The 241379-nt window shown below is 34.9% G+C and overlaps 1 protein-coding gene across 3 annotated transcripts; it reads left to right on the top strand.

The window, feature by feature from the left end:
• Positions 1-34451: 34451 nt before the first annotated feature.
• LOC118188860 (protein phosphatase 1 regulatory subunit 3B-like) lies at positions 34452-171893 on the top strand. Of its 3 annotated transcripts, none has more exons than XM_085810457.1 (3): positions 34452-34574; positions 158111-159461; positions 165616-171893. In XM_085810457.1, exon 2 carries the CDS (start codon positions 158189-158191, stop codon positions 159059-159061), a length of 873 nt encoding a protein of 290 aa, XP_085666583.1. In that variant the 5' UTR covers positions 34452-34574; positions 158111-158188; the 3' UTR covers positions 159062-159461; positions 165616-171893. The 3 variants fall into 3 exon arrangements, with proteins under 3 accessions (XP_085666583.1, XP_035215268.1, XP_085666582.1); XM_035359377.2 differs by lacking the exon at positions 34452-34574 and adding an exon at positions 116280-116570; XM_085810456.1 differs by lacking the exon at positions 34452-34574 and adding an exon at positions 116582-116730.
• Positions 171894-241379: the final 69486 nt, after the last annotated feature.

Genomic DNA, 241379 nt, shown 5'->3' with positions numbered 1-241379 from the left:
CCTGGGGAATTTTTGACTTTTTTCGAAGCTTTTATTTAGTTCACCCATTGTGTTTTGCTGATATTGGAATTGTAGCATTAATTTTTGACTTACTTTTGGATAAGCTATCAAGTTCAAATTTCATACATACACTGTTGGTCAATGACAATTCAATGTGATGAAAAGGTTTCTTCAAAATTAGACTTTATTTGATGTCTAAATGAATTTTCATGCATATCTTCATTTAATTAACAAATTAAGCATATCAGAATTATTGTTTGCACCATCGAATACAATAAAAAAAGATCTTATCAGTGAAACTTGTATGAAAATTGTGACTTAATTTCTGAGCGATCTTTCCGGATTGTAGATCATCAGTTTAAATCTGGTAAGATGGCATGCAGAAATTATAAAATTAAAAATATGAAACCATAATTTATGAAATAAAGAACAATTATGATCTAAAGGGTATCAAAATTTACAAAAAAAAAAAAAAAAGCTTAATATTTATTTGTTTACTTTATTAAACATTTCTTTCAATGTAAGTTGTTTAAGTTGCTTCGTTTTTTACGTGATAATACATTCTCTTTAATTCTATAAACAGACATAATTTCTTGTTCAGTTACAAAGTTCTGCTGTTCAAGTCCTATAATTGCTGTGTCTACCGACTAATTTGTCAATCGTAATTTTTTCGTTTTCAATAACCTCTGGCACTTTCTTCGCTATCGGAAGCGAATTATAATGACGAGGAATTTGATTTAAATCATATCAAAGACGGACAACATCGAGATGAAATACTACATTTAGTAAGGAATTATAAGCCAAACAAAATAAAAACATCTGCCCTGAAAATAAGGATAGTGCTGACAGATCAACTTTCAATTCATTGCGCGCCCGCCGCGGTGGTAAAGATAAACAAACGTTAAAGTTTAGATAAACAAAGGATATGCCTTTATCCATTTTTTTCAGCAATTCCACTTTTTGTTTAATGAACTTCGAAATGTACTTTCGCTTTGTAGATCTTTTACATATTAGTAAATATATATCAGAAATTCTATTTGACATAATCAAAAGTTCAAGCTTACTTTTATAAAATTGCGCTAACAGTCTGCAAAAAATAATAAGCCGGATCCAATTCGAAGATTAAGGAACAACGCAATCTGCAACATTAACTGAAATAGATACTTAGATAATTTTAGCTTAGCTTATACCTTCCGTTATACATTAAACGTGCACTTGTAAACGTATTTTATGCACGCGCACAAGCATATTCGCAGCCGTAAAGGTCGTACGCACATGTCGACGCATGCGCAGAAAGTTTGTAGCTTTGAGGTCCGGATTATAGATCATTCCGGATTATGGGTGTCCGAATTAACGACTTTTGACTATTTGACATTCATGATTTTAAACTTTCAACATCTAAGTATCCGATATGTAGATTTCAAATTTTCATAGAAACAAGCATTTCACTCTCTTTAAAAACAAGAATGTTGATATTCATTTTTTATTTTAGCTTCAAGTAAAATGCTTGTTGTGACATTGTTTATACATCCAATTTCCAAAAGGGAAAATTTATGTCGATTTCTTCAATCTCTGAATAACTTCATTCAGTTATTTTTATTTCATAATTTTCTTATAATTTGTTGCTTGTACTTTAATAATGACTAAAAATTTCATCATTGCTAATGCATAATTGAGATTAAAAAAACAGAAAATAAAATACAATTGAAGATACAAAGGTTTTTATGCAATAAATTTTATTTAAAATGGATATGATAATTAATGGGCTAAAAAGAGAAAAATAATTTATCACACAATTTAATGGGAATAATAGGTTAAATAATTCTATTTATAGAATTCATCTATAGTTTTATATTTTGAATAATAAAAGTGAAGGGTGGGTAACTAAATCTATCAATTTAATTTCATTTTCCAAATGTATAAGACTTTAGTGGGTGCCCCATTTTCTTATTATTCACAGCATGAATTATCATATCCATTTTAAATAAAAGCTTATTGCATAAAAACTGTTTTTAATTGTATTTTTTATTATTTATAAGCTCTTATTTAGTTCACTCATGTTGTTTGTCACCAATTTTTAAACTGCTTTTTGATAAATTTGGTGAAGCGATTTAAAAAAAAAAAAAAATGTAATGTTTAAATGATTTTTTTTTTTCCTTCATGTAATGAACAGACTATCAGGGTTTTACTATTTTCACCATCAGATAAAATTGAACAAAGATTTTAAATGAAATTTACCGGAGATTTTTAACAAAAACTCTAATTCTGGTGCAGAACCACTGGATTTTTTAGACTGACTGTTTAGGATAACAGCATTGCATGAAATAAAAAGTTATTCATTGTCAAAAATGATTTTTGATTTGATAATTTCATTGATAACATACATTAAGACTAAAAAGATGAAAATTTTTTTAAATAAAAAAAAAAATTGTGAAATAATCTTTTATTTAAAATTCATAAACTAACTGATAAACTAAAAGGAGAAAAATAATTAAAAATAATTTGTTGTATATTTTAAGCAATTGATTAAAGAATTCTGTTTACAAAAGTTAAGTGAGAGGAGAAACATGCCAAAGTAAAACATAAAGTTATCAAAGCAAAAGCCTTGTGTTTGGCATAGATTTTAGTCAAGGCTATCGATTTTGAGAGCAAAAGGATACAGGTCATCACATCTTCATCAGGAGCAGCGAAGGTACTTTGTTGCTTTTTCGCCATACTGGCCTTCAGCACGAAATACTTTTCCAGCTCTCCCCAGTTCATTAGAGAAGCCCAAGAAGGGCCTGCATGTGAAGAAGTCTAAATAATATTGGTACTGTTGTGCTATTAGATTTAGAAATGTGTGCATGTAGGCATATGTCTGTGATGGATGTGTACATCATGTATGCATGTGCATATACATGTTTGTGTAAGTGAAGGAAAGAGAAATGTGGCACTTTACCACTGTAGGTAAGATCATGGCTGGAAAAAGTGCCGCTAGCTTCAGAAAATGTTGCGCAAGTATTCCGTTAGGATATAGCAAGTTAGATACCATAACACTTAATTGACTAAGTGGTGCCATCTGTTGATGGTGGAGAAAGCCCAGAATGTACAAAATCATCGTAGAATGCATGGAGTAAAGGTCAGTTGACCTTTCACAGCCAGTCATTTTAACATGAGAACTTTAGAATTGCTTTTATAATTTGTAGAAGTCCAAAGCATATTGAAGTTTGCAGTAGTTAACTTGCTTTAAAAACAGTTTCACTGTATTTAAAATTTTAGAGTAGAAAGTGCTAAATCTTGGATGTTATTAAGACCAAAAATTTGGTCAAGATTTTTATTCAGTTGTTCAGGAGAGAAGTTGAAATCGGCTGAATTTTTGGGAGCAGGAAAGTTTGAAATTTGAAGCTATTTCTTGAAAACTAGTGCTGCAGGAAAATTTAGAATTTTTACATTTGTTGCTGGGATAGTATAAAACTGGATGAAGTAATCAAGTCCTGAGATTTACATTTTAATGCCCCAGGAACTTGCAGGTGTAGGATAAATGAACCTGTGAGCAGTAAAGCCATGTAGGTTGATTGTTACATCCAGTTTGCATATCTGGAGCAACAAAATAATCGAAACAGGTTATACCATGAATATCGTGCAAAGCGCAACTTGTCTGCCTCTGTAAGAAATAAAGTCATATATACTCACATCACATACAACTATCATGGCCATTGAACTCAGGCTGGTGCATGTGAGAAGTAAAGCAACACTGTGTTATTAGCCATGCATGGGCAAAATACAGTTCAATGACAACATAAAATAAATACAAACATTAAAACAAAGTAGAACAAACAAAAAATAAAAATTGAAGTTTAAATAATACAAATACTATATACAAGTGCTCAGTAAACACAAATGACACAAAACATAGGAAGAACACGAACAGGATGAGAATAATGTTTATTATGTTTAGTGCAACGGAAACCAAGAAATAAGAACTAAACTGATGATCGTCATCAAAGAAGGTGTTCGAAATTACAACCTGGGCTGTGAAGTAGCAAGTAGCATTCATGCGTGATTCGTCTGCCATGCATGATGCAGATCTTCCATGCACCGGCCTGCATTATGGCCTGGGACTGTAATTTCAAATACCTTTTTTAATGCTGATTATGGTCTGCTCTTGTATTTATTTGTTGCTTTTTGCTGTACTAAACATAATAAAACATCTTTTGTCATTCTGTTCATGTCTTTCCTTTTTTGCATTTTGTGTTGTCACTACCGTGCCAAGAATGTGTTATTTTCCATTGTCTAGGTGTATTCTTATCTCATCTAACAGTTGTAACTGATTTGCTGAAACACCCTATATATATTGGATATAGAGTTTAAGTGGGAAAATTTTTGTTAGATCTGAGATGTGCAGCAAATGGTCTAACGTCATAGTCCCAGGGTTAAACAGAAGGGCTAGTTCATTCCTTTGTGTGGCTCCTCGCCGATGTGATTCTTATTAGGGGGGATTAACAGGAAGTAGTCTTGTGCTCTATGTTGCATCTGCTCCAACTTCGCCTGTTTAAAACTAGCAATGTGGACATCCCAAATTAATTTTCACATATATTGTTTTCTAGTAAAGCAGTGTCAAAGTCAGCAGCGCTCGAAGTAATTTTATGCTGCCTATGAATATATTTTCCATAAATTAATTAACATTATTGTGGCAAGAATTTGAAGAAAAAGTTTAAGATTTTAATGGTTTGGATTCTAGTTTTACGTCACATTCATAGCAAAAAATGAATGTATTCTTCGGAAAATCTAGAAATAGAGTTAATTAATTTACACTCTAATAAAAATCATGTTCAAAGATTTTAAGATACAAATTTGGTTAACTTTTATTAGTACTTGTCAAAATTATAAAATTTTGCAATAAGAAAACTCGCTTTGTCATTTATATGAAAACAGTTTTTCTTTTCGTACTTGAAAGTTAAGAACTCTGTGAAAAGAACCAGACTGGCGATAATTATGTGCAATTTGTGACGATACTTTTTGGTAATTTCCCTTCAAGATTACAAACTTTATGAAAATCGAAGCGTCATGAGGTCTTGCAGCTGAAATGTGTCAAACTTAGGACAAGGCTGATGTAGTTATTTAAATGTAATGTATGTGTATGAATATGAGTAAAAGTTAAACAATTATTTTTAAAATATTTGTTGTATCAAATCGGAAGAGAAACACACAAAAATAAAATTTATAATTAGGTCAAAAAAGCATTCTTAGTTTAGACTAAATTTGAACAAAACTATCGATTTCAAGGGCAGCCAAACATAAGTTGCTCTTTTTCAGCTGTAGAGAAAAAAACGACATATATATAGTTAAAACTATGCCAAACTAAGGTTTTTTTTTTTTATTTTTTTTATTTTTGACTTATTTTTAAAAAGTCCTCATTATAGTTATCTTAAAAAGAGGAATAGAATTTTCTCAGTATGCAAATAAAGAAAAGATAGTGAATGTCATAGTTTTTTCCTTCATGATTTAATAATAAATGCAGAGGGAAAAGAAACCTGCAACTTTTAAGAAAACGTAACATATTTTATCTGTTATTTTTAAATTATTATTAACTTTTTAAACATTATAAATGCATACAGCAATAACATCTTCTCTTCTAAAGTAAAGATTTTTTTTAACGCTCTTTTTTCAAATTTAAAACGTTTATTTCTTTGCTGTGATTTGCAGCCAGTGGCAACAAATTATCACTTCTCACTTCCCATTTCATGGGGAAAAGTTTTATGAACTAGCCGCTCTGTTTTTTTAAGTCCTGCATAGTCCTCTTCTAGAATTTCATAGTTAAAAAGATTGGGTAAATTTAAATGTTCACAACCAATATTTTGTCTTAAAATCTTTGTTTTATTCAGGTTAGGGACATTTTAAAGCATGGGCCAGCTAGGCCCAGGTCTTCAGCTTCAGAGGGGGCTTTGTTTCATTCTTGAGTGGATTTCAATAAGATCATAATGTGAATAATTTTGATCAGCAGATGTTATTCTCGGACATTTTCCTCCAAAGACTAGAAATTTCGAGCTATATGCTAATTGAAAAGACTGCATTATTATGTCGCCACGTTTGTCGTCCGCATCTAGGCCTAGCCCTACCACCATACAGCTTCATTACTCATATAGTCGAAAAGCGGCAGTCAGTCAAGTCGGTTTATGAGATTGTGAGTCATGTGCATTTATTACGGGTTAGTATTTATACAAGTATTTGACAGAATATAATATTGTCTACTTAAATCTACTGTCGTACTGGTAGATAACAAAGTTGTAAGTACCTATATTAAACCATCAGAATTACTCTCAACATTTATTTTAATTATTCCTGATTCAGGACAAGTCAGAATGAAGCATTTTGAAAGTGGAGCTGCGAAACAAGAAAAATCTATGGAAAAGAAGAAATATATTGATAAATTACCGAAGCTGACCCAGTTTTTTATTAATTCAAATATTCTGTATCTACATCTACCTCTACCACTTCTACCAGTATATCTGAAGTTGAAGGACAGGGTAAGTGAGAAACCAGCTATTTAACTGTTTAAAAAGAAAAATAAGATCTACCGAAATAAGCACAATAACTGGTGAGATTATGGACATTTCAAATATTTTTCCTGAAAGTACAGATCCAGGGTTGTGGCCTTCATATATCAACAAGAATTTACTGTTGTACTGGGTTGAAAAAGGTCTGTCAGTTTTTTCCAACAAAGATAATGATTTTGAAATACCAGCACGTATATACAATTAATGAAATGAAACAAAATACCTTTCTGTGATGTTGTTCAAAAAAGAGTTACGTAATGGTGAGGTTGTAGATCACAAATGGCTAATATATTCTCCGTCACTAGGAAAAGTATCACTGTTTTATATGTAAATTGTTTTCATCTTCCAAATCTACATTCAACCTAGCGTATTCAGTGACTGGAAGCATGCAAATACAGCTACTTTTCAACATGAAAATTCATTGAATGCATAAGTGTATGATGAGTTACCACAGTCATTTACATTTATCTAGTCGAGTAGACAGCAAACTTATCACACAATTCAATGATGAACATCATTAGTGGAAAGAAGTGCTGAAGATAATAGTGGCTATTATAAAGTTCTGATCCAATTTTAGATGACCATATCAAAAAGTATAGTAATTCTAAGAAAGGTAACTTCATTTATCAATCTGTTACAATTTGTAAGGAATTCGCAGAAGTCATAGTGTCGAAAGTCCTGTCAACTATCGCCACTGAAATACGTAAAGCTACGTATTACTCTGTCTCTGTTGATTCTACTCCAAATGTCACTCATGTCGACCAACTAAAATTTAACCAACTAACAATATATCCAAAATGGTGCACCAGTTGAGAGATTTTTGCAGTTTGTTCATATCTATGGGCATACTTCAGAGTATCTGATGGATGTTGTGGTTTGATTTTTGGAAAATAGCAACATTTTACTCATAGTTATATGAAGTCAGTCATATGATAATGCCTTGAATATGTCCGAAAATATTCAGGACTGCAAGTTCGACTTCAAGAAAAAAAATTAATACACTGTATACATACCATGTGTACATTCTTTGAATTTAATTAATTGGTATTCAAGCAGTAGAATGGGACGATTTACTTCAATTTTGTCCAAAATCTCTTCAATTTTTCTCATCGTCAACCCAATGTTGGGATATACTGAATTTAAATTTGAATTCTGATAAAAGAAAATAAAAATCTAATGTGTACACCACATGACTTCCTTGCACAGAATATTAAATTATACACAGTTTTTCTTCCATTTCATTTAAACATAAACTTTGGATTGAATTAAGTCTTCTTTGTCAATAGCGTATAAACCACAATAGAATAAATGCACTCTTTAAAATTCACTATACAGTCAAAAGTCGTTAATCCGGACTCGTCGGGACTTCGGCGATTCCGGATTATCGATTTTTCCGGATTATAGATCATCAGTTTAAATCTCGTAAGATGGCATGCAGAAATTCTAAAATTAAAAATATGAAACCGTAATTTATGAAATAAAGAACAATTATGATCTAAAGGGTATCAAAATTTGCAAAAAGAAAAAGCTTAATATTTATTTGTTTACTTTATTAAACATTTCTTTCAATGTAAGTTGTTTAAGTTTTGCTTCGTTTCATGTGATAATACTTTCTCTTTAATTCTATTAAACAGACATAAAAGAAAAAGCTTAATATTTATTTGTTTACTTTATTAAACATTTCTTTCAATGCAAGTTGTTTAAGTTTTGCTTCGTTTCATGTGATAATACTTTCTCTTTAATTCTATTAAACAGACATAATTTCTTGTTCAGTTACAAAGTTCCGCCGTTCAAGTCCTATAATTGCTGTGTCAAGAACACCGACTAATTTGTCAATCGAAATTTTTTTGTTTTCAATAACCTCTGTCACTTTTCTTCGCTATCGGAAGCGAATTATAATGACGAGGAACTTGTTTTAAATCATATCAAAGACGGAGCATATCGAGATGAAATACTACATTTGGTAAGGAATTATAAGCCAAATAAAATAAAAACATCTGCGCTGAAGATAAGGATAGTGCTGACAAATCAACTTCCAATTCATTAGGCGCCCGCCGCCGAGCAGCGTGAAATTGATAAACAGATTTCGGATTTCAAAACATACTTTCGCTTTAGATCCTTTACATATTAACAAATATATATCGGAAATTCTATTTGATATAATCGAAAGTTTAAGCTTACTTTTATAAAATTGCTCTTACAGTCTGCAAAAAATAATAAGCCGGATGCAATTCGAAAATTAAGGAACAACGCAATCATCAACATTAACTGAAATAGATAATTAGATAATTTTAGCTTATACGTCCATTATACATAAAATGCGCACGCGTGAACGCCTCTGCGCATGTGTCAACGTGGCGCTTGCGCAGAAAGTTTTTAGTTTTGATGTCCGGATTATAGATCATTCCGAATTAACGACTTTTGACTGTATTTGTTTACCATACCGACACTCTGGTGCTAGGTTCACTTAACAGCCTTACATTTCATCCATAGTATAACTCAGAATGCATATAAATTTATATTATTTGAAGAATTATCTAATTGTTGCCACATGTTCTATTCAAATATTGTAATAAATCTAAAATGATGTATAAAAAAAATCAAGCAAACCAAAAAAGCAGTTTTTCACAGACGATTCATTATTTCTTATTCAATTAATTCAGTTCTCACTTCCCGACAAGGCAAAAATACATAAAAACTCAAAATATATATTAAAAATTACGAAGTAAATCTGAAACACTTATTTCCTTGAATAAATTCCAGAATGGATTAAACACGATTTAATTCGCAATAATAAAAGAAGGTGTTATATTTGTTGGGAAGCTTAGTTTCTCTAGATTGGCAACAAATCTGCTTTTTTGCCAAGTTTAAAATGTAAACAAACATGTCCGCCATCATAAAGCTTAGCTGCACTTAAACAACTGAACTCCACAAATATTGCATGCAGATTTACTAAAGGCATAAAAACCTTAACCAGAAGATAAGAACAACATAATTCAAACATTTTTAAAGCAAAAAATGGACAACTTACAAACATATAAGAAACTCACAGTGGATATATATATATATATATATTCATATTTACATGCATTTGGTGTGGCCGATTGCAACCAAAATACAAGGTGCACATCTACATGTTATAGCAGTCCTATATACAAAATTTCAACGTTTTGAGACTGTTCGTTTTTGAGTTATGCGAGATACATACGTACAGACGGCATGAAAAATTCTCTTTAGAACTCTTTTGGGTGGAAAAGAGGCTTTTATTCTGTCACGCAAAAACATCATTAAACTGCATTCGATAGTGGTCAAAATGGATATTTTCGTTTTAATATGATGCCTGAAAATTTTCATGATTACAATATTTCCTTTTTACTTCGTACAAGGAAGTAAAAATGTATTAAAAGACTTATTAATAACAAGTTGGTCTGCATGCGGAGATGCAATCAAAGCTTTACGTGCAGGATATACAGAAATTGAGCCTTTATTGTTTAATGACGAATCACAGGCAGTAGATACTCGACTTAAAACAAGGCAAATACCTGCAAAAAACTTGAAAAACAAGGTGAATGAATTGGAATTGACTTTTTTAATTATCTTTTGGAATAACATTTTGACTTGTTTTCACAAAGTGAGTTTATTGGTCCAAAGTAAAAGTATGGGTTTGCTGAAAGCAATGAAACTGTTAAAATCTTTATTGATGTATCTAAAAAACCGAAAGAGATTCTTTTGATTTTTATGAGTCAAAAGCCAAGGGACCGTTTTAAAATATTATCAAAGTGTTCACTAGCATGTAAAACAACGCAGTGCTAGGATAACTTCTTTTGAAGGAGAGAAAGATACAGACATAAATTTTGTAGGCAACTTCAGTCAGAAATTTAATGTAGAAAGCTTTTTACCAGTATCAACCGTCTAATTTACAACATACAAAAATGCAGTAAAAGATATGAGGAAGTATTTGAAATGTTTGTGTTTTTTGAAAATATTTGTCATTTGAATTAGAGCAAAATCCATAGCATGCGAGAAAATATTGAAATTTTATGATAAGGGTGCTCATGATGAGGAACTGAATTTAGATTGTCAAAGTCATATCTAATCACAAATGACAAGACACTGAAGAAAAATTCGAAGAGAAGACATGGAAAAAAGGAACATTCAACAAGAAATATAATTTTACAAATGCGGATGATGAAGAACAGTTGTATGAGGAGATTGGGATTGTTATTAGCACACTCTTTTGTACATACATGTATAATGAAAGATTATTCACAGCGTTCCCAAATATTGAAATAATAATGAGAATTTTCTTGTCGATGGCGATTACTAACGCGAATGGTAAGAGTTCTTTTTCTAAACTCAAACTGGTCAAAAATGAATTGAGAAGTCGTATGACTTGATCTCATTTGAATAATTTAAGTTTGATGAGTATATAAAATATTAACGGTTGATTTTGAAGAGGTAATTAATGGTTTTGCAGATTTAAAATGTAGAGAACAAATTTTCTAATGAAACTTCACTTTATTATGGGTTTCTTTTATTAAAGCTTACATTTAAAGAAATAAAAAGGACACAGGTGGGGTCTACTTTTGCATAGGGGCCCAGGGCCTGAAGATGTCTTAAGGCGTCCCCGATTCAGAATATGTTTGAAATAGTATCTACTTTAATGTTCTTCACTGTATTCGTACCCAAAGAGAAGGTAGCGCCATCTGTCGGCAGAAATAATAACGAAAATTGAAAATTAAATCAATAGAAATTTAAATGCGTTAGGAAGGACTGGAAAGACTAGTCAAACAAAATAAATCTTTGTGAATGTGAAAAGCTTCAAAAAAATCCAATTCACCATTTAAAGAAGCTTTTTGGATAACTTAATTAAAGAAGAATAATAGAATAGGTAGAATTAAAGTCAAAATTGTGATTAAATTCCCGAATATGATTAACTACCGGAGACGTTCATTTCGCCTTTTCGGACGTAAGATTCTTGTGGCTTTGTTGCGAAAGTTTAACGCTATTTAATTTGACCATACCGAGAATTTCCCAAGAATTAAAATCAGAAATCGAATCATTGATTTTTATTGATGGGCAAGAAAATGATTTGAAAATTTAACTTCTGGAGAAACCCTGCAATTTTGAAATGGACAGAAAGATTAAATGGAAGCATGACAGATTGATTAATGTTATTTCTAATAGCGGAATGTCTTCGTTGATGGTGAAATAAAAGATTTTCAAAGCCTTTATCAATGACCACGGGTCTACAATTTTATATTATATGAAAGCGTGGAACGCTCTGGATAAATTAATATAAACAATTTCTTATACTTTTGACAATATTCGATTTCATGATTTAGTCACTCACGCTTTTATTATTCGTAATATAAAATTTTAGATAAACTTTGTGAAGAATTCTTTACTCGAACATTGCATGCAAGCCGAATCAGTGGCGTAATTGGGAATTTTGCAGCGAATCTTGATATACAAACAAGTAACAACGAAAAGCGTCAGAATTACATGTTAGGAAATAAAATTCTATGTTTATTTTTGAAAGAAAAATTTCCTTTTTTAAATATATTTAATTTTCTTGTTTTCTTGATCGGAAAACTGTCGATGACATTAGAGGTCTGTTTTGTTGCTGCTGTTATGTGAATAGTTCTGAAATATATCTTAAATGGTTTTTACCCAGATAACGCTTTTGCAAGTAGTAAGAACTACAGAAACAGAGAAGAAAGTTCGCACTAATAAGGCACAAGAATTCAAAACGACTTTCCTTCCAAATTCCTGTTTTGTTTTCCCTAGCAATAACGGAAACAAAACTCTGAAATTATTATTTCCTAACGAGGAATGACTATATGATTTAGCTGCTATTCGTAATTTGCATTCAAAAGTTTCGACGAAATAAAAAAAAATTAATAGAGCATAAGTATTCATCTGTTGAAATCACGTGGTGTTTTCTTTTAATACTGTATCCCGAGTAAAAACTGTTTGTTATATATGTAACTGTAACTGTATCTATTATTATCTTTAATCATAACTGTAATATAGTATAGTAGATGGGTAATGTAGATGTTTGTGTACATCTTGTAATCATCACTGAGCACGTACCCAACACATATAAAATACAACACATGGCGCAGCCCGTCGATGATTAAAAAAGAAAATCTTTTTTGAAGAACCATGCAGCGTGGGTAAAGATATTCTAAACAAAAACATGATGGGAGGTTGTTTACTGTGAAATCGAAACCTATATCGCTGGTAAGTGAGTTGTTTATTTTTATTGGAAGTGGCTAAAAATACGTATATATAAACTATTTAAAGTCCTAAATTAAATATGGATGGATTAAAGCCACCAAGTAATCTAAGTTTCGAAGGAAATTTAAGCGAAAATTGGAAGAAATGGAAACAAAAATTCCAAATTTATATGTTAGCTTCTGGTGGTATTACTAAATCACCTGAAATTAAAGTAGCTATTTTATTGCATATTATTGGTGAAAAAGCACTTGAAAAGTTTAATACTTTTAATTTAACCCCTTCGTGTCGCCTGTCACGTATACGTGTCAGCAACGAACGCACTTACCTACCGGCCGACACGCAGGCGTGCCAGAGGATTGTTCCATTCTCTACCGACTGTCACGTATTTGTGCCAGTACTTTGGAACGTTTTTCAAACTATAATTTCTACCACAAGATGGCACTGTATGTTCATATGGTTTCAGATACATGTAAATTAGACCTTCTACTCGAAATGAGAGAAGCATGACTCACATACACGTGTTTTTGATTATATAAACAAACGGGGAAATAAATGTTTCTGAATGGCGTGATTTATGACGTCTCTTTAAATCGCACTTTATTCGCACGTGGTAGTTGTTTACTGTAAGTAGAGAAGTTTTATTTGCTTTAAAGCGTTGGGTATTTCGGTTTGCAGTTCAGTTTTTAGAAAATAATTAGATCTTGTTAGACATGAATTCTTTGTTTTTACCGTTGCAATGTCGAAGCGTCGAAAATGTTTAACAGAGCATGAAATAGCAGAAATGATGCAAAATATTTCAGATATTGATTCTGAAATTCTGATATTGATTCTGACTAATTCTGAAAGATTAACTGAAAGACATTTTCCAAAACTTTGTTCAGAAGAGACTGATAAGAAAATGAGACGACGATGCTTCGTTTGTTCACATTCCCGGAAAAATCCTCCAAAACGGCAAATGAGTTATTAGTGCAAGGAATGTAACGTAGGACTGTGTGTAGATCCCTGTTTTCAAATTTTTCATACGAAAAGAGAATTTTAAGTAATATATTTAGTTTTCAGATGTATAATGTTAAAATTCATAAAATGGTAATTAATTAAAATAAAATGTGTAAAATATGCATTTAAACAAGAAATAAGGTAAAAGTATATATATATAAATATTTATAAAGCATAAGCCGTTTAAATACCCTATAGAGCATTATTAAACAATGCGTTGATACTTCGGAAATTTCATGGATTTAGGCTTAGTAGCAAAAAAGCCCCCGGCCCTGGAGAGACGCTCGCGTAAGACACTGCCGGCCTCAGCGATAAGCGCGCGTTTTCACTACCCGGCTCGAAGGGGTTAAGTGAAGAAGATAAGAAGGATGTTGACAAAGTATTTTTGGTGTTTTTAATTATGGCAAAGCACACTAGGGCTATCTGCCTAAGGGGAGGGATGCCTTTCGTGGAGGACTTTCTAAGGGAAACTGGCTCGTATACACGTTACACATGGGGAAAACCACGAAAACGCCCATGCAGCCAGCCCGTTCGCGGGAGTGTTGACAAAGTAATTGAAGCTTTCGAAAATTTTTGCATACCGAAAGCAAACGAAAGTGTTGATAGACATATATATTTCTGTAGGTGTAGACACAACATGTAGGTGAATCGTTTGATGATTTTTTAACCGATTTAAAGAAATTAAGTAGCAACTGTGGATTTGGAGAATTAAAAGATAGTTTAATAAGAGATAGAATAGTAAGTGGAATTCTAAATAAAAATCTCAAAGATAGATTATTAAGGGAAGATCAGTTAACATTGGAGAAATGTATTAAAATGTGTAAAGTTTCTGAATTAGCAGAACTTCAGCTGAAAACTTTAACTGAAGAAAATAAAATAGAAGCTATCACACGTAATAAATTTCGACCTTCAGAGGAAAAACGTCAGCCTTGTAAGAAAGACTATCATGTAAAACAAAAGCAACAAAGTACTAAATCTTCTTCAAACTATCAAGGAAATAAGTACAATAATCCAAAACCATGTAGAAAATGTGGAACTTTTCATAAGTTATACAACTGTCCTGCTTATAATAAGATTTGCTTGTACTGTAAAAAGAAAAATCACTTTTCCAAAATGTGCACTTATAAAAATGTTAATGTTGTACAGAATAATTTAGAGCATGAGTTACATAATAATGGCAATGAATATATTTTAGGGTCAGTAGAAGATACAAATCCATTTTCTAAAAATAAAACAGAATGATTTGAAAAACTAAAAGTAAACATATCTAAATATTTATTTGTTAAGTTGGATACTGGAGCTCAGTGTAATGTGTTACCATTACCTAAATTTAAACAATTAAATTTAAGAGAGAAATGTTTGACTAAATCAACCATTTAGTCATTTTAAACAATTACAATGGTACTACAATTGATGTAGTTGGAAAATGTAAATTATTATGTGAAACATCGAAAGGGGACAAGGATGAAATAGAATTTCAAGTCGTAGCATGTGATAAAACTGTTCCAGCTATTTTAGGTTTACCTGCATTGCAAAAATTAAACCTAATACAAAGGATTTGTACAATAAATCCTGATTCCAATGAAAAGTTACCAGAATCTTTAAAAGGATATCAAGATTTGTTTAAAGGAACTGGGAATTTAACTGGATATACATATCATATTAAATTAAAACCAGGAGCTGTTGGTAAAATAGAGCCCTGTAGGAAAATTCCACTTAGCTTATTAAATCCATTGAAAAAGGAATTAGCAAGAATGGAAAAAGATGATATTATAAAGAAAGTTAACCAACCAACAGAATTCGTGAATTCATTAGTGGTAGTAAGGAAAAAGGATGGAAATTTAAGAGTGTGTTTAGATCCTCAGCACCTTAAAATATAGAGAGAGCATTATCACATACCAACCTGTAGGGTTTATATTTATTTTAACTAACATTTATTTTAAGTTTAAACTATCTTTCCTGTCAAGCCTTACTTTCCCCTGAAACTGCCAATGCCAGAATATGTAAATTTGAGTAGAACGCGCAAGGATTCAAATTATCAGCGGAAGTATTCTGATTTAAATAGAAGGAAACAAGTTCGGTGTGAGAGATTCTCTTACTTAGCGAGCGCGGAGGTAGTTAGCGAGAATTGAAGAACCCCGCGTTGCGGCCTATGTGCTTGGCGGGAAGTAGTGGTCATCGTTCCAGTGAGCTTCAAGTCTGCTGAATTAGCAGCGGTATTGTAAAACGCGGTGAGTTAGTTATTTTAGAGAGCCTCGTAGTTAGAATCTTGTCTTTATTTTCTTTTCAGGTTATTATTTTTATTTGACTGCCAAGTTGGCACCGTCTGTAAGCGTCAAGAGAACGCAATTGTAATTTATTACGTTGAATAAAAAGGGACTTAAACCCTTCACAAGCTTCTATCTTTTATACAAGTTTTCACAGTCACCTCTTGGTTGCGTGCAAGTTGGAGGCGCGCAACGTTATAAACCTTTGAAGAAATTTCATCTCAAATGACAAATGCAAAGGTCTTTAGTATTTTAGATGCAAACAAAGCATTTTGGCAAATTAAACTGTCAGATTCAAGTTGTGAATTTACTACATTTAACACTCCGTTTGGTAGATATTGTTTTTTGAGGTTGCCATATGGACTGAGTTCATCACCAGAAGTTTTCCACAGTTTTTCTGAAATTTTTAGTTATTTAGAAGGAGTTCAAATATATATAGATGACTTATTAGTTTGGGGTAAAGATAAAAAAAGAACATGATTCAAGATTAAAGAAGTTGTTGGACAGAGCCAGAGAAAAGAATGTTAAATTTAATTTAAATAAATGTAAATTTGGGCTGAATGAAGTGAAATATATTTTCTAAAGATGGTTTAAAAGCAGATGAAGACAAAATTAAGGCTATTTTAGATATAAAACCACCAAAAAATGTAAAAGAATTAGAAACTTTCCTAGGAATGATTACATATGTTTCTAGATTTATACCTAATGTATCAGAATTGACATCATGTTTAAGAGATTTGTTGAAAAAACAAGTTATCTGGAACTGGAATGCAACACATGAAAAAGCATTTAGAAGACTAAAAGATGTCTTAGTAAATAAACCAGTTTTACAGTATTATGATATAAACATGCCAGTAGTTTTATCTGTAGATGCATCTCAAGAAGGACTAGGAGCAGTCTTACTGCAGAATAATTTACCAGTAGCATATGCATCTAAGGCATTAACTGATACACAGAAGAATTATGCTCAAATTGAAAAGGAAATTTTAGCTATTGTATTTGCGTGTGAGAAATTTCACCAGTATATATTTGGAAAAAATATTACTGTGGAAAGTGATCATAAACCACTGGAATCAATTTTCAAAAAGCCATTAAATAAATGCCCTGTAAGACTACAAAGAATGCGTATAAAATTACAGCCATATCAGTTTGAGATAAAATATAAACCAGGAAAAGAACTTTTTATAGCGGATGCATTATCAAGATCATTCACTAATGAAGGATCTGATTTCTTTGAAGGAGATATAGAAGCTCATGTGGGACTGGTTGTAGAATGTATACCAATGTCTAATGGTAAAATGGAAGTTTTTCAACTGGAAACAGGAAAAGATGAAGAACTACAAGTTTTAAAAAAATTAATTAAAAATGGATGGCCAGATGAAAAATGTATGGTTCCAGAATTAGCAAAACCATATTTTAACTTTAGAGAAGAACTATCAGAAGCAAATGGATTAATATTTAAAAATTCCTGTGTTGTTGTACCAAGAAGTTTACGAAAAGATATGTTAAACAGAATTCATTATGGTTATTTAGGAGTAGTAAAATGCAAGATCAAAGCAAGAGAAATAATATATTGGCCAGGAATGTCGAAAGAAATTGAAGATTTGGTACTGAATTGTCAAACATGTTTAAGTTTACAAAAAGCTAATACTAAAGAACCAATGATATCTAAAGAAATACCTAATGGTCCATGGGAAGTATTGGGAACAGATCTCTTTTACTTTCAAGGAAGGGATTATCTAATAGTTATAGATTATTTTAGCAAATATGTTGAAATTGGACATTTGGAAGATTTGTCAAGTGTAGCAGTGATAAAGCATTTGAAATCAATTTTTGCAAGACATGGTATTCCGAAAATAGTATATTCGGGTAATGTTCCACAATATAATTGCAGAAAATTTAAAGATTTTGCAAGAGGATGGAATTTTGAAACCAGAACTTCAAGTCCAAATTACCCACAATCTAATAGAATGGTTGAAAGACATATTCAAACTGTCAAGCGAATGTTAGAAAAAGCTGTAGTTGACAACAAGGATCCATATTTAGTTTTACTGGAATATCGTAACTCTCCTATTTCAGATGAAATTAAGTCACCTTCAGAATTGATGTTTGGAAGAAAAGTAAATGGATTGATGCCTATAAAAGAGAATTTTGTCCAAGCTAAACGATATGAAGACCATAAACAACATTTACTGAAGAGACAAACCTTACAAAAAAGTTATTATGATAGAAATGCAAGACCATTAAAACCACTGAAAACAGGAGATCATGTTTACATAAAAGAGAAAGGGAAAAAACTAAATGAAAGAGGGAAAATTATAGAAGAAGCAGAAAGACCACGTTCATATAGGATTATAAGAACAGATGGAAGAATTGTAGAAAGGAACAGAAGAGACCTTAAAGGAACTAATCAGGAAGAGTTTGCAATACAAAACAACTATGAGAATGAAGTTATAGATGAACCCGAGATACATGAAAATAGTAGGAGCACTACAAATTTAGATGTGCCTGTAAGTCCTTCAAAATCTAACAGAAGTGTTGTGTCACCAAATAGTGAAAGAGGTATAGTATCATCAAATTTTTTAAATGGACATAACTACGTCACTCGATCTGGTAGGACTGTTAAGAAACGTTATTATTTAAAAGAATATGTTTAATTTTACTACTATTATTATTTTTTTATAAAAAAGGGAGATGTTATATATGTAACTGTATCTATTATTATCTTTAATCATAACTGTAATATAGTATAGTAGATGAGTAATGTAGAATAAACGATGTTTGTGTACATCTTGTAATCATCACTGAGCACGTACCCAACACATATAAAATACAACACACTGTTTTCTTTTCAGTTTAATTTTGTATGGCAATTTGGAATCGAATCATTCTTCACCTGCCTTGACAATATAACTAACTAATTTGCTATAAAAGAATATTTGCGTCTAAATGTGTTCCGTCAAGGACGGAGCACCGCCACCTCTCCTAACTCCTGTTATTCCTACACCACTGCTCTCAAATTCAAATTGCTCGCAGGCCGAATGCACGATCTAAAAGGAACGATGCAATTTCTTTTAACAAAATTAAGTTTCTTTTTTAACTAAATTTCAAATTCTGTTTACTAAATATTTATCAAAACATATGAACAGTAATAATTATGCAAAATCCAAATTTATACTTATTTTCTCTCTGAAAGCTAAAGCTTGATATTTGCAAGAAATTTCTGATGGTTACAGTTTGCAATTCAAACGCACTGATAGCTGAATATTAAAAACTTTTTGCAGTTCTTTTCAGTCTGGCATTTATTCAAATAATTTTAATATACTGTATTAACCACTAAATAAATTTTACTAAAACTAAAACAATTTACAAAAGCTTCCCAAGTGCGGCAAAGCTAGAAAATAAATAAAGGCAACATATTTTTCTTTTACTTATTAATTTTTTTTCCGGGACGCATTAAAAATACATATATTATTTACACATAAATAACTGTGAATTTCTTTTTTTCTCTTACTGCAGTTTTCATCTACAACACATAATGGCGTTTCAGTTTTAATAAAGTTTGTAACATTGGAGGAAAATGACTAGAAATCTTCATCACGAACTGCATATGCTTATTGATCAGTCTGGTTCTTTTCTTAGAATTATTAATTTTCAATTAAAAGAAAAAAAAACTGTTCACATATAAATGTATTCCCAATAAAGCGATTATTCTTATCGTAAAAATTCGTAATTGTGCATATTAATTATTTTGATAATTTCGAATAGGCAAATTTGTGTGTTCAAATCTTGAAATAAGATTTTGAAATAACATATCAGAGTGTAAATGAATTATTTCAATTTGTGGATATTCTGGGGCGTTACTCACGGTCATTCTAATGAAAATAAGAAATAATGTAAAACTGAACTCAAAATCATTAAAATCTTAAACCTTTCTTCAAATTCTTGCCTTAAGAAATAATAGTATAATAATATTTACGAGAAATGTATTCGCAGGCCATCTAAAATGGCTTCGAGTGCCGCATGTGGCACACGGGCCGCAAGTTTGTGACCGCTGCATTAAACTGTACAATAAGTTATTTTTCTCCTTTGAGTTCATGAATTATTTTATCAATTTTAAATAAAAGCTTCTTTCAAAAGAAATTTTTTTTCATGTTTTTATTGACAAATAACAAGAAAAGCTTGCACACTCATTCTCTACTCTTCTTTTGTAACAACCGGTATTATTTCAAAGCATTCTTACCTGTTCACTTAATTAAAAATTTTAATGCTCTTCATGGGCATCTCATTGATAACTGTTACACCTAAATCTCGCTATCTACAGCGACGATCTCGGAACTTCAAAACACAGTATATTCTTATATATTTAGGAAATACTGAAGAATACTTGATGGAAATTAGGAAAATAAATTCTTATTCATTGATTTTTGTCTCTCACATCCGAAAAAGACGGATAATTTTTGCAGTTGAGCCAACTCTAAATTCCTCCCAGATAATTCCACAGAAGTATTGCAGCGTGGATCTTAATATCATTCAAGTTCCGAAGACCCTAACTAATATTGTGGTTGATGCCATATCGTTGAACCTGGAAAAAATATGGATTTTTTTTATTTTCCATATTTTTTCCAGGCTTGAATCCTGGAAAAAATATGGAAGTTTGTGCTGTAGTATTTCTACGACATGGCGGCACTTAAAATACAGTCGAACTGAAAATCTCGTCTAGAAGTTGAAGTAGGGAAAGGGAGTTTGAAGTTCCTGGATCCAGCCCTAAAAAGGTTCTCCATCACAATTCGGATGAAATGCTTAAAGTTGTACTGTCATCTGTAAGTTACCTGAGGCCTTGGTTAACGTTATAGGCAATTTTTCCTTCTTGGTCATCATGAGTTGATAGACTACATCGGAATCCCTTCAGATCAGGAGAATAAGTAACAACACCTACTTTTGCAAAAGATTTGTCCATAGGTTTGCTTCTGATCGTCGTTAGTATGTGCTATGATCATATATTCTTTCACTTGAAGTTTCCAAATGTTTTGTTCCGATAGTTTTCACTATGTCCAGATGCATTTTATTCTGAAGTCAGTACAATATTATTGACTGTTAGGCAAATACGTTGCCTTTAAACATGTTAATCATGATGACAGATTTCAAATTCATTGAATTCCCTCGAATTTGACTGTTTTTATTTCCTTGTTCAAAGTGAAGGAAGTATTATAATTGAATTGTGTTTCGGTTATAGATTCAAGAAAAATATTAATTTTCCCCATTGATTTGATTTTCTCGCAGTTTTTCTTTGACCGTTCCCTAATCTATTTGACCACTTTTTTTTTTTTTTTTTCTCATGACGTCTGTACATGTGGACAAAATAAAGGACTCTTTATTCCAAAACGGATTGTAAAATAGATTTTTCTTCGTGATGTTTCAACTTACGGACGTACATATGTATTTCACATAACTGAAAAACGATTTGCCGTAGAACGCTGAAATTTTGTATATGGGTCTTCTATAACATCTAGTTGTGCACCTCTCCTTTATTATTGTAATCAGCTGTACCCAACGTGTATGCGAGTACCCGTTTTAACCGGTTTAAAATCCTTCCTCGACTCGAAATCTTCGCAGTTACTGGCCGTAGTCATATACTTCCAATTTCAGAAGTGTTTTATGTGACAAAAATATTCATGTTATGGCAATATTAAATTAAAAAAAATAATTTTGGCCAATCTAACTTTTAATAGGGTCTCCAGGCTCCTTTACATAGGAAAGTTTTATATCGTTAAGAAAAAAATAAAAGTACAAGAAGTTTGACACTCGTACGACGAAGATTGATAGGTATATTTAATTTCAAGATTTGCAATTTGTGACGTCATTTTCAGCTTTCCTCGGGAATCGGTTAATTAAGTTAGAACAATTCGAAGAAATGAATTTAAATGAAGCGCAGCAAAAGATGTGTGTAATTTAATCGGCTGTACAAGGAAATCGTGGTTATTCACATCAGATTTTTATCATTTAGAATAAATGTAGGAAGTTTCAGTCATTCGAAACATTTCCAAATCTGAAATTTGGAGAAGTTTTAGATTTTTGGCATTGAAATGTATACTTGAACGCAATTAGAAGAAAATTTCAAATTTAAGTTCTTTTTTTAAACGGTGTGTTTGTCTTTTCAGTGTGACGTGAATCTGAAACTACTGCAGCTATAACCCTTTTTTTGTTTATGTTTGTATATGCGTGTGGTCAGTCTGAGTAGCCATAGATTAAACTCTTTCAACCGAACGTGAAATTCTAATGTTGAAAGGTCAAGAGAATGGGGCATAGATAATAATAAATAGTCATTCCACACCTCTGGGTCATCAAGATCACCCGATATGGATAACACTTCAACATGGTGGAAAATAAACGGATGTTTATTTGGAGCTCATTTTAATACTTAATTGGTAGTCACATGTTTGACCGATATCGGTGCATAATAGCTGAATAATTTTACATCCAAAAATCGCTGAAGTGATATCTGGATAACTTTTTCTTTAAAAAGCAGGAGTTTCTGATATGTCTCAGCTCATGGCTCTTTTGTGGAGTAACTGTATCGAATTGGAACTGGTCTTTGATATAACACTACTTTATATGACATTTGCTTATTTTTAATTTAGACAGTTGTTCTCAAAATTTCACTTCGTTAAACTACCCATTCTGAGTCAATTTATTTAAGGTACCTTAAAATAATATGACAGCAGTTAACTTCCGATTATCCGGGATGGGGTGAATTATCCGTACCTTGCCTAAAAAAGCGTTAAATACAAAGGATATTTACACATTTTTAGAGTGATTTCATTGAAATTTTTTTTAAAAAAAGCAGATGTTTCGGAATAAATATTTCTGGCAATAGCTTGGTATTTGAAAGGAGAAATATCGTCTGCTACTTTTAAATTTATTCTTCTTTCAAAATGTCACATGTGAGCACCCTGGGGATTGAAGGACACGCTTTATTTGCGCTTCGCAAAGAAAAATATTCCTATTCCATAATTCGAGAACATTGAAAAACCCATAGTGTTAAAATTCCTAAGCGCGAAATAAGCAGCATTATTAATCGAAAAGGAAAAAACCGTCAATCATTACTTCTGCATGTAAAGAAGACTCCAAATATACACGAAAAAGCGTACATTACTGTTTCTAATGTTTTTAAAGGTTAATCTTTTGTAATAATCAAAAAATCCACTGACACAGAAATCAATTGCAAAGTCTTTATATATATATATGTAGCATCAATAAATAAAGGAATAAATCAAGTTTTAGAACTTAAAAAAAAAAAAAAGGAAGGGAATCGTGTTCAATGTTCATCAGCTTTGCCAGGCAACTGCAGCGCAATTTGTAGAAACTGTATGAAAACCCTTTATGAAACATGACTTTACTTAAATGAATGAAAAAAAAAAGGAGTCTATTTATTACCGAAAATTAAGAGGAAAAAAATCTAATGCGGACACCGCATGACTTCTTTGTACGGAATATTAAATTATACCCATTTTTTTTACTGCATTTCATTTAAAGTTAATACATCGACTTTCATTAGAGATAGATTTTTCATTCAGTTCTCACTTCGCAACAAGGCAAAAATACGTAAAACCTCAATATCTTTATTAAAAATTTAAAACTATAAAAAAGTATAAAACAATTTTTACGACAAATTGAACCAGCAGGCAAAAAGACAGATTTTTCGGTGCACAAAACTCAAAGTTTCCTTTTCGTCCCACTCTGCAAAAAAACGCTGAAGGTGCAGATACTGACTTATTCTGCTAAGTTTCAAATGCAAACAAATATGGATGCTATGATTAAAAACATAGACTTTACTGCACTTAAACAACTTTTAAATTGTTGGTAATTCTACAACTAATGCATGCAGATTAACTAAATGCATAAAAACCTTAACCAGAAGATAAGAACAACATAATTCAATCATTTTTAAAGCAAAAAGATGCATAATTTAACAACATATATGATTAAAAGTATTTAGCAGCCCCAGTCTTTTACTCGACTGGTATATATATGTAAGATAAAAATGTATGAATCAGAATTATAATATAACTATAAACATTAATTCTTCCTCTCTATTCTAAAATCGTAATAACTTATCTCCATTGCGTCATTCAAATTAATCATGCGATCTTACATAACCGTTAATACCAGATGCCTCTTGACGACCAATCACCGAATTGTAAACCAAAACTTTTCTCTTCGCGTGCTTCCATCTTTCATAACGACGCACTTCAGCTTTTGCTCTCTACTGTGCTAAGATGTAATTTCGCTGGCTTGCTTTCTATCCCAACAATATCAAAAATGTAAATCTTCTGTGGAAAGGCACGACTAGAGTGCCAAGTGATTGTGGCCACAAATATCAATTGCAAATAAAAATGGAATTAAAACTCGCTTCTACTGCCAAGTTTTATTTACGAAGTCAACACATTAGCTTACGACGCAATCAGATTACTTCCTCTTCAATATAGGATAACTACGCATCTACAGTGTTCTGTCTTTTCCTTTTCCTTTGCTTTTATTATGACAATTAAGTCAGCAGGATAATTTCCTGCAGCCTGAAACCTCAATGGAAGATTTAGTTCAGCTCTTCAAATCATGTTTTGTGATACATCCAAGATAATGTGAAAGAAGTGAATCATCAAGTTTGTTTTTTCAGTGTTTAAAAAATAACAGATCATTCTTCTGCTGTGGTATTTTGCAAGTGCTTCAAAAAATATTCACGCATAGTGTTTACAGATTGAAAGTAATCTCTCGATAAATTGAGAAGTTCGAAAACCTAGTGAAAAGGTAATCATCAGTGAATTACCGTTTAGGAATGAAGCATTACAGCAGGTTCAAGGTCGATCTGAGTTAGTGTTTGCAATTATGTGTGACAGATAATTATTTGCACTTCCGCTTTTTCAACAGCTCAAAAATTATTCCATTCGTGTGAATCTAGCTCAGGAACTAAATTATTTAATGTGCTGCGGATTCTATAGTTTTCATTTCAACTTTGGTGAGAAAATCTGAAATTCTTGTTCATTAATTTTTCTAATTTTTCATAATTATGTGTAAGCAAATTAAGTAACGAATTTTAAGCTATTTAAATTATTCATAGGGAAGGATATTAAGATAAGTTTTTATGTTTTTGAAATTTTGTTGAGAATTTTCAATACGAATTTTATAATTATTCTAAAAATGAAGTTGATGTAAAAAATAAGTGAAATTATTACAGATACTTAATATGAAATTATGGTAAATGCATGTTAAATTTATGGGTGATTGTATGTTAAGTATAGTGTATATCGAGGGAGTATTGGTTCCTTCAACAGAGGCCTGTGATTACCTCTGTACAGTTGTTCCTTTTACCCTCTTCAAGTAAGATAATGTTGGAGGCTCTCATTTTATGAGTGTTTGTAATTTTTTTATATTATTATTATTATTATATTTTTTTATTATGGAATGTATTAGTGCAGTTCTCGAAGGCCAGTTACCTTAATGCAAGGAACGGAGGCCTTTTCAAGTAACTGCCTAGGCACCCTGGGTCACTAGTGCAGAGAACACACTGGTTAGCTCAAGAGGACAGCGCTATTGATGGATATGTTTGTTTAGAAGTATTGCGAGGCTTCCAGTTTGGTAAAATCAGGAATTGTAAATGAAAGATGATAACGGTGAAACCATAAATTCTGAAAATCTTCCTCCGGCTTAATCCTAGTATCCAGTGCATACGGGATTTGGCTACTTTTGGATTAGCAGTAAAAACGAAACATATACGATAAGTAGTAAACGGGTCATTCAAAGAATGTACATAGTTATATAGTATGTACTATGTAGTGATAGTGTATAGTATATACATAGACGTTCTTTGGGTAATTTTTGGTGTTGGCGATAATTTTCAAAATCGCGCCAAGGCTGCACCGTATACTAGGATTTTACCCTTAATCCTATTATTTATGATGTTAAATTATAATTTATCAGTATGGAAATAAGTATCATAAATATTTATGTGCATTACATTTTATTATAAGCAATGATTGTGTAAAAGTTTATTTTGTGATATTCTGTAATAACAAGAACCTTCCCTGAAGAATTATGATTATGTGAACTCTCAAACAAAAAGACTTTTGGACTGAAATGCTGAAAAATGCAATAGGACTCTAAAAATTAAAAATTTATTTTAAAAAATTGATATTTTTAAATTATACTTTACAGGACAAAAATTTTATGGTTTATTTATTTTTTATTTTATTTTATTTATTTATTTATTTATTTATTTTAAATTTGCTAGTGTTTTAACTCTTTCTCTTTAAAAAGGCTTCTCTGTCGCTACGCCTTTTTCTTTTTGAAGGGGAGAAATATGTAAGATAAAAATGTATGAATCAGAATTATAATATAACTATAAACATTAATTCTTCCTCTCTATTCTAAAATCGTAATAACTTATCTGCATTGCGTCATTCAAATTAATCATGCGATCTTACGTAACCGTTAATACCAGATGCCTCTTGACGACCAATCACCGAATTGTAAACCAAAACTTTTCTCTTCGCGTGCTTCCATCTTTCATAACGACGCACTTCAGCTTTTGCTCTCTACTGTGCTAAGATGTAATTTCGCTGGCTTGCTTTCTATCCCAACAATATCAAAAATGTAAATCTTCTGTGGAAAGGCACGACTAGAGTGCCAAGTGATTGTGGCCACAAATATCAATTGGAAATAAAAATGGAATTAAAACTGCCTCGACTGCCAAGTTCTTTAAATACTACGCAATCAAAATTCTTCTTCAATATGGATCTAATCATGCATCTACACTGCTCCGTCTTTTTCCCTTTGCTCTTATTATGACATATACATATATATATTATATATACATAAAGCTCTTTCCAAGTGCAAACCAAGCACGATTTATGGGCTGTGAAAGTAGTGGAAATGTTTAAACACCGTTTGTTAGTTTCCAAGGCCTTTGTTACAATTTACTGATGCGAAACATTCTTCTCCATAAATGTTTTTCTAAAAAATAAGTACAGAAACCGATTAGATGTCGAACTAGATTTAAAAACAAAGTTGTCATCTTTTTCTGTAGACCTGAAAGTTCTCTATTCAACAAGAAACAATATCACAGTTTCCATTAAAACTTTCTTACTGCTTTATATTTTTGTATGCATTTTTGTTACTTTTACAATAAAGACAAAATTAGCAGTCCAAAGGGGCTTTGTCCCTGATGGACTATTGTTTTCGTTTTGCGATTTTGCGTCGAATCACTCTGAATGTCTTCTTTACTTTTCAAACTGATGCCACCAAATATTATCGCCCTGTATTATATTTGAAGAAATTAAATAATGAAGAATCTGGATACATGTGTGTATGTTTCTCGCATTGTGATGAAATGACGGTACCTAGAGACATCCAATTTTGAATGACGTAATCCTACTGCGAATATGGGCATCTGGGAAGCCCCAAATTTAAAATTTGGAATTTGTTTTATTATCGATTTCATATTTTGTAAAACTTTAACGAATTTTTGATTAACAAACTCAAGGATTTCAAAGCGAGCAATGGCAACGTTGTACGGAAAAAACATTTTTATCTCCGTCTCGTGAGACTGTGTATCGGAAATTCTAAAAATATGCTCAATTTAAAATTATTTTGCGATATTGCTGTTGAACTGAATTGTATGGTTTAAGTGCGAAGAACATGATATTTAATAAATAAAGGTAACACACAAAATGCCCCTTTAAATGTAAGTTAAAATCTGAAAAGTTTCAATTTTTTTGGGGGGGGGGCTTAAAATTTGTTAATTTTACTAATAAGCTATAAACATTTTTTGAGCCACAATTTAAAAAACAACCAGGGTACGATAAAACCAGTTTGAGAAACCCTGGATTAGATAGAGTGGACTGTGCCAAAGTGCTTAGAGGTTTGTCTTTTTAAGGTCAGTATTTTCTAGGAAAAACTGGCTCGTATTTATGTTGCGAGCATTTTAGGGAGGAAAACCTACGAAAACGCCATGCTGGGTGAATATATTGAAAACTAAATATATTTTAATTTATGAAAATTAGATAATTATATTGGAAAAACGATAAAAGTTTTAAACTATTAAAAAGTGCATGTATTGCTTTGGAATATTTCAGCTTGTTAAGCACTTATTAAAAAGATATTTAAAGATAAATTAAAAATTTCAGATCTAATGGCAGCACTCTTGAAAATAGTCCGATGCCTTATATCTCAGGCGTTGCAATCATTATCAGATAGAGTGAAATCATAAGTGGCTCAGAGTTAGCCTCAAAATATCCGTTAGAACATCCACTTAAAAATCAAAATATAAATTATTAAGATATAAGATTATTACTTTTAAAATCGATCAATCATTTAAGCAATGTGCTCTTTGAATATGAAAGATAAATTAAAGATCTTATACCACTTTGAATGCCAAAACGTCTGAGAACTGGCAAAGGTTAGGTCTAAGGTATCATAAGAATACTTGTCTTGTTGCGTTGTAAATGCCCTGGAGCACGGGAAAGAGTAAGCTACAATCGTTTCTAACTTCAAAATACCTCAAATCAATTCTTTTTTACCTATGTGCACACTAGCGGACGAGTACTAAAATCGCTGAAGACTAGCACAGGTACAGGTACAAAGGGGGGGACACCAGAATTTCATCACAGGTCGTACAGGTATAGTCCCACCGCGATAATTATGCAGCTCCGCCTTGATTTTGAAGAATTCCTCTGGGGCGGTCCGAGAGTCTATCCCCCTTTCCCTACCACAAACCTCTCGATGGGATTTTCGTTTTGCCGAGTATTTTGAGTACCCTTTTGCTGCACAGATACTTTAGATCTACATACATCCATGCCTTCTCCAGGATCTCAACCCGGTTACATAGATACAGCTTCACTAACTATAAGATTACTATAAGTCTACACTAACTGTAAATCTGGGGGATCGGCTGGAGACTAATAGTACGACGCTGGTTCAGATCCCGAAAAATAGGATAGCTGCATGGATGTCTTCGTGACTTTTTGGCGTGTTATGCGAATACGAGCCATTTTTCCTTAAAAAACTCGCCACGAAGACATTTCTTTAGGCAGATAGCCCTCACGTGTTTCTTCGTTACTCAAATAATCCATTCGAATCCGAACGCATCTTTCTTTGTAATAAAAGTGTAATATAAACGCAGAAATGTAGGTCAGCAGATTTCTGACTCAATGCAATACGATGCGGTAATGTTAAACGATGTAGCCCATGATGCGAAATACTTTAAGCTCAAAATTACACAAGAGATAACGGCCAGTGTTGAATCTGAAGTACGATATTATTGTACATCTCTTTTAATATCAGTCCATTTTTGCGGTATCGTTGGGGCAAAGACCGACATTTTTCTCTTTGGATGCTACATCTACGAGCACATAAAAATACTATACATATAAGGAGCTTCAGTCCGTAGACGCAGATAAAAGCGATAATCTTTAAAACATCAAAGGTCAGATATTGTCTTTTAACTGCGCAGGAAGATGATGTATAAATGGATCCAGCCACCGAAAAACCGAATTGGGAGGGGGGGAAAAAAAAGAGGAAAAAAATAAATTATCCGCCTTTAACTTCTATCGATAAGAACCGAATGACAAAAGAAGATAATTCTGTTTATGTACTTTAAGTTTGTTGACCTACGATGTCAGTAGATGTGTAAAAAGAGGGAAGGTGATAATGAGATTTTGAAAAGAATTAAAAAGAAAAGTTTTTGCTGTCGGGAATTCTGAATATGATAAGGGACATTTATTATTAAATTTATTCAGAACTGTAAATATATAATAACTGAAACGAGTTATAATTGCAAAGATACGCAAAAACTGAACCTTAATTCGCCGGGAATCGAACCATGGACCTCTGGAATACCGGCACAGCGTTCAGAACCACTACATCACGAAGGCACGCTAGGAAAGCGGGAGAACCCCCTTTTTAAAGGCGACTAGGGTTTTAGGGGACCTAGTCGCCAAATCCTGGGTGTGGAGAATCCTTATCCGACACCTTTTTAGTTCGGGCACCAGTTGTAGAGTTCCTCACTTTGGTAAATGCAAAGTTACAGTTGAACGTGAAGAATCTTAAGAACTGATAAGCGAATAATCGCCTGAGTTCGTGCAACAAGAAACAACAAGATGGAAGGGTAAATAACCCTTTATTATTCAGATAAGATTTAACAGAACTCCGTCTTGGAGTTTACAATAAAAGCCGACACTTGGGCTTAAACTTAAGAGGCTAAGAAGTAAACTAAAGCTAATTCAAACTAAAGAGATAGAGCCGAAGCTATCAAGATTCTAACCGAGTTGGCCCCTTATAGCTAATTGACTGCGAAGCTATCAAGGGCCTAAGTACGGCCGAGTGTAATAATAGCTTACGAAAGAGAAGCCTAAAAAGGCGGACGCGTGCAGACAGGATACCTGTTAACTCTCTCGCTAAGACCGAAAAACTTCGCGGTTTAAATACCGCTTCTCCTCATTATGTATTCAGACGGGATTCTAAAACTACGTTCTGGCCGATAGTAGTAAGTTGAAATTAAGAATCGACAGAAAAGGAACTTTAACTTAAAATTTAACTGTTAATAAAATTAACATAATCCTCACACATCAACTGTCTTTCCGCTGTCCATGCCAAGTCAGGCTTCTAAAGTACAATCTAAACGAAAAAGATAACTTATTTTCTACAGAATAAAGCACACAAATAGTGAAACCACTCTCCAAGCAAATTAAAATACGCTTTTATTCTGATCTCTTTCAAATTTTTGAAAACGTATTCTTCTAAATTATGATTCGAAGATTTTGTACATTCATCGCTGGCGAAATAAAATGTATAACAATATTAAGCAGTAATGACATTACAACGGACAACATATATATTTATAAACTTTTATATTTGTATTTCTTTTGCTATATATATTTAACTGATTTACAGCACAGCAATTAAGATAGTAGCTGCTATCCAGCTATATTTACATTTGAGGAAACTACTTTTAAACATTAAACCTGTACACCAATGCGCATTTTATGCAAAGAATACTATATGTTTTCGATCTTAGGCTTCTTTTTCTCTTTTTCCAGTCTAATATTATACATTGCTTTACCGAACTAACAAAGGCAATAAAAAGATTAATTTCATTTCTTCAACGAAGCTCCAATGCAGAATCCAACACACATGCCAGTGATAAATAGAAAAAGAAGACATGGATGTCCGTCTTTTGGTTTACGAGTGACACTATTTTTCCGAATAAGAGAGTTAATAGGATAAGCAGAATAATCATTTTCGTTATATTCTGTTATTGGCAGTTCAGTATCAGGGTGTTGTGCAAATTTCTCAGCAGAAATATCCGTGTTATTTTGCTCTTCATCCTCTTTTAATTTCCTTTCAGTGTATTCATTCACTAACGCGTTGATAAGGAGTACATCAAGAGGATCGTCTTTGGGGTCAAGAACAGGTGACTTGAGTTCTTCCAAATTCGTTTCAATAAGAGTGACGGTTTCGTCTTTCCTTTTGCATAATCATTTTTCTTTGTAGATATTTAAAACCATATAGAAAAGCTCTTCTTGTTTTGCATCCCTCAGTTCGTAGTGAGTTTCGGCGATGCCAGTTTCATCACTTGATTATTCGCATGTTCGTCATCGTTAATGACATTTTCTAAGGAATCCGACATTGAAATTCTATAAGCGATGCTTTCTTTCAATGTTACTGTATGGCTTTCAGTCAAGTTATTTCCACTGTCTGGTACAAACTGACTGGTGTCAGAGGAATCCATTTCAAAACGTTCTGTCAATGGGTAGGCTAAGTTACATTCATCCTGTTTGTGCAAATTTACTCTAGTTCTGTTGATGCTCTTCTCACTTTCGTTAAATGAGTTCTTATATTCGATATCAAATTCAGCTTTAGAGGAGGTTTCATTTCTTGTGCATTGCTTATCAGATGCTTCACTGTTTTCTCAGATAATTATTCTGAATCAGTCTAGCCAGATCCAGCGCATCCTCCAATTCTTCAACATTGGTAGCATTTTAGTCAAAATCCAGTACTTGATTAGAAAACTCATGTCTGATACCTTCTTTAAACCTTGTTACTCCCGAAGTCCCCTTTCTAGCTTTTGGAAGAATTTTACTGTTTGCAGAGGAGTCAGTTTCATCACATTCTTTCCACAGATCTATTAAATTAATGTCATCTTGGTAGTTCATGTTTCTACTGACGACGCTGTTCATGGTTGTCTCGTAATACGCAAATGGAATCAAACATTGTATACCAGATTTTTTTTCATTCAAAGTTTGGTGTTCACTATATCGCCCTTCAAGTGTCTCTGTACTTTTTATTAAAAGATTTCTTCTTCCACCATTTGCATCAACATGAATTAGTTCTCCACTTTCAGCAATTTTAGTTTCGTTCATACCGACTATTTTCTGAGAAATGTTTACATTTTTGGCACAGCTTCAGTATAGCCCACCCGGAATTTGAAACAAAAAAATATCGCCAAGAGCGGCGATAAATGATATGATCTGGTAGCCAGTGCTATTCACCAAATGCAATGTAAACAAAAGGATGGAATTACGGTTACAGCTAATATAGTAGTCAGTTACATTTGTTCAATTTCAATACAAATTACCAAGATATCCGTTTACTCAAAGTGCCCTGTATTCTTATTTTTCCGGTATAGATTTCTCTTAAAATTTGTCTGACGCTGCGTTGCAGGGGGGGGATACAACACTTTAAATTAGAATTCTACTAAAATTAATATCTAAATACACAATTCGTAACACTGTTATTGGCAATTGTTTAACGCTCAGATACCGTGAATACTGTTTTGTATATATTTTTTTGGCTACTTTGGTGGTGATATTTTTGCGTTTAGTTATTGCTTGCTCTAAAACTACTGTTAGTGATGTTGTAATTAAGTATCAGGAGATTATAAAGGAAAATTTAAGGTGGGAGTTTTCAAACAAGCGTAAAATTTTGGAAACAGATATTTTATGTATGAATTAACAAGAGAGTATGAACTTTTTAGAGGATTTTTGATGGATTGTCGATTATTGAAAGATTGTGAAAAATGTAAGATACCATGCTGGTTAGTTAGTCAGAAAAAGTCATCGAATGGTAGTTTTTGGAGATGCAAGAAGTGCAGGGCTGAGAAATAAATTAGGCTAGGATCTTGGTTCGCCTCTAGTAAGCTCAATTTTTCTAGAAACAATTTTTTTTACAACGCGAATCAATAAAGTTGCTTATGCGCGAGTTTTTGCAATTCTCCGATTTCTTTTAAGTGAAAGCAGATTTCTTAGTATATGAGCAATGCAGAATAGAGCAAATTCTTCGGTAATATCTATTAGTTAATAGGAAAAGAAAAAAAAAATCTTTGGTTTAGGAGGTTGAAGATGAACCCTCCCCCTGCACTCCCCTTCCCGACTGCGCCCATATATTGAAATGTTTAACCGGTTTTACTTAGTGAGATCTAGAGGGCCGAGCAAAAAACTTCATTCGCGTGTTTTACTTTGTAAATATTAATTATTTTAACTGGTTCAAGAATTTATTGAGAATTTACGATAAGCTGCGGAAGCTGTGTTCTGTTATATCTATATATTAAAGTTTCTATAACTGTCAGGCTGTTTAGTCAATGAAAATGTTTAATTTAAAATTACATCTCAGTTTGTGTTACTCACTCCGAATTTATTAGGAGTTGATTTGTCTGTCTTCAAACTTCAATCCTTCAATCAATTTATCAATTCTGGAGAAGGTGTGACAAGTGCATAGTATCTGTGTGGCATAGAGTCATTTCAAACACCTGACCGTTCGTCTTATTGAGTGTCTTCTTGAGTCTTCTTGAGTGGTTTGGTTTCATCGAGCAAATGGTGAAATTCTGATGTCCCTCCCACTTTACTTGTCCATCTTTATGGCTTTAAGAATAGTATTTAATGCAGTGACGATCCATGCAAAGTGTATAAGGTTATTAATTAATGCAAATTAATCGTACAGACTGTGTATTGTTATTAGTTAGTAACTGTGTATAGTTACTAGTAGTAAATTAACCGTAGAAGCTATTTAAAGTTTTTAGTTTGAGTATGTGTAAAGTTACTACATAGTTACTAGTATGTGCACTGCACAAACCGTATTAATATTTTTGTTTAATTGCTGATTTTGATACCATTTTTTCTGAATAGAGAGACTGACCTTCAAAATTTGAGGGAGGAATTGAAACACCCTTTTTTTAAGCGACGTTACTGTATATCTTGTTTAGTTCAATGCATAAGGAGAAGCGTGATTCAATAACTCATAAAAATTCGCTTGAAGCAACGTGATCGGAGAAAAATTAATCGATTGTTTTTGACAGCTATTACGGCAACTTAGTTTATCGACTGTTTTGTAGATGGCGCTACGTGTAAGAAAATCCGTAGAAGTCGTCTAGCCGTCGTCAAACCGGCGAGTATCTCCTTAGTTAAGAATAAACACCATCCGATATTGATGCCGCCGAATTTATTTTTAACCGCCCTTCGTCTTCCTCCCCTTGCATTCGAAGGTAAGGAAATGACACCTGAAATAATTTCTTTAAGGTTCATCCTTGGATGAACTGAATCTTCATGCAAATGATGAGGGGCGAGTTGTTATTTTTAGAGTGTTGTTCTATTATAAAATTGCACGTATCTTTTTGTATTTATGGCGACAGATGGTTTTAATATTCACGTTTATAAAATTTATTTCTCATCATCCAAACATATCGTTTAATCTTACGTCCATAATTTATTGACTAACGTTCGCTGAAATTTCTACAATTTACTAACAGAATATTCATTCAACATATCAGAACTATATCTTGTTTCTTATAACTATTGATCAAGTTTTTTTTCAATTATTATTATTATTTGGAAACCATTTAGTTAGCTCAGTAATATTTTTCTGCGAATTTTATATTTGTACATTATAATGTACGTATATTAAGATAAATTATAACACATAATGTGGCTATTATATACAACAAAAGAGGAAAGAAACTATTATAAATACTTAAAATTGTAATGTTGATACTTGTATCGCTAGAGGATTAATGTTTAAGAAAATATGTCAAAATATGCTAACAGAATGGATAAAAAGTATTTACTGGTGAAAATGTAATTAATGTGAGTTAAACAAACAGAAAAAGTTTAATGGTGTACTGATCGATTTCAACTTAATTTTTATCATTTTTTCTTTCATTTTATACAATGTGTCATGATTTAAGCTTAGAAATTTAGTTTAAATCTTTTGCTTAGTTATTTTTACGTACATTCATTATAAGCAGCGTGAATATTGATTATTACAACTGGAAGTTTGTTTTTCATTTATTCTAAGAAATATTTTCTCTACCTAAAATTGTTTTATGTCAGAGTTCAAAAATTTTTATATTATTAGTATTGCTATAAAAATGCATATTTCACAATAGTTGTAGCTATAAGGAAATATTAGACATCCGCCAAATTTTAATGTCAAAAATTTTTATTTAAATGAATGGTAATATTAGAATTATGAAATAAATTTTATGAATCATTACCGAATTTTTAATTAATACTATTGTTTATGAATGTATTATTTAAAATAGTGATAATATTAGTTAATTTGTTTGTCAATACGTTTACACCTATGGACTCAATAAAAATATTTTAAGATTATAGTTTTTGATTAATGGATTAATGGATATTTCCAAGCAATAAGTTTTTATTTGTTATTTGCATTCTTTCAAAATTTGTGAAATCTGCGTATTATTAACAGTAGCAGAAAGAAAAAAATCGTTAAAAATATGTTGTGATGTTGAAATTAAAAGAAAATGCAGTAACTGAAAAGTGAAGGTTTTGTGTATGTTAATTTTCATTATTTTAATGATTTTTTATGTAACTAAATAGTTAATTCTTCATAATAGAACTTTTTAATGAAAACACTGACTGAAAATGAAAACTTAACACTAAGAAGAAAACAGTTTAGGCATGAAATGTAGGCAAATCATTTGTCTAGATAACATTTTTATTTGATTAATATTTCAAGGTCACATGTTAAAGTATGCCTGAGAACAATAATTTCAAGTCTGAAGTAGTGCTATATTAATAACCTCTATAGTCGCCACGATGTTGAAAGCAAGCATATGCAGACGCCCAAGCATTGTGTCGCACAAGTGCCCTATGTCATTTTGCGGAATGGAGTTCCATGCCTATTGCTCTTTGTCAATCAAATCAACGAAGATTCTTGCTGGTTGTGGATGATGCTGAATTTTCCATCCGATCATGGCCTGTTCGTGCTCGATGGGGAAAGATCGGTTGATCTCGCTGGTTAACGCAACATTTTGACACTCTGTAAAGCACATTGGGTGATAGCAACAATATGGGTACAAGCTTTATCTTGTTGGAAAATGTGCCGTGAAATATTACTCAAGAATGGCAGCACTACCGGTGCAATCACCAGTTTGCTGTTAAGGTATGTGGGATAACAGCGAGAATGCTTCTCCTGTCGTAGAAAACTCAACTTCAGACCATTGTGCGTAAGAGTACCATTGGCGTAAATCCCAATGTGTCTACGCCGTAGACAGCTTGGTTCTAAGCGCTCACCTGGCTTCATTCTAACCAATATATGGCCATAACTGGCACTAAGACAGAAACGGATCTGAGAGCACAAAAAGATCTTCTTTCTGGCCTCCTATGAGCTCTAGGTTGACACCAGAGAAGTCTCAGTTGGTGGTGATCCAGGGTTAGTGGTTTGGCCACTATAGTGCATCTGGCTTGGAGTTGTCTCTCAAATAATCAGTTTTTGAAGTTGGCTTGTCACTGTGGTGCCAAGAAAAGCTGGAATGTATTCTACATTTGCAATGCGATGTGCACACTGATGCAGCGGTTTTTCCTTTGAGTGTTGTGACATGTGCAACCGGACTCCAGCCTTCTTGAGAAAGTATCTTTCCATGACCACTGCTGTCAGCACGTCTGCGAATCCCAGGTTCGTGTCCTGGCGAGGGCACTGCTCATTTTTCACATATCCCGCGTACAAAAATCCTAATTTCTCTACAGTGACGCCCGAATTAAAAAAAGGTGGTGTGTGATGATCCTCCATCACAAGGATTTGGCGATTAGGCCCCCTAATCCCCAGTCGCCCATTAAAAGGGGAAGTATATAAGATATTTTCTCCCTCCTTTCGGCATGCCTTCGTGGTGTATCGGTCAGCACACTCGGCGCGTATTCGAGAGATCCAGAGTTCGTGTCTCGGCGAGGGCATTGCTCATTTTTTTCACATCTTCTGTTTCCAAAAACGCCGTAATGACTCTACAATATAAGGTTTCAATAATATATTGTGTAAAATTTGTTTACAGTTTGTAATTAATTATAGTGATTATAAGGGTATTTTTTTAAATGTTTGTTTATATCTATATGTTTATGATTTTAAATGGGCTAATTACACGTTACGGTTTGCTGGGTATTGTTCCATTTCAGGGGAATGGTTCCTAATGTCCAGGCCAATTTGTCATTTTGACCCTGTTATTTGTTAAAAATTTACAAATGTCAGGTATCATTGTTTTCAACAATAAATATTACAAGATCAATATACAGATCTTCACTTACAGTTGAATATCTTTGAGTTCCAACCAGAGCGCTGTTATACGCATTACGTGTGTTCTCTCGGCTTTCTAACTCGATTCGAGTGCAATGGCTGCTAGTATTTTTCTATTTAAGTAATAATTTTATAAAGAAATTCATTCATTTCCCAACTAACTGGCAGTGGATTAAACGGATTGCAGATTAACTGTGTTGTGCCTGAAAAAGTTAGTTTATTGTGCAAAAAGTTAAAAAACTGCTATCACAGATTAGCATAAAACAAAACTTTCTACAGAAAAATAATAACACAGTCATCATTTACAACCCTTTCCTTAATATCACTGCCCTAGACATAATCGAACGTAGACACTCCAGGACACCCCAGAAACAGCCGAAAAGTACAGCATCCTCAAGGCTTTCACAAGACAGGTCAGAAACATCGAATACGTGGCTCTTCGATGTTATTCCTAGGAGCAGAGGATTATCCACTTTTCTGTCGAGAATTCTTACGGGATTTTAAGCCTGTCTAGTTAGACATTTTCACAAGATTTCCAGCTGCTTCAATTAGTTGTCTTGGTCATACGAGCAGTAATGAAAGAACTTCGAGGATTAAGAAAGAAAGCTTCGCCGAAGCAGAAGTAGCTCCGTTGTACTGAAGGAGGAGGGAAAAATATACACGAAGGTTACTTTACAGGGGCTGTTCATCCAGTCTTAATACCATTTTGCCCGAATAAATAAATGTCCAGCCAGGGTAGAACCATCGGGGTCAGAGGTCAAAAATCAGGTTTTAACTTCTGTGACACCATTTTTTACCACCATATCGATGTAAATCAAATCAGTGATCCCCGGAAGTAATTGATATATTATTTACTCTGAGTTAAAAAAAAATCTACGAAAATCGGAGTGTAAATTATCGCGAAAAGTTTTGTCAAAGAATTAATTCTGTTATCACTTCTGAGTTTCATAGTTCACTTCATGTTTCATAGTTAATCGTTTATTGATATAGAACTTATACTATGTAGTGAAGAAGAGATCACGTAAAATAGTTTCGATGAAAAAATACTCTAAAGTTATTTATTATGTTTTAAAAATTAGTAAATTTTTTTAAATACATAAAGTTTGTGCTATAAGCGCAATATAAAAAAGTAAAATATATGAAAACACGCAACAAAAATAATAATAATAATAATAATACGTAAAACTAGAACGAAAAACAAGAAAGAGGGAATTTAAGAATTAAATTAAGCAATTTTATGCCAAATATTAAAAAGATTTGCATCAGTGTATCAATGTAGACATCACATTAATTAAAATTGAACTTTTGGGCAATTAGAATCTTGGCTTTGTTTCTAAAAACTGTTTAAATTTGTAAAATAAAAAAAAAATAATAACACACACACACAAAAAAAAAAAAAAAAAAAAAAAAAAAAAAAACAAGAATCTAAAAACCGTTTTTTGAAAACTTTTCTTCATATGCTTAATCTAATTGTTATCTTCAAGTCATTTATATACTGTTACAAAATGGCCAGCTGCGGTAAGATAGCTTCCCCGCAGATCGGGGCTCGAGTTGCCAGCAAGTGACAGGAAAAGACGGAGTTGCCATATTTGGCGCGAAATTGCCCATTTGGCGTCAAAATCGATGATATGCCCTAGACGGAGTGAGAACATTCTAGAACGTATTCTTAGCGCTTTTCTCGAGAATAATCTCTAGGGCAGCCATATATACGCTACCTGCACGCGGAGTAGGAGAGCATCTCGAGTTTAGCAGTAGTGTTTTGAGTTCAGAGGCTAGCTTGAGAGCGACCGAATCGAGTCGGGAGCTGTACTTTAGTGCTTTGATGTAAAGCTTTCTTTACCGATGTAGCCTGAAGGCTGTGTTGCTGATTGTTTCAGTGTGTTTATCGTAGTTTTTCGGCGGCAATAAACGTGTCTCTGGAACTGTTTTGAATAACACTGGCGAATAAATTTGTGTTTTGATTTTTCATCAAGTGTTGTCATCGATCACTCCAAACCAACGAACCCGTAGAACGCAATAATACAGTTATTTGTATTATGACGATGTTGCATGCTGTATATTTTAGAGAAAAATATAAGGGGTCGATGATTATGGTAATTTCTTTATTTAAATTTCAAATCATTTTTAAAATAACATTTTGCATCTCTTTTATGTCTGAATGATTGCTTGTTTTACGTCTTGATTATTTCTAAACAATTTTGTGTCTCGATTATTGTTTTGTTTAATGTTTGATTGATTTTTTAAAATTCAAATCGTTAAATTATTTTAAAAAATTGTATTTTTTTCACTTGAATCTTTATTTGGAGTTCATTGATAATTCTGTTGGCTGCTTCTTCAAAAAGATCATAAAAGTTATCAACTTGCTTTTATTTCAATTACAAATTATATGTTTCTAGTTATTTTTCATTCGCTTTCAGAATTTATATAATTTTAATGTATTTATGTATGATTTATGTAATTTTATGTGGATTATAATCTTTGCTTTCCGATACAATGATTTAAAATTTTTAGAATTTTCTTTTTGTACCAGAGAGTACATTTGTATTAACTATTGTCTGCAGAAGAAAATAGCCTTTCAGCTGCTAAAATTCTTTAGAAACAAAAACGTTATAAAAATTACAACAAAAATATCCTGGCATTCATACAATAAATCCACTTATACCCAGTATTTGTACTGACGACTGGGCGACCTATCAGGTGGGGTTTTAGCCTGTCGACTATTGAAACCAATCGTTATTTGCTTCGTTCAAGTTTTGATGGAGAACCCTCGGTTGACAGATTCGGGAATTCCTTCCTCTCTGTATCCCAACCTACAACGTTTCGAGATAACTTTCGCCTTAGTATAGTAAATGCCCCTATTTCGTAAAGACACTATATGTAAACGTATTGCATATCTCTAAATTGTTTCATCATTATGTTGCATTACAAGAAGGTATCGTGCCATTCATCATGCACGTGATTTGATAAGGGTTGCCACTACATGAAACAACTGTATCCTTATTTCAAACGGCCTGACAAATATTTGTGCATTCGCTTTGTGGCGACCTAGATGAGTAGCAAGCGCTCGCCGCAGGAAACGGATCCAAATACTGGCCGCGAATGCCTAAGCGCAGTCTTGCCATTAGGGTATCATGTATGTTTCTAGGCAGCAGACATCCGTTTGACTCCGTAAGGTCAGTTACAATCTTGAAATGCTCAACTTCAAAACATTCGTAAATGTATTTTCCGAATGTTATCAAGTTGGCAAGAAATTGCCAAATATCGCCAAGACCTGTCGCGAGGTTTTTGGCCCATGGCTGGGGTACTAATTGAGCTAGCTTCAAAATTCAAACATCGATCGATATAGAATTAAAAGATTCTACAACATAAATCACGAAGTAAACACTTAAAAACACAACAAATAAACCACAAATTTTATTAAATAAAACTGCTCAATAAAATCTTTAAATAAAATTTTCTAAGTAAATAAATAATAATAAAACATAGCACTACGAAAAAGCTTAAAAATCAAACTGGAATACATTATAGGATTCGTAATATAAATACATTATATTAGTGATATATAGATAAAATGGCAGATAGTATACAGACAAAATGATAGATAGTATATAGACAAAATGCAGAGAGTGAGCACTGATAGCTGCACTCTGTTCTTTATTGTCGATCATACAGTAATTTCTCGAAAGTGGTAACAGTTCGATACAAATCAAACAGTTGTTCGGAAACCTATGCTCGATCGATCAAAGATTACGACTCCATTTTAAGATCCATATATTGCTATAGCATCCAGGAGGAATCAACGAGCGACTTCCACAGCTCTTATATTCAGAGTTGCATCATCGCTTGGTAGGCCAATAATATTTGCCATTTATGTGCTCCGAAGGCTTCGCATGAAAGGACCGTTCTCCCGCATACCACAAGTTTGTGTTCCACTAACCGCCCAATCCAGCAGGTCTAGATTAATGTGGTATCGTAAAAGTCTCAATTGAACTGTCTCAGATTGGAGCAACATATTTTTATGGACAAGTTCAAATTTGCTCTGGGATTCGATGATAAGCGTGTAAGAGTTTCAAGAGAACGAGCTACATGGATGAGATCGAGAACGTCATCGAATGTGAGACATTCAGAGGTTGAAGCGTCATGGTGTAGGTTGGAACTTTTATGGGATATCGCAGCTAGTTGCACAATTTTAAAGAATATTTTGTGACGGCTCTTATATTGATTGTAAGACCCTACGCGCTGCAGAAATTTGTCCTCATTTCCTCCTTAGAGATAATAATGCTCGTTCTCATCGAGCCAACATCGTTAATGAGTATCTCTGGAGAGTGGCAGCATGTACCGGCCGCTGTTATTCCTCCAAAGTTTAATCCCATTTAAAAATTTCAGAATACCTCGGGCATGCTGCCTGTGCACGTTTACCTCCTCCAAGCAATCTTAAGCAGCTAGAAATGTCCTAATGGAAGAACGGCCATTACTAGCTTTTGCGAGGGTTGGACATCTCATTAAAAGCAAAAGCAATCACTGCACAATTTGTGTGAAGGTCCCATGTGGTGATATATCTTTTTAATGTAAAATTTGGTTGTTTCTTTTTACCTTTAAAAATCCTTAACTCTTTGAGGGGCAGGAAATGGCAATTAACGTTTTCAGCAAAATCTTGTTTTATTTACTACATCAGGCGTTACAATGAAATTATTTGCGACAATTATACTTATTTTGTCCAAGACGCGTGAAAAAAATGATCACTTCTGGTGGTTAGTGTCAGTGACCATCGCCCACAGAACACATCCCTAAAAATCAGTCTCTATGGTACTCGTGGAAACAATTTTTCTTTTTCAAGCAGAGTGCAACTTTGCATGTGCTGCATTCCCACACTGTTCTTACAGACTTTTTCTTGGTGCTGCAGAGTGCACATCGTCGTGATGTTCTCTTCGATGGCTGATGCTTATTTTCTTGAAGACGAATTCCTGCAGCAACTACTGGCTTATGTTTCTTGATTGCCATCGAGTGAGCTGCAAGAGAACTTCAGAAACGGTCAGTCTTGAAAACCACTTGCACGAGTGAGTAAGGCGTTCAATAGAAAAGGGGGTTACTGTAGGTAAACGCCGCCTTTCAAAGAATTAAACGACCCAAATGGGATGCCATCGTATAATTTATGAAAATTAAATATTGTTTCCACCTTCGTTCCTCATACTTTTGTGCTTTCATGTACAAACACATTTTCTACCTTTATGTGAAATCTTGTTATGTCAAAGCTTCAGTTTTTCCATTTTTATTGATCTTACCGTCGCGTGCTTCACTTTTGGAACCCCGTGTGAAAACATTCAATAAATTTTTCGATACAGAGTTATTTACGCAGCATAATATATTCGAGAATAAACTATTCTGCATAAGACTTATTACAGATATACCATTATAAATTTATGCAAATATATCCATTTACTTCATTATACTCGTCTCTCTCTTTTTTTTTTTTTTTTGTTTGTTTGTTTGTAATTTTACACATTATTTGGTACATAGTGAGCACACTAATGTACACTATCTGCCATTCGTTTTCTTTCAGCCATAGAAACAAACCCTAAATCCATAAAGTCATAAAATAAATTTTAAACAAATCCAAATCAAAAATTCTCCTACGAAAGTTGCAAAAACTTGACATCAGTATTTAAATGAACCTCCTCAAGCCCTTCAGAATGCTGGCGTCTTCAACGAGTGCCTGATTAGGGCACGCAATTGCATCCGCAGGGATTTTCGGCCACTCAAATTCAAATACGCTTTCGAAAATTGCTAATTTGCATTACGTGCTTTATTTTTTAGAGCCAGTGTATTTAAACCGAATGGCAGTAAAGATGGAAGTTTACGAATTATTAAACTTACAGTGTCTCTTTTGGACAAGCTTTCCATAATAATTCATTTATTTCTTCATATTTTTTATTTTTCCCCTTGTTTCCTATAGACTGTTCTTATCTTTCTTAAAACTATCGAAAACGTTTTCCACATTTACGTTTTGCAGGCCTCAGAAATATTTAGCATCTTTCTTTTTTTTCGAATCAGCCCTTTAAAAAAAATATTGATCTTTTTGCATAGTTCCATTAAGACAATTTACTTCTTCTGCTACCGAAAATTTCTGATTTCCCTTGTTTACCCTCCTCAGTTTCGATTGGCGCTTCGCTAATGCAGGCATTAATTTTTCAGAATGATATTGTATTTATGGTACACTCAAGATGTTCGCCTTGCCAGTATGCGAACTCCTGTACGAGCCGGAAATTTTGTGTTTGTTTTTTGCTTTAAAAATGTTTTTCACAAAGTCTTTTTAAATTTTTTGAGCGTAACGTTACGTTGCGTCATCGTGCGTTGATTATCCACTCGCTTTGGATGGTCCACCAGCGGCCGAGCGGTAAAGTCGCTGAACACTAGTAGTTCGGTCTGAGGTTCAAATCCCGCGAACGGGATAGCTGCATGGGCGTTTTCATGGTTTCATCATGTGTAGCGTGCATACCAGCCACGTTTCCTTAAAAAGTCCTCCCCAAAAGCATTCCTCCCTTAGACAGGCCGTAATCACATAAACCAAACCACTCGCTTTGGTAACTGTTCCTGTTGATCGAATTTGCTCCAAATCAGAGACCATCAGTCCGTAGGTCAATGGTAACTTTGATGGTCGTTGGGAACCAATAGCTTTGCTGTTCAGCTGCCCTTTCGGTTTAATTTCATTTTAACGACCTGTAGAGGCCAAGCATTTGTCTGTAGATCATTGACAACCGACAGTCTTGAAGTCGACTTGACCAACTGTCACACAGGTGTTCTCTTATTTGATTATGTTTTGAAAATCTATATTTACTGCATCGACCCATACTAATGACCCGTAGGTTAATTGTTCGTGATTGTTATCTTGTAAAACAAGGTTAACTGTACATATTATTTTCTTCGCATTTCTAGCCTATCCCATCATTTAATAAAAATTTCAACTTTATTCCGTTTTGCGAAAGCTGAAAATATTTCTTATTAACAATCACACAGAACATCTCATTAATCTAGTTAAATAAATTATGAGTGCATGGGGCCAATATTGGCAAATTTTTCCCACTTTGCACAGCCTTCAACCTTCAGTTTCAGCAAAACCTTCAACTTTTAAGCAAATTATTTTTCACAGATACTGAACTCCATTGAGATGGCGCCCGACCTAAGGATTATTGGTCGAAGCGGGATACGTACCATCCAAGGCAGTTTATGGAAGACCGAGACACCATCATTCTAACGAGAGGTTAGGTGGTATTGCCTCGTGTCACCGCATAAAGATTATTAGGAGATACATTAAATAACGTTGTAAAATATTATAGCCAGCAGGCAATGTTATTAAAGAATTTTCAAAAGATTATATGTATAGAGTTCAAGTTTTACATTTAATTATTACATGTTGCCCTGTTATGCTACAAATGATTAATATTGACTACAGTATTTTACAATTCCATTACTTGGGATTTGGATTATTTGGGATGCATAACTAAATAATAGTAATGCACCCCTATTTGGGGTGGATCAGACGTTCAGACGAGATTTGTGTATGAAAACTGAAACAATTCACGCACACTTATTCACGCATATAGGGCCATTTTCATATTTTCTCATTTCCCGTATCCTCAGAGGCCCACCAGCGGCCGAGCGGTAAAGTCGCTGAACACTGGTAGTTCGGTCCGAGGTTCGAATCCCGCGAACGGGCTGGCTGCATGGGTGTTTTCGTGGTTTTCCCCATGTGTAACGTGTATACGAGCCAGCTTCCCTTAGAAAGTCCTCCACGAAGGCATCCCTTCCCTTAGGCAGATAGCCCTAGTGTGCTTTGCGATAATTAAATACCCCACACCCGTATCGTCAGTAAATGAAGAGAAGCTTAAGAATTATGAAGATGGCTTTAAAAACACTGCATTTTGAGTTCGAACGCCAGATTTCAAGATTTCAGTGCCATTCAAACAGAATTGGAGATTTTTACCAGGCCTTTCAACGTAAATTGTGAAGCAGCGAGGTCGGATCTGCAACTTGAATTAATTGAGTTGCAATCTAACAATCATCTCAAGCAGTTGTTTCTAAATATGCCAAAGTTAGAGTTTTACTAATCATTATCGAAAGTAAGTTTCCCAAATTTAATGTCTCACGTCCAGAAAATTAGTGCTGTATTTGCTTCATCTTATATATGTGAACAAGTGTTTTCAACTATGGACCTTAGAAAGAATTATTTCAGATGTAGACTGACAGATGAGCATTTAGCTTCGTTCCATAGAATCAGTACATCTCATTTCGAACCTCAAGTAACTTTTAAAAATGAAATCGCAGTTTCATTTATCTCATTAACATAGTTATATTATAATACTTGAATACTGTTTTTAAAATTTTAGAAACATTTATCTTGGCCCGCAGAACGTTTTTTTTTTTTTTTCTTTCGATTTTTGGCCCGCGACCGAAAAAGTTTGCCCATCCCTGGCGTAGAGCAAAGCCACCGTATTTTTTATATTTTACATATATACGTATGCATTTTTGGCTTTAAAGGCGATTGAATTATATTGTTTTTATCTTCCGGTTAAGGTTTTTCTGCCTTTAGTTAATGTGCATGCAATAGTTGAAGAATTATCAAAAATTTAAAAGTTGTTTAAATTTCACTAAGCCTAACGACGCCGTCATTTGTTTACATTTGAAATTTAGTAGCATAGTGAATTAAGTCAGTTTCTGCACCAGCTTCAGTGTCTTTTTGCAAAGTGGAGCCAAAAGTTTTGTGCACAGAAAAATCTGTCTTTTAGTTTTAATTAATTTTAATTCTAAAAATTGTGTTTTAACTCTATGTGGTATTTTATGTTTTTCTGTATTTTACAATTTTTAATGAAGGTATTTTGAGTTTTTATGTATTTTTTCCTTCCCACAAAGTGAGAACTGAATTAACTGAATGAGAAATATATCTGTAATGAAATTCGGAGAAATAAATTTGAATGAAATGCAGCAAGTAATGTTCATATTTTAATAGGCCATACAAGGAAGTCATGTGGTGGCCACATCAAATTTTTTCTTTAAAACTTTCGCTTGTTTTAATTTTTTACATCAGAGGAGCTTTCTTGAATTCATTCATTATCAATTCAGAATTCAACAGCTTTACATCAGACTCCTTCCCGTCTACAACTCCCTCCTCCGCGTACATACACCTGCCTGATTTTCGATCTTTCGTGTCCTTATGTCCCATTTCCCCGAGAAGAATAAATTGAGATGTATAACTCAAGCTGTCTCACCTGCCTTTGATTGGCTGGTAAGTGATTATGACATATCACGCAATGGTGGTCTGAGTTTTTGATCCATCTCTGTCCTTCATGGGAAACTTTCACACCAAGACCTTGTCTTAAGCTTCCTCTCAATGGGCAGTGATCGTGCATTAAAGAGAATCAATTTATGAATTTTATTATGCCTTAAAATAGAGTAACTAGCTATCCGAGATTTTGTGACACAGTCTTGTATTTTAGTATAAAATAGGATTTCAGATAACCTCTACTGTTACAAGAAGTGCAATGCAAATTTAAGTGTACATTAATATATTTTTCAAAGCAAGAACTACTTATCAGCGATGCCCTGACTGGGATTTGAACTCAGGATCTCCCTACTACTAGCCAGACGTACTTTCAATTACACCACGAATCCACGCGGTGAGAAGGTAAAAATTATTTACAGTTTTCCCGGCTTAAAGGATGAGTGGGGAGGAGTAGATACAGTCGTCAAATCCTGGGGGTGCCGAATTATCGGCTACGACATGTTAATTCGGCTGCTACCTGTACAAGTAGGCCGAACTCCAGAATTACATCATTGGTTGCACAGGTTTTGCCCCATCACGCTAACTGACTAGTTCTGACAGAAATTTGATGGAGGAAGCTTGAGGGACGCTGCCTTGCCCGCATTATAAGTGCTCCTATGTCGCACAGATACTATATACTTACGAAAATTAATGTCTTCCTCGAGTTTCGAACCCAAGATTGTCGGTAGAGACATTAGGTTTGTTAAGGGGCTGAGAATTCGAAAAATCAACAGTGTCCTCGCAAGGATTCAGCAATCCCGATTGTTAATCAGACGTGCTTCCAGTTACACCTCCAAGGCGAGGAGAAAATTCCTTATACTCTCCTCCACTTAAATGAAGGAATAAACCCAAATGATAAGTTAAAACGGGTGGTACGTTAAATAGATTCAAGATTAGATTAATTTGGTTAGTATTCTAATATATTCCTTTTTAAACCAGATTGAATTTTGATTTAGATAGAAATACCGCTGAACCACGTACGTAGAAATTTAGATGGGGCGTTTATGCTCATTGCAGAACTTTGTTAGGTAATCCCAGCCATAATTGTCTATTGAACAAAAAGTACTGATTTATTTATTTAGTTTATCTCTAAAATAACCTCTACTTGCCAATGAAAATCTTATCTCTTATCTTCTCTTATCATCTTATGTATAATCTCTTATCATTTTATCTATGATTATCTCTTATCATCTCCTTATTGATAAACAGTTTAAGCAGTTTTTCAGTGGTCAACTTTTTTGCCCGCAATCATTCGATGATCTGTGATTGATTGTCACCGATGTGAGGCGGAGTAGTGTTACATGCAGTGTCTACACTACAGAAGGTGCAACATGCATGATAGCGTAACATAACGTAACGCTCCAAAAAATTTAAAAAGAATTCACTAACGATATTTTTAATGTCAAAATTTAGCGAGTAAAACAAAATTTCTTTACTATTTACTAAAAATGCTAAGGCAAGGCGATATGCGAAGCTTGAAAAACATGCGAGTGAGAACAGTAATTTTCCAGTGCAGAAATTAAATTTGAGGCACTGTATCCACAAGCGTAAAAACCCTCGGTTAGTTTTAACTTAAATAGCGTTCAAGTGCCTTTTTTTTCTATTATCAACCCTAAAGCCAAGTTTTCATATTCTTCATGTTATCAGAACCGGAAATATCCAGCTGTATTTGCTTATTCCCTTGACCTTGAGAATCGCAACTGCTAATGAATGCAATACCTGAAATATATATGTAAGAGATAGTTAAATAAAAGAAGAAAATTTAAAGAATCCGAAATATGTTTGTAAAGGAGAGTTGTTGCTAGGAAACCTTTTTTCTTTCAAATACTTTCTCGGGAATGGGGCGAGAATAGCTAGTAATCAATGGTACAGAGATTGTGTTAAACTCGGTGCTGTGGCCAATTCGAACGGATTTATGTAAAATAACACTATTATTATTAAATTTTTATTTCAATGATAAATTTCATAAGATTTTGTTGAAATTAAAAAGCAAAAGTTTTATTTTTTGATTTCAACTTAATAATTGTTTTGACTAGACCTTGTATGTTTGTATACTTATATATATATTGTGACTGCATTCATAAAAAAAAAAAAACTTTTCTTATCAATCTATATCATTTTTGAGTACCGATAAGGATGTAGATAAGAGCTTTCATTTAGGAAAATGCCGCATTCGAATCCTGGTTAAGACGCAGGTATTCAAAGTTGTTTACGTTTCTTTAGATATCTATCTATTACGGTAAGCTATCATAAAAGCGAAAAAAAAAATCTTGAAGTAGCAAATAATCTCCAGCTAAGTCTCTAAAGCACAGAAGAATTCATTTCCGATTCTGCTTATTCCTTAGAGTGTCTGAAAGCGTTTTGGTGACTGTCCAATAAAAATATTTGTTTGGGTTGTCATCCTGATCAGCATACTCGCATATTAACTTAAAGCAAGAAAAATGTAATCTAAATTATTACACTGTTGGCCGTTAAAATTTCTACGCCAGAAAGGAAAGCTAATAGCATATTATAATGCGATGAAGACATGATGGTATACGGTATGATGATGAAGTTTGCATGATGGTATAGAGTACTCTTCGTGCAGAATTCAATACACAGAGCTTCCACCTCTGGCAGCTACAACAGCTGTAATTCGGCTGTACTATCGAGTCGAACTGAGCTTGGATGATAGCTAGAGGTACTTTATTACCTGCAACTTGCTATGCCAGAGTTCATCAATCGTAGTGGCTGGTGAGAGGTGACATGCCAGTCTCTTGACAACCCATGACCAGATGTTCTTAATGGGGTTTTTGTTTGGAAAAGTGCTGGCTAGGACAACGGTCGATCACCCTCTGTATCGGAGGCAACATACGGTCACGCATTATTTTGTTGAATGTAAGCATCAATGATAGGAGGCTGCCATGGCCTTAACACGTCAAAAATATAACGTGACTATCCACATTACCGGCTATCCGGAATGTGTACCTAATGACAGTCCATACCAACACGCATGCTCTTGGACCCGTTTAGACGTTGACGAATACAAGCTTAGCAACATCCGTTCTCTTCAGTGCCCCCATACACAGATACTTCCATAATGAAGTTGTATGTAGAACCGGGATTTGTTTGAAAAGACTATGTGGTGCCACTCTGTGTCCAGTACTTTCGTTCGTCGTACTACTACTATAGACACACTTGGGCATATCAATGGAAGCCGTAACAAATGGCGGCATGCTGAGAATCCATGGTGCTGCAAAATGCCATCGCATTGCCCGTGCGGACGTTGGTCATCCTGCACAAGAGCCAAGTTTCTGACTCAGGGTACGTGTCGTGGCTGTACGATCCTGCAAGACCGAGAGGACAGCATTTCTATCATCTCTCTTGTTATTGCATGGCGTTTAGTATGATTCTTCTGGACTCACCGATTCCATATTCTTCGACAGCCATGGCATCTCGACCAACATGAGCAGCAATATTGTGGAATGATAACCGCTGTCCCGATAGGCCAGGTTCTGCTGCGGTCGAATTTCGACATCTATTGGTAGGAGTTTCTTCTTCTTACACATTGCATAACACGACTTTTACGGGAATGCCCAACGTTCAAATGCCATTTCCAGGTGAGAGACTCACTTGTAAATTTCCCACTTATACTCAGTGTAAATGGCGTTACTCATGACTTCTTTGTGTGCGTGAGCTCGAATTCTAATGATTTACATATTCCAACATGTAGTGCTTTTCATGCAAACTGGACGTTTGTTGCATGTCGTCTTCATGGGGTAGCAATTTTAATGACCAGCAGTGTGGATACAAAATACTAAATTTGGGAGAAAGAATTTGAGAAAATTCTGCAAATTCCAAAAGAAAACAGTACTAAATTTTTATTTGATTTCGCTTTGCTTTATTTAGGATGTTGTATGGTGCTATTATCTTAAAATCACAAATAAACTCTAATAAAACAGTTAAATTAATACATGCAGAATAAATGTGGAAAAATAAAGTACCAATTCACCACATTCCCCTTCTGTTTAAATGTCTGCAGCATGTTTGTAAAAAGCTGCAGAAAATCACCCATCTAATATATTTTTATCATTCTTGTTTTAAAAGAAGGGAAAAAAATTTGTTTTATAACGTAAAAATTTCAAAATTTTATAGCACACACATTTTTAAACGATTTTCGAAAGTTCTTCAACAAATCAGGAATAACGTTAAGAATTTAATACAAATTTCTTTTAAAAGATTTTCCCCCCTCTATCAGATACTGTATATAGACAAATTACGCGATTTTTAGTTGTTCGTTTCATGAAGAAAAGTACTAAAATCATTTCAACGTTAAGTTTAAAAAAATCCAAACCGAATTTTGAAAAACATTACTTCACCACGTTGTACTGTTATCTACAAACAACATGTCTGCAAAATTTTAACTCGGTATCATATTAGAAAGTAGTTTAAAAATCGATGACAGTCTTCTGAGCATAGCGACAAACACTTTGTATAAGTTAAAAAAAAAAAAAAAAAAAAAACTTATTTTAAAAAGTATTAAAACTCGCTTGATTTTAGTGATTTGTGAAATCATGTGGTTAGTTGTCAGTAATGGTGCTGGAAATTCAAATAATTAGCATGTGCATAAATTACCGTGTAATTTTAGGCATTTATCGCTACTATTATTGCCCCGATAAATACTACTGTAATCGAATTAGCGATAACTAGTGTGCAATCGAATTAGCGATAAATAATGTGTGTAAAATGAGTGATCACTGCCAAGGATGTTTTAAATCTATTAATGTAATTTTTACGTAGGAAGTTAAAAAATTATTTTTAATTTGTTATGTAAAAACTATTATTCTATTGTTGAATGAATTATTGCTCATTTAGAAGGTCAAGATTATTCTTTCATTTTTATTTATAAATAAAGAACGTACACATACTATTTTTCTTCCTTGAATAAAAATTGATGTAGAGTTGGCTAATGGAATTTTTTCTTTCGTTTTTTTATTATAAACTCGTCAGCAACGGAAGAAATTTCCAATTTCCTGACGAACGTTTAATGACTGCCTTCCAAGAATTATTCTTAAAAAATTTCTGCAGTTTTTAAACATTTCCTCCGTTACTTTGAGGGAAAATTCCTACAGTAATACGTCATAGTATGGATTTTATTCCTCGTTATCGTCATTGATTTGGACATCGTAAACACGTTCTCTCTGTCGAGATTAATTAGGTTTTTTTCTATCATCTAACTCCTTACCATATAACTGAAACACACAGGTTCTGAATATCTCCTTTACCTGTTTCCTTGAATCCTGGATTGTAGCCAAGCTTATCAAATGACGTAACTTCATTTTCAAATCTTTTAAAATCCTCTGCTCAATGAGAAATTATCTTTTACTGCATAATTCCATTCTCCTCGAGCAGAGTTTCTAGCAAAGAAAAGTGTCACATTTCTCAGCCACCCCTTCATTCACGCACTGCATTTGGCTCCTGCAGACAACAGGCTTCACCAGTAGCAGAGTGATTAAAAGAGCTGAATACTGCTAGTTGGGCTTGGGGAACGAGCTGGCTGCATTGTTGGTTTCCGTGCTTCTCGTCATTTGTACTGTGAATGCAAGCCGATTTCCTTTAGAAAGTCCTCTACCAAGGCATCCCTGCCCTTTTTGAGATAGCTCTTGTGTGCTTTGAAGTATTTAAATAACTTAATCTAACTTGCAAACTACATTCTTTTACCTAAAGTCTCAGCTCAAAGGTCATTCATTATATTATAATAGCAACACTGAAGTGATACGAAAAACCATAAAACAAATATTTAAACACTATCCGAAAAAGTTCTTCGAAAGAATCAAGCAGTTGCATGAAAGAACTGCGCACGGCATATACTTAGGGAGATAAATTCAAATGATTCCAATATGATATTTTTCCAAACGAAATGCAAGCAATTTTAATATTTTATTTTAATATCATCTCTTTGTACTTTGATACACTTTTCGCATCGTTTAATGAACAACTCCGCGCCACTGAAAAAGTAGTCCGAATATTTTCTCAAAATGTTCCATAACTGCTCTTTTCACGCCCTCGTATTATCAGGTTCAATGTTCCTTCTAACCTTCTTCGGGAACATACAAGGACCTGACTCGGAACAGAGAGCTTACTAAAGCTATGTTCACTAATTGTGGTAAGTAGACAGGATACAGACGAAGGGTATACAAAACCCTTTATTTTTCTCTATATACAATAACTTCCGTACTTCGGAATACAATGACCCGCCACTCGGGGTCTAACGTAAAAGTATAAAAATAAAACTAAACTCTAATTTAACTTTAGAATAATACACGTGGAAGATTGGCCTTGTAATAACAGGAAGCGTATGTAGCAGAGACTGTGAACACTACAATACGTTTAATTTATCAAGAGGATTAAAACCTCTGGCCTGGAAGGCAAACAGCAACTGCGTAACTTCTAAGGTAAGCGGCCTGCTTCGAACTCACTGCTTCCTCTCTCTCGCTTGGCAAAAAAGCCACACTTAAATACTTGGCGTTCGCCAGACAAACTTTGCATAAAAACCTTCACGCTTATAATTCTGGCCGGAAGTAGAAAATAAGAAGTGATAGTAAAGATTTAAAATAAAATAAACGTTAGTAAAACTTAAGATCCTTACATACTTCCCGCCAAAGTTAATTAGTTTGAAACTGAGGTCTAAACGACCTTGTTGAAAACTTTTAGCTCTAGAATCTAACGCGAGGCCAACCTTTTACAAACATAACTTAGCTAGAAACTAGAAATTTAAAAGAAAGAAATTTGTTACAATAGCAGCTCCCAGGATATACAACAATCTTTTTTTCATCTGTACTGCATCTAACCAGGAGCTTTTATTCAATTCTGGTTCCTTCCAGAGATCTGGAAGGAAAACTAGTTTAATGAAATGTTACACAATGACATGGCAAGTAACATATAGAATTATACTGCTCTTAACATTCTTATTTCATTCATGATTATTTTAATTATCTCTCCCCGTGCTCTCTGACATGTGTTGTAAAAGAACACCAAACACGAATGTGTTTCTGTCTACGTGTTCCACACTTCCTCCTACAATCAAAACACTAACGTGTTAAAATTCAACATAACAAGACCTCTTAACACACCCTAATTTCAATTCTAAACCCTGAGGTACTATTCTGAAAGTGTCTAACTCTGAAGTGTAGCGTCAGAGAGCCTAACTACATCATTCAACCTTTAACACATATTCGCCATGCTTTAGTCTTTTTACAGTCACACGAATAAAAAAATTTTAACATTCACTTTTAACATATCACGGTATTTCTTAACATTTAAAATAACAGTTCACATTGTATATAAGAACATATCAACATGCCGTTAATTTTACACATTTGAAAACATACATTAGTAGTACATTGTTAACTTCTATTCTTTTCAAAGCAAGTGCCAATTCTTTCTACATTGAAATAATACTACATTTCAAAAAGTCTTTCAGACTAAAACTTCTTTCTTGCTAGAATGTTTTAAATAAAATTTATACAATAACTTTTTACAATATTTAAGTCTTTACACAACGCTATTATACATCAACTTTAGTTTTACGCACGAGTAATTTAAAAACATAATACGAAAATCGGTCACAACTCATTTCTCGCCCTTTTGGCGATAAAGGTAGACCTCGCATGAGGTAAAACTTCTTGAAATCTGCCACTTGCAGTAAGAATGAAAGATTAACTTAAGTTTGCAAAGTAACATAAAATTTTACTTATCTTTGTAATATTCGGACATCCTTTTCTGGGCCCAGTCTTTAAAGGTACTGCAGATAGTAGTTTGGTTTATCCTCCTTCTTGTACGGGCTCGCCCTTCAGTGCTTTCCTCTGGAAGCTTCCTTTTTTCACCAGTACGGCCACCCTTGAATACTTTCCTTTTCTCCTCTGCTTGTGGTCTTTGCCGTTTGATGGCAGCTGGTCTTGGCGGAACCGGGAAACGTCTGTCGTGATCCTGCTTGGACCTCGTTGTTGGCCGTTCAAATTTTTCTTGTACTTTTTCCTCCGCCGCTGATGGCCCTTCCGCAGTTCGGCGACTTTTGCTGCGGAGAGTTCTGTCGGATGAGTAGATCTTCCGTTTTAAAGCCGGGTTATAGTTGCCGTCATTTCTCCTGGTCCTCTTCACATACGTCGTCCTTCTCCCTTCTTCATTCTGGGGGTGTTCGTGAACTCTGTTTTCTGGACGGTGGAACGGCTTCTTTTTCTTGTTACATTCAATTTTTCCGCGGGGCAATTTTCTTTTCACTTGTTTCTGTCTCTCATTGGCTTGCCCTTGTACTTGTCGTTTTTCCACCTCTGGAACTTGTACCTGCGGTGTCTGCCGTGCCGGATCCTGCAAAAGATCTGAAAAGATTTGCATTTTATTACGATCGAAGTAGGGCTTGATTTGATCAATGTTTGCGGAACAGGTTTCACCATTTCTGGCTTTTAACACTACAACAGCGTGAGTTATTTTTTCTATAACATATGGTCCTTCAAATCGTGGAAAAAATTTGGCAGTTTTATCTTCTGGTGCTGAAGAAAGTGAATGCTTAATTTTTAAAACTTTATCCCCTACTTTATAAGTTACTCCCCGTCGTTTCAAATCATAATATAACTTCTGTTTTCTTTGTGCTACTTCCGTATTCTTTTTTACTTCTTTTATTAGTTTTTCTATATCACCCATTTTAAATTCTGGGGCTCTTTGTTGCACATAAAATAATTTATCTAACGGTGTTATAATCTTTCTGCCTAGAAATAACTCAGCAGGAGTTTTGCCCGTTGTATTATGTTTTGCGGTCCTAAGGGCGAAAGCAAATTCATTGACATAGTTATCCCAGCTTTTATGAAAATTTTTAACATAACTACGGATAATTTTCACTATATTTCTGTTGACCCGTTCCGCTATATTTGATTGCGGCCGATACGGGACCATTTTTAAATGACGTATGCCCAGTTTTTGGCACATGTCTTCAAATATATTACTTACAAATTGAGGACCATTATCCGATATAACTTTTAGGGGCGCCCCGTATTTTAAAATATATTTATTTAAAATAGAATCAGTAACTAATTTCGCGGAGGCTCGTTTTAAGGGAACAATTTCGGTCCATTTACTAAAATGATCAACCATAACAAGGAGATAGCGACTTTTATTTAACTGACTTTTTGGGAAAGGGCCCAATAAATCGATGCCAATTATTTCATTTGGAAATTCGGATTTAATACTATTTAGAAACCCGGCCGGGCGGAAATTAATATAATTAACTGCTTGACATGTTGGGCAGGACTGGACATACGCCCTTGTTAACTTTTGCAGTTCAGGAAAGTAGACTGCCTCACGTACGCGTTGGATAGTTTTTCGAATACCAGCATGAGAAGCTAAAGGGCTGTCATGGAGCTCCTGCAGGATATTTAATCTAAGACTAGCTGGGATAACAGGTCGAAATTCGTTGTTGGAATTCGTAGTTTTTGTGTAGAATAATAGACCATCTATTAGTTCGTAATGGGCCGCCCTATTTCTTATCGCCACAATATCTTGGTGGCTAAAATTTTCAGGATCCTTCAAATACTCATAAATACTTCCAAACTCAGGATCCTTACCCAGTTCTGTTATTACAGTTTCTCGGGAATTTATTGTACACGCTGTAAGCATTGCAACTTTTACGGTATTACCCTGTTCGTCTAATTTAATTCGTGATAGGACATCTGCTACGATATTTTCCTTTCCGGGGGTATGCTTGATTACTAGATTATATTCTTGCAGCTTGAGAGCCCATCTTATTAACCTTGGGGATAAATTTTTCCCTGAGTACAATCTAGTTACCGCCGCATGATCAGAGTATACTGTTATCGGCGCCTTTCCAAAATAGACTCGGAACTTTTGCACTGCTAACAGAACTGCAAGTGCCTCTCTCTCGGTCGCGGAATAGTTTCTTTGTGTTTGATTTAAAGTACGGCTAAAAAATGCCACGGGCTGCTGATTTTGCGAAAGTACCGCTCCTACCGCATAATCCGAAGCATCCGCTGAAATTTCTAAATTTTCATCCTTTTCAGGAAATTTTAACACAGGGGCTTGCGTTAATGCTTGTTTTAATTTTTCGAAAGCACTATTGGCTTCGGCTGTCCACGAGAATCTTGCCTTTTTCCTTTTTAATTTTAACAATGGCTCAGCGATAGCCGCAAAATCTTTTATAAAGGACCTATAATATGAACAAAGTCCTAGAAAAGAAGAGAGCTTTTTTGCCGTGTTTGTAGTCGGATACTTTTGTACAGCGATTATTTTTGATTCATCTGTCTCGATCCCTTTTTGCGATATTTTGTAACCTAAATATTTTAATTCAGGGGCTGCAAATTTGCACTTTTCGACATTAACTTTTAGACCGGCCTCATTTAATAAAGAAAACACCTGTCTTAAATCCTGTATATGTTGGTCGAGATTATCACTAGTAATAATGATATCGTCTAAATAGATAAATGTGGACTTTCCAAGAACAGGTCTTAACACAATGTCCATGCATCGCTGAAATGTTGCCGGGGCCCCTGAAAGGCCAAACGGCATACGCAAAAATGCATAAGTGCCAGACTTGGTTATAAAAGCAGTCTTAGGCACGTCCTCAGGCCTCACCCCTATTTGAAAATAACCAGTCGTTAAGTCTAAAGTCGTCATAAATTTGGTTGATTTTATGTTCCTTAAAATTTCTTCTATGATCGGTAACGGATATACCGGATATTTCGTTATGGAATTTAATTTACGGTAATCAATAGCGAATCTCCACCTTTTTGGATGCTCCAAAGGATAATCATTATTTTTCTTACATAAAACCACCGGGCTAGCATAACTACTTGAGATGGGCGTTATGATCTTTTTACGTAGCATATCGGTAATATGCCATTCTATAATTTTTTCCTTATTCTTATCATACCGGTATGGTTTTTGACGAACTGGCAATGCATCTCCGGTGTCAATACTATGGTTAGTAACCTGAGTAAATCCTGGAATATCACTAAATAACGAAGCAAATTCACTTACCACTTGTCGGATTCTATCTTGCTCGTCATTAGGCAGGTGGTCAAGATTTAACCTTGGCGGTTCAACCTTTTCTACACGCACTGGTTTCATTGTCAGCTTAAGGGACGCTTCATTAAAATCCAGTGTAGCTTGTGCGTCTGAAAGAAAGTCTATTCCTAAGATTAAATGTGCTTGCAGATTCTTTACTATAAAAAACATCACCTTTACTTGTTCGTCCTTGATACGGATATACAAAGGTACTTTACCTACGCACTTACATTTTTCTCCTTGCGCCGCTAATACTGTCGTATTATCCGCATTATATATGCGGTATTTGCGAAAATACTTTCTAAAAAACTCCTCTGCCACACAGGAACACTGCGCGCCGGTATCCAGGAGTGCGGTGGCCGGGATATTATTCACCAAGACTTCAATCTTCGGAAGAGTCAAATTTTTCACCATTACTGTATTTAACTTGTAGGAAGAGGGGTTTTCGTGGCCTTCGGATTTCCGCACCCTCTCGTGAGCAGAAATCCGTTTTAGTTTAAATTATTTTCCTTTCCGTGCTTTCCTTCTTTTTCCCCTGGCCTTGAGACTTTTTTCCTGGGTTGCTGTTGAACTGTCGACGTTCGCCGGCTGTTTTTGAATGCTCGGGTTTCCTTGCCCACTGATTCGCTTTTTCTCCGTAGCCGTATGCTTGAGTTTGCTGTAGTCTTGGCGTACCAAATTGGTTTCGCTGTTGATATTGGCGTCTTCTTTCGACGTCCGCCGTTCTTCTACTTTCAAACTGGATTGCTAGCTCAAATAACTTTTCCAGTGTAGTCGGATTTCTTAATTCAATAAAGTCTTGCACTTGGGGCAGTAACCTCGGCAAAATCACTTGAATTATTTCAGGATCCGGACGGTTTCCATACAAGAGCTTGAAAACGTGAATTTTTCTTAAAATAAAGCTCGAGAGATTTTCGATTCTTTGTTGATATATACTAAAAAGTTCCGTTTCTAATTTCGCACGATCCCTTACAACAGGGAAGGCTTTTAGTAGGGCAGTCTTGAAATTTTCGTAAGTATAGGTGGGACTTCCTGCTTGACCCAAGAGACTTCTGCCGATACATTTGAACCAGTTAAGCGCTTGGCCCCTCAAAGCGCTGGTAGCTAAGGTAACTTTTTGAAACTCGTGCACGGGGTAGAGCATGAAGTGGTCATCCAATTTTTCCAAAAAACTGGTTACCGGTGAGTTTCCGTTAAACGTTGCTTCTGGTTTCATCGAAGCGCGCATGGTCTGGACGATGTAACCGAATCCTTCCAGGGCGGCAGCTGGCATTTCTGGATTCTGAGCCGTTTCTGCAGGCAGCACAGGTTCTTCTTGAAACTCGGCCATGGTTATTCTTCTTCGTTGGGCGCCACTATCAGGTTCAATGTTCCTTCTAACCTTCTTCGGGAACATACAAGGACCTGACTCGGAACAGAGAGCTTACTAAAGCTATGTTCACTAATTGTGGTAAGTAGACAGGATACAGACGAAGGGTATACAAAACCCTTTATTTTTCTCTATATACAATAACTTCCGTACTTCGGAATACAATGACCCGCCACTCGGGGTCTAACGTAAAAGTATAAAAATAAAACTAAACTCTAATTTAACTTTAGAATAATACACGTGGAAGATTGGCCTTGTAATAACAGGAAGCGTATGTAGCACAGAGACTGTGAACACTACAATACGTTTAATTTATCAAGAGGATTAAAACCTCTGGCCTGGAAGGCAAACAGCAACTGCGTAACTTCTAAGGTAAGCGGCCTGCTTCGAACTCACTGCTTCCTCTCTCTCGCTTGGCAAAAAGGCCACACTTAAATACTTGGCGTTCGCCAGACAAACTTTGCATAAAAACCTTCACGCTTATAATTCTGGCCGGAAGTAGAAAATAAGAAGTGATAGTAAAGATTTAAAATAAAATAAACGTTAGTAAAACTTAAGATCCTTAAAGTATCATCAATAATTTTTTTTCAACGAAGACCAGATTTCACTTTGGAGAAACGATAATAATCGGTTGGAGCTAAATCTGAGCTGTAAGTGATGTAGCCAAGCTCCTTAAACCCACACTGCTGCTTTTAAATTGCTGCGGGCTACCCATGTTTCAGAGACATTCTTCATGTGAAGCTCCTCATGTAGAGTGCACACAACTGCTTTAGATAGACTTGATCTTGCTCCTATTTTTTTTTTTTTTTTTTTTTTTAACTTTTAATCTCTTAACGCTCAATGTTTTGTCCTGAACACGAGTAATATTTACTGATGTCAGTGTCTCCAGTGGTTGATCTTTACAAGAATCATCTTCTACGGACTTTCTGCCCATGAGAAATGCTTTTGTAAAATCATTAAGTTTGTCGAAGCAAGAAACGAAAAGAAACCAGCCACATTCCCTTACAAAGACCTCAAGGCATCTCTCCCATCAGCCAAATAGCCTTTGCTGTATTTCAACAATTATCTAATCATTCAATTGAAGGCCTACTGAGAAGGAGGGGATCCATTCTCCAAATCGCAAGGGTAACGAATTATCATCCACCGCATTTTCTGTTCGGATGCCATTAATTTAAAAGCCAGACACATAAAAAAAAAAAAGAAAAAAAGAAAAAAAAAGAAAAGAAAAGAAAGAGCCATGCCCTTGTCGGAATTCAAACTCCGCACCTCACGACAGCTAGCCGCATTTGCTTCCAATTACACGGCGAAGGCGCGCGGTAAGGAGAAAAGAAATACAGTTTTACCTATTATTTTCAGTATGGGAAAAGAAGAGGACGAATCACTACATACACATGATTCAAACTTTGTCTTATTTCTTTATGTATGCGGCGGGAAAAAGATAAATTCATATGCGCGGTTCCGCCACAAGTCGCACTCTTTGAGCTCTTAAGAGGTGCTAATGATATGCTGTAACATTGCAGAAGCAATAACGGGATCATTAATGCCTATACTTGACATCACATGTGCCATAACTTCATTTTCAAATTCAGGGGATTTTAGCGATCTGCATCGTTTCTGTCACCAAGACCTCTCCAATTCGGAGAGCTGACATTCTCCAATGATCCTACACCTCCTCTAATATCGCTCTCCAATTATAACGAATCAGGACATAAAATACAACCGAAAAGTTAAAAGGGCGTGACTAATTCAATCTGCAAAATGTTTTATATAACGCTCTAAGTCTCTTGATTAGAGAGACTCCTGCCACTAAGAAGATCCTCACATAAATGCGGACAATAACTTACCTTCTAAATAATTCAGTTCTATGTGTTCAGTATTAATTGTCAATTGTCGTTATTATATTTTTAATAAAGGTTCTGGTAGATGTATAATAAATGCATTTTAGTTTAATATGCAGTTTACTCGCAACCTAACCTAAACACAAACCAGTCAACTACCAGTAACTACAGTGAAGTTAGTTCCATTAGCGCAGCAATCCCTCGGGTTTAAATACTATATTTAAACAAAAATTTAATCACAGAATGATGTTTAGTTTTAAACATTTCGGAGCAAACTTAACTCATCATTTAGTAAGCAGTCAGAAAGAAACTCATACGATTTCTCTAACTAAACTTTCAAATTTTGTCAATGTCTGCAAGAGCAATTTGCCTTTAAATACCTTTAGTTCCTTATACGAAGTCAAGGAAGTATTGTAATCACGAAAAAATTCGTGTATCATATTTTAACGAAACTGTCCATTTTGACCGCTTTCGAATCCATTTGAAGGATGTGATTTTTTTTTTTTTTTTTTTTTTTTTTTTTTTTTTTTTTTGCGTGACGTCTGTACGCGTACGAAAAAAAAAATCTCGTACGTGCTTATGTATGTATCTAGTAGTATAATGCAAAAACGAGTAGTTTTAGAGCGTAGAAATTTTGTATATCAGACTTCTATAACATGTAGTTGTGCACTTCTTTTTCTGTTTGCAATAGGCTGTATCAAACTTATTTAAAGATATAAACGTATATAATATAAACGTATAAGATGTATATACGTTTATATATATATATAATATATATATATAAACGTATATAGATGTATGTAAAACGATATGAACGTATATAGATGTATGTATATATTAACTGAGTGGGTATATATAACAGGCTCCGTGAAATCAATTTTTTTTTTATTCTCATATGTTGGTAAACTGTGCATAGTGTGCTTTAAAAATTGATTGAATTATGTTGTTTTTATGTTCTGGTTAAGGTTTTTATGCCTTTAGTTAATCTGCCTGCAATATCAACAGTTTAAAAGTTTAAATGGTGCTAAGCCTAACGAATCTGCCATTTGCTTACATTTGAAATTCTTAGTAGAATAGTGAATTAAGTCAGTTTCTGCACGAACTTCAGTGTCTTTTTACCGAGTGGGACCAAAAGTAAACTTTCAATTTTGTGAACAGAAAAAAAAAATCTGTCTTCCTTTGCGCTGCACGAATTGCTCGTTTCTGCATAGAAACGCTAGTTGTAAAAATTGTTTTTTAGTTGTTTTTAACTGTATTTGGTATTTTATGTTTTTCTGTATTTTACAGTTCTTAATGAAGATGCTCGTAGTATGTTTATGTACGGAGTTTTTATGTATTTTTGCCTTTCGGCGTTGTGAGAACTGACTTAGTTGAATGAAAAAGATATCTCTAATGAAATTCAAGAAAATAATTTTAAATGAAATGCAGCAAAAACTGTGTATAATTTAATAGGCCATGCAAGGAAGTCATATGATGTCCAGATCAGATATTTTTATATGTGAGCTTGGGAACTTTTGAATCTTCCTACGTAGAAGGATTGTGTATTGAAGGTTAGTTGTTTTCCTCGACTTTTGATTTTTCTTGAACTCAACCCTAAAACTCTGTTAACGTACTGCGAATGTATAAATTCTTAATTATATATATATATATATATATATGTAATGTTTTCAGTTATTCCAACACATCGTGGGCGAATGGTGAGGCTATTCCATTACACGTTCTGGCAGATGGTTGACGAAGCTATAATGATTGAAGCACGAAGAAAAATGACGCCTCAGGACTTTTCACTTTTAACAGCAAGCATATATTTATTTTAATTTAGAGCAGATGACTTTTTCCAGATGGAGTTAATCAAATAGCTTATTCAGTAATTGAACTATTACATACGACTGACTTTAAACTTTAATATATCATAACGTTCTAACAAAGTAAGAGGAGCATTGCGGAAGCGTTAGCAGAACGAAGGCGAGAAGACATCTGTGTAGGAGAACTTATGACGCAGCATTTATATGAAAGGTTATGTAACAGAGTAGCTTCTAGAAAAATGTAGAAAAACTTATGACGCAGCATTTATATGAGGAGGTTATGTAATAGGTGCGAATGTTCTAGAAGGTACTGGTTTAGGGGAAGATCCTGAATTGCAGAAAATTAATTAAAGGTTGCTGGTTCGCAAAGAGCAAAGCCATCGTATTTTTTTATATCTTACATATATATAATTATATATATATATGTGAAATATTTTACTTTTCGCGGGAGATAAAAAGAATTCGCGTTCTAGTCATGGTCGAAACTACTACTGCGTAGATGATTGGAAATTGCGTCATAGTGGAATGATCTGATCGAATTTTAGAAGCACGACCAGCTTGATAGTTAAACATCATTTATTTTTGGATGCCGAATTTCTTAGCACATATCTTTATAACTGGTAGAAGATTAGGGGTGCCAAACGCGCCCCATAAATTTAGATATGCAATATTTTAAATAATGGCGAATAACTAGCAGAGGTTGAGCGACACGCTGTCATCAGGCAGAGGCGAAAGAAATGGAGACTACGCAGTTAGTAGCTATTTATACTAGATAGGTGCATAAAGTATAGCTAAACTGCTATTGGCTAATTTTAGATAGTTATGTAACATGGAAAGATCTCGAATTTGGGAAAACAAATGAATTTAGGGGGAAGAACATCAAATTTAGAATAGTTCATTTGAAGTCGCCAATCGTTTCTTAGCGCAGCCATCGTATTTTGTTATATCTTACATATATGTAAAATACATCTTACACATATATATAAAATATCTATCTTTCAAAATCTTTCAAATAATAAATTAATAATAGACCTTTAACTCCTGTCGTCATTCTAAAAATAGCGGAGCAATATTTTTTCTAACTAAATGAAAAAATTCCGTCAACTGTACTACGCACTTATCGATGAAATCTGAACCTGGCATCTCGACATTCTGGACATTAATCTGTCATGTGATCTGAAATGGTATATAAAAGATTAATTGCGTCGCAACTCCTCCTTCTTCTCTCTTCGCTTCTGCTTTTAGAAGCTTGAATTTAGCCACTCAGAGTTTACTTTTCCAATTTCCTTCCATTGTTTAAGAAATGCAAGCTATACAAAATTGGGGGTTGCATTACGCACCCACAGTTGATGATGTGCATTATCAAGAAATAAAATTATATGCGGAATTTATCGTTGTATGTGTTCTTCGAGTGTCATCTTGCTAACTACGCATTTACAATGCCGAGAACCACCGCCAATTCCTTGCAACTTATCTTCTATTAAGTCATCTTATTGCAGTAATGCCGCAATCTTATTACAATCACGAAGTAGTTATATTAAATATATATATATGTATATATTGTTGTTATATATGAAAGTAGTAAGACAACATGAATTAGAGAGACTTTAGTGGTCAAGAATTTTGCGTATTGAGCTGCAAAATTTTTAAAAATTTTTTTAGTAAGTGGAATGTTTAAAAGCTAATGCTAAAAAATGCATTTGACACTATAGTTCCTTAGCAAAAATGTAAAATCATGTAACAACAACAAACAATATTAAAGTAGTAAAAGCTATCTTGTAAAATAAATGTAAAAATTACAAATCGAGATGATTTCAAAATCAAAAAGGGTGAAAAAAATTAAGAAATTTTAACGCACAAAATATTTTAAAAGGACGCTTGTAAAATTTAAATTCATTTCAAATACACAGTAAATATGTACAAAAATTGCAACAAATTGTAAATTAGCCCAACTCGAGGTTTGAGCCGGATTTATCTAGGGAAAATTTGTCGTTATTATATATTTATATAATAACATAATATAATTAATTTATATAATAACATAATAATTATATACTTATATAATAACAACGAATTATAATTACAACAATAAATTATAACAATATTATAATTTATTGTTATATATTATATTGTTTTATTATATATGTTATAAATATAATAATAATATAACTTGTAATAAAATTTTTTGAACCCACGTACACATTTGCACCTATGTGTTCATCACATCTTCCGTTAAATACTTTTGAAAAATCTTAATAAGTTAATTAGTAATGCAATGAATAATTAAATCAAAATTTATAATAATTTAATTGTTGAATTTTATACTATAGCTGGAAATTAGTGCAACCTAAAATGGAAATTTCGAGAGGACAGATGAGATGAAAAACGGCTTCTCAGCTTTCTGTTGCCAACCTTGAAGTTTAAAAATATACAGAAACGTATGTTATGAACTGATACGATAAAAATGCAAAATAGAATATTTAAGTGATATGATAAAAAATGCAAAGGAAAAAAATATGTACTAATAATCGAACAAAAAAGAACGAACAGTCCTTGATCTTACGCCTTTGGAACGCTGAAGCTATAAATACAAAAAATCTGCTGAATATTGTAAACAAAAGTTAATCTTCTGCAGATCTTTTTTTTTTTTTTTTTTTTTTTTTTTTTTTTTTTTTCCAGTTATGTATTAAATTCTAAAGGTAAAAGAAAAAAAATTAATTATCTTTATTTGCATTTTTTAAGAAATTCTTTAAAGGAAAAAACAAATATGCTGTGCACTGAGTACAGAAATTTATCAAATCGATTCAAGTAGTTCTGATAACGAATTAGGTTTTTCTATTGTTTTTTTAATCTAATATTAAACAAATAAAATAAATAAGAGCATAAGCAAATAAATAAAACAATCATAAAAATCGTGAGTCAATAATTGTCGAGGCATTCGATGATTGTTCCTGTAAATTGCTTTATTTTGAAGGAAACGGAGATCTTGTTCTTTAACACCTTTTCATTTTGCAACATCATTTGCTACACACAATGTTTCAGAAATCTTTCAAAACTGAATATTTCTTTTAGAATTGGTCATAGACTCGTTGTTCCAATTAAATTAAACTTGCAGAATAGAAAAGTTTTAGCCATGAATATCTGTAAAAATGTACGAAATTAAAAACTTTATATGGGATCTGAAAAATGGAGCATTTTTTATACATTCTGTGGTTTAAAAATTCATTGAAAATAGTCTTTAAACACGCTGCAATACAGATCATATGCAAAATCATAGACCGCATTCAAAATAATAGAAGACTAAATTTGTTATAGACCAAAACACTTCATAAAAAATTTTCAGAATTGATTTTAAAGAAGAATCTTAATTTATTAATAATTTTTAATATTTTTTATTTAATTTTCTTTTACATCTACATTTTTTGCGAAGTCTACATTCAGCTGGCGATCTTTTATTCTGAACTGTAGTTACAGAATCACTACACCAGTTTCTAGAAGTATTATACAAGAAAATCATTTTCAGTGGTAATGAATTTATAGTTACAGTATTTGTTGATTTTAATCCTTCATCATATATTACATTGTTTTTATTTCTTGAAACACAAATTATAATTTTGTGCATTCCTTTTCCTTTTAAGTATCCTTCTAAGCATTAGTAAAATTCCTGCTTTCTACACACTGCGAGGTTTTCTAGAATAAATTTCTGTGTCTCATCAGTTTCATGCCCAAATGATTCGAATCGTCTCATTCTTCAGAAAATAGAAACTTCCAATGAGAGAAGGGAAAACTGGGATGAAACGTTTCTGGTTCTCTGTTTTGTTCTCTTTTTTCGTATGGTATATTTCCGTTTTTTTTTTTTTTTTCCTTTAACTTTATTTTTTACTTTCAATACATTATTTTCTTCATAATATACTTGTGAAGTTGAAGCTATAGGCAACATCTGTCGCTTCTTCTTTACTTTTCTGAGCTTCCACTTCTGCCCGAATAGTCATGTCTTGTTATCGTATTTGTCCATGAATTCCACGGAAGAAAGCCTGCCAGAGCTTCAAGGAGGTTGGCTTTCCACCCCAGTTTTGAGACCGGGGAAGGGGTGATCCAACGGTCTCCCACCTCTTTCCCCTACCACTAACCACATGAGAGGACCGCAGTAAGTTTCTCTAATCACTGTACTGCTTAAGCGGCATAGATATGTCTTGAAAGGAAGTAAAGCATTTTGGAATGATCCAGCAGTCCAGCTGTTTGGGCGCATCGCATACCAAACAGAATTACATGTCTCATAATTTCGAAATCTGTTAAGTCTCGAATGGGAAATTTGAAATATCCATTCCATTGTTGTTTTCCAGGCTACAGATCACGGAACCTTCTTTACGTAAAGTACATCGCCTCGTCATCACGATTCACTTACCAGCCATTTAAAACTGCTGGCATATATATCTGTTTCTAAATGTCAACAATAAGTGGCGATACGAATTATTTATAATATGAGAATGAAAGCAAAGGAGAACATGATTACGCACAAAGAACGTATATACAAATACAAACCGGAGGTGTAGTAAAAATTACAGCGTAGGAGAAATTAATCTAAGCTATTAGAAATTCTCATTTCTAGATATGTGCGCCCCATTATATGCTTAAGCACATGTTGATTTCTGCAGGTAATATTTGTCACACATTAGAGACAGCTGAGGAGGCTTGAGAAGATGGAAATCTGCTTTCTCTTGACAGTCCAAGAAATAAGGATCGGGATCACCATCCACACAGCATTTTGTCGCAAATCATTGCAGAGGAAATAACTCATATTCATCAAGTACCCATATTCTGATAAAAGCCATATCCATCAGGTACTGTGTAATAAATTATGCGGCGTAGCTACTTTGGGAAAGATTTTGTGTGCCGTTTTCAGATTTCCAATAAAGCTGGCATGTTTTCAGAAGTTCATTTTTCAACTCAGCTTTTATGTGTGATTCGGTGGACTGTATATACTCGGTAGCTATATATAGGCTGGTATCTACAAACTCGGTGGTTGTGCTTTCAACAGTGGCATCAGATATCTCATTATACATGTTATTCCAGCATGGTTATCCACTGGAGTTTGAGCCTGAGATTTGTTGGCATAACAATTAGAAATGTATGTATGCCTCTGCCTTCCTCTGGGGGACCTTCTATTTGCACGATCCTTCCTCTTTATCGCTCTTAGGCTTTGGAGTGGTTAGTGTCTGGTAAGACAAGCCGCCTTCACAGAACTAGAACCATCGTTCCTACGCTGGTCGATTGAGCTATGGCGGGGACCATAATGATACTGTCAAGTCCGAACTAGGCCGTATGTTGTTACCTAATCTTTTTAGGTACTTCAGGTTTACAGGCATTAAAATTCTGTATATGCGGCTTTTATGGTCACTTGGTCAGAAGCCTATCACTTGCATTTCTGGATATAGGATCGTTACACCTTATATGGCAAGCAGACTGGAAGCATAGTTTGTATGCATGCTTTTAAAAGGACCATTCACTGAGTCGTAGCAAAGCACTGTCTTCAAAAAAACCATTCCTTGTTGAGGTTCTCACAAACGTTACGGGCTTTCAATGCTTGCCAGGGCTGGTGCTAGACTTTTCGCCTTCCGGATGACTCCCTAAATTTAGCCATTCTTCGTGACCGCATCAGTTTCAGTGGCTTTGATGCCGGCTCTATGTCTTTCCCTTTAGATCACACAAAAAACAAATTGAACAAACAAATTTTCCCTGCCGAAGTCATATGTAGCAGTTACGAATAGGCGAGTCTTCAGGCTACTGTGGACTAGTCAGAGTTTCAGGGAAGCTAACGATTCAACTACTAATTCATTAGGAATTTAAAAGATTCCTAATCAACCATCAACACACCTACAAAAACATTAAACTAATCATAGACAAGCTACAACAACAAGGTAGAGAACTGTGCCACTCATAAATAACAAAACGGACGTAATGATGAATACCTAGCTATCGAAGTGCCACCACACAGCTGTCCAAAGAATCGTGACTGTTTTTGCTCACCTACACTGAAGAACGACACCTAATCTGCAGTTTCACCATTTAACTTTCCATGGAAACAATCTAAGGTACTCATATGATTCAAATATGATATTCAACAGGGAGTGCTCCTATCATAAGTCATCATTATTTATGTGAGTGATGATTATCAACTACCAGTGCCTTCAAACTTCCAAAGTGCAGTACTTTGAACTTTACACTATTATCTGATGCTCATTATACAAAGTGCTCTCCATGCTGCTGCGCACAATTCTGTGCACATTGAACTCTATGCACAATGAACTCTGTGCAGAGTAAACTCTGGAAAATCTGTGCACAATCACACAACGATACCACCAACACAAAAATAACATAGCATTATAACTTATAATTATTCAATCCATCTTCCCAAATGCTAAGGCATTCCTCCAAGCACACCAACAAATGTCAAACTGCAACACCTAATTAATTGTAATATGTTATCTCCATATTGATTCCTGCATACCAATATATCTGTACCTCAATTACCTGTATCCCAGTTTATCTGTATAATTGTTCTTCCTATGTAAATAACTTGTTACTTTAATGTAATTTATTATATCAACTGCGTAATGTAATGACTTGAAATGTAATCTTTTGTCTAAATAAATGCCAGAAAAGGTTAGTGCAGTGGGGCAATACCATTTTTGTCTATGACGATGTCGTGGTGCCCCCCTGCACTTTTTCCTGTCCTGCCCTACTAATTCATTACTTTCCTACTAGATAGTTAGGTTAACTGATAAAGGTAACGTACATGAAAGCTATCTAAGCAAAGGGATGTCTTTATGGTGGACGATTTGAGAGAAATTAATTCGTGTTTCTATTGCGCGTGGGAAAGCCACGAAAGCCCCTAATTCAGGTAACTCATCACCGGGATTTGAGCTCGTATCGAAGTGTCATGTACAGTGATCTCATCTGCTTACCTCTTGGTGGACACTCTGACTTAGGAATCGGAAATTCGAGGTAGCAAGAGTTTTACAGCTAATGCTTTGGAATCGCTAAAGGAAAATGTCTTGTTTAAATCCTGAATATTCAGTGAATAATGTTTTCCTAACCTGCCTAGAGATTCGAGATACCCGGAGTCGACCGTTGTACGAAAATAATTAGCTTTTTAGCCATTTACTTTGTTTTACAAGGATGTTCTCTGTAAACATCTACTGCTACCATCCTTTTGCTGGTGCTTTGAACCATGTTTTGTTTCCCTGTCTTGGTTTTACTTTTTAGCTATTTTTATCATCAATTTGCATTAAAATTTATTTTGTAATTTTATGTTTTACAAGTTCCTCATTTGAAAACTTTGGACAATTTTGTTTCTTCTATTTTTTTTTCTTCATTTTTCTGATAGCTTGTGCATTCTGCCGTTTTAGTTTTCCAAAGTACTAGTTTTTAAAATTTTAAATTAATAAATTTTCTTTTTATAAATAAAAAGATTTTGACCGCAACTCAATTTTTATTGAGTTTCGTCTGGAGTAGGACATATCGTGACGATTGACTTCAGATAATAAAAAGTTTTATCATTATATTAATTAAAAAAAATTGTTAGCTTCTTAAAACTTTTTTAATTAATTTTAATTTTATATTAATGTATTCTCATTTATTTACTTCATTCATATTTTAGGAATTACTTTATCACTTTCGGAATTCATCCAGGCATAATTATAAAACGTGGCTCTGTTGATAATTTTTTGGGCTGTTCCTTGACGAATATCACATAATTATCAACTATTATATGACTATTAGAATCACAAAATTATCAAGTATTATACTAATATTATGGTGTAACCAAACCCTTAATATAAAGTCTGCTGCTAATATAAACTGTTGGACTAACTGTAGCAACGAGAGTGCCCTCTGGTGAGTAGCCAGAGATGTACTTCAGTAAAAGCCAAGTGATTAACCTGATAGGTTGTATCAGACTCTTGCTCTGTCATTTTCTTAAAGTTAAATGTAATGTCCGTGTTTAACTTAAACATGTTAATAAAATATTGTTACACTATAAAGGATATCTTTTATGACCCCATCCAAAATTATTACCCCATAATTTGAAATTACAGAGCAAGAATCTAATACAACCTATCAGGTTGACTTTTACTGAAATACTTTCTCTGGCTACTCATCAGAGGGCACTCTTGTTGCGACAGTTAGTCTATCAGTTTATATTAGCAGCAGAGGTTATATTAAAGGATTGGTTACAATGGGAATTAAAATATTTATTAATTTTTGTATTACTTTATATTCAATTTTGTTTTTGAAGTTTTTGATGTTATTGTTTTAATATCTGCCTTCCTGTTAGAAAATTCACCACTTTAGATTGATACTACATATTTAAAAAGTATGTAAGATAAAAATATGTAAATCAAAATTATATCTTTTCTTTTTCTATTCTAATTCTTCAAATTTAGTTTAGGTATTTCTCCTTTCTATTCTAAAAATAGGAATTACTTATAATAAATTTCTCTGGACTCCGTCATTTCTATATTAATGCATATAGAATAACTTTTATATAACTCTTATGACGTAAATGGAACTGAAACATACAAATTGCCAATTTAGAGCTTTATTAATTATCCAATCAAATGGTATTGAAACCGAAATTAACTCACCCTGAATAAAGATTTGGTCCTGAACACAAATTCACTTCTCTTCTGCGCCTCCCCACAATCTCAAAAATGTAAATGTTCTGTTCTATTTGTGTCCCAAGTTATTTGTGGCCGCAAATCTTTAATTCAGATAAGTATGAATATTTGTAATCTGCCATGACTGCAAGTTTCTACTGTTTTGTGCTTCAACATGTATTATACGCGATACTTTCTTATGGATCTCCTATGTGTGCTTCAGTGGTTATTATACTCTCAGTCGACATTCCCAAATCATCACGCACACACACTAACATTTTGTTGCGTTTTTCTTTTCTGACACCAGTTGTTACGTTATTTTCTTCCTTCACGTTCGTACGAAGTTCGTAAGGATTTGGAGTGAATAACGACGACACTTGATGAAGTATCAAAACACACTTTACTTAGCTAGTACTAATCAGGGCCGCTCCAAAATCACGTTACAGTTGTCGAAGAACTACTATAAACACGCTGACACGATCAGCAACACAGCTTTCAGGTTATCAGGCTATAACAGTGGAGACTGCTTCACTGCAAAGCACAGAGTACAGCTCCCGACTCTGCTCGGTCGTTCTCGGAACTCCACTTACTCTCGAGACTCTCCACGCTACAACTCGTGATGCACTCGACGACACACAGAGCACGGCTCTCGGCTCTTCAGTTCGGTTGTTCCCGGAGCTCAACACGCTCTCTCAACGATGCTCTAACCGCGATACACTACGACACTCTTTCGGTGCACTCGATGACCCACTCGGCACTCGCTGCCCGGCTGTCAACTCGATCGACACCGCAGGGATTGACTTGCTAGACGAGACACCAACTCGATACTAATTAACTCTTCGCGTACCAGCAGAGTTTATATAACTTTTGACTGGTGTTCGAGAACATTCTGGGCTAAACCGGTAAGAATTTGTTTCAGATGGTTCTCCATCCGTCCATGGTATATCGCCATATTTGTTGCCAAATGGCCGATTTCTCGCTAAATGTGGCAACCCGGCCTTCCCTTGCAGTTTTAGGGTTGCCATAAAATGGCAAGGGAAGGCCGGGTTGCCACATTTAGCGAGAAATCGGCCATTTGGCAACCCTAAAACTGCTTTGCTGGAAAGGCCATCTCACCGCACCTGTACATTTCGTATTTATTTATATATACCGTATATTTCAGCGTATAGAGCGTACTTTTAACATAAAAAGTAAGATACAAATTTATAGATGCGCGTTATATGCCGGATATAAAAATGAGAGATTTAAAATAAGGAAAAGCTCAGCATACAAAAGTTAGATTTTTACATGTACCTAAATGCTGTTAATTTAAAAAAAATGACATGCCTTACGAACTTAAAAATTTCATTATATTATAACACGAAAAGTCAATAATAACTCCTCATGTTCGTTTTCCACTATAACTTCAGGCACATCATCGAATGCCTCTTCATCTTCATTATCATTGTTACTCTGAACCATAAATAAATAATTATCAACCGTTTCATCTTTCATCAACGCCAAACATGCTTGCTGCAGCACGATTTTCGTTTTCTTTCGCAAATTAGAAAGACTTTGCATCTGAAACTAGCACTGCGTTTTTTTGTTCGTCAAGAGCCATATTTATTAGTAAAAGAAACACTAGATCAACTGTATTTCAACTAAAGCAAATGCAATTTACTAAGCCTTCGATGTTCACTTCAAAATCATGGCTTCGTATAACTACAGAAAGAGAAACTATCTGATTCTTAATTCCGCGAATTTATTTGGGCAGGAAGGGCATTCTTTTCCAATATTCTGTCCCCCTTTTCTTAAAATCTGGACTAACATTCTTGTGCACACCTACATTAAATACAACCCACCGTTTTGCAGAGTTATTTACTCCCCGCACATATTATTCCCCTTATCGCTTGTCAATTCAGTATATCATTTTTCGAACACGTGGGAAAAAACTTCGAATGAATGATTTCAAAAGATAAGAGCATCGCAAATGTATCTTTCCGGTTTCTTCATAAAGAAAATGTTGTGCGTTATACAGCGAATAAAACATAGAAATTAATAAATGTAGTTTTAATTTATAGGTGCGAGTTACACACCGGAATATACGGTATATTGTTACAAAATCTCCAGCTGCGGTAGGATAGCTTTTCCGCAGAGTAGGTTTAGGGTTGCCAGAAAATGGCAAAAAAATGCAGGGTTGTCAGATTTGGTGGGAAATCGCCCATTTGGCTAAAAATTGGTGATATGCCATAGACGTTCTGGAACGAATTCTTTCCGGTTTAGCCCGGAATGTTCTCGAAGGCAGGCCAAAAGCTATATAAACCCTGCCTGTACGCGGAGTAGCAGCGTATCGCGAGTTAGTGCATCGAAGAAGTGTATCGTCGAGTTTTATCTCGTGTTGAGCTCCGAGAGCGATCGACCGAGTCGGGAGCTGAAGTTTAGTGTTTTGTTATGAAGCTGTCTTCACCGTTATAATCTGATAGCCTGAAAGCTGTGTTGCTGATTGTTTCAGCGTGTTTTTTTCGACGACTGTAAACGTGTTTTTGGAGCTGTCCGGAGTAATACTGGCTAGTAAATTATGTTTTCATTCTTTATTAAGTGTTGTGATCAATCACTCCAAATCCAAGAACCCATAGAACGCAACAATATATATGCTTTTATTCTTACTTTAATTTTAATTCGAACAGTTCCGATAACATGTCGGGAAGCTCTTCAGCATTGTGAGAAATAATTTTTCAAAAAGCAAATTAATTTGAAACGGTTTGATGTCATACAATGTTGAGAGAAACAAAATATGTTAATCATTTTTCATTAATCAACCCAGTTTAATGTTTTAAACACTTACCCCATGACAAGTTCTGTTTGAAACGTTAAATATCGGTGATTAATTTTTTAATCTGTTATTTACTTTTTCATGTATTAATATTTTATGGCTTCTTTAATTTTGAGGTTTCCGCCAAAGTGTTTTTTCCGTATTTGTATCCCGTACAACAGACAAGTTAGATTTCTTAAATATTCCACTATACTTTTTTTTTCTTAGATAGGATAATCTTATTTTTTGTTCTTCTTAAACTTAAATGTATGTATGTCCGTATACATATATACAGGGGTTGGACAAAAATATGGAAACACCTTTAAAAAAAACATGTTTCTTTGCTTAATATGGTGTAGGAAACCCGTTGTCATCCAAAACAGCTTGCAGTCTTCTCGGAATGGATAAATACAGTTCCTGAATGTTTGCCAAAGGAATATTATACCATTCTTCCTGCAAAACGGTGGCAAGTTCAGATAACGATGTTGGCGGTGGATAACGAGAACGCACTTTCCGTTCCAATGTAGACCACAAAGGTTCGATAATATTCAGGTCTGGTGACTGTGGTGGCCAGGGGAGATGGGACAACTCATCCTCGTGCTCAGAAAACCAGTCCTGGACAATGTGAGCTGTGTGAACAGGGGCTTTGTCGTCTTGGAAGACACCATCACCATCGGGGAACAAAGTTTGTACCATGGGATGAACTTGATCTGCCAAAATGTTCACATGAGTCTTGGCAGTCATGTGCCCTGACACAGTTATCATGGGGCTAGCAGAGAACCACGATATGGCTGCCGAAACCATAACAGAACCCTCGCCATGTTTCACTCTTGGCAACAAGCAGTCTGTATTATAGGCTTGAGATGGCGTTCTCCAGACGTAAACTCGGCCAGAAGTGGGAAACAATGTGAAAGAAGACTCGTCAGACCATATTACTCGCTTCCACTGCTCTATAGTCCAGGCCTTTATGACTTAAACACCACCTTTTCCTGTTACGGGCATTAGCATCACTGATGAGTGGCTTCTCAATTGCAGCACGGTCAGCAATTCCCTGTTTATGAAGCTCCCTTCTAATTGTTTTGGTACTCACAGGGTTCGGTAACACAACATTCATTTCAGCAGTAACTTTTGCAGCTGTGGTCTTCTTATTTTTCGTCACAATTGCCCTTAATGATCGTCTGTCAAGATCACTCAGGACACACTTTCGTCCGCGCTGTGATTTAGCAGATGATGTTTTTCCGCTTTTCAAATATGCGGAATAAATCTTCGATACAGTACCTCTTGAAACACTAAACACCTCAGCTACCTTGCTTACGGAAGCACCTACATACGTGCTCCAACAATGTGCCCACGTTCGAAGTCTGTTAACTCTGACATAATGCAATGACAACCTCACATAACAGTACTCCGACAACAACTGAACTGTTTAGCACATTTATGAAGTTGTGTAGGTGGCGTCAGTAGTCAAAAACGCCAGCGCCACCTACATATTTCATTAAAATCAATCTTTCTTTTCAAACATGCATTTCACAAGGTGTTTCCATATTTTTGTCCATCCACTGTATGTGTGTGTGTGTTTATGTGTATATATACTACGCAGTTTAATTAAGCGCACAAAAATTTAAGAAAAAAAATACGTTTTGCCTATTATAAAATCTTGGCCATACGTGAGTAAAAATAAAGGGAATAGATCACTCATAACCAAATGAAGAGAAAAAGAAAGAAAATAAAAAAGGCGAAAAACAGAATGTTAAATAGAAGTGTGATAGCACAGAAATGATATAACAATAATTCAGTTCCGACTGAATTTTCTGCTTGATAATTTCGATTTAAAATTCTTTATTGTTATCTCCCCTACGGTTTTCTGAACCACATATTATAAACAATGTTGTAATAGCTGAAAGAAATTTTTTTTTATATTAATGAAAGCCTATAACTTAAAAAGTTTATTTTTTCAATATGTTTATTTCTTTATTTATTTACTTTCCTTAGATCTGTATTCTTCTATTTTTATACCTGACCTTAGTGTACGTTCTAAAAGAATAAATGCATGCATAACTTTAAACAAATAGTTGCTTGTTTAGAAATTATAGACCAATGTATAAAACAAGCCACCAACATAATTTTAGTTATCAGTATCCTTGAACTGCTAATTTAGTCTCAGAGAGATAATTCAAACAATGAGCTTTCAGAGGAACATCGCATTCATATCGGCATAGGTGGAAAAGCTTCAAGTCCAACGAATAAAATAAAGAAGGCGAGGAATAATCGCGTCAGATCTTCTGATATGATTTTTTAAAGTCAGACCATTGAGAAGTCAATGACTGATCATAATTGCTAAAATAAACAACCAGACGCCGAACCTTATTTGCAGAGAAATGAAAAATGTTAGTTTTTCTTCTTCCCAGCCCCAGTAATAGCTTTGTGTGAACTGTAGCTTGATCGTAACCGTAACGAAACAAGGCATTGTGTTTTAAAAGCTGTTATCATTTTTTTTTTTAATACTCATTTTCTGCCTATCCGCCTAGATGTTAAACTTTTCGAAGAGGGTTAACCAGTATGTTTTGTTTTGTTTAATTTCTGTCTGCATTATTCCTGTGTGAAAAAAATATAAGTTGTAAGTTTCTGATAGGCAAAGCATGAACCGTTCATAAATTCAAAACCAATTAATGATTTCTTTGATGTGTTCAAGCAGTGTTTACCAACAGGGCGGCTGACCTGTCTTGAAGTTTATGACCAAAATAATGAGGTAGTACAATAAAAAAATAGTTGACCATTTTAGTACTTTACAGAATTATTCTGCGTGATATAAATCAATAAGTTTTACGTAGCCTTATTATTCCTTACTCCTCACTACTGTTACAGACAGAAAGATAAAAATTCAAATGTTTTGTAGAAATATCATATATTTTAAACTAAGAAACGTACAGACATACAGAAAGGAAAAATCTACTGTTTCCTTACATAGATTCGAACTGCGGGTCTTCCAAATGTCAGCTGAGCTTTTTTAAGCAGTTATGCCACAACAGCACGCACGGGATACTAAATGGACGTGCTAACTACATATACTAAGAGAGAACACACAAAGGAATACGATATTTCCTCATAATAGCATGACTGAAAACAGATTACAAACCCTGAAGAAACCATTTTGCACATGGACCTTTATGTTCTCATGGAAGAAAAACAACCGCCAATATGATCGGTATGTTATCGTTTTAGCGAAACAAAACAGCACATCATTATTACAGACCTTGCAAGGCTATTGAATGCGTGGCTAAGGAATGACCTTGCAAGATCATGCATGCCTCAGACCTTGAAAGTGCTACATAGATTAAGTTAAAAATCTGTTAGCCTTTTCGCCGCAGGTTATACGAAAAATTTAACAAAGACCTCATCGCTTGGAAATCCGGACTTTCAGGTCACTAGCCGGATGTGCTATTACACCTCGAAGCCAAGTGATTATGATGGAAATTCCTTAGAAAGTACCATCCGAACCATTTCCGTCGGTTGAATTTTGTCGAATTATGTGGAACTGTATTCTATCGATGGTAGCCATTCGATGCTTTCCGCAATCATTACCCTATTATCAAGGCAAGTTACTACTGCATACTACAGTGACGACGTATATGACGGGAATATCGTTAAGCATCTCGGGCCATCGAGAGTGATCAGTTGAGTGACATTTTCTGAATGGACAGAGATATCTCCAGTTTCAAATTAACAGTAATATGAACATCAGATGGTATGGCGGGAAGGGAGTGCATGGTACCACAAACAAAACGTCCTCAAAGTTGATCCTTATATCGGTGTAACTGCATTAATTAACTTAGGATATAGCGTCAGGATGCGTCTTGAGAGAAAGATGCTGTATAGATATATTTCTGGATCATATTCACCTTTTCTGTAAAGCAGTGAATCCAGACATGCTTACTTGTAATGCACGGGCATTGGACATACAGAGAGGAGTATTGACAAACAGGGGCCTGCTCATACAGGATGGATGGCATACAGGTGCCTGCTCATACAGAATGGATGGCATAAACTAAGTTAAGGGTTGGAAATATCCCTAGTAAGGATTAAAAATATTCTTATGCAACATGACCTTCATATTCTCTTGACCTCAGATTCAAATTTTATTACGTGTTTCGTTTAATGATTGGCAATACACGGACAAGGCTTCATTTGAACCAGGCACGAGGTGGTCAATTCAGTCAAAGCCACCTTGGAGATGATGCAAATGCCATTGCGGAGATCCTGGATTTCCATTCCAGGTCAAAGGATTCTCCAACCTCAAACACAAAATGCTGATCAGTCTGGAACATTACTCCCGCTGACCAGAGACCAACGATGGGATGGGGGTATATGCCTGAAGATCATATTGGTCGTCAAAATTTTCTACCTACCTGTACTACGTCGACTTCTTTCTCGAAGGAATGGACCTTAAGCCGACCACACCCAGTTGCGTGTCCAGTCCAGTTGGACCAATCGCATTCACGAAGGTTCAGTGGGGTTGCGAAATTGCTAAGCTCGTGTTTTTATCCCCTGGTGCCGAGATCGCCCGAGTATACATCCTAACCAGTTAAATGAACGACTGCCGGGGAAGGACCTCAGATTCATTCAACATGTCTCGAACACATTCGGTAGGCGTGCAACACAGAGGAAATCGCATTCCAAAATGTGCAGCAACTGTGTAAACTGCTTTGCAAGAAAAATGGAAAAATACCACAGCAGCGCTTTTAAGGGCTTTGTGGGGAGCATGCCAAACCGATACAGAACATATATTAAATTCAAAATGCCTATTAAATGATACTCTCGAGTTTTCCATTTATGTGGAACACTGAATTTTGTATGATTCCTCCGAGTTATTGTATGAGACTAACCTCTTCTTTGCCTTCTTCCAAACTGAACAGCTTAGTGCTACTCTTTGTTCATAGTAGTTTTGGTTTGTTTTAGTTTATCTAATTATAGCAAAATATGCTAAGATTATTTGCCTAAGGGTAGAAATGCCTTTAATCTTCGGGAAACTTGCTCATATTCATGTAAATATTCTATATCTAATAAATTAGTAAATTCCAGAATCTCCAGTATTGGAGGTGCTTTTAATATTAAGTTTTTTAATTGTATTTAATAATTTCGGTTTGGTTTGGTTTAATTGGGGCAAAGCACTCGAGGGCCGTCTGTGTAAGGGGAGGGATGCCTTCCCGAAGGACTTTCTTAGAGAAACTGGCTCGTATACACGTTACACATGGGGAAAACTACGAAAACGCCCACGTAACCAGCCCGTTCGCGGGATTCGGACCGAACTACCATTGTTCAGTGATTGCCGCTGGTGGGCCTTAACAATGTGGGATCAGGCTCAGAAGGGATTAAAACTAACGGATTCCGTCAAAATCTTTGGGAAACAACTTCCCGCTAACAGTTGCTCAAATGCATAGAATACACCAGCAGCAGATAAGGCTACAATGAGCTGTAACGTAAATAACAGAAATAAAGTGAAATTACATGTTTAGGAAATTTATTGAGTGAGATAACATCTGTTCCTTCCAGGTTAGACTAACGAAGAATTTTCACAAAATACATTTCAAAAAATAAATGCAAGGGGGAATGAAATGGATAAAAAATGATAATACAAATATGCAGATACAAATTGAATACGCTAAATAAAAATAAAAGTAATCAAGGGAATACAATTTACCAATAAACTAGCCCTCAGCGGAAAAAAATGTGTACAGCAGAGGAAGGAGAAAGTTTTCAAAACTTAGCACTAAAATGCTAGAAGGGAAAATACCGTATTTCGAATTATGCACTAATTAAAACTCTCAAATATGATACTGCCATTGTTGTTATCTCTCTCTCATTTTTATTTCTCTTCCTTTTTGGAATTTCCACGACTGTGTTTGCTTTATTCTGATGGTCTGTGATAGTAATTTTGTCTTCGTTCTACTATAAGGAAAGTCCCCCCCCCCCCCACTGGAGACATTAAATCCAAAATCCAGTTAATCTTCCTTTGGTAAACCGAAAGTTAGCTTTCCTATATTCACCTTATCTAAAAGAAATACGTAGACGAAAACTTTTTAAACTTAATTGTCTCCAGAAGGATGTTGTTGTTTGCACTTATTGAAAAAAATGTGTTTCGCTGGCAGCTTTCGAAAAAAACACTCTTGGATCTGTTTACTTTATCTCGCTATAGCAAGTGTCCATGTGCGCATTCTGTATTATATCACGTGCAGTGTGCATGAAGAGGTCATGTGATTAGCAGGCATTCACGTTTGCTATCTTTACCGAACTTGCAGCATTGAAAAAAGTAAATAAGTAATAATTAAGTGTACTGCCTTTTAGAATTTACATACGATTTCAGCAACAGTATGTCATTGAAAATACATAGGTAAAACATTCAAAGAATGAAAGAAGCGACTATTGTAAAGAAACCACATTGATCTATACCAGGGATTCCTAACGGGGTCGGTATTGACCCCTCTGGAGGTCGATGAAATGTTAAAGGGGATCAATGCTGATTAAGGGACCGATAGCCAAATATGCACCTGCAACTGATCGGCATAGTCAAAATTCCATTGATGACAAAAAAGTTATAAAGAAAATTGCTAATTAATTGTCCATTCATATAGAGCTAAATCATACGAAGTCAAGTTTTATTCAAAACACATGGGTTATGGAATTCAAAACTCATCCGAGAAATACAAAAGTTGCTACCAAATCAACATTATTGACTTTTCCCTTCGCCCAGACGGTATAGTGGTTAGAGGAGCCTACTGCAGTACCGAAGGGCCCGGGTTCGTATCCCAGAGAAAACATGGATGTTTGTAAATGTATAGTGTCAGTGCGGCATGGCGACACTCTTAAATATGCGGCGAACCGAAAGTCCTCTCGTGTGGATTGGTGGGAGATCCCCCCTCGGGGTTCTTTCCCTAAAAATTTGGGGTGGAAAATAGAAGTCCAACCTCTCTTCGGAGTAGGCTTTGGCAACCATCGTTTCATGTGATGTGGACAAGATAACAACAGTAATTAAAAATGACAAAACATAAATCGTCATAAACCACTTTTTCAAAACGTTTGCTCGTATACTTAGTCTAATTGTTATCTTTACGTTATTTATGTACATTTATCTGTATTACGATATGTGATATCCTAGAGATAATTGTAAAGGGATCGATCAAGAAAACTGTTCATTTAAAGGGGGTCGATGCAAGAAAATGTTTGAAAAATCCCTGATCGAAACTTTTTTTGTAATTGGAAATTTATGTCTACAACAGTGTTCGAGAAAATAAAGGCAGCATAAGAAAATTATCGCCCCCTCCAAATTAGTAACTACTTATGGATATTACAGTTACTGTCAAATCAGTAACTATCCCCCACCCCGCAAAATCGGGAGTTGATAGTAAATGGTTTTCTGAATTCTGACTTACCAGAAGTCTAGTGTTTCGCAAGCAGTAATATTGTGTACCATAATTATTGACTATTAATCAAATATAAATGGGCCTCCAAGTAATTTTTGTGTTAAATTTCATATCTGTAATTTTATAATGCACTTTAATTTACTAAATTTTTTTTGCTGATTTACTAATTTCGCTATTATTGTTTCTGTGGGTTTATTTTACAGCTTTTCAGCATTGCCAATAGGTAATTAATTTACTGCAGTAATTTCGCTATATTTACCTATGTAGTATATGATAGTAATTTATGTCTATATATATTTTTTTACTTTGAGGGACTATTCTTTCCTTTTAGCGATTTTGCATCGAATCACCCTGAATGTGCGTTTCACTTTTCAAATTGTTGCCACAAAATATTATCGCCCTGTATTATATTTGAAGAAATTAAATAATGAAGAATCTGCATAAATGTATGTATGTTTCTAGCATTGTGATAAAATAACGGTACTTAGAGCCATCCAATTTTGTATGACGTACTAATCCTACTGCGAATATGGGCATCTGGAAGCCCAAATTTGAAATTTGGAATTTGTTTTATTATCGTTTTCATATTTTGTAAAAATTTTTGATTAACAAACTAAAGGATTTCAAAGCGAGCTGTGGCAACGTTGTGCAGAAAAAACCTTTTTATCTCCAGCGCGTGAGAATGTGTATCGGAAATTCTAAAGATATGCTTAGTTTAAAATTATTTTGCGATATTGCTTTTGAACTGAATTTTATGTTTTAAATGCGAAGAACGTGATATTTAATAAATAAAGGTAACGCACAAAATGTTGAAAAAATGGCCCTTTGGGCGTAATTTAAGATTTTCCTTTTTGATGTTTGATTTTTTTTTTTTTGGTGGGGGGGACGTTCGAAACATCGTTAGAATATGATCATTTATTACATTATTATATTATGGCAATATTTACTTAAGGGGAGGAATTCTTTTGTGGAAAGCGTTAGGTTATTTGAAAATGGTAAAGCCACGAGAGTTATCTGCCAAAAAAGAGGGATGACTTCGTGGAGGACTTTCTGAGGTAAACTGGATCGTATTCACGTTGCATATTAGGAAAAACTACAAAAAGCCAACCATGCAGCCAGCCTTTTTGTCTGGGTTCGAATTCAAAGAAGGACGAACTACCAGTATTCAGCAGCCTTAATCACTGGGCGACTGATGGGGGACTCATTCCCAAAGGACTATGGGAAATTGTCTCCTATTCAATATTACACAAAGGGAAAACCGCATAAACACTCGTACAGCCAGCCCATTTGTCATGATTTGAGCCAGTCTGGAATTACTAATTTTCAGCGGTCTTATTTTCACGGATGCTGTTAAACCTCGATAGCATACTTTATCTAAAAAATTCAAACTCATTAGTGGGAAAGCGGGAGGGGGGAATGCTAAACACTAGTTTAGTTCGAAGCCCAACAAAAAAGTGGAAGTTTGTAAATATATGTAGTATTTTGCGGTATGTAAGCTCCTAACAAACCTTCAAGCCAAAAGTTTTCTCGAGAGGTCGGGAGCAGGCGAGAAGATAAGAGGCCATTGCACCCTCTTCCTTCGGCGTTCTCCATCAAAACTGTGATGGAGCTGGCTAAACTCGCCCAAATGAATAAATGTGTTCTACTAGGTGGTGATTTGTGTGTATTGCTGCTCGCAGTATCCCGCGATTTTGCGACGTGCAGTTACAAAAAACAAACATTTATAAGATATTTTCCCCTCCTTTCTGCAGACCTTCGTGGTTAAAGGTAGCACACTCGGCGCGTATTCGAGAGGTCCAGGTTCGAGTCCCGGCGAAAGCATTGCTAATTTTTCACGTCTCCAGCATGAAAAAAATCCTAATGACTCTACGCACTACAGAAAAAGTTTTGTTTTCGTTGAGAAAAACTAAAGCCGAGACCGTTGTTATGCTTTAAAGAAAATGCTGCTTTGAGTGAATCTCAAGTGTACAGGTGATTTTTCATATTAAAAGAAAGCGGCATGTGAAATGAAAACTGCTACAACTTAAACATCCATTGTCGAGCAAAAATGAGGAAAATACAGAAAAACTTCGACAGTTATTAATGAAGACCATCGAAAGACCAATGACCACATATTTAAAGGAACGTTCTTTTTGTCCGAGAATTCTTGGCGATGAACAACATGATGCTTGTGTTTCATTCACGCTACTTACCGAGTCTTTCTCAGTGAGATATTTGTTTTCCTATTTCCACGGATTTAGAAAGCTCTTAAAAAGCAATTCAGTGAAATAAATGAGGTGGAAGATAATATATTGCGTGTCTTTAATAATATTCCGTATCAAGTGTTCAAAATTGTTTACGTGTTGTTCCATGCTTGCAAAAGCGGGCAGACATTGGGTAAACTATATCGATGTTGGAGTAGAACACTTTGAAGAACACTAAAATATCTAAGCGTAAAGGTTAAATAATTGTGGCTATTTTGGTGGGTTTAGAGGCATTTCCGCATAAAATGAAAAGCAGTACATTATAGCAAAAAAACATATTCATTACTGGATGGGTAACAGCGGTTTGTGTAATTTAATTTCGCTTCCAAACAAAAACAAATCTCCGTGATTATCTTTCGATAACTTGGAATGGGGACTTTAGTTATTAATTTGCTTTACAAAATTTCCAGCCACTGGCCTCCACAAATATAGTGTTTAACAAAATGTTTATATTATGCATGTGTTAACATTTAAAGAAGACATCAGAAGTCAGGTTAAGGAATCAGGTTATTGGAAGAGCTTAAGCAACAAAAATCAGAGTAATAACAATAAATTTGTAGGCCTAGTTTCGAAGGTTTAAATGTAAAACTCTCTTCTTCAGCTGCAGGAGTGCAAATTGGCGCTGTGCCTTGTTGCTTTAACTTTTCAAATAAACATTATTCGGCATGTTGTTTTAACTCACATTCAAATCAGGCTACTTTAAAATATCAAAAATATGCGAAAAATATAGTACATTTCAAAGCTCAGGAGGGAAAAAAAATCGTAACAATAACCGCAGGCTGATTGATTGTTTTTGACAGACTGTGCGGTAGGGTCTCTTGTTTTCCATGAATGGTTACGATTGTTAAGACAGTTTAATTTTCTCACCAGAGGTTGTTGTCGCTAATGCTCACTTGTCTGACCTACAGTCAGCCCAAGTCCACGAAATTCCTCGTGACAAAGAGCGCAAGTTTACACCTGTCGTTGGCAACAGCCTTGAGCACCCTAGACGTGACAGTGCGATTTAGCTCATTTCCGCTCCCAATTTCGATAGAGAGCATCCCGGGGAAAAAGGGGTCCCCTACCATTAGCCTCTCGAGAGGACTTTCGGCTCTCCACATATTTTGAGTGCCCCCATGCTGCACGGACACTATACATTTACAAACATCCATGCCTTCTCCAGGATTCGAAACCGGGCCTTCGGCACGGCAGTCGACAACGCTAACCACTATACCGGTTGGGTGGCTACCCCCCGCAGAGGTTATGTACGGAAATACCATTTGTGCGGAAGTGCCATTGCGTATGTGTCACCTCATCTTTGATATACCCTCACCTTTGAATGACATGCGTGGGTCCTGAAAATCTTTTAGAGCCCTTTTTCTATTTTCCGTTATTAGGCTGGTACAGAGGTTAAGAACTTTATAAAGATTTTCAGTTTCTTTCCGGATTCTATCCCACGTATTGATGGCATTCGTTCCTAACCCCGTCTCAACGGCGTCAGTGAAACTACAGTAGTAGTATCTATGTCACTTGTAACGGGTTAACAAATTGTTTTTCCCAACTGCAATTAACTCCTTGAAACGAAATAAATCTTCCAAAATAATGAATTTTTGAAATGTTATTCCAGAAACCTTAAAGCATAATTAATCAGTTTTCAATTTTTGAAAGGTCTTCCTGTAGATCTCAAGTAAGAGAGAGTCAAAGTGGAGTACGATGAACTCTTTTTTTTTTTTTCCATTAGCGAGCCATCGATATGTTTTGACGTCCATGACCGCTTTGCATTTTATTACAGCTTCTCGCCAAAATGTCGCCAAGGCCCTGATGGCCTTATTAACCTTGTCCCACTAATTATAAGTTCTCGGCTTTCTCTTTACGCTTGTTTTTAACCCGCATTGTGAAAGAAGAAGTACTACAGCTGAACAGTGCGTGCTGTTAAAATTGACAACTCGTAAAACTACGGTTATGAGTGTCACATACTGGAAGAATATCGGTTTTCCTTTAAACCAGTAAGTCCCCGATTCTCTAATGAATCGAATAAGCGAAGGAGTGAAATTCGCTACGGCAATGAAATATACGGAAACGAGAGTGGGAGAATTGAAATATAGAGAATAAATTCAACTTTAAACGAAGTTAAATCATAAATAAATAATATTAAATAAAAATTTAACGAAGGTAGAAGGTGGATAAATTAAAGTATAACTCGAACAAACTTCGCGCGAAAATGAGCAGTAAAGTTAATAAAACAAATCAAATCATGAAATTAATCAAAAACTTCACTGTACACAATGTTTTGGTTAAAAACATTGTTAAATCTTGTTGAACATTAACTTACGTATAATACAGATATACAGTACTTTAAACTAAATGTAAACTTCGGAGCAGAAAACTCGCCTTTCCTTTAACTAAAACGTAATAATAAATTGCGACACAATCAATGCTGAGCAACTGACACTTACATTTTCACGCATATAGGAAATGCTTTCATGTTGCCGGAGGAATGAAGAGAAAAGGAGAACGAAATCCCTTTGACCTTTCATAAGCTGACTGCGTCCACGGCACGAACATTCGCCCTTTCTAATATAAGATCATTGTAAATCAATTTTTCAACTTCAACATGTTTGAAAATAAATCCTCTAATCCCCGTCCCCCGAAAAAATAGTTATCGAACAAAGGCCTTACTGTAGGCCGGGAGTTTATGGGAATGGACTTCATAAAGAATGCCATGGCCAGTAATGAGAATAATACGGTTAGGACTTAAATTCCCATATTCCTAGCTCAGTACCATCAGCGACCCAGTATTCAAGTCCCTGAACACTGGTAGTTCGGTCCGGGCTTCGAATCAATGAGATAATTGTGATATTTTGCATCTGTGCTTGCATTACATTAATTATTTGCATTAATGTAAATATTTATTTAGCCTACACGGTTAAAAGGAATTAATTATGGCGTTTCTTTCGATCATCCGGATAGGCTGTGCTTAATCCGGATAATTGGATTTTTCCTAAATTAAAAAAAAAATATTTATAGCTCAACTGCAGCAATGAACAGTTCCATAAAACGTACCAGTTGGTTTAATAAATTATCAGCTTTATTATTTTTCTTAATATTTTAAATTTTTTAATTAATAAAAACTCATATTATTATTTCTAGGGAGTAGGTCTTCTAAAAAATAAAATAATCTCATTTTAACTTTAGCGCTAATACGTGTAAACTGCAGTAGTAGGTCTAAATCGTCGATCATCCGGATGTCCGGTCTAAATCGTCGATCATCCGTCGATCATTATGCTTGCATTTCACGCGCGAGTGTAAAAAATAGACTCCGTCAGGATGGCGACAGCTTACATGGTTGCCGTGAGATTTTTTCGCCAACCTAAATCTTGCCAAATTAACCCGCGACATACAACTGGGAATAGGATAGCCAATTGAAGATGCCGGTCACGTTTTTATGCCAGGAAAAGTTCGTATATTTAATTCATAAGATATCATACAAACAACACATTTTAATTTTAATTTTTTTCCAATATTTCCGTTTAGAAACGTTTATGCTACTTTTTTTACATCGTTACACATCATATGTTTTAACATACAAACCTACTGTAACACACCTTTGTTTTTTTTTTTTTTATAGTTGTGTAGGTATTTAAGCCCAGTTAATGTGAAATTACACAATAAAAACTCATATAACTTGAATGATTTTGCAGTTAAGTAAATGGAACTTGCACGAGGTTTTTATTTTGTCATGTTTGACATATCTTCATATTGCAGAACTACTTATTTCTAAAAAAAAAATAAAAATAAAACTAAATAACAGCAAAGAAAAATGTGATATAAAATGGGATGTAAAAAGAAAAATGGTGTTACAACTTTTTAGTGATACGCAAAAAAGAAAAAAAAAAAAAAAAATATTATGGTTACCATAAACCACGATCTAAAGTAAAGATGATTGCTATGAAGATATATATATCTCCTCCATGGCGGTCACCCCTGTCCAAAACTCTAGTGTAGACAGGGGTGACCGCCATGAATGTAAACCGAGTAAAGATGGTTGCTGTGAAAGTGTATATCTCCTCTATGGCGGTCACCACTGACCATAATCTAATTTGGGACTGCTGTCCAAGAGTTCCTGCCGTAGCAAAGCGCATTCTTGACTACCTTGAAACTTCATGAGAGTGCTAAGTGAGGCCTACAGTGATGCAGGACAGGACAGGAGTAAGCACATAAGGCACCAGGACTTTATGGTAATACAAATACAAATACTAATGGGCTACTGATCCAGTGAAGCATCCTATAAAAGCTCCGCGCAAACTTTACAAAGCATTTTCATGCAATTATTATTTAGAAGAATTTGTATACTAATACAAAGTTTTTTTCGTAGCAGTTACTGCATTTTTGAACCATTAATTTTATTAAATTTCTGCTTAATTGTATGTAATTTATCATTATGCGGTTAATTTGTGGTTGTGATTCAACATTCCTTAAATGATTCTTCACACCATTCTATATTGTTTATACTAAATTTTTCATTTCCTGACTACACCAGGCTTATGGCATAATATATCAATGCTAAGAAATCTCTCAAAACAGTCCATTTGTATTCTTGATATTATTGTAGCCGATCGTGCTATTTCTAAGTTGTGTCGTGTGAAACAATAAGTCTGTGATCGTGCTTATTTCTGAGTTGACAATTTAGTGTATTTATGCGGGTTGAAGACCGACTGAGATAAAGAAATTCTTGAAATGTTTGCATTTATAGGTAAAAAAGTGGTGTTTTTTTAGGGGGGAAAAAGAATGTGAAACTATCCCGAATGTTTTTTAAATAAAACAAAGAAGAGTTTGTCCTTGAAAATTTGGGCGTCTAAAAGTTAAAATGTTTGTTCAAATTCCCATTTTAAGGAGGAAGGTGTAAAATCTTTAAAAGTTGCGCTGATCAAAATTGCATTATAAAGTTTGTGAACTACCAGAAACAGTCCTTTGGCAAAAATACAGGGAACAATTGCACTTTCCGAAAGTCAATTCAAATTAAAAACGTGGACTAGTATTGAAACTAGTAGTCAAGGACTACATACCAAAATTTTAATCTAATCTGGCTCCGAAACTCTAACCGGCGTATCATATTCAAATTTCGGCAGCGATAATACAAAGCCGAATAATTACAATCTCGTCAGACTGGTAAGAGCTAATGTCAAGTGTGCGCGAAATTCGGAAACACACCCTTTCTTGTAACCCCAAAATCTCAGCTTAAATACTCTCTAACTAATTTGCATTCTCTTGAGGAAACAGAAAGGAGAATTTGTAGTAAAGGCCTAAATTATAAATAACTGGTTAATTGAAATAATAACCTTATAACTTTTAATTAATTACATTTTAAAAATATCAGTCTACTGGTAGCAACATACCCTAAAAACTGCATTTGAATGGGACAAGAATAATATGATCTGCAGAATATTTTAATTTATAAAGTGCCTCCTCCCTCCTTGAAAGATGCTTACTTAACTTGATTTCTAAAATTTTAGCTTGATTTATTCGGTTTATTTAATTAAGGCAAAACACTCATGGGCTATCTGCCTAAAGGAAAGGATGTCTTCGTAGAGGACGTATTAAGAGAAACTGGTTTGTATACACTTTACACATGAAGAAAGCCGCGAATACTTCCATTTCAACAAGCCCGTTCGCCTTAAAAAAAAAAAAAAAAAAAAAGTCGAACTATCAGTGTTTAATGACTATTTATGACTAGTATTTACCGCTTGGCCGCTGGGGGGCTTTGAATTTTTAAGTTAAAGCATTAGTGTGTGTTTGTTAAGCTTACAGCGGCCAAGCGTTAAAGTCATTGAACACTGTTAGCTTTATCTAGCCTCCATTTCAGGCGAATGAACTGGCTGCTTGGACATTTTCATGATTTTCCCCTTGCGCAACGCGGACACTACCCAGTTATCCCTTTAAAAGTTTTTCCCCGAAGGTAGCCTCCCTCAGGCAGATAGCTCTCGCAAGCTTTGCTATAATCGGAAAAAAAAAAAAAAAAAAAAAAAATGACACCCGAACCGAGCCTGTAATATGATAGTTTATGCTGTGTGAAGAATATTGATTAGCTTTGTGAAGTTTAGTTTGTTTCGGAACCGGAAGCATTTAGTGAAAAGGAAAAATCAAGTGTTTTCATGGGATAATCACTATATGTTTTAGAAGTTTTAACGAAAAATTTATAATCTAGGGCTTTACTCTGCCCCCTTGCCTACATGATCTGTTTTTCTGTATATTAAAAAATTTTCAATTTTATTATTTTAAAATGCTAACTACAAAATAATTTTTTTGTGAAAGGTTTGTTTTTCTAATAATTAAAGCGTAATTTTATTAATAAACTCACACATCTCACTTCTACTTAAATGTTGTTACTACTTAACGCCAAGAGCTTGAAGCAATATAAAGCTATTTTTATTCAAATCGATAATCTCGATCATGGATTAAGACCCCCCTCTACAGACGCTCGAAACCATATGGAACCTTGGAAACTTTTCCTAAAGAGAGTTACATGTAAGTAACAATGCAAGATGGGAAATTACGCCCTTAGATTGAGATAATCATGTAATGCAGAAACAAACACTGACACTCAATCAAACAACGCAAAGTTTTAATCGTATACTTACGATTAAAATTTTTATTCGTAAGCAAAGTTTTAATCGTATACTTACGATTAAAATTTTAATTCGTACGTAAAGCTTTAATCGCATACTTATTTTAAAATGTTGTGCACTGTGACAAGAAGTCATACAATTCTGATAGAGAATCGAATAATAAAAGTCCACTTAATGCTAATGCAGAGTAATACTTTTTTTTTTTTTTTTTTTTTTTTAAGCAGGAGACGTGAAATAATGCATTGCACTTGCCGGGTCTCGAATCCTGGACCTCTCGAAATTCTCTAGCGTCGAGTATGCTTCCAATTACACCACGATGGCCCGCGAAAAGCAAGGAGAACATACCTTATACTGAAATTTAATACATTTAATATGCTTAATTTACATTTATTAATAATGCTTAATTTACATTTATTTATAAGGTATTTCTCCCGCTTTTCTAGTGTGCCTTCGTGGTGTAGTGGTTCTGCACACTGGGTCGGTATTCCAGAGGTCCGTGGTTCGAATTCCGGCGAAGGCGGTTGCTAATTTTCCATCTTGCCTGCTTCCAAAAAATACCTAATGTCTCTACTGTGGCGCGAACTAAAAGAGTGTTGGATGAGGATTCTCCATACCCAGGATTTAGAGACTAGGTCCCCTAAAACCCTAATCGCTCTTTAAAAAGGGGAGTATATAAGGTTATTCTCCCGCTTTCCTAGCGTGCCTTCGTGGTGTAGTGGTTCTGCACACTGGGCCGGTGTCCAGAGGTCCGTGGTTCGATTCTCGGCAAAGGCATTTGCTAATTTTTCATCTCTCCGGCTTCCAAAAAAAAAAAAAAAAAAAAAAAAAAAATCCTAATGTCTCTACAGTGGAGCCCGAACTAAAAGAGTTGTTTATGATGACTCTCCACATCCACGATTTGGCGATTGGGTCCCCCCCCCAGTATCCCAGTCGCCCTTTAAAAGGGGTTGGATATAAGGTATTTCTCCTGCTTTTCTACCGTGCCTTCGTGATGTACTGTTCTCCACGCTGGGTCGGTTTTCCAGACGTCCATGGTTCGATTCCCAGCGAAGGCGTTGCTGATTTTTCATCTTGCCTGTTTCCAATTAACCTAATGTTTCTACATAGTAAATAACACTTTTTCTTGCAATAACAGGGCCATTACATAAAGTAGCCTTTCCTAAATTGGTCTTCGAACTCTGCCGTTGAGATCCGTCTAGATTTCCAAAAATGTCTTGTTGATGACGTACACTGCGAAAAAAAAAATGGGACAGTTCTATATCTCTCGTTCTACTAGGCCGATTGACGAAATATATGTTGCGTTTTTCATCTCTCGAAAGCGCGACTTAGGATATGTATTAGATTTATATATAGCATTGTTCTAATATAGGTATTTTGACAGCATTGTTCTAATATAGGTATTTTGACACAAAATCAGACTTTTTCTGAAATGCCGTGCCAATTTTGTTTTCCATATTTCAAATGTAAGACTCAAATTATGCCAAACTGCCGAGTTTTGTAAAAATCGCACGAGGAGTTTTTAAAAAATTAGCTCTCAACATTTTAGCTCCTCAGTGTTAACCGAATTTGATATATATTTATTAGTATATCTTTTTTTTTATTAAACTTGATTCATTCTTTCATATTTCGACATTTAGGTTCATTCCAAATAAAATTCGCCCATTTTTTATGATTTATTTTTAAAATTTGCATTTAAAAAATATTAAAAATTTTTCAAAAGAATTTTGAATTATAAAATTTTTACCATCATCTTAAAGTAGATATATTTCTAAGCATACGTGCAAAAAATTACAGTTTATTGTTCAAACTTTCCGAAGATATACGTGAAGTTACATATTGGCGTCCTGAAATAGGCATATTTGTTTATAAGCGATAATAATGCCAAATGTGGTTTACGCACTTTGTTAATATTATTTGAAAGAATGAACGATGACTTTTTTCCGTTCGTTTACAATGAAAAAAGGAAAGGAAAATAAATTGCTATAAATTAAGAAGTTCGTTAAGAGAATTATTTTTGGCGCAAAGTGAAAAAAATCCAACAAGATAAATTTTAAATTTCTCCATAAATTTCGCACCAAATTTTACAAAATTTTTAATATGTAATTTAGGCATAATTTGAGTTGTAGAATCGAAATATGGAAAAAAAAAATTGGTATGTCATTTCGGAAAAGTCTGATTTTGTGTCAGACTTTTCCGAAATGACATACCAATTCTTTTTATTATTTTACTTAAATTTATATGACTTATATTAGAACAATGCTATATATAAATCTAATACATATCCTAAATTGAGCTTTCGAGACATGAAAAACGCAATTTGAATTTCGTCAATCGACCCCGTAGAACGGGAAATATAGAACTTTTTTTTTTTCGCAGTGTACAACTAAGGGCACTGGCATGTATTTTGGATGTGTTCTCAGAAGTAAGTGAACTAGATACCTGTTAATAAGATAATTCTTTGACTGTTCTCAATGCACCTGAGAAATTTAAGGGGTCTGAGAGGAAGCTTGATTTGGGAGTTAGTTGTGTAAAACAGTGAAATATTTCGTCATTTGCAATCTTAGAATCTTTTTCAGTAGAAAGGTTTATCTTTATTGGAGGAGAATTATTCTGTGACACATTTTGCATAATATGCTATGCAATGCACACGATGCATTCCGCAACTCTAAGATCACAGTTTGAAACTTATTTTTTAAAAAGGTAAATAAATCTGTAGAATTGGTACTTACTGTCTAGGAATATGGTGTCTGTAAACTTACTTCTTTTGTGGCTGTCTAGGGGCTAATAAACTAGTCCAATTTACAAATAACTTGAATATTTAATGGAAACATGAATAGTTGCTACCAAACTACAAAATGATTACGTATGTAATGAATGCGTAGAAGGAAATGGATCATATTTACAGATGAACAGAATCGACCGACTTTTACATGCAAACATCTTTCAGTCGCATCATCGTCTTAATGGCGGAATCGTCTGGCTTTTATCATCGGAAAAGTAAAAGATTTATTCTCACAGCTTGTCGCGTCATCCGTTTATAATGAACGATGCCATCCCACAACTGCTCGTCCATCCTGATGGAATGCGGCCTCGCATTATCGTAGAACCACCATCCACATCTAGAGATTTGAAAAATAAAATTAAAAAAAAAAAAAAGATATTATTGAGGGAAAAGTAGTCTTAAATGGTTTATTTCAGCCATCTTCCCACATCATCTTAACATCTTAAAAAATAACGGCTTTAGCTCTTCTTCAACGTTCGTTCAGTGTTAGTTCATCTTGAACAGTCTATCGGAACACATGTATCTCACAAACACGTCCTCTTTGATGTTGTCTGGTAAAATCCGTCTGGATTCGTCTTCGCACATACGTCTTCTTAAACATCGTCTGAATACGTCTTCTGAATGCGTCTTAGATACCTTCAAGATCCGTCATTCGAATGCGTCGTCTTAAAATCGTCTTCTTTAAGTCTTCCTTCACACATTTCATCCTTAGACATTATCTTCTGTCTTCTTAAATTAGTTCACGTCTTTAAAACAATAGCCCATTAGTCAAATCGGGAGAAATTTGTCTAGTCGGAAAAATCAGGAATCATCAAAATCGTTATTTCATTATCAAAGATTTTCGATTTTCTTCCTGGGTCTTCTGAATCTGCATTTCCGCTTCTTTTTTCTCACCTTCTTTAATTTCTTTTGTTCCGTCTTTGTTTTCTGTATCAGCGTCGTTGTGATCAGATTTTCTGATTAACTCTTGCTTTCCAGTCTTTCCTTCTTCTCCGGTGGTCTCTGTAGTTTCCTTGTTTCCAGCTTCTTTTGCTTCTCTATTGCAAGGTATTTTACTGAAATCGTTTAGTGGAATTCGCATTTGATTCATCATCTTTAGCAACTAACTTCTTCGGAAAAATGCCTTTCTTCAAAAATCTCCTTTTGCAGTGGCGTTTCTCGTTGGCTTCAAAGCTATTTGTATTGATTGTGCTTGAGTTTCCTTTTTGCACTACTAATTCATCTTTAATATCATCATTTTCATTTACAGCAGAATCTGCATCACTCGCGACATCATCAGAATTCACAATCAGGGAATCAATGCCACTTGCTTTGATTGTAGATGAAGTGTCCAGTTTGATCACATTCTGTACTGTAACAGGAACTATACTAACAGGATCAGTTTCTGGTTTTGGAAGTAAAAAACCATAATTTACAACTTTTTCAAATCCTTCTTCAGAACCATTTCCATTGCAATAAGCATTTTTTTGCTCTTCAGAATCATTCTGAGATTTCTTGTTTCTGCGATAATACAAATATTTGATCTAGACTTACAGATGAAAGTCATTTTAGTGCCACAAGTGATTCTCAACAGCAGTTGATTTGGAGAGAGGTCGGGACACGGTTTAATCTCAGTAACATCACGGAAAGAGACCATTACAGTGTCCTGGAGTTCGCTATTACCAGGAGGTGATCCTTTCCCATGTGCGTCTGTTCCGAGGTGCCATTTCAGCAGGCTTCGTTTTTGTGGATGACAATGTACGGCCACACTGGTCTCCTGCTGTTCAGAAGCTACTGAAAAGTGAAGATATCACTCGAATGGATTGGGCACCGTACACACGATTTAAATCACATAGAACATGTGTGGGATGCTTTGGGAAGATGCCTTGTGGTACGATTACATCGTCCGGGAAACACAATAACTGAAACAGATGCTGTTTGAGGAATGGGCACTCTTACCTCAAGATCTGTTGGACAATCTGGTGCTGAGTATGGACAGACGGTGCGAAGAAACTATTGCAGTAAGGGGAGGGCATATCCCATACTAAGGAACGTCTGCTTGTTGTTCTTCCTCTTGTACAGACAATCATACGTGACAATACTATGAGTTCAATAAAGCCTGTTTTTGCTTGATTCCATACTGTATGCATTGAATTCATTTTTGCTGAATTATGCTTTCGTCAGCGTTTAAATACAAAATGCTGTCTCTCATTTCTGAATTTCATGTCTCTCAGATGATTTCTTATGGAGTTATGCCAAAAAGAACACCTGTTGCTTAAGTTTTGCACACCAGTGTAAATGAAGAACCATCAATTTCGAATTCACCTTCAAATCTTCCTATAGGCTTAATTTTCCCATTACCAAACCCCGTTAACTGTAGATCTGCCGACTTAAGTTCAGAAAAACGTATCTTCTTATGTATATATTCTCGGATTAGCGTTACTTGAGTGCCATTATCTATTAAAGCATCAATTTGCAAATTACCTAAATTAACAGTTTTATGCATTTCTTTCTGACAAGTCTGAGTAATTGGAGTTGAGAGTTTTGGCATCTTGGATATTTTTAGGAGACGTTTTGGAACAATCTGTGGCTTTGTGTCCAAATAAATCGCATTTAAAACACTTAAATACATTACTCTTATTGTTACACGAATTAGATTTATGACCTAAACTTCCACAATTATAACACCTTGGCTCTTTTATCTTACTAGGTATAGCGTGTGTTTTATTTTGTGTGTTAGTACTTGAATAACCCTTATTTTTCGTATCTGAAACGCGAATTTTCTCATAGATTTTTAATTTCTCTTTGAATTGAGAAATAGTTTTACACCCATACAAAATAATTTTGTTGCTACTCTGATCTGGTATCCCATTGATTACGTAATCAAGAATTGATGAATCATCAACAGAACCGCGACTGGCTATTTCACGCATGGCAATTAAATATTCGGAAAGTGATTCACCAGGTTTTAAGTGTAGTTTCTGTAATAAATTATGAAGTTGTGCGCTATTTATTTTAGAACCAAATTCAGATAAAAGATTTTCTTTTAATCTTTCCCATGATATTATACCTTTCAAAGACCTAATAAATACTTTAGCAGAACCAGTAAGCAATTTTTTAGCAAACACAATTTTCTGTAATTCCGATAACTTAAATAATTTAAAAGAGTCTTCTAAATCACCAATGAAGGATTCAACTGGATATGTATCAGTGCCATTAAATTCAGAAACAGTTTCTAAGATATCACGAAAATGTAGGGAAATATTGCTAGGCATTGTAATGTTTTCATCCACTGAGTTATTTATGGGAGGTGATTCTGCTCGAACTGAATTAACATCATCATTTTTATCAAAATCATAAACAGTTTCGTTTTCAGATAACTCATCATCGTCATCACTTTCGGATTTTAGAAGCTTAAAATCACAAAGACCATTTAATATTAAATTACAGTTTTTATCAGGATTTGAATCATAATTAAGATGCAACAAATTACACACAGAAATAAAATCATTTGCAGTAAGAGTTTTAAGTAAATTTTGTTTTGTTTCTTCAATATTAAAATCAGATGGAAAACCATAAAAGTTACGCAATCTCGCTATATTTTTTCGATTACCTGAAGTTCCAAACACAATTTGATGTAAGAGTTTAATTGACTTAGTAGGCCCAGTCTTTGAAGAATTTGAAATTCTAGAAATAGAATTTAAGGTAGTCATCTTAATTCACAGTATCGTAGAACACTATTCTTAGAAGTAACAATACGGAAATAATCGAAAAAAACTTACTTCATTTCATTTGTAATATTCGTCATAATTCTTCCTAGGCTCAAAGCGGCCTTAAGCGCCCAAATCTGTAGAATCGGTACTTACTGTCTAGGAATATGATGTCTGTAAACTTACTTCTTTTGTGGCTGTCTAGGGGCTAATAAACTAGTCCAATTTACAAATAACTTGAATATTTAATGGAAACATGAATAGTTGCTACCAAACTACAAAATGATTACACGTGTAGAAGGAAATAGATTATACTTACAGATGAACAGAATCGACCGTCTTTTACATGCAAACATCTTTTAGTCGCATCATCGTCTTAATGGCGGAATCGTCTGGCTTTTATCATCGAAAAAGTAAAAGATTTATTCTCACAGCTTGTCGCGTCATCCGATTATAATGGATGCCATCCCACATAACGAATTTTCATAGGTTATTAATTCTTTTTACTGTGGTTTTGAAAATAACAAACTGTCACGGAATAAAAGAAAACAGTTAAGTGACCAGGCGCATATTTCGAAGTGCACATCTGTATTGCCACCGAGGGAGTGGCTTCTAGAACGGACCAATTAGGCTTCCAGCAATATTTCTATCATTTCAGTGCTTTAAGCGAGATGATTGAAAATGTTTTGCTGTGCTATTCCCTCTACAAATTAATTAAAGCATTGTGCATTTCTTGTAAATATTCTCAGTGCGAATTCAGATCAAATACAAGCAAATTATGTGCGTAAATAGTAGAAGTCACTTTTTATGGCACGCTGTATGAAAGAGATGTTCTATAATAATAGCCAATGCACAGTTTTATTTAAAGTGTACACATTTAGTGTGTTAAATTTCACATTAATAACTGTTCACTCTTAAATGTATTGTGTGCACAAAAAATTCTCTTCAAACAGAATGAATTTATCTTATTCACAACGAATATTGAATTTATATTTAATTTATTTGTGCATAATTTTTTATGTTAGCAGTAGGTATAAGCAGATCATTTACAATATATACTTTGAAACTTACATTTTCAAAATCAAGGGAATGCAAGCATTGAGATAATAATTTCTAAATTCTTTGTAATACTCTCAGTTATTCTCAGTTCAATATATATATATATATATATATATATATATATATATATATAATTTATTTACTAAAGAAATATTGATTATATTATCTCCTAAGACTAATTTTAGTAGAATTATCTAAAAAGAGTGAATCCATAGTAAGTAAGTTTAAATTCTACTATAATTAATCTTAGGAGATAATATAATCAATATTATTTAATATATGTATATATAAAGAGGGAACCCATAAGATCATTCAACATGTATATATATTTTGATATGCAATAAAAACAAAGTTAGAAATAAATGACCAGCAGGAATTTTGATAGCGTAGAAGTGTTGTTGATCCATAAAGAATAGGAAATGGAAGCGAAGGCAGGTTAAATCTTCACTTTTTATTTCAGCAAACATTTTGCGGCCACAAAAAGAGCTGGCACATTAAATGCGCCTATTCCAAAAAGTTGACATTTGAGATAAATTTGCAGTAAGATACGAGTAGAAGGAGCAAACAGACTGCAGTCCAGCTAAGCCAAAGCGTAGAAAGCAAATGCGTTATGTGTCAGGATGAAATCTTAATTCAGACTGAGTTAGTTTTGGTTCTCAATGCATTTTGATTGGATATTGCTGTAAAATTGCTATTGGCTGCTTGGGTTTTAAATCCATTTACATCACCAAAATTATGCAAGAGTCACATGACATGGATTAATCTAGAAACGATGCAGTGCAGAGACAGATAAATGTTACTATTTTTAGAATCGAGAAGGGAAATTTACGTTGCTAATTTAATCTTTTTTCACGCGAGTGAAATGTTGACGATTAAATAAACTTGTAAAATTGAAAGTATTACGAGATTTTCTAATAAATTTATAGCAGCAATTATAACACCATACATTCATAACTGCGAAACAAATACAAAATAAAACGTAAACAACAACATCCGCTTATACGCACGATTTCAAAGATTCAGCGTCACAAGATTAACAAAAGTTCATCCATTTTTGAAAACCCTCCATCAGTGGCGATACTGCCCTTGTGAATTATGCACACAGGAAGTGGAAAAAAATACTACTTCTTTTTCTATTTATTTATTAATACTAACATAAAATTAAATTATTTTTAATTAATGGTACTTTAAAATATAAGTATACTGATGGTAACATATGCTAAAAAAATTGTTTTCTAGGGGATGTTTGCAATATCATTGTTACTATTAAATTATAGTATTTCTAACGGTATATGTTATTTACTTCGATAAAAACTCTCTTTCACCCTCCTGGTATAGCTTTAAGTTCTGCCAAAGTTGTAGAGGAAAGGGCAACGTGCACTATATTGCCTTATTCCTGCATCCCCCTAAAAGCGGGATAAGAGCAAGGGGGTGGTCCCTCCATGTCGTCGTATGACAGATCGTTCTCGAATGTTCCGTTGCAGCTCAGACATTCAAACGCTCGAAAAATATTCCGGCTTCATAGGTGTTCCGCGCATGGGTATGGTTTTGCCCTAGTGACTGGGGTTTAGGGGTCAAAGTTCATCATTTTTCCGGGAAGGGCGAAGGCAAATTGTGTTGACATTACTGGGTTGCAGCACCTCGCTATTTGGCGAGGAGATTGGTAAATGTGTCGCCAAGGAATTACATACCGACAAAGCTGAAGCAGATAAAATGTCATGAGATTTAAAATTAAAAATTCACAGTCGAAGAACTTCAGATTTTGTCTAACGCCTTGAAGAAGAATCTACTTTTAATAATGTTTCTTAAACTTAAATGTATAAAACAATTTTTTAAAACACAAATATCACATGTATAAATATTTTCATTTCTCTTCTTGAATAAAAATAATATCACCTATTATCAACTCATTAAACTAACATAAAATTATCAAAGCAACTACCTTGTGTTTGGCGTAGATTTAGTCAGTAACTGAATTGATTTCGAGGGCAAACAGGTACAAGTCCCTCTTCATCAGGAGCAGAGAAATCTACTTTTCCAGTCTTGCAGATTTTTTTCATCCTGATGAAGAGGGACCTGTACCTGTTTACCCTCGAAATGATTGATTAAATCTACTCTAAAAACAAGATTGTTTCTTTGCTTATTTGATGTTTTACTTTGTCGTTTTTCTCTTCACTTTTCATTGTTATTTTTTAATAACATTAAAATTTGACACAAAAAGGAATTCAGGTTTGTAAACTCCGCCTTTTCTTTCTGCATTTCTTTTTGGAACGTAAAATTATTAGGTTTGTTTTACCCTATTCGCTATTGTTTTGGTTAATTCTTTTCTGTACTTTTTATTTCTTCCATCGACCTTCACCAGAAAATAAATTATTAAATTTAAATAGCGAGAGAATTCATACCCTAAAGAGAGTTGTGTCAATTGCCTAGAATAGCTTCTTGGTCTAGCCAACCCATTGATTTGAGGAATGAATTTCTATATAACAGATCGAAAGATTAGAATCCTCATTAGCTGAAATCGAATTATTTATTAATAGAAACGTAATCTGTGTAGGGTATTTATTTAAACATTTCAATTCCTGAAACCAGTAGAGGTGGGCATTAATTATTATTTTCTATATGTTTTAATAAACATTTTAGTTAAATTTTATCTCTTGTCTGTACTACTGATTTTTAATTAGACTTTTAATTAGTTTATGCAATAATGCAGGCAGTTGACTGTGTTACTGCAGATTAGTTAGACTTCTGTTTAGGCACACATCAAGCAGAGATAGAACTTAACAATCTTCTGAGTGAAATTTATTTAAAAGATTATATTTTTCTTTAGTTTGTGGTAATTGATTAGAAAAAGCTTGAGCAATTTCAAAATCGATTTCAGATTACGTTTGATTTTAGAAAACGATATAAAAAAAAAGGAATTAATTTAAGAAGTATATTGCCACTTGAGTAAAATTATGAAATGCACCATGTACATGGAAAGTTCCTTATTTATCATACTTTTAACCCTCAGTTTCCATTACCACTCAATCAGTGAGACAGACAGTTCCAAAGATATAAGAAATCCACACACACACACACCAAAAAAAGTATAAAAAGTATAAATAAAATAAAATCGCATAGTGTAAAATACTGTGGAATTTCCATTATCCATTAGTCGTGAGACAATCTTCGTAATGTACAAAAACATATAACCAAAAAATAAATAAATAAATAAATAGCAGAACGTAAAATACCGTGGAATTTCGTTAATTCGTGAGTTAGCAAGCCATCTGCGTGATAGATAAATCCGTATAAAAAAAAAATAATAATAATAAATTTAAAAAAAAAATAAAACAAAACTGAAAGCTTTCAGATTTTTCACCTAAAGGAGAGTTTTTTTAACGTTTTGTGTGCTACCTACCTTTATTTATTAAATGTCATATTCTTCGCATTTAAACCATCAAATTTAATTTAAAAGCAATATCGCATGGTGCATAACTTTAAAATTTCCGATACACTGTCTCCTGCGCTGGAGATAAAAATGTTTTTTTCCCCTCCGTACAGTATTCCCTTTGCTCACTTTGAAATGTTTGAGTTTGTTAATCAAAAATTCTTTAAAGTATTACAAAATATGAAATCGATAATAAAACAAATTTCAAATTCCAAATTCGAGCTTCTAGATGCCCATATTCAGTGGAAGATTACATTATTCAAAATTGGATGGCTCTAGTTACCGTTGTTTTACCACAATGCGAGAAACATACATACATTTATGCAGATTCTTCATTATTTAATTTCTTTAAATGTAACAAAGGGCGATAATATTTGGTGGCAACAATTTGAAAAGTGAACCAACATGTATAATGAACCAACGCAAAATGCCAAAACGAAATTAATAGGCCTTCTCGGCTAACGCGCTCTGTGCCAATAATGTACTCACTATTGAATTTAGATTATCCGGCACTCATGGAATTCATCTTCGTGATGAATGAATCTATGTAAAAACAAAGAATAAAAATAATTATAAAGCATAATGCACTGTGAAATTTTGATACTCTGTCATTCATGGAACCATCTTCGTGACGGATGACTCCATATAAAAACAAAGAAAAAAAAAAAAAAATCTGAAATATTTCAGATTTTAAATTACGTCCAAAGGGGCGTTTTTTAACATTTTGTGTGTTACCTTTCTTTATTAAATATCATGTTCCTCGCACTTAAACGATAAGATCCAGTGCAACAGCAATATCGCAAAATAGTTTTAAAACGAGCATATCTTTAGAATTTCCGATACAGAGACTCACGCGCCGGAGATAAAAATGTTTTTTCTGCACAACGTTGCCATTGCTCGCTTTGAAATCCTTGAGTTTGTTAATCAAAAATTCGTCAAAGTTTTAAAAAATAGGAAATCGATCATAAAACAAATTTCAAATTTCAAATTTGGTCTTCCACATGCTCATATTCGTTGGAGGATTACGTTATTCAAAATTCGATGACTCTATGTACCGTTGTTTTATCACAATACGAGAAATATACATACATTTACGCAGATTTTTCATTATTTAATTTCTTCAAATATAATGCAGGACTCTAACATTTTGTGGCAACAGTTTGAAAAGTGAACCGACATTTATGAGTCCGACGCAAAATGCCAAAACGAAACTAATAGTCCTTCGGGATTCATATCCCTTTGGACTAATAAAAATAACTGTATAACATAATGTAATCACTTTGGAATTTCAATTATCTGTCACTTATAGAACTTAATAAAAAATAAACTTTAGTATATAAAATAAATAATTAACTTAAAGTACTGTGAAATTTCCATTATCCATCATCCTGGCTAAGAGAATATATAACTAATAGAATCCCAACACCGCTACCAAATATGGACCACTGATGAAAATGAATTGGATTACGGTACAGTATACTTGGGGTATCTTTTCTAAGGAGAGGAATGCTTTCGTGGAGAATGATTTAAGCAGATTTAGCTCGTGTTTTAGCCATTACGCAATCAGCCAGTTCGCTGGAGATGGACTAGCAAAGTTCAGTGATTTTATCGCGCGGGCGGTTGATATAGCAAAGTCGATAAAGATTCATTTTTAGTATTGATGCATTCTCTAGTCAAGATGAAAGCCGAGATTGGGATTGAAAATTCGTGACACACAATTAATACTTCGCTTACTTTTTACAATATACTGTAAAAATATAATATTTAAAACAAGACTAAAGAGTATCCAGCTACAGACGACAAATAGTTTGCAGTTTTTAACCCAAAAGTGCGTTAGCCCAGTTAGGGCTATTAGTCTCTAAACGGCATTCTGTGTTGAATCACTTAAATGCAATGTATCGCTTTTCAAATTGCTGCCACCAAATATTATCCTCATGTATTATGTTTAAATAAACTAAATAATGAAAAATCTGCGTGAACGTATGTATATGTTTCTCGCAATGTAAAAAAACAACGGCACCTAGAGTCATCAAATTTTGAATAACGTAGTGTTCCACCTGAACATGAGTACCTGGATGCCCGAATTTGGAATTTGTTTTATTAATGGGTATTTCATATTTTGTAAACCTTTAAGGAATTTTTTATTAGAGAGCTCAGCAGTTTCAAAGCGAGCATTGGCAACACTGTAGGAATAAAAATATTTTATCTCCAGCGTGCGAGACTATCTACCGGAAATTCTAAAGATATGCTGTTTTTAAATATTTTTATCCCAAAGTGGCGCTAGCCCAAATGCTCTCGAAACGTGCATGTGCCTGTAAATGAAAAGAATGCCCGTTCGTGCGTAATATAAAATCTAAAAGCTTTGAGATTTTATTTTGTTTTATTTCATTACGGTGTTTTAGGTTTTAACTTAAAATAAAATGTAGGTCCTGCGTTTTTTATGTGTTAATGTAACCAAAATGTGACAAATAATTGAAAAATTTAATATTGAATTCTACCAGGTACAGTTCTAGGTGGTGAACTGATTCACAAAGAAAATGTTTCTCCGCTGTAATTGATTTTGCTGAGTGATTTTCTAGAGACATTAGGTAGTTTGAAAAATAAGCAACGCCTTTCCGGGATCGGTCCATGGACCTCTGGAATTCGCACCTAACGTACTGACCACTACACTACGAAGGCATGCTAAGAAGGCAGGAGAATACCTTATAATTTTAAATAAAATTTTTGTCTGCTTCATTCGCCACACTGTATTCTTTCAAAGAGCATTTTACCTCTTTATTATAAATTCTAGTAGGAAAAAAAAGGTCAACGATAATTTATTGTGCAATGCGGCTAATAAAAAATTAATTAAATTTTTAGTATTTAGTCTAAAAACCTGAAGCATAATGGAAAGTGGCGGTTAACACAGCGGCGAACAATATCGACTTTGAGGAGACGGTGAGGCCTGTCGCCAAGGGCGCCGAAAAATCAAGATTTTTTTTTTAGAACACCAAAAAGCACTTTTTCGAAGCACATGATCTCTCTATTTTTGCTTTCTAAAGCAGAGTGCCGAAAAAAAACTTTTGCCCAGGGCTCTGAATACAGTAAGGGCGACCCTGGCAACGGATATTCGAGTTTTCACTGTTCACCGTACCGCACAGTAAAATATTTGATCATCATATCTAGAATACAAAGACACTTATTTAGTCAGGCAAGTTACAAACGTAATGAACAAACTATCAGATATAGGCAGAAACATATGTCTAGTACACTAATATCTCAGAACCTTCTTAGAAGCCAGTGTTTATGTCAAGAATATGTATTAAGTATTGTAATTAAAAAAACTAAACTCAGTTGTGTAACAGTCCTAATGGGCCAAGGCCTGCAATGCCCGAAATCTGCTTTCTTGACCGTGGGCCCCGGGGTGCGTAGGCATATGTCCTGAACAAATGGTCAGCTTGTCGCAGAACCCCAGTGTTTAGAACCCCAAGCGAACTTGGAACTCATTTTATCGACCCAAGTGATGGAAATCAAGAGATGAAAGGCTGAGTCGACCTTGCCCAGCCCGGGAATCGAACCCCGGACGTGTGGTGCTGCTGCGCGATGCGCTAGCAACTGCGCCACCGGGCCTCTTAAGTCTTGTATTATGTCAAGTATTATATCATGTCAAGCATGTATTATTAAGTATTGTATTATGTCAAGTATGCATAAAGTACTGTATTATGTCAAGTATTAGCAAGTATTATGTACAGATTTAAAGAATGGTGGACGTGGCGCTAAGCCAATTAACAAGAATTGTAGAGGAATGCTGCCCACGTCCCCTGTCACTCACTCACTCAACTCATATTTAGAATAAAAGGCTAAAATACTGTTCAAACATCGATTATCGCATAAATACATACGTGGTGAAACTGGTTATAACTTTCCTTTAGTGAAGTGAAAGTTCCCTGGTTGTAATCCAGGCAGGAACTTTGTTAATTTTTCATATCACCTGCTCCAGAAATGCTTAATGATTTCAACATGTTTGCCAGTATTTCAATGTAATAAAATTTAGCATGAAATGCGTAATTAATTTGTAATGAATATTTTAAAAGTTTCACGGAACTTTGAATAGTCCTGTACCAAAGTATAAAATTTTATTTTTAAAAAAGATTCGCAAACAACTGATTACCTGAAATGCGAACTGCTATGTCTGAAAGAATCCTTGTGTTTATGCGATTATGAGATGAAAAAACATTACCAAATTTTACTGAGTAACCAATGAAGCCTTAGATAAACAGCCACAGAATCTTTTTCATTTTCTATAAATAGCTCTAGATATCGATATCTTTCTTTTCTCTCTTTCGAAGTATCGATTTTTTTTTCTTCTATATATTATCCAGCTACGTACGTTAGGTAATCGAAAGTTTGCTAGAAAAAGCATATGCACATTATGGATCTTAACGATGGCTTTGCTGTAATGGAGGAGTGCAACTTTCATAATGCATTGTAAAATGTCATACAGTTCACCGTAAAGCGTTTAAGAATAGTGACAAATCCTTATTTTTGATGTTAAAAACAAGTTATAAGGTTATATTTGGTACTTGAACTTTACTCCTAGAACCTCACTAGATAGGTAGCGAGCTATAACTAAATCTGAAAATAGAATGAGATACACTTGCAAAGGTTTAAACAATTCTTTTTATTAAACTGAAATTTAACATAAAGTTCACTGCGTGTGCTGTACAGAACCATTCATTGTGGCGATGTAAATTAAATAATAAAAATGAAACAAATTTAAACGTTGGTCTGTAGTCTAGGACTACGCAGCTACAAGCTGGTTTAAATAATTTATTGGCGCGTAAGCTTAAAGTATTGGCTTCGACAATATGCAAAGCTGAGATAATTACGTTTAGCAGAATTCTAACAACGCGACGCAAGTGCCCTATGCAAGAAAGCAAGTGAACGTTGACAATCAAAGGTAGGTTACGAAGTTGTGATCTTAAGCACGCAAGTAGCAAATGGTCTGATCAAATTACCTTCTGGAATGATTTGGTAACCAAGAGCTTCTGAAAAGTTTGCAGTATCACAGCTAAGTCCAGTTTTGAAGAAACGATTATTAAGTTTGTAGAAACATTGAAAGCAGGAGAGAGGAAAATTAAACAATGCCCTCGCCAGGAATCGAACCTCGGACCTCTCGAATACGCGCCGAGCATACCATTAAACCACCAAGGCATCTAAGAAAGCGGGAGAAATACCTTATATACTCCCCCTTTTAAAGGGCGGCTGGGAATCAGGGTACCCAGTCGCCACATCCTGGTGGTGGAGAATTATCATCCACCACCTTTCTTAGTTCAGCCAACACTGTAGAGACATTAGGTATTTTTGAAAGTAGGAGAGATGAAAAATGAGCAATGGCCTCGCCGGCACTCTAACCTATCAACCTCTCGAATACGCTCCGAATGTGGTGATCATTACACCACGAAGGCATGCTAAGAAGGCGGGAGAAATATCTTATACATTTAGTTTTGTGGTCCACTACAAGGTCGATTTTTCAAGTCGCCATGGGTCAGTCATGCTGATGACGCAGCTAATTCGGTATATGAACTCAAAATTTCTAGAACTGAAAACTTTCAGTTCTTATTGGACTTAATGGATAATTGCGTACTTTTAAGGAGCAGGAGTACTCTCCTGCTCTCTCTTACACCCAAGGTTCTAATTCGCTCCCTTTGTCGTTCTGCTAACTACGCTGTTATGTAGAATCTGATACCCATTATATAAAATGATGGGGTGCGTATTATGCCCATGATATTGTGTGATGAATGCTATATTTCTAATATTTGTTCGTATCCAGCAGTAAAAATTAACTTCTATTCGGCCACGTCTTTCAGCAAGTCTGTCCTTCGAATGTCATTTTTCTAACTCCAAATTATAATGCAGAGAACTGTAGAGAAATCGAATGTCATTTTTCTAACTCCAAATTATAATGCAGAGAACATCACCAATCCATTGCAGCTTTCTCCTTTCTCTTTACATATATATAGAGTGAATCTGAACAAGAGGGCAAAACTTTAGAGGGTGATAGAGGGCAGCTATACGACCACTGTTCGTCATAGAATGTACAGTCGGAACGCAGGTGGTGATAAGTTAAAAGCTAGTTTTCCACCGTCACATTTAAAGAATGAACACAAAAATGAGAGGAGATACTTCAGAAAACATTTTATCAACAGAACATGCTCATAGATATTGTTCAAAAGACCTTCCGCAAGTTGTAATGCAGTCTTCACATCTGCGGGATAGGGACTGACGCACATTTGGGAAGACACCAGGCATTTCACCAGGATATCAGCGGCAACAACAGCGATCCTGGTGATTAGATCCATATTGGTTTCAACGGGACACTCGCAGATGAGCTTTTGATATGGCCCCATAGGAAAACGTCCAAACATGAGAGATTCTGTGATCTTGGAAGCCGATCACCTTTTCAAATCCTTTGCTATTGTCAGCGAGATGGAAGTTTGAGTTGAAACTGCTTTTTACATAAATGAGTGCTCCTCCTCCTATGTGCCTTATTCTATCGTATCTGTAGTTGCGATAATTTGGTATATGAAGTGAGTGTGCCAGTGTAGCGTGTGTTTCTTTCACGAGGGCAATGTCGATGTTATTTGTGTGCATAAAGTCTTGTAATTCACCCATTTTGTTAGTGACGTTTTGAGCATTCCATATTAAAACTGTCACCGGATTAATTTTCTGTTGCGGCCTGAGGTTCATAAGCTTCATTGTTTAGGGGCCTCACTAATTTTGGGTCTGCGACCATGTGTTGAGAATTATGTAGGCGTGAAATGAGGTCCTGTAGGTTTCTCATAACCCTCTGAGACTCGGTAACGACTTTGAAAATTTTATAGGTAAAAATGTCCGATTTCACCTCTTGGGCGTATGATTTGTTGAAGACAAATCGGTTCTGTGTTTTAGGGATAGGGTCTGCTGCAGGGTTTTGCTTAGGAACAACCCCTTTTATTGCTTTCCTAAGCAGTTACAACATTCTAGCTCCGTTTCCTTAGGTTTGGGGCAATCACGGCTTTCTCGGTTGCCGTTGAGTGTGACGACCGACCTTTTTTGTATCATTTATTTACAATGCACCTAGCGACGCGCGGTTGCGTTCCGACCATACATTCTAAAACGAATATTGCTCGTATAGCTGCCCTCTATCATCTTCTAATGTTTTGCTTTCTTATTCAGATTCACCCTGTATATGTATACATATCAGATATTTTACTTTAGGGAGAGAAATTTTTACACGAACATGTTTATTTGTATACTTTAGGACTGTTTTATCTAATACCTTCGTGTCACTTGAGATACTCAGTCGTGATACGTTCGCAAGAAACCAGTTTCTCAGTGGAGGTAGGTCCTTGCACGAGGAACTCTGATGACTGCACCGCTCTCAAAGACTTATCACTGCCTCACATAAAAAAAATGTAAAATTATTAACTTTACTTTCTGTGCCCTTTTCAGTTAACTTGAAGTAATACAAACATAAAATCTAAGATTTCGTTTAGACGAAGGCGTTACGTTCATAAAGCTTTGTGGCTTAAAGTCATAAAGTCCGTTCACATCTGTGTAACAGTGTTTAAGTCATAGCCAATCAGGGTAGGTAAAGTTGCGCTTACATAAATGTGTAGGTGATTCAGCGAAACCATCGATCCGAACGTTGATACCAGGTTGGCATAACGTCGAAAGTAAGAATACTTGGCAAAATCCTCAAGCCAGATCTTGTGATGTAGCAACTTGTGGCTGCCGGGCAACGCAAGTCGACTTCTGCTTCTTTTGACCGAAAAGCCCTCGTCTGAATGGAGCCCTAGTGTCCTTGACTTACAGCAACTGGGTAGAAAGTACAACATTTGTGTACATAGTATGCACCGGTGCTCCTACTCGAACCTACAAATAACACTGATCCGGACAACCTACTTTACTCAACTTTTTGCTCTTACCAAAACCGAGCCGATTGCTCGGCAGTAACTTTTAATCTTTCAGCGGCACCCGCTAGCTAGGCAAGACAGTGGCAGCAGCAATAGCCAGTCTCTACTACAAGTCATGCTGGCTATGAATCTTCCTTTCAGTATAAACTACGCCATTTGATGTTAAATCTGAATAAACCTCTGGACTGAGCGAGTGCGCTACGAAACGAGGCATAAAGTAAAGACTCAAAAATGAGTTTGAACTATTTGTTAAACTTAAGCACACAAACAGATTTGCATAAAAGCGCTCGCACTTTTATGGAGATCCGTGTCTAATCAGTAAAAAACCAACTTCGTAAAAGTACGAACAACTTTTATATAAGAGCATGGCTATCAAAGTGGAATTTTTATTTGCTAATTTGATGAATAAAGCAAATGCCTAATCTGCCTGTAATAGTTATGATAATTTAAGATTCGTCCCAACTTAGATAGAAACAATGAGCAATTTGTAGAGAATCATTTTCTTCGGCTTCTCCCCGCGCGATAAGTCTCACAAGAAAAAGGCAAAACTCGCGAGATCAACCATCGAATTTCGCAAAATCTGTTTTGCACAAGATCGATACTGAGTGGCTTTGGCTTAGCGTATCGACGCTACCGTATGACCGATTTTAGACACCTGACTATGACTGACCTATACACGGTAGCTACTACTGACGATCTGCACGTATTATACAATTCTTTCTATGACGACAGTATATAGCACTATCATTACTGTGAGCTTCTTCTCGCTGACAAAGCTACAAACACAACAAGGGGCGAATAGAATTCTTCTGCCAGGTGCGGCAGACTTTCAAAAAGAAGGTTGATTATTGTTTGCCAAACCACAAACATGACCTTGCATACGGGCGCAAAGATGTTTGCATCCTCAATGAAATTCAGTTTATATCATGAAGAAAACAACCTTCATTAAGCTACCCGGACGCATAACTCTTAAATACGCATCGTCATCGCAACCGAGGGAGGGGCTTCAAGTACATACCAGTAGGCTTATGCTGCTCTTGTGACGATGAATCTTTGAAAGCTGTTGTTTACATTTTATTTCGCAATATTCAGCATGCATTTGCATTTCTTTCAACCAGTTATTGAAATCTACACAATAATTCGTTATACGCTCCTTGATGGTATAGCGGTTAGGAGGGTAAACCGCTGAGTTGGCTTCCGACCTAGGTGTAGATATATCCATGTAGAATTGGTTACCAACTCAGCGGGAGTCAACCACTAGCTACCAGGCCGCAGCCCTGAGCAGCCTCGGCTGAGCAGACGACATTTATAAAATGCAAAAAAGAGATATACATGTGCATACAAGGCACTTGAAGAAGAGTACAACAATGTACAAAGAAATATATACATGTGCATACAAGGCACTTGAAGAAGAGTACAACAATGTACAAAGAAATATATACATTTGCATACAAGGCACTTGAAGAAGAGTACAATCAAAGTATATGTATATACATATAAATACCAACTCATATACAGATATACACACACTTGCATACATATATATTCCGAAACAAATAAAAGTATACATACTCTCACTCATATTGATATATACATCTATACGTATACGTTATCATGATAGTTAACGTTTACAAGAAGCATGCCATTGCGGTACGCGTGATCCTTAGTATAAATTAGGTACCATAAATAAAAGATATAAACATAAACAGATACAATAAAGCATTCAGATAGAGTACGAACTTTATGTATGAGAACCTGGCATAGCATAAATACAAAATTATATATTGAACATACATATCACATACTCTGTTGCTGAAATACTGAACTAGCTTATATAGACTTATATGACTACTATCTTCCAGCGTCAGAAGATAATTGCTAGTACAGTAGTCAATTATTGTTTTCAGTTTCCGCTGGGCAACTCTGCAACTTTGTAGATTCTGGAACCAAAGGGGTCCTACTGTGGTATCCAAAAGCCCGAGTTCGAATCCCAAAGAAGGCAGGGATCTTTGTAAATATATAGTGTCTTTGCGGTATGGAGGAGTCTAAATACTCGTATATGGCGAGCCGAAAGTCCACTCTAGAGGTTGGTGATAGGGAAAGAGGGCTGGGAGACCCTCAGACCTGTCCCCCCTTCCAGGATGTTCTTCATCAAAATTGGGGGCGAAACTGAGCGAAGTCGTACTGTCACCTGTATGGTGCTCAAGGCTCTTGCCAACGACAGGAGCAATCTTGCTGTCCTTGCCACGATTAATTCCGTGGGCTTGTTCTGATGTTACTGTCAGAAGAGGGGCATAAGTCACAATAACATAATTCATATTTGATTTAATTTCTCAATGAAAAATTTCACAAGGAATTCACGATTTTTTAATTACTTTATAGGGAAAATTAGGTAGCAAAACATTTTCAACTGTCTTACTTTACGTGCGGTAAAGTTCAAAAGCGCGGCGAAGGTCACGTGATACAACAGAAAGTACAACTAGGAGCCCACTGGTTCGTTCTAGAAGTTCCTCCCGCAGTTGTTGTTGTAGCCATATTACATGGGAGAATGGCTGTCAGAGCCTACTCCGAAGAAAGGTTGAACTTCTATTTTCCACCCCAATTTTGCCGCAGAGCACCCTGGGGGGGGGATCTTCCTCAGCTGCGATACCAATGTGGACTTTGCACATTATGCTATCGGGACGCTCAGGAGAAAATCGTTGGCTTAGCGAATAATGAAAGGTGCCGTCATCTTTACGGCATTTTACAAAATCACCTTGATGGCGCGACATGAAAATTCCCGTTTTTTATGCGATGGAAATAACGAATGAAATACAACGATTATGAATTTGTGATGAGCAAACGTCAATAAAGTTAAGGCTTTAGTTTAAGGCCCATATCACGCGGCGTTTGTTTCACACGAATAACTGTTTCGGACAATTTTTATGCCTGTTTTACTATTGAAAGAAAGACTTGCGACGTTTTCCTTCCTTTCAAAAAAAAAAAAAAATTGCAAGTTGTTCGTTTTCAACCAATCAGCTATCAGCTTCGAATGCTATCATCTTGTTTCTAATGAGGAACCATTTTCCCCTGTGTTAACCCCAAAGCGATCTATGGTGACTGGCTGTTGTGACAAAGCAGAAAAATTGTTCCAAACAGTTGTTCTTCCGAAACAAAGCGACGTGTGATAGCAGCTTAATAGAGCTATCATTAGAATATCTTTCGGTTTTTAACTGCTATTAAATCCTTTTCTTCTTATGAGTTTATAATTTTTTCCTGCATGGATTCTGCAGTTATGATTGATGTTTTATTTTTTTAAACCACAGACATCAGATGATAAGGTGGCGCCCCTGGCCCCTATGCCTAAGGAAATTTATTGCCCGAGCTGCTTTGGGTAAGTCATGAAAGACCGCAGATAGTTGAAGGCGAATATCTTTTTACTTAAATTTTCGAGTAGAATTATTTAACAATATATTTATCGTCTAAATTCGAATAAAGGCAGATTTAAAATTATTTTAATATGAAAATTCATTTAATATTTACAAAATAATTTTTTTTAAATGATAGGAAAGTATTTAAATTTATATATTTATTTGCTACTCCCGGAAAAAAAAATTAATACTCGCGAATCCTCTGAAATTCGGAAACGTCATTGCGAGAATTTGCTCGGTGATAAAACTATACCCCTAATTATAAGAAAATCTAGTAATAAATAACCTGAATGCGAAAAAATGCATTTCCTGTAGAAAAATTCCGATTTTTTTTTTTCATTTTTCACGAAATATTAAAATATTAAATCCGGATGCGTATGTATGATGACATTATGGTAGATTTTGGCCACTTTTTTTTCATTTATATGTAAAAGCTTTCACCCGATGTAATCTTATGAAGTAAAAATCAGTAATGAGAACCTTTCGAAACTCCCGAGTGCGATTCCGAGCGAACCACTGTGATTTTCCGGAGATTTCTCTTTCTTTGCTCAACTGCTTATCTTGTAGATTTTTTTCGTATATTTTGAAAGTGTTATTTCAAATTAAAAGAGGAAAGAACGAAATACTGACGATTCATAATTGTGCCACCACTTCGTAGCAGTGTTTATCAGTGCCAGTTAAAAATTTTATGTTTAGGACAATGGCAATGCTTTGTAAAATCCCAATCACATTATGTTTCTGCTACGAGGGACTGGACGTCGAAAGGGACAATTCTCAGAACCCGCACATTTCTAGAACACCCACGTAGCTAGGTTACCATTTTCACTTACTGCAAAGACTTAAACGCCAAACAGTAATCGATCATCGCTCAGATTGTGATCACGTGATCCTTCAGAAGCACAATTTTCGTCTGATTGGTTGATCTCTACGCGGGACAGAGCTCTAACCGAAACATTTTCGGCGAGGTGTCAAAAAATCCCACGTAGCCGGTACATCGTTTCTGTAGCTAGGCGGGGCTTCGCTTCCAATGGGACTTTTTTTCTAGGAATTCTCCCGTTTAAACCAGTGCTACCAAAATCTCGTTTCTCATAAAAGTCCCGTCTAGCAGGGCCGTCGCTAGATGTGATAACCTCTTAAGTCACGTGTGGGATAAGCGCGTGGTAGTGTAATATAACGTAACGTAAGTGTTTAGTAGAACTGTCGGAGAAACGTTTCCTGAGTATAATGCATTAAACGACGCTTTGCCGAACGCGTACATTGCGAACCTAGATTGGCCCAATGTAAGTAACATTTTTTTTTCCCAATGGCGGACCCAAACAGCCCACAGACGTTGGCGAATACTAAGGCCAGAAGCGGTGGTCACTTTATTATGGAAGCACCTATTAGGTGGGCCACCTTTGCCTCCATTGAGGGGACGAACAAATTCGAACAGGGGCCTTCTCTGGGATTCGAGCCCGGGCCCTTTTGCATCGCAGTCGGTTTCCCTAACCACTATACCGTCTGGGCGGCATTTAGGTAACATAGACATGCTGATTTTTGAGAATACGAGCTAAACTGCTCTCATAAGCAACAAACAATTATTTAAAAAAAAAAAAAAAAAAAAAAAAAAAAAACCACGTATTTCACTCTGACATTTCATTATAAACATGATTAATATATTTCTGGCTGCAAAACATACTGAACATCTAGGTGTGACGACGTGGAAGGTGATTTAATGAGCTTATGTTTCAATGGCAACACTTGCCAAGTCGCGTGGAGGATAAATGCGTGGATGTTTAACGTATCGCTAGTAATTTCATCACTGAGAACGTTACCAGTTATTTGACACAGGAGGAGATGGTAATTTTACTTCCACAAGAACAGGGATGTTCCATCTCGATTTTGATGGGAAACACCCCATGAGGATGGATCAGAATGCTTAACACCCCTCCTTTCCTACCACCAAACCTCTCAAGAGGATTTTCGGCTCGCTTGTATTTTAAATGATCTCATGCCGCACACACAATGTACAGTTACAAATATTCAGGCCTTCGCATGGATTCGAATCCAAACTCAACGATACGGCAGCCAGCAGAGTTAACCACTGTTCCGATCAGATCGGTACCGTAACAGATAAAAAATTACGGTTAGTCTTCAATTTCTAAAATCAATAGAATTTAAAAAAGTCAACAGATTATTAAGAAGTGCTTTTAAGTCATCCAGCATTACATATAAGCAATAATGTACTGCTATAATTTGAAAACAAGAATTAAAGATCTTATGTCATGTCGAACGGCAATAATCCGAGTTCCAAACGGGTTTTTTTTCCCTTAGATGTTAAATTAACGATATTAACGTGTTAGAATGATAACACTTACGAAGTCACTTGGATTATAAATGCCTTGCTATCGTTGAAAAAAAAAAAAAAAAAAATTGCCGGGTGGGGGTTCTAATGGCGGGCACTTACCTATAACGGCATTGGCCACTCCTAAGGCCAAAAATGGCGACCATTTATTGTGGAGGCACGTAATAAGGCGGCCACAGTTACCTCCTATGAAGGGACAGACAATTTTTGCATCCATGCTTTCCTCGGGGTTCGAACCCGGGTCTTTCGGTAGTCGAGCTTCCCTAACCACTGTACCGACTGGACGGCTAGTTACAAAACGTAGAAATATTTTTAAAAAAGTCCAGTACAACGTTTTTTGACTTCTAAAATTATTTACTTCGATTTCTGTCACTGTGAAGGCTTATTGGAAACATAATAAAAATTGGTAGAAACAATCTTTGAAAAAACGTCACCCTCATCCATTTTTCATCACTTACGAAAACTGATATATAATAAGAGCAAATTTCACAAGGAAGAAGTAACACGTATGACTTAGCTAATCTGCTCTACCTTTTGAAACAGCGTTATGAAAGAACAGAGAGATCGCTATATTTAGAAAAACCTCAAGCGCTTCAAACTGTAATGTGTATACTGATGTTTTTGTGAGAGAAAAAACTGCTTAGCATAATTTTTCTTTTCCCCCTTACAGTTTACTAAATAAATACTCGTGAAGTTGAAACGGCACCGACAACGATCGAATTAAAAAAACACTCTGATTTTCTTTTTTTTAAAATAAAATAAAGTTAACGTTTTTGAGGGGTTACCAATCAAAACAACTATAGAATCTCAGTCAAATCCACAACCACCATTTTGCGCGATAACCTGCCAAAAGTGGCAACCTTACCTCGATCAGCCATTCTTGCGCTATCACCACGGCCGCACTCCGCGCCGCAGCTCGCCCATTGGTCGTGCCGGCAAAAGCACGTGAACACGATGTGATGTGACCACGATGTTCGGAGCATCTTGAACGTCTGTCACTATCAGGATGGAAACGTAAGGCGAGCAATTCAGACGGAGATAAACTTGGTTCTGCTCTTCGCGCGTGCAGCACATGCGCTTTCGTATTCTCTGTGCTCCTTAAATTTTATTCGAACAGCTTGACGTAGACAGAAAAGAACTTTTCAATTACAGAAACGGAGTACAGAATAAATAATGGGAAAATTTAAAGCTCTTCGCTGCTAAGCAGGTAAAAGATTATTACTCTAGCTAAGTTTTTGTTGAGTTGCATGGAGTACTGCTATATTGCGTTAAAAAATTCTGCAGTGTTGAAGTGACTTATTTGTGTGAAATCATCAATATGCATGGATATATTTGTCGCCGTTTAATGACTGTTAATGACAGTTGTAGTGAGTGTGAAATTATTATTCTTAATAGTTTAGTAATGGTTTTGTTTTTTGGGTGAAATTCAAATGTTTATAATTGCATTTGTGACATTAAATGAATCGCAGTGATATGATTGACAAATACGACATTTTTCAAATGATTTAGTGATTTATTTATGAAAAGGAGTAAATTAGCGAGCGACTATTAGTGACTAAGGTATTACTAAATTAGATTTTCTGAAGCACGAATTTTTAGATTTTACATACGTAGCCCTTCTTTATGCACTTCAGTTACCTTGGGTTAGCGTTTTTTATTATGCTAGAGCTCTCGAGCTGCATCTACTTTGGATAGAATGCATTCACAGAGGACTTTCTAAGAGAAACCTGCCCGTATTCGCGCTATTCGTGGATGAATGAGGTGGGAGGGATCGGAATTAAAGAGAGTTAATATGAAAAATTCATTTAGAAATTCCTCTACGAAAGCACCCATTCTCTTACGCAAATAGTACTCGCTTGCTTACAGACGATTGTAAAATAATGCACTGTAAACAGTATTGTTTTTAGTGTTGGTATATGTTTATCTGTTATTCTGGTTTAGCTTTTGACAAGAGATGATTTCGACTTCAGTTTGTGCAGTGTTATGTTTATATTAAATGAATTTTAATTGCTATCAAGAATACTTTATTTTTGGATATTGAGCTATAGGATTATTTTTAATTTGTTACAGTCATTCAGCTATGTACCGCCGACGAATTTAATTTTAGTCATGTTATAGTTATGTCAAGTAAATACAGAAATTATTGTTGAATTTTTACTGACGGATCATTAGAAGTCCTCCATAAAGGCACCCTTTTTCTTAGGCAGATACCCTTCACGTGCTTAGCTGTATTCAAGAAAACTATCAGAATTTTGGGCAAATAGAACAGTGGTTCAAACTTTTGTCAGATATATCTTTGCTGTATAATAACTTTAAAAGTAGCAAGTAGTAAACTAGAAAAGATTTTTCGAGACCTAGTTGGTAAAAAATTGCGCGTTGAGCTGCAAATTTTAAAAAAGAATGGTAATGAAAGGAGAGGGAAAAAAATAGACGAATAATAGTGGTATTTTTGATTGTTTCTATGTTTCTAGCACATAAAAGCATAAACTAAATGACCTCCCTTCCCGTTTTAAGTTAATGGTTATTTGAGTATGGCAAAGCACACGAGGGCTATCTGCTTAAGGAAATTGATACCTTCGAGGAGGACATCCTAAGGAATTATATTTGCACTGCACTTGGCGGGAAAAACCACCTTGCACCTTATGCTGATTCACCTGGCTTCGAAAGCAGTTGAAACTTTCTACGGTTATAATATAACTTTTGATATCTGAAGCCGCAAATGTGCGTAAATTTTAATTTGTGAAACATCGCAGTTTCATTTGTTAAAAAGATGTGCTTCATAATTTGAAAGTTTCTTAAATTTTAATTCATTGTGATGTATTTGAAATATTTCCTATTTAATGCCATTTACTCACTTTAATACACCTTTGCTGGCATAAAGTTTACGTAAGTACAGTTTTAAAAGATGATTATGATGTGTAATTTAATCAAATGTTTTAAAGAATCTAATGTTATTTTCGTTTAGGAGAAGAAAGTAGATAATTTATAAATTTCCTTTTAGTAGATTTTTTAGTCGCAATAATATATCTTTGTCGCAATAACCGACAGTAGCGATACCTCTTTCCAGCTGGCTCTAAATTGTTTATTTTTGTGTTTTGTATTAGTAGATTCTTTTTTTTATTTCTTAAAGCGGTTTAGCTTTCAAACGCAAACAATCTTGATTTCAGTTTGTGCTATGTAATGTTTATGTTAAAGTAATATAAAATTGTGCTATCATGTAAATTATTTTCGTATTTTGTGCTGTAGCATATTTTATTTATTTATTTATCACCGACTTAGTTTTGAGCTTAATTTTTTCCAGCTGATCTAATTTTTGTCATGTTATGTTTACATTAAACGTATATAGAAGTTTATTTTCATTTATTTCAGTCATCTAGTTTTCGACATTTGACTGTTTTGATTTTAATTTGACGTAAAATTTGGATAGAAAATTTATAAAATACATTTTGTTGCTACATTAAAAATTTTCTCAATAAAGTCCTGTTGTCAGTGGCACCGTAAAATGCACATTTATCAATGCTTAAATTCAGTCTTAAGCTTTAATTTTAGTTCTAAAAATAATAATTGAATGCATTTCAGCGGACGTTATGAACATTATTCAGGAACTGTTAAAGAATGAAATTTTAAATCATACTGTAATTTATTATCTTGGTATAAGAAGAAGCTCATATTTACTGTAAGCATTCCATAGGGTACTTGTAGCTTTTTTTTTTTTCCCGTGTAGGATGATCATCATTTTTTGCTCTTGTTTCGTGCAAAGTGAATAGTCGTTTTCATAAAGTCGAATTTTTATCGTTTTCTTATGTATTTTAAAACATTTCAACGAATGCGGATCTGTTGTTATTTTATAATGAATATTCACTAACATTTATACTGTGTTTTTTAGTGCTTTAACTCTGTACGTTTTCGAATCGTTAAGGGATAAATATCATTAATTCAGTGTTAGAACTGTATATAATAAATGACGCGTTAAAATATTTTTAACATATCTTCGCATTAATCATTGACAGTAAATGTAAATATTTCCGGTAATTTTCTGGTTGACAAATCCACGTATTAACCAAGATTTTTATTAAGCGACCTATGTTTTTGCTAAGGCTCTTCCACTGCCCGTTCGTTTATTTTGAGCAATTTCAGTAAATAAATGGTAGATCAGTAGTGGAGCGTATGCGACTGTTGAATACTTGCGATTCGACCCAACCTCGAATCATGGCTGTAATTGCATGAGATTTTTTATGATTTTCCTCATATGTTGAAAATGGAAGCCAGGTTTCCTAGATAAATCTTCGATTTGTGTCCTCGGACACTTTCCAAGCTGGGATTGGATTGGATTTTTAGTAACACAAGGCGGATATCTGCCTAAGCGAAGAGATCCTTCGCGTAGTATTTTCTAAGGAAAACTGGCTCGTTTCATGCCGGACATTGAGAAGATCGAGAAAGTGCTCATGCAAACAGCTTAAATTGTTCAAATTGAAACTTGGAACGAGTTACCAGTGTTTAGCAGTCTTAACGCTCGACCCTTTCAGGATTGGGATTTTAAAATGATGCAATATTCACCAGCTGTTCGGGAAAAAAATAATTTCTCCCTTTCCCTGAATCGCCAGTGATGTGCTTTCAAGCATCTGTCGGAAATGGTCGAATCAATCGATTATTTAATCGTCTTATTGCAGAGAGCGTTCCGTGAGGTGCACCGGAAGGAGCGACCGGTATTGCATTCACGAGAAGGAGAGAACGACATGCAGACAAACAGCCAAACCTCACCGTTAGATTCGAACACGTGTCCTTAAATACCTGGATTAGTAATCAGCCGTCGCTACTCCCATGTGTAACGTGTATACGAGCCAATTTCCCTTAGAAAGTTATCCACGAAGGCATACCTGCCCTTAGACAGGCTTTGCCATATCAAATAAACCGCCCCCCCCAGTTTATAGACAGCTGACATTTGTCGTGATAATGACTTTGAATAGTAGCCGCCATAGGAAGTTATCCAGCCAGTGGCCAAGCGTTTAAGACTGTTGAAGCCTGGTAGTTCGATCTGGGTTTGGATTCACGCGAATGGCCTGTCTCCGCCTATAATGTGAATATTAGCCAGTTTACAATACATTTCTGAATTCGGTCCCGATAACAGAAGATTACCTTAAAATCATTTTAACCCTATGTATAACATGAATACGTACGTACCAGTTTCCCTTTGAAGTTCTCCACGAAGGTGCCCATTTTCGTAGACAAATAGTTCTTGTGTACATGGCCATACTGAGACAAGCACCTAATTCTAGCATGTTAAATGTCATTAAATATAAAATTCTTTATATATACAGTTACATTATCGGACCAAAAGTACTAAGCGAGGAAAACATCTAAGGTCATTGCAAAATCGTGTTAAAAACTCAGAAATGATGTATAGCATGTCTTATAAAACAGAAAAGTACTGATAACGGTATTTTTATATTTTCAAGGAGCTTGAATTTGAAGAGCAAGTTCATTCGTTTATGTTAAATAAGTGTTGGAAACGATTCTATAAATAGCGCTCCCTAAGAACACACTATAAATGACTGAAGAATTAACATCATTAGAAATGAAAAAAAAAAATATGTTATAAATGGTATTGAAGAAAAATAATTTTTAAAACAACGTGCACAACGATTTTGACTTCAATTTGGCATGAATAAATGTGGATTACGGCTTTTTGTTTGGCGCCGAGTTTATTTGACAGATATCATCGGCTGTCACTGCATTTTCCCCGTAAATTTTTCTTTCCCTTTTTTGTATTTTCGGTAGTCAATTTTGTTTTACGCTAAATTTTGTGATGGAACAACGTTTTTAAACCCGGTTAATTGGGAGTGGACTGTAGTTCGGTACTCCTTAGTATTTTTCCAGGTACTCTTCTGTTATCAGGACCGGATTCAGAAGTGTAAGCACATATGTATGTCGGTGCTGATAACGGAACAGTACCTTTTTCCAATATGCACTGTAGAACCGTTGAGGATATTTACATAAACAAGTAAACAAATGGTTAGAAATAATTAATAGCAATATTTATTTTAAAATGGAAATTAATAGTTCAAAAGTGTTTTCTTCCTGAGAAAATCGCTCTGAATCATTCACAAGCTTGCTTTCCGGCGCGTGTGTAAGGAGTCTGCTGTCCACGTGATTATCTTTCGCCTGCGGGACGTAAATTGTGCGCTATCATCTAGTTTGTTCTATTGATTTCGTGAATAATCAAATTTGAATGGTTTACTCATTGGCTTTTTCCACTACGAGGTCTTATCGGTGTCCGTAATGTAGTCAGGCGAATTTCTTCCATTTAACGCATGATTTCCGGAAAAGCAAAAATGAAGCGTATGGCAGCCCTTACAGAAAAAAAAGATATATTGTGAAATGCGGAGATGAATATAATCTCACGAAATGAATCATTTCAGTTAAATTTACTCAGTGCCTTTGTTTAACATTGTGATTTTGTTAAGTGGATTCCTCCAGGTTTAAATTTAGACAAAACTAACAATAGATTGATAAGGGCCTTACTTCCCTGCAATCGCAATCCTTCGTAAAGGAGTTCGTTTTCTTTAGGTTTCTTGGAGCTTTTCCCTAAAAAGACAGCGCAAGCCAAATACTTCCCTCCCCCCCCCAATGGTCAGGGTGATGGCCACTGTCAGTCGTGGAAGTTCAGCCGAAAAGGAAAATACTGGATTTTTAGCCGAAAATTCTCCTCCCTCCCACGCTAGGATTTTAAAGAAGCCCCACTTAAGGTCTCCGAATTCTCGATTTCCGTAGTTTGGTTCACATCTGGCGATAACTTGCTAAACTTTGGCGTATTCATGAACAGCACTTCTTTCTACGACAGAGCAATCGAACAACAAGAGCATCGATCTTTCATTATCGAATGGCGGGTACTTATCCTTTTTTCAGCGTTGGCCAACTTTTAAGGCCAGAAACAGTGCCCATTTTATTGTGGAGGCAGCTACCGTTACCTCCTAGACAGTGAAATACAATTCATATGAATTTGATCATGTTTAAAATTAATTAAAATTTAAAATAAAAGATGCACGTTAATTTTGTTACACTCTTAGAAACGTGGAATTATCCAACAATTGTAAAATAAAAATTCGCATGGATTGAGATTGACTTACAATGAACTGGAATTTCAACTTAAATCGAAAACAAAAATCTTTCACACAGGTTCAGCATGGCTAACCTGCTTTGCCATTATCCCACACTGTTTGAAATCAAAAAGTCGTTGTAGGCGTTGCCAGTTACTAAGGCTGGAAACAGTGGTCACTTTTATTGAGGCACCTAATAGGTGGGCCACTGTTGGCTTCTAGAAGGGACAGACAGGTCACATCCATGCCTTAGCGGAATTCGAACCCGGCCTTCGGTACGACAGTCATTGTCACTAATTTACGGCATACGCCAAATAGTTCCGGTGCAGAAGGATATATGCGAGGCGGGCGGCTCTTTCGGTTTTTTCTACACATTTCCCGGGCTTCTGGTACACCACTGAATTTCCCAGTTTTCAGTTATTAACCTTTATTAAGGGCAATTTTCCGAACAATAATTTATTTAATAGCCGGGCACTTTATTTAATAGCCAGTAGCTTTGCGCCGCTACGGCCCACCAGCGGCCGAGCGGAAAAGAACACTGGTAGTTTGGTCCAAGGTTCGAATCCCGCGAATGGGCTGGCTGCATGGCCGTTTTCGTGTTTTTCCTCATGTGTAACGTATATGCGAGCCAGTTTCCCTTAGAAAAGGTCCTCCACGAAGACATCCGTTCCCTTAGGCAGATGCCCGCGAGGCTTTGCCTTAATCCCATAAACCAACCTTGCACTACTAACAAGGGCGGGAAGTGGTAATCATTTCGTTTTGCCCATCTATGAAGGAGACAGATAATTACGACTGTGTCTTTTTCGGAATTCGAACCCGGGCCTATCGGTACGGCAGCTAGTGTCACTAACCCGGCTGGGCAGACCGAGCAAGAAATTAGATGTGTTGAATTAATGAAAATTTTTTTCATGATATTTAATAAATAAAGGTGATACACAAAACGCATAAAAAACGCCCATTTAGGACGTAATATAAAATCTGAAAAACTTTCAGATTTTTTTAAATCTATTCTTAAAACGATAACTATGAAATTTCCAACGGGAGAACATTAAAACGAAATGAGTTTATTGATTGATTTTCGGGATAAATATCTAATAAATACTTAATAAAATGTAAAATTATTATGTAGTAAATAATTTTTTGCAATTATAAATCATCATTCTTTTCCTTTTAAACAAAATTCTCTTCTTCGAAATACTATTTCTATTCTCATCCCCTCGCTTGCAGAAAAATTAAAATTTCGTGTTTCCGACATCTTCCAGTCGCGTGCATAATAGTGAAGCTGACTTGAGAAACGAAAAGAAAGTTCTGGAGCAATGGAAATGCAGTAATTCTATATTACACTTCCGGCTTTTAATGAAACTCGTGACCTTTCAAAATAACAATGATGACTACTATTTATCAGCTAATAAATTCATGATTTAGTGTGAACATGTATGCAAAGAATGGAACTATCTTTCATCCAGGTTTTGAAAATCAGAATCGGTAAATATCAAGAGCAGACCTCTTGTCATTCTTAGCTGGGGAGAATGAATAAATTATGAGGCGGAACAAAGGATTTAATAAAATAATTTAAATAGGAACTTGATGATCATGAAAGTAATTATGTGTTTTTGTCTTTAAATTGCATCCCATTAATTTTATGTTCATAACCAAAGCCAGTCATTACTTAAATGTTAGTTGTCCCTATGAATTGTACTGAATGTACTTCAAACATTGCCAACTGTAAGCAAAATGATTTGGTACTGACTTATGTAATATTTGGCGTTCGAAGTATCCTTGAATGAACAGTAATGTTGCAGATCTTCTTAATTGTCAGTTGAATTTAAATTGTCTTACTTTTATAAATTATTAAAAATTGTAAAACATTTAAATAAATTATTAAGTAGTGCGTTAGCGTTTATTATTTTTAAATAGATCAGTTTGTTATTGTATAGGTAATAATTTTAAAAGATGAACAAAAAATTGTATGTTCACAACACTGTGGCTTGGATTATATTAAGGCAAAAGCACAGTACAGCTGTCTGCCGAAGGTTTAATTATGGCAAAGCATCTGTCTGTCTAGAGAAGGGATGCCTTCGTGGATGACTTTCTAAGGGAAACTGAATCGTGTGCACATTACACATTGGAAAAACCACGAAAACGCCCATACAGCCGGCCCCTTCGCCTGGAATCGAGCCTAGGTTCGAATGACCAGTGTCCAGTGACTTTACGATTCGGCTGCTGGTAAGCCCCCCTGCCTAAGGAAAAGGTTGTTCTCGTGGTGGAGAGTCTATAGGGAATTAGCTCATATAATTATGGGAAAATACCTATGCAGTTAACCGCTTAAGCCGGTATTCGAATCGGCATCGAACTACCACTGTTCAACGGTTTGAGCCGCTCGATCTGGGCGTTTTCGTGGTTTTCCCCATGTGTAACGTGTATACGAGCCAGTTTCCTTTAGAAAGTCCTCCACGAAAGGCATCCCTCCCCTTAGGCAGATAGCCCTAGTGAGCTTTGCCATAATTAAATACACCACACCTGAACCGCTCGACCACTGGAAAGCATTATTAGGTGACAGACTGATACCTGAATCATCAACCTCCCGCCTCCTTTCCAAAAATAAGGTCTAATTTTAACCGAAAAACTGCGCATGAGAAAGAAATCTGCAAAGTCTTGACTTACAATACGGTTCAACGCTGTTTAAGAGAAAATTCTCACACTCTCCTTAAAAATATCCGATTAACTAGATAGATCACAGCGTGTTTTAAACTGATTTAGTTCTCTTATGTTGTCCTGAATTAAAGCGGTGCCGAAGGGATTTTCGAATGCACCGTATATTCCGGCCGTATAGCGCGCACTGTTGTTTTAAACTACATTTCTTACTTTTTGGGGTACTTTCGCCGTATAATGCACACTCTTTTCTTTAAGGAGAAACCTGAAAGATACATGTGCAATGCTCATATCTTTTGAAATAATTCATTCGAAGTTTTTTTCTACGTGTTAGAAAAATGGTATACTGAATTGACAAGCGATAAGAGGAATAATATGTGTGCGACCGACATGCTTGAGGAAATAAATATTTCTGCAAAGAGAGTGCGTTGTATTCAATGCAGCTGAGCTCAAGAATGTTATTCTAGGGTTTCGAGAAAAACGGGGACTTATGTGGACTAAGAATGCACTTTCGACACTGCGAATGAATTCGCAGAATTATGAGTTAGATGTTTTCTTATTCCGTAGTCATTTGATTGTATTGTATTGTATTGGATTATTCAGTTGTGGCAAAGCGCACGAGGGCTATCTGCCTAAAGGGAGGGATGCCTTCGTGGTTGACTTTCTAAGGGAAACTGGCTTGTATACACGTTACACATGGGGAAAACCACGAAAATGCCCATACAGCCAGCCCGTTCGCGAGATTCGAACCTCGGATCAAACTACCAGTGTTCAGCGTCTTTACAGCTCGGCCGCTGGTGGGCCCGTAGTCATTTGAAGCCGTGATTATGAAGTGAGCATCGAAGGCAAGTAAGGAAAAGGAGGTAAAATGCATCATGCTAGTCTAGAAATAGTGGACATGTAACTCTGATTGGTGTAGAACCTTAGGTCGGAGGTTCAAGCGACTGCGTATCAGTCTAGAAATAGTGTGCAGGTGGACAATAAAAGCACGGAAGTAAATTAAACCCGATATAATTCAGAAGTCATGAAAAAGTGTTGTATATTTTAACTATGTAGATGGAACGGCAGATGCTTATTTATTTATGGATCAGAATAACAGGGATATTGAAGATGAACCAGAATTTGATGATGTGCCCGGAGATGTAACGAAATACGAGTTTGACGAATGTTTCATCGTATCAGATAAGGAATTTTTTAAAGTTCATAAGGAATGTCATTTTTTTTAAACAATCAGCATTAAGATAAATGTAGAAGTCTAATTTTTGTATGCTCACCTTTTCGTTATTTTTAAATAATCATTTTTATATCCGACATATAACGTGCACCTGTAAATTTCGATCTTACATTGTGTATCAAAAGTGCGTGTGACACATCGGAATATACGATATCTCACGTTATGTGAAATAGGGGTACTTACGGAAAATTCCGTCGACCAATCGCGCCAAAGCCCCCCCCCCCAAATTACTAAATACAAGGAAAAACTATTCTTATTTTTATTTTTCTTTCAAATTCATTATATTATCGTTTATTTATATTAAATTTTTATTAAAATTTCCATTATTTTTTTATTAAGGAGATATTCTGTAAAAGTAATTATTTCCGCTAGGTTTTAATTTTCGCGAGAAAATATAAGTCTCGCGAAGTACTTTTTTTTCCGCCTCAAATAATAATAAAAAATCAGAAATTTTTCACTTACCAAATTTCGCGAAATTTTCAGCTCGCGAAATCACCGATATCTTTATTTTCGCGAAAATTACGGCCAAGGTAATTTTCGCGAAATTACCTTGGCCGTAGAACTCCAAACCCAACGTGTTTGAAGAAGATTTTTCCATTTTTCGCGTAAAGACGTACTTTGTCGTCTTTTTTTTAATAGACAAAAATGGTCGACGAGATTTTCCCTAAGTACCGAAATAAGCAGTATCCAGCAAAATGAATTTTAAGCATGTTGCCGCGAACGACTATGTCGTCAGCGTCAGTCTATAGATACTTTCAGTGCTGTCCATATTACAAAAGCGCGTTTAAAGAATGAAACTATCGCACCTTGTTTTCCGAGTTCCTGTTTGAGAATCCTAATCTTTTTCCGCTTAAATTCTACTTTAACTTTCTTCCTCCGACATTCAAACATTGCATATTCCGGGAAAAAGTAATATTTCCTTAGATCAAAACAAAGTACAATATTTTAAGTTCCGGGTTCAAGTAGTTTACTACAGAGTTCTCGAAACTGGAACTCGAAGCGAAATACCAAAGCGTCTCGTCACCTGTAGTAATTGGAAATTCAGTGAACTTGGTGCAGCAAGCAAAATTGAAACAGGACACTTCAAATTGTAAATTTAGGCAAAACTTAGACTGAACTTAAGTTCCGTATCAAAACTCTATCCATATCAAAGAAAAATGTCTATTACATACTAAGTCACTTTTTAGGGAGCAAATATACCCGTCTAATTTAGTTGTTAGTTAGTAACGTTACTGTATTACTATATATTTATAATTTTAATCTTATATTGAAGAAATCTTATATTGCCTCATGTATATATAGAGACTATCCTCAAGCTTGATTAAAAAAGGAAAAATATGAAAGGGTTCAGGTTTTTGACGAACTCCCAAAAGGATTTTATTTGTTAAGGTCTTCAACTCTCTCGCTGAGTTCGCAGTCTACCAGTCTGCTATTGCACACACTCCTGCTAACCCATTTCTCATTGTCTTTTTAGCTTTATTATTAAGCGTCATTTTCCTCGCATTTACGCCATATACAATTTAAGAGCAAAATTACAAAAATTTTAAAAGCAGCGTAATAGAGAATGTTTAGAATTCACGATGCAGTGTTAATGTGCACGAATAAAAAAATCCGATTAACTAGATAGATCACAGCGTGTTTTAAACTGATTTTCTCTTATGTTGTCCAGAATTAAAGCGGTTCCGAAGGGATTTTCGATGGATTAACGATGCAGTGTTTCGCAGCCTTAGTGTGCTTATCTGTTAAATGTTGACATATATTTTTCTGTTTTTCTCAGTTCATCGTACCAATGTTCAGTTTGCTTAGTGGCCTGAAAAAAACTTTTTTTGCCTTCTTATTATTAGTCCAAAAGGGCTTTGCTTCTGAAGGACTATTATTTTCGTTTTGCGATTTTGCGTTGGTTCACTATAAATGTCCGTTTCACTTTTCAAACTGTTGCCACCCAATGTTAGAGTCCAGCACTATATTTGAAGAAATTAAATAATGAAAAATCTGTATAAATGTATGTATATTTCTGGCATTATGATAAAACAACGGTATGTAGAGCCATCAAATTTTGAATAACGTAATCCTCCAGCGAATATGGGAATCTGGAAGCCCTAATTTGGAATTAGTTTTGTTATCTATTTCATATTTTATCAGATATTAAGGAATTTTTGATTAAGACACTCGACGATCAAAGCGAGGAATGGCAACACTGTACGGTAAAAATAAACATTTTTATATCCAGCGCCACGAGACTGTGCATCGGAACTTCTAAAGATATGCTCATTTTAAAATTATTTTGCGATATTGCTGTTGAATTGAATTTTATGGCATAGGTTCAAAGAACATAATATTTAATAAATTAAGGTAATACAGAATACGTTAAAAAAGCCCGCTTGGGCGTAGTGGTAGTGTAAAATCTGAAAGCTTTGTTTTTTTAAATTATTATTATTATTGTTATTATTACTATTTCATTTAAGATTGTTTGGCCCTGAAATCCACAAGCTCCCCAAAATGTTATTTTCTTGGTTATAATTGGAAAATACCCCTCTTCCTTTGTACCTTCTCTCATGCAATATACATCCAACAAAATCAAAACCAGCAGGAGTAAGCAGAACTTTTCATTTGGTACGAAAGAAAGCCTTCTATTTGGAATTTTAGGCCCAAACAAAAAAAGCATATTACTTCCCTGAAAGTGTTGATTTCATGTTTTGAGTTTATTATGTGTATCTTAAAATATAAGTTTATACATTTTAAATTAAAGTGTTACTGTTTTAACTAGAAAATATTCATATAAAGAACTAAAGAATTCTTAATGATTTTATTATAAATCTCAAGTCACGGATATGAGACCACTAAGAGCCGGTATCTTTTTAATTGTTTTCTTTTTCAGCGTATACTGTCCACAAGTGGGCGAGAGGATTAGACTGCTGTTTAATTCAGTCTGGTTTGAAATCCGACGAGCAAGCTGGTTGCTTGCGATTTTTGACAGTTTTCTGTGCCTGTTATTTAAAACCAAATAAATTTTCCTTGAAAAGCCCTCTAGGAAGGTGGCTTTTCGCAGCCTTAGTGTGCTTATCTGTAATCAACCCCCCCCCCAAGTGTGAAAATTCCCCTAAAATTACCCCAACAGAAACCCCGCGTTTAATGCAGAAATTTCCAGTTACTAAAATATTTTAGTTTAATGTAGCTCCCCTCCCTTCTCACAAAGATATTGGAAAATGCAGCACTTAGAATTTTCTGAATATTAGAATATCATATTAATATTAGAATAAATATTAGAAAACATCTCTAAAATTTTAAAAATGAACAATGCATTTATCGTTTACTGTACGAAAAAGATGTTTTGCGTGGAAGAAGTGTTTTCTTATTACACGTGTTTAAACCCCAGTAACGCAGGGATGAAGGTAAACTCCTTTCCGTCGGCGGAAGCTATGGAGATGGCGGAAGAGTCGGGCTCGGGTTCAAGGTCGCAATATACGCAGTTCTCGAAATAAGCTCTCTTGTCAGTCGTTGTAGACGAAGTGTTTTGCAAAAAGCAAACTTTACAGAACCAATGCTGTTGTCTGAGTCTGAATTGAAAACTTAATAAAATCTCTTTTCGGTAGAGCAGCGCGTGTTTCCTGTCATTTTCAGTGAAAATATTTAGCACTTTTTTGTCTCTTGACTGCGCAGAACTCTCAATAAATAATAATCGGGAACGAGATCCAGGGTTAACTTCTAAACACTGTAAATCCGATGACGGTTAAAATGCATAGGGAACAATATCTTAGATAATCTTAGATATCTTAGATAACAAGGTAATCCTTACTAAAATCAAAAGTATTATCACTAATTTGTATGTGATTATCCAAGATATTTATGTAATATATCTTCTAGCTGTTTCATCTGGGCAAAATGTTCATTTGTTTATGTCGGGTTAAATCAGTGCCGAAAACAAAAAGAAGGCGCTGACAAATGGAAGAAAAAATATCATTCGAAATGAAGAACGTGAGTTTAAACGTTTAAACATTGTTTGCGAGAGAACTTGAAAAATGTCGTTCAATTCAAAATTGCGTAAAGGTGTCGGTTAGAACTAGTGACATGTTGTGGTTTTCCCCAAAAGTTCTAGATATGAAGAACAATTCAAATCCTCTCTAAGACGGCCCCATGTTCAGTGGTAGTTGTTTTACAGAGAGAGTTCGACGTGAGTTTACGGTTTCATACGATCTGGTTGAATGTTTGGTTTTTCAAATGTGTATCGTAACCACGCGCTAGTGTCCGTAAGAAAGTCTTCCACGAAGGCACCCTTACATTGATAGACAGATTATCCTTTGATGTGGCAAAACATATTCGAATAACCTAACCTCAAGAATACTGGTCAATGTCGGAAGTGGTCATTATAACGGGGTTTATTTTATTTTAAATAGGATGTGGTGTATTTACGAATTCGTAATTATGGCAAAGCACACTAAGGCTATCTGCCTAAGGGGAGGGATGCCTTCCTTCGTGGAGGACTTTCTAAGGGAAGCTGGCTCGTATACACGTTACACATGGGGAAAACCACGAAAACACCCATGCAGCCAGCCCGTTCGCGCGATTCGAACCTCGGACCGAACTACCAGTGTTCAGCGACTTTACCGCTTGACCGCTGGTGGGCCCCTTTGAATAGGAAGACTAATGTGTACAGTAATCATAATGTGCTCCGATAAACTTATGAAAGGGAATCAAGAGGATAAATCAAAATGTTCACGTTATAATAAATATTTTTTTAGTCTGATAGAGGTCGTACAACTTAAATTTGATGCAAAAAGTTTTCATCTAAAAAAAAATCACTGCACCAGTGAAACAGACAGACTACTTGTAAAGTTGTATATCGCTAGTCATTTTTAAATTGTATAATATTCCACTTTGGAATGACGGGTGTAATGTTTCACTTTATACAAAGGAGAGAGTATGAAATAAAAATTACCTTTTATAATTGCGATTTGTTTCTGTTGAAGATACATTATCCCAAAACCCGTGGCAAAGTAGCTGTCGAGGCCATAGGGTTGCGGTACTGAAGGCTGACGAGCTAGCGCATTCCCTTAAAATCTCTGTCTATATCTTTTTAACTCCAAAAGGACGATAGTCCCGAATGGGAGATTAGTATCGAAACGACGTTTTGCGTTGTATCACTTTAAACGCCGCATCCCTTTTAAAATTGTTGGGGGGGGGTCACCAAATGTTACCGCCCTGTATTATATTTAAAGAAATTACGTAATGAAGAATCTGCATAAATGTTTGTATGTTTCTCGCATTGTGATAAAACAACGGTAACTAGAGCAATCCAATTTTGAATGACCTAATCCTACTGCGAATGTGGACATCTGAAAGCCGAAATTTGGAATTTGTTTGAATATCGATTTTATATTTTGTAAAACTTTAACGAATTTCTGATTAACAAACTCAAGGATTTTCAAGCGAGTAATGGAAACGTTGTACAGGAAAAACATTTTTATCTCCAACGCGTGAGTGTCTGTATCGGAAATTCTAAAAGTATGCTCAATTTAAAATTATTTTGCGATATTGCTCTTGAACTGAATTTTATGGTTTAAGTGCGAAGAACATGATATTTAGTAAATAAAGGTAACATACAAAATGGGAAAAAAAAAAAGCCTCTTTGGACGTAATTTAAAATCTGAAACCTTTCAGATTTTTTTTTATTTTAATTTTGCACTGCTTACATACATATTCTAAATTGCGTGTAACTAAATTACCTTCTGTTAAAACTTCAAAAAAAAAAAAAAAAAAAAAAAAAAAAAAGCTACGAAATGCTATTATTATATAGTTTTCACGACTGCTGTTATTCCACACATTTTTCTTTGTCTTTTCTACATTTTTCTTTTTATTCTCCTTGCTGACTTTCGGCAGTAATTTTTCCGCCCGTCGCTGATAGGTTGAAAACTTCGGTCATGTGGAAATATAACAGTGGAAATTTCCAAAACGTAATTTGTAATCATTAGAATTGTTTACTTGTTTATAAGGCCAACAGAACGTGGCTTTTCCTGTTTTCTGTTTCATCGCAACAAATTGATTTTTAAGAGAATGCTTTCCATCCAAGCTAGAGTGTTAAGAAGAAAAAAAAAAAAAAAAAAATAGAATCGTTATCTCTCTGGAAACTTAAATTCATCCAACACCAATCTTAGTACGAAGTCATAAATATTTTTGTGGCAATCAACAAAATTGATGAAAATGTTTGATCCACGGTTTATCTAAAACATTTATATGCCATTTTGTCAAAAAGAATATCAATTACTGAAAATTTCATGTTGTGCCATAATTATAATCAATTTTGAGTTAGCAGGGCGCGGAGGAGTTCTCCAGCCGAGCGGTAAAATCGTAACCACTGGTAGTTCGAGCCAGTTGCAAAGCCAACCTCCTGTCGAAGAATCTACTAGAAGGGAATCGAAAAGTAATTTTCTAGCAGGTGTTGGCAAACGTTTGATTTATTTCATTATGATAAAGTATTGAGAGCTGTGCCTAAGGACCATGACACCTTTGTGTAGGACGTTTTAAGGGAAACTGTCTTATCCACGTTACACGAAAAAAAAAAAAAAAAAAAAAAAACATGCAGCCAACCTGTTCACCTGGAATTGAACTCAGGTCGAACTACTAGTGGCGGACGACTTTACCGCTCGGCCGCTGCCCAGCAAACGGACTGGCTACGTAGATGTTTTCGATGATTCGCCTTCGTATGTGTAAATACGAATGCAGATCACTTTGCCTCAGGTCCCCACCAGCGGCCGAGCGGTAAAGTCGCTGAACACTGGTAGTTCGGTCCGAGGTTCGAATCCCGCGAACGGGCTGGCTGCATGGGTGTTTTCGTGGTTTTCCCCATGTGTAACGTGTATACGAACCAGTTTCCCTTAGAAAGTCCTCCACGAAGGCATCCTTCCCCTTAGGCAGATAGCCCTAGTGTGCTTTGCCGTAATTAAATACACCAACACCAACCAACACTTTGCCTCAGAAAGTCGTATGCGAAGGCATCTCTTCCCTTAGGCAGAGATCCTTCAAGACTTTTGCCGTAATCGAAATAACATATTTTTTTATCTTTGTTTGGAGTAATCAAGCACAATCTAAAAAAAATGTTTTATTGCGGAGTGTGAGAATCGAGCACTTTTTCTTTTGGATTACTCTTCAAAGCCTTTAAATAGCTTTGATAAAGATATAAAAGTACGTCATATTTCTCGCATTTTGGGAAAAGAACCTTTACGTATTTGTTTGACATTCACTCTTGTAGTTGAAGTATTTTTGTAAGATTGACAGGTATTTATTTGATTGTGGTAGAACAATTCTATTGTGATATAGCTGTTTGTAGATAATGTTCAGATAACATGCCCCAAAACGTACAAGCGCGGCTCTTCAGTAACTTTTCGCAACGATTAATAAAAGCGAACTATTTGTAATTCTTTTAGAAAATTTCTTTATATTTTACCCCAGTGTTATACCTTAACATCTGAAATGCTTCCTCAAAACTCACTTTATCACTTTTGTATCCGAATAGTTTTTCAAATTGTTGCCACCAAATTTTATTGTGACGTATTATTTTATAAAATATTAAATAATAAAGAATCTGTATGTATGTTCCTCGCACATGTGAAAACGATGGAACCTAGATCCACTGAAATTGTAATACTTGTAGTTCTTCACGAACATGGATTCACTTTTGAAACTGTTGCCACCAAAATCAACGGTACCTAGAGCCATGAAATTTTGAATAACATAGTCCTCCAACCAAACATGGTCACTTGGAAGCCCGAATTTTAGATTTCAAATTAATTTTATTATCTGTTTAAAATTTTGTCAAACTTCAACTAATTTTGGATTAACAAACTCAACGATTTCAAAGCGAGTAGTGGCAACACTGTACCGGGGGCGGGGGAATTATCTCTAGCGCACAAGAGAACTTTGTATCGGGAAATCTAAAGATATGCTGTTTTAAGGTAAAATAACACGCCAAACAAATATTAATTTAGAAGTCTAACAACAATAAAAAAATAATCTTATTCAGATCTGACCGTCGTTTTCTTAACGTTTTGTGTGTTACTTTTGTTTATTAAATATCATTTTCTTAGCACTTAAACCATAAAATTCAATTCAACAGCAATGACGCAAAATAATTTTTAAATGAGCATATTTTTAGAATTTCCGATACACAGTGTCTCGCGTTGGTATTTTTCCTACAGTGTTGCCATTCCTCGCTTTGAAATTGTTGAGTTTCTTAATCAGAAATTCTTTGATGTCTGACTAAATATGAAATAAATAATAAAACAAATTCCAGATTAGGGCTTCCAGATGCCCATATTCGCTGGAGGATTACGTTATTGAAAATTTGATGGTACCGTTGTTTTATCACAATGCGAGAAACATACATACATTTATGTGGATTCATTATTTAATTTTTTTAAATATAATACAGGACTGTAATATTTGGTGACAACAATCTGAAAAGTAATGCCCAAACGAAATTAATAGCCCTTCTGGGCTAACGCACTTTGGGCTAATGCAAATATAACGCTGATTTTTGTTGTTTGATTTCTAAATTAAGATGCTGCTTTTAAATTCTTAGTGATATTGCTGTTAAAGTGAATTTTATGTGTTTTAAGTGCCAATAATATGATAGTATTTATTCAATAAAGGTAACACACAAAACGTTAAAGAAAGCCCTTTTGGGCGTAATATAAAATGTGTAAAAGCTTAGCGATTTGAAAGCAAGAAGTGGCAAAACTTTTCGAAATAAAACGCTTTAATCTTGCATCGGGCCGAACTGTTGCCGTTCGGTGATATGCAACATATTTCTTTCATTTTTAATTCACAAATTTGGCTATTTGAAAACAGTGTGTTGCCACTGCGTCAAGTAGAATACGTATTACCTCCACGCACCAGCGTGATGCCATTCTGTAAAAGCGTAAGATATTTAACTTTAAAATTTAATCTTTGTGTCACTGAGTGGCAAACCATGTGATTAAAAAAAATAAACGTAGTATTTAGAAGAAATAATTTTACTTTTCAGTTTGTTTTAAATTAATATGCGTTCAAATCATGACATGTCTAATATAGCGAATATTAATTAAAAACATGTCTGGCAAACCCAAACACTATATCGAGAGTTGCAGAGAGATGCTATAATTGTTGTTGTCGGATCCATATTGCATGGAACAATGGTTCCCAGAGTCGAAGAGAGGTTGGACTTATATTTTCCTCTCTCAATTTTAAGAGAGAGCACTCCGTGGGAAGGATCCCGGGGTCTCCACTTCCACCAATTCACACGAGAGGACTTTCGGCTCGCTGCATATTTAGAGTGCCCCGATGCCGCACCGACACTATACATTTACAAACACCAATGCCTACTCCGGGATTCGAACGCGGGCCCTTCGTAGTAGGCATGGATATATATATATCTATAACTGGGTCGGAAGCCAACTCAGCGGTTTACTCCTCTAACCACCTTAGTAGGCTCCTCTAACATGTATATTTCTTTGCACATTGTTGTACTCTTCTTCAAGTACCTTGTATGCACATGTGTATATTTCTTTTTTTTGCAAAATATAAATGTCGTCTGCTCTGCCGGGGCTGCTCAGGGCTGCGGCCTGGCACCTAGTGGTTGACTCCCGCCGAGTTGGTAACCAATTCTGCATGGATATATCTGTACCTAGGTCAGGAGCCAATTCAGCGGTTTACTCCCCTAACCACTATACCGTCTGGGCGACATATGCTATGTTTAAATATGATAATATAATAGTAAATCTAAGAGCAGATTGGTAACGATGCTGATCGAGAGCGCAAGAAACCTTAACAAATCCTTTGGTTGAAACTGAGAACCGGCGTTTGTATAAGAGTAACACTTTGCTGTAATTTGAGTTTACAAAAATATAATTTTCATCGTCGGTCTGTAGTGGCTAAGCAGTAGTTTTTTCATTAGAAATTGGCAAAGTCCCAAAGGGGCAATTTGGCCGGAAGAGGTATTGATTTCGTTCTGGAGTTTTGCATCGTCCTTTATAAAAAACGGCGTTCCACTTTTCAAATTGTTGCCACCAAATATTAGAGCTCTGCATTAAATTTAAAGAAATTAAATAATAAAAAACCTGCATGAATTGTATGTATGTTTTTCGCACTGTGAAGAAACAACCGCACCTAGAAACATCCAATTTTGAATAACGTAGTCGTTCGAAGGGAGCCACTCCTGCTGCTGCGAAACTCTCCTTCTGAACAATACATATTCTTTGTCTACAGTCAGTCAATTCTCGATCAAACAAGGGGGAATCAATAAGATTGCAGATTAACCGGAACTTCTGTTCAAAAAAATTAAGTTTATTTATTGTGGAATGATGGGAAAATTATTATCGCAAACCATCAACGTGTAAGGGTTATCTTCCTAATAGGAGAGAGGTCTTCATAGTGGACGTTTTAAGAAAAAATGTTTCATTTACAGATTTCATTTTGGGAAAAACTTTGAAACTGTCCATGCAGCCAACCCGCTGGCGGAAATTGAGACAGAGCTTTTAGCCATCAGTGTTTAGCAGTGTCATTCGTTCGGCCCACTGGTGGGGTTCCTCGAAGACCTTGGCCCCTGTTTACCTTTTCGCATTCGAATAAAGAAACAAATTTTTGCAATTGGCTTTTGATGCATCTCTAGTTATGATGCATAATTTTGGGCATTCGAAATAAAACCATTTATGTAAGATTTGTTAATATTCTTTTGCCTCTGCTTTCTAGCGCTCTTGCGATCACTCCACCGCCCCGAAAAAAAAAAAAAAAAAAAAAAAAAAAATGGTGAATAAATCAAATTTTAAATTGGAATAATATTTTGGGCAAAAAAGTTTGCAACCACACCTGGAATTTTCGCTGCAGCCAAAATAGAAAGGGAATGCTCGTACATTGTTTGAGTGTTTGGAGTTCTCAGATGTAAAGCACACACTTCTAGTCTGGTGACCTTGAAGAAGGTCAAGAGTGTGCTGTTATGTGTGGAAACAAACATTCTTTCTTTCCTGCAATATTATCGGTGCTTTTGACATAGCAGAATTGGATACCTCGCCAACTGGTTTATGTATTTTTTTTATTGTTATTTTTTATTTTTGTGTCTAAAGTTTAAATTCCAGAGGTAAAAATCTGTCTTAAAAAATGAGCTTGAGCTGTTGTTCTATCACATGTGTGGCTATTTTTACCTTAAAAGTTTTCATCTCCTCCCGTTTTTTTTAATCTCTTCCCATTTCTCTCTCTCTCTCTTTATAACTGTATGAAAATACTCATATAAACATAACCGAAATTTTTCCAGAATAATTTTTGGTAACTTAGAATTCATGAAAATGGTCCCAGCTAAGCGGTTTTATAGTAATATAGAGATCGGCTAACGTAATAACTAAATAAATTTGGCTTTAGTCACTTAAAGCGCTTACAGTTTTGTAATTAACAACGGGTTTAAGTGAATGACATTTTTACGAGTTGATATATTTTAAAATTTTCTGTAACTATATATATATAAATGGTAATAAATGAAATATCAGTTGACGAATCTTTGAATTCGAAAAATTCGTAATTTACGGCAGTGCTCCGCAACCTTTTCTCACCTGCGACGCACAAAAAATCTTTCTGGAATTTCGTGGCACACCAAAAGCTAATGTATATATGTATTGATTTATACACAAAATTTACAATAAATTTTTGTTTTTAATTTGAAAAATATACAATTATAAAACCATAACATATTTATTTATATGCAATCATAATTATCAATGTGATACCTGCGCTTAAAAAAAGTTGTATATTTTTGAGTTCCGAGTTATCAAGGAAGTGGCGAAAAAATTCAAATGCTGACACACTTACAATCACACACACAACCACACAACAGTGAAATATATAAAAACATTTAAAATACACATTATTAAGGAAAAAAATTGTCATTGTGTATTAAATACATGATAAAAAATTGCAAAATGTCAAATACATGTATTTGATTGGGGCACACCTATATCCTACTCATGGCACACCGGTTGCGGAACACTGATTTACGGGACCGAATATATATTTTTATATTAATTACGTAATCCAGTTTATTAATATTTAAAAACGGATCTTTCATTTATGAATAAAAGAAAATGTTGCCGAACTCTGTACGATAAGTGTTTTTCGCCATGTATAACCAATCAGTTTCCATTAAATTGTCCTCCATTCCTTTAGGCAGATAATCCTGAAGTTGCTAACCTAACCTCTGCAGATTTCATGTGTTTATTGATTTATCTATTATAGGTATGTACGAATAAATATTAATTTTTTTGTCTGCACTTTTTGCACTGAAAAATTATTAGTTAGTGTCAACTTTCGCTATGTCAAAATGGAATCTATAAAACGCGATTGCTGGTTATTACGTTAATTTTGTGTTTTGGCTAAATACAAATTGTTGTCTCTTCATTTGCCAGCAGTAGTAGTTGTAAGCCTCGTGCGCAAGTAATTCAGTGAAAACGAAATGCGGAGCTTATTGGTCGAATAATCAAGTCTTTTCTTTATTAAAAAAATACAAAACCCTCCGCGGGCATAAGTAATGATAAAACAGCATCTTATGAACTTTTTCCCCCGCTTAACGTTTGGCTTACTAATTTTAACACTTTTAAATGTACAATTTTGTGTTATAGCATATATTTTTATTTGATCATTCTCAAAGTAATAAAATGTTTGTAGATGACTATAGCTGTTTCATTTACAGTTGTTCCGGATGCTAACTGGAATCTGAATGCATAGATCAGCTTGAAGGTTTTTAATATTTAGTCCAAAGGGACTTTGTCCCTGAAGGACTATTGTTTTCATTTTGCGTTGAATCACTATAAATGTCCGTTTCACTTTTCAAACTGTTGCCACCAAATGTTAGAGTCCTGCAAATTTGTTTTGTTATCGATTTCATATTTTGTAAAATTTTAACGAATTTTTGAGTAACAAACTCAACGATTTAAAAGCGAGCAATGGCAGCACTTTACGGCGGGGGGAAAAAAACATTTTTATCTCCAGCGGGCACGAAACTGTGTATCGGAAATTCTAAAGATGTGCTCATTTTAAAATTATTTTGCGACATTGCTACTGAACTTAATTTTATGGTTTAAGTGCAAAGAACATGATATTTAATAAATAAAGGTGACACACAAAACGTTAAAAAAAGCCCCTTTGGACGTAATTCAAAATCTGACACCTAAAAACAGATTTTTCTGGAAAACAGGTTTTTAATGTTTTAAAATTTTTTTCCTGATCTTCTGCATTATAAGATCTTACGCGCCATACAATTTTTTTTTTACAGAAATGCAGTTTCTACATGTATATTCTGCTAGTTTTTAACTAAGTCATCACGTTTGCTGAGTAATGTTGCGGTCGGAACTGAAGGTGATGATAACTGCGGGGGGGGGTAACGATTTAGATAGTTATGACATTTATGTGAACCTGTATTTAACAGAAAAAGCTCTTGGAGAACTTCTAAAAAAATTGGTACGTACGCTATTATCGCAACCACCATGGCGTAGTTTGGCGAACTTTATGAAAGAAAACGAACAGTTATTGTAAGAAATTATATATTACATATACGTTTATTATTACATAAATATTCTACATTTCAACTATGTATTTATTTAAAACACTATCTGTAAACCTAGTTATAAACTCGAATTGGAAACAAAAAATAATCATTATTTTTCTTTAAAAGCCGTTGGAACTTGGAATATAACAAAAAGAACGCATACGAAAATGGCGACGTTGGAAACTGAACATTTATCATGTACATAGCTGCCTAAATAATTATTATGCTCGTTGTTACCAGAGTTTGATGTATTCTGAAACTTCGGCGATTTTTACTAAGGTGGTTGCGGTAATATGTAAGTACCGACAAATTTACAGATTTTAAGAAATTTGATTAATGCATGGATTTTAGGATAAATGTGTCAATGTAAACATTACCATGTGTAATTAAAATAATAGTTTCTAAGTTAGTTAATTTATAAGTATTATTTTTGTAATTGAATTAATCGCAAATCATTTTGAACTCCTATTTAAGGCTCACTGGACTGGACTCAAAGTGGACAATTTGTCAAATATTTTGGGTTAATGCTTGTGAATAATATATGGTATCTGAAATCGAGAATTCATTCGCCACATTTAAACCGTAGAATTTCATAGGATATTTGCTTTTAATTCATATTATCAGAAAGTGTTTTCTACACTGACGAGACAGATATTGTTTAACGTGTCTAGGAATTTTGTCTGATGGTAATAATAGCAGTATCTTTTCGAAATCGTTCAAAACTAGTGCTGGCGTAGCTTCTTTCGACACTTTTGTTTATGTTTTTAAACCTCATATTGAGTGATTTTGCTTTTCTCAGTTGATTGTTTTCTCATGTAAATTGTTTCCTGTTTGAATCGTTAATATTTCAGTAACAAAATAGTTTAGTTTTGCATCGAATTCTTGTTAATTTTTGTTTTTCCCTGCGACTTGTCTGGTAAACGGAAGTTTCGGGTCTTGCCAAGTTTACGCAAACGTTTCAAATATGTAGCTGATTCAGCTATGCTCACACTTTTTATAGAGCCAAATAGAACAAACAGATAATTTATTTTACTGCAGCATTTCTCAAACTTTTATCAGGCGAGGACCATTTTTGCTGTGCGAACCTTGCACTTGCCCCCGTCGAAAGCAGTTTACGGAAATATTATTATAAATATACTTATATCTTTAAAGTAAAATTAATTAACGTTAGTTAAATTTTGTATTGGTATTAAGCAATTAAGTTAATAGAAGATAATTTATGTTTATTTTTAATAATTCAAGGATCTTAATGATTGGATAATACTTATCTTCTTAACTAAAAATTAAAAAAAAAGATGTTATTAATATTAATGAGATGGCCGAGTTTGTCAATTCTTACATAGCTGTTCTGCGTTTGGATGTATGGTGGCAAGAAAGAACCACAGTTACAGTGCTTTAAATCCCTCTTTGGTAAAATCCTAGGAGAGCCCACACCCTTGGCGACAAACTTATAAAACGCGTACTGCTTCGCGCGTTTCTCAAAGTTGCCGACTTCAAAATAACAAGTCAAAGAATTGCACGAACTCGGTATCCATGTACACATCGACCTATTTTCCCTTAAAAAAACATCATAGAATTGCACAAACTTGGCATTGCACACTTCCTTGATTTTGTCCATGTACACATTGATACGCGCCATAACCAAAATCATTCGCCCCAAGGGTGTGGGCTGTGCTAGTAACCAACCTCCCTTCTTTTGCTGGTAAGACTGTAGTAGGAAACCATAGTGTAAATGTAATAAATTTCACAAAATGTCAGTCTTAGAAAGAAAAGTGTTAGCTACTTCCATGTATAATTTCCAGATTCTGAGATATTCAACTATAGTGTATGGTTCACGCAGTTAATTTGAAATTTACCTTTTTGCAAATCTTGGAGGAACGCAGGGTCAGGCCTCGAGAACCGCTTGCGGTCCCCGCTGACCAATGATTGCGAAACGCTGTTTTATGGGAACCAATGTTGTAGGGAATGCAACATAAGATCGACAATGTTCATGATCGATACTTCTGTCCCCACCTAGGATCCACAGCGATCGACAGAATAGTTCAGAAATTTGGGTGAATTCTTTGACGACTGTATTCAAGTAGCAGAAATAACTTAATCTCTTTATTTCTCATAACACAACAAGTGTTACACAACAACTTTCTTCTATCGTATCGATCTTATGCTAGTATAGCAACTAAGTTAACAAACTAGTGGACGTCCTTTAGCAGTAAACCCGCCCATTGCATAGGCACACAGTAAAACATTCACCGTACACATTTTAAATCTTTCGAGTAAGAAGAATTTCACCTCTTTGGAAAGTGATCGCCTTTATCGCCCCTCTTAGAGTAAGGGAGGGGAACCGCTTTGTACTCCTAAAAGTTTGAAAATTTACCACCTTTCGCTTCGAGTGACCGATTTAATACCATAGGAGTGAATTTTCTGTTTGACTCTTTCCGGAGCACGGCATTTTAGGGAAAAGTGCCGATTTCAAACGTGGCGCAAAATGCTTGTCCAATGTGTATGCCCTTGTAATTTTCTATAAACGAGTTTTTTTTTAAATTTTTTTTTAAAATAATTCTTTAGTTGTATTATTTGTTTCAAGTTCTAAATACATTTCAATTAAGATGATTACACCTTTCGTCCAGAAAGGTTCCGAGAGAGACCAGAAACCAGAGAAAGACGTAAACGTGTAAAGCTCGATGTTTGGGAATGAAAATCTCTTGATGCCAAGTCGTTTGAATGTGGAGGGTGATTATAAACCCTCTTACTCGCCTTAGTGAGCTCCGTTCTTTTAATCTTATGTGTTAGTAAATTGTGTATTTTTTGCTTCAAAAGTGATTGAATTATATTGTTCGTACGTTTCGGTTAAAGTTTTCATGCCTTTCGTTAATTTGCATGCAATAGTTGTAGAATTATCAATTATTTAAACGTTTAGGTGACGCTAGGTTTAGCGAGCCGCCGTTTGTTTACTTTAAAAACTCTTAAGTAGAATAGTGAATTAAGTCAGTTGTGCACCAACTACAGTGACTAGTCTGCTCAGTGGAACCAAAAGTTAACTTTCACTTCAGTGCACCGAAAAATTTATTCTTTTTGTGCCCGTTGGCCGAATTGCTTGTTTTTGCTTAGAAACGTTAATTTTAAGTGTATTAAATTTTTTTAACTGTATTTTGTGTTCTAGGTTTTTCTGTATTTTACAAATTTTAATGAAGATGTTTTGAGATTTTATGTATTTTTGCCTTGCCGGGAAATGAGAACAGAATTTATTGAATGAGAAATACATATCTAATGGAGTGTATCAAAACATGTGTATAATTTAACAGGCACTACAGGAAAGTCATATGGTCATCATATATCATCAGATATTTTTATGGAGAGATTTCGCATTTACATTTCATTTCATTAATTAAAACAAAGAAGAGTTAAAGGATTGATTAGCGTTTAAAATTATTTGGAATGAAATCTTGCGCTTCACCCCCCCCCGCCCCGTTTCCTGTTCATTACTACGTCGAGGAAGTATGGCTTAAATGAAACAATCCATTCATGTACATAGACCATTGGATTAAAAAAAAATTTCTTTCATTTAAAAATGAGGATTTCATCTTACAAAGCTTGCTTTGAAGAGAGGAGGAGGGATGTCAGATTTTGAAGCAGTTTACGCTGAGAACGTTCAGATATAGAAACCGCGAAGTCAGCTGTGTTTCGTTCTCTCAGCTGTCACTGATCCTGACGCATGGGTGAATCAGCTGAGCGCTTGAGACATCTGGGAATACACCACTTACCTGTTCTTGAGTAAACATTTCATTCCAGTGCTGTGGCTTAAACGACACGAAATTTCTTGACTAGAACTCTTGAGAAATAACATCTTGATGTTAGTAGATAGTACATGTTAGGTAGTATGAAAATCACAGTGGATTTATTTTCTTCGAAGATTGAGGGATATCGAGTTCGTAAGAAATACTTTCATAAAATATCTCTTAGCCAGTTGTACAATTTCTATTTAGAAACTCAGAATAACTTTAAGGAAAAAAGCCACTCGTTTGAAATATTCCAGTACAGGAATTCTTAAATTGTAATGGTCCACCAGCTGTTTCCGAACCGAGTTCGATTTCCCGGCGAAAGGGCTGGCTGCATGGGCGTTTTCGTGGTTCATTCCATTTGTAACGTGTATAGGACCCCGTTTCCCTTGGAAAGTTCCCCAAGAAAGAATTCCTTCCCTTAGGCAGATAGCCCTAGTGCAAGGGTTCTCAAACTTTTCAAATTTTGTACCACATAAATATGAAAGAAAAATATATGTACCACCATAAAAGCATTTCGCCATTAAAAATCAATGCATCCTAAATGGAATGTATATAATCAAAGAATAAAACCCTTTAAATTTATCTTATTTAATTATTTTCGTAAATGAAACTTTTACATTACAAAAGTGCTGCTACGATTCTTGGAAATTGTTCGAAGCTTTTGGAAAAGTCGTCATTTCAACATTAAAATTAGAGTCGTAAATGTCAAAAACTTGAAAAATATATTTGTTTCTGAATAATAAAGATTAATAAAAAATGTTAAAAGGTTTAATTTTTTTTCTGTAAAAATTGTCCCACTAAAAATACTGTAATGTACCATCAGTGGTATATGTTTGGTACACGGTTTGAGAGCCGGTGGCCTAGTGTGTTATGCTATAATCAGCTAAACCAAACCAAGTCTTAAATTGTGGTAGGCGGAGCCTGAAAGAACAAAATATGGCTCAAGGTAAAAATTAATATTTTTCCGCATTTGATAGGAATGCCCTTTCATGGCGTAATTGGTGTCCATCTGGCTAACACTCGGTGCCTGTTTTTTTCACGTTTCTAGCTCCAAAAAACCAACATCTCGTCGAACGGTCCGGCTGCATGGACGTTTAAGTGGTTTGTTTCCCTTTGTGTAACGTGTATACGAGCCAGTTTCCCTTAGAAAGTCTTCCAAGTCTACCTGCCTAAGGCATCCTTCCCCTTAGGCAGGTAGACACTCGAGTACTTTGCCATAATTAAATAAACCAAACTGAAAAAAACAGCCTTTCTTACTGGTTTGAAACCCGTACCTGTCTTGCAAGAGCATCTTAGCACTTCAGAATTGCGATAAGGAATTAAAAAAAAATACACCAAAATATTGTTGGCATGTAAGCTAGTATTCACCATCTCAGAACATTTCTCATACCTGCTTTCACATATAAAGATCCCAGCACGTTTATGATGACTCGTTTTTAGCTTGAGATAAGATAGAGGAAGTGTCGGTATCATTGCGCAAGGTAAGATTTTTGTTTGTGTTATTATTCTTCTAAGTAACGTCCAAAACTCAGTGTGCGTAAGGATGCCCCAGCCTTCAGCTGTTCCTTTTATAAAAAAAAAAAAAAAAGGTTTCTTTCTTTCCAAGATAAAAATTGATCTTGCTGATACGGCGGGCTAGCTTATGCCGGGATAATCTTGTATTCTAACCGGGTCTTATGAAGGCATTCCATGGAAACATCTCTAGCCTTAAACAAGTGGTCCTGTATATGCTTTCCGCAAACAATTAAAAAACTAGAAATCAGCCTAGAAGAGATTGAGTATTTCAATCGGTCTTCGGCGGAGGAGGAATTGCTTATTGCGAACATTTCACACTTTTATTTGGAATGTCAATTTTAATTACCTCTTATTTCTATTTATTTATTAGCCCAAAGGGTGTTAGCTCAGAAGGGCTATTAATTTCGTTTTGGCATTTTGCGGTGGTTCACTATAAATGTCGGTTCAGTTCTCAAATTGTTGCCACCAAATATTAAAGCTCTGTGTTATTTTAAAGGAATGGAATAATGAAGAGTGATTTTTGATTAACAAACTCAAGGATTTCAAAGTGAGCAATGGCAACGTTGTACGGAAAAAACATTTTTATTCTCCGTCTCGTGAGACTGTGTATCGGGAATTCTAAAAATATGCTCAATTTAAAATTATTTTGCGATACTGCTGTTGAATTGAATTCTATGGTTTAAGTGCAAAGAACATGATATTTTATAAATAAAGGTAACTCACAAAACGTTAAAAAAAGTCCCTTTGGGCGTCATATAAAATCTGAAAACTTCAGATTTAAGAAAATTATTATTATTTTATAAATAACATTTTTTTTGGGGGGCGGTGAGTTTCACTGTCATTTTCTCGGATCTACTCCGATACAGAACAACGTGCGCCAGAGATTGCTCCGTCCGAGAAATATATATTCGTATTAACTCGACACTTTCAGTGAGAAAGCATATTTTCGCCAGTAGTTCATTTTGACAGTGATCAGTAATATTCGGTTAATCCATTAAATACATATGATGTTCATATTGTAACAATTATATGTATGATGTTCATGTTGTTCACATGTTGTATGAATTATTATCTCCTGGTTGTTGCAGCAAATTGGTTACAAACTTTCAGGAGAGTATACCTAGACGTGTGTATGTGTGTGTATTGTGAATAACGGCAAAGCACACTAGGGCTATCTGCCTAAGGGGAGGGATGCCTTCGTGGAGGACTTTCTAAGGAAAACTGGCTCGTATACAGTTACACATGGGGAAAACCACGAAAACGCCCATGCAGCCAGCCCGTTCGCGGGATTCGAGCCTCGGACTGAACTACCAGTGTTCAGCGATTTTACCGCTCGGCCGCTGGTGGGCCTATACCTAGACGATGGAAAAACACATAGCAATGCATGGTCGAAAACGCTTTCCTGCCGCGGTAGTGAGGACACAAAATGCAAGAAAGGAAGGACACCAAACTGGGTGAGAATATCTTTATTATGCTTAATGCAGCGGAAACCAAGAAATAAGTGCAAAAACAGACGATCGTTTATCAAAGAAGGTGTTCGAAATTACATTCGAAACGTATCCTCAACATGCTGTCGGCAGAGGTAGTCCGGTGCATTGGCCAGCAAGATCGCCAAACCTCACTCGCATTGATTACTTCATCAGGGAGTACGTTAAGACATTGAGGTACGAAACCACTGTTAGAACTACTGAGAAACTTGTTACACGCCAGTACGGTATTTTTCCAGAATATGTAAGGTATTGTAAGGTATTTCCCAAAACATCAGATCACGGTATTTTCCAGAACATCAGTTCTTCCATGTTCCGGAGATGTGAGGCCTGCATCAGGGTCCGGGTTCATAATTTCGAATACCGTCTTTGATGACGATCGTTGTCTATTTTTGTTCTTATTTCTTGATTTCTGCTTTATTAAGCATAACTATGCTTCCTCACCTTTTTAATGTCCTTCCTCTCTTGTGTTTTATGTTGTCATTACTGCGCCACGAGAGCCTTTTCGATCATGCGTTGTTTCACTTTTTTCCATCGTCTAAGTGTACTCTTATCCCTCCTGAAAGTTTCTAACCGATTCGATGAAACACCTGTATCTAATCCATGTTCAAAATCGTAAAATACCCAGTGACCTGTACACAACTGTAGACAATCTGATCAACTTTGCAATGGTGTAATCCGAATAATGTAACAGCTAAGTGACCATTAAATGTAAATGCTGTGCTATAAATATTTCAATAATACCGTAGGTCCGAACAATTAGACTGGACAATTAATGACACCGGAAACGATGGCAGAACTTGCCATGTCGGTTGTAGCAGAAACTGTTGCACCCCTGCACTACAACGGCATCGTGGGCACCAGGAAGGCACTGTTAATAGGAATAACTAGTTTAAGGGGTCTTTATCTACTTTAATCAGAGTAAATAATAGTTGGCCTCTGCAGTTAACCTGATAGGTTTAATAGTGGCATGGGGGTAATTAAAATACTAACAAGCCGAAAGTCCTCTCGAGTGTTTTGGTGCTAGAAGAAAAGGGGTAAGCGACTCTCAAATCGTCCCCCGAGGAGTTGTTCATCAAAATTCGGATGAAAGTGTTCAGTTAATGCGGTGGAAGTATGCCTGTATTAACAGTGGTAATATTCAGGTATCATGCCCATTGCTACCTGTATCTGTTGCAAAATATTTGTAAATGTAGGGAACATCTTCATTAGATTTTCTTTGTGTAAACAAAGAATAGAATATAGAACGAAGGCTGTATTCTGAAAATATAAACACCTGCAAGAGATGAGAACGTATTTTGATAGAGATGAGAATTTAGCGATAGTCAGTGAACAAAGCTGACGCACATATCTTTCTGTAGAAAATTGCCTGGCGCGTCTTATCGTATAACGAGAAAGATCACTTTCTCATTTCTTAACATGTATTTTTTTCAGTTGTATTTCCCTTTACTGAATTATATTTAATGTATCTGTCTGTGATCTGAATTTGTGAGTGAAACTGGAACATCGGAAACTATCCTGATAATTCCATAAATTTTCATTTTAGGTAGGTAATGAAAATTTATGAACAACAGATCTTTCCTCTCGCTCAAAACCGAATTATAGTTTTATTTATTGAAGACGAAGTGAAAATTTATTTCTCGGAGACTTCTAAATGTAAATGTATGCAAATAACAAGTATATCCATTATAATAGTAGAATTTCCAATTAAGGTCTACTGGTAAGTTCCAGTTTGGCTGCTTAGTGTCAGACTTTTCCTACATATAAACAAATTATTTCATGCTCCACTTTTTAAGTATGCGCACTCTAGTCAGATATCTGTAACTGACCATGATTATTTTTAACTTGTCAACCATAAATTATTGGAATTATTAATTGTTTTAAAATTCGTTAATGGGGTCGCGGTAGTAAGGACAACTGAAAACATCTCACGATTTGTCACAGGATATAGAGGTAATTGCAACCGGGGGGGGTAAGGTTTTCAGAATTTTCTTTTTCTGCTTCTTGATTTCAGAAGAGTAAAAAGAGTGTTGCTTTACGACTCTTGTAGCACATGTTACTTAATACATGAATGCGAATTCTCCCTTTTTTCTTTTTACTTCCTTGTACGAAGTAAAAAGGAAGTATCGTAATCTCGAAAAGTTTCAGGCAGCATATTTCAAAGAAAATATCCATTTTGACGGCTATCGAATGCAATTTAACCAGGTTTTTACGTGACATCTGTACGTAAGGACAGGATAAAGGACTCTTTTCCCTCCAAAAAATTGTAAAACTAATTTAAAATGAATTCTGAAGAGAATTTTTCGTGTCGTGCGTACGTACGTATGTATCTCGCATAACTCAAAAACGAGTAGCCTCAGAACGTTAAAATTTTAATGTATAGGACTGCTATAACATGTAGATGTGCACTTCGTATTTTGGTTGCAATCGGCAGCACCAAAAGTATATTATAAATATATGTATATATATATCCACTCTGTTACTCGGCTCAGTGATCTCAGTTTCTTTATTCTCATATGTTTGCAAATTCTGCATTTTTAAAAATGATTGAATTATGTTGTTCTTATCTTCCGGTTAAGGCTTTTATGCCTATAGTAAATCTGTATGCAATATGTTTAGAATTATCAACAATTTAAAAGTTGTTTAAGTGCCGGTAAGCCTAATAATTTTTTCCATGGCTGCCATTGCTTGTTTACATTTGAAATAGCGGAATAGTAGATTTGTTGCCAATCTAGGGAAAGTAAGCTTCGCAATAACAAAGATAACGCCGCCTTTTATTATTGCGAATTAAATCATGCTTAATCCATTTTGGAATTTATTCGAGGCAATAAGTGTTTAAGATTTACTTCATAATTTTCAATACAGACATCTTGAGTTTTAATGTATTTTTGCCTTGTCGCGAAGTGAGAACTGTATTAGTTGAATGAGAAATATTGAATCGTCTGTGAACTTTTTTTGTGTGTTGTTGTGTTTATTGTTTGCTTAATTTCTTTTATACATCAGTTTAGATTTATTATAGTATTTGAATAAAACATGTGGCAACGATTTGATAATTCTTACTTATTTTGTGCATTCTGAGTTAAAAATGAGTGAAATGTTATGCTTTTAAGTAAACCTACGGTTAGAGTGTCGCTGTGATAAACCAATATAGTGAATTTTAAAGAGTGCATTTATTATATTGTGGTTTATGCGCTATCGACGAAGTAGATTTAATTCAAGCCAATAAGTTTAAATGAAATGCAAGAAAAAAATGGGTATAATTTAATATTCCATACAAGGAAGTCATGTGGTGCACATATGAGAGTTTTTTCATTTTGCGCTATTAAAGGAGCTAACTGCTTGGCTTTACCAGATGTTTTACGCGTGTAATATGAATGCAAGTCAGTTTTCCTTAGAAAGTCCCCCCGAAAATATCCATCTGTACGTAAATAATTCGGGAATGGTGTGTTATAATATTAACTCAATCTGAAGAATATTAGCGTATCCTGTCGACCGTGAAAGATGGCTACTATGGAATTAGGAAAAGGGCAGAGATCTCGCCAAAGTTTTGCCTAACGTTCATGTAGAAATTTAATAAACAGTCAGTATGCGACGCACTTCATTTTCAAATTTCTTGCTTTTTGCGTAAGAACTGCAATTTTAATTGTAAAACAAATAACTGTTTTAACTGCATTTGGTGTTTTATGTTTTCCTATGTTTTACAATTTTTAATGATGTTACAAACTTCTTTATTTCATGTTACAATAGCAATTCAACTGTAATAAAGTTTGTAGCCTTGGAAAGAAATTACTACAGATTATCTTCATCACTATCGGACAGTCGGATTCTTTTCTTATTAACTTTGAACTGTTAAAAAAAAAGCCTGTTTATATATAGATACGTTACATATAGATGTGTTTCTAAACAAAGTGAAAAAATTCGTAATTGAGCTTATTAATTTTTTGACAAGTAAAAGTTAACTTGTATCTTCAAATCTTTGAATAATATTTATATTATTGTAAATTAATTAGCTCCGCTTATAGATTTTCAGGTACATTATTCGTGTTCGTTTTTAATAGAAATGAAAATAATGTAAAACTCGAACTTGAAGTAATTAAAATTCTTGCAACAAATACATACTTTGAATGTGTTCGCAGGTGACCGTTTGAGACCACTTTTTTTTTAAGTCATTCTCATTTTCGTAAATTAAAACGGGAATTCTTACTAATATTTTATAGTCTCTGGTGTATCTTTAAAGATTTTGTTAAGTGTAACGTTTGTGAATATTTCAAAGTGACACAGTTTCGATTACTATATTTGTATATTCCTTTTCTGTTTCTTAATTTTTTAACCTTTGTATCTATCTTTTATAAATAACATTTTAATTTTACATTTGAGGTTATCGTATGCTTTTATTTTAGTGCTGTCAAACTAGAGCATATGTGCAAGATAAATAGAATTTTATGGGGTTACAACTTCCGAACCAATGGCAAAAAGAAAAGTGTTTCCTTGCTGTCAGCATATTTCCGGTGCTAGTACCGGTGCCAGGAATAAGCTTAAAAGAAGTCATGGAACTTGGTGTGACACGTGCTGGCTGTTCTAGGTTTCCACCGTTTTAGCTTGTTTGCTCAGGAGAAAAATAAAGAGAGATGTTTTCTAAGGAGAGGAAAAAAGCGTTTCCCTTCGTCTCATTTTTTTGTCAAATCTTATTTTAACTGTCTAACGAGCTTCAGAAATTATACGTCGATATTAACCAGTTAGCCGGAAATGACGTCCGCGGTTAACTTAAAAGCAAGGGTAACTACTGATGGCAGTTATAATAACACAAGAGAATGGAATTACCAGAAAAATGCTATTAATAATGAATCTTTATTTTCAAGCAGTTTAATTTCGAGAATTATTTCATGGTATTACATAAATTAAGCAAAAAAAAGACATTGCAAATAACAGAAGAATAAATTTTATAAGAAAAGAAGAAACAAGGTTAGAAATAGGCTTACCATTAATATTTTTTGCTCAAACCTGGGCAGTTTTCAGAAAATAAAACATACTAAGATAAGTAAGTACCTATGATTGAAAAGGCTGTTTTTAATAACAAAAACAACGCACTGCTAAAAAAAATTTTTTTTTTGATATCTCATATTAACGTACTTAGCCCAAAAAGCGTTAGCCAAAAGGGCTATGAATTTCGTTTCGGCATTTCGCCCTGAAAACTTGAAATGCCGGTTCACTTTTCAAACTGTTGCCACCAAATATTAGAGCCCTGTGTTATATTTAAAGAAATTAAGTAATGAAGAATCTGCATAAATGCATGTATGTCTCTCGCACTGTGATTAAACAACAGTACCTCCAGTTTTTAATAACGTAATCCTTCACCGAATATGGGCATCTGGAAGCCCTAATTTGGAATTTGTTTTGTTATCGATTTCATATTTGTAAAACTTTAAAGAATTTTTTATTAACAAACACTGCGATATCAAAGCGAGCAGTGGTAACATTGTACGAGGGAAAAAACATTTTATCTCCAGCGCGCGAGACTGTGTTTAGTTTAGTTTACGAGTATGCTGCAACCCTCCTGGCCGACAGTAATCGGCCTCATGGTTAACGTAGCACACCCGACGCAGAAAAACAACAGCAAAATAATAATAATAATAATAAAATAAATAAATAAATAAAAGTATTTAAAGTCCTATTCCTATGATAGTCTTATTTTCATTCACAATCCTCATAATTTCTGTTGCATAGCTATTCAAGAATTTTCTTTTTTCAATTACATTTTGTTCATTTATTTTTCCAAATCTCGTCCTCACACTCTCGGTCAGTTTACATTCTTCCATAAAAAGAGCTGCATTTCCGTACTTCCCACAAGCCAAGCATTGATCATTGCCCTGGAGATTAAATCGTTTTAAATAGGCCGGGAATCTACCATGATCCGTGATAACTTGAATAGTATCTATATTATTAAATAGATCCATTTTTCTTTTTATGATCAAAATCCTCAAGTAACCCCTATTTTTATTTGAACCGTTCCATTCCCGAGCCCATTTCTCAATTATACTTGCTTTCATTTTTCTCAAGGTAATTCTTCTGGAATCATTAATAGCCTCATAAATATCACCCTCTCCCAGGGCAGCCTCTTTAGCTAGCATATCCGCCCTTTCATTCCCGATAACACCAATATGTGCCTTAACTCAATGAAAATATATAGCATTTTTCTCTCTTATTTTGTTATAAATGTTTTCTATATCCAAAAGAAGTCTATTGCTTGGTTCCGGATTTGCCAAGCCTTGTAGGGCCGAGACTGTGTATCAGAAAATCTAAAGATTTGCTCATTTTAAAATTATTTTGCGATATTGCCGTTGAATTCAATTTTATGGTTTAAGTTCGAAGAACATGGTATTTAACACACAACATTAAAAATACGCCCCTTTGGGCATAACGTAAAATCTTAAAGCTTTCAGTTTTTTTTTAAGTTATTAATATTTATCGTTAATGTGAAATTTCTTTGAAAATTGTTTATTTTTAATGGCATTAAAAAATTCTCTGCAGTTTAATTTAGTAATTCATAAAACTTTCACTGTTAATTCAGTGATTTTGCTTCTTCCTTCAGATCACATAATATCCGTTACTCCTTCGACTAGTGTCGATATGCTGACATTTGAAAATGTATTTTATTATTTGAAGAAGACTGGGCAATGAAATGTTTTTTTTTAAATGACTGAAAAATCGGACCCATTTTTCTTCACAACTTTTACTTTTTCACATTTTAGAATTAGCTGACCAAAAAGCTTTTACAATCATTTTATCATCAAAAAGTTAATTTTTATTTATTAGATTATTTGCGTTTGTTTCGTTAATTTTTTTCATCTGAAGCTTCAGTAAGAAATACATCTGTCATAAAGTGCTGCAAACTCTTAAAGGATTGCATTGATGATATTAATAGTATATATGCGGTACTTCCAAAATTTTACCAAATAGCTGGGACAAAATGACCATCTGGCCGGGATGCAAAGACACACATCAAACCAGACAGTCCTTTTCAAAAGACAGCAAGAAAGCCTATTATATACTTTAGGCAGATTATGAAAAAAGGTCATAAGGCTGTTATTTAAAAGACGTCCATTCGTTAAAAATACAAATGTTATTTTGAGAAAAAAAATTAACCTATTTGTTGCAACATGGTAGGCTTGAATGGCATTTTGAATTTACTTCATTAGTCTTTTCACACAAAGACATTACATATTTCTTTATCCATACACTGACGAATCCTTGGCCATTTCTATTAGACTGAGCAATTGCAACTGACCAGAGAGAAATTTCGTGATCAGGAATATCTTCAACTCTAAGCAGGTTCACAGATCATAAAATGAACTGCATTATCGTCTATAGTGGTTTTAAAATTCTTTCAGAAGTTCAAAGCTGGTAGAAACTATCCTCCGTTACATTCATTACAGCTGCCAATTACAATTATAGTGCCGAACTATTATATACTTTCCCTAAGCCTTGTATATAATACGGAGATGTATTTCATACTATGCCGGCTTGTCATTTGTCATTCTCGTCGCTCGTGAGCTTCTAGGTAGGACTTCGCCGCTCGTATATAGGATTAACCATATGTCGGATTGACCAAGATAGGCCTGGATTCATAATTATGTCTGAAGCTGGACTACCAGACGTTCCGGATTCGCCGAGATAGGCCTGGATTCATAATTATGTCAGAAGCTGGACTTAACAAGAAGTTCCGGATTGGCTGAGACAGACCTGGATTCATAATTATGTCCGGAGCTGGACTAGCGGACGTTCTGAATTGGCCGAAACAGGCCTGAATTCAAAATTATGTCCGGAGCTGGACTACCAGACGTTCCGGATTTGCGAGACAGACCTGGATTCATAATTATATCCGGAGCTGGACTACCAGACGTTCTGGATTGGCCGAGACGGGCCCGGATTCATAATTATGTTTGGAGCTGTGTCCGTGGCTTTCAAATAGTTAGTTATAAGAGTTCAAAAAGAAATTGTTAATTTGTAGAAGAATGGGCTGCAAAAATTCTATGAGATCTTAATAATAGCTTTAATGGAATGCAGCCATTTTAAGGCAAAACGTCATATAATTTTCGGGATATTGGTGAGGATATTCGGGATTTGATAACATGTTTTCTGAACATCGACGTCTTCACAGTAGCTCCGACGGCTTCACGTGCTCCAAAATGCGAACAGTGTAGCCTTGCGATATTTTTGACGGTGCGTTTTGATTTATTTATACTATTAACGCTTGTTATTCAACGCAGGCTTCGACAGAAAGTGTTTTAGAAGTGGAGAAGGGGGGACAAAAATTGGAGGAAAAAAATTACATCAAATATTTTTACTCAATTATTTCATTTGACAGGGGTTACAGTTATAGAATAGAGTACCGTATCAATACACTAATACAACTTTTTCTCAAGCCCTGGTGGTGTAAGTGTCCCACCAGTATCCGAGAAGTTAACACCACTGGATACTGGGGGTTCGACACCATACAAACGGGCTGGTTGATTGATTGGTTTTCATGCTTTTCCTAGTGTGTACATGCGTACGAGCCGGTTTCGCTTATAAAGTTATCCACGAAGGTATTTCTTCTTTTAGACAGATTGCTTTCATCCACTTTGCCGATTTGTAGTAACTTAACAACATGCGGTAAATGCTGCATTTATATTCTTGCGGACTCTTTAGGTGGTAAGTTTTGATAGCTTTTTTCACTCTGAAATTAATTTTTCGTAAAATGGTCTGGATTACCTATTCTAAAACGTGGCAGCCCTATAATATGATCTCTTTATAACTCAAATAAAAAAAAGAAAGCCTCTTTTAGAAGCTGAAAGATTATTTTATAGATTTTGGGTTTATTTTAGTTAAAAAAAAATTCAGGTGCTTTGGTTATCTTCATATATATACTTCCGTAACCTTTCTGTAATTCTTTAAGAATTGGTTTCGCTTGAGTCAACGAAACCATGACCCTTGAATGGTTGATAGCCTTCAAGAAAATTTATGCGTCGACCATAATTGAGTAACTGGGCATTCAAAGCGCTAAAGACTTTACTGCATGATTTCGGTCTTATCTCTGGAATAAAATTAGTTAAAATTGTAGTAAAATCAGTATTCTTGAGGTTTTTTTTTTTTTTTTTTCTTTTTATCCCAGTTAGCAAGATCCTTATTTAAAACGTACAGCTTATCCTTTGTAGATTATAAATGAAACCATGGAAATAAAGAAAATAGACAAGTAAAATGTACTTTTTGTTTAAATAATTTTAAATAGAAAATGCCAAATTATTACATATTTTCACAAAACACTTTATGATGTCAGTATCTGCTGCGCTGAAGAGATGAAGAGGAGAAAGCCCTTTATTAGAAGTTTTGCCTTGGGCCCCCAATTTTGTCAATCGAACAGAAAAAAACACCTATTAATTGTCTCGTAAATATTACAATAATATGTCATTTCTTGGAATTTCGAACTAATCAAAATATAATTCTAACTAATATATATTTCATATGAAATCTAAAAACAAAATTCAGCATCGAAACTCCGACTTAAGTTATATTCCAAGAACTTCTTAGGTACAGGATATCGAAAATTTATTTTTTTCCCCCAAATGCCAGATTCTGAACAGTTACAGTTTTTTGTAACAGAGTCCATTAATCTATACTAAGGCCAGATGTGGTGGTCTCTTTATTATGGAGGAAATTACACTGCTAGCCACCCAAATTGCAACACCGAGAAAGACAAGAGATATCACAACAACATTTATTTAGTAGATAACATGTTGACCAAGTATCAAATGATTAAATTTATAGACTTCTGTGAAGTGTGGTTCCTTCCAGAATCAATAGCCAGAGTAGCCGCCCCCATTGTTGGAGATCACCGCTGCCACACGCCTCGGCATTCATTCAAAGAGACTTTGGATGGGTTTTTGGGGTACAGCAGACCAAGCAGCTTCCACACGTTGCCAAAGTTGATCTGGTGTGGCAGCTTGGGATGTAATCTGGGTCAATCGTTCAGCAACCATGGACCACATGTTTTCTATCGGCGAAAGATCCGGAGAGCGAGCCGGCCAGGGAAGCTATTCAATCTGGCGATTGACGAAGAACCCTTGGACAATGCTTGCCACGTGTGGTCGCGTGTTATCCCTTTGAAATATGGCTGTGGGCAAGCCCTGAAGATAAGGAAGGATAACTGGCTCCAACACCTCGGAGATGTAGCGCTGGTTGTTTAAAGTACCGGCAATGCGTATTAGAGGAGTGCAAGAGTGATATTCAATACCCCCGTACCATAATACCCGGTGCAGGACTAGGGTGGCGGTGCATAATGCAGCTGTTCAGCATCCTCTCTCCACGGTGTCTCCAGACTCGAATCCGACCATCGTGGTGTTGCAGTCAAAAGCGTGACTCGTCAGTAAAGACAATTTCATTCCATTCTGCCGTCCACATCCTTCTTTCATCCCACCATTGGCGGCGGAGACGTGTATGGTTCTGCGTCAAGGGTGGACGAAGCAATGGACGTCTTGCGGACAGACCACTCTGCTGTAAACGGCTTCGAATGTGGTACGCGCATACACTGGATGATGCGTTACAGACTGAATGTGCTGTGCTATGGTTCGTGATGTGACTGAGCGATCCGTCACTGCCATGCGCACAATGTTCCTGTCATCACGTGAAGTGGTGCACTGAGGTGGATGCGATCGAATACGTCGGTCCGTCGTACCCTCCTGCATCCAACGGTCATATATCCGCATTACAGTTGTTTGGTTTCGTCCAGCACGACTACCGATTTCCCTGAAAGATAATCCACGCTCTCGGTAGGCCACTATCCTTCCTCTGTCGAACTCGGATACTCGATCAAACGATGATCGCTGTTTACTACGAGGCATAATTTATCTTTTTTTTTTAAAAAAAAACCGACAGGAAAAACACAATTGCCGAACTCGAAATCGTAGAAAACTTCAAGCTTAGAAAACTTAAATAGCGTTTTGAAGTGGCGCCACAGGCGCGCGTGATATCCGTCTGCCCTGAAATTCTAATCATTTGCATATCTTACTCCACGAATGCATGTTGTAAATTTCATGTTATTTGCATGCTTCCTTCAGGGTGTTGCATTTACGGTGGCCAACAGTGTATAAGGTGGGCCACCATTGCCACCTATGGAGGAACGGATTACAACCATGCCTTCTCCGCGATTCGAACCCAGGCCCTTCGGTATCGCAGTTAGGCTCCCCTAACCACTATACCATCCACTGCTTCGAAATATTTATTTATTTATTATAATAAATTCTTCAAAAATTTATTATCTTGCTGATTTTTGAAGAATTTATTATGCCTAGATTATTTTTTGTTGAATTGGAGTTTCATGTATTTCTTAAATATCAGTGATAGTTTTGGTCCTCATGAGTTAAATATTGTTTTCTCTTATTTCTAGATCCGGTCTTCCAGATTTGTGTTTCGAACAAAAGTGAAAGCAAAAGTTTTTATTCATACGAAATAATCGACAGCAGTTATGCCGATCGACTTGGAGATGATCCTGTCGGCCAGTCCTCCCCTCTTCAGCACACATTCTTTCATGGATTTTGGTTATAGTCCCTTCCACAACGCCCGGAATCATCGCAACAAGCTAAACTCCGCATTCAACGGCTATCCCTCCAACAAAGACGTCCGATCCTGCTTGATGGCCAAATCCGATGAAGACTCTAAAGAGAACAACAAGAAACGCGTTTGGTTCGCCGATGACAAGGGACTTGCTTTGACGCACGTGAAGATAATGTCCGAGCCTTCCAACTGTCCGCCCCGATGGACAGATGAGTTTTTGGCACAGGTAACCAAAGGGGTCAAACCCAACCCCACTTCGGACATTGAATGGGTACCACAGTTCGCCCAACCTGCTTCCGATTATCTTCAGTTCCGTGACAAACTCCAGAGAAACTGCGTGTCCTTGGAGAACGTTATCATTCGAGAAGGCGAGGATAATATAACCGGTACCATCAAGGTGAAGAACCTCGCTTTCGACAAGGAGGTATTTCTAAGAGTGACGTTCGACAAGTGGACCACCAGCACCGATATACCAGCATCATTTGTACCTAGTGGCGTTGAAGCTGGCAGCTCCCAATATGACACTTTTTCCTTCATTTTGTCCATACCACAGTCTGCCGTTAAGTTTGAGTCCATAGAATTCTGCGTGTGCTACAGATGTTCTGGTAAGGAATACTGGGACAATAACGGAGGCAGCAATTACAAACTTGCAGCTGTTAGCCGGAAATCGCAAAGTCCTTCAATATACGGTAAACAGGTCAATGATGCTTTGCAAGTCAATTTGGATTCTTGGTCCGAGTTTGCCAGCTGGAGTCATTTGATAACCGAAGGACCGTACTGGTGAAGTCTCTGTTTGAAGAAGGATAATACATTTTATTATACTTAAATTTTCTGTATGAACTGACTGGGCAATGGGTAGCCATCAAAGTGTGCTACTGACTTTCTGCGCATAATCAGATGGATTATAATTTTGAAAGAAGGAATTAAATAAGCGATGTATATGCATTTATAAGGAATGTTCTCTGTTAAAGAGAAATTAAAAAAACACTATTTTTATGAAGATTTGTTATGTTTTTGAGCAATGAAGAGGATACATTATGTAAAATTATTTTTCGTGCATCTAACTACAATCATCAGGTCATCCGAGAACATTGTCAGACACAAGATTGAAGTGCTTAATTGTGTAAATCACACGGACAACGATGATGAAGGACTTGACGTTTTTGTAGAGATTAGTGTGACAGGTAAGTAATTTATTTCTACATTAACTTTTTGTACCATAATTAAAAAAAAAAAGTATATAGTATGTTGTAGACTTGAATTATATGAAATTCAAACGTTAATATAACCCATTAAGAAAAAGATGGACAGCATTCAAGGGGTGGTCGAAGACAATACCATTATCATTTTTATGTCATAGAATGCATTATCGAAAATGAAACGTAAAGCTGCTAGAAGGCTTATGAAAGCCGTCATGCTAAATTTCACAACATAAATGCGCTTCAGCTTTAATTTATGAAGCAATGGATTCAGTATACGACTGGCAAGAAAACCGATATGCACTTCCTGACTCAAGAATGAAAGCACTTGCATGGAGATTTGGCGTATTTTCTTGAAAAACGTGGCCGCATAGTTGCAGCAACGACAAAATTCTGGCTATGCGTTCTATCAGATCCAAACGTAGTCACACAGACGAGGTTCTTGAGCCCTTTCATTGCTGCTAAAAGATCATCCCCCCTTTCCAAAACTCGAAAAATATGTATTTAGATTTAAGTCCACAGCAGGAAACTAGAGGGTGTCACGCTGGTGGCATTTACCCCCATCCTGAAACTATAAACAATGAAATTCCAGAATCCATGGTCTAGACGAAAAGAAATGAAAACAAAGCAGCTGAGGAAATCGTAAGAACTTAGGTATGGGATTACTTTGTCTAGTCTTGCAATCAGGAGATTTGGCAGCCAGGTAGATTTGTACGTCTTGTCGAAAATGGGCCAGTTTTCCATCGTTCTGGAATACATACCGCGCAGGGTAGCTGCTGAATTATTCTCCAACGATTCTAACAAAGCTTCCAACAGCAAAATATGGTACTTCCCCATCAAGTCTGTAAAAGCATGTTGGCGTTTTAGGCAGTCGTAAACTGATTGATTCTTTCTCTTAGAACCTTTGATATCGATCGAGGTGCGTAGATTTACCACTGCTGACGCTTACTAGGTAACTAGTTGAATTACTTGTTTAAGAAAGACACACATGTCAAACTCGTAATTTTTCTGTGTCCTTGTAAAAAGGGAAAGCAAGTGGATGAGGGTAAAGTAAAGGCTTCATGGCGAAAGCTCTTCAGAAGAAACCCAGCATCTAGGTCTCATTTTATGATCCAGAAAGGAATGTGTAGCACAAGTGTCTCTGGGAGGCACTGGAAACTAGAAAGGATCCCCGATAAGTGCATCCCAGAAGCTGCCTTACGGAACTGTTGCACGTTGGCAAGCATGCTTTTTCTAATGACTTTAACTATTCACTTCAACCATGCATTTATATGACAAAAAATCGCTTGTGTTTTACTACCTCTTGAAAGTTCGTCCGAGCTTTTTCTGAAACACCGTGTAATTTTATCATTAATTAATACACTTAGGAAATCTGTACCAAATTTTAAAAATAATTTTAACGTATTCTTTTTTTATTAACATTTGGGATACCTTCTAAAATGAAACACTATCAATTACGCGTGATAAGGCGACTAGCTGGCAAATATATCGGTCCATTTATTCATTATTTTATACACATCTATAGATCATGTAGTTAATTAAACCGTGTAGAGATAAACTTGAAATATAAATTAAAATATTTTAATCGATTAGCGACGATTTACATGCGGATTGTCCGTCAGGTCTTGGAGAAGATAAATGTCTTACATCTGGTCTGATTGTAGTACGTCCTTTTTCCAAGCCACGTAGGTGGTAACGTAACTTAGCGTAATGTAATAGCCCAAATAATTTGGGATGACTTCGTGGTAACATTTCTAACACCAGAACTACATAAAATGACGTCGAGCTCCAAGCACAAGACGAGATATCAAGCTTAGTGTATTACAAAGGAAGAGGTTAACAAACTCTGCGCGTTGCAAGTAGCAAAATAAAAATAAAGAAACTAAGACACTTTGGGAATCGTAATGAAGAAGAAGGTCAAATATAGGACGGCTATTCTCATAACTCCTTGTTTTAATCAGTTTTCGTCGCATTGCTTGCCTCTCCTTCCGAATTTATCAGTCACATGCTCCAAATGTTTCAGACTCAGCGGCTCTCTTGCTATCGTGTACAAACATCTCATCCTCAAGGTTGAGATAACTTTTATTTCCCCTCTGATACTTATATTTTTAAAAAATATTGGTATCCGTTAATGCCGTTGTTAATAATTTCAAAAAGCGTTTGTTTTTCCAAAGAAGTTTCACATAATAATCTCCTGTATGGGGTGGGTATTGTAGTGATTGAAAATAATAAATCGCTAAATTTGATTTTATTTTGTACGTGTATTTTATGTACTGGCGACTAAATGTCCGTAGGATGGACACTACATTGATTCGACACTATATAATCGATGCTAATTAGCAGTATTCGATCGACATGATAAAAAAAGGAAACTTGGTAATGAAATATAGTGACTAACAGAATTAATGTACAACCCCAGCCAACGGCTGGAATGACAGTATAGACAGCATCATTATGATTCTAAAAAACTTATAATAACATGAGCAAACAAGGCTCTTGAAGAAGGTACTATTTTGCAGCGAACAGACACTATTAAGGCGTTGTTCTACTAATAAACAGAGTAATACAACACATACAGTGGAGGCAGAGTTATGTGCCGTGCAATTTGCAACATAAACGCACACTATCGTAGACAATATAAATGCACAATTCAATTCTCGATATACTTCAGGGTTACACAAAATGCATATTGAAGTTAAGAATGAAATGATACCAATAGTGAAATAACATGTGATTATGTGTGACTGACGATATTCGGTTTAAAAAATTATGTTCATCATCAAATCCTGTACAGATCTCTAACCGTTACCATAACGGTGAAATCGGATATCGCTGTCTAAATGGGAAGAACATAAAACGGGCTTGGTTCTTAACGTCTAATTGTATATTTGTCACCTTCAAAGGTGTCAGAGATATACCACCGATACTTATAGGTAAAGCGACACGGCATAATATCAAAGTTAGTAAGGGAATTAAGGTGCATTTGTCATCTTCAAAGAGTTATCACAAACGTACAATCGACACGGTGTGAGACCAATCATGTGTTTGATTTGACACCTGCATAAGATAGACATAATCGTAAGTCCAACTTCGCGTAGGAACAATATCAACATAGTGTCGACATGGCGTACAGTCTACGCTGGAATTCAATAGACATTACATAATGTTGTAGCCAATGATTATAATGAACAACAGATGAACGAATGAATGAAGAGGAAAATAATTTTATCAAATTATTATTTTTAAGTAGCTGTATAAGATCGAAACCAGTTTCTAGGCCGTCGTGTGTAACCTCTGCCTGCAGAGTAACTAAATTCCTTTTTTTTTTTTTTTTTTTTTGGCTATCGGACATTAACATGGCGTTGTATTGCCCTCAAGTGTTACACCGTTGTGTGAGACGGAAGATCTTCCACGCTGTCGAACAAATAGCGAACTTTTACAATGTTGCTGTTCGACTTGGAAGATATGCCTTTCAAACTATTAAATACTGTTTCAGACTGAGAGTTTTAAAAACAATAACGTGCTTCTTTTAATATTTTAGTTTTGATGGTAAAAACATGATTACCTAATTTTCATTTTATTCTTCGAAGCGTGTTGCCCATTACATAATGGCACGATGTCTAAGTTATTACACCGTAATTTCATGTATCATCCATGTGAATTGGCAAATGTTGCCCAGTTTCGAAAGGTACCCACAAATCTTTATGTAAAAATTTTAATATTTTGCTGTATTAAATGCAGTTAAGGGGCGGGGGGATTTGAGCTCACTCTGATGTTTAAAAAGCCTATGAACTGGGAAAAGGAAATAAATGTGTGAGGAATTAATATTCCTTGCGTGCGCACTTTTATAGTGTAGTGGTTAGCGCGTATAGGTAGCAACTGGAAGAGTCTATTCGTAATGAGGTCATAGTAATTTTTTTTGTGTGTCCCTTCCCCTTAAGCTCTGCTAATATAGTTATCTATATAATTTATATCTTGATTTTATTGTTGTTGTTTTGTCTATGAATTTCGAGGAAGAATGGTTGCCAGAGCCTCAAGGAAGTTGGACTTCTAATTCCACCCCAGTTTTGAGGGAGAGCACCAATCCACACGAGTACACTTTCGGGTCGCCATACAGTGGCTAGAAAAAGTATTTGCACACCTACATTTTTGTTTGCAATTCATAAAAAGAAGCATTAAAAAATAAAAAAATTGGTATTGCCAAATCAGAATAAGTTTAATCATCCAAAACAAACAGAAAAATTACAATAATATAAATAGCAATGCTTTTTTGTAACAAAAATTAAAATATCTCGTATCAAAAAAGTATTTGCACAACTGCATGAATACAAAAGAAATAAAATATATAAGCAAATTTCAAATAACTAATATTTAGTATGCATTCCTTTAGCATCTATTACTGCTTGTAATCTTGCTGACATTGATTTAATTAAATTTTCTGTAACAGTAGGATCAGTATTCTATCACTCTTCAATAAGGGTAGATTTGCTTGAAATCTTCCTTTAAGTCTGGTGATTGTGGTGGAGTGGCATGTTTTCTGGAAACATTATAAAGCAACCACATGACGTGTTATACCGGCAGTGTGCTTGGGATCATTGTCTAGCTGAAAATAGTACGAATTACTGATACCCAATTTTATTGTACTTTGTGGCAAGTTATCTCGCAACACATCAATATAGGTTCGAGCTGTCATATTCCCATCAATGAAACACAAATTACCAACTCCTTTGCTAGCCATGCACCCCCAAATCATAACAGAACCTCCTCCATGTTTAACTGTAGGTAACATATTTTTGGTATGAAAAGCAGTACAAGGTTTTCTCCAAACTAATTTCCTGCCATCTGATTTAAAGATATTGAACTTACTCTCGTCGGAGAATATGACATTTTTCCAGAAATCAATCGGCTTATTGATATATTCCTTAGCGAATTCAAGTCTCTTCAATCTATTTCGTTCAGTTATGAGAGGTTTTTTCCTTGGAGATCTCCCATAAATGTGTGCATCGTGCAGGACATTTCGAACACTTTGGGCACAGATTTGAACTCCAGATGTTGAAGCGACATCATTGGCTAAAAAGTAATTGCACTAATAAATGGATTTTTCGATGCTTCTCTTATGAGTTTTCACTTCATTCGCAGTGAAAGTTTCTTTGAGTGTCCAGAGCGCAAGTTATTTGATGTAGATCCTCTTTCTTTATGACGTTTTATAACATACCGAACAGTAGAGAAGCAAACATGTACTTTTTTTACCTGTTTTTCGATAACTTAGGCCATTTTCACGTAGAGAAACAATTTTTTCTCGCAACGAAATCGGCAATTCAGTTTTCTTAGGTGCCATTACAGTTTGAAATCGACAATCAGCTGATAACGTTTCTACAACACCTCCTTTTATAGTCGTCTTACGTATGTTATTTACTGCGGGAGGACTGTCAAATAATAGCATAAAAACTCAAATTTGCTAAAGTTGAGTTGAGTGTGCAAATACTTTTTGACATAAGATATTTTAATATTGTTGCAAAAATACTTTTTTATTAATATTATTATATTTTTGTAATTAATTTAAATGAATAAGCTTATTCTATGTTTTAAATGCCAATTTTTGTATTTCTTAATTCATTTTCTTATAAATTGTGAACAAAAATGTATGTGTGCATATACTTTTTGTACCCACTGTATATTTAAAGTGCCTCCATGCCGCAAAGACACTATACATTTACAAACAGCCATGCTATCTCCGGGATTCGAAACCGGGCCTTTCGGTACCGATTTGATTTTTTAATATATTTTATATAACCTGTAATACATTTAATATATAATGTATGGTACAGATCATTTTAATGACCATTTGTATCATTATTATAATTAATGAACCATGTTTCTAATGTCAGATATTTCGTGTTTTGGTTCAGTATAATTTACGTTTGAGAAATAATTTTTATGTGATGCCTTCTTTTTGTGTTTTCTTAAGTTTATTGAAATGGTTTTTTTTTATTAAAGTTGTATATTATCTTCAATATATTCATGAAAATTAATATGAATACATACTTAAAGTTCTTTAAATTTTTACGCCGTAGAAGAAAATTTATCCTGTAGTTAAAAGATATTGTTTTTAAATAATTTTTCATTTATATTTCTCTAGATATGATACCGAAGTTTTGGCCGTCAATCTAAAAATGACTCGAGTTTGCTCAACCTCTGCCGTGTGTGAAAACGGAGGTTAACGTGACATCTGAACTTCAGAATTGAAGCTGTCTGCCATCTTATGTGAAAATGAATTGCTTACGAAAAGGTGCTAATTTTATAAAAAATGTAATAATAAATGTCGCAAAAGGACTTCGGAAGTGCTGGTACACGTAATATTATGTCCTTGCCTCCTTGCCTTGAAGTTTTATTATCCCCTCGTTATCTGCGTGTTGTTGTTGCCAAAATCGAACTGCAAAAACTTCTTCCCCGAACACTTGAAAACTGCTTGGTGTTCTTCTTCGGAGCTTCTGAAGTGATATTATGTAGTATATTTTCTTTCGTCTGATTTAGTCATTCATTTTACTTCGTGAATTTTTAAAGCTCGTGAGTTGCCCAGCCAGCCATATTTGTGGAAGCTTAAAATGTAAATTTCCATCTATTTTGTAATATTCGTCTGACTTATAAAAGTATGGTTAGCAAGCATAGTTACTGTGTAACTTTTAGAAACTACATTTGTTTATAAATGGGCTTTTTATTTATATGTGTTAAATATATTTTGCTCGTTTTTTGTTTTTACTATGTTTTTAATCAGAATTTACTTTATTTTTCTGGTGTTAAAAATGTATCAATTTGCACATATCTTGAGTGTAAATAAGCCTTGTAAAATTTCAGGGTTTGTTGGAGTTATGGATTTATCTTAAACATTTGAGTGTTTCTGATATGGATATTATTCATACCAAGTACTTGAAATCTGTTGCTTGTTTAATTTTTGTACAAATTTCATACCTTAGAAATTAATATCATATTAACGTTGCAGTTTAAAATCTTAAGTTTCTGAAATTCCGAAGTTTGTTTTTGCGTAGTTTTATATTTATTGAAAGTCATTTAAATATTACGTGTACATAACATATGTTTTATAATAAGATAATTGTGAATATAATTATCGAAAGACGTACTTATTTATGTTCTAATTTATGTTTAAAAATAGTTTTGCTCAAAATATATCCGTAACGAGTCATTTATGTAATGTATTTGTTTTTTCGAAAAGTCTTCCTTCGGTATTATAAAGTATTTTATTGGAATTTTATTTATAATAAGAAACATAGGTGTATGAAGTATTTCTTAAGAAATATAGAATAAAAATATTTACATAATTGCATTTATTAAGCTTTTCAAGTTAAAAGCTGTTTGTAAATAGAATCTTTTTATTGGAATATAATTTGTAAAAATGACAACCAAAATGCATTATCTAAAAAAGCTGTTAAGTATTATTTTTACAACTAATTTATTGTAATATGTTGGGGTACAAATATAGCTATTAAATGTTTTTTGTTTATACTTCATCATTTTAATGACATATTTATGTAATTACAAATGAATTTTCCTTTCATAACTAAAGAGAGATTCAAAAAGGTATGATTCTAAAGTTTAAATCTTCAAAGGATTTTTAAACTAAAATTTGATTTTTTATAAAAATTTCATTTTTTATAAAAAATAATACAGATACCATGAAAGTTAGCAAAATGTTCATTACCTGGAAAGGATCCTTACATTCATAAACTACTACTGCTATTAAGTGTCCCCAAATCAGACAGAATTTTATTTGACTGTTGTATAAAATTCATTCATGACATGTGAATTTTGTACTCGCAGTCAGAGGGTTAATCTCTTTTTGAAATATTTCTCTTGATTTAAAAATACAAATTCAGCTGGTGCTGGCACTTCAGTAGCATATTTTGAATGAACTATAGACTTTACAATAAATATAACGTATCTTTTTTCTAGTTTTATAGGATTTGTTTAAAATAACCTTTGCTGCTTAATTGCAACTTAATTGATGACGGTTGTCTGATAACAATTATGACATATCCTTTAAAGACATTAAAGACTGGTAAACCTGTTGGCATAAACCAAAGATCCTGAAATTTTGTCAGCTACCTCACTGTAAAATTCACTTGATGTAATTCCACAAGTGAAAAATCTGTTGGTGTCAGGTTTGGTTTTTGTTCTTGCTCTCAGAAATCCTTTAATCCTTCCAATTTGAATATAATCCAAACCCGTGTACAAGATCTTATCATGGTTGAGAGGAAGAAAGCTTTTGTCCTTGCCTAAGGGTCTTGGGTACCCGTGTAGGTGACAGTGCTTATTTTGCCTGTGGCCGAGCGGTGAAGCATGCTGTTGTTTCTCTTTATTATACGAGCTAAGCTACCTCTTATTCAGCTACTATGTTAAACCCCTAACAATTCTCTTTCTTTACTATTTAGCTAAGCTTATTTAATTCGTTCTTCTTAATTATGATGTGGTGGTAATTGCAGTTAACTTGCAAAGGTATTCCGTAAACCAAACTCCTTGATCCGAGCAATAAAAGATTCCTGAATAGTGGTGGTTCTTTTGAGCTGGTTGCAAAGTTGATTTTTGTAGTTTTCCCATGGCTAACGTGAATACGAGCCGGTTTCCATTTTAAAATCATCCTTCTCATGAGGCAGTTTGCCATCGTGTAATTTGTCATATTTCGTTATAACTAATCTGTCCAGTTCCGTCCCCGGTTTGATGGAAAAAAACTTCAGGCAATGAATCCAAGAGGCCATTCTTCCACAAACACCAACCTCTTGAACTCGTACTGCAGGAAATTTACGATGAGTTACCGATGAAACTAGCTTATAGGAATATCATATGCTGTAGAAGTCGCTGTACTTCCTCTAGTTGGTAAAGCTTTATAATTTAATGTAATATAATGAACTTACCCAAGAAGTCCATGTGTATTCCCTTATGATGGCTTTGTGTATTTATGCACCTTTTTGACAAGACTCTGTGGGAAGGCAATACAGAGGGAATTCTTTCATAAATGCGCCATGCCTTAAGGATCGGCTTCTTGATGCAAGTCTCCCAGCGTTTGGCAAGGGAGAATCTTTCACAGTGGCAACTCTCGCATAAACTATTCATGAAGGTGTCCGCAGCTTTATAAAGTTGTCGTCCAGGTAACAAAAAACTACTTTCATAAAGATGTGGTCGTCACCTTTATGGCGGGGCAATATTATAAAGGATTTTGCCTTGCCGAGCACTAGCCGATCTGCATGAAGAAGCTGGCATCATTATGAATTGGCCGACTGAGTTATGTTGAGAATCTGCCCAGAGGACTGTGTGCAAGTCTTCTATTTACGTACAATATTGTAGTTGTTTTTATTCAGGAAGTTGTGCTTGAATGCTTACGTCATGTGTGCAAGGCCAGATCAAAATAAAACGTTTGGAATGCTGTGTTCAGCATTCTTTCGGAGGCTCTCAACGTCCACTTTCCAGTTCAGTACGAGATAAGCGGAATTATAGATTAATTTGGGGCCTAGGCATTAAATAGGCTCCGCTTCTGTTACTCTGCCACATGAAGTAATTTACTTCAGTCCCGTTCCTTTGGCACATGTGTAGAAGTAAATATTAAGAGTAGGTTAGTTTATATGGATATCTGCTTTATGGGACGAATACTTTGATAGAGTACTTTCGAAGGGAAACTAGTTCGCATTCACATTACACATCGGTAAAGTACGGAGCCAAGCATGCAGCCAGCTCGTTTGTCTGGGTTCGAACCCGAGACGAACTATTAGTGTCTATTATTTTTTAAGCTCGCCACTGGTGAGTGCTAAACGTTACGATTAAAGGGACTTTCCATAGCATTGGGCAATATAACCGATCTTTTGTTTTACCAAATTTTTTTAGATGATGCTTGCCCTGTGAGGGAACAATAATTTTTTTGAATTTATATTAAACCAAACCTCATGCGAGTGCAAGTGAAGATGTTTTTATTATAATTTTGATGTCTTTCACTACTGAATACGGGTTTAGTACTTTTATAATAGATCTGACATTTAAGATTGTAACTAGTCGTGTGTCTTTTTAAAAATGATTATTCTATTTTACACTGTTAATAGGTTTCTCGCTATTCTTACTATTTTGCCTAAAATAAAGTAAAATATAGAGTTTTAAGATGTGCTAATGTAAAGGATACAGTTCAGAATTAATTGTTGCAATTATAATTATTATTATACAGATTTCGTATTCATGAGTGAATTCTGAAGTTATTTATTTCAGCTTTAACTTTATTTGTGTGTTCCTTTGGCTATGTTTAATCTAGTTTTGTATTCTTTAAGTTTGAATGAATTGAGTAGTGATAATATTATGGAAGCATTTCGTCGTGAAATCGTCAATAAGACTTTGAAGTCTATAGAAGAAATCAAGTTTATAATTGTTATTTGATAAAATACGAACAGTTAGGTGCGGTGTACGAATGTTTTACACTAGTAATATGTATTGGTCTAAATATAATACAATTGTAAATTTTTGTAAAATTTACATGGAAAAGATAAAAAAGGTGTTTGCGTTTACTATCACCTCACGTGTAGGAATTTGATATGTTAAAGGTCTTTTTCAAGAAAAAGTAATCTAAATGTCATACCTTGAATAAAGATAATAAGAATAATATATGAATCATATTGATTCTGCTTATTTTTTATATGGATTCAAGATTTGCACGCAGAAGACAGGTATGGTTTTTTTAGACTATTTGAATTGGGAAGAATTATACCATCAGCTTATATTAAGGCCAATATATTTTTTTGGAGTTCGCCCTAATATTGTTTTTGTATCGTACGTAAGGGGGCCCACCAGCGGCCGAGCGGTAAAGTCGCTGAACACTGGTAGTTCGGTCCGAGGTTCGAATCCCGCGAACGAGCCGGCTGCATGGGTGTTTTCGTGGTTTTCCCCATGTGTAACGTGTATACGAGCCAGTTTCCCTTAGAAAGTCCTCCACGAAAGGCATCCCTCCTCTTAGGCAGATAGCCCTAGTGTGCTTTGCCATAATTAAATACACACACACACACACACACGTACGTAAGGGTGCTGGTTCGCGCGGTTTTGTAACAGGCTTAGAAGTGTGTGAGAGTAGACTATTTTGTCCCCGAAATATCGTAGTTTTAAACTCATGTTTGCGGTGGTAAATAGCGTGAATTTTTATGTTTGAAACTCTATTTAATGTTCTTTGTCCTTAGGCAAAATGAAGTAAATAATTCTGGATAAATTTAACCAAAAGTTAATAAAACCTAGTGCTAGACTAAAACTAGCTAAGTTCCTTTTTATTTAGCTTGTGTGTAAGTTCATACAATATGCGAAGCTCATATGATTCAGGCTAATTTTTATTTTTTGTGCTAATGAGAAATAAAGTGAATACTACTTCCCCCCTCCCCGAAAAGAACGTATTTAGTTTAGCCTAGATTTTTGAATAAAACTCTATCCATTTCGATGGCGATCAGACACAGGTCCCACTTCTTCAGGAGCGGGAAAAAACTGAATTTTTTTAATAAAAAAATTAAGCAGTTGCAATTAAATTTTTTAAATTGCAAAAAATTCATTTAAAATTAAATTTTTTAATAAACAAATTTAGCTTTTTTTCCCTTCGTCCATCGTTCTCGTTTTTTTGCTCTCGAAATGGATAAAATTTTGTTCAAAATATGTCCCAAACTTAAGGTTTTTATTTTTGTTTTAATTTAAAATTTACATTATTGAGTTGCTCTTCCAATTTGAAAGTCAGTACATTTAAGTAGTTAATAAAATTATAAGTAAATTGTGCCAGTACGGATTGCAGTTAGTAAGTGCATATTTCAGCTTATTTGTAGCTTCTAATAAATTAATAACTAAATATTGTATTTAAAAACCATTGTAATTATATTATTTCCAAATTAAAGGGGATTAATCAATATGTAATTTTTTGGGGGGGAGACATAAACACTAACGTAAAGAATGTTTGTAGGCCTTTTAATAGAAACATACGTTAATTATGTTCTTACCATTCTTCTGTTCGCTTTTCTTGCTATTTTAAATTTAATTATCGACAAGGCAAGTGAATAGTAAGTTATGTTAGTTATTATAATTAATATAAGTTTCAGTTAAAACGTTAAATTTTCTTGTCTTTAGTGTTTACGAATTTGAGAACTTGCTTTTTTTTTCGATTAATGATTGAGATTACAGAAATGAATAGCAAAGTAATTAACTTCTTTTTTTTAAAAAAAATAATAGTGATATTTTCTTTATATTTTAACCCAACGACCTTAGCTGGTTTCCACCAAACTGCTTCTAATATTTAAGTCTAAATTTAATGATTTCTCTAATCGCAGTTTCCACTAGAATTCATTTTAAATGAAGTATAAATGTTTATAATAAATATTTTTTTTTTTTTTTTTTTTTTTTTTTTTGAAAAGACAGTTATGAAGTATTGAGAAGTACGTGAAAGACATGTAAACAAGTTCTAACATTTCTTTAAATTAGTATTTTATTTTTTCTCTGGTTATGTTTGTACCCCAATTAGAATCTAGTGATTATTTTTCTTAAGTTAGTTGCATAAATGGACAGTTTCTTGCTTGTATAGTCAGTTTCTAACTACCAAACTAATATTGAAGATGACATCCAAGGCTGTTTTGGTTACAGTTAGAACTGCGCAGGAAGGAGTGTAATAACCCATATTATAATCGTAAAAGTATCATTGACACTTTATCTGTATTTCCAAATTCTTGAATTTGGAGTTTCGTTGGTTACCTAAATTACATCCACATTAAAAACAAAAGCATATTGTAAATAACGGAAGTATGTACGTATTAAATAAAACTAACTTATAAATGGCATTTAAGAACGACAAACACTGTACTTTAATTCCGTTTAATTATCACGAGAACTTAAACGTCATTCATCTCATTGTGTAAAAATGTCGCTTAGAATTTTTTTATTAGCATGCGCGCAATTTAACAAGTAAAAAGGGTTAAAGAACGATATAAATGCTATTTCGTAATGCCATTAAATTATCAAGAGAATGTGAATATCATTGATCTCAGTCATGTAAAAATATCACCTAATTTTTTTATTGTACAACATTTATATGTTGCCGATTATGTACAGTTATGCGCTGTTACATATAAAAACAATTCCCAGATATTATGACATGCTCTAATTACGCTGCTATTATCATATCATAGACAGTTATATTTTACGCTGACGGTATGGGATCGTAATTTTCCATCTTTCCGCTATAAGCAAACCTAATTTAGGACAGGTCGTAGTTAATTGGGAGTTGTGAATGTATTCTAAAATTAATAATTAAAACTTCAGAACAAAAAAAATTATTAACATATCAACGTTCACCACCATCATGGTAATTTTTCGTTTAAATATACTAGTTATTTCAGAAGTAAAAATATTTTAATTTTTTTTTATTTTTCAAAATATCTAAAAAATTATCAGACTTTTCTTAATAATATAATAAAACTAGCAATACTATTTTGTTGCAATATTATATGTTTTTATATTTTGTTTCTTAAAGTATCAGATAAATATTATAAAATTTATAGATCTATGTAATTATAGAATTCATATTGCCATCTTATGTAAAAGGCACAGAAAAACATGCAGATGTATAATAAATCATATGCTTTAATAGTGGTATCTTAAGTTTAAATATATACACACGTAAGTTATTATTTGTAGTTATAATTATTGTGTATGTAATCATATTTGTGATTGTATATAAATTATTAATCATAATGTGTACTCATGTAAATTATTATTTGTAACTTTTAGTGCATCAAACGAAAAACGCCGAGATTATATTTTGTAGCATAGAGATAATTCGATACGATCTGCTCATAATTTTGTTAAATAATAGTTTTTTTACAAGTTTTTGTTAGTATAACTATTAGCAGATAGTAACGATTGTTTTATTTTTATAAAATTCTTGGCTTCTTTGGACTTGTTTAGGATTTAAATAATGATGTAATTTGAATAGTACATGCGACAAAATATTTAAGTAAATACTGGAAAACATGCGTATAAAAATCATTTCGAAAGTTGCTGTTATTTTTCACAGTCGCAATTCCTCAAATTCTCTGAAGAGAATTAAATAAACAATAATCGTCTGCGCTTCTGAAATTCCCTGTTTCTAAAGAATGTGCTCAATGAAATCTTTGAGTAACTGATGTTTTGATTAAAAAAATTCTATAAATATATAGAAATGGTCCTTTTATATATATATGTGTGTGTGTTCCATTATTATTATTAGATTGTTTTATCTTATGTGCCTCAGAAAAATAAAAAACGGAAAAATTCATTATATCGAAACCACCATTTCGTACACTAACTGTGGAACGAAATAATACAAAATTGTACAATTTTCTCTAACATTTTTCATAAATTTAAGCTCACAAATAATCGTAATTTATGAATAAGTACTTGGTGAATAATATCTATAACAGAAATAGAATATCAATGAAAAGTCAAAGTAGAAGTATTTATTTAAATTGAAACGATATCCAATAAACATTATCATTGAAAAGTCAAAGTAGTAGTGTTTATATAAAATCAGTGTTGGTTGCATGGGTAAAATGCTACATGTTTTGAGCATTAATTATTATTTTGTAAGTGAATGCGTATGTGTATTATTTAATGACAGTTGTGTTGTAATTAAACTATGGTGAATTCTTGATATGTAAATATAAACCAGAATCTATTTATATTGTTATTGTTGAAAATTTTCGCTGCATATTATATCAAATGACAGTATTTACAGAAGACATAAGTCATTTTATTAATGGATAAGTTCCTTAGATATAGTTTTTTTTTCCTTTTTGTACAGCCATTTTTTAAAGACTGCTTTCATTTTGTACATTTTTCATCAGCTGTGATCGTGCAGTCGTATTTTGGATTGCTTTTTATTTGTTGTTTAGTTTTCATTGACTTTTGAAGTGTGCAGCGTATTGTAATTTGATTTTACTTTATGTAAGTATGTACGTATGACATTTTTTTCCGTTCCAAATAAAGACATCTTTATTTTAAATAATTTTATTATTTTATTTTGTTTATTGTTTTCTGTTTTTATCTTTAAGTACATTTACGCATTCTTAAAGTTATTGATACGCGTTCATTAAGTGTATATGAGCCAGTTTCCCTTTGAAAGTCGTCCACGAAGGCATCCATCCCATTAGGTAGATAGTCCCAGTGTGTTTTGCCATAACCAACCAAATCATACCAACGCGTTCTTTAAGCTTCGCGTAATGGATACGCCAGTTCGGCAGGAAGAAACGGAAATTTGATACTTTCAAGATATATTTGTTGGCTACACTTTGTAACTCAAGCATACTAACTGCTAAATATTAAATTTGACTGGCATTTCTTTCAAATTACTCATTAAATAACTTTTAATTTAAACTAAAAATAAACAATTTATGAAACTTTTCCGAGAGAATTTTTCATGTAAGACAAAATGAGACAAAACAGTTAAAAATAATTAATTTGTAAAAAAAAAATTAGACAACCTGGTCTCTAAATCTTTCTCTGACACATAAATTAAAATTATGTATTTACGTATTAACGCAACAACCTTAGTAGAAACCGCCAATTTTTCAGAATATGCAAAACTCTGGTAACCATGCGTATAACCATTCTTCCGGCTGCCATCCTCGTAACAGTATTTCAGTCAAACAACGCCGCCATTTTCATGTGCGTTCTTTTTTGTTGTATTACATGTTCCACCGGTTTTTCATAACAATTCGTGGTATTTTTTGCCTTAAAGTTAGTTTTAAAATATGAGCTTGCGGAATTTGTCAGCAATGGAATAAACTGCGGTAATATTTCTGCAGGAATACAGAACTTTGCTTAAAATTTTCTAAAGAACGAGGAAATGCATTTTCGAGATATTCGCTGTTGCCGAAGTTTGCACGTAGCCGAGTCTTCGCAATTCTCTGATGTTTTTTTGAGTGAAAACGGATCGCTATGTACTTCGGGTTAAAAATATCGCGAAAACTTCACAAAAAGATTTTACGAATGTAAGTGCTTTACTTTTTTAATGTATCACGTAATCCTTATTTCATAATTTAAATTTGTATTTTAAATTGCTAAAGTATGTTTCCTTTTCATGTTTTGATAATATTTAGCTGCTTAATAACTATTGATAGTTTTGGAATCTATCTAAAGAATGGCGCGAAAGCCACCAAGTTCAACCCGATTAGCAACTTTTACTTTTTGTCTGTAGAAAATCGCCCAATGGTGGTTACGTGAATACGTAAGTACCAAAATATATTTTTATATAAATAATTATAAACTTCATTATTTCTTACTACAATCTGACACTTGATCATGTTTCGATTCAGATAAAGTTTGCAGCCTCTCTGAAAAGTTAACTAAAAATTGTTATCGTAACGGAAAGTATGTATGTATATTTAATTATGGCAAAGCACACTAGGGCTATCTGCCTAAGGGGAGGGATGCCTTCGTGGAGGACTTTCTAAGGGAAACTGGCTCGTATACACGTTACACATGGGGAAAACCACGAAAACAACCATGCAGCCAGCCCGTTCGCGGGATTCAAACCTCGGACCGAACTACCAGTATTCAACGACTTTACCGCTCGGCCGCTGGTGGGCCTGTTATCGTAACGGATTGTAGATAATCATCGGTCAGTCGGGTTCTTTTCATACAAATTTCCAGCTGTAAATTGTCATTTGGAGATTGATTTGCTGTTATTCAAATCCCTTTTTTAATGGTAACGAAGATACATAAACTCGAGCTAGAAGTAACTAAAATATTGAAATCTTTGCAACAAATACACAACTGAAATGTTTTAGGAGCTGCGGACTGTCAGTTGAAGACCATTGACGGAGATTAGCAAACTCTCTCATGGAACAAAGACGGAAACTATCGATGACCTCAATACAATTGCATTGCTATCTGAAGTGAAGAACTGAACTGACGTGACACTTGACTCCAGTGCAGCCGCTTTTATAGACCAGCAACCGAACGGTAAATCTCGTTGAACACTGGTATTTCGATCTTGGTTCGACTCCAGGCAAACATGGTCCACCAGCGGCCGAGCGGAAAAGTCGCTGAACATTGATAGTTCGGTCCGGTGTTTGTTCCCTGCAGAACGGACTGGCTGCATGGGCGTCTTCGTGGTTTTGCCCATGTGTAACTTATATACGAACCAATTTTACCTTAGAAACTCCTCCACGAAGGCATCGCTCCCTTTGGGTACATCGCCAAGCCATCTCGCGTATTGGTGGTATAAAAATGGTTTTTTTATTAGTGTTTAATCAATTCAAATACCCTAAAAAGGATACGAGACATCAAATTAGAACACGCTAGATAAATAAAACTATGCCAAGGTATTTTATGCAGTAGGTTATTGACACTCACTACATAAAATTAACCTAATTACCAATGATCCAGACAAACTTTCAATAACCCCATAAAGTTAAATGTACTTATGTAATTATATAAGAAAATGATACTTTACGCATAGCATCTGACATTTATAACTATTCTCATAACACACAAATATGAAATTTACATTATTAATACGTATTATACGCTTTTTGAAATGGGGAGAACACTACATTGCTGATTAGTCTTATAATCTCTACCGTTTGTGTTCAGACTTTAAAATATTACGAACTTTGTTGTCCGAACCCGGATACATTTCAATAACGCATATATAATCATTTACAGTAGAAAGTAGATCGTCCTGTTTCATCAAAATCATTGACTCAACCTTAAGCCTACCAGCGGCTGAGCAGTAAAATCACTATATACTGGTAGTTCGATTTAAGTTAAAATCCACTCAATTGAACTGGCTGGCTGTGTGCGACTTGTCTTTGCTAGGCCGCTTCCTATCTGCAACGGAGGATCGAATCCCGCGAACGGGCTGGCTGCATGGGCGTTTTCGTGGTTTTCCCCATGTGTAACGTGTATACGAGCCAGTTTCCCTTAGAAAGTCCTCCACGAAGGCTTCCCTTCCTTAAGGCAGATAGCCCTCGAGTGCTTTGCCGTAATCTAATAAAACCAAACTATCCTATCTGCAACGTGGATATGAGCCTCTTTCCTTTAGAAAGTGTCTAAAAGGAAAAGATTATCTGCTTGAGGAAAGGAATGTCAGAAAGGCGTCCGTACCTTAAATCAGATAGCCGACTTGTGTATTGGCATAGTCAAAATCAAGGTTATTATACTTTGGGGGTTTCGCTTTCTTGATTAAGGTCAAACGGCGTAATGACGTCGACGTCCTTGCCTCGTAAGTCTGAGCACATAGATAAGATACGTCACTGTCTCATGCGTCAAAAAGAGAGATGTTTGACCATGGAAGAGTTTAACCTTGCCTGTCTATACTGACCTTGATCTAAATGATACAGTCGAAACCCGACGACCAATCTTAATCTTTCCCATCTTGAACATCCATTTCGAGTTTTAGTGAAGAGTATTCCTCTAAAATCAATTCTCCATCCTATCCTAAGTTGTGTCTTAGCAATATCTACTAGATAAAATGATCAATCGAAGAAAAAGACCAGCAATAGTATTTGACAGACCGATCAGTCATAAAAAGGAAAAAGGATTAGGACCTAGAATCTCAGCAGCAGCATTGATAAACCGATCAATCAATAAAGGACAAGGAGTTAAATTCACAGCAAAAGCGTTGATAGATAAGCCAGGGAAAAAAAGAGCAGTATTTAAAATCTCAACAACAGTCTTAATAGACAGGATAGGTTAATCAACAATCTTAATCTTTTGGACAGATCAATCCAAAAGGACCAGGGGTAAATTCTTGAAGTCCTCATTATCATTCGACAACAAAGTATGAGATTTGATTTAGAAGTTCTTCCACTTGAATAATAGTTGTTTCGAATTCCTCATTAAAGAAAAGAAAAAAAAAAGCGTGATTTACCTGTTGCTTGTTTAAATGGGATTTTACTAAATACTTTTTTCCCAAACACTTTCGAAATGACTCAGTTTAGTAGTAACATACACAATGTGGCTTTGGGATTAAGTTCGAACAAAATCGAAGTTTTTGGAAAAATATTCTTGCTTTGTACCTTTCGATATACAATCCTCGTTAAATCTGTACATCATTTGGCATGTTCATACTGCCGCTTTATTCTTTCGTGAAACTTATGTTTAAGTCTTGTCGTTAAGATTTTTTAAATCTCCTCAATGCTATTAAAATAGACTTTCATTAGATGCTTCACTTAAGGAAGGAACAGTAGTTTACAAGTGCCATATTTGATAAGTACTGGAGTTGGTTGAGAACAATGACATTTTGTTTTTTTGGAATGAAATTGTCCATGTTCATTGTCGTACAACATATATCAGTTATTCGGTTGTGTTTTTTATTTTCTAATAGAAAAATTACTCAACAAGTTTATCAGCTATCATTCGATGAGACTGGGATGACTTTTGAGCAACAACTGTATATCTTTATAAGGTAATTAAGTATCACTCTGCCAATAATGAGGTCATTGTCGCATGTTTTGTAGTATTCGACTATGCTTTTCACTGAAAATGAGTTTCCTCCCTAGACTTAGACAAATATTCTTCCCAAAGTGATTACAGTAATATGCAGTTAGAAACTTACATTGGATAATGTTGGATACTGTGACAAATGTTACCCTTTGCGGGTGGTTTAAATAATGTTGTTGTTGACGGAGGACAGGGACACCGTCTCTTTATCATAGGTTAGTCGACTTTGCTCTATGTTCGCCACTGTCGAGCGGGAGAGCGCCCGGTAGGAAGGCAGGCGTTTCGCAGCAGTCGGGCAAAGACACTGTATATCTGCAAATGTATGCCCTATGTTCATTTGACAGTAGGGCAGTTATAACACTGTAGGTTACATACTCTGCGAAACTACTGGCTAGGATCTGTACCTAGGCAGTCACGGTCAGGGAGTATACAAATTATGAACTAGTGGTTCTAAGGGCCCCGAAAAGATCACTTATTGATCGGTACGTGGGTCTGGCAAGTCCTAGAACTCAAGGCTGTAATAGCCCGCTGTGGCGTCCCGGGTTCTGTCTAGGGTATTCTGGGTAATGGCCTTGGACGACGGGCAGCCCGTGTGACTCTTGGGTAGCAAATCGACGACAAGTGACGCTCTGGGTGTCTATGACACGCAGGTGCGTTGGTGCCAATCCCTTCAAGGGTCCAGAACAAGGGCGGGGATGCGGACTCCTAGTGCCCTATTTGAGGCGGAACGAGAAATGCTCAGTAAGTGTAAGTTATTGTAGATTAATACACAAAAGAATACAGTAACATACAACAGGATACAATAATGTAAATAGGCGATAAAATACAATACAATTCACACAATGCATTACGTCTATATTATATATATGTTATATGCAGTTAATATATGGCTTTGTGAGTGAATTAAAAAATTCGATTTTTGATTATGCGTAAGCAGCTAAATTAGTAAGGAACAAGTGTAGAAAATGTATATCAAAGACGTTGAAACGTCAATTCGTATGTCCATATGTCAAGTCAGATCAGTGGATATATCTTTTCTGCTACACAGATTCTATGAAACTATGTATAAACCGTCCACTAGTATATTATCTGCATAGGAAGTACTGTAAAAACTTAAATCCCGTAGTAAATTCTTTGCCCTGAGTTCTTCTCCGTGCCGGGAGTGTACATCCATCATCTTGCAGATTTTCTAAATTCAGTGGTGTTCCTAAATTTTCTGTTTGTCATTTTACGGCTTCAAAAATCCATTTTCAGGAAAAACTAAAACTACTTTAACTATGTTTTTCTTTAATTTAATGCCGGGCACTTGCCTGTTCAGCACTGTCCATTCCTAAGGCCAGAAGTGGTGGCCATTTTATTGTAGATGCACTAAGGGCGGATTAATAACTAAACTCCTATTTTATTAAGTAGGCCACTGCTGCTCTCCTTTAAAGGGACAGACAGTTACAACCGTGCCTTGGCCTGGAATCGAATCCGGGCCTTTTGGTACCGCAGTAGGCTTCCCAAACCCACCTGGGCGCACTACCTTGAAAATAATCGTTACCTTTTCGAACCTTACTGACGCGTATGATGCCATCTGCGTGCCGTTCCACGAAGTTGCAGCATTTGGAAATCAAATAAAAGAGGGTGGTTGTCTTATCTTACCGAGCTTCTGGAAATACATCCGGGAATTTACTTTAACCATCGGGCTATCCATCTTGCAACCGAGCTTGTAGGTTTCAAAAACATGTTGAAATATGGCCCCCGGAACTGCAGTTATATCGTCACAAATACTTTGTTTCAGAGGGTTTATGGTTATAGGTTTAATTTTGTATACACAACTTTTAAGGTATCCCTATAAAAATGACGGGGGGAGGAGTTCAAAAAAACCTAGGAAGCAATGGAGTTTCATCTCCACGAGAATCCAATTTTATGTGTGTGACCAATTCAACGGCATGTGACACCATTGTACTGCATTCAAGTTCTTTTATCGTAAATTTTAAGATCTTGCAAATCTGGAACACAAAATCTAGGTCGTTCCTTACGAATGCCTAACATTTTTCTCATTTTCGTCGCTTCGCCGAGAGCATGTCGTCTTGGTTGTTTCAAATTTAAAACGGAATCAGTTTGTTCGAATTTCATGGCCTATGTTCGAATTAAATTAAGAGTAGTCGTGTAAAGCGTAATGTACCCGGTACAAGCGCCTACAAATATATAACAAAGTTCCGTCAGAATGTCCTCCAAGAAGGCATCCCTCTAATTAAGCAGATAACCCTCCTGGGCTTTGTCATATTCTGCGAACCTAATCTAATTTTTAGGACCAATAAGGTCTCAGAGCTAAATTCGTATAAAATCGTGCAATATTTTTTTGACCTTCAAAATGCAATCCTTGTAAGTGTATACAATGCTTGGCACGTTCGTTTAGCTAACTTGATTCCTTTGTAGAATATATATTTTGGAACGCAGTTTAAGTTTCTGGTCACGTTTTCCAGAATACGAATACGGTCACGGAATAAATCTTTTCAGTGCTGTTAAAGTAACGAGCATTGAAGTAAAATTTCAATTTAGGAAGAGAAAGTAGTCTACGGATGCCAAATCTCATGACTAAGAATACTGGTTGAGAATTGTGGCAATTTTCTTTATTACAAAATGCTTGATGAGGGTGGAATGGTGTAATGGCGCATTAATGCGCCGTTACACCATTCATTTGACCATCGAAACCATTTACTTGAAAAATTCCTTGTACATTACCGTTTCCCAATCAAAACAGGCTCACCAATACGATCTTTACTCGTAGTTCCTTAAACCGAAGATTCTGTGGATACGTTAAACTTTCTACAACCCAAACAAACGACTGCATTTTAAATCTAAGGATCTTGAGCAAAGCACTAATCTTCATCTCTCGGTTCAATGTGTTTGAAAAATAAAGGTCGGTATCTACTGCTAGATTTTTCAAAGTGTATCACTTCATTTCGTTATTTATTTATTGAAGTAACTAACCTAGTAAGAAACATATATCTTATGTTTAGAAACATTTTTACCGGCGTCTTAATGAGCTAATAACGAAACTATATTTCTGATTAGATGCACGATAATCCATTCCTCACGTTGTATGCTTAATAATATTCAGATAAACAAATACACCTAAATCCATTTATAACATAGAAATGTATTTGGTGTATGTTGCCTTGTAACGTGAAAACATGTCTTGCTTCGATTCTTGCAAGAATCGCTCAAAACTGCTATGAAAAATGGAATATTTAGCACCAGATATTGAACAAAAACAGAAATATACCTTAAGTCAAAATATTCCCAATTCGTACCGAATTTCTTACAGAAATAAGAAATCAAACAATAAATAAATAAATAAATGAAAAACATTAAAAAAATCTGAAAGTTTTCAGATTTTAAATTATGTCCAAAGGGGCGTTTATTTAACATTTTATGTGTTACCTTTATTTATTAAATATCATAGCCTTCGCACTTAATTTATAAAATTCAGTTCAAAAGCAATATTCCAAATAATTTTAAATTGAGCATATCTTTAGAATATTCCAATACGCAGTCTCACGCGCTGGAGATAAAAATGTTTTTTCTGTACAACGTTGCCATGGCTCGCTTCGTAATCGTAGAGTTTGTTAATCACAAATTCTTTAAAATTTTACAAACTATGAAATCGATAATAAAACAAATTCCAAATTTCAAATTTGTAATTTGATGTTTCCAGATGTCCATATTCGCAGTAGGATTACGTCATTAAAATTGGATGGCTCTAGGTACCGTTGTTTTGTCACAATGCGAGAAACATACATACATTTATGCAGATTCTTCATTATTTAATTTCTTCAATTATAATACAGGTCGATAATATTTGGTGCCAACAGTTTGAAACGTGAAGCGGACATTCAGAGTGACGCAACATTCACGCTTAACGTTTTGTGTGTTACCATTATTTATTAAATATCATTTTCTTCTCTCTTGAACCATAAAATTGAATTCAACAGAAATATAGCAAAATATTTAAAAAGAGCATATCTTTAGAAAAACACAGTCTCGCACACCGGAAATTTTTTTTTTTTTTTTTTTTTTTGGTTCAGTGTTGCCATTGGGAAATTTGAAACCGTTGAGTTTCTTAATAAAAAATTCGTTGAAGGTTTTACGAAATATGAAATAGATAAGAAACAATCTCCAAATTTCGGCTTCCAGATTTCCATGTTCAAGTGGAGGACTACGTTATGCAAAATTTGATGGCTCTAGGTACCATTGCTTTTTTCACAATGAAAGAAACAGGCATACAGTCATGTAGATTCTTCATTATTTAATTTCTTGAAATATTATTATAGAAGGAGATAATATTTGGTGGCAACAATTTGAAAAGTGATTCGCCGTTTATAATGAATCGTCGCACAATGTCAAAACGAAATTAATAGCCCTCCTGGGCTAACCTTTGGGCTAAAATTAAATTAAAATTAAATAAAACTAATAAATAATAAGTAAATAAACAAATTAAAGTTTTATTCAGTGTGTGGCAAATACAAAAACAAATAATAAAACTTTAAGACTTTAGATTTAGAGTTTTAATTTTATTCCATGTTAAATATTTAGTTGTATCCGTTGGCAAAAGCAGGTGATAAGTTTGTCTTCCTTAACCATAAAATACACTCTAAGTTATTAAATTGCAATATGGAGTTTTCAGACTGCGAGTTAGTTTTTTAAATATTTTTACTAATTTATCCTTGTGTAAGAAGATGGGACAGATACCGATAATATTGAGGATAAGTGGCGATGTGTGTGCATCCAAATAGATACGCATAATCTGTGAAATAACCTCGCGCCTCTTTAAAATAACAGCGACCCAAAAAAAAGCTGCTAAAAAAATCCACCGAGACCTAGTTCCTTTAAAATGCCTCGCATCTTCCTCTGTAAACTTTGCTGCAACTTGAAGTACACGTAGCTTAAAATTAGAATTCCATGTGCAAAATCTGGAAGAACTGAGGAAGCTTCTTTTCAAGAAACCAGTTACAGTTAGAGGAATTGAAGGGCTACCAGCAATGAACTCATAAATTTAGTTGCAATTAAGAATTTTTGGTAGAACAGGCCAGTTAACAAAACCAGTTTTTATCGTATTATTTTGACGGCTGTGTAAAATAGGTTGTCGCAATCTCGAATGACTTCTAGCTTGGTATGTTGAACGTTTTCAGATGTCAACTAACTTGGCGATCCTTACAAAAATTTAATAAAATATTTTTTTTAATCTGAAAAGATTCAGATCTGAATTAAAAAACGGCTTTTATTCATTTTTATATATGTATGGATATATGTATGAATAAATGTAGGTTTCTTTTATATATAATAATGTTTACATAATATAAATGTATGTATATATAAAAAAAAATCTGAAAGGTTTCAGATTTTAAATTACGTCCAAAGGAGCGTTTTTTTAACGTTTCGCGTGTTACCTTTATTTATTAAATATTACATTCTTTGCACTTAAACCATAAAATTCAGTTCAAGAGCAATGTCGCAAAATAATTTCAAAATGAACCTATCTTTGGAATTTCCGATACACAGTTCGCGCGCTGGAGATAAAAAGGTTTTTTGTTTCCCCTATAGAGTGTTGCCATTACTCGCTTTGAAATCCTTGAATTTGTTAATCAAAAATTCGTTAAAGCTTTACAAAATATGCAATCGATAATAAAACAAATTCCAAATTTCAAACTTGGTCTTCCACATGTCCATATTCGTCAGAGGATTACGTCATTCAAAATTCGATGGCTCTATGGACCGTTGTTTTATCACACTGCGAGAAATATACATAGATTTATGCATATTTTTTATTATTTAATTTCTTCAAATATAATGCAGGACTCTAACATTGGGTGGCAACAGTTTGAAAAGTGAAACGGACATTTATAGTGATTCAACGCAAAATCGCAAAACGAAAACAATAGTCCTTTAGGAACGAAGCCCCTTTAGACTAATAAATGAGTAAATGTGTCTTATATATATGTAATAATTTTAAAATGCGTCGATGGAAACACTGGAACTTTTAACAGCTTATGACATTGCATTAGATAGTTGAGAAGACCGTAGTGGCTTAAAGGTGGGACCGAATGGGAAAACATGATGACGACGCATTTAGCACAACTGAACCCGAAGAATCACAATCTGTATTTTTTATCAAATCATCCTCTTTCAGACAAGATTTTTCTTAATTATATTTGAATACAATAAGTTCCATTTTGAAGTAGACGTCAACTTAAACAAATGAGCAGCAGCGGGGAAAAGTAGCGTCTTGCCAGCACGAAAACATAAGCGAAAAAGGGAAGAGTGTCGCACTACTTGAGAGGAAGAAGGGTGTGAGTCGGAAAAGTTTCAGTTCCGAGTTTTGGTTTACAATTAATTTGATTGGACAAGAGGTATCTGCATTAAAACGTTACGTAATATAGAAAAAAACTGGGAGAAGAGATGAACCCAGGAGGAGATAACCAAATTTAGAATGTTAATTTTGAGATCGCGAATTATTTTTTTTAAAGCAGTTATTGTATTTTGTTACATCTTACATACATATATATCATACACATGTTATATATAAACGTTATAAGCGATATACGTTATCATCCGAAAAGCGAACTTTCAACAGCATAATTCTGAGCGTTATAAGCATTAAAAATAATAAAAAAAAAAACTGAAAGAGTTCAGATTTTAACGATTGCTCAAAAGGATTTGTTAAGGTTTCTTACTTTCTACTCTCTCTCTGATCTACCAGTCTATTAGTACTCACTGTTGCTAGTTTTATTATTCAGCACCATTTATTTCGTACGATTTATTTCGTACTTACGCCATATACGATTCAACAGCAAATTTACAAAATTTTTAAAAGCAGCATAATAGTATATATGTTTAGATCCCGATGCTGCATTAAGTGTCGCCATACGTTTTTATATATTTTTCTGTCTTTTCTCAGTTCATCATATCAATGTTCACTTTTCATAGTAAGATGGCTTACAAAACTTTTTTTGTCTTTTTATTATTAACATTTCTTGTGTTGATGTTATTTATTAAATATCACGTTCTTCGCCCTTACGCCACATAAAATTCCATTCGCCACATTCAAATTGCAAAATCATAAAATTTTTAAAAACAGCATATCTTTACAATTTCTGGCGGACACCCTCGCTCGCTGGAGATAAAAATATTTTATTCTGTACAGCTTTGCCACTGCTCGTTTTTAAATCGTTTAGCTTGTTAATCAGAATTTCATTAAAGCTTTACAAACTATGAAATATAAAACTTGAAATTCAAAATGCGGCCTTCCAGGTGCACATGTTCGGGTGGAGGATAACTTTATTCAGAATTCAATGGCTGGAGGTACCGTCGTTTTTCCACTGTGAGAGGAACATTCATACATGCATCCAGATTCTTCATTATTTAGTTTCTTTCAAGATAACAGAGTGTGATAGTATTTGGCGAATAATTTATCGCCGTTTATAGTGGACGACGCTAAATCCCATTTCCAGCTCAATAGCTGACTCCTTTTGGGCTAATTAACGTTATAAACATCTAAAATAATAAGTGAAAAGTGATATTCAGTGTTATAGGTGCTGATATGTTCTAAGCGTTAAAAGCGTTTTAAAAAACGTATGTGCGTTATAAAATCCAGCTATACACTGTAAAAGTGAATAAATTATATGCGTTATACGCGTTATCAGAGATTTACGTTATCTTCCAAAAAGGAAACATTTGATGACATGATATTTTTTAGCATCCTAAGCGTCCATTCGCCATTAAAGTTATAAGCGTCACTGATGAAATTTAAATATTTATAGAAGTGGACAAGAAGAAACTACCCTGTTATTAAAAAAAATAAGATTTCTTATAAAATTTTGCATTCTTACTATGCTTATATAAAACTAAGTTTAAAAAATTTTTGTTGATAATTTTTTTGTTGAATTATTTTGATAAGTTCGATATTTCGGCATATTTTATAATTCATTCGGCAATGTCGAAGACCTGAATTTGCCGTATTCTCGAATTTTTACTGAATTAGAAAAAAATGTGAATATAATATTTTTATTGTTAAACATTTGTGAAATCATTTGTGAAAGCCGGTTTATCTACACTTGTTGTAGTTGTTTGATGCAGGTAAAAGAATAAATTTCAGTCAATAATCTCTTCCTGAGCAAGTAAAAAAATTATGTCATTACTTTACAATAAAATAAAAATGTGATGTGGACACCACATGATTTCCTTGTATTCTCTATACGTTATACACATTTTTTTCTGCATTTCATTCGAATTTCATTACAGATATATTTCTCTTTCAATTAATTCAGTCCTCACATGGCGAAAAGCAAAAATAAATAAAAACTCAAAACATCTTCATTAAAAATTGTAAAATACAGAAAAACATAAAATAACGCATACAATTAAAACACAATTTTTACAATAAGAATTAGAATTTCTATGCAAAAACAAGCAATTCGGCCAGAGGGCAAAAAGGTAGATTTTTCAATTCACAAAGCTGAAAGTTTAACTTTTGTCCCATTCGGCGACAAGACACTGAAGGACCAGAAACTAACTTAATTCATTATTCTGCTGAGTTTCAAATGTAAACAAATAGCGTTTCGTTAGGCTTAACTCGCCCCTTCAACTTTTGAATTGTCGATAATTCTACAGCTACTGCATGCAGATTAACTAAAGGCATAAAAATCTTAACCGGAAGTTAAAAGCCACATAATTCAATCACTTTCAGAGCAAAAAATGTGGCAGTTTACGAACATATAAGAGTAAAAATCGGGAGGGTTCTTGAGAAACACGATACAGTGCCATAAGGAGTGGCACGAATTCGCTGACATAGGTATATCCAGTTCCAGCTTGCCTCAAACTCAAAAGGGAATACCTCAAAATCAAAAGAGAAGGCCTCAAATTTTGCGGGCTCACTACTTTGACAATGCAAGGCTGAAAATATTGCGGGTGCGCGTGCCACTTTATGCGCCCTATTCTGGAGATCACATGCGATTATTATTTGCCATGCTTTTGCACTTGTTAGGATCCCCTGTAAGTTTTGCGACAAATGTAATCGAGTATTGTGATAGCAGGAATAAGTTTAACAGGAATAAGATAAAAGAATACTACACTGGTTATCATAAATTAAGGAAAAACCACAAAAATCTCGATTACTGGAAAAGTTACATGTAGAATTTTATGAAACTTACCCACAATATACAACACATAGTAAGGTATCAATTAACATAAAAAAATTACTAAACTATTATGGTAGTATAGAAATTAGCACATGTATAAAATGAACAAATCGAAGATGTCAGTTTGCTATAGTAAAAGTACCTTCAATATGGAATATAACCGCCTCTAGAAACAATACTGCACATTCAGCGATGTGTGATGCTTTCAATTATGCGGTCTATCGGTTCCGTAGGAAGAGAGAGTCATTGCTCTTGCAAAGCAGTTGCAAGCGCGGAAAGGGTCTAAGGGGGCGAATTCAGAGCAGCTAGACGTCTCCCTAAAGCATACCAAACGTGCTCGATAGGATTCAAGTATGGGGTTCGATCTGGCCACTTCTTGCGCATAATTGTTTCCTGTTGAAGATAATCATATACGATGCGAGCCCTGTGTGGTGTTGCAATGTCGTCCTGTAACAGGAAAGCATTACCTATTGCCCCGGCATATGGGCGCACGTAAGCATCAAGGATGTCATCTCTATAAACATGAGCATTCACGGTTCCCCTTGGAAAAACATGAAGGTATGTGCGTCCACCCATACAGATGCCACCCCAAACACAGACACTGCCTCTTCCGTATGCATCTCTTTCACGGGTGTTTGAAGGATGATAACGGGTTCCAGGTATCATAAATTAAGGAAAAATCACAAAAATAGCGATAACTCCGTCAAAAATAAGCCAAACCGTGTAAAATTTGAATGTGTTGCCAAGTAAGAGTAGCTGAGTAAAACTCCAATATGCAAATTAGTGGCGCTGCACTCGGAATACGTCATCCGCGAGGAGCATTAAAGGTCCATGTTTGAGAGCAAGCCCACATATTTCACTAACATATCAAATAATGCTTACTATCGCGTTCTAGACTAAACCTGGTCTCATCCGTAAAGAGAATAGCCCTCCATTGCTCAGGCGTCCAGTGGACATGTTGTCGTGCTCACTGCAAATGGTCCCTCCTATGGCGTGACTTGAGCGGCACGCAAATGGTTGTTCGCCTCGCATACAGACCAACTTCGTGAAGCCTTCTACGCAAAGTTGACGTTGAAACCAACCTTCCGGTGGCTGCAGCAAGGGAGGATCTAAAAAGAGTCGGGGTAGCGGTTCTATTCCTGAGTGCACATAATGTCAAATATCGGCCATCAGCGCTCGTCGTAGCAGTTGACCGTAATTGGCTGAACCTCCTAGGTGCCGAATCTGTGGTTTGAATCTCCAAAGTCTATGAACCACAGAAGGATTCTCATTTAGCCATCTGGGCACTTCTGTTTGACTTTGTCCTGCTTCTAGTCTCCCAATGGCTCACTGTTGTAGTTCTGCAACAAATGATGCCTGGAGATCATTGTTACGAATTGGCTATCTCAGATTTCTGATGTCACTGTCACAGTGAAATATGTGGGCTTGCTCTCAAACATGGACCTTTTATGCTCCTCGCGGATGACGTATTCCGAGTGCAGCGTCACTGATTTGCATATTGGAGTTTTACTCACCTACTCTTACTTGGCAACATATTCAAATTTTAGACGGTTTGGCTTATTTTTGAAGGAGTTATCTGTGGTTTGAATCTCCAAAGTCTATGAACCACAGAAGGATTCTCATTTAGCCATCTGGGCACTTCTGTTTGACTTTGTCCTGTCTCTAGTCTCCCAATGGCTCACTGTTGTAGTTCTGCAACAAATGATGCCTGGAGATCTTTGTTACGAATTGGCTATCTCAGATTTCTGATGTCACTGTCACAGTGAAATATGTGGGCTTGCTCTCAAACATGGACCTTTAATGCTCCTCGCGGATGACGTATTCCGAGTGCAGCGCCACTAATTTGCATATTGGAGTTTTACTCAGCTACTCTTACTTGGCAACACATTCAAATTTTACACGGTTTGGCTTATTTTTGACGGAGTTATCGCTATTTTTGTGATTTTTCCTTAATTTATGATAACCAGTGTAAATAAGATATTTGTCATAATAAAGGGATGGCAGAATGGATTGTATTTTTACATTGCATATTCGAAATGTTCGAAGGAAAAAAAAAATCCTGTTTTTTTCACTGAAATGTATGAAATTTTGAACGGCATAAATTTTACATAATGCTTGCTTTTTTGATAAATTCTTTAACGTACAGAATCTTTGTCTCTGGAAAATAACTCATTTTTTTAATTTACACATGAAGCTTGAAATTTTTTCATTTGAATTTTAAATTGTTGAAAAGTAAAGATTTAATTTGATCAATTAAAAGAGATAGGTGTTATTTTCATTTAAGGAAACGTTCTGAAATATTTGCATAATACTTTATGTTTTTTAAATGTTTAAAAATGTTTTGACGGTAAATTTCTTTTTTTACTCGAGTTTAAAGGGCTAACGAGTCTCGAAACGGCATTTTGCGTTGAATCACTTTTCAGAATGTTGCCACCAAATATTATCGTCCTGTATTATATTTAAAGAAATTAAATAATGACGAATCTGCGTGAATGTATGCGCGTTTCTCGCATTGTGGAAAAACCACGGTAAACAGAGCCATCGAATTTTGAATTACGTAATCCTCCACTCGAATGTGAGCACTTGGAAGCCCGAATTTTGAATTTCGAATTTGTTTCATTATCTAGTTCATAATTTGTAAAACTTTAACGAGTTTTTTATTAAAAAGCTCAGCGATTTCAAAACGAGCAGTGGCAACATTGTGCGGAATAAAATATTTTTATTTTCAGCGCGCGAGAATGTCTATAGGAAATTGTAAAGATATGCCGTTTTCAAATATTTTTAGCCCAAATGCTCTAGCAAAGTATATGGGTGTGTAAAGGGGGGGGGAAGTCCCTTTGGGCGTATTATACTTTTAGATTTTATTATTATTATTATTAACATAGTCGTTTATCATTTCAATATACTTATTAAATGCAGTTGATCTTTTGGTTATTGCTGAATATCACCATGCCTCTGATATTTACTTTTAATTCAATATTTTAGATTTCTTTATTTTGTGATTCATTGTAAATACTAGCTTAAAAAAAAAAAAAAAAGAATTTTCAGTAATCAATGCTTAGAATTTTGCATTTAAATCTGAAAAACCATCTTCAAAGAGCTTGTAAAATTTAATTAATTTACTTCCAAAATATTAACTTCTAATTTGCAATTTTTTTGGCAGATTTTGAATTTATTCTGAAATTTTCAAATTAGAAGCTTATAAGTTTTATTATTTATTCATTATTTTTGAGGGATCTTCAACAGATTCAGAAGAGTATATTCTGCAGTTGCCCCCAGCAACGAAGAGAAGAGAAAGGTTGGTAGATAATGGAAGGGTGCAATCTCGCCATTGCTGAACTTTTATTTTAATCGGTTTTATTCTGTCCTTTAAAATATCTGCGGTCGTCTTCATAACTTCCTTTTTTATTATGAGCGTATTCGTAAATAGCTCCGCTATCAACTTCATACCCTCAAACCATCTTTCTCTCATGACGTAATCGTCCCGAGTACACGCGCGTGATACGAAGTAAAATTTCATGCAAAAGATAAGCGAAATTTTTGAGGAAGAAATTTTGCCATAGAATAGAGAAAACAACTTATTCCTCTTAATTACTGTTATGTTTTTTTTTCTGACACCAGTTGTTATGTTATTTTCTTCCTTCACGTTCGTACGGGTTCGTGTGGATTTGGAGTGAAAAACGACGACAATATTGATGCAGTATCGAAACACACTTTGATTGGCCAATATTAATCAGGACAGCTCCAAAGTCACTTGGCCCACCAGCGGCCGAGCGGTAAAGTCGCTGAACACTGGTAGTTCGGTCCGAGGTTCGAATCCCGCGAACGGGCTGGCTGCATGGGCGTTTTCGTGGTTTTCCCGATGTGTACGTGTATACGAGCCAGTTTCCCTTACAAAGTCCTCCACGAAGGCATCCGTCCCCTTAGGCAGATGGCCCTTGAGGCTAGACTTCGAGACACTCGCCCAATGAATATCAACTCGCTAGACGAGGCACACACACTGACTGCGGACCAGCAGGGTTTATATAGCTTTCGGCTTGTGTTCGAGAATATTCTGGGCTAAACCGGTGAATTCGTTCCAGAACGTTCTTCATCCGTCCATAGTATATCGCCAATTTTGTCGCGAAATAGGCGATTTCTCACCAAATGTGACAACTTTGCCTTCCCTTGCCTTTTTATGGCAACCCTAAACCTTCTTTACGGGGAAGCTATCTCACCGCGCCTGTACATTTCGTAACAATACATTCGCGAGTTTTCGGTTGCATCTATCTGATCGCACGTTGAATCCTTTAATAACGTGGATTTTAATTTCACTTCACCGTATTTTTACGAGAACGTCTTTCTTTTCAGGAAATATTTTGGTGCATCGATTCGGGTTTTACCGCCGATAAACGCATCACAGAGACGAATCGCAACACTTAGAAATATCAAAAGCACTTGTGAACAATGTCAAACATATCAAGAATGCAAAAAATATGGATTGGCAAGGGAAGCTGTTTTGTTACCTGGCTACAATCGACAAGAAACTCTTATGGATGATCAAAGTATATGAACAAAACAACAAATGCAGAGTATCCAAAGCAAGCCGTATATAGGATGTTTCAGCAAATCGGTTACAAACTTTCAGGAGTTATAGAGGACACCTAGACGATGGAAAATCATATAGCAATGCATGATCGGAAGCGCTTTCCAGGCGCTGTAGTGACGACACGAATCACAAGAAAGAAAGGACACGAACAGTATAAGAAAGCATATTTATTATGCTTACTACAGCAGAAATCAAGAATAATAAGAAAAAAACAAACAACGATCGTCATTAAAGAATGTGTTCGAAATTGCAACCACCGGCCGTTATGAAGGAACCATGCTTCATGCATCTTCCATGCGTGATGCAGATCTTCCATGCTCCGGAGGTGTGAGGCCTACATCACCGCCCGGCGTTGTAATTGCAAACAACTTTAATGACGATCGTTGTCTATTTTGTTTTTATTTCTCAGTTTCTGCTGTACTAAGCATAATAAACCCTATTCGTGTCCTTCCTTTCTTGCGATTTGTGTCGTCTCCACCGCGCCGCAATGCATTTGTGAGGTTTTAGACATTCGGTCGTCAACCTGTTCCGTATTACTTACTTTCAAGAATTTTATAAAGTGATGTTGACGAATTCTTGCCACGTTAGTACCTCCTGTCTCAAGAGTAGTGATAATTTTTCACAGTTCACTATCTTACGTGGCTTCTGATATTTGCTGTACAGTTCGTCCCACTTTATATTCCATACCATTATTTGTCTCATAAGCCATGACCATGATGTACTTATGCTGGCGAATTCCTGCCATTTTGTGTTCCATCGTAGTACTTGTCTCGAAAATCGTGACAAAACGCCACAATTTATTGTTTACACACTTTCTGGAATTTGATGTAGTTATGTTGGCGACTTTGTTCCACTTTATGTTTCTCTGTATCATTTGTCTCAAGAGTCATGACAATTTGCTCCTGTTATGTAGAGAAATTATCTGATAGCGTTATAAAAAAATTAGGTGAATGATTTTATGATTTATGGAAATTTAAATTTTATTTTGATTCTGAATTATTTAATTTAAGGCTTTAATTTTTGGGGAAAGACAGATGCTTCTGGGAATATTATTTAGTTTAAAAGAGTATTATTTATTTTCCTCTATTTGTAAATCTTGTACAAACTTTTATTCATTGTGAAAGAAGCAGGGAAAGGGAGGCAATTTTCGCCAAGTCATGATTTCGCGCGCTTTAGAATGTTCGAGAAAGAATTTTCATTGTTAGTTGACCTTAAGAGAGGAAAGTACGTGACGGAAAGGTCAAAGGTTACTACTTGTCTTTCAATGTAAGTCATTCAGGTTTTGGCGATTGAGGGTCCGGTTGTTGGCTAAGTGAAGAAGGGCGCGCATGCGCGATCACCCTTATTTCCGCATTCTGGAGTTGAAAACGAAGATTTTGCCATAATTAAGGGGGCGATAAGTGAAGCCATAGTGGGAGCCCGTTTGGTGAAGGACAAGAAGAAAATTTGAGTTGGACACACTTACTTTTGGCTGACTCTCGGACTGACTCGCTGATTTTTGGACAAAATGTAAGTGACTCCGAGAGGTGTTTTCCGGCGGGGAGCGGCAAATATGCTCCCCGGCTGCGTTTTGGTTAAGAGGCGAGACTCTCTTACACACTTACTCTTGACTCGCTTAGGCACTCACTGCTTGGATTCGCTGACTTTCGGGCTTGACGGACTTGTTGACGGAGACTGAGAAAAAACTTGTGGGTGTTGCGAAGGAGAAAGGAAAAGATTTAGTCGGCATCGAGCAGTGCTTCCGGCGGGGAGCGGCAATTATGCTCCCCGGCCGCGGGTTTTCTCAAAAATGCGAAGAAAAAAAACTGTTGAGCGAATAACAAAAAAATTAACAGAGACTTGGGTCTCTATCTGTATCGGCAAAAGTCAGGACGATGTCCTCTGAACTCCGACTTGAAAACAGAAGGAATTATGTCACCTTAGACAACTGGAAGCCTGCGTTAGCCGTTCTCTAAAATGCCTAGCTTAATTGTCTACGTTTTCCTTGGTGGAGCTGAGAGTCTAGGCAGACAGCCGTGCGGTGTAAGCTGTTCTCTTGCTTCCAGTGGGAATAATTTTCTTCTATGGAAACCAGTAGCAGGCGTAAGATTTGACGGTATAGCTGATGTAATTTATTGTCGTGCCGTTCGAGTTTCTGGCTTGCGGATTTGCCAAGTGACGTAAGGATAGAGCTAAGATATGAGCTCTCCTCCACTTCAAGATGTCCACTCAAGATAAGTATTATTTTTTTGGTGTGTTGGAACTTTAGGCAAGTTTTTTCAAAAACGTCCTTAGCAAAAAAAAAAAAAAAAAAAAAAAAAAAAACAACGTCGAATCTAAAATTTAACTCTCAGGCCATAAATTGTTCCCTTTCCTTTCTTTTAAATCACCAGACAAACCTTAAGTTTTTTATGAATTTAAATGAACAGACTCTCAGATGAGGTTAAGATTTTCTTATTGTGTTGTAATTGAATAAACTGATATGTAATCTGGAACCTCTTACAGTATGTTTTCTTTATATATTTAATATGAACTTTTCCTTTATATCTTGTATATGTTTTATGTTTTCGATCCTCTCACGGCGCGGTCCCGGAATGCATTTTTTTCACAACGCAAAAATGCTGTACGCGTTTCACTATACGGTCACTACCTTTAACGGCAAGTAGTTTCATATTTAACATTTAACGTTATAGGAATTTAAGATATAACATTGGTCAAGATGTCTTTACCAGATAAGAAATTTTTTTTTGGATTGAATTCTCACGGTAATCTATATAACATTGGTACCCTGAAGTAAAGCTATTTAACCCATGGGTCGAAACTTTTAATATAACACTCCTGATGAGCCTGTATCCCTTTACGCTTCAGGCTACCATCTGTTTAGAAGAAAAGTAAAATAAATATCGCAACACTTAGCCATGGCCTGTAGTGCTCCGATATTTGCTTTCTTGACCTTGGGCCTCGGGGTGCATGAGCATATACCGTGGACAAGATGTCAGCTTGTCGCAGGTACCCCGGTGTTTAGTGCCCAAGTGAACTTGGTACTCATTTTATCAACCAACTCAAGGGACAAAAGACTGAGACAACCTTGCCCAGCCCGGGGGATCGAACCCCGGACCTGTCTCTCTGTGGACCTCTGTGGTGCTGCTGCGTGACTCGCTAGCCACTGCGTCATCGGGCCTCACGCATCTGTATGAAGGCTCATGACAATTTGCTATAACTTATTTGTGCTGAAAGTAGGGATCTTGTAAATAACACATTCACATAGTCTCTCCCCAAAGATGTTGCACTACGAACCATTCCCAGCGATAATTATAACGAATAAAATGTACTTAAAGACAACGAGTCTCCTGAGCACGAAAATAATAAACATTATGAAAAGAAATTACTACACTAGCAAAATATATCTTTGAAATGAAAAACTAATTCACCAATATAAAATTCAACTAGTTCTATGAAAATTCTATAAAATCTGCATTTATTACCACGATAGTAATAAACATCCTAATTAAAGAGCACTAAAAAAATACTCAGTATGTATCAGACAATTTTAATTGTTCTTTGAATTTCTGTAGGTGATGTTGTGGGGAATTATACAGCATTCTTTGTTAGTACCCTGAGTATTATTGGCATTGTGTAGTGGTTAGTACATAGAACTAGCGCTGGAGAACTTTGGGACCGAATATTGACGAAAGCGTTATTGATTTTTTTTTTACCCTTTTTCCGCTTCGAAAAACCTAATATCTTCTAGCCCTTTCGCCGTCCTCTCCTGTCCGCGAAAAGCTCCCCCCCCCCTTTCAGCGGCCGTCTGTTTTTCGTAGCGTGTAATGTTGTTTTCTCTGTACATCATAACTTTCCATACATGACTTTCGTAGTGGACGAATGTCAATGAATATTAAGTAAAATTATAAGGAAATAAAGCATAATGGAAATATATCTCTGCTTATTTCTAACAGCAGGATAATTTGATGACAACTGATCCAGGCGGTCCACTCCTCCCATTTTGTTGTTGTAATCTTTTACAATTATTGTTTTTTTTTACAGTTCTTTTCCGTGTTCCAATATCAATCATCGAGTTATTATGGACTGTACTCATCAAACGTAGTATTTTATAGTTTTATAATTTTTTTTTTAATTTTTATTTTACAGCAGTGTGAATTTCGCGTAATAATGAACGGCATTCCGTTTTGTGTTCACAGTATTATTCGTAAGGTATTCAACTGTCAGATTTTAAAGTAAATGTAATTCTTGCTGTACATAAATCGAGTAGAAGCTTATCGGATGTCTATATTTGTATTAAATGAAGAAGGTTTATGTGCTTGATAAACTTGTTATCTTCTACATTTTTAAAGCATACAATTACAATTTATATCTATAATATCAGGAATAGTATAACCTTTCTTTCAGTAGAAATTGCGTTCTTGTTTTCTGAATGTGGCTCCAAATACTCTCTCAGTTCATCGCAAATTAAAATAACTATAAATTTTGGCAATCTGAAATACGCAATGAAAACATCTTTTGGCAGAGCAAAAGCATCAATATATTTTCTATAAATTCGCCACCGAGTCAGAGATCTACCACCGTATTCTTCGTTTAAATATGAAAAAAATCAGCAGCGAAAACACATACAAAGCCACTGTCTACTTAATACGTCAACTGCACAACCCTGATTGACGACGCGGCAACACTTTTTCACGCGCTTTCGACAACTTCCGTACTCAGAGAATGTAGGATGTCGGGCAGAACTGTTTTTTACTAGCAGCGACATCTGGCGGCCCACAACTTGCTGTCGACTCTCGTAGCGTAGAATAACCGTCCTGGAAAGAAATTTGTTCTAGAAGGTTCTCTATCCATGACATACCGCCAATTCCATCACCAGATGTCTCCAAATGGGCGATTTCACACCAAATATGGCAACCCTGCCTCCCTTTGCCATTTTTGACAATCCTAAACCCGTCTTGCGGGGAAGCTATCTTACTGCAGCTGGACATTTCGTAACAATATTAATATAGATAAAAGGCCATAGTTTACGTGCTTGTCTTGTGGGCTTTTGTCATGTGTGTTTTCACGATTCCGACCAACTGGTCTGTATTTTCCCTTGTTCACCAAACTAAAATGTAGTAGACAGTACTCTTGACAATATATATTTGCCAAACTGAGCACCATACCTCTCCCTAATCAACTTTTAAGGTGGGAAGCGATATAAGGTATTACAGCATTCTGTCCCTGCTTTATTGGTATATTGTTTAACAGATAATACTAGCACTGGAAGACCTGTGATGGATGGTAGAATAATCTCTGCAGTACGAGGCAAAAACCTGCATAGTATATTTCTGCAACGTTTCATGTACGTCTACAAAACAAACGTTTTCACAAATAAAATTTTGCTTAAATTTTACTCGTAAGGATATTGATTCGATCGTTTTGCGCTGGGGAATGATGGGTTCGGAATGATCGCTACTAGAAAGATGGATCGCAAGCTCAGAATGATCGTTGTGTTTCAATTGAATACCAAAACAGCAAAATCAACAGCAAGTGATGACGTACGACGACTAACGATCACTAAATGTTTCATTTGAATGAGGCCTTTAATTTATTTCTCCCGCCTTCTTAGCATGCTTTCGTGGTGTAATGGCCAGCACACTCGGAGCGTATTCGAGAGGTCCCAAGTTCGAATCCAGGCTAGAGCATTGATCATTTTTTATCTCTCCTACCTTCAAAAAATACTAATATCACTACAAATTGTCATGGCAAGAAATTGAAGAAAGTTTACGGTTTATTTTCACTTCCATTAAAAGCAAACGTGAAAAACGCTACATAAAATGACAGATCGAACTAATTGATTTACACTCCGATGTAGAAAATCTTATTTAAAGATTTAAAGATGCAGATTTTATTAACCTTTTTTCGCAGTTGTCAAGAGATAAATACCCCCAGTTAAGAAGATTTGCTATAAGAATAATCTCTTTGTTTGCAAGTCTCAAAAAAGAACCAGACAGACAGACTGAACCAGACTGCAACTCCAAAGTTACAAACTTTATCAAAAATCGAAACGAAATGAAGTGTTGCAGCTGAAATCTGTAAGCGAAATAAAGAAGTTTCTAATTATTAACATAGAAATACATGTGTATTTAAGTGTATTATACATGTGTAAAGAAAAAAAGAAGAGAAAGAAAGCTTCGGTCTGTCAACTACTTTTAGATCGGCATTTGGCCAGCATACAGTCTGAATGTGAGATTTTTGTCCTATCTAAACTACTTGTTGCAACACACACAGAAGCTTAGGACATAAGATGCAATTAAAAGTGTAAAGGTTAACGTTAAAATTTATTCCTCACGATTCGTAGAGCACACCGGTGGCCCAGCGGTAAAGTCCTGGAATACAGGTAGTTTGGTCCGCGTTCCGAATCCCAGCGAGAAGGCTAGCTGCTTGGACGTTTTCGTAGTTTTCCTCATGTGTAACGTGCATCCCTTAGAAAGTCCTCCACGAAGACATCCCTCCCCTTAGGCAGATAGCCACTGAGTGCTTTGCCATAATTAAACAAACCAAACCAAATCCTCACGATTCGTAGTATTTGCAACTAATATATAAAACAATGAATTCATATTTTCTGTTATTTATATTCTAACAACACTGTCTGGATCGGATGTGAAAACATGACTAACTTTCTGTGCTTACCAGGCAAGCTCCTACTCTGCCTGGAAGCTTTCTAAATAAGCAGAGTGCCAAAAGTCTATTCAGAAATACCCGTTATTCTTCGATCTTAATTTTAATCTACGTAGCTTTCCGTAACATTTACAAGCTGTGGACTGAGTATACTAAGAAACAAGGCGTTTAGGAGAGAAAATAATAAAAAGGTAATTATTAGTAAAATTTAAGTTAAATGTTACAAGGTTAAGTTAAAAACAAGGATAACAAGCTTCTCTTCCGCTGTGAAAAAATACGCGAAATTCTTTCGCGACAGAAAGAAACTCATTTTTTTTTTTTTCCTTTCAAATTCGACATTTTGTTCATATATTTGTTTATTAAATTGGTTAAGTAATGTAATGAAACTAATTGTGCTTTACCTCTGTAATTTATCAAAGTTTTCAGTCAACAAGAATTCTTCCAGGTTCTTTCCGGAAAACAAAATTCTGGTTTAAAGGAATAAGACGGCTTCGACCGCAAAAACGTAGGAAATTCATTTTAAATAACTTGATTATTTCCCATTTAAAACTTATTGCTTAATTAAAACATTTTATTCTCATCAACAACGCATTATTATTATTGTATTAAAATAAAAATTTAATCTTTGTTCACAATAATATATTTTCGGAAAAAAATTAAAAGCGGTTTGAAAGAGTTAAGTTAGGATACATTATGAAACATAGATAAACGTAAAAAATTGTATACTTCAAAAAATGCTTGAATTTATACATTCATATGTACAAATATATTCAGCAATTTAAGTGAACCTACTTTTCATTATTCCATTTTTATTCTATATTATTTTTTTTCCATACAGCGTAAAGTTTCAAAAAATTTTTCTTTGGAGAACTTGAAAACATGCAGCATATTTTTAACCAATTCACCGTCCTACAAAACTCAGATATTTGCTTCTTTTCTTTCCCTCCGAAGATAATTTTTTTTTGAGTCTGAAACTGGTTCCAGAAATGTTTCTTTTCCCCCCTCATCACCTGCCAAGACCTATTTAACTGCAAATATACACTAATTAACATTCAAGAACATTGAATGACTCCAAACCCAGCAGAAAAAAACATTTTGTATTCTTTAGTCTCTTACTTGAAAATTAACAAAGACGTTTCTAAAGGTAAGCTTTCAAATCAGCAATAATTCCACTGTAATGTCAGCTGAAAGGAGGCCGGTAGTGCATTTCTATTTCCCGTCTTATTAAAAGAAAATTCTTTTCTGTGGTCATAATACAAACATGCTGTGGAGAAAACATGACAAGTTAAGCTATCATTGACATCTTTTCATTTCTCAGCATTCTGGGAAAGGAGAGGAAAAACACGAAGCGGCGAGTATCTCTCGGGGATAACGATCAAAACCTAATTTAATCCCGAAGAGTGGGGGGTCGTTACTGACGCCTGAAGACGCTTTTCAAATCGACGAGTCTGTCTCTTGAGTAATGTCGAAGTAATTAAACCAAATCAGCGGTTCAATAATTCAGCTGTTCTCAAAGATAAATTTAAATAGATTCACTAAATATTTAGATCTTAGAACTTTAAATTTTTCATTTTTTCCGACAAAATTTTATAAAAACGTACATAAAAACCGTTTTGAGAAAAACAATTTAAGTCGCTCTAACACCTATTTTATTAGTTTTCGTTAAATTGTTTTTGAGATTCTTTACATTTGCTATTGTTTAGATTAATCTATGAAGTTTTCAATACTTCACGTAGATAAAAAATACATATTTTATAGCATAAAATTGTAACTAACTCAGTTTTCAGTACAGTTATATCAATAAATGTATTTTTAGACGTTTTGAGTCCGTCCACATATATGCTAGGGCAGAATTTCTTAAACTTTGGGTCGGTCGCGGAACCTGTAGCAGGGAGTCATTAAAAGTTTTCATACTTCTTTAACTTATTATATTAAAATAATTTTAAAATTACCAAATATTTGTACACAATGTATAGATATCAAAATAGATAAAGCTAAGACAATACAGACAAAGAAAAACGAAAACGTTTCGATGCATTCTTTTTACAATATAAACGCTCATGTTACTTGCTTTGCACGTGACGCTGTCATTTCGTTGGTTACTTATTTAAAATTTTCACATTTTTCTATGTCTTAAAATTAGAAATTAAAGTTAGTGATCTAAAACTGCAATAGTGTATTACAGTACAAGTTTCACTCACGCGTGTGTCGGATTTGCGCAATACTTATGAGGTCCCACAAAATTTTCGTAAATATTATGGGGTCCTGGTGTCGCGAAAAACTTCTCAGAGACAAAAAGGGTTTGAAACTGAAAAACGTTTAAGAATCCCTGTGCTAGAGTATCCGTGAACCTTCAAATTCAGATCTCTGAAAATGTTCCTTCGAACTCTGGTCTCTGAAACTTTTCATTGCCGCTAAAGATTTACTTTTGAAAGGAAATGCTTACGGGTAATATTTTTCATATAAACCAAAAATGATAATTAGTAAACACTGAAAAGTCTCAGTTAAAAACTATTGAAAAGAAATCTTTAAATCATCTTTAAAACAGTACATCTTTAAAACAGGAGCGTGATTCTTTTGGTTTACATCTTGAAAAATCTCAGTTAGAAACTATTGAAAAGAAATCTTTAAAAGTGTATATCTTTAAAACAGGAGAACTCTTTTGGTTTACATCTTTTATCTCAAAAGAAATCTCAGTTACAAGTTATTGAAAAGAAATCTTTAAAACCCTGTATCTTTAAAACAGGAGCGCGATTCTTTTGGTTTACATCTTGAAAAATCTCAGTTAGAAACTATTGAAAAGAAATCTTTAAAAGCGTATATCTTTAAAACAGGAGTGTGACTCTTTTGGTCTATATCTTAAAAAATGTCAGTTGAAAATTATTGAAAAGAAATCTTTAAAAATTTGCATCTTTAAAACAGGAGTATGACTCTTTTGGTTTACATCTTGCATGACAATTTAAATGATAAATCTGAAGTATATTTAAAGAGGAAATTATCGTATTTCAAAAATAGTAAGCAACTAATGAAAGGTTTTGCTGCTTCAAGTTAAGAAGTTGTTGTTTTTGTTGCTTACGCTCATTTGTCTGACGTAGTCAGCTCAAGCCCATGAAATACCTCGTGGCAAGGAGCGCTAGAATATGTCTGCCGTTGGCAACAGCACCGTTGGCTTGATCACCATTCAGGGACAGTGTGATTTTGCTCAGTTCCACCCACCCCCCAGTTTTGAAGGAAAGCACCACGGAGGTCCGAGGATCCCCCACACCTCTCCCCTTTCACCAAACCATACGAGAACACGAGAGGACTTTCGGCTCGCTGCATATTTAGAGTGTCGCCATGCCGCACCGACACTATACATTTACAAACATCCATGCCTTCTCCGGGACTCAAACCCGGGCCCTTCGGCACAGTGATGCTACCCCACTATGCCGGTTGGGAGGCTGAAGTGAAAAAGCTTTTAGGAGTTACCTAGTAAATCTAGGAACTGCTAAGACTGGGCAGGCTCACACTGTAAGGATTATGTTAATTTTATTAACAGTTAAATTTGAAGTTAAAGTTCCTTTCTTGTCAAATTCTTAACTTCAACTTACTACTTTCGGCCAGAACGTAATTTTAGAATCACGTCTGAATACATAATGAGGAAGAGCGGTATTTAACCGCGAAGTTCTTTGGTCTTAGCGAGAGAGAATCAGAGTTCCTGATTTACGCGCGTCTGCCTTTTGGGCAGTCTCTCTCTCTCTCAAGGCTGTTATTACGCTCGGTCGTACTTAGGTCCTTGATAGCATCGCAGTCATCTGGTGTTTAAAGGGCCAACTGCATTAGAAACTTGATAGCTTCGGCTATATTTCCTTAGTGATTCTTAGTTTTAGTTTAATTCTTAGTCTCTTAAGTTCAAGCCCGAGTGTCGGCTTTGATTGTACACTCCAAGACGGAGTTTTGTTAAATCTTATTGGAATAATAAAGGGTTAGTTACCCTTCCATCTTGTTGTTTCTTGTCACACGAACTTCAGCGATTATTCGCTAACTAGTTCTTAAGATTCGTCACTTTCAAAACTGAGATTTACACAGTGGAAATCTTACAACACTATTTGAGAAAACCTTATAGGACCAGCAGCTAAAGATATCGTTTTAACATTATTCAAAGAGAAAGCGGCTAATGAATTTTAATAATATTTCGTTATCAAATGATACAGTAAGTCGGCGAATTCATGAAACGGGAAATTGCATGAAAGACACGTTTATTCAAAAAATAAAATACACAGATTATTTCCTATTGCAAATGGATGAAAGTACTGATATAGCGAACTTTGTTCAATTATTAGTTTACATACATTTCGAAGAAGGTAAAGGAACTGCCGAAGAGTATTAATGTTGTGATGTTGTGAATCTCTTCATACCAGAGCAACTGCCAATGAAATTTTCAAAGTCATTGACAATTTTATATCTGAGAATGACATTCCTTGGAATAAAGTAAATTACCATATGTAGTGATACTTTGTTCAATTATTAGTTTACATACATTTCGAAGAAGGTAAAGGAACTGCCGAAGAGTATTAATGTTGTGATGTTGTGAATCTCTTCATACCAGAGCAACTGCCAATGAAATTTTCAAAGTCATTGACAATTTTATATCTGAGAATGACATTCCTTGGAATAAAGTAAATTGCCATATGTAGTGATACTTTGTTCAATTATTAGTTTACATACATTTCGAAGAAGGTAAAGGAACTGCCGAAGAGTATTAATGTTGTGATGTTGTGAATCTCTTCATGCCAGAGCAACTGCCAATGAAATTTTCAAAGTCATTGACAATTTTATATCTGAGAATGACATTCCTTGGAATAAAGTAAATTGCCATATGTAGTGATACTTTGTTCAATTATTAGTTTACATACATTTCGAAGAAGGTAAAGGAACTGCCGAAGAGTATTAATGTTGTGATGTTGTGAATCTCTTCATGCCAGAGCAACTGCCAATGAAATTTTCAAAGTCATTGACAATTTTATATCTGAGAATAACATTCCTTGGAATAAAGTAAATTGTCATATGCAGTGATGAAGCTCGGGCTTTTAGAGGAAAACATTCTGGCGTTATTCCTTTAAAAAACGTCGCACCTGAAACTAAATTTACTCACTGTTCCATTCATCGTGAAGCTTTTCTAGCCAATACAATCACCGAAAACCTGAAAATCGTTTTGAATAAATCCGTGAAAATTGCTAATTTTATTAAAATCCGAGCTTTAAATACAAAAATATTTATGATTTTATGCCAAGAGATGAGCAATGAACATGAAATGCTCTTGTTATATTCCGAAATAAGGTAGTTTTCCAAAGCAAAGTTTTAAATCGTCTTTATAAACTTCGATCAGAAATTCAAATTTTCCTCTGTGGTTCAATATTTGAATTGCAAAAATGTTTATTTAGTGAAATATAGTTGGCGTGTTTAGCATATTTACCTGATAGTTTCGGAAATTTAAATGAATTAAATTTAGGATTTTAAGAACTAAGTGTTAATTTGTTTACCATTAGAGAGAAAATAAATGCAATGATAAAAAAATTCCACCTAATTATCAAAGAAATGGATATTATTATCCGGTTCTTTGATGCTTTCTACCACTTTTAGTTTAATTTAATAGTTTACACCACTTCGTACATATTGTAGCTTCCAAATAATTTGAAAATAAAAGAATTAGCATCCGATATTAAAAATCATTGTTTTTCATTGATAAATAATTTCAATATGTATTTTCCTGGGGATTATGAAAAAGAAAATTGGAGTAAAAATGTCATTTTTTTCAAATGTACCTGAAATTTGATCTCGTGAAGAAAAACAAAAACTGATAGAAATTTCCTGAGATCGAAATCTAACTTAAGATTTCAGAATAACACTCTTGTTAACTTTTGGCTGAACTGAAAGAATTTAAAGTGAAAGAAAGTATTTAAAGGCATTTCAAATAAAGCTACTAATTTTTTATTGCCTTTTTGCACAACCTATAAGTGTGAACAAGGATTTTTTCCCATGTTATATTTAAATAAATACAGAATAAAATTAAATGAGGATTCTAATTGACGCTTAAAACTCAGTGAAATAAAATCAGACATAAAGAAACTGATCTTTCTTAAACAGGCCCAAATTCCGCACTAAATTTTAAAATTAAAGAATTATAACTTTAATTTTGATAGTTAAAATGATAACCAATTTTTAATCTAATATTTTTTGTGTTCCTATTTAATGCAAAGATTCAATAGGTTGTGCAAATGGCAAAAAAATATATATTTTTAATATTATTATTGAGAATTTGAAAAATGATAATCGTAAAATGTAGTGGTGGTATTGAAGTTTTTCAATTTTTGTTTAGATGGAACTTGTTAGTCAAAAGATTGAGAACCACTGCTCTAGACAAATGTAATCGTTTTCTTATAAAATGAATTTTCGTTCTATTTCTTAGCTATTCATCCATTTGTGATTCAGCAACACGCAGCTCTTATGATAACCGTCTTGACAACTTGAAAAAGACCGAAAGGACTATCATCATAATTAATTTACTTTATCTTTTAATTTTCATTTAATTTCAGGATTATTTTCTATGTTTGTGTTCATGGTTTTAACTTTGTTCGTGTTAGGCAGTTATCCACCGATGACAATTCAGCTCTTTTTTAATTGTAAGTTTGATCAATCCGAAGTTTTCGTAATTTAAATGAATAATATTTTCGAAGGTATCTGTGTAAACTTTTTCTAGTTTTTCTTTCAGTGTTTTCAATTTAGTATTTTTTCAATTTAATTTAGATTGTTTTTAAATTTAATTCTTTTAAAATCGTCTGTGTTCGTAATTCATAGACTGATGGGCGACATGTAGAAGTAGTTCTTTGACATTATAAAATATATTAGAAACTTTATTCTTAAACTTTTCTTTCTTAAACCTTTTTTCAAACTTTATTAGTTCTTTGACATTATATTAGAAAAATAATTTTGCAAACAAGAAAATTAATTTATAACGGTTTGAGTCATACACTGTCAAGAAGAAAGAAACATATTGTTCGGTACTCACTAATCCTCCCGGTTTAATGTTTTAATACTAACCCCTTGAAAAGTTCTGCTTGCAGCATTAAACAAAGGGTGATTAATGGCTTATTTGTATTTTTTTCATATTTTATCATTTAATTTAATAGTTTACACCACTTCTTACATTTTGTAGCTTCCATAACAAAAGTTTGGTTTACATCTTAGGCCTTTTTCACTTCTAGTTTACGGACACCATTTATTGGCCTTACGTATTTTTACTAATAATTTCTTTTTGAAACTCAAACTAAAACTCAAATCAAACATATATATATATATATACGTATTCAGAAACTAAAACTGAAACATGTATATATATATATATATATATATTTGCTTCAAAGGAATAAAGAACTTGATACTTGCACTTGATTTACTTATAATCTCAGAATTTAAATGATATTGTAGATTAGTTCGCAACAATAATTAATCATTTATTTGTTCGCATTAAATTTCATTTAAATTTATTAACTTTAATTTGCTTTTTACGAAAGAGAATGCTTGTTAAATTCAAATATATATATATATAACTTTCTGAAACTAAAACTCAAACTGAAACATATGTATATATAATTTTCTGAAACTAAAACTTACATACACATAAACTTCTGAAAGTTATATGTATTGTTACGTTTTTTTCTGACACCAGTTGTTACGCTATTTTCTTCACGGGTTTGTGCAGATTTGGAGTGACTAATGACAACACTACTTCATGAAGTATCGAAACACTTTATTTAGCCAATATTAATCAGTACAGCTCCAAAGCCACGTTTTACAGTCGTCGAAGATCTACTGTACACTTGTTGGAACAATCAGCGACACAGCCTTCAGGTTATCAGGGTATGACCCTGGAGACAGCTTCACTGCAAAGAACCAGAGTACAGCTCCCGTCTCTGCTCGGTCGTTCTCGGAATTCCACGTACTCTCGAGACTCTCCACGCTACAGCTCGCGATGCACTCGACGACACACAGAGCACAGCTCCCGACTCTTCAGCTCAGTCGTTCCCTGAGCTCTAAACCGGTAAGAATTCGTTCCAGAAGGTTCTCCATCCGTCCATGGCATATCGCCAATTTTGTCGCCGAATGGGCGATTTCTCGTCAAATGGGGCAATCCTGCATTCCCTTGCCGTTTATGGCAACCCTAAACCTGCTTTGCGGGGAAGCTATCTTACCGCGCCTAGACGTTACGTAACAATATATACTAGCTGTTACCCGGCATGCGTTGTAATGCTACTTAAAGGAAAGAAAGTGGTTGTGGTTGAATTTTGTTTATTGAAATGCTTTTGGATACGCAATATTTTTTTTTCCATGTGGTGCGGATAATTTCACTTTTCCGTTTACAGCAACATTCCTGGTGCTTCATTCTTAAATTTGAGGGCTCTGCAATACATTATAATTTATCCATCTTTTCAACGACCCCACTTGTATGAAGACTGTAATGATAATTAGCATCGTAATGGAATGCAACAAGATTTAAATCGATGTGTAGTGTTCGTCTTATTATTTAGTGTTCGTCTTAATATTTTCCAATCTTGCTTCCCGTTGCTCGTTTGTTTCATACGAACGCGCTTGAGCATAACGTACTCGAACGTTTACCATTCTTGCTTCTCGTTCCCAATTTGTTTCTGAAGCTCGCTATGCCTCCTTTTTTTCATCGTGCTTAAGGTGCAAATCGAGCAACCGATTTTCGCTCTGATGCCATAATTGATTTCGCAGCAAAAGTAACGCTTTATGACGACTATTACAAACTTACTTTCAAAAGCAAAGAAAAGGCGTGTAATGCAATAACACGTATGTTGATGCGTGAATGTTATTGCGTGAAAAATTAACATTTTACGCTTTGCTGAACGATAACGCACTTTGAAATAGTTTAATTTGGACAGTGCAACACATTTTTCTTAAATAGCCGAGTTCTTTTAATTAAATTCGAGACAAATTAATATAATTGCGTTTTTCGGAGTGGCAACACAATTTTTTTATATCGAGCATTCTGATTAAATTTGAAGCATATATATGTTACGCTTTTGCAGAGTGGCAACGCAAAGCTTTCAGATCGCTTAGTTTTCAATCAGAAGTTGGTTAAATTCCCGTAAAATATGTGCATATTGAATTTTCTTTGGAAAAAAGTGGCATCTAGACCTTTTCCAGCACCCAGAAAAGAACTGTAGAAAGTTTGGTGACGATAGCTATAGTAGTGACTGAGTGTATCGCGAATAAGCAAACAAACAGACATTTTTTTATATATATATATGTAGATATATATAACTGAAATTATTAGTACCATTTTGCGCTCCGAAAACATTTCAATTTTTAGAATTTTTTTAACGAACCCAATACGTTTGTTAAAATTTATTATACAATCGGCTCTTAGACGTAGTAAGCGTCTTAAACGTAGTAAACGCTTTAATCCGCACGAACAGCTTTTAACACCCGAATCGTACGAACACCTCCATCTTCTCAGAGGCACTTTTAATGGAACAAGGTTAAGTCTTGATTTTTTTTTTTTTTTTTTTTTTTTTTTTTTTTGGCACCTTGACTGAGTTGTAAGCAGGATTTGTAGAAAGGGATACAAAAGAAACTGTTATGCGCTTCGAATTAGAACTAAACACGAATGATTCTTTTGTATAACAATTTTGCTACAGCAAACTCCGCTTGAATGAATTTACCACATTTTACTTAGTCATCCCGCCTCTGTCTGAATAAGTAAAAATTTATCTCCTCGATTTTGTCTTCTGCGAGCGCATTTTTAGCCTAAAAGGCTATTAGTTTCCAAACACTATTCTGCGTTATTTCTTTTTTCATTCGAGCCTGCTGCCATTCGGAAAAACATAAGATATTATTCTTTCATATTTAATATGTCTCCTATTAATGAACAAACTGAATTATTTAAAAGCAATAGATAAAGTTCTTAAGTACATGATACTTTTTTTTTACTTTTTAATCTGATTAATTTAAATAAAATGCGTTTAATTCATTATAAAACTAATTAGAACATTAATTATTTTTATACAAATTGCATGACATATTTTTTCACTTTTTATATATGCAGACGATATATAAATTAAAATTTTTTAATTCTTATTTTATTTTATCTTTTTCTGGTTACAATGAAAATGAAGTAAAGATCATTCAGGGGAAAATATTAGAAATGCTGTTAGTTACTATATTATGATTGCGTGCATCATTAATTCAGAACGACACCATGCCAAATCCGCGAATCTCAGGATCGCTGTTTCCCGAAAAACGCATTTTAAATAGGCATAAGGGCGTCTCGCATAAGAATGAGACAATTATACATTGGCTAACTATGAGCCGTTAGAGATAGATATACAAATTTTTGCTCTGGCGTAGTGACAGTAGTCCAGTATCGTTTTCTATACCATACTTATAAGTATGGTAATCGCGAAAAATTTTGAGTATCGTATTTTAGGTGAGCTCTGTTTTTTATTCTTATATGTTAGTATATCGTGCATTGGCTGGTTTAAAAGAAATTGAAATATGTTGTTCTTAAGTTTCGGTTAAGGATTTTGTGTCATTATTTAATCTGCGTGCAATAGTTCTAGAATTATCAAAATTTAAATGTACGTATAAGTGGAGTAACTAAGCTTAAAGTGGCAGTTATTTGTTTACATGTGAAACTCGTAGTAGTATAGTAAATTACGGTCAGTTGGTGCAGCAACTTCAGTGTTTTTTCACCAGTGAGCGTAAAACTTTAAATTTTTGTGCACCGAAGATTTTATCTTCCCTCCATTGGCCGCATTGCGTGTTTTTCCGTAGAAACTCTAATTTTCATTGAAAAATAAATTTTGTATTCAGGGTTTTAGTTTTTTTTTTTTTTTTTTTTTTTTCTGTGTGTTTTACAATTATCAATGTAGACGCTTTGAGTTTTTATGCCTTTTTGCCTTGCCGCGAAATGAGAACTGAATTGATTGAACGGGGAATATATCTCTAATGAAATTAGAGTAATAAGTTTAAATAAAGTGCAGCAAAAAATGTGTATAATAATTTAGTAGGCCGGAGAAGAAATTCATGTGGTGCACACATCAGATTTTCAAAATTAATTTTATCGTCCGAAAATCGAGAAAGGAAAGTCATGCGAGCAATTTAATTTCCGAAGATTACACGGTTACAGTAAGAACATAACAAAGAAAGAGTAGTACAATACAAAAATAAGAACGCAAAAGTAGAAAGGAAAACAAGAAACGAGTGTTGAACTCTTTTATCGAAGTGATTTAAGAATAAAATTAAGCACTTCTAATTCAAGTATCGAAAAAATTCCAAATTAGTTAAAATCGAAATTTTGTGCAATTAGAATATGTGATATTTTTTTCTGAAATCATATTCATATTTGTAAAATTAAAATAATAATAATAATAATAATACAAGAAAAATAAAATATATCTCTAAAAATCATTATTTTTCCCCAAAGCTTTTGCTCATATTCTTAATCTAAATGTTATCTTTAAGTTATTTATGTGCAGTTATTTGTATTATGATTATGTTGTATGCTGTTATAAAGAAAAATATTTAGAGGGTCGATGAAGAATGTCGTTCCTTTAAAAGGAATCGATGCAAGAAACAAGTTGTGATTCCTTGGCCTTAAGGTATATTTTATTGACAAACTGAAATTATATCTTTGAAGTAAACAGTAAGCGGAAGTTAAACAATTATTCCTTGGACTATGGGGTGATTGAAGATTGATTCGCGATGGTGTTCCAATTGATGCATTGGGGTGAAGAGTTAGTTATCTTATCAAAACTGTATTCGATAAAACACTGAAAGGAGATACTCCAAAGTGTTTGCGAAATATCTGAAAAGAGGACAGTTTGATCGGTGGGCGGGGCAGAAATGACAGATGGCAGGACAAACTGAAGTTGCTCGAAATAGGAAGTGGACACAAAAAAGAAAACATAAGCTAGAGAAAAAAATAAATAAAATAAAATAATCAAACCTGGAATTTAGAAATTTCAAATTTTTATCTTAATCCTGAAACTCTTTTGACAATTCTTCATCAAAATTTTATCAACTTTTTAATTGACTTCTGCTCTTTTAATTCCATAATTATAATAGGATGAAAAAATACTAACAGATTTTAAAACTATATATTTTACACTGTTTATTATTTTTTAAAGTCCTATATGTCTCATCCTAATTTTGTAAACTCTACGTTAACTCAATATTTGTCGAAAATGAAAAAAATAATACTTCTCTCAAATGAGAATATAAAATTTTATGGAAATCTGGAAAAGAAAACTGAAAACTTTCTGATTTCATATTACTCTAAAAGGTGTGTTTTATCATTTACACACACATACACGTTTCGAGAGCATTTGGGCTAAAAAATATTTAAAAACAGCATATGTATAGAATTTCCGATAGACACTCGCGCACCCCGGGAGATAGAAATGTTTTCTCTTTCCAGTGATGCTACTGCTCGCTTTGAAACCGTTGAATATGTTATGTTAATCAAAAATTTGTTAAGGTTTTACCAAATAGTTTGTTTTATGTAATTACTGCAACGTCTCTAGGGCTAGTTGCCCAAGGGAAGGAATAGCTTCGTGGAGGACTTCTAAGGGAAACTGGCTCATATATACGTTACTCAAGGGCAAAACGACGAAAACGCACCCTGGGATTTGAACCTCGGATCGAACTACCAGCGTTCAACGATTTACTTCTCGGCCGCTGGTGGGCCGTCAGGTAGAAATGAAATACGTAATTAAGGTTGCTTATAAGATACACAGTTTACAAATATGGAATATAAAGAAATTACACAGAGTTATTATCAGAAAATGTCATTATCAAATACAATGAAATTATCACATTTCATAAGTATAGGATAAACCAGACATAAGAATAGGATATGACAGAAGCTATATTATTTCTGAAATTAAGAAAATACAATAATTACACGATTCGTCTAAATTTCTTGAAATTTTAATTAGCTATTTCAGAGAAATCATTCACGCAAGTAGAATATTCATATTTTATGAAATTTTATACATAAACATTTTATACGTTGTTTAAGAGCTTTTAATGCGGGGAATATGCTGAAATGTAAATGCTAGCAAACCATCTGGTTCTTTAAATGGCGAAAGGTAAGAAAGATGTTTTACTGTAACTTTGGTTGTAGAGCAAATTTTTGCTCGCGATTTGTTTTAAAATACTTGCAAAAAACCAGGTTTTAACACAAAATCAATTTTAAAAAAAAGTCAATTTTATAAATTTTATGAAGACAATTCTTCTGAATTATTATCTTAAAAATGGTTGCTTAATTTTGAAATCTCAAAATAATTTCCTTCTTATTATGAACGTTGCATTATACTATGTTCAATTTTAATATTCTTCTTTATTTTACTATTAAACATTATTTTTATAATTGTACTATATTTCATCTTGATTATGAATGCTTTAAGTTTCAGATTTGAATATACCGTATATCATTAAAGAATTTATTATTTTAATACATTTTAATAATTCTAGAAACTAAATGTAAGAACAAAATCTTTTTCCTTCTAAAATTTAAGACAGCCAGCGGTATGCAATAGGTAAACAAAATTATTAAACTAAGTATGAATAATATATAATGTTGCATTCTGTCCTGTTTAAACCCCCTTTTTTGTGTTTTTATTATTAAGCATCGTTTCCTTCGCAATTACGCAGCAATGCAGTCTAGCAGCAAAATTACAGCGTTGTTAAAATCTAAATAGCAGTATATGTTTAGAATTCTCGCAAACACTTCAGATATTTCGCGAACACTTTGGAGTATCTCCTTTCAGTGTTTTATTGAATACATTTCTATACATTTTAACCCGTTCAGGACCAGCATCCCGTATACGCGACGCAACGATTATGCTCCTATCGCGTATACGTGACAATAAAACGGAACGATTTATTTGAAATTTTAAAAGCCAGTAAATGGAGCTAAGTGGTAATTGTTTTCACATGGCTTGATTCATACGGCATTTGACCTTCATATACTGGCATTAGTTTCTGTTTTGTGCTTCTGGTTTTGAGAGATTTATCGAAATAAACAAACTGGAAATCACGCCTCTTTATAAGCGAAGCGCGCCTGTGAATTAAAGGGACACAGGTGTTTTTGTTTATTTCGTTAGGATTCCCCCCCCTTTTTTTTTCTATTTATTTTGAAACTTGACATAAACTTTCTTGGTTAATTAAAAGGTAAAATTACAACATTATTACAGAAGGGCAAAGACAATCAGCTTTCTCGACGCGTAATGCGTCTTGCTAGCATTTCTCAGGAAACATCCAGCGTTTTTGTTTTTCTCACTTGGTTTAATAGGCCATTATATATAATGACACAAGCGTTATATTTTGGTATATAATGTATTTACTTTACATATAATGTAATTATATATAATGCATATATTGACGTGATCAGTAACGGATATCCCGCCAGTGGGGATCTTTCCTTGATCAATTTCCGGTCATCGTGGATGCTGTTTTCGATTTAGAAAAGCAGGAAGTTTTCTAATATAAACCTGATGTCACACGGGGTTTTGAGGATAAAATATTTCTGAGTATCTTTTGAAGAAGTTTTGAGACATGTGCTGGGGTTATACTCAGTTTCATTCCGTTAGCCATGGCTAAGAGACCTTACGTAAAAACCTAAATTTTGTCAAAAATCACCGGACATTCCACCTTTCCGTCTAACTGGAAGACAGTTTCCGAAAATGTACGTTACGGAAAAGGTAATAAAGGTAAGAGAAGATGCGTTGTGTGCGCTAAAACCAAGGAAAAGCGAAAGCAAACAGCGTATTTTGAGTGCTGTGTGTCGATCTTTGTTTTGAATTATTTCACACACAGCAGAATTTTTAAATTGGAATTTAATTTCCTACAGGTAATTTTTGTTTATTTTTTTATTTTATTTATTTATTTATTTATTTTCGTATTTGTAAATTATTTTTGTATTTATGTTTCTGTGTGTATAGTTATGATTTTAGTATTTTTCCTGTTTATTTCTATTAATGTGATATTCTTTATATTAATGCACATTAAAAATAAGTACATTAAATACGCAACTTCAAAAATTGAAGTCATAAGATCAAAATGCTGATTTTATACGATTTTTTTTTTTTTTTTGAAAAAGTAGTAACTGCTGAAAATGCGTGGGCGGTGGCGACGATCCATTTCAGCGGGTAAGGTGTTTTAAAGTGTTTTTTCTTGATTTGTCTTACCGAACGGTAAAGTCGCTGAACACTGGTAGTTCGGTCCGAGGTCCGAATCCCGCGAACGGGCTGGCTGCATAGGCGTTTTCCTGGATTTCCCCATGTGTAACGTGTATACGAACCAGTTTCCCTTAGAAAGTCCTCCACGAAGGCATCCCTCCCCTTAGGCAGATAGTCCTAGTGTGCTTTGCCATAATTAAATAAACCAAACCAAAGCAAACTTGATTTATCTTATCAGTATTCAGTGTTTTTAGTTAATATGGCTATCAAAACTTTTTTCATGTTTTTTTTTTTTCTTTAACTTTTAATGTGTTAACTTTATTTGTTAAATATCACATTGATCGCACTTACACCACATAAAATTCCATTGAAGAGCACAATCAAGAATTGTTTTTTCATAATGCGTAGAACTTGCATACATACATGCAGATTCTTCATTATTTAATTTCTTTGGATATAATTTAGGAGGATAATATTTGGTGGCAACAATTTGAAAAGTGTATCGGATTATACATTCGGCCAGTATGTAACTTGAATTTGAGAAATGGGGTGAATTGTTTTCAGATTGCTCTCTTTATGAAGCAAGTTTAAGCATTTTAATGCATTACAATTTAATTTTAACTATTATTTAATTTTTATTTATTATTTTATTATTTAATTTTAATTTATTAAGCAATTCAGACTGCAAAGTTTGAATGATAAATTAACGATGTCACGTTTTGTCGAATTGTAAGACACCAGAGAGAACGTTTTAAAGGATAAAATTGCAAATGAAAATAACAATTGCCACTAGATTTGAGCAAAATAATAAATTTCATAACAACGAAATGAATGATTAAATTCCTGCAAAAACCCCCACAAATGAAATTATTAGATTATAAATAAAGAACACAATAATAACAAGAACATAAGTATCGAGTTAAAAAAAATTGCAAGTTAAAATATAGTCGAAATGCGAAAGTTAAGTATTCGAAGAAAATTAAAAATTAAGATAATAAGCAAGTTTAAATCTAGACATGACTAAACTATTTTCTAACTTCTCCCTTCCCCAATGGCACAGAATCGGCCACTCCTAAGACCAGATATGGTTGCCTCTATTATGGAGGCACCTAATAGGTGGGCCACCTTTGGCTCCTACGAAGGAACAGACAATTTACATCCATGCCTTCTCCGGAATTCGAATCCCCGGCCTTTCGGTATCACAGTCATGCTCCTCTAACCACTATACCGTCTGGGTGGCGTATTTCCTAACTCATTATGTCTTTTTTCTGGATATCTTATGAACAAATTTTGTATTTCGAGGCACGGTAACACTTGTCAAGTTAAGGTAACGTAAAGGTCCAAAAATTTAGAAAATATTCAGCTAAAAACATTTCTAGCGTTAAAAGATTGTATTTTTTCCCCTTTTCTATTAACCTTTCTCTTTCTTTCTCACTTTCTCTCCCTTTTTTTAATGGATATTCGGAGTTACACACTACAAGGACAGATTTTATTCCATCTGTTAGATATTCAGCTGGATTTATTTCGCACGAATTTTCCCCTTCCCCTGTCCACCCCTTCTGTCGGTAAACGTAACGATTAGCAAATAAAAACAGAAATAACGATAAAAAATTTCCTTTTTTTTATGATGAATCACGAGGAACGGAGTGAGACCAGATTCCATGCATTATCCTCTGCCTTTTCAACGGTTATACATGTATGAATAAACATTCAGTCTTAACCGTGTAAATTCTCACCGGGTCATCACCTTTCTTTCTATCAATAAATTTTGTTAGTCACAAGACCGGTGCATCCAGAGCGTTAGGCACGTGCGAGGAACTTGCAAGCTGAAGACCGTAATTTTGTTGGAATTTTTTGCTTCTTTGAATGTCCAAAATTCAAGACGATATTTGTAAGTTTATTGATTGATGTTTACTACAGTCAACCCCCCCTTCCCATTTTCAAAGATTCGTCCTTTCTGCACGAGAGAAACTTTCGATTAACGGTATCGATTAAAGCGCGGTGATAGAAATCATGTTATGCCAGCAATTTTCAAACATTTTTCAGACGTGCATAAATCAGGGTGTTTTGTGAACCATCTTACTCTTATCCTGTTCAAAAGCCACTTGTTATCTTTGCATGTTTCCTAAAGTGCATCTATGCACACATTGATGTTAATAAGATGTTTCTTTTATTTTCAAAATACCAGTAATTAAAAATAAAAATAAATTTTATATTAGAATTGATAAATTAATCAAAAAAAGTTGTATTTATTTTTGATTATTTAAAGCTACAGAGTCTGGATAATCTCTGTGTTAGTAACTAAAAATGAAATAAATGTTGATAGCCAGATTAATGACATCGATGAGCCTGACAATTCTTGCAGAACTGTTCTATGTTAGGATGTATGCTGGTATGTTTAAATCTGAGATCGAGACATGTACCGAGTTTTCGGTTTATATTCTTTCACTTCGGTCTTTTGTTTTCATTTGAGTTCGTGATAAAAACCCTGACTTTCACAGGCACATAGAAGCAAAACCGAATTACAATTTTTTGAACACCATATTGCAATTCACTATATTTTGGTTCACCGTCAATGAGGTCCAGAAACTGAACATACCTTCTGCTCGGAATTTCAACCCCACGCTACTTGTGCATTAACGCAACTGCCTTTTTAGTAAAAGTCCCCAAATTTTCAGAATGCGCCAAACTCTGGCAGCCATGCGTATAAACAGTCTTCCGGTAACCATGCTCATAATAATCCTTCAGTTAAGCAATGCCATGATTTTCGTCTGCGTTCTTTTTAAATGTATTCTAAGTTCCAACGGTTTTTATAAACAAATGGTGATACTTTTTGCCTTAAAGTTAGTTCTAGAATATAAACTTGTGGAATTTTTCAGCAGTGCAAGACTCTGCGGCAAAATTTCTGCAGGAAATGCAGAACTGGGATGAGTTTAGCTGAAAATTTCTAAAGGGAACAACGAGAAAATGCGTTTCCTAGATAGGCACTGTTGCCGAAGTTTGCATGAAGACGAGTCTCCGCAATTCTCTGTTGCTTTCTTAAACGAAAATGTATAGCTATGTACTTCAAATGAAGAACAGAGGGAAAAAATTAAGCGAAGATTTGAAGAAGAACGTAAGTGTTTTACGTTTTTAATGTATCACGCAATCCTTATTTAACTCTTCAAATTTGTGTTTTAAATCGATAAAATATTTTTTAATATGTTGCTAATGTTTACTAATTTACGATAAATATCGATAGCTTGGGAATGTTTCTAAACATAAATTGCGTTGATACGTAAGTCCGGTACCATTACAAAATTCAGTTAACTATTCTCTTTCATTCAATGACAATTTGTTATTTTCAAACTCGTAATGGAAAGGATCAAGAACCCATGGTAATTCTTATAGCTACCACTTGGAAAATAAGTTTCAGATTATGGCCTCGTTGCCTAATTCTTTTCTAATAACGATATTAGTTTCGACTAAAACAAATTCTAAGATTGGATTGGGGGGGGAATTTCTCTGTTTTAAGCAGATAATCCCAAAATTAAGTTTACTTTCAAACTTCTTTAATTTCTGGTCAGAATTGAGAACAAACAGTCACAGAATTATCTTGCAGACATGGATTAATTAATTTAGTTTTCAGAATTCTACATCCGAAAGATATACCAATGTACTTAGCCGCATGTCCGTTTGTGAAGAAAGAAAAGGGAAAGAAATGATATGAAATCTTGTTAATTTCGTTTACGAGTCACAAGACTCCAGGAGCAGTGCAAGCTTCGAGAACCACTTGTAGTCCTTAGACCGCAGTTTGAGGAACGCCGTTTTATGAAAATATTGCATGTTGTATGTTTTATGTAAACGTTGCATGTTGCATTCAGCAATTAATTGGAGTAAAGTAAAAAATATATATATTCACTTGAACTTGAGATACATAAGGGACGCAGTCATTAACAGTGCCATATTCCGGTATAATTTCTGACTTATATGTTACTATTGACAAAAGAATAATGTAAATTATACCCTGACAGATAATATGCTGTATTTTAGTAGGGCCCAAATAGGGGACGAGTCGCTGAGCCTGCGGAACACTCAGCTCATTCTCTGGTTCCAGCCACGAGGGATGGGCTGGCCGTACGCTTGTCTTCGTGATTTTTCCTTTTGTAACATACATGTGAAATAGAAAATTTCAATATACAAGCAGAATTTTCATTTGCTTTATGGATCAGAATAATAATGGTTTTCCTGCGAAGTAGTGCTCAGGCATAAAGAAGCTAACACCTGTATGTAAAGTTTCCTTTTGTTAAGTTAGATACCAGGCTGCACACGGATGCGAACATACCAGGACACTCTAAAGGATGTTTCTTATTCCTAGAACAATGGTCGACATGTATAAAGTGCCGGCACTTTTATAAAATAAACCTCTTTGTGAAGCATTCCCTTCTCCTTGTATTAATGGATATCATTACTATAGTGTAATAACTTTTTTTCCCTTCTGCTTAAGGCATAAAACAAACTTGTTGCAAATTGTTGTTAAGAGGATCACATAAAATAACTAACACTTAAAATTGATTCACATTAAGTAGCTAATGAGCAACGTACTTTTATGGTACTGAAGCAAGTAAATAAAATACCTTAACAGATAATAGGTAAAAGTGAATGTGACACTAGAGACTTCACTGCAGAGTCGAACAGACATTGCCCCAGGACACTAACCAGTTTGACATGGTTAGTTGACACCTCCATGAAGTCCTCGTGGAAGTCCATGGAAGGAAGTTTCCTCATGGAAACTTCTCATGGAAGTTTGACATCTCCATGAGGTCCACCAGTGGCCGAGAGGTAAAATCGCTGAACACGAGTTAGTACCGACCTGGGTTCGATTCCAGGTGAATGGGCTGGCTGCATGGGCGTTTTCGTGTTTTTCTCCATGTGTAACGTTTATACGAGTCAGTTTCTCTTAGAAAGTCCTCCACGAAGACATTCCTACTTCAGGCAGATACCTCTTGAGTGCTTTCCGTAGTGAAATTAACCAAACCAAACCAACCCAAGGAGTTTCAAAAGGTTCGGTGGGGATGGATAAAGCTAAACCGTGGGCACACGGCTTTACTTGCAAAGGGATCGGAGGTGGGTAACATTTTTGGAAAAAGAAAATGAAATTGACTTGTATGCTTTTTCTCTTAAGGAACTCTGACTTTCTACATCGGGGTTCTTACATTTAAACATAAGATTATATTAACATAAAATTAGGCAAAGTTACATAACACAAACTGCTGAGTATTCGGATTACAGTATTGTATTGTGTAAATACAGTATAATTGATACTCTGGCAATCGCCGAACTGGGAATTTTACACTTTTGTGTAAGTAGATAAACGTATGGGATTTGGTTTTGCTAATGTATTGTAGTGTCTGCTTCTTGTCATGTGAGGATATTTGTTACACGTAAGACTGTACCGAGTTCAGATCTTTAGTAACAACATGCTGAAGTGTTTCTATTTTCCTGCCTTCGTCCGTGCGGATTAATGACACGACGAAAATGGGAAGTTTCTTCGGGAGGTTTCCTGGTGAATTGCTTAATTTTGAACACTGGAAATCTCTGTTCTTTTAACTCCAGGATATCCTCTTCCATGGTGTCAGCAAGGAGATCTCTGATGACGGCTTTGATGGGAGACAGTGATAAACTGAAAGTGCTGAACTGTATTTCTTCTTTCATAAGGCCGGTTAAAGCCTTATCTCGCATGGCAATTAAGTCGAAGTATATAGAGATCTTTTCTCTGGACAGTTGTCGCTTAAAGTCCTGGATCTTATAGTTAGAGAAAGGGCATCTAGTATCTTTACAAGTCACCTCCAGTCTGGGGCAGATTGATCGGAGGTAATCTCTCTTTCTTGCCTTTGCTTTCGGCAATCTTTTCCGCAGGAACAATTTCCATTTGTACGAGCACGTTCTTTGGCACTTGAGTTTCTTTGGCACAATAGGAAAGTCCGGATTAAAAGTATCAAAATTATTACAAGTCGAAATCACTGGAGTAGCTTCTTGGGTGGGAGCTACTCCAGTGAAGTTACTGGGTGGGAGCTACTCCAGGCGGTTGTTTGGGGGAAAGCTCAGACAGTTTCTTTTTCTTTCACCTTAGGTAAACAATTCTTCCTACCATCTTAGGAAGGAGAAGCATCTGAAGTAGAAGTCCGAATCCGTCAGGATCTCTGAACAGTCGAAGATCTAGAGATTCGTCCCGTGCAGAAATAATGAAATATAGCTTCGTGTCTTGAACCTTGTGACCACCTACCCTGCCAGCGCTAAATCTGCTCTACATATTAGCAGCATTATTCAGTGAGGTATGTAAATACCTTAAACTACCTTTTTCGTCAATATTTAATTGCAGTAAAACGTTTCTTGCATAAGCAACATTCATCGGAAAATGCTTGGGAGCTATAGCTGGATCACAAAGCGATAACTCTGATGAGATTAAACGTAAAAATATGAAAAGTTCGTCAGACTAGATGACTGAGGAGGAAACGCACCTTCACACTCAACAGCTCAGTTCGTGCTACAACTGAACAGAAAAGTGTGGGTCCTGTTCTTATGTTCCGGTTAAGGATTTTATGCCTTTAGTTAATCTGCATGCAATAGTTGTAGACTTATCACAGTTTAAAAGTTGTTTAAGTCTTTCTAAGCCTAACGAGGTCGCCATTTGTTTATATTTGAAATTCTTAGTAGAAGAGTAAATTAAGTCATTGTGTGCACCAACTTCAGTGTTTTTTTGCAGAGTGAGACCAAAAGTAAACTTGTGCACCGAAATCTGCCTTTCTGTCCGCTGCCAAACTGCTTGTTTTTGCTTAAAAACTCTAACTTTAATTGTAAAAATTGTTTCAACTTTTTTTAACTGTATTTGGTGTTTCATGTTTTTTCTGTATTTTGCAATTGTTTAATGAAGATGCTTTGAGTTTTTATGTATTTCTGCCTTGCCGCGAAATGAGAACTGAATTGATTGAATGAGAAATATATTTCTAAATGAAATTCGAGGAAATAAGTTAAAAGGAAGTGCAGCAAAAAATGTGTATAATTCATTAAGCCGTACAAGGAAGTCGCGTGGTGTCCACAACAGACTTTTCAATTCTAACGGAAGAAACTGTCGCCTGTAATTGAAAATACTGGCGACTTTTGGGGGTATTAGTAATTGCTCAGTAATTGCTGAAATGAGTTGAAAATGTAGGTAATGTTTAACCAGATTTTACAGCTTTCTGTTTTAGAGAATATTGAAATAAACTGGTCAGTGACCCGAATGATCAAACTGGGAACTTCTCTGTTTTCTTTTGTTAAAAAGTAACCTTTTTTAGCTTCTCTTTATTTTTCCTCCGAAGTTTCTACTGTCATTCGGAAATAATATTTCTCCTTTCATTCAAAACCACCATAAACCATTCTTCCTGGTTGCCTCAAGCCTGACCTCCAGAGCGATCTGACCTCTTTAATGTTACAAATCCCTTAATTCCTTGAATAAATCCTTTGTCCAACAACAAAGAAGACAAAAGTGGCGAACTTATTCAATTGGAATTTGCATCTTCTAGAATTTCCACTCAAACCTTGACTATTTAATATTTATTTTTCTTTTATTTTATTATTTTTAAGGTTTGACTATTAGTTTCCAAAGAAATCTCAACGAGAGAATTACTTTGTTTTTAAACCAGGACGGGAAATCAAAAGGCATTTTGGTCTAGATAAAGATCTAAGACTTGCTCAATGTGATCATCTTATTACCAGATCTCAGCCGTGCTGTGGTTTTATCAATAAAAGCAAAACGTTTCCCATTGAATGTAATTTGAGAAAATAGAGATCTTTATGCGGTTGTGCGGAGACAATGGTGGATACAGCCACTACTAATTCGGAGCGATTGGGTAAAAGGAGGTACTTCCTGTGTACGGAAATTTTGTACCTTATTCCAGTTTGGAATCAAACACCACCTCTGAGTGCTTCCTAATTGCATTTCTTTTTGAAACGTATAAAAACAAAATACAGAAAGGTAATAAACAACCAAAGAAATCGACGAAGCGTGTAAAGTTTTAGATAGAAGTTATTACATAATGGTAAAATTTGGAGCGATACGATTATAATAAAATGTATAGTTTATAATCAATCCTATGCTAGTTTGAGGTGAGTTAAGTTACTTGTATATGGCAAAGTTACAATGACCATCTGCCTAAGAAGAGGGATGCTTTCGTGGAGATCTTTCTGAAAGAAATTGGCTTGTATTCATGTCACACATGGATTAGACACTAGAATTTCATCATGAGTCGTACACATATAGTTCCATATCATTAACTGGGTATCTCCGTTCCAGTTTTGTCGTAAAACACGTCGAGTGACAGATCCAAGGGTTTGTCACCACTCTTCCCGTACCAGCAACTAGCTCGATAACACTTTTTGTTCTCTAATATTTTAAGTACCCCCATGCCGCACAGACACTTACAAAGCTCCATCCCTTCTACGGGAATTGAACATGGGCTTAGCGATACGGCAGCTAGATTTGCTAAGTACTATGCCGAAAAGGGCGGTTACAGTGATATAAAATGTTGAGCAATGGCGAATGAAAGGACCTGAGAAGATGGGTAATTTCATAAGCATATTCACAAATCACGAATGGCTAATATGAAATTCATGAACTCAGATATTATCATCTTGATAAAATCTTTTACCGGATATCGTCTTGATGGTATCTCCCGAAGAAAACAATGTTTGTCTCAAAAGATGGACTTGGTCGCTTGAAATGCTTATTTGATCTTAAAAAATACATCATCTTGCAAAATAAAAGCAGGACCGAAGAATACCATGCTACAGTACCAAATTTCCACCATGCTACAGTATCGGCAAGAAGCCATCCAGCCATAAACTTGGGTAGGAATTCTCCGCATGTAAAATCGACTACATTTTGGAGAAAGAGTGCTGATAGGTTCATCAAACCAAATAACAGTCTCCATTGACCAATAGAACCAATTCAGAAGTCAAACAACAAAAATCAAAAAAATATTTTCAAGCAATTTTGAAAATATAACGCTTATTTTTATTGTTTGACTTCTGAATTAGTATTTGTTCGGCGTGTTATTGTGTCTTAATAGAACCAAGTTTTATAAATGTTTCCCTACTACTCCAAGCGACATTAACTTCACTAATTAGTGATTATTTGACAATTACAGCTCGACCATAATTTACCTGTTTGTGAAGTTCCTTTTTTTTCCGGTAGCAACGTTAAACGTTGGTCTTGAAAGTTTAGATGTCGAAGTAGTAGTAGTAGTATGTGAAAGATTTTTGAGAGTAGTTTTGGCTTTCCGCAGCCTGATAGGACAATAACTGACATGCAAGAAACATAAACACATGTTTCAATATTTTCAACCAGAAAACATTTACTCTTGTGAATTTCTTTTATAGAGCATTTCCGTATCATTTAACATTCTCTATACTTTCCAAGATAACTGAGGCATTTGTTAAATTAAACCAAAACTGAGTTTAACCTAATGTTTGCTGATAAATATGGATAAAACGTTTCGTGTGTTATTTTTCCCCTCTTGTTTCCGATTTTCAGAGGAAAGTTCATTAATCATTTTGAATCATTCAGTGTATCTCAGCCAAGTTTATGAAAATATCCTTCTTACAAGTGTACTATAAAAAAAGAGGAAAAACATTCTAACCTTACCTTTGTTTTATCACCAAAACGTTTATCAACGTTTTTGCAGACATTTCTATTTTTACTTGAGTGTTTTCGAAACGGCATCCAAGCCAAGGGCATCGAGAAATAAAAAAGTTAATTCTCTATTTTTGTTTTGTTTACAAGTACGATAATTAAAGAAGAATTATTTGTTTTCCAGAATTGGCAACATAGGCGCGAACCCATTATGAGTTCTGAAAAGCAAATGCTTAACTCTGCAACCCTGAATCCTACCGTCGTGTTATTTGAGAATGCAATAATGGACATTTGGTAATGCAATAGTGGCATGTGCATCGCACTAATGGCCCATTACCAAACTGCACGACCGTAAGATCTGCAATTGCAAATTACTGATTCGTAAAGACTACTTCCTCTGGAATTCCTGTCAGGGAAATTATTGACACAAAAATCGAGCAGCGAACTGTTAAGTTTTTCTTTGAATCGAGCGAATAACGATCTGAATTTCTTTAACAAATTATATGATTTATACCTTAAACATTGCTCATCATAGGCACATGTACACGAATAAACTCGTCTGTGGTAAAAAAAATGTGCCAGTACACTATTTGTGCCTCTACAATGGCCGGAAGTGGGAGCCATTTCATTATGGAAGCACCTAATGGGAGACCACCGTTGCCTCCTACGAAGGGACAGAGAATTACAAACCATGCCTTCACCGGGATTTGAACTCAGGCCAATCGCTACAGCAGTCAGGGTCACTAACAATTATTGTATAGATGACATTGTCAATTTAGCATTGTAATATTACTATCATCGATACAGCGAATGCCGCCGTCGGTGGATGGTAGATTCTTGTCCGTCGCATGGACATAACTCTGATTTGGTGCAGAACCTTAAGTCGGAGATTCTTGCGACGGCGTTTCGGTCACTAACCACTATACTGGCTGAGCGGCGTACACAAAGAGTTCGTACCACTGAATCAGACTGATGATGCAACCTTTTACCGCGAAGTTCTTAAACGTTTAAGCCGTTAAGTCGCGTGAACGAGGCCGAATTCGGCAACGAAGGGTTAAAGCTTGCAACACGATAATGCCCCATTAAGCACTCTTGGTAACTGAATGCTTGAGGAAAAACGAAACCAAAAAATTCATACACTTCCTCATCCATCCTGTAGTTCAGATCTCCTAACGTGCGACGTTTTTCTTTTTTCATAGTTGAAATCTGCAATAAAAGGGCGCTGAATTGATGACCTTGAAGACAATAAAAGGAACATGATGACGATTTTGAAAGGCATAATTTTGGTCGACTGTCGCATCTGCTTTTTTTTGCATTAGGTGAAACGCTGGCGTAAGTGCAAGGGATGCGCAAGTTCAAATGCACTTGAATATATTAATTGCAGGGGTTGTTGTGAAGGAATATAGGATTGATTTCAGTAGCTTAACTTACAAATTAAGTTACAAATTTTAAACAAATTTAATTTTTCTTGTTCTAGAAAGACCAGCAATTTAAACATTCAATTTGAATGTTTAGTTTTACAGGTATAATTTATCATTTAATTTAAAAATTATTACATTTTAATTTTTATTTGGCTTAAAAAAAACAAGCATTCTAAACAAAAAAAAGTGATTATTTTGTGTCATTATTTTTACTATCTTAGATAGGAAAAATTTTATTGTAGTGAAAGTTTAAACTATTAACCATTTTAAACTTTATTAAGTGAAGAATATGTGACATTATTAGAATCCTAATTCTGCGCAGTTTTGAAATGCACATTCTAACGAAGATCTTAATTATACAAAAGCAAACCAAATCAAACTGAAACTAATCATTAAAAGATATATCAATGTTGAAAAAGTACACCTAATGAGAAAGCTGAAAACGTAGCTGCAATTGTACTCAAAATGTGTATATGTAAGCTAAACACATCTCTGCCTGGCAGCCTGTCCGCTTCATATTTGAGACCAGTATTGTTTCATAGTCTAAAGAATATACTATATTGTGATCGTAATGTGTGTGATATACTATATTGTGATTGCCAACAGTAAGTGCTTCCCTGCGCTGAGGTGGAAGAAATTTCCTTACATTTTCTCCCAGTTAAAGAGCCGCTGATAAAGCGGAGACCTAATCGGCAAATCCATCACATTTAGTTCAGGTTGTACTGCAGATTCTTTTAGGAGTTTCTCCTCACCCCCCCCCCCAAACAGGATAGTGGTAAATGACGCTGACTACAATACCGAAGGGCCCGAGTTTGAATCCGGTGAAGGCATGGATGTTTGTAAGCGTATAGTGTCTGTGTGGCATGGAGGTACTCAAAATATACGACGAACCGAATGTCCTTTCGAGTAGTTTGCTGGTAGGGCAAGAGAGTTGGAGATCCTCGGACTTGTCCTCCGACATGCTTTCCTTCAAAGCTGGAACGGAGCTGACCAAGTCATATTGTCACCTAAATGGTGCTCGAGCTCAGGCCAACGACAGACGCAATTTTGTGGTCTTTGCTACGATAAAATTCTTGGCTTGGTTAGGTCAGATAATTGAGATACACACAAAAGAAGTTTCTTTTTGTAAGAAACGGGATAGATTAGTGATGCGCAGCATGAAGGCGCACGGTGAGCAGGGAGAATATGCTTTACAATCCCTCAGAAAGAATAATGTGAAAAAAATAAGCAAAATATATAAATAATAATAGAATATTCAAAAAAAACAAAATAGGAAATGTAAATTCCTTAAATTGCTCGAAATTGAACTGAAGTCATTAAGTATAATCAAGTATTCATAAAGAAGACCTTGATTTTGATAGCTTAAGGCTGTATCACACATCCATTTATTTGAGACTAACAACTGTTTCAAACACTTTTTTTACCTGATTTACCACTGAAAGAAAGACCCACGATTTCTTATTTTCTTTGGCAAAAAATTGTAAGTTGCTCGATTTCAACAACCAATCAGCTATCAGCATCGAATCCCCTGTCATCAACTATCATTTGTTATATAGTAACCTCAAGACGACCGGCAGTGATTGGCTGTTTCATATCGTGGGACAAAGCAGAAAAATTGTTCTAAAAAATTGTTCTTCTCTCTATTGTTGTTGTTCTGAAATGTTTTAAATGTGTGCTATGACCTTTATAGGTAATTTTGCTGAACGATCAACATTTTAACGCATGCGAGTCCACAACATCAGTGCCTAAAGCCTTTGGTTCTCGATCTCTCTCCCCTCGTCTCCAACCAAATTATTTTATTACTCGTCACATCTCGCTCACTTCTCTTATGTAAACAAGAAAAGCGGACACTGAGAGGGTTGCCTAATACCTAGCGTTACCACCTCTTCGCTGTCAAAATCCGGGAGAGGAAAAAAAGTTTCCGGGAGAAGAATAAAAGTTTTTCTTCACTTTCGGGCAACTGAAAAAAACATCCTCTTCAATCTCATTTAAAATTATTTTTTTGAGCTGCAGGAGCAAGCACACTCTCGCAAATACTTGTACATTTTATTCTACCACAAAAAATCTTTTTTGCCAAAGAAGAATCTGGGAATAGAGTGCTATACAATTTGTTTGGACAATTCTGACTATTAAAACTATGATAGTGCTTAATCCTATGACAGACTGAAGTAATTTCAATTGCTGATATATTATCTTGTTCTTCTGAAGATTTCTTCACGAAAAAGTTCGAAACCGATTGCAAAGAATCCCTATTCATTATTAACGACTGGTGTTTCTTGCTTTGGGAATGTACAGTTAAAGCTCTAACTCCTCGTACTTAATATTAACCGTTTTCCGACATGCTTTACATTCTCCGTGGAAGCTGTCTTTCTTCATAAGGTAATCAAATTGAGTTAACCACTTGTCTTGAAACGACGTCGAATATTTTGTCTCTCTCTCTTTTTTTTTTGGGGGGGGGGCACTTGTTCACTTGCAGAATCAGAATCGTCTTTTTCACTAGGCATTATTATGCAAGCATTTAAATAATTTCAAAATACGCACTTGTTTGTGGATAGCTAGCTAATAGCAGACTAAATGAAAGAATGGATTGAAAATGAGAGGGTGAGGGAAGATGAGGACATGTGCGCCGACATGAAACCACAACTCATCCCCTAAGGCCCTTACCGCAGATCGCTCTGATGCAAAGAATATGTATGGACGCAGACGTTCTTCGGCTGCTGTGCGTGGTCGTGTGATTTTCGACGTTCTCTACCATTTCGTCCGTGCGCACTGTGTCGTTTTTTTGAAGAAACTTGATATTTCGAGAGAGTTATATTTATTTTTAATTCCTTCCGGGAGCCGGGATATTTTAATTTTCAGGGCTCAATTCTAGGAGAATTCCGGGAGAGGTGGGAACCCTACAGCCCTGATCTCTTAATCGGGGCTTACATGCATTGGTTATTTGCAAAACACCTTTTATTATTTTCGTCCTAATTACATTGTGATTTAGTGGTTACCAGAGTTTGAAAGAAATCTGGCAAAATCTAGACACCAAAAAGAACGCTTTAAGATTCAAATGACCATGGACAGTAACCGCAAAAATCGTAAAGATATTCATTCATAATTTGACTTCATCAAGTTTCTGCAGTTCCATTTCTTCGGCATTGCCATAGATTCCCAAGCGGAGACGGGCGACACATCTAGGAATTCCGCTTAATAGATGCCATGCTTTGCATTTCGTGAATAAGGAGGAATTTTACTGTAATTTCCTTATTAGCAATAAACTGTATCCAATACAGGTGCTAGACGCGTCAAAACACAGATAAGATCCGAACTTCCTGATACAACAAGTCTTTCCTTTACCGAAAGGTGAATAGATCGGAGACGGAAGGAGGCAGAAACGGAAGAGGATGAAATTGGTACTTCCCCTTTTTATTTGGAATATTTACACCACACATCTATTTACTATCTGTTTCGCTTTTCGCTTGTGTAAAGAGAAATATGAAGCGGTTATGCAGGAGAATGATAATGTAGCTCTTAAGGTAAATCCTTCCTTCCTGTCTATCTTGAAGTTAGCGCCCTATTTTTGCAATGTAAATATTAAAGCGAATTATTGCCCGCTAAGAGATAAAGAATTTTAACTTTACGAAGAATTATCATTTTCCATGTATGCTGTTGCGATTTCGTGGATAGCCTGTCCTGTTGTCAGTGGCAATACCCGTGGCTTAAATCCCGCAGAGAGCATAGTAAATTTATCATGTTTGTCAGATATGTGTTAAATGTTTCTAGAATGACGTCCGAGCTAAAGTATAGTGGACAATAAATCGTTACCACCTGAACATGTTCGACTGGATTTCGTACTTTTCCAGGTAACCATTTAAGTTAGAGTTGAACGATTCGCTGTGGAATTGATTCAAAGAACCAATTCACTTTATTGAGTGAATGATCAGTTATTCCACAAATCGAAGTGGTAGATCTTTTACCGTTCACCGACAGCTTTTGTTGGAAGCGTGAGAGAAATTTCGATTCCTCCTATGTAAACACTATAAGATTCTTTCTTCTTTCTTTATTATTTGTAGGAAACGTCTCTGATTTTTATATGTGATATGTGGGTGCTGCTTTTTGGTATTTGAACAACACTAAGTAATGAATTTTGTTTCTTTTAAATGGCTGAATATTTTCCAAATTTCATTACTAGCTGACCAAAACAACTTCTTCAATCTCTACTTCATCAAAAAAATGGATCTATGTTTACTCTTCGCGAGAGTTGCATTAATTTGCTTTTCACCTGAAGCTTCAATTTCTGACCATGTAAATTCATTGCTGTTTATCTAAATAAAAGGTCTTTGCACTGGCCAAAATTTGGTAGAATATAGTTTCGCCAATTTTTCTAGAGTGTTCAGACTCATTTTAGCGAAATTTATGCAAAATAGGATAAGTTAAAAGATTAAACAAAAGAAATAAATCAAAGAAAAGGATTGGGGACAATTACTTGATAAAATTCCCAGTTTCTGAAGATGACTTGCGATTGCAGATTTTCATTTGAAGACAACGTAAGAGTGTTTACAAAAATAAGACCGTAATTTACAGGTGCCCCTTAAACGGCGGGTACAAAAATAATACATTAAAAATAAGGAAAAATATTAGGTTTTTACATGCACCTAAATTTTGTTTATTAAAAAGAAAAGACTTACCTTATGAGCTTTACTTAAAAAGTTTCACTATCGGATAGCAAGAAAAGTTCGCCATGTTTATCTTCCGTTATATTTTCACGCACATGATCAAATTCTGTTTCATCTTCACCATCATTGTTACGCTGATCCATAAATAAGTAATCATCATCCATTCCATCTTTCACCAATACCAAAATTCCTTGTTGCAGCACGATTCGTAAGCTGAATGACTTTGCATATGAATATCTTCGTTTGGTAGCAGCTTAATTTACTGTTAAAAGAAACACTAGATCAACTGTATTTCAGCTAAAGGAAATGCGATTTGCTAAAGCTTTCGATGTTCCCTTCAAAAGCACGGCTTCAAGTAACCACAGAAAGAGAAAACGTCTGTCTCTTAATTCTGCGAGTTCATTCGAATCCAAAAGGTATTCTTACTCCTTTTTCTTGAAACTCTAGAATAACATTCTTGTGCCCACCTGCATTGAACACAACTTACCTTTTTTTGCAGAATTATTTACTCCCTTAAGCTTTTCTTCCCACACACGTTATTATTCCCCTTATCGCTTGTCAGTTCAGTATACCAGTGTTCGAACGCCTGAGAAAATTCTTCGAATGAATCATTTCAAAAGATCAAAGCACCGCACATGTATATTTCAGGCTTTTTCGCAAAGGTTGTACGTCATACAGCAATTATACCTAAAAAATTAGTAAATGTAATTTAAAATTATAGATGCGTGTTATACGCCGAAATATACGCTGTGTATGTTAGTATGGCACTTACAGCCACAAGGTCTTAAACACACTTAGTCCTTCAATCGGACATGTGCATCTCGAAGATCGAATTCTGAATATCGAATTTGTTTTTATTTCTTTCATATTTTATACGAGTTTAATGAATTTTTTATTAGCGACCTCGGAAATTTGGAAACGACTAATGTCAACACTGTTCGAATTGAAGCACTTCATTTCCAGCGCGCCACACTGTTGCCATTCGGTAAAATGTAAGATATTAATCTTTGAATTTTAATCAATAAACTCGGCTCTAAATGTAATGTGTTTACACTGCCTGCTTTTATCTTCCTCGCACCAGCGTGTTGCCATTCAGTAAAGAGTAAGATATTTCCTTTTCAAACTTAATATGGTAGTTATCGAATAACAAACCAAGCGATTTAATATCAATAAACGCAATTCTTAAGAATATGTTTTATACTTTTTTAATCTGATTGGTTTAAATAAAAATGCTTGTTAATCTTGAGGTGTCTAATTATAAATATTAAATATTTTTATGAAATTGCACTATCTATTTTAGTTTAAATAATTAGATATTTTTAATTTTTTTAAAATATTTTATACGGCTAAAGTAAATTAAAAAATCTGATGTGTACACCACATAACTTCTTTGTACGGAATATTAAATTATACGCATTTTTTCTTGCATTTAATTTAAACTTATTGGACTGATATTCTGGCGCTAAGTTCACTTAGCAGTGTTATATTTCGTTCATATTATAACTCAAAATGCACAAAATTTATATCATTTGAAGAATTATCTAATGTTTACCCCATGTTCTATTCAAATACTACTATAATAAATCTAGAACGATGTATAAAAGAAATTAAGCAAGCAAAACAAAAAACAGTTTTTCACAGACGATTCAGTATTTCTCATTCAATTAATTCAGTTCTCATTTCGCGACAAAGCAAAAATACATAAAAATTCAAAATATCTATATTAAAAATTACGAACTAAATCTTAAACACTTATTTCCTCGAAAAAATTCCTGAAAGGATTGAGTAAGATTTAATTCGCAATAATAAATGAAGGCGTCATCTTTGTTGTTGCGAAGCTTAGTCTCTCTAGATTGGCAACAAATCTACTATTCTGCTGTTTCATATGTAAGCAAACATGTCCGCCATAAAAACTAGGCTTAAACGCACTTAAACAGCTTTTAAATTGTTGATAATTCTAAAAATATTGCATACAGATTTACTAAAGCCATAAAAACTTTAACCCGAAGATAAGAACAATATAATTCAATCATTTTTAAAGCAAAAAATGTACAATTTACAAACATATAAGAGTAAAGAAACTGAGATCACTGAGCCGGATAACAGAGTGGATATATGTATAAATATATTTACATAGGTTTGGTGCCGTCGATTGCAACCAAAATACGAGGTGCACATCTACATGGTACAGCAGTCCTATATATAAAACATCAACGTTCTGAGGCTGCTCGTTTTTGAGTTATGCGAGATACATACGTACGTATGTACAGACGCCATGAAAAATTCTCTTCAGAATTCATTTTAAAGCAGTTTATAATTTTTTGAAGGAAATGAGTATTTTATTCTGTCCTTACGTACAGATGTCAAGCAAAATCATCGTTAAATTGCATTCGATCGCGGTCAAAATGGATATTTTCGTTGAAATATGCTGCCTGAAACTTTTCGCGATTGCAATACTTCCTTTTCACTTCGTACAAGGAAGTAAAAAGAGATGGGTAAGGGAAAATACTTTAGGATCGAATTTAATAATTTTCAAGGATTTAGAAATGTTGATTGACTTCATTAATATTCTCCATTCAACTATTGAGTCATTTTGTACTAAAGGAAGTGAGTGATAGTCTCTTGGGGCCTAGCATTCTATGGTTGCGTGGTGTGGCACACAAATTTAACTCTAATACTAAGCAATTCTAAAATGTACTGGTTGCATTCTTCATTATTTTAAATGGTCATTTCTCCGTTTAAAGTAAACATTGTGCATATGAAGCTTAATTATTGCAATGGAAACCACTGAATACCGAATGATTCAAAATGATTAACTGATTTAAAATGGATATAATTCTGTATTTATTAACCATACATTAATCTGATACACATTAAATTAAAATAAAGAAATGTGAGTGGGTTAGAGACTCAGCTCCGATTAAATGCCGGGGCGACGTAACACGGTTAACTCAAAATCATGGTTAATCGTGAATCAGTTAGAAAAATAAAGGAAAGAGGCGTAACCCATATTATAACTCACAGAGAAATGATATTGACTAATCACTTGTACTTTCAAACAATTTAATTTGAAGAATAAGTCCATTTGGTTGTGTAAATTGAAGCAGTGTTCAATACAAAAAGAACGTAGTGTCATTAATGGAAGGATACATATCATATAAGCAAAGAAACTAAATTATAAATGCCATTAGAAACAATACAAAAGAACTTATCTAAAGATAACATAAACAAATTATCTAATGATAAAACGTCACAAACATATTATGTAAAGATAACAAATTATCTAAAGTCACAAACAAATTATCTAAAGATAACAAATTATCTAAAGTCACAAACAAATTATCTAAAGATAAAACGTCCCGGATGACGAACGGTGTCTCGGGTTATGAATATTCAAATTGGCAACATATGATTTTCAAAGGTGTAACCCGTGCCGCATAATTAGCTCTCAGGGTTCTCTGAAAAAAAAAATTACATTTTTTTTCATTGCTGACTTCTCATCAGAAAAACCTGGCATGAAGTGACTTAGAAGGCAGAGGTTTAGAAAAAAATTATGACCAGATTGGGTTACAGGCAGAGACTTTGAGCTCTCCGACATTTAAGACGTTTTTTGTAATCTATGATGTTTATCTCTAGACATAACCGTGGTCTAGGAAACTAACAATGAAGACGTGGGAAAATTACTGAAGGGCCCTAGAAATGAGATCAACAAGACAGAAATACAACAACTTCAAAAGCAGCAGGAAAAGACATTTGTAAAAGAAATGTTTTCAGAAGAAGAGAAAGAAAGCAAAATTATACTGATTCTCTGATCCGCGAAATTTATGAAAAAGGGGATAAAAGGTAAAGATTCCACGTGAAGATGTCACCCCGATAAAGCAGTAGCAAGCTACAGCATAAGCATTTTTAAAAAGAATGCTGTGTCTAATTTCATAAACATTTTAAAAGATAGACTATAATAAATTATATTGTATTATTTGTGGGTGAAACGGAGACCTAGAGAATCTCAAGAAAAGGTGGGATATCCATGGATCCACCCACCCACCAAGGGGTGTTCTCCTTTAAAATTAGGGTGGAACTGGGCAATATCGTCCTGTCAACTATATGGTGCACAAGGCTGTTGCCAACAACAGGTATAATTTTGTAACCCTTGCTGCGATGAATTTCGTGGGCTAGATCCTGATGTTAGACAAACAGGATTAGTCACTACAACAAGAAAAACTCCGCTTGGTACAGAAACAGTAAAATTAAATTTAGTTCACGTCTATTTAATCTGTATAACATTCTGTTAGTCCCCCCCTCTCTCTCTCTCTCTCTCTATATATATATATATGTCACAATAAAAGCACAAGGAAAAGACGGAACACTGTAGATGCGTGATTAGACCCATATTGAAGAAGATTTTGATTGCGTAGTATGCTAGTAATGCTAACTTGGTAACATCTAAAGAACTTGGCAGTCGAGGCAGTTTTAATTCCATTTTTATTTCCAATTGATATTTGTGGCCACAATCACTTGGCACTCTAGTCGTGCCTTTCCACAGAAGATTTACATTTTTGATATTGTTGGGATAGAAAGCAAGCCAGCGAAATCACATCTTAGCAGAGTAGCGAGCAAAAGCTGAAGTGCGTAGTTATGAAAGATGGAAGCATGCGAAGAGAAAAGTTTTGGTTTACAATTCGGTGATTGGTCGAGAGGGATCTGCATTATGGGTTAAGTAAGATCGCATGATTAATTTGAATGACGCAGTTTAGACTTAAGCGCTATTTTTAAGACAGATAGAGGAAGTTCTCAAATGAAATAGAAAATAATGGAAGTTATAGTGAATTAAGTTTAGAAGTTTGCTTTCATATTTTTTATCTTATATATATATATACTGGTTTTGGGTTACGAGGTTGTGCAGCATGCTGTTCCGAAGTTTAAATGAGCAATCATATGTGGTCCATGAACAAATTCATTCAATTTACATTAATTTCTATAGGAAAAATTATTTCGGTTGACGAACAATCTTCGGGAATAAATTAAGTTCGTGAACAGAGGTTTTACTGTATTTACTTGAACACCCTCATGAACAATGAATGAACTTGATCAATGTTATTGTTCATATTCAGGCTTGTAATAAGCTTTCTCCTTCCTTACCTCTTTCTTTCGTGGTGTAACCGGAAGCATGTTCGGCTAGCAATCAGGAGGTCCGGAGTTCGAATCCCTGCGAAAGCATCCGTAATTTTTGATGTTTAATGCTCCAATAAATAGCTAATTGACTCTGCGAATTCACATAAAAGAGTTTATTAAAATTCATGTTTCCTTATTATTCAATGTTTGTACATTCAGAATCGTGTATTATTAAATTACTTACTGTTATGGATAAAAATTCTTGCTTCCATATTATTCAATGTTTGTATATTCAAAATCGCGTATTGTTAAGTTACATACTGTTATGGATAAAATTCATTCCCAAATACTAAACCATTCATTATCTACTCAGTTTTCTTTTCTTTCTTGTATTTTCTATTAACACTTTTGTTTTCCTTTTATGGTTTGGGGTAGTAATTTTTCCATTTTTCTACAATGGAAAAAAATTCAAATTTTTATTTCGACAAGTTCTCATTAATCCACGCTTTTGTTAACCACCGGCCGCTTAATTTGGAAATATGTTTATTATGATTTTATTTTAAACAAATTATTGGGTTCATTCAGTCGCAGTAGAACACGCTCTAACTAAAACAATCTCAAACATTCACTTAAATAAACGCGAGCTAATCTGCATTCAGGTAGGAAAACGAAGAATGGAAAGTAACCGTAAAGATTCGTAACATAAAATAACTGGTTAATTAACATAAATAGCTTGCATTTTCCCCTGCGAAATTTAAGCAATCGCAACTAAGATCTTTAACGACTTTGTTAAAAATTTTAAATTTTAACTATTTGATAACTCACTTTCCATAGCAAGCCTCCCAAGTCCTCCCTTTACATCATGTGACTTATTCACTGACGCTTCATTTAAGCTGTGGTGTAGTTCTTTGCTAAAATTGTCTACAACATGCATCGTTGGCTAACTTTTGCTGCGTAGACACTTTTTTTCTGCGTAGATAACTACAAAGGACATGCCAGGACCAGTATAACAAGAATATGATGATCGTCTTTTCGATGTCCATGTAACTGAAAGAAATCCTGTCAAACAATAATAAATAATAGCATAATGTAAATAAAGCAATTTCCCTTCCATTTCATGCATTTACTCTGTGAGGTTTATTTTAGGTAATACATTGTGTTTATGTTAATTCTTTCCTACAACTTCTGCTTTTTCCGTCAGCGTTCACCAGATTGGAGTTTAAATAGGAACGAACCTGTAACTTATTATAAGGAATTTGCTTTTAACTAGAAAAGCTGTTTATTTCATGAATTCCCCACCTCTAGGCCAGATATTGACGACTGATATTTTGAATTTGACAGCACCTCTCATATAGAGTTAGGTATAAGTGCAAGGCCACCTATTATTTATCCCGTGCAAGTAGGTAAATGCCCCTTACACGACCTATCGGGATTAACACGCCTTCCTGAGCCCCATGGTGCCGTTCTAGTACCGAGGTGTTTTTATTTGCTGTAACCGACATCCCAAGCTCTGCCACTGCAGGCGGTGTCATTAGTTGGACTTTCTGTATTTTGGATTGGTGGGGCATTTACGCCACTGCCTAAATTATACATTAAACATTGTATACACGCAATAGTTATAGCAGAAATGCATTACACCGTTGCTAATATGTTAGCCTGCTTGGAATGCCAGAGGGATCATCAGGTATTGAAGCGATTTGTTTACATGAGTCCACATGTGTGATTATTTGTATGGCTAAGACCCTGCAAGCGGCGCTGGCTAAATCTTGTTAAATTTTAGTTGCATTCACAACATAGGGTTTAATAAATCTCTTAGTTGAGCTTTAGTTTTTATCTTTGTTCTTGAAACTTTTAGCCTTTTTGCCGAGTGTGAAAGAAGGTTATTTCTGTAAAATATTTCTGTAAAATATATAGTTAAAGGTTTAACCTTACAAACTAGTGTTCGCCAATCGCCAATAGATAAAACTGCTGATTATTGGTAATTTGATTGGACTTACAAACTCGGGGAATGAAGAGATTATCGGTATTTTTGTGTTTTTCTTCACGTGTAATATGCATACTATCCAGTTTCCCTTATAAAAGTATGTACATAAAATATCTTTTATGCATTTAAAAGGCATAGCATAAATTTCCACGTTTGAGTAAGTAAGTAAATATATATATATGTAAGAAAAATAAAGAATATGTAAAAAATTAAATTAGCAGCGTAAACTAATTTTCCTTCTGTATTCTAAAAATAGCAACATCTATTTGCACTGCGTCATTTCCAGAAAAATCTATATTATATGACTCTTACGTAGTTTTGATGATGTAAATGGAACTCAACCAGCCAATGGTAATTTCACAGCAATATTAACTGTCCAATCAAAATGCTTTGAAAACCAAAACTAACTCAGTCTGACTTGAGATTTCATCCTGAACATTACGCATTTGCTTTCCACGCTTTGGCGTAGCTACAGTGCTGTCTGTCTGCTGTTGCTTTCTTGCTACAAAGTTATCAAAAATGTAAGCCCTTTGGAACAGGCACCTTTAATGTGCCGACTTGTGTGTAGGCGCAACATGTTGCTGAAAATAAAACTGAAGATTTAGTCTGCCTTCGCCTAGTCATTATGGATCAACGCTTCTACGCCATCAAAATTCCTACACCTGAATATATATATGTATGAAAGCTTTCAGATTTTATATTACGGCTAAAGGGTTTTTTATCATTTATACACACAAATAAGTTTCGAGAGCACTTGGGATAACGCCTCCTTGGGCTAAATATTTAAAAACAACATATCTTTAGAATTTCCGATAGACAGTTTCGCGCGCTGGAGATAAAAGCGTTTTATTCCGTATAGTTTAGCCACTGTTCGCTTTGAAATTGCTGAGGCTTTTAATCAAAAATTCGTTTAAGATTTACAAAATATAAAATAGATTAATAAAACAAATTCCAAATTCGGGCTTCCAGGTGCCCATATTCGGGTGGGGGACTACGTTATTCAAAATTTGATGACTCTCGGTACCCTTGTTTTTTCACAATGCGAGAAACATACAGACATTTATGCAGATTCGTCATTTTTAATTTCTTTAAATATAATACAAAGCGATAATATTTGGTGGCAACAATTTGAAAAGTGATTCGACACAAAAGGCTGTTTCGAGACTATTAACCTTCCGGGCTAACAAGCATCATGCGCTACTTATCCATCTATTTTACAAATTTGATGTGTAAAAGCAATGTGAAGTTAAGTCAGTCATTTTGAATCACTTTATGTTATGAGCCTCATAAGTTTTAATGAAAAAAAAAAACAAACAAAAAAAAAAAAAAAAAAAAAAAAAAAAACTAGCTTCAGACGTATTATTTTCAACGTGTGAATTAAAATTTGAGCAGGAATACCCACATTTCTTTTTGCTGGCTTTTTTAATAAAAAAAAAATATTTGCCATTGAAAGTGTCGCTCATGTTTGAGGAAAACAATTTTTTAATTTTGTATGATGGCATTCAAAACCCCCTTCTGGAATCTGATAACGCGCCAACTTGGCAACTAATACACTAAAGACTAATACCGCCGACTTCCATAACTTTGGAATATTTTGGCATATGATCTAGAAATGCAAGGTTAAAAAACAGCATTATTTATGTCTAACGCAAATAAAACTATTCTGGAAGGGATTAACATTTTAGCACCTCATCTAAACTAAAAATGTTTTTCGAGAGCTTGTTGCAATTACTAAATCAAATAACTGAAAAAACGTTATTAATTTTACGGCAGAATCCTAATTACTATAATATTATTAGTGTATTAAATTTAAAATATCGTATGTTACAGCGTATAATTCGCACTTTTAATATAGAAAATTACTTTTAATATAAAAATAAGATGCAAATTTACGAGTGCGTGTTATACGCGGGATATAAAAATGATAGATTAAAAATATGGAAAAAATCATACAAAAATCAGATTTTTACGTTGATCTAAATGCTGTTCGTTTAAAAGAAATGACATATGAACTTAAAAGTTTTCATTATCGGATAACATGAATGTTCGTCTTCCGTTATATCTTCCGGCACATCTTCGAAATCTGTTTCAGCTTTAGCATCACTGTTACTCTGATTTATAAATAATTATTCATCATCTTTTCCATCTTTCACTAACACCACGCATCGTTGCTGCAACACGATTTCCGTTTTCTTTTGTAAACCGAACGATTTTGCATTTGAAACCAACACTGTGTTATTTAATTTGACAGGAAACATATTTACTATTCAAAAAAAGACTAGATTAACTATATTTAAACTAAAGTCAATGCGATTTACTAAAGCCTTCATATTCACTTCCAGATAACGACTACAGGAAGAGGAAACATCCGATCCTAACTCCGCGAATTCATTCGGGAAGGGCATTCGTACCCTTAATTCTATCCCCTTTTCTCAAAACCCTAGAATAACATTCTTGTGCACACCTGCATTGAAACAGTGTATCCTCTTTGCAGAATTACTTGCTCCCTCAAGTATCCTCCCACACATATTGCTCCCCTTATCGCTTGCCAATATACCTAAGTTCGAATGTCTGAGAAAAATCGTCGAATGAATGATTTCAAAAGATAACAGCATCTGACATGTATCTTTCAGGTATTTTTGTAAAGGAAAGGAGGCGCGTTATACGGTGAATATACCTAAAAATTAATAAATCTAGTTTGAATTTATAAGTGCGCGCTATACGCCGGAATAATACCGTACTTATGAATTGTGTTCATCCAGTATGAAGTTCACTGATATGCTTAATTTTTCTCCTCATAATTTAATATTTGCGCTTGTTCAGGTAAGCTTGTTCCTTGTTCAGGTTCTAATAAGAATTTAATGTTTCTGCTTGTTCAGGTAAAATAATTTACCACTTTTAGACTGCCTATAGCTTCCATATGAACCTTTGTTTCATTAAATACATATGCGGTGTACTATATTTAGATGTTCAATGAAAAAAAATGCTCATATATTATGAACTTGGAAAATTTCTGAATGACCTGAATTTGTCGTTCAAGGAACAAATATTTAGAAAAACCTTTCAAGACATGAAATGTATTTCAGTATGATCTGTGCAGGCAGACTAGTAAATATGCAATCACCGTGCGCAGCGTATGGTGGTCACAAACGTGGGGGGGGGGGGGCGCGCATGCGGATCCCCGAAGCAATTTCAGTTAAGATAATGTTGACGATTTTTACTTCCTTCCTTGTACGAAGTAAAAAAAGTATTATAATCACACAAAATTTAGGGTTTCATTATTTCAAAGAAAATATCCATTTTGACCGCTATCGAATGCAGCTGAACGATGTTTTTGTGTGGCATAAGTCTGTACGTAAGGACAGAATAAATGATTCTTTTTCTCCAAATGAATTATAAAACAGATTTAAAATGGATATGTATATGTGTGTGTACTCACTCTGTTACTCGGTTTATTGATCTCAGGTTTTTTTTATTCTTATATGCTGGTAAATTGTGCATTTCTTTCTTTAAAAACGATTGAATTATGTTGTTCTTATCTTCCGGTTACGGTTATTATGACTACAAGTTCTGAAAGTGTTTCCGAAAAACGAATTTAAGAGATTTTATAAGTACATTGCAGTTGTAGAGAGGGTATTAATTTCAAGAGAATGTAATAAAATTTGACTTGAAATTTTGCGTTTTATGAAACGATTTCCGATATTTTTTGATCGCAAAAAGTATATTAATGTTTCTATTGTATAATTAAATTAAATGTTTTACACAAAGGCACTGACTGTTTTCCTGCACACGATAAATAAAATCCTCAACTATTTCTACTTTTACGCTAGAAACAAAATCAGCGTTCATCTTCTATAGAAAAAACGAATATGTTTGCTATCGATGTAGTTAGCTGATCAAAGTTTACGTTTACCGAATG

This window comes from Stegodyphus dumicola, chromosome 2 (assembly GCF_044657685.1).
Source record: "Stegodyphus dumicola isolate Sdum_Otavi_A_Nest chromosome 2, ASM4465768v1".
In the NCBI taxonomy this organism is placed as follows: Eukaryota; Metazoa; Arthropoda; class Arachnida; order Araneae; family Eresidae; genus Stegodyphus; species Stegodyphus dumicola.
Note: the sequence above shows the minus strand (reverse complement) of the source record. Positions and strands in the feature narration are given on the sequence as shown.

Excerpts from the sequence above, each read along its gene's own strand:
- LOC118188860 (XM_085810457.1), top strand. The coding sequence starts at position 158,189 with ATGCCGATCGACTTGGAGATGATCCTGTCGGCCAGTCCTCCCCTCTTC.